The sequence below is a fragment of the Pantherophis guttatus genome, chromosome 15, assembly GCF_059756535.1.
Source record: "Pantherophis guttatus breed Tessera chromosome 15, ASM5975653v1, whole genome shotgun sequence".
NCBI lineage: Eukaryota > Metazoa > Chordata > Lepidosauria > Squamata > Colubridae > Pantherophis > Pantherophis guttatus.
In genome coordinates this window covers 9,351,761-9,625,263 of record NC_142077.1, presented here as the reverse complement: position 1 = coordinate 9,625,263, position 273,503 = coordinate 9,351,761, and the positions used below count along the sequence as shown (strand labels likewise).

Here is a 273,503-nt window from a genome sequence, read left to right as displayed (position 1 = left end):
TGCTGCTACAAGGGAACCCAATCTATGGCTGGGAATGATGGCCGTTGTAGTTCCCATGGAACCAGAATAGTTTTGATTATTATTTTTTTTTTTTTAAAAGGAAAAGACCCTTTAAGTTAGAAAGCCCGCCCCTCCCCATCCCGTTCTTGCATTAAAGGACATTCCAGGCGGGTCAGGATGTTGAATTTGCAAGAATAAAAGGCTTGTAAAAGAACGATTGCAGCCCCCACCCCTTTTTAAAGACAGCAACCCCCCCCCCACCTCGTGCAATTGCCAAGGGTTGAGAGAGAAGGGAGCTGGTGGGCAGCCAAAGCCCTCTGCAGCTGCTCAGAGGCACTGCGGCTTGCCTGCCTCGGCTTCCAGAGCTGAGGGTCGGGGCCGTGTCCTTGGCTGACTCCCACCCACCCACTCACCCACCCACCCCGAGGCGGGGCCAGCAGGGAAGAGGCTGGGAGCAGCCGGTGGGGCGCACAGCTGCTGCGCCGGGGACCAGAGCTGGGTCGAGGGAGCCGTGCGCCTGGCGAGGAGATGATGCTGCGCGATCGGACCCTTCGGCTGCAGTTCGGCCACCGCCTGGAAGCGGTCTGCGTCTTGGGCACCCGGCTGTCCGTGGACGTCTTCGGGTGAGGCAGAGGCAGAGGCAGCTTTGCAAACAAAAAACCACCCCTTCCCCTCGGCTCAGCCCCATCCTTCAGACCCCTCTCCCCGCTTTGGTGTTAAACGTGCATCCTTTAGAAAAAAAGGGGTTTAAACTTTTTTCCCCCCTCCCTATAAACTTGGTCCCCTTTCCTCTCCCCTCCCCAGTTTGCAATCCCTCAAGATTGCAAAACCCCCACCCCCAGTTTAAATCTGGAGGCTGCGCCCCCCCCCCCCACCTCCGGGCTCCTTATCAAAAGTATTTCCTTGGAAACAGCCTCTTCTGCTTTTTCCTGAGACGTGAAACAGGTTGGCTTTGCTTGCCCGTCCCAAATTATTTCTTCTTCTTCTTCTTCTTCTTCTTCTTCTTCTTCTTCTTCTTCTTCTTCTTCTTCTTCTTCTTCTTCTTCTTCCTCTTCCTCTTCCTCTTCCTCTTCCTCTTCCTCTTCCTCTTCTTCTTCTTCTTCTTCTTCTTCTCCTCCTCCTCCTCCTCCTCCTCCTCCTCCTTCTTCTTCTTCTTCTTCTTCCTCTTCCTCTTCCTCTTCCCCTTCCCCTTCCCCTTCTCCTTCTCCTTCTCTTTCTCTTTCTCTTTCTCTTTCTCTTTCTCCTCTTTTCTTCTTCTTCTTCCTCTTCTTCTTCTTCTTCTTCTTCTTCTTCTTCTTCTTCTTCTTCTTCTTCTTCTTCTTCTTCTTCTTCTTCTTCTTCTTCTTCAATCTTTAGTGAGATTCACAGCCTTTAAGGCTGGTTAATAGTTCAGCAGCTCGAGTCCTAACCAAGGACTTAGGAACTGTTAAGGTATCGTCGGAGGATGTATTATTATTATTATTATTATTATTATTATTATTATTATTATTATTATTATTATTATTATTATTATTATTCTCTTTTATTCATTAAAATGAAACTCAGTCAACTGGACATTTAAAAATGCATCACAAATACCATTGACTGGTACTAATGGTTGATACGAGTTGCCGCCAGCGTCCTAGGGATCAACCAAGAACCTTCTTAATAATTATATTAATTATTATTATTATCCATGGAACTCTGAACATTTAAAAATGCATCACAAATACCATTGACTGGTGCTAATGATTGATATGGGTTGCTGCCAGCGTCCTAGATATCAACCAAGTACCTTCTTAAAATATATGATGTTCTGAGGAGCGCAGCTTTTTGCAGTTCTCCTGATGTTATTTCAGTAAACTGCAATTTCTTGAAGTGTTTTGCGAAATTCTTGGACATGGTACCAAGTGCCCCGATGACAATGGGTATCACTGTGACATGTTTCATCCATAGCCGTGTAGTTTTGATGGCCAGGTCGCGATATTTTATGATTTTTTCCAGTTCTTTTTCTTCGACTCTGGCGTCTCCTGGTACCGCGATGTCAATAAATTGTACGTTTCGGTTTTCGACAACTGTGATATCCGGCGTGTTGTGTTCCAGGTGATGATCCATCTGTATTCGAAAGTCCCACAAGATCTTCACCTTCTCATTTTCTATAACTTTTTCCACTTTATGTTCCCATGACTTTTTGATACAGGTTGTTGTTGTTGTTGTTGTTGTTGTTGTTGTTATTATTATTATTATTATTATTATTATTATTATTTAATCTTTAGTGAGATTCACAGCCTTTGAGGCTGGTTAATAGCTCAGCAGCTCGAGTCCTAACCAAGGACCTAGGAACTGTTAAGGTATCGTCGGAGGATGTAAGCTGTTCTGAGTAAGGTGGTTTTTTGTAGAGTCAAAATGTTCAAGTTATTATTATTATTATTATTATTATTATTATTATTATTATTATTTTGAAAAGATAGTGCCATGCCAGGATAACAATGCAAATAAAGCAGAGCCAGAGAGGGATAAATGGTAAATCTTAACATGCATGCTAATAACTATAACTGTACTAGGTTAACCGTAATTGCAGCACTGCAACCAAAAAAGAAAAGAAAAGAAAAGAAAAGAAAACTTCAACGAAGTTTCTATTAACTTATTTACAAATTTTTCCATATTATATCCATAGTTTTATACATCGTTATACTGACATTCATAAACGTCCTTCTCATTTCCACCTCCTGTCTCTATCCATTCATGAAATTTATTCCATGTCCTGTAATATTTCAAGTCTTCTTTCGAAGACTTCGAGATTTATTTCTTTAATGGAGATCTTCACTTCGGAGGGGAAGTGGGCAACCGGTGTGAAACGGTGGCACCAAGGTACACCTCATCCGTGCCTTCCGTCTCCCTAACGGCAGCCTTTCTTTCCCCGGAGTCTTCCTTGCCGTGTGCCCCGGCATTCAGCTCAAGTGGCACTCGTTAGCTAGCCTGGCATGGCTAAACACTTGGCACTTGGCAGCTTCTCTGCAGCCCCCTCGGATCTGAGGAGACCAGGGTGAGTCAAGCTGCTTTAAGGAGCAGCACCTGTTTGGGGTGGGGGAAGGATAAATGTCATTCCGGGAACTGAGGGTTTATTGGGTTATGCGGTCCTCTTGCAGAACCTTTTATTTTTTTATTCATTTTATTTATTTGTCAAGAATAGATAAGATAACAGATATAATAAGTATAAACACGATTCTGAATACAGGAAATGGATACGAATAAATGGGGACAGTAAGACAGGGACGGAAGGCACGCTGGTTCGCTTATGCACGCCCCCTTTACGGACCTCTTAGGAATGGGGTGAGGTCCACAGTAGACAGTTTAATGTTAAAGTTTTGGGGGCTTGGGGAAGAAACTACAGAGTCAGGTAGTGCATTCCAGGCATTGACCACTCTGTTGCTGAAGTCATATTTTCTGCAATTGAGTTTGGAGCGGTTTACCATGAGTTTGTATCTATTTTTTTTTTTAAAATTTGTATACCGCCCTACTCCAGCAGGACTCAGGGCGGTGAACAGCCAGAATAAAACAGAACATGCAAAATTTAAAAACAGTTTAAAAATAATTAAATATTTTGGCCGCAATTTAAAACAACCCAATTAAAATCAATTAAATTTAACCAAAAACAGTGGGATCAAGCCAGCCCGGCTAGGTGAAATAAATAAGTTTTCAGGGCCCGACGAAAAGTCCGGAGGTCTGGTATTGTACGTATCTCTGGGGGGAGGTTTTTCCAGAGGGCAGGCACCGCCACAGAGAAGGCTCTCCCCCTGGAAGAGTCACACATCTATTGTGTGCTCGTGTGTTATTGTGGTTGAAGCCGAAGTAGTCATTGACAGGTAGGACGTTGTAGCAGATAATTTTGTGTACTATGCTTAGGTCAGACCAAAGGCAGTGTAGTTTTGAGTTGTCCAAGCCCAAAATTTCAAACCCGGTGGCATAAGGGATTCTGTTGTGAGCAGAGGAGTGGAGGACTCTTCTCGTGAAATACCTCTGGACTCGCTCAGTTGTATTAATGTCCAATATACAGTGCGGGTTCCAGGCAGACGAGCTGTATTCAAGAATTGGTCTAGCAAAGGTTTTGTATGCCCTACTTAGCAGTACAATATTACCGGAGAAGAAGCTTCGCGAGATTAGGTTAACAACTCTTAATGCCTTTTTGGCAACGCTGTTACAGTGAGCTCTGGGGCTTAGATCACAAGAAGTCAACGTTTCTTCTCCTTGCTTGGACCTTGCTTGGTGCAGAGTTGAAGCAAAAAGACATCCAGGATGACCAGAGCCTCCTCTGAAGGCTGCTTATAAAAGAGGAGAAAGCAAAGGTCACTTTTAACTCCAAGGAGGAGCTGGTGATTCCCAACCTTGGCTGTTCAGGTCCAACAAGAAGGACCTTCTCAGATATCCTGCGATCAACACACCCCGTCGGAAAGGGAGATGCAACTTGTGCTTCACAATCCTTACCTTTCTCCATAATACCTTTTTGTCTGGCTTCTTGGTAAGGAACGGCGGGCAATCTGCACATGCCCAGACACCTCTTGGTTGACCTTCCTTTGAAAATGTTCCAAGCCTGAACCTCCAACCACTTTAATCTTGGGGTGGTGCCAGAGGAAAGCTAGTTAGTATTTTGGATGCTTCCCTCCGTTGGGCAGACAGACAGAATCAGCTGCCAGCCGTGCCTGAAAATGCTTATTTATGGTGAATGGACTTTTGTTCGTTTATCCGAAGAGGCTGCCTGCCAAGACATTTTGGGTGCCACGGTCTTGCTCCTATTGTGTGCCCTTTTTTTGTTGTTTGTTTTAAACAAAGCTTGCAAAGATGAGTTATGTCAGAGGGTGATTTAGTGCTCTCTGTGCAGAATAATAAAACATTTTTTCCAGCTTCGTATATCTTCATCCTTCTCCGTCCCTTTCATTTTTTTTAATCTAGAACTAGCTGGATACCCGTGCTTCGCTAGGAAACTGTGTGATGGGGCTTGATAAATTGACACTTACAGCTTGAAACTTAATGAGTAGTTATGATCGGCCTCTCCGCTCCCCTCCTCTCCCTCAGCCTTGCCCCACAGAATCCTCCCCTATCCTATCCCCTCCTCTCCCTCAGCCTTGCCCCACAGAAACATCTCCTATCCTATCCCCTCCACTCCCTCAGGCTTTCTAGCCCCTTCTTTCCCTCAGCCTTGCCCCACAGAATCCTCCCGTATCCTGTCCCCTTCTCTCCCTCAGCCTTGCCCCACAGAATCCTCCCGTATCCTATCCCCTCCTCTCCCTTAGCCTTGCCCCACAGAATCCTCCCCATTCTATCCCCTCCTCTCCCTCAGCCTTGCCCCACTGAAGCCTGTCCTATGCTATCCCGTTCTCTCCAGAGTTACTCTCACTCTGATTTCATTGAGTATCAGGACAATTTAAAGAATCTTCTTCAGATCTTTGCCTGTGAGAATTTCCAGAACTTGGGAACGTTACTGGCATCTGTGCTTCAGGCTTCTCCTAAATTGAAGTTTATATTTAACTTCAAGTTTATACACGCGGTGTGTCTGTCATGTCACCTTCTCCCTTGCATGGAGCAGAGTCCTACATATCAACGAGGTTCCCCAACCTTGCCACCATAAAGGGCATGGCTGGCACTGCACTTAAAAATAGATGTGGGGGCACCCTGAGTATTGTGTGAGGTGTAAGATCCAGTGTGCCGGCTCTGCCATCTTGGGCTTGGCGCCTTGCTAGCATCCTGCCACCAACTGTTAGGGGCAGGGGTGAAATCCAGCAGGTTCTGAAAGGTTCTGGAGAACCGGTAGCGGAAATTTTGAGCAGTTAGGAGAACCGGTAGCGGAAAGTTTGAGTAGTTCAGAGAACTGGCAAATACCACCTCTGACTGGCCCCAGAGTGGGGTGGGAATGGAGATTTTGCAATATCCTTCTCCTGCAACGTCCACCAAGCCACGCCCACAGAACCGGTAGTAAAAAAATTTGGATTTCACCACTGGTTAGGGGGGACGGGAAGGAAAGCAAATGGGTAATAAACATGTATGGGACAAAGATGGGAAATTGGGAGTGGAGGGTGATAACTTGATGGAGACCAGAGATGCACAGAACCAATATGTGCCAGTTTTCAAGGCCACGAAGCTTGGAAATGGAATGTGGATTGCTCCATACACCTGAGAGGTTCTCAAAACATCTATGGGGCTCGCCATTGGCTGAAGACGAACTAGTCAAGGTGGGGGGAGGGCCAGGATGGAGGGGAAAAGTTTGTAACCTTTTCCTGAGGGAACTTTAGTTCTAGCCTGCCTTTACTGCAGCCAGTAAGCCTTAGCAAAAGAATTTCCACTTAGCATCACTCAAGGCAGTGATCTTGGCCCGATCACAGCTGGATAGCATCGCCTTGTTTAGGCATCACAATATTTTGCTTTGTGGGCCCGCTGGCGAGTCTTTTTTCCTTTTTTTTTCTTCTCCTCTTATAGGGCCGCTCCGCCAGAAGCGGTGAATTTCAGCGTGAAACATTCGCAAGATGTCAGTGTCGAAGTCATAAGCCACGATCAGTCGGATTTGGCACCCGCCAACGGAGCTAAGCAATGGCCGCTGGATCCCGGCACGTTCCTGCAGATCCAGATGACCCAGGCTAGCGTGGAGACCAACGATAGCAAAGTAAGATCCTTTCCCAACCAATGGTGTGCCTGAATTATTGTTTTAAACAGGGTTATAATGGCTGACAGAGCTGAAGAAGCTTCTTGGATGAGAAGCAAAATGTCTTCAAAGAAAAACCAGAAAGTCCGCTTGCCACTTGAAAAAAGCACCTTTGGGACAACTGTTGTGACCTAGGCTTACTTAGTCATTACAATACACAATTAGTCCCCAAAACCCCCTATTTTATTGTAACAGCTGAGAATTACGTTCATTCCCAGCTGAGTCCCAATTAGTTGCAAAACAAGTCCTTCGGAAGAAGTCCTTCGGGATAATCACCAACCTTTATCTTCTTTGACACCCTGCCAAAGGCCTTACTTGGCAAAGCCCCACGAAGTTCAGAAACAAACAAGAGATGCTGACTGGAAACAGAGTTAGCAACTTTGCTTTCCTGCAAAAGGCCCCAAGTGCCTTTGTTTCTCTTTTAAGCCTTATGGGAGGGGCCAATCATCTCCTGGCCTTACTCCTGAGTTGTCCCTTTTGCTTTAGCTGCTCTTGCCTTCTGGAAGCTCTGCGCATGCGTGCACTGGGAACAGGCTCCTCCTGTTCCTCTGCGTCTCTGCTGTCCGACTCTGGGGGCTCCAGTGTCCGCACATCGCTCCCAGATGGCCCTGGCCCCATCTCTGCCTCCGACACAGAGCCCTCGTCCGGGCCTTCCCCAGACTCCAGGACTGGCCCATGTTCCTCCCCAGCCTCTTCGCTGTCCGACTCCGCTGCCAGCTCCGCAACCATGATCTGGCTGGCTGAGAATTTCCATAGACATTTCTCCATTAATGTTTTAACCTACTGTCGTTTTTCCGTCTTCCTCTCTAGGTAACCGTAGGATATTACGAGGAGAATGGAGAGCACCCTATAAATCAGGCTGGCGTTTTTCTGACTGGCATTGGTGAGAGTCTTCCTGTTTCCCCTCTTTGGTTCTCGATGGAATTCCTCTTTCCCCTCGCAGAGTATTATTACAGCTTTAATTTAAAAAGAGCCGATGATATCCGAAGCCGAGCAGAGGGCATTCTTTTCCTTACAGATCAACGGGCCCTCTCTGCTCTTAAATTATCTCCTATTAGTAAAATATTCTGGGGAATAGAATAGAACAGTGATGATTAACCTTTTTGGTGCCAAGTGCCCAAAGCCTGTGCATGGGGGTTTGCATGTGCACGAACCCCCAAAATGCAATGTGCCTGTGCATTTGTACCCTGCCCCATGAATTCGCACACGTTCCCTGCACATGCAACCCGCCCCCCCCCCCCATGTATGCACCCCAGCCCCCACCCACCCACCTGCCTCGTTATGACTTCCAGGTTGGTGCAAGAAGCCTTCCAGGCCCAAAACAGGGTGCGGGGAGTGCTCGTGCATGAACCCCCAAAATGCAATGCAAGCCCCCCGTGCATGCACCCCGCCAAATGCACACGTGCGTCCCCCGCATGCGCCCCGCACCCCACAAATGCGTGGCAGAGACCAGAAGACTTAACTTGACAGCGGGAGGCATGTATCCATGCGCGGTGGAGCTGGGCTGGGGCGACGGCTGGCGTGCCCACAGAGTGGTTCCATAGGTTCGCCATCACGGGAATAGAATGAAATGGAATAGGAATAGGAATAGGAATAGGAATAGGAATAGGAATAGGAATAGGAATAGGATAAGAAATACAATAGAATGAATGGAATGGAATAGGAGTAGGAGTAAGAATAAGAGTAAGAACAGAATAATAAGAATAAGAACAGAATAAGAAAGAATGGAGTGGAGTGGAGTGGAGTGGAGTGCAGTAGAATGAGAATGGAATGGAATGGAATGGAATGGAATGGAATGGAATGGAATAGAATAGAATAGAATAGAATAGAACAGAACAGAACAGAACAGAACAGAACAGAACAGAACAGAACAGAACAGAACAGAACAGAATAGAATAGAATAGAATAGAATAGAATAGAATCTGGAAGGGATCTTGGAGGTTTTCTAGTCCAGCCCCCTGCTCAAGCAGGAGCACCTATACCATCTCAGATAAGTAACTGTCTAGTCTCTTCTTAAAAACCTCCAGGGATGGAGCGCCCACGACTTCTGGTGGCAAGCTGTTCCACCGGTTTAATTGTCCTTCCTTGGATTCAAAAAAGTTTCTTCATGTTGAGCCCAGCCGGCCGCTAGCTCTAGTTTGTCCTTCGCCTCTTTGAATCCTTGAGACGGCCAAACCTTTTGCTTTCTAGGAATCTCCCTGGATGTTGACACGGACCGCGATGGTGTGGTGGAGAAGAATAACCCAAAGAAGGTAGCGTCCAGATTCTAAATCTTCCTTGGTCATTGGAAACGTCTCTGGAATAGTCCTTTAGGAGGGATGCATGCTGGCCTTACCTGGCCCTTAAAAAGGGGACACAGCCCTGTGCTCGTATTTCCCAAGCCTTAAACGTCAAACTGTTAATATTTCTACCAAATGGCGCCGAGCAAGGACTTCTCACCCCAAAAAATTGTTGCATGCTTACTCAAGTTTAAATTGATAACGACATTCCTGCTGCTTTGTGGGTGTTTAGTTTCCCTATTGGGGTGGGAGAATAAGACGAGGTGTCCTCTACCACTGATTTTAATTAAGAGGCAAAATTTTAGCCAACGCTTCAGATTTTTTTATGTAATTTGCCTGCTCTTTCTCCATCCCTTGGGGTTCCCAGCAGCCTTCTCTCGTTTTGGCTCCTGGGCCTGGAAGGGCAGTGTTGTGACATGGGTGGGGCTGAGGAGAGGGCCCCTGGTTCACAGACACACACACCTCTCCCCAGTTTCCGAAAAAGAGCCTTCTCTGCAAGCGGGAAGCCGAGGGGGACAGGTTCAGCTGGGGTCATCTTTTGCAGCCTGCAAGGCATTCGGATCAATGGAGTTCCCACCCCCTTCTTGGCAAAAGTGCCCACCGCGTTATATGCGTAATTTGGCACTCGTTCCCCAATGCGGCTCCAGGCCCCCCTGCTGAGACAGTGATTTCCCTCGGTTGGGTTACTGTTCCCTCTCTCAAATCTCTTTTTTTTTCTCTCTCTCTCTCTTGGGCTAAGACACCTGCAGGGGCTGAAGCAGAAAGGGGCGACTGTCCCTTTAACTGGTCTCCAGGTGTATCTAGACACGGAGGGTAGAGAGCAGGGGTGAAATGCTCCCGGTTCGGACTGGATCGCCCGATCTGGTAACGATGGCGGCGGGTGGTTCGGAGAACCGGTAGCAAAAATCCCTGCGCGCGCCCCCTCCATGCCCAGCTGAGCTGCGCGATCATCCGAGGCTGTTTTTTTAACTTTTAAAAGCATTTTTTTCTACAACCTCTTCGGCCGAAAAAATGCTTTTAAAAGTAAAAAAAGAGAGCCTCTGATGATCGCGCGGCTCAGCTGGGATCGTCAGAGGCTTCTAAAAGCAGCCAAAGAGGTTGTAGAAAAAAAAATGCCTTTAAAAGTGTCTGGCGATCCCAGCTGAGTTGCCTGATCGTCAGAGGCTTCTAAAAGCATTTTTTTCTGCAACATCTTACGGTTGTAGAAAAAATGCTTTTAAAAGTAAAAAAAAAAAAAGGTGGCCACACCTACCCAGTCACGCTACCCCCCCCAAGCCACGCCCACAGAACTGGTAGTAATAAGTTTTACATTTCACCACTGGTAGAGAGCCAGGGAAATGAGTGACCAGTATAGAAATTGGATTAATGAATAAATAAATAGGGGATGTAGGAACACTTCTGAACATTTTTACGCTTTAGATAATATTTGGAAGTGGTTCGGGCAAACACCTCCCTATAAGGAAGAGGAGGAGGAGGAGGAAGAAATTATGTATTTATTCATTTTTAATATTTATTACATTTCTATGCCGCTCCCGTCTCACCTAAATATGACTCTGGGTAGTTCAGAATAGCATAATAAAAAAAACCAGTGGTGAAATCCAATTTTTTTTACTACCGGTTCTGTGGGCGTGGCTTGGTGGGCATGGCAGGGGAAGGATACTGCAAAATCTCCATTCCCAGCCCACTCCAGAGGAAGGATACTGCAAAATCCCCATTCCCACCCACTCCAGAGGAAGGATATTGCAAAATCCCCATTCCCACCCACTCCAGAGGAAGGATACTGCAAAATCCCCATTCCCACCCACTCCAGAGGAAGGATATTGCAAAATCTCCAGTCCCACTCTGGGGCCACTCAGAGGTGGTATTTTCCGGTTCTCCGAACTACTCAAAATTTCCACTGCCGGTTCTCCAGAACCTGTCAGAACCTGCTGGATTTCACCCCTGAAAAAAATCCACATAATTGCAAAAAATAAAAGCCTAGCTTTAAAAAAAGAGTTTAAAATGAATGAGAACTTACAAGTAAAAATAAATCAGGCAAATTCAGCAAAATTAAGACTTCCAAGACGGCTAAGAATCTAGAACAGCTCCATAAAAGTAGTGTTAGCTTTCCTGTAGAATTGATGGCCCGGGCTGGTTTAGTCATAGGGCTGATATGGTGGACATGGACTGGACATAGATAGAACTCACCAGTGGTGGGTTTCCAAACCACCTTTCGCACAGGTGCCCGGCCTCGAAAACGTGCCTAAATCGGACGTCATAGAGCCGGGGCAGGTGGGTGACCCGCGATCTTTGCTACTGGTTAGCCCCAACCAGTACAAATCAGCTGAATACCACCTCTGATAGAACAATTGATTGTATGCAAGATGGTTTCCTTACGAACCGGCTGAATACCAGCTCTGGATAGACAATTGATCATATGCAAGACGGTTTCCTTATGAACCAGCTGAATATCACCTCTGATAGAACTATTGATTGTATGCAAGATGGTTTCCTTATGAACCGGCTGAATACCAGCTCTGGATAGACAATTGATCGTATGCAAGACGGTTCCCTTATGAACCAGCTGAATACCACCTCTGATAGAACTATTGATTGTATGCAAGACGGTTTCCTTACGAACCGGCTGAATACCAGCTCTGGATAGAACAATTGATCGTATGCAAGATGGTTTCCTTAAATTTTGGCCCTTTCCTGTGGTTCTGGAGCACACCAAGTGTTGGAAACATGACTTCCCAATGACAATGTGAATTCTTTTGACATTTATCATGAATGGAGATTTTGCAATATCCTTCCCCTGGAGTGGGGTGGGAATGAAGATTTTGCAGTATCCTTCCCCCAGGAGTGGGGAGGGAATGGGGATTTTGTAGTATCCTTCCCCTGGAGTGGGGTGGGAATGGAGATTTTGCAATATCCTTCCCCTGGAGTGGGGTGGGAATGGAGATTTTGCAATATGCTTCCCCTGGAGTGGGGAGGGAATGGGGATTTTGCAGTATCATTCCCCTGCCACGCCCACCAAGCCATGCCCACAGAACCAGTAGTAAAAAAAATTGGATTTCACCACTGAATGGAGCCCAGAGGAATCTTTCTAAATCTTCCTTGGCATGTCATAGATAAATCTCTTTCCCGAGTCGACCTGCTTAAATGTGAAATTCTGCCATTCCAGGCCACGTGGACCTGGGGCCCCGACGGCCAAGGGGCCATCCTGTTGGTCAACTGTGACAAAGAAAATCCATTCAGCACCACGGAGGACTGTCAGGATGAGAAAATATTTTCCAAGGAAGGTACAATACGATGGATCTCTCTGGGGCCGCTCTGAAAATTGAAAAGCTGATTGTTGTGGTTAGTTGCGAAGTCGTGTCCGACCCATCGCGACCCCATGGACAACGTTCGTCCAGGCCTTCCTGTCCTCTGGAGTCCATTGAAGCTCACGCCGACTGCTTCAATGACTCCATCCAGCCACCTTGTTCTCTGTCGTCCCCTTCTTCTTTTGCCCTCCATCGTTCCGAGCATTAGGCTCTTCTCCAGGGAGTCCTTCCTTCTCATTAGGTGGCCAAAGGATTTGAGTTTCCTCTTCAGGAGCTGATAGGAATCCATTTTGCAGATCAGCCTCTATTGCACAAAACATGGAATCCGGTTTTAAATGCAGCCAAGTGTTTTCCAGTCAGGAGCTAACAAGGAGGAGAAAAATAGGTTTGAGAGTAAAACCACCTGTAATTTAGTAAGACGGAAAAAGGTCAACTTTAAAAGCAGAAACCTAATGTTGACACGGTCGTATTGCATTTCAAAATAAAGTCACGCACATTACTTGAAAAAGAAAAAAAAAAAAGAAACAGCCTTTAGTAAGTCAGGAATTAAAACGCCCTTGCGATGCGTGTTGGAAAGAAATCAGCAGGAAAAGAATGTTTGCGTCTTAAGCAGAAAATTTGAACTCTTGTAAGGAAGTTGCAATAAAGACAAAAATTGCACGAAGTTATAGAAAAGGCGGGCCGTGAGTTGGAGGAAGGGTTGTTAAGATCTAATAAAAGCTAAATGCATTTTCTGAGAAGAGCAGGACAACGGAGGCAGGAGTTGGCATCTGGCGGGCATGGGGAAAATGCCACCCTGAGTCCCTGGCATGTCCTGCCTGAAGCCTTTGAAAGTTGGGTTGTGTGAGTCCCATCGGGCCACACCTCAAGTTTGCACAAGGCTTTGTCACGTGCTTTGAACCAAAAAGAATACCAGGTAGTCCTTGACTTACGACCGCGGTGGAAGCCAAAACTTCTCTTGCTAAGCAAGACGGTTGTTAAGTGAGTTTTGCCCCCATTTTACGCCCTTTCTCGCCACTGTTGTTAAGTGAATCCCTGCCATCGTTAAGTTAGTCACACAGTCATTAAGTGAGTCTGGCTTTCCCCATGGACGTGGCTTGTCAGAAGATTGCAAAAAAGGGATCCAGTGAGCCCGGGAAAAATAAAAGTCAGTTGCTAAGCGTCTGGATTTTGATCACGTGACTACGGGGATGCTGCAACGGTGTGAAAAACCGTCGTGTCACTTTTTTCCAATGCTGTTTGTAACTTCGAACAGTCTCTAAATGAACGTGTCGTAAGTCGAGGACTGCCTGTATGGGAAACTGCAAAGCTCAAAGCGGCAGTCGGATTCAGACAGAATTGGGGGTTGCAGAAACGAAGCCACGAACTGGAGACTTTGAAGAATAGACTGGCCAATCGTTTAACTGGTGTAGGAAGGGAGCTTCCTACACCAAGGATGGGTATAAGGCAGTGATGGCTAACCTTTTTGCCATCGTGTGCCAGGGGCAGGGGGGAAGGGGGGGTCATGCACATGCGTGTCCACACCCATAATTCTATGTGCCCCGCCCCTGTGCATGCGACCCCCCCCCCACTCTTCCCCTGCTCCTGGCATGTGATGGCACAGTGGGCCTGGTAGGCCCGTTTTTCTCTCTCCCCAGGCTCCTAGAAGGGCTCTGGAGGCTGGGGAGAGCAAAAAACAGGCTTCCAGTCCCACCAGAAATTGGCAAAGTTCTGGTCTCTGGGGGGGGGAGGCTGTTTTCGCCCTCCCCAGGCTCCTAGAAAGGCTCTGGAGCCTGGGGAGAGCAAAAAAACAGGCCTTCCCCCCCCTCCCGAGGCCCTCTGGAGGCAGGAAACAGCCTGCTTCCATACTTCTGGTGGGCCCAGAAGGCCCGAAAATCAGCTGGCGCTGGAGCTGAGCATGCATGCCCACCGATATGGCTACGCGTGCCATAGGTTTGCCATTACGGGTATAAGGTCTCTTGCCTTGAGCAAGGGGTTGGACTAGAAGACCTCCGAGGTCTCTTCCAACCCTATGATTCTATTCTATATTCTATGTTCTCTCAGAGCCCAGAATTAGCTCTGGGAAAGAATTTGCCCTAGTCTGCCCAGCGCTCTGATTCCTCCATGCGCCTGTCGGAGCTTTCTCTCTCCAGGAAGACCCTCTCTCAAACACTCCCCCTTAACTTCCCTCTTTCTTCTTTCTTGGGCTTCGAACACCCAGATCTGGAGGACATGTCCCGGATGATCTTGAGAACGCAAGGCCCAGACCGGCTTCCCGCTGGCTACGAGATGGTTCTCCACATTCCGCTTTCGGACACCGACAAGGTCGGCGTTTTTTACCTGCAGAGTAAGTGCCTTTCCTCTCTCCCTTTGAATGGCGAACTACATTCCTGGCTTTTTCATCCAGGTGTAAAAAGCCCTTAACCAGGACCATCCAAGACCTGGGTTGCACCCAGGGGTGAAATGCTACCGGTTTGCTCCGGTTCGGGCACACCGGTAGTGATAAAAAAAAGTTACCGGTTCAGGCAAACCGGTAGTTTAAAAAAGCTGCGGCACAGCTGATCGTTGGAAATACCAATTTGGAGGAACTGGTAGTTTAAAAAAGCTACCAGTTCCTCCGAATTGGTATTTCCAACGATCAGCTGTGCTGCACGGTTTAGCTTTGCTAGAAAGCAGGATGGCAAGGGGTTTTGGGGTTCCATTGTTGTTGTTTTGGGCTGGATTCCAGGGAGCGCCTCTGTTTCTGTCTGAGACGCAGACAGAGGCTTTCTTTCTTATTAAAAACCAATGCCAGAATTGGGGAAGAAAGAAGTTATCAAAGGCTAGTTTGGAGTAGAAAAATGAGATTTTTCTGGCTCTCCCATCTCTTTTGAAAAATAAATAAATAACTTTATTGTCATTGTATGTGTATACATAGTCTACCCATACACCGAAATTCACTTAACACCCAAAAACCAGGTCCAACAGACATAACAATCCCCAAACACCCCCCCTCCTCCCACCACAAATTCCCCACCCCTAAACCACCCAAATATCCACACAACAGACCAAGTCATGCTGTCCAACAGCTCTCTGATGGTGGCCCTTTAGTTCATTGTTGAGTGCAATTCTAGCTCTGGGATAAAAACTATTCAGAAGACGTGTGATCCGAGTTTTAATTGTTCTGTATCTTCTGCCAGATGGCAACAGTCCAAAAAGATTGTAAGCAGGACGGGAAGAGTCTCCTGAGAATGTTATGCAACTTTCTCAAACAGCGAGATTCGAAGATATCGTCCAGGGCTGGTAGCTGGAGCCCTGATGATATTCTGGGCAATTTTAATGATTCTCTGTAGAGCTTTTCTGTCTGCTACAGAGCTGCTCCCATACCATGCAAAAAAAAAACCCCAAAAACCCAGGAAGAATTCTCCTATGAAGTCAGAAAAGTTTACATAACTTTTGTGGCAATATGAAGGGAGGGTTTTGCCCAGCCTTCTTTTCCTTTCTTTTCTTTTTCTTTTTTTTTTTTTTACAATTCCCATTCTACAAATTTTCTGGCTGTTTCCATCTCAAACGCAACCCGGGTCCAGCCAGGTGAGAGGTCATAAAACTCAGTAGCTCACGAGTGCTTGAGGGTTCGTGGTGTTTTTTTTTTTTTTCTTTCTTTCAACGGGAGAGGAGATGGTGGATGTCTCCATTTCGGTCCACGAATGCAACAGGATACCCCGGGGGCCGCCTTGCCAGGGGATCAGGATATCTGAGCAGGCCCATGTCCATTTGGCTGGTCTTTTCCATGGGAGACCTTTTGATGCCCTTGGAGTGGCTGCTTTCCTACAGATTACACAAGGTCCTTTTGGAGGAGCTGATGTGGGGGCAGATGTCAGCCAGGCTTCCAGAACCATCTTCCACAACATCTCTGTTCTTCTGGGTCCCTCCTCCGCTAAGACCGGTCTCCATTTCCTAAATGTAAGGCTGGAGGACACTTATGACCTGAAGCTCATTAAAACATACAAACATGCCTATATTGGGGAAATCTCTCCATCGCCACCGGTGCCCCTGGAAACAGCGGTCTGCCTCAGTTTCCTTTCTGTAAAGTCGGAAGAATGTCTTGTCTTTCGCAGGTACAGATAATCCTGAACCTAATAGCAATAGCCCTTAGACTTTATATACCGCTTCACGGTGCTTTACAGCCCTCTCTTAAGCGGTTTACAGAGTCAGCCTCTTGCCCCCACAAGAATCTAGGTTCTCATTTTACCCACCTCGGAAGGATGGAAGTCTGTGTCAACCTTGAGTCTGTCAGGATCAAACTGCAGGCAGTGGGGCAGAGTTAGCATGCAATATCGCATTCTAACCACTGGGAGGATGGGAGGGAGGGAGGGAGGAAGGTTTGCCATCACGGGTATAAGGTCTCTTGCCTTGAGCAGGGGGTTGGACTAGAAGACCTCCGAGGTCTCTTCCAACCCTATGATTCTATTCTATATTCTATGTTCTCTCAGAGCCTAGAATTAGCTCTGGGAAAGAATTTGCCCTGGTCTGGAAGGAAGGAAGGAAGGAAGGAAGGAAGGAAGGAAGGAAGGAAGGGAAGATAGCAATAGCACTTAGACTTATATACTGCTTCACAGTGCTTCGCAGCCCTCTTTAAGTGGTTTTACAGAGTCACCACATTGCCCGCAACAATCTGAATCCTCATTTTACCAACCTCAGAAGAATGGAAGGCTGAGTCAACCTGCAGCCGGTCAGGATCGAGCTGTTGGCATTGGGCAGAGCTAGCCTGCAATATTGCATTCTAACCACTGGGAGGGAGGGAAGGAAGGAAGATAGCAGTAGCACTTAGACTTATATACCACTTTACAGTGCTTTACCGCCCTCTCTAAGCAGTTTACAGAATCAGCCTCTTGCCCCCAACAATCTGGGTCTTCACTTGACCGACCTCGGAAGAATGAAAGGCTGAGTCAACCTTGAGCCTGGTGGGATTCGAACTGCCAAATTGCAGGCAGCCTGCAGTCAGCAGAAGTAGCCTGCAGTACTGCACTCTTAACCACTGCACCACCGCGGCTCATGCCCCACCATCAGGGCCAGAATTCCCATTACTAAGCAAGGAGGTTATTCAAAGAGTCCCACTCAATTTTGTGACCCTTTCTGGTTGCTGAGCAGTTGTTAAATGAATCCCACGGTTGTTACATGAATCCCGCTTTCCCCGTTGACTTTTCTTGTGGGAAACTGGCTGGGAAGGTCCCAAATCACGTGACTTTGCAATTGTTGTAAGTACATAGCAGTGTCTGAATTTTTATCCCGTGACTGTGGTGATCCTGTAACGGTCGTAAATGTGAGGACTGGCCCAAAGTCCCTTTTTTCAGTCCTGTTGTAACTTCAGACGGCCGCTAAATAAATGATCACAAGTCAAGGACGACCTGCAATCCACAAACCAGTGTCTTTTTCTACTCCTTGCAATAGCAGTAAGTCCCACGCGAAGATTGTGCTTTTTCCATCATTTTAGGATGCTTTCCCATAATTTTAAGGAAAAACAGATCCTGTTCTGCCCCAGCTACGGACCCCAAAGAACTCAGCACACACAAAGTCCGTTCAAACCTTAGTTTACTAAATAAACCAGTCTTTTACAACAACGTCTGTTAATTAATTGCATTAACAGCCACCAAGAATTCAAAGAATAATAACTGAAAGCTTACTATGGTTGGCAGAATGCCCAGAAGCAATTTGCAGGAAGCTGATAAGATAAGCAACACAAGACACAAAGGTATATGTTCCCTGCAAATTGCTTCAGTTGGCATTCCTCCTTAAATAGGCTAAGGGAGTGGCCAATTAGCCCCAAGCCTTACTCTCGAGGAGATCTCCTCCTGAGGAGCCACTCCTGCCTTTTGGCCGCTCTGCGCGCTCGTGCATCGAGAAGAGGCTCCTCCTCTTCGTCCTCTTCACTTAAGGGAGCTTCTGGAGGTTCTGAAGGCCCTGGCGGAATCCTCGCCTCTGGCACCACATCTTCTCCAGCCTCCTCATTGTCTGACTCGAGCGCCAGCTGCACAGGCTGCTGTCGCAGCACCACACCAGCCTCCTCGCTGTCTGAATCAGCTCCTAACTGCACAGGCCGCGTACGGGCCACAACAGATCCAAAATCCACTTTTCCTTAAACAGACTCACAACTGCCCACAGGCCTGATGTAGTTCTGACCCAGCATTTTGACTTCAGTGATCATCATGGCTTGTTCGGTATTACGATGAATGTCGATGTTGGTTTCCAGAGAGCCCCATGCTTTCTCTTCCTCCTCCGTTCTCCAGATCCGTTCTTCGGCCAGCGCTACATCCACATTCTGGGCAGGAGGAAACTGAGTCACGTGGTGAAGTACACGGGGGGCTCGGCCGAGCTGGAGTTTTTCGTGGAAGGCCTGCGCTTCCCAGACGAGAGTTTCGACGGGCTTGTCTCCGTCCACGTCAGTCTGCTGGAGCCGATGGCCGAGGTTGGTCTCTGGGCAGAGGATGGTTGGGTGCCGAGAGTGGTCTTGATGTCCCTTTTGTCTCCTCCCCCTGCCCCCGTCTCAAAGACTCTCTGGAAATCCTGCTATCCTGGCAGATCTGGGCCTGACATGGCTTTGGCCAGGAGAAAAACCGCAGCTTACAATGTACCCACTGTTTGGCATGTCTTTTTCTGCCACCTCCCGCCAATGCGGGAGGTGGCAGTTAGTCAATCTGTCGTTGCCCCTATAGCAGTGGTGAAATCCAATTTTTTTTACTACCGGCTCTGTGGGCATGCTTGGTGGGCGTGGTATGGCTTGGTGGGCATGGCAGGGGAAGGATACTGCAAAATCCCCATTCCCTCCCCACTCCAGGGGAAGGAAACTGCAAAATCCCCATTCCTTCCCGACTCCAGGGTAAGGATACTGCAAAATCCCCATTCCCTCCCCGCTCCTGGGGGAAGGATATTGCAAAATCCCTATTCCCTCCCCACTCCTGGGGGAAGGATATTGCAAAAACTCCATTCCCATCCCACTCCAGGGGAAGGATACTGTAAAATCCCCATTCCTTCCCGACTCCAGGGGAAGGACACTGCAAAATCTCCATTCCCTCCCCACTGCGGGGGAAGGATACTGCAAAATTCCCATTCCCTCCCCATTCCAGGGGAAGGATACTGCAAAATCCCCATTCCTACCCCACTCTGGGGCCAGCCAGAGGTGGTATTTGCCGGTTCTCCGAATTACTCAAAATTTCCGCTACCGGTTCTCCAGAACCTGTCAGAACCTGCTGGATTTCACCCCTGCCCTACAGTGCCAGCCTTCCTTGGCCGAGGGGCACCCTTGCTTTCTCACCGCCCGGCCTGCCCCCGGCCATACCAACCTCCGGATGATTTTAGAACTGTATCAATTGAGCCAGGGATCATGGAAGCTGTTTTTACATTACTTGCTGGTCGCCTTCTCGGGTTGCCGGCCTGCTTGAAATGCCACCTGGGGCTCTTCCAGGAATCAGATGTATCCCCTTGCCTAAAAAATGCAGATTTCATTAGCCTAAAAAATGCAAATTTCATTAGCCTAAAAAATGCAAATTTCATTAGCCTTTATCTGCCAGTTGGGCGTCTTGTTTCTAGCTGCCCAACCTCCTCCATTTGCTCTGGGGTGAGCAGCCTCACCCATTTGTCCAGAAGGTTAGTCCGCGTCCATCATTCCTTGACCGTTTCTCTCCACCGTCCGAATGCCGGCGGTTTTCAATTTCTCCTACCAATTAGCCAATTAATTATGTTTGCAAGATGAAATCCTGCCCAGGAGCCTCCGAGTTATTTATTCGTGTCTGACACCCATCTCCTGTGAGCAGGTTGCTTCTGTGTGTTTTTTTCTTTCTGTCAAATAACAAAAAACTTGAGTTTTTCATATATATATATTTAAAAAAAAACAGACTCTGATCTGTTTTACACAGGAATTCTTGATGATAGAAAGGCTCCAGTGTTGCATTTCTTATTTATTTATTTTTTTAAGTGTGGCTTTTTAAATAAATCTTCCGGCAGGGTATTCCGCAGGCCCCGATCTTCACCGACACTGTCCTTTTCCGGGTCGCGCCCTGGATCATGACCCCAAACACCTTGTCGCCAATCAGCGTCTTTGTGTGCAGGTAAAGGACCGAAAGGAGCGTACAGGTTGTCTTCAACTTAATAACTGTTCATTTAATGACTTTCAAAATTGCAACAGCGTCGAAAAAAGTTGAATTGTGACCAGTGGTGAAATCCATTTTTTTTTACTACCGGTTCTGTGGGCTTGGTAGGTGTGGTGTGGCTTGGTGGGTGTGGCAGGGGAAGGATACTGCAAAATCCCCATTCCCACCCCACTCCAGGGGAAAGGATACTGCAAAATCCCCATTCCCACCCCAGTCCAGGGGGAAGGATACTGCAAAATCCCCATTCCCTCCCCACTCCTGGGGGAAGGATACTGCAAAATCCAAAAAAAGGTCGTAAAATCAGGCATGTCAACAGCCGCACAGCAATAGAAATTCTGGACCTACTAATAGTAGAAAGGCAAGGACTACCTGTGCGTATGAGTATGTTATTTCTGCCTGTGTGCTTGTGTGCTTGTGTGCCTGTGTGTATTCATTAAATTTACTGGTATATGGCCACTCACATCAACAAATGACATTGGGTGGTGAACAAATTTACATACCCCTTTCTTTCTTCCTCCCTCCCTCCCTCCCCCCTCCATCTTTCTTGTTTCTTTCTTTCTCTTTCTTTCCTTCTTTCTTTCTCTCTCTCTCTCTTTCTTTCTCTTTCTTTCTTTCTTTCTTTCTTTCTTTCTTCCCTTCTTACTTTTTCTTTCTTTCTTTCTTCCTCCCTCCCTCCCTTCCTCCTTTCTTTCTTTTTTCTTTTTTCTTCCTTCCTTCCTTCCTCTCTCACTCACTCCCTCCTTCTTTCCTTCTTCCTTTCTTTCCTTCTTCCTTTTTCTTTCTTTCTTCCTCTCTTCCTTCCTCCTTTTTTCTTTCTTTCTTTTTCTTCCTTCCTTCCTCTCTCCCTCCATCTTCCTCCCTCCCTCCTTCCCTCTTTCTTTCTTTCTTTCTTTCTTTCTTTCTTTCTTTCTTTCTTTCTTTCTTTCTTTCTTTCTTTCTTTCTTTCTTTCTTTCCCTGGATCCACTCAGTCCTCCAAGAAAAAGAGCTAGAGATACAGAGTGGTTTCTTACGTTTATTAGAAACATAACATAACATAAGGAAAGTATTGTTGTAAAATGGGGGACGTGAGCTTAGGTAGAGCCAAAATGGACAGTCTTGGCTGTGAATTCGGTAAGAATTCATTCTGTATCTCCAGCTCTTTGTCTTGGAGGACTGAGGGGGTCCAGGCGTGGGCCATGGGTACCAGATGATGCCCTCTTCAAGGGAAGGTTGCACAGGGACTCCGGCGACACCTCACTTTGTTCTCCTTCCTTCCACACAGTGTCAAGGACAACTATCTCTTCCTGAAGGAGATTAACAGCTTGGTGAGCAAAGCCGGATGCAAGATCAGGGTTTGCTCTCGGTATATGAACCGCAGCGACCGATGGATGCAGGTTAGCACCGGTAGCTGTGGCTAGATGCACTTCATGTAAGCGGGAGTGAATGCTCACTGCATGTCTTTCAGTCTCCATCAAAATTCTCCATGGTTTGATAAATGTTGATTATATAGGCCATCAAGTCAGCAAGTGGTGGGGTGGCCTAGAGAGGTGGAGCTCTCATCGCGCGATCAGGAGGCTGTGAGTTCGATCCTAGGTTGAGGCAGATATTTCTCTATCTGAGCACAATGGGAATATTATCTGCTGAACAAAACTCAGCACTGGCGACAGGCAAGGCATCCGGCCAGTAAACACTCAGCTCCATTCAGTTGCCCAGACTCCACCCGGCAAGGGATTATGGAGTCGTTAAAGAGGATGATGATAGGCCGTCAAGTCAGCATCAACTCTTAGCAACCACGTAGGTAGATTCTCTCCATGATGAGCTTCTCAATTGTTCACGGGACTTCCCAAATGCAGCCTTGTTTCTCAAACCTGGCAACTTTAAGAATGTGGACGTCAGCTCCCAGAATCCCCTAACCATGCTTTCAATCTCCCCACACCTCGCTTCTTCCCTTCAATCCCCATGCGTTTCAGCTATAGGGAGTCTTGCAACCTCCGTAGCCCCGATTCTCCTTCTCTTGCAGGACGAGATTGAATTTGGCTACATTCAGGCACCCCACAAGCAGTTCCCGGTGGTTTTAGACTCTCCGCGGGATGGAGGCCTCAAATATTTTGCCGTCAAAGAGATTTTGGTAAGAGCTACGGCAGTGCTTTCCTCTCTTAGCGACCTTGTTCTGGGAGCCGAGGCATTCCTCAGTGGCGAAGAAATCTAAAAATATTATTATTATTATTTATGCAGAAGACTGATAGCAAACTGGCAGGAAAATCCAATTTTTTTAAAAAAAAAAATAGCTTTTCGTTTTACGGTTTTGATGGAGCCCTGCCAGGAAAAGATCTTATTTATTTTATTTTATTTTATTTTATTTCATTTCATTTCATTTTATTTTATTTTATTTTATTTTATTTTATTTTATTTTATTTTATTTTATTTTATTTTATTTTATTATTTTATTTTATTTTATTTTATTTTATTGGTTTGATTTATATGCACCCCTTCTCTGGAGACTCAGGGTGGCTTACAATGCATTAAGCAATAGCCTTCATACTTTTGTATATACCTGCTTAGTAGGGCTTTCGGCCCCCCCTAAGCGGTGTTCTTTTTGTATACAAAGTCAGCTTATTGCCCCCACAATCCGGGTCCTCATTTTACCTACCTCGGAAGGATGGAAGGCTGAGTCAACCTTGAGCCTGGTGAGATTCGAACTCGCAGTAATTGCAGGCAGCTGGCAGCTAAGTGGTATTTTAACAGCACTTTAGTCCACTGCGCCACCAAGGCTCCTCTTGACAGACTTGAACAATGGACCCTAACAAAATGAAATGAAATTCAATGAATGAAATTCATTTCAAAAAATGAAATTCAATGTAGATAAAAGTAAGGCTTTATACTTAGGCAAGAAAAAACCAACTGCATAGGTACAGGCTAGGTGAAACTTGGCTTAATGACAGTAATTGCAAAAGGGATCTTGGAGTCCTAGTAGATCAGTGGTGGGTTGCCCCCGGTTCGGACCGGTTTGCAAGAATCGGTAGTAAAACTGGTGGGGGGCTCTGCCCACTGACCCGGATGTCATCATAGGCGATCTGCGCATGTGTAGAAGAGTGCATGTGGGCACGATGCGAACCGGTAATAAAGGTAAGTAGAACCCACCCCTGTAGTAGACAACTATCCTGTTTCCCTGCAAATAAGACCTCCCCTGATAATAAGCCCAATCGGGCTTTTGAGCGCATGCACTAAAATAAGCCTCCCCCTGAAAATAAGCCCTCCCCAAAAATATTTAAACGCAGAGTTGAAAATCAGGTAAGACGGCAAGAAGATCCCCGTCTTGCTCCACACGCCCCAAAATAATAAGACCTTCCTGAAAATAAGGCCAAGCGCTTATTTCGGAGGTTCAAAAAAATATAAGACAGGGTCTTATTTTCGGGGAAACACGGTACTTAAATATGTGCCAGCAGTGTGCAGCGGCAGCCAAAAAAGCCAGTGCAATCCTAGGCTGCATTAACAGAGGGATAGATCGCGCGAAGTATTACTACCGCTTTAAAAGATCTTAGTAAGATCACAGTTGGAATATGGCATCCAGTTCTGGTCACCACAATATAAAAAAGATGTTGAGACTTTGGAAAGAGTGCAGAGAAGAGCAACAAAGATGATTAGGGGACTGGAGGCTAACATCCGGGTTCTGGCGCATAAGCGCACCCAACAATCAGCTGGCTGGCGCACATGCGCACACTAGTTTTCGGCACTGCCGCATGCACGGACAGCTGATCGTCATGCACGCATGCACGCCAGAAACCCAGAAGACAAACAGGCAAGGACCCACGTGCCAGGTGACATGGCTTCACGTGCCACTTTGGGCAAGCGTGCCATAGGTTCCCCATCACGGGTATAGGGTCTCCTGCTTGAACAGGGGGTTGGACTAGAGCAGGGGTCTGCAACCTTAAACGCTCAAAGAGCCATTTGGACCCGTTTCCCACAGAAAAGAAAACACCGGGAGCCACAAAACCCTCCCCGTGCCTGACTATTACTTGAGTGGCCAAAAAACTAGCCTATGTAGTTAAATTAAACGTTCTGTTTTCTTCTGAAGTTTTTCTTTTCTTGGATTTGGCCTACCGGGGGTTGAAAAGCACAATAAATTGCATGCTGGCGGGTGTCACACATTGGCGGTTGTGACGCATATTTTGAGTGACAGGGAGCCGCAGCAGAGGGGTGAAAGAGCCACATGTGGCTCCAGAGCCACAGGTTGCTGACTCTTGGACTAGAGGACCTGTGAGGTCACTTGCAACTCTATTATTCTACGTTCTGTGCTAAAAGGATTGGCGGCCTAGTCGTGATCCTGTAAATAAAGCTTCTAGCCCCTTAAACCCACAGGAGCTCGCTTGCGTTAAGACTTTTCCCGGCAGGCACAATGCAGCAGGAATTCAGCCTTAATGAACCTTTGAGTGCAAGGGGTTGTTTTCAAGATCCCATGTCAATTTGTGGCGTCCAGAAGCGGAATGCACGAACTGGACACTCATATTTTTGGGATGGCGTATGCTACGGACGGCCTGCCAAGAATGGGAATGCTCAGACTTCCTCCTCCAAGGACTCGGTCAAGGACTCCGGCTCCCCCCCCCAAGCGCAAACATGCAGACCCCTAAACTCCGTACGGTCCTCAGTGTGACAGTATGACGTGTCAGCACGTCAAGATGCATTTATCCTAGTGCTGACACCTGCAACGCTTCGGCACGCAACCCTGAAATTTTTTTGGGGGGGCTGCGCGTTTAATCGAATCTCTTGCCGCGAGGCACCAGAACTTGGCTTTTTTCCGAAGCGTAGCTGGTAACCGGAGCCGAGAGCGAGGCAACGCTAGCGTTACACAAAAACACTCCTTATCCGTACATGTTCCTCAATGTAGGAAATCCATCATATCTCCTGCTCCTCCGATGGGGACATGCACCCCTGAATTGGTCACAGGAGGGAGAAATATCAGGCCTTTCCAAAAATCCCAGTTAATTGACGGCGCTCAAGCTTGGAGAAAAATTCTACCTGCCTCCTGCCAGAGCGCTTAAATATTAAATAACCCCATCTTTTGTTTAATCTTTCCTCTCCTCACCCCCCCCACCCCCCGCCTTTGTTCCTTCTCATTTTCCGATGAGGCTACTTAGCAAACTCTCTCTCTCACCACTTAAGTACCTGTCCGTAGCCTCTTGAGATGCACTTAATGGAAAAACGAGACCAGGAAGAATTCATTTCTCAGTGGACAGAGAAGAGCAGGGTAGCGATCAGGGTAGAGTTTCGGGATTTCGCGCAGTTTTCTAAAGACATCTGGCCTTACTTGGCTGATTTTTTGTGCACCGCAAGTTGTCGTCGTGGAAGAAAGTAGTAAAAGAAATTGTTGAGAGGCGACTGTGCTCAAATACGGCGCTCCTTTGGCCAAGGGCCTTGCAGCAAGGGTGAAATGCTCCAGGTTCAGACCGGATCGCCCGATCCGGTAGCGATGGAGGCAGGTGGTTCAGAGAACCGGTAGCAAAAATCCCTGCCCGCCCCCCCCATGCCCAGCTGAGCCGCACAATCATCAGAGGCTTTTTTTTTTACTTTTAAAAGCATTTTTTCTACAACCTCTTCGGCCAAAAAAATGCTTTTAAAAGTTAAAAAAAAAAGCCTCTGATGATCGCACGGCTCAGCTGGGATCATCAAAGGCTTTTAAAAGAAAAAAAAGCTTCTGACGATCAGGCAACTCAGCTGGGATCATCAGAGTCTTTTGAAAGCATTTTTTTTACAAAATTGTATGCATTTTTAAAAAAAATTGTTTTAAAAGTAAAAAAAATGGCCACGCCCACCCAATCACATTACCCACCACCACCACCAAGCCACGCCCACAGAACCGGTAGTAACAGATTTTAGATTTCACCACTGCCTTGCAGTTATTTCCTTCCACTTTTTAAACCACCGTCCTGGGCCATCCTGGGTGAGTCAGCTCGGCAGCCAATTTGGGGATATTTGCCCCGCAAGTAAAAGATGCATTAAAACCATGTAGACACATTTAAGGCTTCTGTGTAAATGCCCGGAGGGATTGCCAAAGATCGGTTGTTAATCCCCGGGGGAATTTGCAAGAAAGCTGAAAAAAGGAACAGGGCAGCCAAGTTGAAAGAAGGCGGATTTTCTTTCCACACCTCTTGAGAATTAATGGCCTTTTTTAACTTTCGCAAAAGCAAGCAGAAACTGAAGCGGTAATTCAAGCCCCGCTCCGGCTTTGCCTCCCCGGCTTTCAGAGCCTGGCTGCGGGACGGGGAAAAGGCAAGGGAATTGGGGAAATTTGCAAGAACGAATGGTGGTGGAACGGGTGTGCAAGATTTTCCAAATATGTAGCGGCTCCTGGTGCCCGCAGGGGCGGATTAAGGCTCACTGGTGCCCTAAGCACTGACAAATCTTGGTGCTCCAAGATTCAATTTTTATCAATTTGTTTTTTATACAAATCTTCCTTGTTTGTTTGTTTTTATTCTTTCTCAACTTTGTGGTGCCCCCTTTGGGCCTGGTGCCGTAAGCACATGCTTAGTCTGCTTAATGCCGTGATGGCGAACCTGTGGCACACAGAGCCATATCTGTGGGCATGCAAGCGTTGCCCTAGCTCAGTTCCAGCGTGCATGCGTGTGCCGGCCAGCTGATTTTCCAACCTTCCGGTCCCACCGGGAGTTGGGAAACGAGCTGTTTCGGCCTCCAGAGGGCCTCTGGGGAGGGTAGGGAAGGCAGTTTTCACCCTCCCCAGGCTCCAAGGAAGTGTCTGGAGCCTGGGGAGGGTGAAAAATGGGCCCACTAGGCCATTGCGTGCCAAAAGCGAGGATCGCGCAGGGGGGGTCGCGCACGCATATGTGGCGAGCGAAGTGTATTGAATTATGAGTATGGGCACATGCACGCATGACCCTGGCTTTTGGCACGCGACGGCAAAAAGGTTAGCCATCACTGGCTTAATGGTTAATACGCCACTGGGTGCCCGCCTTCCTCTCTCAAAGAGCTCCGGCCACATACACGGGCACGCACACGTGTGCCCCTCCCGTGCCAACCAGAGACGTTTGCTCAAGGTTGGGAGATTTCTTCCTGCCTCGGCTCAGAGATAAAGACGTCGTCGGTGACTCACCGTCAATCTCCGGAGCCCGTGGTTGACACAGTAATTCTGACAAGCATACCTGGCAGGACGAACTGCCCTTTCCTCGGGTCTGTTCCAGCAGTCCCATCTCGGTGGATGGAATTACAGCTGTGTCGCCTGGATGCAAGCCACCTAATTCGCGGCAAAGCCACCCTGGCAGGCTCCCCATGGACCCCGACTGGGTCTCCGTTTCAAAGCCTTTTCTGTCTTTCTCTCTCTCTCTCTCTCTCTCTCCCTCCCTCCTTCCTTCTTGCCCTGAGGTTTCTTTGCAAGAAGGAAAAGCCGTCTAGTAGCTTCATCAGGACTGGGGGCTTGACTGCGGACAGATTTAGAGCCCGGATTCCGCAGGTGTAATTGGCGGAGAAGTTGGATGGGCTTTCCTTGCCAGGGAAGTCGGATTTCCTTGGCTTGGCTTGGCTTGAGTCATGTGTTAAAAGTTTCAGAAAAGGGTCTCTTGAAAGGCATGAATGTGCCGAAGGATATTTTTGTACATTTTACTCCGGGGGAAGCTGTGGGGCTCCGTCTATGCACAGGAGGAGACCATAGCTCTAAAGGAGCTTCTCCAGTGACGCATACCCTCCCTCCCTTCCTTCCTCCCTTCCCTCCTTTTTCCTTCCTTCCTTCCTTCCTCCCTTCCATCCACCCAACCCGTCTTCTCTCATCTCTCTTCCTCCCTTTCTCTCTTCCTTCTCCTTCCTCTCTTCCTTCCTCCCTCCATCCCCTCACTTCCTTCTCCTTCCTTCCTTCCTTCCTTCTTTCCTCCCTCCCTCCCTCCCTCCCTTCCTTTCCCCATCCCTACCTCCATTCCTTCTTCCTTCCTTCTTTCCTTTTCCTTCCTTCCATCCACCCAACAATTCTTCTCTCATCTCTCTTTCCTCCCTCCCCTTCTCTTCCTTCTCCTTCCTCTCTTCCTTCCTCCCTCCCTCCATCCCTCCCTCACTTCCTTCTTCTTCCTTCCTTCTCCTTCCTTCCTCCCTTCCTCTCTCCCTCCCTTCCTTTCCTCATCCCTACCTCCATTCCTTCCTTCCTTCTTTCCTTTTCCTTTCTTCTTTCCTCTTTCCTCATCCCTTCCTTCCTTCTCCTTCTTTTCTTCCCTTCCCTTCCTTCCTCCCTCCCTCTATTGCAGTACTTGCCAAGGGCCTTGTGTGACCTGAATCTTTCCCAGGAATTCGTTGTGTGCCTGGCAATGCGATCCTAGGGTGTCAGGCTTGTCCCGGCTTGGGCATTTAGGAAAGAAAGACTCTCGACTCCCATTTGTAATAGAAGGTATCCTTTTACTAAAACGAAGTGATTACAATATAAGCAAACATGGATCTGAATATTTCCACTCAAAACCTGCCTTTTTTCTATTTCTCAGGCCCTCCCCCCTTGACCATTCGTTAAGTGTCCAATAATACAGTTAGTCCTTGACTAACAATTCATTTAGTGACCACTTGGAGTTACAACAGCACTGAATAAAGTGACTTATGAACATCTTTCATACTTATGACCGTTGCAGCATCTTTATGGTCAGATGATCAAAATTCAACTTGGCAACTGGCTCACATTTATGACAGCTGCAGTGTCCCGGAGTCTTGTGATCCGCTTTTGCGACCTTCTGACGAGCAAAGTCGATGGGGGAGCCAGATTCACTTAACAATTGTGTCACTAACACAACAAATGCAGCGATTCTTTTAACCACGGTGGCATGAAAAAAATGGGGCAAAACTCGCTTAACAAATGTTCCACTTAGCGACATAAACCTGGGGCTCAATTGTGGTCATGATTCGAGGACCTGTATTTGAATTTGGTGTTTTGGTAACGGCTTTAAGCTTTGGCGCCTCTTTGGTGGAGTTTCCCGTTCCGTTCTCACGCTTATGTCCTCGGATGCTCTGGTCTGTTCTGGATTGGCATCTCCTGTTCCCGTCGTCCCTCCCCCCCCCACTACATTCCCTTCCTCCCTCCCTCCCTCCCGCATTTTATGGCTGGATGCCAGCAGAAGCGTTTACGATGGCAGACCCACCTGACCCAGAGCTCGGTTCCCTGTCCCCTTCAGGTAGGCCTCTGCCGTGAAACGTCCCCTCTCTCTTTCCCTCTCCAGGGCCCGGATTTCGGCTACGTGACACGGGAACCTCTCTTTGAAATCGTCAACAGCTTAGACTCCTTTGGGAACCTGGAGGTCAGCCCCCCGGTCTCAGTCCACGGGAAGGAGTATCCTCTGGGCAGGATTCTGATTGGAAGCAGCTTCCCCACGTAAGCGGGAAAAGTTTGAGGAAGCTGAGAAATGCAGCTTATTTATTTTGAAGTATATTATTTCGGCACGTTTCCTTCCTTCTCTCATTTCCTTCCTTCTTTCCTTCCTTCCTCCCTCCCTTCCTTCCGTCTACCCAACCATTCTTCTCTCATCTTTCCTTCCTTCCTTCCTTCCTTCCTTCCTTCCTTCCTTCTTTCTTTCCTTCTGTCCCTACCCAACTATTATTGTCTCATCTCTTCCTTTCTACCTTCCTTCTTCCCTCCCTCCCTCCTTTTTCCTTCCTTCCATCCACCCAACTATTCTTCTATCATCTCTCCCTTCTCTCTCCTTTTTCCTTCCTCCCTCCCTCTCTTCCTTCTGTCTACCCAACCATTCTTCCCTCATCTCTCCCTTCCTTCCTTCCGTCCACCCAACCATTCTTCCCTCATCTCTCCTTTTCTCCTTCCTTCCTTCCCTCCTTCCTTCCGTGTACCCAACCATTCTTCTCTCATCCTTCCTTCCTTCCTTCCTTCCTTCCTTCTGTCCCTACCCAACTATTATTCTCTCATCTCTTCCTTTCTACCTTCCTTCTTCCCTCCCTCCCTTTTTCCTTCCTTCCATCCACCCAACTATTCTATCATCTCTCTCTTCTCCTTTTCCTTCTTCCCTCCCTCCCTCTCTTCCTTCTGTCTACCCAACCATTCTTCCCTCATCTCTCCCTTTCTCCCTTTTTCCTCCCTCCCTCCCTTCCTCCCTTCCTTCCGCCCACCCAACATTCTTCCCTCATCTCTCCTTTTCTCCCTTTTTTCCTTCCTTCCTTCCCTCCTTCCTTCCTTCTTTCCTTCTGTCTACCCAACCATTCTTCCATTTCTCCCTTTCTCCCACCTTTTTCCTCCCCCTTCCCTTCCTTCCATCCACCCAACCATTCTTCCCTCATCTCTCCCTTTCTCCCTTTCTCCCTTTTCCTTCCTTCCTTCCTTCCTTCCTTCCTTTCCTTCCTTCCTTCCTTCCATCCACTCAACCATTCTTCTCTCATCTCTTCCTTCTTTCCTTCCTCCTCCCTTCCTCCCAACCATTCTTTTCTCACCCCTTCCTTCCTTCCTTCCTCCCTCCTTCCCTCCCTCCCTCCCTTCCATTCTTCTCTCATCCCTTTCTCCCTTCCTTCTAGCTCTGGGGGACGCCGAATGACCAAGGTGGTGCGCGACTTCCTCCAGGCTCAGCGGGTCCAGTCCCCGGTGGAGCTGTATTCAGACTGGCTGACCGTCGGCCACGTGGACGAGTTTGTGACCTTCGTTCCCATCCCTGGCAAGAAGGCGAGGATGGCACAATTTTCCTTTAAAACTTTTCTCTTCCTGCATTCTCCCAGTTGAGGCAGCTTTATGGCACCGTTCACTGCTGGGCTTCCAAAGAGTGCCTCCACCCCTAGAGATGAGTAGTAATAGTAGTGATGATGATGATGATAATGATGATCATCATCATCATAAATCTTAAGAAGGTACTTTGTTGATCCCTAGGACGCTGGCAGCAACCCGTATCAACCATCGGTGCCAGTCACTGGTACAGTATTTGTGATATATTTTTTAATGTTCAGTTGACCGAGTTTCATGTTTAATGAATAAAAGAGTAATAATAATAATAGTAATAGAAGAAGAAGAAGAAGAAGAAGAGGAAGAAGAAGAAGAAGAAGAAGAAGAAGAAGAAGAAGAAGAAGAAGAAGAAGAAGAAGAAGAAGAAGAAGAAGAAGAAGAAGAGGAGGAGGAGGAGGAGGAGGAGGAGGAGGAGGAGGAGGAGGAGGAGGAGGGGGGGGGGTACTTGGTTGATACCTAGGATGCTGGCAGCAACCTGTATCAACTATTAGCGCCAGTCAATGGTATTTGTGACGCATTTTTAAATGTCCACTTGACTGAGTTTAATGAATAAAAGAGATAATAATAGTAATAGAAGAAGGAAGGGGGGAGGAAGAGGAGGAGGAGGAGAAGAAGAAACGAAGAAGAGGAAGAAGAAGAGGAGGAAGAGATGGAAGAAAAAGAGAAGGAGGAGGAAGAGGAAGAAAAGAAGAGGAAGAGGAAGAGGAGGAGGAGGAGGAGGAGGAGGAGGAGGAGGAGGAGGAGGAAGGTACTTGGTTGATCCCTAGGACGCTGGCAGCAACCCGTATCAACTATTAGCGCCAGTCAATGGTATTTGTGACGCATTTTAAATGTCCAGTTGACTGAGTTTCATGTTTAATGAATAAAGTAAATAATAATAATAATAATAATAATAATAATAATAATAATAATAATAATAATAATAATAATAATAATAATAATAATAATAATAGATACCTAGGACGCTGGTAGCAACCCGTATCAACCATTAGCACCAGTCAACCGTATTTATGACACATTTTTAAATGTTCAGTTGATTGAGTTTTGTGTTTCATGAATAAGAGAGATAACAATATAATATTAAACTTGTATGCCACCTGATGCCCAAGGTGTGGGAAGCAAAGAGGGTCTCATTCCATCTTGCCCTCTGCCCGAATCTGACCTGGCGCTTCCTTCTTTCCCCCAGCAATTCCGGATGCTCATGGCCAGCCCCTCCGCCTGCTACAAGCTTTTCCGGGAGAAGCAGAAAGAAGGCCACGGGGAAGCCACCATGTTTAAAGGTGAGCATCCTCCAAGTGGGTCGGTAGCAGCGTAATTTCTGTGCCGGAGGAAGGATTACCAAAACCATCAGCGTGCTTCTGCACAGCCACGCCATCTGCTGCAAAGAGTTACAGAAGTTGTAAACCAGGTATCCGGATAGGAAAAGATGCGGTGGCATTTTGGCGCAAGGTTTTATCCCGGGGCTTTTCTAAAGCAGATGTGCCGGACGGGCAACTTTTTCTCCTGCGAGGGTACTTAGCGGATGGGCAGGGCTTGCAATCCTAGCGGAGGCGGGTGGCACCGTCGGAGAATTAGCGAGAGACCCGCTTGACGCCAGGCAGAGCAGGTGGGACGGGATCCCAGGCGGGGTGACATTTTATTGCGCGACAGCTGGGCCTTCCGAGTGGGCCGTTTCTCTTCATTTAAAAAGGAGCTGAAGGGGACGTAAATCACCGCGCTTCCCAATTCCCAAATGGAGGGGTGTCGTCTCCAACATAGAGATCGGCTGCCAGGCTGGCCGGTCCCTCGGCACTGCCTGGATGCGGCCTTTGCTTCGCTGGCTCTGCCTTCCTGGCCGAGGTGGTGGTGGTGGAGGGGGGAAGGTGGACTTTGAAGGAGGCTGAAAGGTGGAGGGTTTTTCTCACGCACCCCATAGGAGATGGAAGAGAACACAACCCTTCACGTCTAATCTCTCTCATTCTCTCTCTGTCTCTCTCTCTGTGTGTGTGTCTCTCTCTGTCTTTCTGTGTCTCTCTGCTCTCTCTCTCTCTGTGTCTGTCTCTCTGTCTCCCTCTCTCTCTCTCTCTTTCTGCTCTCTCTGTCTCTCTGTCCCTCTCTGCTCTCTGTGTGTGTGTGTGTGTCTCTCTCTCTCTGCTCTGTCTCTCTTTCTCTGTGTCTGTCTTTCTGCTCTGTCTCTCTGTCTGTGTCTGTCTCTCTCTGTCTCTCTGCTCTCTCTCTGTCTCTCTCTGCTCTCTCCGTCTCTCTCTCCCTCTCCCTCTGTCTCTCTGTCTGTCTCTCTTTCTTTCTCCCTCTGTCTTTCTCACTGCTCTGTCTCTCTCTGTGTCTCTATGTCTCTGTCTCTGTCTCTCTCTCTGCTCTGTCTCTGCTCTCTCTCCATCTCTTTCGCCCTGTCTCTTGTCTCTCTCTCTTTCTCTCTCTTTTTCTGTCTTTCTCTCTGCTCTCTGTCTCTGTGTCTCTATGTCTCTTTCTCTGTCTGTCTGTCTGTCTCTCTCTCTCTGTCTCTGTTCTCTGTCTGTCTGTCTGTCTGTCTCTGTCTCTGCTCTCTCTCTGTCTCTCTCTCTCAGGATACTCCGGCACAGACACAAAACGTGTCACCATCAACAAGGTCCTTTCTAATGACATTATGGTACAGGAGAACCAATACGTACAGGTGAGGCTTTGCAGGGGTGTGTGTGGGGGGGAAACCTTCCTTTCCATTTGCCTCTCTAAATCCCTTTATGATTTGTTTCTGGTCGCCTTCTAACTTTGGTAGAAGGCTCAAAAAGAGATTTGACAAAACCATGATCAGAACAAAATAAGAGAATAACAAGAGCTGGAAGAGACCTTGGAGGTCTTCTAGTCCAACCTTTCTTAGACAAGCAACCCTATACCATTTCTGGCAAATGGTTGTCCAATCTCTTCTTAAAAACTTCTGGTGTTGGAACATTCACAACTTCTGGTGGCAAGTTGTTCCACTGATTAATTGTTCTGTCAGGAAATTTCTCCTTAGTTCTAGGGTGATTCTCTCCTTGCTTAGTTTCCACCCGTTGCTTCTTGTCCTGCCCTCAGGTGCATTGGAACATTGCTATCATGTCGGCCCTTAACCCTTCAATGATTTTCAATATATCTCAGAAATTTGGGGAGCACAGAATATATTTTGAGGTCTAAAAATCTGGAGGACAGTGGGAATTCAAGTGTCTGGGCCCTAAGAGTGGCTGCACCTAATTTACAAGGTATTTTTCTGGAAAGGACTGGAATGTTCCAGATACAATCTTCTAGAGCAGTGATGGCTAACCTTATTGCCATCGCGTGCCAGGAGCAGATGTTTGGCAACCGACCGGCTCATATTTATGACGGCCGCAGCATCCCGGGGAGTTCACACGATCCTGTTTTGTGACCTTCTGACCAGCCAAGTTGATGGGGAAGCCGGATTCGTGCTGCTCACTCATCAACGGCAGTGATTCACTTAACAATGGTGGCAAGAAGTCATAAAATGGGGCAGAACTCCCTTTAACAAATGTCTCGCTTAGTAAATGTTGGGCTTCAGTTGTGGTTGTGAGGGGAAACGACCTGTAGTTTCTCGTCAATTTTTTGGGGGGGGGGTTGTGTTTCTGTCTTACGACGTGTCCTTCAAGCTGTGGCTCCTTGTGACTGAAGATGCCCCTGAGGACACTCATCTTCCAGAGGAAGGGGGTGGCTGTTTGTGTTGTGACCCCGACTCTCGAGCCCGTCCTAACAGAGGAAGAGGACTCAGAAGGTGATGGAGAGGAACTGACAAGGCCTCCCTCTCCAGGACCCTCCTCTCTGGCAATGCCTCAGGTTTCATCCAAAGGCCAGGGGAATGTGCCAGGAGGAAGGCATATCGGAGCACCCAATTGATAGGGAGTGAGGATGATGAATCCTGGCTTGATCCCAGGCAGCGTCGGCAGAAGAAGCGTGCGCAGCAACGGAAGAGGCGTAGGAGGGCCAGAGATTGAGCTGAGTCACGGAGCCACGCCCCACCAGGAATAAAAGTGGGTGGGATTGCTCTTCAGGCTTTGTGATGCTCAAAGTTAAACCCTGAAAGTCACACCGTGATCTCTGAAATTCGGCTTGGATATATTTTGGACTGAACATTGACTAAACTCTTGTCTCGTGAATAATTTGTTACTCCTGGAACGGACTGAAGATAAGTCCTCTTCTGCTTTATGGGAACGAAAATGGTCTTGGCAGGCATTCAGCAGTTTCCTGCCAAAACCTTGGTCTGCCAAGAATTCTAATCTGTTTACCTAATAAAATATTGGCAGGCGTGCTTGGTATTACGTTTGCCTGTGTGGGGAAGGGGGACAGAACAGTTTGGGAGGCATCCTAATGCTGGGTCCGGCCTCTGCTTCCCCCTCCCCCCCAGAGGTGCATCGACTGGAACCGCGACATCCTCAAGAAGGAACTGGGCGTGAGAGAGAAGGACATTATCGACCTGCCTGCCCTCTTCAAGATAGACAAAGGAGGAAAAGCCATCGCCTACTTTCCCAACATGGTGAGCGCGGGTTAAGCCCAAGTTAAGATTGTCAACCAGATGGATGCATTTAGTACCGTATTTCCCCCAAAATAAGACCCAACCAGAAAATAAGCCCTAGCATGATTTTTCAGGATGCTCGTAATGTAAGCCCTACCCCCAAAATAAGCCCGTTAAGATTGTCAGCCAGATGGATGCGTTTAGTACAGTATTTCCCCCCAAAACAAGACCTAACCAGAAAATAAGTCCTAATGTGTCTTTTGGAGTAAAAATTAATATAAGACCCGGTCTTATTTACGGGGAAACACAGTATATACAGCTTCACGGTGCTTTACAGCCCTCTCCAAGGGATTAAGAAAGCAGCATATTCCCCCCCTAACAATCTGGCTCCTCATTTTACCAAAGGACGGAAGTCGCCGAGTCAACCTTGAGCCGGTCAGAATCGAACTGTTGGCAATGGGCAGAATTAGCCTGAAATACTGCATTCTAACCACTGTACTGCCAACGGCTTTTCGGGGCCGTGTCCTGCCATGTGCTCGCTTACCCCCTCTTCCCAGTCAGCTTCCGAAAGACAAGGCGATTTCCTGTCCCCCCAAATCCTCTTCCTACCCCCACTGACTTAACTCACCCCTGGCTTGGTTTTTCTTTAGCGTGGCACACCCCTCACTTAAGCACGTTGTTTTGGGAGGAAAATAACTGCCCGACCGTGAGCTCAAGAGGAGGCTCCCTTTCATTCTGTCTTCTCAGGTGAACATGATCGTGCTCTCCAGGGACCTGGGCATCCCCAAACCGTTTGGGCCCATCATCGAGGGCGAGTGTTGCTTGGAGCAGAACGCCTCCTCCTTGCTGGAGCCCCTGGGGCTGGCCTGCAGCTTCATCGACGACATCTCCTCCTACCACAAGCGCCTGGGAGAGGTGCACTGCGGCACCAACGTCCAGCGGAATCCATTCGCCTTCAAGTGGTGGAACATGGTCCCCTGAATGGGGGGAGGGGGAAGGGGGGGCGCAGCTGCCGCTCACCGGGAAGTCGAGAGGGGAAGCCGGTTTCAGACACACGCTTTTGACCCCCGCTCTGTGCGCCTGGCTGACTTGCGAGAGCGGGAATCCGGGCGCCTTTGCACACCCGCGAGTCAGAGGGTGCTGCGGGGGAAAACTGTTTGTCTGAACGCTGCAGAGAAGCATGTTGTTGTGTCGATTGGACCCTAAGTGTCTAAGCTCTTATATAAGGAGCGTTGCAGGGCCCAGTCGGGCGTCCTGACAACTGTGTGTGTGTGTGTGTGTTTGGGGTTTCTTTGCCCTCCCTAAATTAACCTTCAGCACCCCCCCTTTTCTTTCTTCCTTTCCCCTTCCCCTAATGTAGCCAAGACAAAGCCCCTTCCGCAGGGGAGGGATGTGTGTTACAGCTCTTGGCCTTTGTTGAGAGGGGGGCCACTTTGAAATAAAAATGAGACGACGGTTGTGGCGTGGCCATACTTGCAGTGTGCGCGCAGGGGAGGCTTTTGCAGTTTGTGATGTCCTTTCTGAGGGGGGGGGATTTGCCACCATGATTTCATATTTTTATTATTACTTGAACAAACATCTTTTGCCGCTACTATTAAGACTCTTTCCACACATCCCCACACAAATTCATGCACCGTTCACACAGCCGGAAGAATGACTTGGGAGAAATTTGAAGGGTGGGGTTTGGGGTTGAATTGAAAGCTTTTCAGCTTGGATTGCAAGGACACACACGGCTGTTTCCGGAGAGACGGTTTTTTGGTGTGGGAGAGCCAAGGGCATTGGGAGGAAGTGACAGAGAAGACCGAAGACACGAATGCTTTCAGCAGAGGGGGAAATTACCTTTGACACTCCCCCATCTAATCCCCTAAACTTGGCTAATTTAACGCAGGGTTCTTTTTGTGGCTCTCTTATGCTGCACCCATCGGTCCCATTTTGAGGTTTAGTGCAATTGTAGAAAATGAGATGATTTAACCACCAGACGTAAACGTCTTATATGAATGCAGCCAACACTGCAGGCTTTGAACAAAAAGTGGGGTTGCTAGATAAACCTGGGGTGGAATTTCCTTTCGTTCCGACAACCAGCATCTCAGCCAGGTTTTGGGGCACCCAAATGCCTTAATTTTGGGGTGCCAGGCAGAGACAGAACAAAAGGGACAGCAGGGAACGAAGCGCAGCACAGAGATGGAGCCGAAAACCACTTGGTTCTGGCTCAGCCTTCCAGCCGAGCCCACCCCGTCAGCTTCCCCCCCCTCCCCCCCCCCAAATTCATAAAACAACATTGAAGCGTTGCAAGAAAGCTCCGTCCAACTGGCCAAACTTTTAATTACAGACTTAACGGAACTTCCACCGTAAAGATTTACATAAAACGGCCACCTCTGGCAAGGGAGCCCCCCGCTGAACTCTCTCGCCATCCCCCTTGCCCAAACCCATCAAAGAGCATTTTCCTCCCCAGACACCACCACATCACCGCCACCACTGCTCCCCGCCCCCCCCCCCCGCATCCCACGGCATGAATTAAGCCAACACTGCCCTCTTGTGGCCTGCTTGGAGTGTCACATGAAAGAGTTTGGATTGATAGGATTGCTGTTGAAGCACCAAGTCTGCCCTTTTGAGGTTTGGGGGGGGGATTCCTTCCTGACTCCTGTATTCTGAAACGGGGGTCAGCTTTGCTTAACCCACCCAGTGGACTTTCGACTGGTCAGCGCCCCTCCTGCAGGCTTTGCAGGTTTCCCATGTGGAGGATTCGCAGAATGGCAATTAATTCATTCAGCAGTCAAGTGCAATAGGTTGCATTTAATGCAACCTCGGCCCTCAAGTCTTTGTACGCGGAGGCTGGCAAGTATGGAACCAGGCCTCCCGCTTAGCATTACAAGCAGCCAATAATTCTATTTATCCCCCCCCCCTTTTATAAATTAACAAACACATCCTGCGCAAGTCACGACACAAACCTCCCGTCGAGAATTAAGACCCGTTAGCCCCGTTTTATTTTCCGATTGGTCCTCTTGTTCCCTCTTGCTTCCTTGCCCACCTTAAAAGCAGGAATTAAAACCCGCTAAGATCCATAGTGTAGACCCTCCCTTTCCCCAGTTTTGCAAAAATGATAGGATGGGGAACTTTGGGGGGAAAGCATGCAAAAAAATAAAAAAAAAGTCGCCTGAACAAGGCTGACGAGAAGACGACCAGACATCCCTGCATCTTAAAAGACCCTCCCCCGTTATATCCTTCCTCACTGCGTCTGAAAGCGGCGAACGTCGTAGATCCCGAGGAGGGAGTCCCAAGGGCCATCGGTCCACAGAGCCGCTGCCCTAGGGGAACCCTCAAAGCCAACCTGGTTCCCCCCCCCTGCTTTGTTCAGTCCTGGCAGCTCAGAACGCTACCCAGAGAAGCTCACAATTTTGCCCGCATCGGGACTCATTTCGCTGTTCTGCACCGGGGGAAGATAGGAGATCCGGAGAGTCCTCAGATGCGGATAGTGTTAATCCGGAGCGGCTGCACGTTTTTCCCGTTGGCGTGGCTCTGTCCCGGGCTGAAGTAGGAGCAGAGTTTCCCCGGGAACTTCTCCCGGAAGGTGTAAAGCCAGGACATGTCGTCGGCGTTGTAGAAAATGAGCAGCCCCTTCGCGTAATCCAGGAAGACCCCGACCTTCTCCAACTTGCTCTTGACGTTCAGCCGCGTCCAGGGCTCGGTGCAGGCGCTATACTGGTTGCCATCGTGCATGACGATGCAGTAGAAGCCGCGGCTGGGCTGGATCTGGATGTTGCCCTTGCGGGTGACGGCCTCGTGGGCCAGCCCGATCATCCACTGGGTCTTCTCCGAGACCACCACCTCCCAGTAGTGGATGCCGCTGTTGAAGGCCTCCGAGCCCAGCACCGACACCTCCACGTCGAAGCGCTTGGGCGAGTCCTGCAGCGGCTGCGGGTGCAAGTTGCCGTAGGAGACGAGGGTGCAGTCGTCGGAGAGGATCAGGCGCTGGTGAGCGGTGGCCGGGTCCAGGGTCAGCATGGCAGGCACTGGGGAGGGAATGGGGGGGGGGGAGAGAAGAGAGAAGCCAGAGTGAGGTCACCTGGTTGGGGAAGAGCCAAGCCCATCTCTAGGGAGTATGGTAACTCAGTATTCTGGAAGGGGGTCACCACAAAGAAGGCCATGACAAATGGGATAAATATAAGGACTGAAGTCCTTTTTTTGGGGGGGGGGTTATGTTGGCCTTTGGAGGTGTGAAGGCCTTGGAGTGGGTCTCCCCACCACCTACCTACCTGGGCCAGGAGCTGACTCACCTGGCTGGATGTCCTGGAAGAGGGATTTCCAGATAGTGTACTGCAGAGGCCCCATGTACTTCGATGTGGGAAAGTCCTCGTAGGTGAGACTAGTTTCATGGATCTTCCCCTTCAGCCTTGGGGAGGGGGGGGGAGACTGAGGTTAGCCACTGCTGTGCCCCTTGCCCCGCACCCTGGCACTGCCCACCAGTTCCACTCACCTCTCCGAGAGAGAGGCGATGCCCGCCAGAAAGTTGTGCTTGTCGGTTTCTGCCAGCCTTTCCTGCAGGATCTGGCTACCTTCCTGCACCTTGCGCAACTGCTGGCCGTAGCGCTGGATCTTCTGCTCGATGTCAGTCAGAGTCCGGGCCGTGTCGGCCTCCAGCTCCTCCAGCATGGCCTTCTGGCGCTCGCGGAGCAGCCGGTGCAGCCGCTCAAAGGCCTCACCGATGGTGGCCCTCAAACTCTTGGCAGAGGACTGGAAGAGAGGCAGGCAGGCACCGAGTGGGTCCTGGTCACCAGGGGATGGGAACACCCAGGGCAGAGCCCCTGCCCGGCTCTTACCTTGGTCTCGGCCAGCTGGTGCTTCAGCAGAGCCAGGGCCTCCGTGTGCCCACGCTCGCTGTCCTGGAGGGTCTGCAGCTGCTCCTTCAGCTCTCTCTGGAATGAGACCGGCATTGGAGTGAGGGTCTCTTGGCAGTGTCTGGGCAGCCCCCAACTCGATCCATCCTCCCAGCCCCAGTGGGCACCCACACCACTGGGATCATCCATCATGGAGAAGCAGGAAACCCACCACCCTGCCCCATGGCTACTGTGCAACAGGGGCAGAGCAGAGCCCACTGGCCCACACCCAGGGAAGCAGGAGTTCCCCTTGGCCAGCCTGACACAGATCCCAGAGACATAGTAGACCCCAGCTGCTCCATGCCAGCCTGGCACCCATCCTGAGGAGGCAAGGAGTCCCTTTCATGTGTATGTGTGTGTCAAAACAGGGCCCCAAGCTGGCCACCACCCAGGGAAGCCCCTTGGCCAGTCAGGCACCCATCCTGGAGAGGCAAAGAGTCCTTGTGGCCTGGAATGGGGTGCCAAGCAGGGCCCAAGGTAACCTGCACCCAGGGAAGCAGGAGTGCCCCTTGGACAGCCTGGTACCCACCCAGTAGACCTAGTAGACCCCAGCTGCCCCTTATGTCAGTCTGACTCCTATCCTGAGGAGGCAAGGAGTCCCTTTGCACGTGGAGGGGGGTCAAAGCAAGGCCCCAGCTGGGAAGAACTGCCCCATGGCCAGCTTGGCACCACCCTGGGACCAAATGACACCCCCCCTGCTGCCCCCATGCCAGCTGGGCACCCATCCTGGAGAGGAAGGGAGACCCCAAGGTCTGGCGTGGGGGGGGAGGAGTAGGGGATAAACAGGATCCCAAGTGCCCTTCACCCAGGAAAGCGGGAGTGCCCCATGGCCAGGGTGGCCCCCACCCCAGAGACATAGTAGACCCCAGCTGCCCCTTATGCCAGTCTGACACCTATCCCGAGGAGGCAAGGAGTCCCTTTGCATGCGGAGGAAGGGGTCAAAGCAGGGCCCAAGCTGCCCACCACCCAGGAAAGCAGGAGTGCCCCATGCCCAGCTTGCACCACCCTGGGACCAGAGGAGACACCTCCCCAGCTGCCCCCCCATCCTAGAGAGGCAGGGAGCCCCCAAGGTCTGCCCTGGGGGTGTGTGTGGTAAAGCAGGGCCCCAAGGCTGCCCATAGCCAGCCCGGCACCCACTCCGGGGCCAAAGGAGATCCCCTCCCCAGCTTCCCCCATACCAGTCTGCCACCCATCCTGGAGAGGCAGGGGTTCCCCATGGTCTGGCCCAGGGTGTGTGTGTGTGTGTGTGTGTGTGTGTGTGTGTGTGCAAAGCAGGGCCCCAGCTGGCCCCCACCCAGGGAAGCCCCTGGGACAGCCTGGCACTCATCCTGAAGCCAGAAACCCCCCTCCTCCTTCCCCAATGCCAGCCTGGCACCCATCCTGGAGAGGCAGGGAGCCCCCAAAGCCTGGGCTGGGGGAGGGGATAGGGTGTAAAGGAGGATCCCAAGTGCCCCTTGCCCAGGAAAGCAAGAATGCCCCATAGCCAGCCTGGCCCAAGGAGACCCCCCTCCCCAGCTTCCCCCATGCCAGCCTGGCACCCATCCTGGAGAGGCAGGGAGCCGCCCAAGCTTGGCACCCATCCTGAAGCCAGAGACACCCCCCTCCCTCATGGCAGCCTGGCACCCATTTTGGGGAGTCAGGGAGACCCCCTCCCCAACTGGGGGGGAGGGGGAGGGCAGAGCTGCACCCTCCCCCCTGGGAAGCCCCCCCTCCTCCTTCCCCTTCCCCTCCCCCCCACATCCGCAGACCTGCATCTCCTCGAAGGCCTCGTCCAGGCCGGTGACCTGGTGCTGCTCGTGGAGGGCTGGCCGGTCGCAGAAGAAGCAGACGACGGCGCGGTCGGTCAGGCAGAAGAGCCTGACTTTGGCGTGGGCTTTCCCGCAGGGCGCGGCCCCTCCTCGGCCTCCCCTCCCGGCGCCCATGGAGGCCTCGGGCGGGAAAGCGGCGAAGCGCTCGACGATGTTGGCCAGTTTGAGGCTGGGGGCCAAAGCGGGAGCGGAGAAAGCCCGGCGGCACTCGGGGCAATCCCTAGCCGGGGCGGCCTGAGCTTCCTGCCGGCTCCAGTGCTCGGAGATGCAGCGGCGGCAGAAGTAGTGCTCGCAGCCGAAGCTGACGGGCTCCTGGTAGAGGCCCAGGCAGATCGGGCACAGCAGCTCGTCTTTCAGGCTGCAGCCCGGAGCAGGGACCGCCATGGCGGCGGCGGCGGCCGTTTTCCCTCGCCTGCTTTGAAGGCCCCGGCGCTCCTTCGGCGCCTGAGGGAAATTAGGCCAGGAAAATAAAAACGGACCGTTCTGAGGGGAGCTTCTCTGTCAGAATGAAAAGGCTTCCGCTCCTTTCCGGAAACGGCGCGCCTGGCTTTCCGGTCTCTCCTCTCTCTCTCTCTTTCTGTGGGGAGAGGCCGCTCTAGGCCGCCCGTCCGCCCGCGTCCTCGATGGTGGGTTCGTGACGTCACAGAGAGAGAGAAAGAGAGAGAGAGAGAGCGAATGGGCCGCGCGCGCGCATGCCCAAGCCCCATTTGGCCTTTGGCGCGGCGAGAGAGGCGCTCGTCGGATTTTGCTGTAGTTGCGGGGGGAGGGCGCTCTAGTCTAGGCTGCGCGCTGTCCTCGATGGTGGATTCGTGACGTCACAGAGAGAGAGAGAGAGAGAGAGAGAGAGAGAGAGAGAGAGAGAGATAATGGCCCGCGCGCGCATGCCTAAAGCCACAGTTGGCCTTTGGCGCGGCGGGAGGCGCTCGTCGGGCTTTCCTTGTCTGTCTTGCGGAGGAGGCCGCTCTAGGCCGCGCCGTCCTCGATGGTGGATTCGTGACGTCACAGAGAGAAAGAGATAATGGTCCGCGCGCGCATGCCCAAGCCCCAGTTGGCCTTTGGGGCGCCGGGAGACGCTCGTTGGGCTTTCCTTGTCTCTCTTGCGGGGGGAGGCCGTTCTAGGCCGCGCGCATCCTCGATGGTGGATTTGTGACGTCACAGGGTGGTGGTGGTGGTGGGTGGCATGCGCCTGGCCCCAGTGGCCCCTTGGCTTGGCGCTCGTCGGCCTTCCCTCTTATTTTATTTTATTTTTTTATCTTTTTATTTTATGTATGCACCAAGACAAATTCCTTGTGTGTCGAATCCCACTTGGCCAATAAAGAATTCTATTCTATTCTATTTGCGGGAGGCCGCTCTAGGCCGCCCGCGCGCGTCCTCGATGGTGGATTCGTGACGTCACAGAGAGATAATGGCGCGCGCGCGCCCCCAAGCCACAGTGGGCCTTTGGCGCGGCGGGAGGCGCTCGTCGGACTTTCCTGTCCCTTCGGGGGGGGCCGCTCTAGGCCGCCCCGTCGTCGTTGGTAGGCTTGTGACGTCAGAGGGTGGCCCGCGCGGCCTGCCGTGGCGCCTGCGCGGTGAGACGCTCCTTCGGCCCGACGTCTTTGTCGGTCTGAGGGGGAATGGAGCCCGGCGGTGGCCGCCGCGAGAAGCTCCCTCCGCCGCCGCTGGTGCTGCCGCCCGCCAAAGGCAAGGAGGGGCCCGGGTCCAGCGGAGGCAACGCCCGCCTGGAGAAAGCCAAGCAGCGCTCGGCTCAGCAGGAGCTGAAGCAGCGGCAGCGCGCCGAGGTGGGCGGCGGTCTGTCTCTGAGGAGACCCCTGAGGCGGCGGCCCAACTGGAATAGGGCTTGGGGGCCCTACGAAACGCCCCTTCCCCGGTCTCTCAGCTCCCCCACAGGGAATGGAGCCCTGAGGGGTGAGACGGTGGGGGGCGGGGAGAAAAGAAGCATCCTCGCCCGGGGAACTCCCCGCCACTGCTTCGTCTCACTTAGGCGACTCCTGAGGAGAGATTTGGGGTGGGGGGGGGAGCTCGCTGCTACCTGCCAAGCCCCTCCCTCCGTTTTGACTCCTCCGTGTCTCCTGAATACAGGCAGTCCTCGAGTTACGACCATAAGTAAAGCCTGACATTTCCGTTGCTAAGCGAGACATTTAAGGGAATTTTGCCTCGTTTGGCGACCTTCCAGGCCACGGTTGTTAAGGGAATCGCCTGCAGTTGATAAAAAGTTAGTCACACGATTGTTAAGGGAATCGGGGCTTCCCCGTTGACTTTTCTTGTCAGAAAGCAGCAAAACGGGATCGGGTCTCACACACACACACTGCAACCGTCATAAATATGAGCAAAAGTCTGGATTTTTTTGATCACATGACCACGGGGGAATGCTGCAGAGGTCATAAGTGTGAAAAAAAATGGTCGGAAGTCCCTTTTTCCAGGGCCGTTCTAACTTCGGTCACTGAATGAATGGTTGTAAGTGGAGGACTACCTGCATTAGGTAGTAAAGGTGTGGGATAAAGATGACATAAATAATTTTTCGTAGGCAAGGGGGAAGTGGAGGACTTCTTTTCCTCTAGGCCCTAAAACGGTTGGCAACAGTTTTGTGGGAGGGGCAGCTTTCCCTATTGGCAGCTTTCCCCCTGAGGATCTAACCCAGAGTTTTCCAAAAATATCAATATTCACACACACACACACACACACACACACACAAACACACACACACACCAAGGGTCAGTGGGACCATCTAAGTTATCATTTATTGCACAGTCAGGCAAATGTTTAGATTTAGCATTTTCCCCATGTATCAAGTCCTTTCCAAGGACCCAGGATAGGTGGGGAGTGGTGTTTGGATTATTATTGTTGTTATTTAAGATTTAATCTTCAATTCGATTCACAGTCTGGGACTGGTAAAAACTTAACAGTCCCAAGTCCTAACCAAGGACCTAAGAGTTGTTAAGATAATGTCTGAGTACGTATATTTGTAGACATTTGTATCTATTTTATGTATCCAATTCATGCTTATACTTATTACCAAATGCGTTCTTGACAAAAATAGATAGATAGATAGATGATAGATAGATAGATAGATAGATAGATAGATAGTTAGTTCTGAGTAGGGTGGTTTTTTTTTTGCAAAGTCAGGATATTCAGGTCTAATAAATTCAAAATGTCCATGTATCTAGGCAGCGCTTTGGGTATTGCTCCAAGGTCTCCTATTACTATTGGTACAACCATTTATTTCTTCCTCCACAATCGCTTAACTTTAATTTGCAGGTTGCACTATTTTGTGATTTCCCCCCCCCCCAATTGTTTCTCTTCAATTCGTGCATCACCTGATATACCAATATTAAAGAATCAAACTTTTCTTTTCCACAATAGAGATGTCAGGCGTGTTATGGGCCAGACGTTTGTCTGGTTAGATCCGAAAGTCCCACAAGATCTTGACCTGTTCATTTTCAAGAACTTTATTATTATTATTGTTGTCATTATTATTAAAATTGTATTTATCAGATTATTTTCCTATAATAAATGTTGGGGTGGATGAACAATTTTACGAAGTGATTGATGGATTGAAGAGTTTGGGGACAATGGCTTAACCTCTGCTTTGGTCTGCAGATCTATGCTCTCAACCGGGTGATGACAGAGCTGGAGCAGCAACAGTTCGATGCCTTCTGCAAGCAGATGAGAGCTTCGAGTGAGTGAGCCCTGCAGGCAGCCAGATCTTCGCTCCTCACACAAGACTTCACTCAAGGTCTGTGGTCTGTTAAACCACGGTGGGAAGTCCCCAGACCCTTTTTCCTCTGGGCTACGGTAGTGCCTCTCAGCCTCTTCCAAATCCACCAAAAGTCCAAGTCCTTGCCAAAATGGAGTTTCTCGTTGTTTGAACTGTTTTTTGTAAATCCTATTTATTAAATAAATGTGTGTTTTATATGTGTGCAAATAAATATCTGTCTGTGAGACCAAAGTCCAGTGCAGATATGGTCATATTTCCAGAAAACCCCAAAGCCGAAGAAAAAATGTTTCCCCTCCTTCTCCCTTTCCCACAACAGAGATTCGGGGTAGTCTGCCTCTTCACATGGAGGTGTTACTTGTGGGTGAAGAGTCCTAAGGCTCTTGATTGTTTGGTGTGGTATAAAGTTCAAGTGGTTTCCTGTTGCACAGAAATGTTCTTTTGTATATCTGAAGCCTGATGACCCTCCTCCTATGTGACCCTCGGACACACAGCTGACTTTCTCTGTCTCCCTCCCCTCCTCCCCCTTTTTGTCTGTTTCCATTTGAGTGGCCTTTCTGGACTTAGGCAGTGGCCTTTCTAGGCAGTGGGTAGCCAACAATGTGAGATTTGTGTGGTAATGGAAGAGGATGATGAAGATTGTAACCCCACAGCTTCTCCCCACCCCCCTGCTCCAAACCTTATCAATGTCTGCCTCACTTGTCACAGTTCCCAAGCACACACAAAACCCAAAACACGACAAAGTCTCTTCAATGTTTTCTGAGTTTAATTTTTTTCCTCCAAACACCAGAACATTAGTTTTCAAGTATAGTTTTCCAATGACACAATGTCATCTTCCTGCCTTCTTTTTTTCTCTTGTGTTTTTTATCTAACAGCTCTTGGGAAGGAACCGTTTTCCCAATGTATTTCATTACCCCGATAAATATTTTAAAAAAACATTAAAAGCGCTACCTGCCACACAAGCATTTGGGGCTCCTCTTTTCACAACACAAATCTAGAATGTCTGCCATGACTCTGGCTAGAATTGAAGTCGGGGTGGAATTGTAGATCGGAGATCTAACCACTAAGGTGTACAAAGAATTCCTTTTGCAAAGCTGGGCAGCTCACAGATGTTGGCAGAAGTTTACGCCTCCCTTTAAGCCTTTTCTGGTGGCAGAGGGATGTGTGGTTGGAAGGGACGCCATATACTGGCCTCTTTGCTTAGCAACTTGCTTCCAGAGATCCTTCTTTATACCAGAAGAGGACTTGGATTTGCAGGCTCAGCTGGAGGGAATAATTCCCAAACTGTCTCCAGCAGCAGTTCCTGCCCATGTTGATGGAGGTTGGCTTAGATTCTGGGTGGGACATTGAGATTTTTCAGATGCCCTGCTTCCTGTCTACTCTGTGGAACAGCTACCCACTCGTAGAGTGTAGAATGAGTGCACAGACCCACAACTCTCTTGACAAGTAGTGGAGTCTTTTAAAAGACCCAGAAAGAGCTTGATTAATCAGTTGTGGGTCAAAGATAGCTTAATATCTTGCCCATTAAGAGCCGGACTTTGCTCTTTTACTTGTGTGGGCCTGGATAACAAGAGGGCAGTCATGTGAGAGATAACTTCTTAAGGACCAAATCTGTCTCTGAAAGCAGTGGGACTCCCTTCTGCCTCAGCGTAAAGGTTGCAAATTCAGCGAGCTCACCTGTTGCAAAAATCTGGTTAAGGAAGAACCTCTGATGGATCTAGAGTGAGAACACCACAAAAGTGGCAAGAAAAGAGGTCTGCATTCAAGTTTTCCCCATGTTCCTAAAAGCTATCAGCAAGTAAATTACTGGCATTTAAAAAAAAAAAATCTAAGCAAGAATTTTGTCTCTTAAACCTATATTGCACTTCATATATTTATGTTTTCGTAGATTTTCACGGGTAGAGGTATGCAAGTTTTGGTGTATTCGGGTCTTTTCCCGTGTTAGATTGAGAGTATCAATCTTACACGGGAATTGAGATACTCTCAATCTTACATGGGAAAAGACCCGAATACACCAAAACTTGCACACACACACACATATATATATATATATTTATATATATATATATATATATATATTTATATATTTATATATTTTTATATATATATCTTGGTAGAAAGAATCTGTACATATCTACACTGACCAAAGGCTCAGCTTGTTAGCCAGCTGTTGACTTCATTCTTCAGGCAACAGGCAGCAAGGATAACACTGCCAGAAGCCATGGATAAGTCTCCCAGAAGTTTTATCACTTCAGGTGGATGAAAAACTTTAGGCAAAATACAGATTTTTAAACACAGGATTCGTCGTCCCAGTCGCTGTGAAGACTGCCTGGGCACTGGTGCAGTGCTGGCATCGTCGACTCACGTCCTCCGACGAGATTAGACTTTGTTACTCCACAAAGTGTTGGGGAAAAAAATGTACGATACAGACCAAATCAGGAAGTAGAGAGAGGCCAGGAAGGAGGCGTGAAACAGGAGCACCAAGATACCTGCAGTGGCCAAGAGAGAAAGAGTTAAAAAAAGCCTCTTGATACGAGCAAGATCGGATTCTGAATCCCTCCCTTGGCAACACGTGATATTTTGAAGACCCATCGGCTTTTCCATTTTTAGGCCATCAGACACAACAGTCTCGTGCCTCCAGATCACAGGTGGATTCCCGCTGCAGATCACCTGATTTATGGGGGCCAAAGTCCCGTTACTCCTGCTCTCTGGAATGTCAGAGCACCTTTGCTTTAATCCCTACCCATTAAGGTTTTTCCCCCGAGGAAACCGGAGTGGACTTTACCATAAAGTTCTTGCAAGGAAAGAGATCAACTGGGAATTGTGGAGTTTGGTATTCAGAAGATGTGAGACAACATCAGTAAAGACCTCACTGCCCCCTGAATCCAGGGTTGCTTGGACATTTAAGAACGAAGGGCATTTAAAACATTTTTATTTTTCCCCAAACCGAACCCTTTTAGCTTCTCGTACCATACAGTCCCCCTTTTTTATTTTTATTTTTGTAACCAGCCCTTCTCCAGGGTCTAATGAGACTGCAGTGTCCCAGATTGGAGCAATCAAATGTTCCTCTAGAGCAATGATGGCTAACCTTTTTGCCGTCACGTGCCAAAAGCGGGGGGAGCACGGGGAGGTCATGCGCGTGCGTGCCCACAACCATAATTCAATGCTCCCTGCAACCCCCCCGCGCTTGCGCGCTCAACCTTCCCCCGTGCTCCCCCCACTTTTGGCATGCAATGGCAAAAAGGTTATCTGTGGGCCCAATATGCCCGTTTTTCGCCCTCCCCGGGCTCCAGAGACTTTCTTGGAGCATGGGGAGGGCAAAAATGGCCTCCCCCATCCCCCTAGAGGCCCTCCAGAAGCCAGAAACAGCCCCGGTGGGCCCAGAAGGCCCGAAAATCAGCTGGCCAGCGCATGCATGTGCGCTGGAGCTGAGCTAGGGCAACGCTCGTGTGCCCACAGATATGGCTCTGCGTGCCACCTATGGCACACGTGCCATAGGTTCGCCATCACGGCTCTAGAGACTCTTAGCAAAACAACTTCTGAGCTGCTGAAAACCAGCTCAGAGGTTCTTAGATGGGTTCAAACCACTGGTAGGATCCTTCCGGTTTAACAACTGGTTTGAGGATCGCGCGCTTTGCTACGTGTGCAGTTGAATGAAAAATCACCTTCCGTGTTAGTGCATTAGTTAGTCTTTCACGTCCCTGCTTTCCAGACTGGGCAAGTCAGGGAAGGCCCTGGACATACCTCCTCCGAAGATGGCCTTCTTCCAAGCCTGGGACTCCAGCACCTTGTCATGGGGATAGAAACCCTGGTCCACCATGAAGAGGACCATCACTATGGCCATCAGGCGCATGGCCACCAGATGACCTTCGGTCAGGAAGTAGGTGGCTGCTACCATGGAGGCACCGTAGGGGCATGGCAAACCCCGGTACATGAAGGGCATCCCTGCGGATGAAGAGAAGGGAGGAAAAAAGATATGCACGAATTCATTGAGGGGAAGACCGTAGTCCCGTATCCCCTAGCCACACCCAAAAAAAATGCACAGGGTATGTTGTGTCATCACAAAGATCTAAAATGTCAGCTCGGCATGTTGAAAAGTGTGCCAATTCCTTTATGGAACATCCAGAATCTTTTACAAAACACAGAATTGAGATGCCACTTTTCCCGTTGAAAAGAACGCTCTTAAACCTAGAGAGAGCTGGCAATGACTACCGTGTTTCCCCGAAAATAAGACCCAGTCTTATTACTGACTCAATGTCAGGTTTCGAGGTCGTCTCAAATAAATTGCATTTCAAACAAAGTCTTTGAAGAAAACTCCCATTTATTCAGCACGACATTCAAAGTCTGACTCATTGTAGCCAACACTGACTTCCAGACCCAAAACCCTCCCTTTCCGTTCCCTACTCCCCTGCACTCATTGGCCATCTTCCAAGTCACTCTACCCCTATCTACTGCTCCAACTCAAAGGAATTTCCCCCCTCCCATCCCATCTCCTAGGGGATATTATCTCCAGAGAAAATAAGTAGGTGAAAAGTCAAACGTCCCTTTCCAGACGCCTCCACTCCTCCTCCTTATGTAAGCACTAGAGTAAAGGCAGCTTGAAGTACTGACACTCAACTTGCAGCAGCGGCATCACCAACAGCCCCGCCCAACAGCAACTCGTTTCCAGCCCACTTCTGCGGCCGCCTGCCGTTGCTTGTGCGTGTTGTCCCCGGCCTCCGTTTCTCCATCAGAGGCCCTCCAGAAAGCCCTCTGCAGCCAAGAAACGAGGTCCGGATTGACGTGCGCGGCACCTCCCCGACCTCCATTTCGCCATCAGAGGCCTTTCGGAAAGCCCTCTGCAGCCGATAACAGAGCTCCAGGATCGATCTGGATCGAGGCTGCAGAGGGCCTTCTGGAAGGCCTCTGACGGTGAAACGGAGGCTGGGGGCGACGTGCGCAAGCAGCGGCAAACAGCCACAGAAGTGGGCCTACAAGTCAAGGCAGGTGTCGGAGTGTGCGAGGCCTGGTAAGAAGGGCATCCCCACCCTAGCTTAATTTTTACCCGTGTGTCTCACCCCACCCCCTGCACCCTGGAATGGGCGGGGTCTTAATTAGGGCTTATTTTTCAGGGGGGTAGGGCTTATATTGGGCGCACATGTAAAAATCAAGCTAGGATTTATTTTCGGAATAGGTCGTATTTTCAGGGAAACTTTATTTTACTTTTACTTTGATTTGTATACTGCCCTACTCCCGAAGGACTCAGGGCGGTGAACAGCCAACGATAAAATACATACATACAAAATTTAAAAAACAGAAATAAAATCGAATTAAATAGTTTGGCCCAGACAGATTAAAACCCCAATCAATTTAAAACAAATTTAAACTTTGAGGAGTAAAAATATTAAAAATTAAAATATTAAAATTGTTTAAAAGAGGGGGAAAATTAGGCCAGGTACTTGTGGCATCAAAAGGTGGGACAACTTTTCTAAAAGGCCCTCCCTTATCCCACCCACCCCAATGAGATCTTTTCCATCCAGACTCACCACTGGAGAAGAAGCACAGCCGCATGAACACTGCCAGCACGTAGACAATCACCAGCAATCCGTCGAGGATCCCATGGGCCTGCAGAAGGAGCCCCGTGGCCAGGCCGAAGGACGTGAAGTCTGCAAAGTCATCCAGTTTAGCCCCTGCAGGTGATGCGAAAAAGAGACGTGGTTAGTCTCCGTCAAAGCCACGATCGGCCCACTGCTGCTAGCCGAGGACAGAAGCCTCTGGTTCCATTCATTCGGGTGACACCAAAAAATAATAATAATAATAACCTCAGTGTTCCCTCTGCTTAGAATGACCTCTCTCTCTCTCTCTCTCCAAAGGTGTGGAGGCTTCCAGAAAATAAGTCTTAATTGGGGACGGGGGAATCAATGCCTCCTCCCCAACCTGGCGCCCTTGAGATGCTGACCCAGGAACAATACCCAGCTGGAAAAACTGCAGTCTCTTAAGGCTAAATAGACTGTGTTGAGGGGCCAATGATGGCATTTAATGCACTAAAGGCAATGAAATGGGATCCTGCCCAGCTCCAGGGGGCATTTTCGGTTTGAAAGAAGTGGTCCCTGGCTCCCTAGATAGCAGCCACAAACTTCTCGGAAGGACTGAGGCCTCTCCGGTCCTCCCGTGCCTCAGTGAGGTGTCCTTTTTTGGATTCCCCCTCAGCAGAGCTCCTCTCTTCAAGGACTACCTACCACTGTGATGGCAAACCGATGGCACGTGTGCCACAGGTGGCACGCAGCACCCTCTCTGTGGGCACATGAGGCATCACCCCAGTTTATTTCTGCCGTGCATGCGCATGTGCCTCTTGCCGGCCAGCCGGTCATCGGGGTCTGTTGCGCGTGCGCGGGGTGTGTGCGGGGGGCCCATGTCCAGCGGTGGTTGTGTGTGCATGCGCAGGGGGGGCATGTGGGGGTGATCTGGCTGCGTGCGCAGGGGCTTGGGCGCACATGCATGCGTTCGTGCATATGCACACACGCTTTGGGTACTCCGTCCGGAAAAGGTTAGCTAACACTGACTACCGCATAGTTTGGATGTTTCTGCAACGTCTGGAGATTGGCCAGATCTTGCTGACCGCCAACTAAAGTGAGTTGGAGGGGAAGACCCCCAAGGGTGGTGGTGGTGGTGGGGACTCACCCAAGGCAGAGCAGGCGTTGAGTTGCCTCGCGACGGCTCCGTCAGCAAGGTCCAGCACGAAGCCAGTCAGGACCAGCCAGCACGCGTGGTGGTACTGCCTGAAGAAGAAGAAGAAGAAAACACAGGTACTTCCTGTGTCCATGGATGCTCTCCCCATCTGCTACTCATTCCTGCCATCCTACTTGATCTCTGGCCCACTGGATCTAGAAAAGCCTGGGGAGTAGGAATTCTCTCTGTCGTGAATCCAGCTAGATCCCAACCTTTCCTGCGGAGGCCAAAGGACAAGACTGCAGCTTGGCATTGGCAGCAGAGAGGTGTCTGAAGCTTGGAAAGAAACTGCTGTGTGAAAATATACAGTAGTGGCCAAAATTGTGGGAAAAGTGTATTTTTGAGGTTTGATGGCTAATAACACCACTTTTGGGGGGGGGGGGCATATATATATATATAAAGAAAGAAGCAAGACATCCTGCAAGCTCCAGAACTTAAAATTTAAAAACTTTAAAAGAATTAAAATTTTATTTTACTAAGCTTTCATCAGCCATCTGCTGACATCGTCAGAGTATTAAACTACCATTACAGAGATCTCTGCCTTTATATGCCATTAATCAATTTGCCCATTGCGCGTGTAATAGGCTCTTCCAGCCATCTCCCACTGATAATTAGCTGTGTTGTTTTTGCTGCCATCATGCTGATGATGGAGGCTTAATTCCTACTGTTTCCTCCCTCCTACCTTGCTTATCAGTGGGGGGTGATGTTAGCTTGTCAACCATTGCAATTTGCTGACGATGTCAGCAGATGGCTGACGAAAGCTTAGTAAAATAAAATTTTAATTCTTTTAAAATTTTAAGTTCTGGAGTTCGCAGGATGTCTGTTTCTTTCTTTACTAATATACCTAGTACTGGTATTTTTAGAATGCTTTGTTTTATATATCTCTATCTCTATCTCTACCTCTATCTCTATCTCTATCTCTATCTCTATATCTATCTATATCTATCTATCTATCTATCTATCTATCTATCTATCTATCTATCTATCTATCTATCTCAATGGAAAGATAATTTAATCAAGAATGTAATGCTTTTGAACCTTTGAGAGATAAAAATGGCTTTTTTTCATGGAATTCTAGATTTGAGGCCGAATTCCTGCAGTCTGTGCCGAACAGTCCTTGCAGTCAACGTCACATTGCATGGCGCCATTTCATCTTGTATACACCCAGGTAATTTTCTTCTGTCACATAGGCACGATCTCTTAATTCTTCTATCATCACTTGCTGTTGTGCACCTTTTCCTGCCTTTTACCAGTGTGGTTTTGTAGTAACTGAGTCTCCTTATATCTCTTCAAAAACTTTAGAAATGCAACTTTGGTTAAGTTTCCACCAATTTTTCTTCCAATTTCTTGTATAACTGTAGCCTTGTTCAGTTAAAAATACTATTTTACATTGCTTTCTGGGTGACCAGTCAACTCTTTGCACCATTACTTAAATTTTATTACGTTTTACAAGCTCACCAGTGGTGGGATTCAAAATTTTTTTACTACCAGTTCTGTGGGCATGGCTTGGTAGGCGTGGCAGGGGAAGGATACTGCAAAATCCCCATTTCCTCCCCACTCCAGGATACTGCAAAATCCCCATTTCCTCCCCACTCCAGGGGAAGGATACTGCAAAATCTCCATTCCCTCCCCACTCCAGGGGAAGGATATTGTAAAATCTCCATTCCCTCCCCACTCCAGGGGAAGATTACTACAAAATCCACATTTCCTCCCCACTCCAGGGGAAGGATACTGCAAAATCCTCATTTTCTCCCCACTCCATGGGAAGGATACTGCAAAATCTCCATTCCCTCCCCACTCCAGGGGAAGGATATTGTAAAATCTCCATTCCCTCCCCACTCCAGGGGAAGGTTACTGCAAAATCCCCATTTCCTCCTGATCAGCCGGGACTCAGGAGGCAGAGAATAGATGGGAGCGGGGCCAGTCAGAGGTGGTATTTACCGGTTCTCCGAACTACTCAAAATTTCCGCTACCGGTTCTCCAGAACTGGTCAGAACCTGCTGAAACCCACCTCTGAAGCTCACTAAATGAAAGACGACCAACCAACTTGATAGCGATCACATAACACATTAAAGATAACACAAATTATCTTTCCATTGATATATAATTTTATGGCACTACTCCCCAAAAAAGCGGTGTTATTAGCCATCAAACCTCAAAACGTTTCCCAAAAGGTTTCCACAATTTTGGCCACTACTGTATATTGATGCTGCCACTGTGCCCCACAGTTCTCTCTGCCATGGCACAAAAGTGGTGCTGAGGGCCTGTATTGAGACCTTTCCAATCTGCCCAGCGTTGATCCCTCCGAGAGCCACGACGGCCAGGAGGCAGAGCTCCGGGCCAACCTTCCACCTACCCGTTTAGGCTGCAGAGGACGGAGGAGAGGCCCATGAGGAGGTTGGCCACGGAGATCGAGTTGGCCGCATTCTTGCGCAGGAACTCGATGGCTTGTGCGCGGCCGGCCTGCTCGCTCAAGAAAAGCTTCTTGATGTATTGGACGATTCCTGAAAGAAGACATCAGAAAGGACGACGAGTGAGAAGCTGAGAAGATCCCCACCCAAGCCAGCTGCGAAGAAATCCCTCCGTTACCATCCCTGCTCTGAGCACGGCCTGGAAGGCAGCTCCTTCTTGGTTCCAAATGGGAGAAACTCAAGGTTATGAGATGGACCAAGGCCAGCTGTCTTCAGCCTGCACATCCTGGGCATCGGAAGCCTGCATATATTGCAGAAGCATGCAGATGGAAGCGGGCCCTGCATGCCACATCCTCAAGTGTTACAGCCTCCCCCCCACCCCCGTGCTTAGTTTATCCTGTCCATCTGCGTTATACCCGCGCCTGCCACAAGGCTACACACACAAGCTGGCAGCTGCGTCATCAGCCTCTGAAGCCTTCACTCCGGTGGGTGATTGACACGGCAAGCCCGCCTGGCACAAAGAGATGGCTGGGGTTCAGCCAGGAGGGGCAGGTGCTGCTGACTCAACCCGGGGACTCAAGGAGGCAACGGATGACCCACTGCCCGCATCATCGGCGACCTAGATTCTCTGCCTCATTGGAAACCTGCGGGCAGCTGCGGGCATTGGGTGGCCAGAGGATTTCATGCGATTCCAGATGACAGATCCGAGATGTGGAGGGCTGTGCCGAAAGGAGAGCAGGTCAAAGGGCCTGGGGGGGGGGAGTTGGGGCAGGAAGCATCCCTTCAATTTCATTCAGGGCCTCAGAACAGTCCGAAGGGCACAGTCAGGGAGGGCGAGACCCCTCCCCGCAAACAAAGCCAAACAGACCTCATTTCTTCACATGGCTTGGAACATATCAGTCAGGGGTGAAATCTACTTACCTTCCTTACCGGTTCGGAAGCACAAGTACATACACAGACCTTCTGCGCATGTGCAAAACTACCTGTGCATGCACAGGAAGTAATGACACCCGGGCGGGTGGGCGGATCTTTGCTCCACCATCGCTACCGGATCGCCGAACCACCGGCCAAGATTGCTACCAGATCGGGCGATCCGGTCCGATCCTGGAGCATTTCACCCCTGCTATCAGTGTATTCGTTGGCTGGTTAGTTTTAGTGACAAAAAGGCAGCGGTAATAATCACTTAGAAAGGAGCAAAGTTCAGATCGCGCATCCGTTCCGGTTGTTTAAGCTTGCAAGAACAATTTGCACCCAAATCCAAATTCCTGTTGTGGCCCGTCAGCAGCCTGTGCAGATTGAAGCTGATTCCGACAACGAGGAGGCTGGTGTGGTGCTGCGCCAGCAGCCTGTGCAGCTGGCGCTCGAGTCGGACAGTGAGGAGGCTGGAGAAGATGTGGTGCCAGAGGCAGGGATTCAGAACTTCCAGAAGCTCCTTTAAGTGAAGAGGACGAAGAGGAGGAGCCTCTTCTCAATGCACGGGCGCGCAGAGTTGCCAAAAGGCAGGAGTGGCTCCTCAGGAGGAGGTCTCCTCGAGAGTAAGGCTTGGGGCTAATTGGCCACTCCCTTAGCCTATTTAAGGAGGAACGCCGACTGAAGCAAGCTGTAGGGAACAACTTTAGTTCACTCTCCTTCGCGTCTGGATTCTCTGCAAAATTGCTTCTGGGTTTTCTGCCAACTCTAGTAAGACTGTAATTACCTTATCTTAGAATTCTTGTAGGCTGTTAAGACAGTTTATTAACAGCCTTTGGTTGATAAAGACTAAGTTATTTGAGTAAAATAAGGTTTGTATAGAGTTTGTGTGTGCTGCGTTCTTTGGGGTCCATAGCTGGGGCAGAACAATTCCAAGGATTCCAAGCCCAAGCTGGATGCCTCTGTCTGAGTGCTGAGGTTTTTTTCCTCCTGTCCTAATGCCAGAGTTTGCCCCGGGGCCCGAACTTCCAGCTCTCCAAGCTGGGTTAATCACTTGCCACAAAAGCAACAAACCATCATGTTATGTATTCATTCACCAGCTTTTTTTTTTTTTTTTTGGCTTACAGTCTTGAGAACGGGCGCACTCGACCAGCTGTGTTCAAGCATTACACTTAGCCAGATAACGGGTGGACATGGCAGTTAAGTTCTTGCCATCAAGACCATAAACCTGTCCCCAGGGAAGATACCCATACCAGGAGAGATGGAAGCAGGGGTGGGCTGCTGGCGGTTCGCAGGGGGTCGGGAGAACCTCTAGCTTAAGATTCTGTGCAGTTCGGAGAACCCCCAAATCCCACTCCTGGCTGGCCCCACCTACCACTTCCCTCCCCTGAGTCCCCACGCAGCCCGTTTTGGATGCAGGTAAGTGCAGGGCGCGCACGGAGGCTCAGGGAGGGCAAAAAACGAGCCTAACGGAAGTTTGGGAAGGCCTCCAGAGGGCCTCTGGAGCCCAGGGAGGCCATTTTCGCCCTCCCGGAGGCTCAAAAAAAGCCTCCGGAGCCCGGGGAGGGCAAAAATGCCCCTCCCCACTGTGGTGCAGGAAGCTGACTAGGCCATGTGCACGCCCACCCAGCAACCAGGCAGAGAACCCCATACTAAAATTTTTGAAGCCCACCCCTGGGTGGAAGGGAAGGGAGATGGGGAGAAAGCCAGAGACCACCCACCCAAAAGAAATGGGCCCCCGTCTGCTTTAGAGGGTTGCTGCTGAAATCCAAGGACAGCTTTCAGGGCAAAGGGAAGCAGAAAGGAGGCAGGTGCAGCGGATCGAAGTAAGTCTCACTTGAGCTTTAGGGGAGTTGATTGTCCTTTCACGCTTTGTGGGCCGAAAGAGGACCCCGTTGCCTTTGGGGTGGCTTCCCTTCTAGATTATTGGCCCCTCTGGTTCCCAGGTTTTTTTTGGGTGGGGTGGGGAGGAATTGAGCTGCTTCTGCCCATTGAAGACCAGCCATTTGGATTAGATTAAATTAACAGAGTTGGAAGGGACCTTATAGGTCATCTAGTCCAACCTCCCACTCAGCAGGAGACCCTACACCATTTCTGACAGATGGCATGTCCAATCTCTTCTTGAAAGTATCCAGTGATGAAGCTCCCACAACTTCCGAAGGGAACTGCTGTTCCATGGGTTGATTGCTCTCACTGTTAGAAAATTCCTCCTCATTTCTAGGTTGAATCTCTCCTGGGTCAGTTTCCATCCATTATTCCTTGTCTGGCCTTCGGGTGCTTTGGAGAATAGCTTGACCCCCTTCCTCCTCTCTGTGGCAGCCCCTCAAATATTGGAAGACTGCTATCCTGTCTCCCCTGGTCCTTCTCTTCACTAGACCAGCCATGCCCAGTTCCTGCAACCGTTCATCGTATGTTTGAGCCTCCAGTCCCCTAATCATCCTGGTTGCTCTTCTCTGCACTTTTTCTAGAGTCCCAACATCTTTTTTTATAGTGTGGTGACCAAAACTGGATGCAGGATTCTAGGTGTGGTCTTACTAAGGCTTTATAGAGTGGTATTAGTACCTCCCTTGATCGTGATTGTATCCAGTTGTTAATGCAATTTAACAGATTGCATTGGCTTTTTCGGCTGCCGCTGCACACTCCTAACTCATATTTAGCTGGTTGTGCACTAAGATTTCCTCTCACAGTTACTGCTATTAAGCCTAGTTTCACCCAGTCTATATGTGTACTTTTGGGTTTTCTTGCCTAATTGTAGGACCTTACTTTTCTCTACATTGAATTTCATTTTGTCCGACAGGGCCCAGGGTTCAAGTCTGTCAAGATCCATCTGGATCTTGAGCCTCTCTTCTAGGATGTTAGCTATTCCTGCCAGCTTAGCATCATCTAAGAAAATCAAAATTGGAGGGGGAGAGGAGACCTGGCGGGTGGAAGGGGAAGTGCTCAGCTATGTAACTGACTTACCGGAAGGGGGAGATGCTATCCACATTGTGCTCGACGTTTAGCCGGAAATCCCTGCCCACTGATGTCCCTGAAATTGAAACGGGCCAGTTAGAGGCCTGCCTGCCGGTTGGCAGAGACAGCCATAAAAACAAAGCACAGGAGAGGGGGGTGTTTGTCTGCTTGTAAACAACGAGTAAGATTCAACGAGCAAGATTCACCTCCCGGGCAAGCCAGTAAGTCTAGCATTTTTCCCCCCCACTGCTAGCATCGGTCAATCCCTTTGGGGTGGCAGCGAGGTTTAAGACGAATAGAATAGAATAGAATAACAAGAGTCGGAAGGGACCTCGGAGGTCTTCTAGTCCAACCCCCTGCATAGGCAGGGAAGCCTACGTCACTTGAGTCAAATAGTTACCCAATTGAAGAGGCAGGGATGAAGGAGGAAGTCCAGAAGGGACACTCCCCCCCACCCACCCACAAATGAGATGGATCATTTCATGCGCCTGAAGCCGGTTTGGTCTCGTGGGGGAAGGCACCAGGTTAAAAAAAAAAAAACCAGGCGACGGTGACTTCTAGTCCGCCCTTCGCCATTAAAAGCCTTTGGGCCAGTCCGTCCCTTTTCAGCCCAACTTACGTCACAGGAAAGCTGCTTAAGGTGCCAACCGAAGGCAGGTAGAGGGTTAGGTGTGGGTTTAGGGAGAGAGGATTCAAAGGGGGATGGGTTGGGGTGGGGGGGACAGCTCCCTCTTCTGAACTCCCTGCACTCCGGTCGCCTTCCCTTCCAAGTGGGGTGGGATGGGGGGGGGGGGACAGAGGGAAGGAAGGCAGCTTGGGGAGAGGGGAATCCAAGGCAGCCTTCTGGGCAGGTGCAGAGGTCCCCCGTACCCTGGTACCCCTCCGCGGGGGCATCGGGACCCCTGCCTGGTCTTCAGGTTGGGGAGGGGGGTCGCTTTCCTGGGGTCACCGCGCACAGCCTCGCATGCAGGAGCTCTGCTGGAACGAACGGAGGCTACTGACCTGACCCTGAAGATGCACCCGATCCTTGCTTGCGCATCCCTTCCCGTCCTTGCAAGGAACCCCAGCTAGACTGCCCACTCCCCCACCCCACCCCACCCCGAAGGTGGAAGCTCCTCCACCGGCCCCCCTCTCTCTCTCTCTCTCTCCCCCCCCCCACTCCCACCGCCCCGGGACGAGCTCTCCCGCTTACCTTCCGCAGTCGCCCCGCTGCCCCGCAGCCCCGCAACCGCTTTTATGCTGCGCATCTCGGCGCCGCCGCTGCTCCGGAAAATTCCACTCGAAGGGAAAGGGCGGGGACCGCCGTCCCTCCTCCGAGCGTCCCCCCCAGGCGCTCGCCCCGCCTTGCCCGGAGGGTCCCCTCCTTCCCTCCCCGCGCGCAGGGAAAAGCCTTGCCCCGTTTCAGCACCTGCCAGTCGGGAAGGGAGGGGGGCAAACGAAGCTATTTCTCCCCCCTCCCTCCCCATTCCCTTCTTCTGACTCCTGGCATTGCAAAGCGCCCGGCCATGGCAACTTGGTACAGGTCTCCTGTGTGAGCAGGGGGTTGGAATAGATGACCTCCAAGGTCCCTTCCAATTTTGTTACTGTCCTGGGCAGCGCCCCTCCCCTCCCCAACTCCTTCTCCCTTTCCCTCCACTGCAAAATCAGATCTCCCCACCCCACTTGCTGAAGCAACGAGGTAGCCCCTCAAACCGAGACCCACACACAACCTTGCAAATGGAAACGTTGGGCAATGCCCACCCTATACCCTGTTGCCTTTCAGACCCGTGCCTTTCTCCGCCTGGCCCCGGTTCCATCATTTTTTTTTAAGGTTTCTCTCTTCCTTAAACCCATCGGGTGTCTTAAGCATCACTTCCTCTTAAGAGATACGGAGGATAAATCACGCGTCTTCCTGAATTCCCACTGATGTGGCATGCTTTGCCCCACGGCCCCCTCTCCGGGCATTAAAAGGTAAAGGTTCCCCTTGCACATATGTGCTAGTCGTTCCTGACTCTAGGGGGCGGTGCTCCTCTCCGTTTCAAAGCCGAAGAAGGCAGCGCTGTCCGAAGACGTCTCCGTGGTCATGTGGCCGGCATGACTCAACGCCAAGGGCGCACGGAACGCTGTTCCCTTCCCACCAAAGGTGGTCCCTATTTTTTCTTCTTGCATTTTTTACCTGCTTTCGAACTGCTAGGTTGGCAGAAGCTGGGACAAGTCATGGGAGCTCACTCCGTTACGCGGCACTTGGGATTTGAACCGCTGAACTGCCGACCTTTCGATCGACAAGCTCAGCGTCTTAGCCACCGCCTCCTCTGAATTCCCACTGATGTGGCATGCTCTGCCCCACGGCCCCTCTCCAGGGCATTAAGAGGGCACTTGTGCTATAGTGTCAGATCTTTCTCTGCCGCTCACAGCATTGCCACTCCTTGATAAGACGGCCTGCTGGAGAGCGATGTGGTTGAGTCAGGGCTGAGTACCCTACTGACCAGTCTTCGAAAACCCCATTTTTTGTCAGGATAGGAGCCACCTGTGGGATCTTCACCCAAAGCAGCAGTCAAGATTATTCTAAATTATGCTTTCCCTCCACCCCCCTTGGGACTATCGTGCCCCCTTCTGACAGGAGGGTGATGGGCAGGCAAGGTGGGCCAGGGTTGGCACCTCTGTCCCTTTCTCAGAGGCTCCCCCCCTCCGGTGGGCAGGTCTACCTACCCTCAAAACGAGGCTATAGAGCACTGCACACCAGAACAACTAGACACAAGGACAGTTTTTTCTCGAAGGCCATCACTCTGCTCAACAAATCATTCCCTCAACACTGTCAAACTATTCACTAAGTCTGCATTACTATTACTATTAATCTTCTCATCGTTCCTATCATCCATCTCCTCCCACTTATGACTGTATGACTATAACCTTCTTGCTGGTATCCTCACGATTTATATTGATATTGTTTCCTAGTATGATTTGATTGCTTATTTGTACCCTATGACTATCGTTAAGTGTTGTCCCTTATGATTCTTGACGAATGCATCTTGACTTTTTATGTACACTGAGAGCATGTGCACCAAAGACAAATTCCTTGTGGGTCCAATCACACTTGGCCAATAAAGAATTCTATTCTATTCTATTCTATTCTATTCTATTCTATTCTATTCTATGCTATGCTATGCTATGCTATGCTATGCTATGCTATGCTATGCTATGCTATGCTATGCTATGCTATGCTATGCTATGCTATGCTGTTCTGTTCTGTTCTGTTCTATTCTATTGAGAGCAGGACCATGGCCAGCTCCAAAGGCTCTGATTAAGAGGCCTCCAGCCAGGCCCTTGGAAGGAACTCCCCATCCACAAGCCTTAAAGGCAAAGTAAGCTCAGGCCTGTTATTCTATTCTATTCTATTCTATTCTATTCTATTCTATTCTATTCTATTCTATTCTATTCTATTCTATTCTATTCTATTCTATTCTACTCTACTCTACTCTACTCTACTCCACTCCACTCCACTCCACTCCACTCCACTCCACTCCACTCCACTCCACTCCACTCCGTATTTTCTATCCTATCCTATCCCGTCCTGTCCTGTCCTATTCCGTATTTTCTATTCTATTCTATTCTATTCTATTCTATTCTATTCTATTCTATTCTATTCTATTCTATTCTATTCTATTCTACTCCCCATTTTCTCTTCTCTTCTACTCTACTCTACTCTACTCTACTCTACTCTACTCTACTCTACTCTACTCTACTCTACTCTACTCTACTCTATCCTCCCAGATGTAGATTCTCCTTAGTGGGGCACTGAGTTAATCACCCCTTCGGTGGTGATCCGTGGTTGTCGGAATTAAGCCTCTCAGCTTTGTGCCTGTGTTTTCTCTTCTGAACCTGGTCACTTCTTTGTGTTGGCTCCCGTCAGGCCATAGCCTGGCCAGCTCTTTTCTGGCTGAGCCTGGTGAGCAGGCAATGGATGGTGTTGGGAGAGGCCAGAAGAGAGGGAAGGGGAAGGTTCTGCAATCGCTGAGCTAGCACTGGGTCCCCGGGGTTGTGTGAAGGGTGCTCTGTGCCTGGACTATTTCTAGTCTCTGTCCTGCAAAGCATGTCCTCTGTGAGAACAGCAGAGGAAATAAAGCCAGAGTCCCAGAAGATAGAAATCCATTTCTTGGGTGGGCTGGCATGATATCTGAGCTCAGCCTATTGGGATCTATCAGGCATTAGGGTGAAAGAGCCATGATGGCGCAGTGGTTAGAATGCGGTATTGCAGGCTAACTCTGCCTACTGCTAGCAGTTCGATCCTGGCTGTCTCAAGCCTTCCGTCCTTCCAAAGTCGGTAAAACGGGGACCCAGATTGTTGAGGGCAAGATGCTGACTCTGTAAACCACTTAGAGAGGGCTGTGAAGCACTGTGAAGCGGCATATAAGTCTAAGTGCTAGTGTTATTGCTATATAAGAGCTATGGTGGCACAGTGGTTAGAATGCGGTATTGCAGGCTAACTCTGCCCACTGCCAGCAGTTCGATCCTGATCGACTCAAGGTTGACTCAGCCTTCCGTCTTTCCAAAGTCGGTAAAATGGGAACCCAGATTGTTGTGGGTAAGATGCTGACTCTGTAAACCGCTTAGAGAGGGCTGTGAAGCGGCATATAAGTCTAAGGGCTATCGCTAAGTGCTACCATGGGAAAACTAAGACGGGTTTAGCGCAAAGTGTTACGGAGGTCGAAGGAACTTGTTCGCCTTCCAAACAAACCACCTGTGAGGATGAGGAAGCAAAACAATCCTGTCTTGGACTCTTCTGACCTGGGAGCAATATAGATTTAATCTTTAACATTTTTTTAAAAATACTGTCTGATGTCTGGCTGTGTGGTGACAGTGACCCCGAACAAGCTGTCCTATCACGGCCATAAACTGGGAAACGAGGGGCTCTTTAAACTGCCCGGCGGACGGACGCATTCCAGGCCCTGGCCATAAAAAGCGGTTGTAAAAGACGAGTAATCATTGCAGGAGAAGCCTTTGTCTTTTTACTACTGTGAGGTTCTCGGAAATGGAGTGATGTTTGGAGCCCTATATAAGTGTGACCTTGGCTTTGATCCAGGAAGGGAGACGGCTTCTCCTTTGACCTCCTTTTGGGGGTTGCCACAGGAGAAGGAGGGAGCACAGGTGCGGATATCTAGACAGGGGGCAGGCTTGAGGCTGGTCCCTACTTTCCCAGGTGGGTGGGCTCCAACTCCTGGGGATGTCTGCGGAGGGAAGGGGGTTCGTGGCCCTGCACCTTGAAAGCAATGGGGTGGCTGAGGGACATGTTGGGTTTTAGTTTCTCCGGCACCCAAAGTCCTATCCAGCCACCCCCTCGGCCAGTGGTGAAATTCAAATTTTTTTACTACCGGTTCTGTGGGCGTGGCTTGGTAGGCGTGGTGTGGCTTGGTGGGTGTGGCAGGGGAAGGATACTGCAAAATCTCCATTCCCACCCCACTCTGGGGCCAGCCAGAGGTGGTATTTGCTGGTTCTCCGAACTACTCAAAACTTCCGCTACCGGTTCTCCAGAACCTGTCAGAACCTGCTGAATTTCACCCCTGCCCCCAGCCTTCCTCACCCTACCCCCTCCCCACCCCAGACTGGCTTCTTTTCCGAGCTGCGTTTTCCCCACTTTCTTGGAGCACTTGTAGGAGCCATGGAAACGGGCGTGAATCACTTTCCGCCAGGAGGCATCTCCCAAAATAGCCATAATAACCAGGAGTGCACTTCAAAAATTGTAGCAAGGGGTTCTCTGCTCAGTTCCTGGGTGGGCATGGCTGCGGTAGAGCATAGCCTAGTCGGCCTCCTGCACCACAGCAGGGTAGGGGGGCATTTTGGCCCTTTCCAGGCTCCAGAGGCTTTTCTCGAGCCTCTGGGAGGGCGAAAATGGCCTCCCCAGGCTCTGGAGGCCCTCTGGACACCGGAAACGGGTAGGCCCATTTTTTGCTCTTCCCGAGCCTCTGCGCACACCCTGCACTTACCTGCATCCAAAACGGGCCGCGTGGGGACTCCTGGGAGGGGCAGGGTACGGTGGGCGGGGCCAGCCAGGAGCGGGATTTTAGGGGTTCTCCGAACCGCACAGAATCTTAGCTAGAGGTTCTCCCGAACCCACAGCAGCTCACCCCTGAGAATAACCCAATCGGTTCCAGAAAGCACAGATGAGGGCGGAGCTCCCCGGGTGAATCTCCCTGGGAAAAAGGGGTGCAGGTGAGGGGCAGCCCAGCCCAGACAGTCTTCCTTGCCCTCCCCCACCCACCGCAATCTGGTTCGTTTGAAAGAAAGGAAACTTGTAAACAAACTCGAGGGGCTGTTTACCAATCCCCCCCACCCCCCCGCAAAAGCCTAGCAAAGTGGAAGCTTGGGACTTTTGCTCTAAGTGCCATGGTGCCCTTTGGCCCGTCTGGATTTTTGAGGGATGGGCCAAGCCCAGCTCCACTTCGGGCACCTGCCTGCTGAACTCACTCCCCCCCCCCGCCACCTCCCTGCCACCGAGAAGCCGTGAGAACGGGCACTTCTGTAGGCGAAAGGCAGATTGCAAAAGTGTGTCATTCTAGCGAAGAAGCAATAACAAGCAGGGCCTTTGAAACTGCACGCAGCTATAAAACCTCTCCAGGCCCTGAGCCTCCTTATAGGAGGAAGAAGGGAAACCCACCTAGCTCCTCAGACACACAGCCCCCCCTCCACCCAGGGAGAGGGGCTTCAGCTTCAGGAGGGAGGGAGAGGTGCTGCTTGAGACAAGGACATGTCCAGCCCCAGTCCCTGGCAAGTGGTAGGATGCCAAAAAAGAGTCCTGGTCCAGGCTTTTGAACAGAATAACAAGAGTTGGAAGGGACCTTGGAGGTCATCTAGTCCAACCCCACTCCCCACCCAAGCAGGAGACCCTACACCATTTCTGACAGACGGCAGTCCAGTCTCTTCTTGAAAGCCTCCAGTGATGAAGCTCCCACAACTTCCGAAGGCAACTTCTGTTCCATGGATTGATGGTTCTCACTATCATAAAAATTCTCCTTATTTTCAGGTTGAATTCCAACCTCCCACTCAGCAGGAGACTCTACACCATTTCTGACAGACGGCAGTCCAATCTCTTCTTGAAAGTCTCCAGTGATGAAGCTCCCACAACTTCCGAAGGCAACTGTTCCATGGGTTGATTGCTCTCACTGTTAGAAAATTCCTCCTCATTTCTAGGTTGAATCTCTCCTTGGTCAGTTCCCATCCGTTATTCCTTGCCTGGCCTTTGGGTGCCTTGGAAAACAGCTTGACCCCCTCCTCTCTGTGGCAGCCCCTCAAATATTGGAAGACTGCTATCCTGTCTCCCCTGGTCCTTCTCTTCACTAGACCAGCCATGCCCAGTTCCTGCAACCGTTCATCGTCTGTTTGAGCCTCCAGTCCCCTCATCATCCTGGTTGCTCTTCTCTGCACTTTTTCTAGAGTCTCAACATCTTTTTTATAGTGTGGGGACCAAAACTGGATGCAGGATTCTAGGTGTGGTCTTACTAAGGCTTTATAGAGTGGTATTAGTACCTCCCTTGATCGTGATTGTATCCCTCTGTTAATGCAATTTAGGATTGCATTGGCTTTTTTTTGCTGCTGGCTCATATTTAGCTGGTTGTCCACTAAGACTCCAAGATCCTTTTCACAGTTAACTGCTATTAAGCCTGCTTTCACCCAGTCTATATGTGTAATTTTGGTTTTTTTCTTGCCTAAATGTAAGACTTTCCTTTTCTCTGAATTGAATTCCACTTTGTTAGCTTTGCCTTTTGGCCAGAGAGGTGCCTGATGGCCGGACAGTGCTGAATTGCATCTGCCACCCCTCCACCTTGCTTAACTCTCTCCAAACAGCCCCTCCCCGCCCCCCCAGCATCCTAGGCAAAAGAGAAGCGCTGGCTCTCTGCCAAGAGCTGCCCATGCCTGTAGGCACCATTGAGTGGGCAGCGAGGGACGGGGAGGTCTCTGGCCCTGTTACTTACGGAAGGGGGAACTTTGTGTCCAGGGAATCAGGCAGGCTTTTGAGTCCACGTTTTTGTGGGATGAGTAAGAGGGAGGCCGCTTGGGGGTGTGTGTTTCTGGACGCCTAATTCATCAGCTCCCAGGAATGCCACCCTCCCTCCCTCCTGCCCTCCATCATCGGAGCTCTGAGCTCCTTGCTCTCTCCCTCTTGCTGATTCTCTCAGTGCCACCATCTCTGTCTCTCCTCCCCGCCTAACTAGCACTGACCTCCTGGGGGGGTGGGACAGGTGTCCTCCCTGCTTTTGACCCTGCTGGGAGGTGAACCCTGGGCAGCCCGTCCTGGCTCTGGTGTGTCTCGGTTGTGGCCATCGGTCCCAGCCAGCCCTTGCTGGATTGTGTTGGCCTGTGAAATTCAGCTGGTTCTATCCGGATCGTGCGAACCGGTAGCGCCGGTGGCAGGAGGCTCCGCCCACCCTCCTGGATGTCAATCATGTCCCGTAGAGGAGGCATACACGAGCATAGCGAGTGAGCGTACACACACATGCGTTCATATTTGCAAACCGTTAGCGAAGGTAAGTGAATTCCACCCCTAGCCTGCGGTCCCATTTCCTGCCTGACCTGCCACAGGCTCCCCTGCCCCCATCTCCCACCCCTTCCCACAGCCAGCAGCCTGCACATGTAGCCCCGTCAATCAAACTCCGGGCCGGGTGCCAAGACAGTATCTCCTCTAAGGCGGGCCGGGTTCTGAGTTCACAGGGTTTGTTAGCGTCAAGGAGTGCGCGGCGCGTGTTCTCGGGTGCAAGCCGGACGCAGCCAATGCCGAAGGATCCCGGGACTTTTCAGTGTGCTGCCGGAGGGGGGGCGTTTGGTTCAGGATGTTCCCAGCCTCGTTATTTGACGCCTGTGGCGATAAACACGGTCCTTCGCCAAAAAGTCTTGGCTCCCGGCAGCTGCAGGATTCATGAGAAGAGGACAGGGCAAAAACAGGCTTGCTCCATCCCGGCCTCTCCTCTCCGGAGCCCCACATGCTCAGTTGCACTTCGTAACCTTTCGTCCGGCCGAGAGAGACGAGCGTGCTGAGGTTCAATGGAGGGCTGTCTGTCTGTCTGGAAGCATTAATACTTCCAGACAGACATATTCAGCCAAGGGCAGGGGTGAAATGCTTCCGGTTTGGACCGGATCGCCCGATCCGGTAATAATGGAGGCGGGTGGTTTGGAGAACCGGTAGCAAAAATCCTTGCCCCCCCCCCACCCATGCCCAGCTGAGCCTCACAATCATCAGAGGCTTTTTTTTTTTTTTTTTACTTTTAAAAGCATTTTTTGTACAACCTCTTCAGGGAAAAAAATGCTTTTAAAAGTAAAAAAAAAAAAAGCCTCTGATGATCGCGCAGCTCAGCTGGGATCGTCAAAGGCTTTTAAAAGAAAAAAAAGGGGTTTTTTTCTTTTAAATGCCTCTGAGGATCCCAGCTGAGTTGCCTGATCGGCAGAGGCTTTTTTTTTTCTTTTAAATGCCTCTAACGATCAGGCAACTCAGCTGGGATCCTCAGAGCCTTTTGAAAGCATTTTTTTTACAACCTCTTCGCCGAAGAGGTTGTAGAAAAAATGGTTTTAAAAGTAAAAAAAAAAAAAAAAAAATTGGCCACGCTCACCCAGTCACATTACCCCCCCCCCCCACCAAGCCACACCCACAGAACCGGTAGTAACAAATTCCAGATTTCACCACTGGCCGAGACGCTTTCCCTTTCCAACACGGACTGGCAGGAGCCCCACCGGCTGCTTCCTTACAGATCTCTGAGCCTTGAGGCAGGCAGGGGGACAAGGGGCGGCGATGGCTTGGCCAAGTTGGGAGCTTCATCACTGGAAGCTTTCAAGAAGAGACTGGACTGCCGTTTGTGAGAAATGGTGTATGGCCGTGATGGCGAACCCAACACTGGACGTTTTTAAGAAGAAATTGGACAACCCTTTGTCTGAAATGGAATAGGGTTTCCTGCCTAAGCAGGGGGTTGGACTGGAAGACCTCCAAGCTCCCTTCCAACTTTGTTATTCTATTCTACACGTGCCGGAAGTGGCACGCAGAACCATTTTTCCGGGCACGCGAGCTGTCGCCCAACTCACCTGTTGCTGCGTGTGCGTTTGCGCGCCCCAGCTGGTGTTCGGCCCTCTGGTGCGCATGCGTGCAATTCAGGGGACCCATGGTGGGGCGCGTGCGTGAAAGCTGTGTGCATGCAGAGATGGTGAGGCTGCACGCGCGGCAGTGGTCGGTTCCGCCGAGCCAGTAGCGGTGATGATATGATATCACCGAACCGGTTCTGCCCCCCCCGCCTCCCCCGCATTATTCTTACCTTTTATTTATTATTTATTTATTTATTTATTACATGTATTTATATGCTGCCATTCTCCCGAAGGACTCAGGGTGGCGAACACAAGTTAATTTGGCCCCACCCCCAATCTATTCACTGCCTCCCAAGTCCCAGCTGATCGACTAGAAGGAAAAAAATCTGTTTAAACTCTTGCCGCGGGGCTTCAAAGGGCCGCCCTACAGTTGATCAGTGTTAAAAGGCAGTGTGGTGGTAGACCGGTGCCTCCAAAAACAAATGAGTAGACCGGTACAGCTCTGCAAGCAATTAAAAGCTTCACTGATGAAGAGACCCAAGAGACGTCTTTGATGGGTACGAAGACATTGCCATCTGCTGGCGGAAGCTGTTTGGGTCCCTGCTATGGTCATCTTAAAGCAGGGCTGATCGACTCCGGCCTCTTTACAGATCTGTGGATTTCAACTCCCAGCATGGCCAGCTCAGGAATCCTGGGAGTTGAAGTCCACAAGTCCTCAAGGCCTGCAACACACGCATACACATACACACCTTGCCCATCGCAGCTCTGCCTTTGGGGCCAGGGCCAGGGCATAGGATGTCCGTTGTGTTTGTGGCAGGTTTTAACCCCGTCCATTCTCTATAGGGTGGACGCGATGTGTGGACACAGTGGCTCAGTGGCTAAGACGCTGAGCTTGTCGATCAGAAAGGTCGGCAGTTCGAGTCCCTAGTGCATCATAACGGGGTGAGCTCCCGTGACTTGTCCCAGCTTCTGCCAACCTAGATGTTCGAAGGCACGTAAAAAAAAAAATGCAAGTAGAAAAATAGGGACCACCTTTGGTGGGAAGGGAACAGCGTTCCGTGCGCCTTTGGCGTTGAGTCACGCTGGCCACCTGACCACGGAGACATCTTTGGACGGCGCTGGCTCTTCGGCTTTGAAACAGAGATGAACACCGCCCCCTAGAGTCGGGAACGACTAGCACGTATGTGCGAGGGGAACCTTTACCTTTTTACCTATTCTTTATAGGCTTGGCAAGGGGGTCTGGGATGAGGCTGTGTTCACCGCATGGTGGAAAGCCGGAAAACAGATTCCTTCACGGCCTCGTGCACCTCTTTTGCATGCTGAGGAGGCTTTTTTGGGAGAGGAGATGGGGACACCCCAGAGACTTTAGCCAAAATGCTTTTTTGGGATGGACTGTTTTTCCCATTCATAGAAAGGCCCCTGTTGTGCCCAGGTTCCCTCCCTCCTCTGTCCTCCCCAACGCGGAGAGGAAATAAGACTCAAACACAAGACCAGACAGCATCTCCAAAGTGACTTTATTCTGGAACTTAAAAGGCTGGCATGTTCTCCTCCTCACTGCCCTTTGAGTGTCTGAAAGGAAAGGAAGAAGGTCTTAGAGACAGCAGGTGAGGACAAGGATGGTGGCGCGGTGGTTAGAGTGCGGTACTGCAGGCTACTTCAGCTGACTGCTAGCTGCAGTTCAGCAGCTCGAATCTCACCAGGCTCAAGGTTGACTCAGCCTTCCATCTTTCCCAGGTGGGTAAAACGAGGACCCAGATTGTTGGGGGCAAGAGGCTGACTCTCTAAAACTGCTTAGAGAGGGCTGTAAAAGCACTGTGAAGCGGTATGTAAGTCTTACGTGCTATTGCTATGGTTTACAAGGGAGAAATTGAGCAGTATCTGCCCCCTGTTTCTTCAGCTCGAAATAGCTGTATGGGAACTACGATGCTGCAGGTTCCCCTCAAGGCCACCAACCTTTCAGACTTCAGGGACCACTAAATTCATAATTTTAAATCTCTTGGTCCACTAATATGATCTGCCTAATGACTGGCTGGGTGGGCGTGGCTAGTTGGTCATGTGACTGGGTGGGCATGGCCAACTCGATGTCACTCACATCGAGGGGTGCCTCACCAGCTTCTATTCACCCCTCCCCTCCCAGCCACTCGTCACCTCCCCACCCGGGCTCCTTAGGGCCCCAACAGGAAGCAGCTGTTGGAGCTAAGCAGCCACCATGAGAAGGAGTTGTCAAATCAGCTGGCTCAGTTCAAATTGGATCTGATCGAGAAGGAGGCTCAGAAGAAGCACCTCACTGAGGACTAGGAGCATAGGCTTTCCAAGCAGAGGGAAGACCTGCAGGAGTGCAAGGCCAGGTATCGGCGCCTGGAGGCTCACTGGGCTGAGATGGTCAGCCAGTTCCAGGCCATGATGCAGTCCCACTGGAATGAGGCCCTCTGGCTCTTTGTCACCAGCAGCGCTTCCCTCCAGCCTTTGCCCAAAGCCCCACACCAGGAGGCTGAAGCAGACCCCAAGTTGGAATTTCTGCCCCCCTCCGACCCACACAAAAAGACCCCAAAGGGGGAGACTGTCTGCAGCAACACAAACATTCATTGCATGTACCTGTCCCAGGGGCCGTAGTTTGAGGATTTAGTGCAATATAAGAAATGCAAATAATTTTTCCGCGGACCACCAAAATTTTCTAATGGAGCACCAGTGGTCCATGGACCACCAGTTGGTGACCGCTGATCAAGAGGTTTCTCGTAGCTAAGGGAAAGCAGCATCTCACCTTCAGGATCCAGCCGTCGAAGGCAGAGACTCTGGTGAAGACGGTGGGCTTCTTCAAGGTGTTACAGCCCATACTGGACACGAAGCTGGTAATCCCGTGGACGTACCACCGGCCATCGTTGCCCTGGCAGTTGAGGGGGCCACCGGAGTCACCCTGTCATGTGGCACAGAAAGTCTGTGATTCCCCAGCATTTGTTTCTCTGAATCCGGCCCAGCTTCGCCCCATGATAAGATTTGATCAAGGCTGCTCGGGAAATTGGACATGTCAATGTAATGCAGATTTAAAGCTGACCAGCCCCTTTAAGACTGAGGATAAGTCAGCAGGGGTATTGCCCTTTAAGAAGCTGTCTATATAAGGGAGGCCATTAGAGGGCATCTCTCTCTCTCTCTCTCTCTCATGTATCTCTCTCTTCATGGTGTTCTATCTGCATTGTAGTTCTCTGTGTAGAGTTGAAGAAGACTGATTGCTTGCCTGGTATGTGCCTACCACTTGTATGTCTGTATATAGAAGTCTTGTATATGAACTCTCTCTTCATGGTGTTCTATCTGCATTGTAGTTCTCTGTGTAGAGTTGAAGAAGACTGATTGCTTGCCTGGTATGTGCCTACCACTTGTATGTCTGTATATAGAAGTCTTGTATATAAACCACTGTTTGTAAGACAAAACCTCTGTGTCCTGTACTTTCCTCCTGGGTTGTCTCAAAATAGTAGTCAAGCTGTAAACACTCTTGACAGGACAAGAGGGGAGAGCAGAAGCCACAGCTAAACTAACATTCTGGGGTACGTCAAGGCAGCGTAAAGAGCATACCCTGCTCTTCCCTGCCAGCTATGATGGCCCGTGACGGAAGGGCGAGATACCCTGATTTTAATCAGATATAAAAAAAGATGTGGAGACTCTAGAAAGAGTGTTGAGAAGAGCAACAAAGACGATGAGGGGACTGGAGGCTAAAACATATGAAGAATGGTTGCAGGAACTGGATAGGTCTAGTTTAATGAAAAGAAGGAACAGGGGAGACATGATAGCAGTCTTCCAATATTTGAGGGGCTGCCCCAGAGAGGAGGGGGGTCAAGCTGTTTTCAAAGGCACCCGAAGGCCGGACAAGGAATAATGGATTGAAACTGAACAAGGAGAGATTCAACCTGGAAATAAGAAGAAATTTCCTGACAGTGGGAACAATCAACCGATGGAACAGAAGTTGCCTTCGGAAGTTGTGGGAGCTTCACCACTGGAAGCTTTCAAGAAGTGACTGGGCTGCCATCTGTCAGAAATGGCGTAGGGTCTCCTGCTCGGGAGGGGGCGGGTTGGACTAAATGACCTCCAAGGGCCCTTCCAACTCTGTCAGTCTGTTAAAGATGCCCAGCACTTTGGAAATGGGCAGGAGAGAACGCTGCCCTCTCTGCTCCTTGGACTCATTTCAACGTGGCAAACTTCAGGAAAGGCTTTTTCTGCCGGCTTTCTGCTTTCAGGAACATCCCAACATTAAAAAAAATAAAAATTAAAACAGGGGTACAGTCAGTGCCAACGTCCGAGCACCATCTTCCCTGCAGTACAGTAAATGTCTTCAGGTGCTGCCTCCTGGTGGTCACCTTTAATCATTACGCAGAAGAGCCAAGTTCTCTGCCACCTCGTCTTTCCCCCCACTTCCTTGATTTTTCTCCTGGCATATATCCCATTTCTTAACTATTCCCAATTCCCTTTCGCAATTTCCATATTTATGTCCAAGGGAGTCTTTGAAACGGGGAGACAGACTAGATTTATTCCTGTACGACTCTTCTACCTTCTTGGCCTGTGGCTGGCTTGGGGAATTCTGGGAGTTGAAATCTAAACATGTTCTTAAAAGTGTTTGCCAAGTTTGAAAAACATACAGTCTAAAATTTACTTCTGTTTGGCTGGATGCCTTCACATTTAGAGGCTTTTTCTGACCGGGGGGGGGGGAAGTAGCTCCTCCTGCTTTGCTCCAGGAGTTTCAAGAATGCGAGAACGTATCGATCAAGTGAACAAAAATATTAAGAATTGGCCCCCAAAAGGCAGCCCGTTTTTCTGTATTTGACCATTTACATTCCCTTTGTAAACTAAGATCATGGCATCCGGCCCTCTCAATTCCTAGCAAATAGATGGAGAAGAAATGGAGGATTTTATTTTCCTGGGCTCCAAGATCATTGCAGATGGGGACTGCAGCCAAGGAATCAAAAGACGCTTGCTCCTGCTATGGCAAATCTAGACAGCATGCTAAAAAGCAGAGACATCACCCTGCCAACAAAAGTGCGTACAGTCAAGGCTATGATTTTCCCAGTTGCAATGGATGGCTGTGAAAGTTGGACCATAAGAAAAGGCTGAGCAGCCAAAGAATGGAGGCCTTTGAACTCTGGTGCTGGAGAAGACTCCTGCGAGTCCCTTGGACTGCAAGGCCATCCAACCGGTCAGTCCTAGAGGAGATCAACCCTGACTGCTCTTTGGAAGGCCAGATCCTGAAGAGGAAACTCAAATACTTTGGCCACCGAATGAGAAGGAAGGACTCCCTGGAGAAGAGCCGAATGCTGGGAACGATGGAGGGCAAAAGAAGGAGGGGACGGCAGAGAACGAGGTGGCTGGATGGAGTCACTGAAGCAGTTGGCGTGAGCTTAAATGGTCTCTGGAGGATGGTAGAGGACAGGAAGGCCTGGAGGAACGTCATCCATGGGGTTGCGATGGGTCGGACACGACTTCGCAACTAACAACAACAATCAAGATCAAGTGAGGTAGTAATACCACTCTCTAAAGCCTTAGTAAGACTACACCTAGAACGAGGTGGCTGGATGGAGTAACCGAAGCAGTCGGCGTGAGCTTCAATGGACTCTGGGGGAAGATAGAGGACAGGAAGGCCTGGAAGAACGTTGTCCATAGGGTCGTGATGGGTCGGACACAACTTCGCAACTAACAACAAATTCCCTTTGTAGTGTAGTGCCTCCTATCGGCCACCAGAGGGTAGCATTCACCATCCCTTCCTGCTTTGAAGATTCTTTCCTAAATGCTGCTCTGTAGTTTTTACTACTCGATTTTTCTTGTTTTGACAGGCTGTTTAACTGCCTGTAGAACTTTGCCAGAGCAGTTTAAGGAAACGAGACCGTGCCCAACGGTGTTCCTCCTTCCAGGCGCCCACTTACATTGCAACCAGATTGGATGTCACCTCCAGCGCAGACCATGCTTGGCCGGACGGAGCCTCCCCACCAATCGGGCTTCCTGCAGTGGTCATAGTCCACCACGGGCAGGAGAGCCTGCTGCAGCTTGGTGGACAGAGGCCCTCCAGCTGTGGAGGGAAAAACAGCGTCAGGCCTTCCTGCCAGGCTCCCTGCCCTCCCCCCTCCCCTCCAGAGAGCACCCCACGTACTGAAAAGACGTCCCCAGCCTGTGATGTAACAAGGGTATCCGTTGGGCAGGACGGTCTCTGGCTCGGGAATGCAGGCCAGGCTGACTTTGTCGTTGAGTTCCGCCCGGCGGGAAAGTTTCAGCAGGGCGATGTCATTGCTGGAGCAGAAGAGGGAGATAGACGTGTGGGTGGGAGTCCAGGGGTTTGCTGGGTGGGCGTGGCCTAGTCGGCCTCCTGCACCATGGCGGGGGGTGGGTGTTTTTGCCCTCCCCGGGCTCCGGAGGCTTTCCTTGAGCCTCCGGGAGGGCGAAAATGGCCTCCCCAGGCTCCGGAGGCCCTGTGGAGGCCTTCCCGAACTTCCCGAAGGCCCATTTTTCGCCCTCCCCGAGCCTCCACATATGCCCTGCACTTACCTGCATCAAAAACGGGCCGTGTGGGGACTCCTGGGAGGGGCGGGGTGGGGTGGGAGGGGCCAGCCAGGAGTGGGATTTGGGGGTTGTCCGAACTGCACAGAATCTTAGCTAGAGGTTCTCCCGAACCCCCAGAGTCCCATCCCCAGCAGCGTGTGGGACGCTGGAGGCTTTCCTTCTCTCTTTCCACCCCCCCCCGAATGACGGACATTCTTTGCCTACCCGCAGGATACACAACTGGGTTTCCAGCTGGGATTCACGAAAATGTCTTCAGGGTTGATGGGGACGTGTTGCTCAGATCCTTCCTCGGCTGTGAGGTCATAATCCCCCAGCACCACCTTATACGTCCGAGATCGCCTGTGGAAGAAATCGCCCAGCGGCTTTCAGAGGGCAGGGGAGGGTGCTCAGGGGGTCTGCGTGCATCCCCCTCCCCCGCAGACTAGAGGGGTTGGGCGACCTCGCTCCTTACTTTGGGAAAAAGAACCTAAACAGGACAAGGGGCTCCCAAATGTGCTTTTGACCTGGATGACTGAGAATCTCTATAGATTTTTAGGACCAGCCTGTGATATGTCTACAAAGGATGAAAGCAGGAAAAACTGACTTTAAACAAAGGGGGCAAGAGAGAAGAAGGAAAGGAGAGAGGGAAAGAAATGAAGAGGGAAAGAAATGAGAAGAAGGAGCTAGAAATAAGAAAGAGGAAAGGAAGAAGAAAATAGATGGAAGAAGGAAGGAAGGAAGGAAGGAAGGCAGGAAGACAGAAATAAGGACGGAATAGAATGAGGAGCGGAAGACATGAGAAGAAGGAAGGAAGGAGATAGAAATGAGAAGAAGGAAGGAAGGAAGAAGAAAATAGATGGAGGAAGGAAGGAAGGAAGATAGAAACAAGGAAGGAACAGAATGAGGAGGGGAAGACATGAGAAGAAGGAAGGAAGGAGATAGAAATGAGAAGAAGGAAGGAAGGAAGAAGAAAATAGATGGAAATTGGAAGGAAGGAAGGAAGGAAGATAGAAATAAGGAAGGAATAGAATGAGGAGGGGAAGACATGAGAAGAAGGAAGGAAGGAGATAGAAATGAGAAGAAGGAAGGAAGGAAGAAGAAAATAGATGGAGGAAGGAAGGAAGATAGAAACAAGGAAGGAACAGAATGAGGGGAAGACATGAGAAGAAGGAAGGAAGGAGATAGAAATGAGAAGAAGGAAGGAAGGAAGGAAGAAGAAAATAGATGGAAATTGGAAGGAAGGAAGATAGAAACAAGGAAGGAATAGAATGAGGAGGGAAGAAATGAGAAGAAGGAAGAAGAAAATAGATGGAAATAAGAAAGAAGGAAGGAAGGAAGATGGAGATAAGGAAGGGAATGAGAAGAGGGCAAGGAGAATAAGGAAGGAAGGAGATAGAAATGAGAATAAGGAAGGAAGGAAAAAAGAAAATAGGAAGGAAGGAAGGAAGGAAGGAAGGAAGGAAGGAAGGAAGGAAGGAAGGAAGGAAGGTGGGCTCCAAGGAGGAAAGGGGGAGGCTCCCCATGCAAAGCCTCTCTGGACTCCAGAGGGAGGGCGATGCTCCAGCCGTGCCCGGAAAACTTACGAGATGCAGTGGGCAGCTGTCATGACCCAGTCGGGGGTAATGAGGGACCCTCCGCAGGTATGACGGAAGACGCCATCTCTCTCGTACTGGAGGGAGATCTGCGAGAGGGCAAAGAGAGGGAGACGCTGGGAAGGGGGAGATGTCACCCACCCTAAAGAACACCTGGTCCAGCCGCTCCGCACTCAGGCCAGGCTTTCTCAGCCTCTCCTGGAGACGCTGGGGGGGATGGGGCAGCCTAATTGCCAGCCATTCAGGCCGATCCGGTTCGTTCGGCTCAAGGCAGAGCTCTTTGCCTGTGATGGCTGTCAGTCCTCTGCGGTGCTGATTGGGTGCGCCTGACGGGGAGGAGTGGGGCCACGTTACCTGCCAGGGCCAGCTGTAAGGCTCAGCGTCTTCGCCGTTCACCACTCGGCTGTTGGAAGAGTAGGCTGGTTGCCCACACCCAGCGGCTGCAGAAGAGAAGAGGGGGGACTGTCTGAGACCCCGGACACTGAGCCCTCCGAGGAGCAGAGACCTTTTGATCTTTTCCTCCTCCAAGACCAGGGCAAGGGGCTAGGAGACCCCCGGTGATGGGGGGTGGGAGGGCGGGGGATGCGTCTTTACCACCGGCCACCAACAGGACGTTAATCAGCAGCGGAAGCATCTTTTCAGGATGACTGTCAGGCCATCCTGAGCCTTAAATACCCCTCCCCACAGGTGCCACGGGGACCTTGGGCACAGCAGGTGTGACAATGCCCATGGCCCTGGCGGGGTCAGCCAAGGCCTGCTCCCCAGGGAAAGCAACAGCTGGCGCCTTGGCCAGGCGAGGAGGGCCAGGAAGCTGCCAAGGCCAGGGGCGAAGTTGACGTAGAGGGCATGAGACGCTTCCTCCCCGTTGTGTCCCCCCGTAACGGCGGCCGATTCCCACCGCTCCATGGGGGGAAAAAACAAAAAAAATAAGGATTTCTGGGCTGGCTCCCAGGGGATTTCCTGGCAGATCCAGCTGGGGTGCAAAAAAACACCCTGAATTTTGCTCCTGCTTGGAATTAGCCCGTCATACGATCCAGACGTGGCAGTCAGGAATGATCCTTTTGTTTCCAGAAGTTTATGTAACACGGGTAGTGTGATTTTTTTTTTAATTTAATTTTTTTTGCCCAGAACGGCTTACTTGGCAAGCCTTGGCTCAGCGGTGTGTAATCTAGAAAGGATGTGAACGCCACATGTGTGTGTGTGTGTGTGTGTGTGTATGTGTGTAACCCAAAGGTGTGTGTTTCTTGCCCAGTGGAGAAATTGTGTGTGTGGGGTGTCTGGGGAGGCAGCCCCCCGCCCTCTGGCTCCTTGTCCTCCTTTCCCTGTGTGGGGAAATCCCATTTCCTGAAAAGGACCCGTTCCTGTGAACAGCAGACCGAAGGCGCCCCAATTTCACCAGGGGGCTGTTGTGGCTGACACCCCTCCCCCCCTCTGCTATGCTAAAAGAGAATAGATCCAAGATGGTATTCAGTTATTTTCCCTACCGGTTTGCAAATGTGAAGTCACGCGCACGCATGCGTCCAACCTTCTGTGCATGTGCTTTGCTGGCGTGTGCGCCTTCCATGCATGTAACTGGCTTCAAAAACATGCCTAAATAGAATGGCATAGAGCCGGTGCGGGTAGACGGGCCCACCCGCGATTTCCACTACTGGTTTGGGTGAACCGATCCGAACCGGCTGAATACCACCATAAGTTCAGCTACCTTTTCAGGTGAACCGGTCTGAACTGGCTGAATACCACCATAAGTTCAGCTACCGGTTCAGGTGAACCGGTCCGAACCGGCTGAATACCACCATAAGTTCAGCTACCTTTTCAGGTGAACCGGTCTGAACTGGCTGAATACCACCATAAGTTCAGCTACCTGTTCAGGTGAACCGGTCTGAACCAGCTGGATACCACCATAAGTTCAGCTATCATTTCGGGTGAACCGGTCCGAACCAGCTGGATACCACCATAAGTTCAGCTACCTGTTCGGGTGAACCGGTCCGAACCAGCTGGATACCACCATAAGTTCAGCTACCTGTTCGGGTGAACCGGTCCGAACCAGCTGGATACCACCATAAGTTCAGCTATCATTTCGGGTGAACCGGTCCGAACCAGCTGGATACCACCATAAATTCAGCTACCTGTTTGGGTGAACTGGTCCGAACTGGCTGAATACCACCATAAGTTCAGTTACTGGTTCCGGTGAATGGGCTTCGGAATCATTTGGAATAAGAAGAAAAAGGGACATCTCCAAACTTCAAGTCCCAGACTCTTTTCTCCCTGTGATTCTGGCCAGCCCGCCAAGTGTACAGGGTCATTCGTATTTCCTTCAATACCTTTGGGTTAGACTAAATGACCTCTGAGTATCTGCCAGTTCTGCACAGCTATATATGTGTACAGGTAGTTGACTGACAACAGTTTGTTTAGTGACCGTTCAAGGTTACGATGGCACTGTAAAAAAGGAACCTGCGACCATGTTTCACACTTACGACCGTTGCACGTGACTTACATTCGGACGCTTGGCAAGCGGCTCATATTTATGATGGTTGCAGCGTCCCAGAGCGAGGTGAATGGGGGAGCCAGATTCACTTAACAACGATGTCCCTAACTTAACAACCGCAGGGGTTCACTGAACGGACACTCTACAAGAAAATGGGGCAAAGCTCACTGAACAAGTTTCTCGCTTAGCAATGTAAATGTCGGGCTCAATTGTGGCTGTACCTTGAGGACTACTGGCATGATAAGTATCTATTCCAGCAAAGAATAATCTTAACAGGAGAACGTCCATCCAGGTGGGTGGGTGGGGATATACCCAGGAACCACTTCAGCCGATGGGCATCGGTCTTCCTCCCTGCTTTACTGTGCCTTGAGGGGGGGGGCTGCCACTGTGCAAACCAGCCCCAAGCCCCTCCATTCCCAGATAGGGATGTCGCAACTTCCCCCCCCCCTCAATCAGCATATTTGCTTGGCCAAAGGGTAAACGTAAAGGTTCCACTCACACGTAGGTGCTAGTCGTTCCCGACTCTAGGCGGCGATGCTCCTCTCCGTTTCAAAGCCAAAGAGCCAGCGCTTTCCGAAGACGTCTCCGTGGTCATGTGGTCGGCATGACTCAACGCCAAAGGCACACGGAACGCTGTTCCCTTCCCACCAAAGGTGGTCCCTATTTTTCTACTTGCATTTTTTTTTTTTTTTGTGCTTTCGAACTGCTAGGTTGGCAGAAGCTGGGACAAGTCACGGGAGCTCACCCCGTTCCGCGGCGCTGGGATTCAAACCGCTGAATTGCCGACCTTTCGATTGACAAGCTCAGCGTCTTAGCCACTGAGCCACCGCGTTCCTGAAGGGTTTATTAGGAAGGGGATTATTCTGCCTGCATCTCTGGACCAGCCCCTTTCGTAACTCTGGCTTTGGGGAGAAAATTCAGACCTCCCCCCCCCCAATTACGATAGCCTGCCTAAGGTTGGAAAAGTGGGGAGCGGGGGCTCTGAAGGTTCTGTTTTGTAGCAACCCACGTGAATTGTGGCCGCACAGAGGGCCATCGATCGCTCGCTTGTCTGAATATGCTTATCCTTCTTTGTGAACAGGCTCTTCTGGCCGAGAGCTGGACAAGTGGGCCCTGACCCCACATGTAGCTTTCTTCTGAGCCCCCCACCCAACCTTTCCCCAGCCGGCCCACGAGAGAGAAAGACAGGTGAGAGAAAAGGTAAGAGATGCATCTTCTTCTTTGATGTTGGACTGATTTCTCTCTCTCTTTCTCTCTTTCTTCCTTTCTTTCATTCTTTCTCTTTCTCTTCCTCTTTCTTTCTCTTTCTCTCTTTCTCTACCTCCTTTTCTCACTTTTTCTTTCTTCCTTTCTTTTTCTTTCTCTTTCTCTCCCTCCTTTTCTTTTTCTTTCTTTCTTTTTCTTTCTTTCTCCTCTCCCTCTTTTTCTTTTTCTTTCTTTCCTTCCTCTTTCTTTTTCTTTTTCTTTTTCTTTCTCTCTATCTCTTTCCTTCTTTCCTTTTCTTTCTGTCCCTCATTTTCTCTTTTTTTTCCTTTCTGTCTCTTTCTTTCTCCTTCTCTCCCTTCTTTTCTTTTTTTCTTTCTTTCCTTTCTCTTTCTCTTTTTTCTTTCTCTCCTTTCTTTCTTTCTTTCTCTTTCTGTCCTTCCTTTTCTCTTTTTCTTTCTTTCTTTCTCTTTCTTTCTCTCTTTCTCTCTTTCTTTCTCTCTTTTTCTTTCTTTCTCTTTTTCTCCCCCCCCCTCCTGCTTGTGGAGTTTAGAGGAATGCTTGAGATTTTATGGACATCACAGAGGATGAAACACACATTGAATGTGGGTCCAAAGCAGTGGTGAAATCCAACTTTTTTAAACTACTGGTTCTGTGGGCGTGGTGTGGTGGGCGTGGTGTGGTGGGCGTGGTGTGGTGTGGCTTGTTGGTCATGGCAGCTGAAGGATATTGCAAAATCTCCATTCCCACCCCACTCTGGGGCCAACCAGAGGTGGTATTTGCTGGTTCTCCAAACTGCTCAAAATTTCCGCTACCGGTTCGCCAGAACCTGCTGGATTTCACCCTGGTCCAAAGGGGTGACGGGGGAGGGGGGGAAACCAATACTCATGTCGCCTCTGTAGAAATTAACTCCCAACGGTGTGTGTGTATGTGTGTATATATAGCACAGGTATATATTTTCATTTAAAAGGGCATATCATGTGGGTTTAGTTCTGCCAGATTTTGCACACCCTTCATCAGGGGCAGAGAGGGTGAAGAAGGGATCAGGGAATGGAAGCCTCCTTGGGGCGTGTGTCCCCCACTCCAAACACGGTGGCACCTCCCCCCCCCCAAATGACAGTGGAGAGGAGAGGATTCGAACAAGACCAAGAAGAAGAAGAAGAACAAGAGGACAACATGCTGCAGCCAGGAAAATATTTATCATTACTATTATTTTTTATACAAGTACAGCTCAATCTGGAAACGCCACAGGTTTCTGCTTAACTGGAATATCTGGAAATGATCTGCAAGGAAAAAAGCGACTATCTGGCATTAGGGAGTTGTGCGAGGAGGGCACGCTGGTTTGTGAGCGTGCAAAAACAGCCTGACCAGGGGTGGGCTTCAAAAATTTTAGCAAGGGGTTCTCTGCCCGGTTGCTGGGTGGGCATGGCCATGGTGGGCATGGCCTAGTCGGCCTCCTGCACCACGGCGGGAGGGGTGTGCATCTTTGCCCTCCCCGGGCTCCAGAGGCTTTTTTTGAGCCTCCGGGAGGGCGAAAATGGCCTCCCCAGGCTCCGGAGGCCCTCTGGAGGCTGGAAACTTCCGGTAGGCCCGTTTTTTGCCCTCCTCGAGCCTCCGCGCGCGCCTGCACTTACCTGCATCCAAAAAGGCCCACGTGGCAACTCGGGAGGGAAGGGGTTGGCGTGGCCAGCCAGGAGTGGAATTTGGGGGTTTTCCGAACTGCACAGGATCTTAGCTAGAGGATCTCCCGGGGTGAGCGTCTGCGAACCCCCAGCAGCCCACCCCTGGGCCTGACCTACACAAAGCTTGGTTTCTCTCACTGGCCTGAGGCGATAAGAGGCTGTCGAGTTGGCCGGTGGGAAAAGGGAAGGCCGTTTTGGAAGACCCCGTTGCATCGCTCAAGCGCAAACGTCGACCGAATTGTCCCACTTGGAGGGGAAGGGACGGACACGGGGAGCTCCGAAGAGGGCAAGGGGATCTCACCATCCTCCCCACCCTCCCACCTGTCCCCTCCCCCTCCCCCAAATATGGAGACTGGGCAATACCTGCTCCATCCAGGGGATGAAAGCAGAGACGCGGGTGAAGACGGTGGGCTTCTGCAGGACGTTGCAGCCCCATATCGAGACGAAGCTGGTCACCCCATGAACGTACCACCGGCCGTCAGCAGCTGGGCAATTGAGGGGGCCACCGGAGTCACCCTGAAATATGTAGTTTATCCTTAGAAACATGCTTTCCCCCCCACTCCCTAAGCTGCCTGGAAAGCTTGTTAGCGGCAGGACAAGGCAAATATTTCTCAGCTGCTGTCTCCCTGGGAGGGGGCTGTTGCTCACAGAGCCCCTCCCCCCCCATCCCCCCAGCTCAAGGACAGGATCCTCACAGTGGTGGAATTCAAATTTTTTTACTACCGGTTCTGAGGGCGTGGCTTGGTGGGCGTGGCAGGGGAAGGATACTGCAAAATCCCCATTCCCTCCGAACTCCTGGGGGAAGGATACTGCAAAATCCCCATTCCCTCCGAACTCCTGGGGGAAGGATACTGCAAAATCCCCATTCCCTCCAAACTCCTGGGGGAAGGATACTGCAAAATCCCCATTCCCTCCCCACTCCTGGGGGAAGGATACTGCAAAATCTCCATTCCCTCCCCACTCCTGGGGGAAGGATATTGCAAAATTCCAATTCCCTCCCCACTCCTGAGGGAAGGATACTGCAAAGTCTCCATTCCGACCCAACTCTGGGGCCAGCCAGAGGTGGTATTTGCCACTTCTCTAAACTACTCAAAATTTCCGCTACCAGTTCATCAGAACCTGCTGAATTTCACCCCTGGATCCTCGGAGGGATTTTCTCCAGCATTTTCTAGCTTTTTGTCCAGACACACAACGCAGTAAGGGGCAGCCTAATTTCCCCTGCATTGCCGTCCCTGGAGATTTTTAAGATGATATTGACTTGTCTGGAATGGGATAAGGCAGCGACGGCTAACCTTTTTGCCATTGCGTGCCAAAAGTTGGGGGGAGTGCAGGGGGGATCGCACACACACATGCCCACACCCATAATTCTATGCGCCTCACCCCCGTGCATATGTGTGCGACCCCTCCGTGCTTCCCCCGCTTTTGGCACGTGATGGCATCATGGGTGCAGTAAGCCTGTTTTTCGCCCTCTCTAGGCTCCAGAGCCTTTCTAGGAGCCTGGGGAGGGCAAAAACGGCCTTCCCCAGCCTGACTTTCAGTGGGCCCAGAAGGCCCAAAAGCTGAGCTTGCATGCCGACCAATATGGCTCCGCGTATAGGTTCGCCATCACGGGTATAGGGTCTCCTGCTCGAGCAGGTGGTTGGACTAGAAGACCTCCAAGGTTCCCTCCAGGTAGCTCTATTCTGATTGGATCGGATTGGGTTGCTAATCCAGGAAAGGAGATTCCAGTTTCCTTTGTCCCCTGATCTCCAAACCCCAGACTGTACCCGGCCGGGACCCCTCCGGGCTTCTACTCACGTGACAGGCAGATTTGATGTCCCCGCCGGCACACACCATGTTCTCCTTGGCCGAAGTTCCCCACCAGTCCGGCTGGGAGCAATGCGCGTGGTCCACCACTGGCAGAAGTGCCTGCTGCAGGACGTCAGGGGTGGGGCCTCCGGCTGGAAGAGAAACATTCCCACCCCACCCCCGGTGAATGGTTTCACTCTTTCCAGGGTGGCCCAGTGGTTAGGATGCGGTATTGCAGGCGAACTCTGCCCCACTGCCAGCAGTTCGATCCTGATCGGCTCAAGGTTGACTCAGCCTTCTGTCCCTTCAAGGTGGGTAAAATGAGGACCCAGATTGTTTTGCGGGCAAGAGGCTGACTCCGTAAACTGCTTAGAGAGGGCTGTAAAAGCACTGTGAAGCGGTATATAAGTCTTAGGTGCTATTGCTATTCCCGCGGCTGTCTTCTCTGTCCCCCCACCTCCCGGCCGGGACCTACTGTAGAGCCTGCCCCAGCCAGTGATGTAGCAGGGATGATGGTTAGGGAGCACTTCTCCTCGTGGGGGGAGGCACGCCAGCTGCACCTTGTCGTTGAGAATGGCCGGGCGGGAGAGTTTGATCAGAGCGATGTCGTCCCTGCAAGAAGAGGTGTTGGGGAGCGGATTTTTTTCCTTCCCCGCCTGGGATTTCCTTTACAAGAAGACACCCCCCCCACCTCCCGGCCAGCCACCCCCTTTGAAGCAGGAATGGTTCTACTCACCCGCAGGTGATGCAGTCGGGGTTCCAGCCGGGATGCACGAAGATGTCCCCGGAGTTGATTAAGATCTTCTGTTCTGGGCCTTCTTCCTTGCGCAGGTTATAGTCACCCAGGACGACCCTGTAGCGGTTCTGTGGACTGAGGGAAGGGGGCAGCGGGGTGAGACCAGGGGGGAGGATGCTGGGTCTCCTTCTAGCCCTTCATTAGCGAGCGCCTCCTTCCCCTGCCCTGCGCCAGGAGCGCCAAGGTGCCCGAGGGAGACTCACGAGATGCAGTGCCCAGCAGTGATCACCCAGTTGGGGTGGATGAGGCTCCCCCCGCAGTTGTGGTAGAAGTCATCTCCAGCCTGGTATTGCAGAGACACCTGCGGCAAACGAGGGAGAGGGCGGACTTGTTAATCCCCTCCCCCTCCAAAGTTCTCCAAAGTTCTCACCCAACCTTCTGCCTTTGTGGTGCGGCTACTGGGAGTAGGGAGGGGAATCGCCCACTTACCTGCCAGGGCCAGCTGTAAGGAATGGCATCTTCTCCGTTAACTACCCTCCCGGTTCGGATGGGGGAATACACGGACTCTCCACAGCCGTGGGCTGAGCAAAATGTGGGGGGAGAAAAATCACACAATCAGTTACAGAGTTGGAAGGGACCTCGGAGGTCATCTAGTCCAGCCCCCTACTCACGCAGGAGACCTGGATTAGGGAGATTCGAACCACCGAACTGCCGACATTTCTGATCGACAAAGCTTGGTGTCTTAGCCACTGAGCCGCCTCATCAGGCGAATCACCTAATCTAGTCACACGGAGTTGCCTTTCCAAGGACTGCTTCTCCCGTCTTCCTGGCCACTAACTCTCTACATGGATGCGTAGCCACACACAGACACTCAATGAGTTACTACCCTGTTTTCCCTGAAAATAAGACCTCCCCTGATAATAAGCCCAATCGGGCTTTTGAGCGCATGCACTAAAATAAGCCTTCCCTCCCCCTGAAAATAAGCCCTTCCCAAAAATATTTAAACGCAGAGCTGGAAATCAGATAAGACGGCAAGAGGAGCCCCATCTTGCTCCACGCGCCCCAAAATAATAAGACCTCCCCGAAAATAAGGCCAAGAGCTTATTTCGGGGTTCAAAAAAAATATATAAGACAGGGTCTTATTTTCGGGGAAACACGATTGTGCAAGACGTGGGTTGTTGGTGCCCAGCCTCTACCACCGCTTCTGCAAATGCCAGTTCAATGCCTAAAGCTGCGGAAAGAGAGTTGGTGTACCTGTTGCCACAATAGCCCGACTGCCACCGTACCCCACCCCATGCCTGCTTTGGCTGAACAGCCCTTCACCCCCCCACACACAATTCCTGGAAGTCAGGGATGATGTCCAGTGGCTCGGGGCAGAAAGGAGAGGCGATTCTTCCAGCCCAGCTGAATGAAGCAGAAAATCCCAACCGCAAAACATTTGGGGGTTTGGGGGCACATGTCACCCTCGTTCTCCGGCTTTTCCGGGAGCCCAGCATAGGTGCCGAGTGCCCCTGCCCAGGTGGTGGGTTTTACCCTCGGCGGCCAGCAGGAACGCGAGAAGGAGTTTCCACATGCTGATGGCAGAGTGGCTCTCTGGGACGGTGGGGGTAGCCGCAGCCCCTTTTATGCCGCCCCTTTCCGAGCCCAGGGATGGGGACACGTTGCCACTTCTGGCGGCCCAAGGACAGAGTTTAGCCTTGTGTCCCAAACTCCTATCTGCCCTCCCCCTCCCGCCCCACAGGAGACGCAGCTGTTCGGAGGACAAGGGGGGGGCAGGGAGGTTTGCGGGAGAAGAAGAAGGGGCACTGCCAATCCGTGCCGGCAGGGCAAAGGCCTTGCTGGCCAAACAGCACCAGGAGTTTCTTCTGATCTTACTCAGGTTAACCTGTATCTGGGGCCAAGAGGGACTAGAACCTTGTCTCAGTTTGGAGAAGGGACCCAGTTGCTCAGAGACAAGGCAGGCCAAGGGTTCGAGGCTTGGTGAAGCCGGCAGCTAACCTGCCAGCCCTGGCCGGCCTCTTCTTGACAGAGCAGGGCTGACCTGCCATGAAGCCTCTTCCTCAATGCTGGCGGGAGGAGTAACAGAATAACAGAGTTGGAAGGGACCTTGGAGGTCTTCTAGTCCAACCCCCTGCCTAGGCAGGAAACCCTACACCACTTCAGACAAATGATTATCCAACATCTTCTTAAAAACTGTCCAGTGTTGGAGCATTCACAACTTCTGCAGGCAAGTTGTTCCACGGATTCATTGTTCTCCCTGTCAGGAAATTTCTCCTTAGTTCTAAGTTGCTTCTCTCCTTGATGAGTTTCCATCTGTTGCTTCTTGTCCTGCCTCAAGGGCTTTGGAGAATAGCTTGACTCCCTCTTCTTTGGGGCAGCCCCTGAGATATTGAAAGACTGCTCTCATGTCTCCCCTAGTCCTCCTCTTCATTAAAGTAGACATACCCAGTTCCTGCAACCGTTCGAAAAAGGAAAGTTGTAAAACGGGACCAAAATTCACGTCGCAAATGTTTCGCTCAGCAACATAAATGTTACACTCAAAATTGGGGTTGTAAGCCGAGGATTACCAGTAGTGCCTCTGAGCATCAGCAGAGTGGCCTCTTCTGTGACAACACCCCCCACCACTCCCCAGAAACATAAACATCCTAAATAGGATGGCAGAGAGCTGGTGCGGGTAGGCGGGCCCACCCGCGATTTCCGCTACCGGTTTGGGTGAACCGGTCCTAACCGGCTGAATACCACCATAAGTTCAGCTACCAGTTCAGGTGAACCAGTCTGAACCGGCTGAATATCACCATAAATTCAGCTACCAGTTTGAATGAACCAGTCCGAACCGGCTGAATACCACCATAAGTGCTGCTACCGGTTTGGGTGAACCGATCCAAACTGGCTGAATACTACCATTCTTTCTCTTTCTCTCCCTCCTTTTCTTTTTCTTTCTTTCTTTCTCTTTCTTTCTCCTCTCCCTCTTTTTCTTTTTCTTTCTCTCCCTCTTTCTTTTTCCTTCTCTCTCTCTCTTTCTTTCTTTTTCTTTCTGTCCCTCCTCTTCTCTTTTTCTTTCTTTCTTTCTCTTTCTTCCCCCCTCTCTCCCTCCTTTTCTTTTTCTTTCTCTTTCTTTCCTTCCTCTTTCTTTCTTTTTTTCCTTTCCCTCCCTCTTTCTTTTTCTTTCTTTCTCCCTCTCTTTCTCTCTCTCCTACTTGCGGAGTTAAGAGAAGCAATGCTTGAGATTTTATGGCCATCACAGAGGATGAAACACACATTGAATGTGGGTCCAAAGCAGTGGTGAAATCCAATTTTTTTTTACTACCAGTTCTGTGGGCGTGGCTTGGTGGGCGTGGCAGCTGAAGGATATTGCAAAATCTCCATTCCCACCCCACTCTGGGGCCAGCCAGAGGTGGCATTTGCCGGTTCTCCAAACTGCTCAAAATTTCCGCTACCAGTTCTCGTGAACCTGTCAGAACCTGCTGCTCCCGGTCCAAAGTGGTGTCAGGCGGGAAAAGCGAATACTCATGTCGCCTCTGTAGAAATTAATTCCCAAGGGTCTGTGTGTATGTGTGTATATATAGCACAGGTATATATTTTCATTAAAAAGGGCAGATGAGTTACTACATGGCACTCAGAAATGAAGCGCCTGGATTTAACTCTCTCTTCTCCTTAAATTTATGGGGTTTATATATTTATTTATATCCCACCTTTAATTTGGCTTGGACCTCCAACTCTTCCTCTCTCTACAGAAAGGGTGTAGTAACTAGTGACTCTCTTTCAAAGCTTAGTAAAAGATTTTCCTTTCCATTTATTTATTTATTTATTTATTTATTTATTTATTTATTTATTTATTTATTTATTTATTTATTTATTTTATATACCGCCCTTCTCCCAAAGGGACTCAGGGCGGTGTACAGCCAGCATAAAACCCACAAGTATAAAATTTAAAAAACAGTTTAAAAATATTAAATAGTTTGGCCCGTAATTCAAATAAACAACCCAATTTAAATAATTTAAAAAAGAATAAAATTTAAAAAAATTAGGCCAGCCCGGCTTGTTGAAATAGAAGCGTCTTGAGGGCCCGGCGGAAGGTGCGCATCTCGGGGGGGCAATTCGTTCCAGAGGGCAGGAGCCCCCACAGAGAAGGCTCTCCCCCTGGGGGTCGCCAGCCGACATTGCTTGGCTGACGGCACCCGGAGGAGCCCCTCTCTGTGGGAGCGAGTTGGCCGGTGGGAGGCTATTGGTAGCAGAAGGCGGTCTTGTAAATACCTGGGTCCTAAGCCATGGAGCACTCTAAAGGTGGTAACCAATACCTTGAATCGCACCCGAAGGACCACCGGAAGCCAGTGCAGCTCGCGCAGGAGAGGTGTTACATGGGAGCGCCATGACGCTCCCATAACACCCGCGCGGCCGCATTCTGGACCAGTTGGAGCCTCCGGGTTCTCTTCAAAGGGACCCCCATGTAGAGAGCATTACAATAGTCCAGGCGGGATTTGAATCTTTGGAGAGCTTCTGCGGGCATCATGTGGGTTTAGTTCTGCCAGGTTTTGCACACCCTTCATCAGGGGCAGGGAGGGTGAAGGAGGGATCAGGGAATGGAATGACAGTGGAGAGGAGAGGATTTGAACAAGACCAAGAAGAAGAACAAGAGGACAACATGTTGCAGCCAGGAAAATATTTATTATCCTTAGTATTATTTTTTATACAAGCAGAGCCCAATCTGGAAACGCCACACGTTTCTGCTTAACGGGAATAGCTGGAAATGATCTGCAAGGCAAAAACCGACGATCTGGCATTAGGGAGTTGTGCGAGGAGGGCACGCTATGCTGCCTGAACAGGGGTGGGCTTCAAAAATTTTAGCAAGGGGTTCTCTGCCCGGTTGCTGGCTGGGCGTGGCCATGGCGGGCATGGCCTAGTCGGCCTCCTGCACCACGGCGGGAGAGGTGTGCATTTTTTCCCTCCCCGGGCTCCAGCGGCTTTTCTTGAGCCTCCGGGAAGACGAAAATGGCCTCCCCAGGCTCTGGAGGCCCTCTGGAAAAGGGAAGGCCGTTTTGGAAGGCCCCGTTGCATCGCTCAAGCGCAAACGACCGAATTGTCCCGCTTGGAGGGGAAGGGACGGACACGGGGAGCTCCGAAGAGGGCAAGGGGGTCTCTCCATCCTCCCCACTCACCCACATGCCCCTCTGATATGGGGGCTGGGCAATACCTGCTCAATCCAGGGGACGAAAGCAGAGACGCGGGTGAAGACGGTGGGCTTCTGCAAGGTGTTGCAGCCCCATGCCGAGACGAAGCTGGCTATTCCCTGAACGTACCACCGGCCGTCAGCAGCTGGGCAATTGAGGGGGCCACCAGAGTCACCCTGAAATATGTAGTTTGTCCTTAGAAACATGCCTTTTCCCTCCCCCTCTCCCTAAGCTGCCTGGAAAGCTTGTTAGTGGCAGGACAAGGTGAGTCGTTTCTTGGACATCCGTGCAAATATTTCTCTGCTGCTGTCTCCCAGGGAGGGGGCTGTTGCTCACAGAGCCCCCCCCCCCCATCCCCCCAGCTCAGGGACAGGATCCTCACAGTGATGGAATTCAATTTTTTTTACTACTGGTTCTGAGGGCGTGGCTTGGTGGGCGTGGCAGGGGAAGGATACTGCAAAATCCCCATTCCCTCCCCACTCCAGGGGGAAGGATACTGCAAAATCCCCATTCCCTCCCCACTCCTGAGGGAAGGATACTGCAAAATCTCCATTCCCTCCACACTCCTGGGGGAAGGATACTGCAAAATCTCCATTCCCTCCACACTCCTGGGGGAAGGATACTGCAAAATTATCATTCCCACCCTATTCTGGGGCCAGCCACAGGTGATATTTGCCGTTCTCTAAACTACTCAAAATTTCCGCTACCAGTTCGTCAGAACCTGCTGAATTTCACCCCTGGATCCTCAGAGGGATTTTCTCCAGCATTTTCTAGCTTTTTGTCCAAACACACAACGCAGTAAGGGGCAGCCTAATTTCCCCCGCATTGCCATCCCTGGAGGTTTTTAAGACCATATTGACTTGTCTGGAATGGTATACGGTCTCCTGCTCGAACAGGGGGTTGGACTAGAAGACCTCCAAGGTCCCTTCCAGGTAGCTCTATTCTGATTGGATCGGATTGGGTTGCTAATCCAGGAAAGGAGATTCCAGTTTCCTTTGTCCCCTGATCTCCAAACCCCAGACTGTACCCGGCCGGGACCTCTCCGGGCTTCTACTTACGTTACAGCCGGCTTTGATGTCCCCGCCGGCACACACCATGCTCTCCTTGACCGCAGTTCCCCACCAGTCCGGCTGGGAGCAATGCGCGTGGTCCACCACTGGCAGAAGTGCCTGCTGCAGGATGTCAGGCATGGGGCCTCCGGCTGGAAGAGAAATATTCCCACCCCACCCCCGGTGAATGGTTTCGCTCTTTCCAGAGTGGCCCAGTGGTTAGGATGCGGTATTGCAGGCTAACTCTGCCCCACTGCCAGCAGTTCGATCTGGTTTCAAGGTTGACTCAGCCTTCTGTCCTTCTGAGGTGGATAAAATGAGGGCCCAGAAGGTTGGGGGCAAGAGGCTGACTCTCTAAACCGCTTAGAGAGGGCTGTAAAAGCACTGTGAAGCGGTATATAAGTCTAAATGCTATTGCTATCTTCCTTTCCTTCCTAACCTTCCTTTCTTCCTTCCTCCCCTCCCTTCCTCCTGCCCTCCCTCCCAGTGGTTAGAATGCAGTATTGCAGGCTAATTCTACCCCACTGCCAGCAGTTCGATCTTGACCTGCTCAGGGTTGACTCAGCCTTCCGTCCTTCTGAGGTGGGTAAAATAAGGACTCAGATTGTTGGGGGCAATATATGTTAACTCTGTAAGCCGCTTAGAGAGGGCTGTAAGGCACTGTAAAGCAGTTTATAAGTGCTATTGCAATCTTCCTTCCTTCCTTCCATCCTTCCTTCCATCCTTCCTTCCTTCCTTCCTTCCTTCCTTCCTTCCTTCCTTCCTTCCTTCTTCCCTTCTTCCCTTCCTTCTGTCCTTCCCTCCTTCCGTTTCAGTGGTTAGAATGCAGTATTGCCGGCGAACTCTGCCCACTGCCAGCAGTTCGATCCTGATCGGCTCAAGGTTGACTTAGCCTCCCATCCTTCCAAGGTGGGTAAAATGAGGACCCAGATTGTTTGGGGGGCAAGAGGCTGACTCCGTAAACCGCTTAGAGAGGGCTGTAAAAGCACTGTGAAGCGGTATATAAGTCTTAAGTGCTATTGCTATTCCCGCGGCTGTCTTCTTCCCCCTCCCCCCCACCTCGGCCGGGACCTACTGTAGAGCGTGCCCCAGCCAGAGATGTAGCAGGGATGATGGTTAGGGAGCACTTCTCCTCGTGGCGGGAGGCACGCCAGCTGCACCTTGTCGTTGAGGACGGCCGGGCGGGAGAGTTTGATCAGAGCGATGTCGTCCCTGCAAGAAGAGGCGGCGCCGGTGTTGAGGAGGGGATTTATTTCTTTCCCTGCCTGGGATTTCCTTTGCAAGAAGATACCCACACCCACACCCACCCATCCCGGCCATCCACCCCTTTGAAGCAGGAACAGTTCTACTCACCCGCAGGAGATGCAGTTGGGGTTCCAGCCGGGATGTACGAAGATCTCCCCAGGGTTGATTAAGATCACCTGTTCTGGGCCTTCTTCCTTGCGCAGGTTATAGTCACCCAGGACGACTCTGTAGCGGTACTGTGGACTGAGGGAAGGGGGCAGTGGGGTGAGACCGGGGAGGAGGACGCTAGGTCGCCTTCTAACCAGGGGTGAAATGCTCCCGGTTCGGACCGGATTGCCCAATCCGGTAGCGATGGCGGCGGGTGGTTCGGAGAACCGGTAGCAAAAATCCCTGCGACCCCCCCCCCACACGCCCAGCTCAGCCGCACGATCATCAGAGGCTTTTTTTTTTTTTTACTTTTAAAAGCATTTTCTACAACCTCTTCCGATGAAAAAAATGCTTTCAAAAGGTAAAAAAAAAAGCCTCTGATGATCGCGCGGCTCAGCTGGGATCGTCAGAGGCTTCTCAAAGCATTTTTTTCTGCAACCTCTTGGCCGAAGAGGTGGTAAAAAAAATGCTTTGAAAAGTATCTGACGATCCCAGCTGAGTTGCCTGATCGGCAGAGAGGCATTTTTTTAAAATCCTCTCTGACGATCCCAGTTGAGTTGCCTGATCAGCAGAGGCTTTTCAAAGCATTAGAAAAAATGCTTTGAAAAGTTTAAAAAAATTAAAAGGTTGGCCACGTCCACCCAGTCACATTACCCCCTCACCAAGCCACGCCCACAGAACTGGTAGTAACAAATTTTACATTTCACCCCTGCTTCTAGTCCTCCATTAGCGAGCGCCTCCTTCCCCTGCCCTGCGCCAGGAGCGCCTAGGTGCCCGAGGGAGACTCACAAGATGCAGTGCCCGGCGGTCATCACCCAGTTGGGGTGGATGAGGCTCCCCCCGCAGGTGTGGTAGTAGTAATCTCCAGCCTTGTATTGCAGAGACACCTGCGGCAAATGAGGGAGATGGCGGACTTGTTAATGTTGCCCACCAAGACCTTCCTCTCCCCTTCCTCTTCCTCTCCCCTTCCCCACCTTTGTGGTGCAGCTACTGGGAGTAGAGGGGGAAATCGCCCACTTACCTGCCAGGGCCAGCTGTAAGGAATGGCATCTTCTCCGTTAACTACCCTCCCAGTTCGGACGGGGGAATACACGGGCTCTCCGCAGCCGTGGGCTGAGCAAAACGGGGTGGGGGAGAAAAATCAAAAAATCAGTTACAGAGTTGGAAGGGACCTCGGAGGTCATCTAGTCCAGCCCCCTGCTCCCGCAGGAGACCTGGACTAGGGGATTCGAACCGCCGAACTGCCGACCTTTCTGATTGACAAAGCTTGGTGTCTTAGCCACTGAGCCGCCTCGTCAGGCGAATCACCTAATCTAGTCACACGGAGTTGCCTTTCCAAGGACTGCTTTTCCTGTCTTTCCAACCACTAACTTTCTACATGGGTGCATAGCCACGCGCAGACACTCAATGAGTTACTACCCTGTTTCTCCCAAAAATAAGACTTCCCCTGATAATAAGCCCAATCGGGCTTTTGAACACATGCGCTAAAATAAGCTTCCCCCCCCCAAAAAAACCCACCCCAAAAATATTTAAACGCAGAGCTGGAAATCAGGTAAGACGGCAAGAGGAGCCCCGTCTTGCTCCATGCGCCCCAAAATAATAAGACCTCCCCCGAAAATAAGACCAAGAGCTTATTTCGGGGTTCAAAAAAAATATATAAGACAGGGTCTTATTTTCGGGAAAACACGGGTAGTCGACGATTGTGCAAGACGTGGGTTGTTGGTGCCCAGCCTCTACCACTGCTTCTGCAAATGCCAGTTCAATGCCTAAAGCTGCGGAAAGGGAGCTGGTGTCCCTGTTGCCACAATAGCCCGACTGCCACCCTACCCCGCCCCATGCCTGCTTTGGCTGAACAGCCCTTCAGCCCCCCAACTCCTGGGAGTCAGGGATGATGTCCAGGGGGAGGAAGGAGAGCTGAATGAAGCAGAAAAACCCAAACCGCAAAAGATTTGGGGGCTTGGGGGCACATGTCACCCTCGTTCTCCAGCTTTTCCGGGAGCCCAGCATAGGTGCCAAGTGCCCCTGCCCAGGTGGTGGGTTTTACCCTCGGCGGCCAGCAGGAACGCGAGAAGGAGTTTCCACATGCTGATGGCAGAGTGGCTCTCTGGGACGGAGGGAGTAGCCCGCAGCCCCTTTTATGCCACCCCTTTCCAAGCCCAGGGATGGGGACACGTTGCCACTTCTGGCGGCCCAAGGACAGAGTTTAGCCTTGTGTCCCAAACTCCTATCTGCCCTCCCCCTCCCGCCCCACAGGAGACGCAGCTGTTCGGAGGACAAGGGGGGGGCAGGGAGGTTTGCGGGAGAAGAAGAAGGGGCACTGCCAATCCGTGCCGGCAGGGCAAAGGCCTTGCTGGCCAAACAGCACCAGGAGTTTCTTCTGATCTTACTCAGGTTAACCTGTATCTGGGGCCAGGAGGGACTAGAACCTTGTCTCAGTTTGCTCAGAGACAAAGCAGGGAGATCTCACACACTGAAGGCCAAGGGTTCGAGGCTTGGTGAAGCCGGCAGCTAACCTGCCAGCCCTGGCCGGCCTCTTCTTGACAGAGCAGAGTTGACCTGCCATGAAGCCTCTTCCTCAATGCTGGCGGGAGGAGTAACAGAATAACACTGATGTCCCAGTGCCTGGAGGCCGTGCGGGCCTGGATGGGGAGAAACAGGCTCCGACTCAACCCCTCCAAGACCGAGTGGCTGTGGCTTCCGGCGTCCCGATTTAGCCAGCTGACGCCATCGCTGGCTATTGGGGGCGAATTACTCGCCCCCACGGAGAGGGCTCGTAACTTGGGCGTCCTCCTGGACTCACGGCTGTCTTTAGAAGATCATTTGACGGCCGTGGCCAGGGGGGCTTTTTATCAGGTTCGCCTGATACGCCAGTTGCGCCACTTTCTAGATCGGGACTCCCTACGCACAGTCACTCAGGCACTCGTCACTTCCCGCCTGGACTACTGCAACGCTCTCTACATGGCGCTCCCCCTGGGGTGCACCCGGAGGCTTCAGCTGGTCCAGAACGCGGCTGCGTGGGGGATTATGGGGGCGACGAGGCTCTCCCATGTGACCCCTCTCCTGCGTGAGCTGCACTGGCTCCCGGTGGTCTTCCGGGTGCGCTTCAAGTTGTTGGTGACCACCTTTAAAGCGCTCCATGGCTTAGGGCCGGGGTACTTACGAGACCGCCTTCTGCCACCAATAGCCTCCCACCGGCCAGTACGCCCGCACAGAGAGGGCCTCCTCAGGGTGGCGTCCGCCAGACAATGTCGGTTGGCGACCCCCAGGGGGAGAGCCTTCTCTGTGGCGGCGCCCACCCTCTGGAACAACCTCCCCCCAGAGTTACGTACAATAACAGACCTCCGGATTTTTCGTCGGGCCCTGAAAACCTATTTATTTCAACTAGCTGGGCTGGCTTGAGTTAAATTTTAAATTGATTTTAAATTGGGTTGTTTTAATTTACGGCCAAAATATTTAATTATTTTAAACTGTTTTTAAATTTTGTATGTTCTGTTTTTTACTTTGGCTGTTCACCGCCCTGAGTCCTATTGGAGAAGGGCGGTATAGAAATCGAAACAAACAAATAAATAAATAAATAAACAGAGTTGGAAGGGACCTTGGACGTCATCTAGTCCAACCCCCCACCCCAAGCAGGAGACCCTACACCATTTCTGACAGATGGCAGTCCAGTCTCTTCTTGAAAGCTCCCATTGATGTAGCTCTCACAACTTCTGAAGGCAACTTCTGTTCCATGGGTTGATTGTTTCTCACTGTCAGAAAACACCTCCTTATTTCCAGGTTGAATCTCTTCTTGTTCATTTTCCATCCATTATTCCTTGTCTGGCCTTCCAGTGCCTTGGAGAATAGCTTGACCCCCTCCTCTCTGTGGCAGCCCCTCAAATATTGGAAGACTTCTATCATGTCTCCCCCAGTCCTTCTCTTCTCTAGACTTGCCATGCCCAGTTCCTGCAACCGTTCATCGTATATTTGAGCCTCCGGTCCCCTCATCATCCTGGTTGCTCTTCTCTACACTTTTTCTAGACTCTCAACATTGTTTTTATAGTGTAGTGACCAAAACTGGATGCAGTACTCTAGGTGTGGTCTTACTAAGGCTTTATAGAGTGGTATTAGTACCTCACTTGATCTTGATTGTTGTTGTAGTTGCGAAGTCGTGTCCGACCCATCGTGACCCCATGGACGACATTCCTCCAGGCCTTCCTGTCCTCTACCATCCTCCAGAGACCATTGAATCTCACGCCAACTGCTTCGGTGACTCCATCCAGCCACCTCGCTCTCTGCCGTCCCCTTCTTTTGCCCTCCATCGTTCCCAACATTAGGCTCTTCTCCAGGGAGTCCTTCCTTCTCATTGGGTGGCCAAAGGATTTGAGTTTCCTCTTCAGGATCTGGCCTTCTAAAGAACAGTCAGGGTTGATCTCCTCTAGGAGTGACCGGTTGGATGGCCTTGCAGTCCAAGGGACTCGCAGGAGTCTTCTCCAGCACCAGAGTTCAAAGGCCTCCATTCTTTGGCGCTCAGCCTTCCTTATGGTCCAACTTTCACAGCCATCCATTGCAACTGGGGAAACCATCGCCTTGATTATACGCTCTTTTGTTGGCAGGGTGATGTCTCTGCTTTTTAGGATGCTGTCTAACATTGCCATAGCTTTCCTCTCCAGGAGCAAGCGTCTTTTCATTTCTTGGCTGCAGTCCTCATCTTGGAGCCCAGGAAAATAAAATCTGTCACTCCCTCCATTTCTTCCCCATCTATTTGTATCTTGATTATATCCCTCTGTTAATGTAATTTAGGATTGCATTGGCTTTTTTGGCTGCCGCCACACAGCATGTTGGACTATAGCACCCATCTCCCCCACCAGGCTATCAGAGAGAGAGAGAGAATGCACGTTCAAAGGATATAGAGGTAACCCTCCACTTACAACAGTTCATTTTAGTGACCGTTCAAAGTTAACAACGGCGCTGGAAAAAAAAGGGACTCCCCACCGTTTTTCACACTTACAACCATCGCAGCGTCTCTCATGGTCATGTGACCAAACTTCGGACGCCGGGCAACTGGCTCATATTTACGATGGCCGATTTGCACCCCTAAGGTCACGTAATCACGTAATAGTTTTTAACTTCTATATGTATTTGTATTTATTATGGCTGTTCACCGCCCTGAGTCCTTCGGGAGTAGGGCGGTATACAAATATGAAAAATAAATAAATAAAATAAATAAATAAATCCCCTTTTGCGACCTTCTGAGAGGCAACGTCAATGGGGAAGTCACTTAACCACCGTGGCAAGAATAGAATATAATAACAGTTGGAAGGGACCTTGGAGGTCTTCTAGTCCAACCCCCTGCTTAGGCAGGAAACCCTCCACCACTTCAGACAAATGGTTATCCAACCTCTTCTTAAAAACTGTCCAGTGTTGGAGCATTCACAACTTCTGGAGGCAAGTTGTTCCACTGATTCATTGTTCTCCCTGTCAGGAAATTTCTCCTTAGTTCTAAGTTGCTTCTCTCCTTGATGAGTTTCCACCCGTTGCTTCTTGCCTTGCCTTCAGGTTTCTTTGTGGCAGGCCCTGAGATATTGGAAGACTGCTGTCATGTCTCCCCTAGTCCTTCTCCTCATCAGACTAGACATACCCAGTTCCTGCAACCGTTCGAAAAAGGAAAGTTGTAAAACGGGACCAAAATTCACGTTGCAAATGTTTCGCTCAGCAACATAAACGTTGGGCTCAAAATTGGGGTTGTAAACTGAGGATTACCAGTAGTGCCTCTGAGCATCAGCAGAGTGGCCTCCTCTGTGACAACACCCCCCCCCCCCACTCCCCAGAAACATAAACATCCTAAATAGGATGGCATAGAGCTGGTGTGGGTAGACGGGCCCATCCGTGATTTCCGCTACCGGTTTGGGTGAACCGGTCCTACCACCATAAGTTCAGCTACCATTTTGGGTGAACCGATCCGAACCGGCTGAATACCACCATAAATTCAGCTACCGGTTTGGGTTAACCTGTCCGAACTAGATGAGTACCACCATAAGTTCAGCTACCGGTTCCGGAGAACCAGTCCAAACCGGCTGAATACCACCATAGGTTTAGCTACCGATTCGGGTGAACTGGTCCGAACCGGCTGAATACCACCATAATTCAGCTACCGATTTGGGTGAACCAGTCCGAACCGGTTGAATACCACCATAAATTTAGCTACTGGTTTAGGTGAACCAGTCCAAACCGGCTGAATGCCACTATAGGTTCAGCTACCAGTTCTGGTGAACCGGTCAGAACCGGCTGAATACCACCATAGGTTCATCTACCAGTTGGAGTGAACTGGTAGGTGTCTCCAGAACCTGTAGAACTGGTGGCTGAACTCCAGAACCTGTCAGAACCTACTGGATTTCACCACGGTCCAAAGTGGTGTCAGGGGAGAAAAGCGAATACTCATGTCGCCTCTGTAGAAATTAACCCCCCAAGGGTGTTTCTGTATGTGTGTATATACAGGTATATATTTTCATTTAAAAAGGCAGATGAGTTGCTACATGGCACTCAGAAATGAAGCGTCTGGATTTAACTCTTCTCCTTAAATTTATGGGGTTTATGCAGGAGTGAAATGCTCCTGGTTTGGACCCGATCACCCGATCCAGTAGCGATGGCGGCGGGTGGTTCGGAAACTGGTATCAAAAATCCATGCCCCCCCCCACACCATGCCCAGCTGAGCTGCACGATCATCAGAGGCTTTTTTTTTTTTACTTTTAAAAACATTTTTTTCTACAACCTCTTCTGATGAAAAAATGCTTTTAAAAGTAAAAAAAAAAAAGCCTCTGATGATCGCGCGGCTCAGCTGGGATCGTCAGAAGCTTTTCAAAGCATTTTTTTCTGCAGCCTCTTGGCTGAAGAGGTGGTAAAAAAAATGCTTTGAAAAGTCTCTGATGATCCCAGCTGAATTGGCTGATCGGCAGAGAGGCTGTTCAAAGCATTTTTTTTAAAAGCCTCTCTGGCAATTCCAGCTGAGTTGCCTGATCGGCAGAGGCTTTTCAAAGCATTAGAAAAAATGCTTTGAAAAGTTAAAAAGAAAAAGGTTGGCCACGCCCACCCAGTCACATTATCCCCCCCAAGCCACGCCCACAGAACCGGTAGTAACACATTTTACATTTCACCCCGGGTTTATGTATTTATTTATATCCCACCTTTATTTTGGCTTGGACCTCCAACTCTTCCTCTTACTACAGAAAGGGTGTAGTAACTAGTGACTCTCTTTCAAAGCTTAGTAAAAGATTTTCCTTTCATTTGAATCTTTGGAGAGCTTCTGCGGGCATCATGTGGGTTTTGCAGACCCTTCATCAGGGGCAGGGAGGGTGAAGGAGGGATCAGGGAATGGAAGCCTCCTTGGGGCGTGTGTCCCCCCCCACTCCAAACACAGTGTCATCCCTCCCCCCAATGACAGTGGAGAGGAGAGGATTCGAACAATTCCAAGAAGAAGAAGAAGAACAAGAGGACAACATGCTGCAGCCAGGAAAATATTTATTATTATTATTACTATTATTTTTTATACAGGCAGAGCCCAATCTGGAAACGCCACACGTTTCTGCTTAACGGGAATAGCTGGAAATGATCTGCAAGGCAAAAACCGACGATCTGGCATTAGGGAGTTGTGCGAGGAAGGCACGCTATGCGGCCTGAACAGGGGTGGGCTTCAAAAATTTTAGCAAGGGGTTCTCTGCCCGGTTGCTGGGTGGGCGTGTCCATGGCGGGCGTGGCCTAGTCGGCCTCCTGCACCACGGCGGGAGGAGTGTGCATTTTTGCCCTCCCCGGGCTCCGGAGGCTTTTCTTGAGCCTCCAGGAGGGTGAAAACGGCTTCCCCAGGCTCCGGAGGCCCTCTGGAGGCCAGAAACTTCCAGTAGGCCCATTTTTCGCCTTCCCCGAGCCTCCGTGCACGCCTGCACTTACCTGCATCCAAAAAGGCCAGCGTGGCAAATCAGGGGAGGGAAGAGGTTGGCGTGGCCAGCCAGGAGTGGGATTTGGGGGTTTTCAGAACTGCACAGGATCTTAGCTAGAGGATCTCCCGAACCCCTGCGAACCCCCAGCAGCCCACCTCTGGGCCTGACCTACACAAAGCTTGGTTTCTCTCACTGGCCTGAGGCGATAAGAGGCTGTCAAGTTGGCCGGTGGGAAAAGGAAGGCCGTTTTGGAAGACCCCATTGCATCGCTCAAGCGCAAACGTCGAATTGTCCCGCTTGGAGGGGAAGGGACAGACACGGGGAGCTCCGAAGAGGGCAAGGGGGTCTCTCCATCCTCCCCACTCACCCACATGCCCCTCTGATATGGGGGCTGGGCTATACCTGCTCAATCCAGGGGACGAAAGCAGAGACACGGGTGAAGACGGTGGGCTTCTGCAGGGTGTTGCAGCCCCATGCCGAGACGAAGCTGGCTATTCCCTGAACGTACCACCGGCCATCAGCAGCTGGGCAATTGAGGGGGCCACCAGAGTCACCCTGAAATATGTAGTTTGTCCTTAGAAACATGCTTTTCCGCCCTCCCTCTCTCCCTAAGCTGCCTGGATAGCTTGCAAGCGGCAGGACAAGGTGAGTCGTTCCTCGGCCATCCGTGCAAATATTTCTCTGCTGCTGTCTCCCTGGGAGAGGGTTGTTGCTCACAGAGCCCCCCCCCCCGCTCAGGCACAGGATCCTCGCAGTGGTGGAATTCAAATTTTTTTACTACCGGTTCTGAGGGCATGGCTTGGTGGGCATGGCAGGGGAAGAATACTGCAAAATCCCCATTCCCTCCCCATTCCTGGGGGAAGGATATTGCAAAATCCCCATTCCCTCCGAACTCCTGAGGGAAGGATACTGCAAAATCCACATTCCCTCTCCACTCCTGGGGGAAGGATACTGCAAAATCTCCATTCCCTCCACACTCCTGGGGGAAGAATACTGCAAAATCTTCATTCCCACCCTACTCTGGGGCCAGCCACAGGTGATATTTGCCGGTTCTCTTAACTACTCAAAATTTCCGCTACCGGTTCGGTAGAACCTGCTGAATTTCACCCCTGGATCGTCGGAGGGATTTTCTCCAGCATTTTCTAGCTTTTTGTCCAAACACACAACGCAGTAAGGGGCAGCCTAATTTCCCCCGCGTTGCCGTCCCTGGAGGTTTTTAAGACGATATTGACTTGTCTGGAATGGTATACGGTCTCCTGCTCGAACAGGGGGTTGGACTAGAAGATCTCCAAGGTCTCTTCCAGCTAGCTCTATTCTGATTGGATCGGATTGGGTTGCTAATCCAGGAAAGGAGATTCCAGTTTCCTTTGTCCCCTGATCTCCAAACTGCAGACTGTACCGGGCCAGGACCCCTCTGGGCTTCTACTCACATTACAGCCGGCTTTGATGTCCCCGCCGGCACACACCATACTCTCCTTGACTGAAGTTCCCCACCAGTCCGGCTGGGAGCAATGCGCGTGGTCCACCACTGGCAGAAGTGCCTGCTGAAGGACGTCAGGGGTGGGGCCTCCGGCTGGAAGAGAAACATTTGCCCCCCACCCCCGGTGAATGACTTCGCTCTTTCCAGGGTGGCCCAGTGGTTAGGATGCGGTATTGCAGGCGAACTCTACCCCACTGCCAGCAGTTCGATCTGGTTTCAAGGTTGACTCAGCCTTCCGAGGTGGATAAAATGAGGGCCCAGAAGGTTGGGGGCAAGAGGCTGACTCTGTAAACTGCTTAGAGAGGGCTGTAAAAGCACTGTGAAGCAGTATATAAGTCTAAGTGCTATTGCTATCTTCCTTTCCTTCCTAACCTTCCTTTCTTCCTTCCTCCCCTCCCTTCCTCCTGCCCTCCCAGTGGTTAGAATGCAGTATTGCAGGCTAATTCTGCCCCACTGCCAGCAGTTCGATCTTGACCTGCTCAGGGTTGACTCAGCCTTCCGTCCTTCTGAGGTGGGTAAAATGAGGACCCAGATTGTTGGGGGCAATATATGTTAACTCTGTAAGCCACTTGGAGAGGGCTGTAAGGCACTGTAAAGCATATACTGCTAAGTGCTTTACTAAGTGCTATTGCAATCTTCCTTCCTCCCTCCCTCCCTCCCTCCCTCCCTCCCTTCCTTCCTTCCTTCCTTCCTTCCTTCCTTCCTTCCTTCCTTCCTTCCTTCCTTCCTTCCCTCCCTCCCTCCCTCCATCTCAGTGGTTAGAATTCAGTATTGCAGGTGAACTCTTCCCCACTGCCAGCAGTTTGATCCTGACCAGCTCAAGGTTGACTCAGCCTTCCGTCCTTCCAAGGTGGGTAAAATGAGGACCCAGATTGTTGGGGGGCAAGAGGCTGACTCTGTAAACCGCTTAGAGAGGGCTGTAAAAGCACTGTGAAGCGGTATATAAGTCTTAAATACTATTGCTATTCTTCTCTGTCCCCCCCACCTCCCGGCCGGGACCTACTGTAGAGCCTGCCCCAGCCAGTGATGTAGCAGGTATGATAGTTAGGGAGCACTTCTCCTCGTGGGGGGAGGCACGCCAGCTGCACCTTGTCGTTGAGAACGGCCGGGCGGGAAAGTTTGATCAGAGCGATATCGTCCCTGCAAGAAGAGGTGGCGCCGGTGTTGGGGAGGGGATTTTTTTCCTTCCTGGGATTTCCTTTGCAAGAAGACACCCACCCCCATCCCCACCTCCTGGCCAACCCCCCCCCACTTTGAAGCAGGAACGGTTCTACTCACCCGCAGGAGATGCAGTTGGGGTTCCAGCCAGGATGCAAAAAGATCTCCCCAGGGTTGATTAAGATCACCTGTTCCGGGCCTTCTTTCTTGCGCAGGTCATAGTCACCAAGGACGACCCTGTAGCGGTTCTGTGGACTGAGGGAAGGGGGCAGCGGGGTGAGACCAGGGGGGAGGACGCTGGGTCTCCTTCCAGCCGTCCATTAGCGAGCGCCTCCTTCCCCTGCCCTGCGCCAGGAGCGCCTAGCTAGGGCTCCTTCTAGCCAGGGGTGAAATGCTCCCGGTTCAGACCGGATCACCCGATCCGGTAGCGATGGCAGCAGGTGGTTCGGAGAACCGGTAGCAAAAATCCCTGCCCCCCCCCGCATTTCCAGCTCAGCCGCACGATCATCAGAGGGTTTTTTTTTTTTTACTTTTAAAAGCTTTTTAAATTTTATGTTTGTGTGTCTATATTTTTCTTGACTGTACACCGCCTTGAGTCCTACGGGAGAAAGGCGGTATAGAAATATAATAAATAAATAAATAAATAAATAAATAAATAATAAATAATAAATAATAAATAAATAAATAATAAATAAATAAATAAATAAATAAATAAATAAATAAATAAATAAATAAATAAATAAATAAAATAAATAAAATAAATAAAATCATTTTTTCTACAACTTCTTCCGACGAAAAAATGTTTTTAAAAGTTTTAAAAAAAAGAGCCTCTGATGATCGCGCGGCTCAGCTGGGATCGTCAGAGGCTTTTCAAAGCATTTTTTTCTGCAACCTCTTGGCCAAAGAGGTGGTTAAAAAAAAAGCTTTGAAAAGTCTCTGACGATCCCAGCTGAGTTGCCTGATCGGCAGAGAGGCATTTTTTAAAAAGCATTAGAAAAAAATTGAAAAGTTAAAAAAAAAAAAAGGTTGGCCACACCCACCCAGTCACATTACCCCTCCCCCTCAAGCCACACCCACAGGACCGGTAGTAATAAATTTTACATTTCACCCCTGCTTCTCGCCCTCCATTAGCGAGCGCCTCCTTCCCCTGCCCTGCGCCCATTCTCCCAGCCCCGCGCCAGGAGCGCCAAGGTGCCCGAGGGAGACTCACGAGATGCAGTGCCCGGCGGTCATCACCCAGTTGGGGTGGATGAGGCTCCCCCCGCAGGTGTGGTAGAAGTAATCTCCAGCCTGGTATTGCAGAGACACCTGCGGCAAATGAGGGAGACGGCGGACTTGTTAATCCTCTCCCCCTCCAAAGTTCTCACCCGACCTTCTACCTTTGTGGTGCCGCTACTGGGAGTAGAGGGGGGAATCGCCCACTTACCTGCCAGGGCCAGCTGTAAGGAATGGCATCTTCTCCGTTAACTACCCTCCCGGTTCGGACGGGGGAATACACCGGGTCTCCACAGCCGTGGGCTGAGCAAAATGGGGGGGGGGGGAAATCACACAGTTACAGTTGGAAGGGACCTCGTAGGTCATCTAGGAGACCTGGACTAGGGGATTCGAACCACCGAACTGCCAACCTTTCTGATCGACAAAGCTTGGTGTCTTAGCCACTGAGCCGCCTCGTCAGGCGAATCACCTAATCTAGTCACACGGAGTTGCCTTTCCAAGGACTGCTTCTCCGGTCTTTCCAACCACTAACTCTCTACATGGATGCGTAGCCACACACAGACACTCAATGAGTTACTACCCTGTTTCTCCCAAAAATAAGACCTCCCCTGATAATAAGCCCAATTGGACTTTTAAGCACATGCGGTAAAATAAGCCTTCCCTCCCCCCGAAAATAAGCCCTCCCTGAAAATATGTAAACGTAGAGCTGGAAATCAGGTAAGACGGCAAGAGGAGCCCCGTCTTGCTCCAGGCGCCCCAAAATAATAAGACCTCCCCCCAAAATAAGGCCAAGCGCTTATTTCGGGGTTCAAAAAAATATATAAGACAGGGTCTTATTTTCGGGGAATTGTGCAAGACGTGGATTGTTGGTGCCCAGCCTCTACCACCGCTTCTGCAAATGCCAGTTCAATGCCTAAAGCTGTGGAAAGGGAGCTGGTGTCCCTCTTGCCACAATAGCCCGACAGCCACCGTACCCCGCCCCATGCCTGCTTTGGCTGAACAGCCCTTCACCCCCCCACACACAATTCCTGGGAGTCAGGAATGATGTCCAGTGGCTCGGGGGAGAAAGGAGAGGCGATTCTTCCAGCCCAGCTGAATGAAGCAGAAAATCCCAACCGCAAAAGATTTGGGCAGCATGGGGGGCTTTTCACCCTCGTTCTCCGGCTTTTCCGGGAGCCCAGCATAGGTGCCAAGTGGCCCTGCCCAGGTGGTGGGTTTTACCCTCGGCGGCCAGCAGGAACGCGAGAAGGAGTTTCCACATGCTGATGGCAGAGTGGCTCTCTGGGACGGTGGGGGTAGCCGCAGCCCCTTTTATGCCGCCCCTTTCCAAGCCCAGGGATGGGGACACGTTGCCACTTCTGGCGGCCCAAGGACAGAGTTTAGCCTTGTGTCCCAAACTCCTATCTGCCCTCCCTCTCCCGCCCCACAGGAGACGCAGCTGTTCGGAGGACGGGGGGGGGGCAGGGAGGTTTGCGGGAGAAGAAGAAGGGGCACTGCCAATCTGTGCTGGCAGGGCAAAGGCCTTGCTGGCAAAACAGCACCAGGAGTTTCTTCTGATCTTACTCAGGTTAACCTGTATCTGGGGCCAGGAGGGACTAGAACCTTGTCTCAGTTTGGAGAAGGGACCCAGTTGCTCAGAGACAAGGCGGGGAGATCTCACACGCTGAAGACCAAGGGTTCGAGGCTTGGTGAAGCCGGCAGCCAGCCCTGGCCGGCATCTTCTTGACAGAGCAGGGCTGACCTGCCATGAAGCCTCTTCCTCAATGCTGACAGAATGAACAGCCTTGAATAACAAGTGTTGGAAGGGACCTTGGAGGTCATCTAGCCCAACCCCCCCCCCGTAAGTGTGAAAAGGAAAGTTGTAAAACGGGACCAAAATTCACGTCGCAAATGTTTCGCTCAGCAACATAAATGTTGGGCTCAAAATTTGGGGTCGTAAGTTGAGGATTACCAGTAGTGCCTCTGAGCATCAGCAGAGCGGCCTCTCCTGTGACAACACCCCCACCCCATTCCCCACCCCCCCCTCCCCAGAAACTAGAGCCAGGGAGAGGCTGAGCCGAAGGGGCATTTTTTTTGGCCCGTTTTTTCTTGGCGTCTCCTCCGGCTGTAGCCGCAAAGTCCTGGAAATCTCTCGGCTCTCTCTTTCATAGCCTTTCATGGTAATATGGGTGACTCTTCCCCCGTCCCAACCCCCCTTTAATACGTTCATTCAAAGCCCGGCCAGCTAAGGAGGAAAGGAGAAAGATTTCGGCAGATCCTTGGTGAGATAAGGAAGGGAAGTGACCGGTGACACCATCCTGCCTGCCCGCCCAGCCGGAGAAGGGAGCGGTCAGCTGTCCATGATTCTTGCTCGGCAGAATCATTTGCACTTTCCGGAATTGTGGCTGCCTGTTTTGGGGGGGGGGTTTCCACCGGAAAAGCCAAATCCCAGAGACGATGGGGGCTCTGAGAAAGTGTTTGATAGGAGACCTGGGCATGCTTGCCCCCATACTCCACCCCAACACCACCTTCGGCCCAAAGGGAGCCAGAATGGAAGTCTCTCTACAGATGTGCTCTGCCCTTTCTCCAATGGGGGGTCCTTCAGCTGCTCTTTGGGGGGGCCCCCCCTGGAGCCCAGCCAGGATGTCCCTGAAGCCCTGCCGTCTGCTGCTTCTCCCAGCAGGGCCTGGGAGACCAGCAGATGGGACAGGTTAGGCTGAGAAATCATTAACCTGCTGGAGCCAGGAAGGAAGGAAGGAAGGTGATTCTCGGAGGACTTTGGGGCCAAGCCAGGTGGCAGGGGAGGGGGAAGAGGGAGCGGGGAGGGGAGGGGGAAGTAAAGGAGGCCCCCTTCTTGGACCCCTCTGTAGCTGGGCAGCTGGTCCTTCCCTGGCTTGGCAGAGGCTCAGTGCCCAGGACTGGGCACTTTCTGCCGCTTCCATTCCCAGAAAGGTCTAGCGGATACCTTGGAAGGGGCTCTCAGGGAAAAGGGTCTTTTCGAGCAGGGGGGAGAGGGGGCTCTGCTCCCAAAGGATCACCCGGCCCCTCACCGGATCCAGAGGGCCTGCGGCCGCGGCAAATGTGGCTCAGGGGGTGCAGGAATGCAAACGTGCCAGGTTTATGGCTTCCTAGTGGGACGTGCCAGGCTACCTCGCCTTCCGTCAAGTTGCGCTGCCGAACAAGCCGCCATGAAGTCCCAAAGTCCCGGATGCCAGGCCAGGGAGCCGGTTTGGCAGAGCCACAGCTAAACCCCGGCGACAAGGCAAGCCGCAGATGGCAGAAATCCAACCCGCAAGGAAGACCTGTCTGACAAGGCTGGCATTCCTTGTCATTTCTTCCCGGCAGTCTGTGCTCAAAAGGTAGACTGCTCTTGAATGTGTAAGCTCCCTTTGTAAGAATCAGCAGGGGCCATCCTCTCTGTCCATCTCTCCGAGCCATGAGAGAGGAGAGGTTGGTGTTGCTTCCGCTGGCCTAAAAACCAGTGGTGAAATCCACATTTTTTTACTACCGGTTCTGTGGTTGGTGGGCGTGGCAGGGGAAGGATACTGCAAAATCTCCATTCCCTCCCCACTCTTGGGGGAAGGATATTGCAAAATCTCCATTCCCTCCCCACTCCTGGGGAAAGTATACTGCAAAATCTCCATTCCCTCCCCACTCCTGGGGGAAGGATACTGCAAAATCTCCATTCCCTCCACACTCCTGGGGGAAGGATATTGCAAAATCTCCTTTCCTTCCCCACTCCTGGGGGAAAGATATTGCAAAATATCCATTCCTGCCCCTCTCCAGGGGGAAGGATACTGCAAAATCTCCATTCCCTCCCCACTCCTGAGGGAAGGATACTGCAAAATTCCCATTTCCACCCCGCTCCAGGGGAAGGATACTGCAAATTCTCCATTCCCACCCCACTCTGAGGCCAGCCAGAGGTGGCATTCGCCGGTTCTCTGAACTGCTCAAAATTTCCGCTACCGGTTCGCCAGAACCTGTCAGGACCTGCTGGATTTCACCCCTGCTAAAAACCAACCCCATTCCTGAGCCCTATAGCACCAGAACAGCACCCCATGATGCTGTTCTGATGGATGTTGAACTTCAAAACGGTGCCTCTATCATTTCCTCCTCCTCCTCCTCCTCCTCCTCCTCCTCCTCCTCCTCCTCCTCCTCCTCCTCCTTCTCCTCCCCCCCCCAAACCATCCCTTTCCGGGGGGCAGAGAGGCCTTCTTGCTTGCTATTTAAGGACTGCTCGTGCCAACTAGGGCGTTCTTGTAAGGCAGAATTTCTCTCTTTGGCACGCTTCAGCCCTGGGATCTAATCCAGGGAAGAATATATGAATCGCTTTTTTTAAAAAAAAATTTTTTACACCCGCTTCTCCGGGGCCCGCTCTTTTTTCTAGAGGGGAAACCGGTGCCAGGCAGTGCCAGGTTTTCTGGCATGCAAACTAAGACTCAGGTCGTGCGTGGAGGGGAAGAAATCTCTTAGTGCCAGCATGGAGGCTGGCAGCTTTCCTGTCCATTCGTCAATGCTTCGGCTGTGATTGTCGTTTCTCGGAAGGGCGCGCAGGGCCGTGTCTGCAGTGGGCACAGCTGATTTTTCTGCATCTGGATCTGTCTGAGGTACCTGGGCCGTTGTCCGGCCTCTCCTCAAAGAGGACTAGAAACAGCTTTTTTTTTGAGGGCTCCGTAGAATCCATACCGGAGGGGGTGGCCTCCTTGGGATGAGCCCTCCCCCCCCACAGCTTGCTGGCCTGATCACCTGGAAGGGGCAGCTGTGCCCGCAGATCAAATTCACCACAATTCCTCTGTGGCCAAACAGATAGGAGTCACCCGCGTACGGCAGCCGCCGCCGAAAAAGCGAATACAATCCTCGGTTCTATAAACAGAGGCATAGAATCAAGATGACGTGAAGGAGTAGTACCGCTTTACAAAACCCCTAGTAAGGCCACACCTGGAATACTGCAAGCAATGTTGGTCACCGTGCTACAAAAAAAAAAAAGAAAGATGTTGAGACTTTGGAAAAAAGTGCAGAGAAGAGCAACTAAGACGATTAAAGGCCCGGAGACTAAAACATAGGAAGAACGGTCGCAGGATTTGGGTATGGCCAGTCTAGAGAAAAGAAGGATTAGGGGGTGGGGACGTGATAGCAGTATTTCAGTATTTGAGGGGCTGCCCCAAAGAAGAGAAGGGGGCCGAACTATTTACCCAAAACACAGGAAGGCAGGACAAGAAACAATGGATGGAAACTAACCAAAGAGAGAAGCAACCTGGAATTAAGGAGAAACTTCCTAACAGTGAGGACAATTAATCAGTGGAACAGCTTGCCTTCAGAAATCGTGGGTGCTCCATCACTGGAGGTCTATTCTATTCTATTCTATTCTATTCTATTCTATTCTATTCTATTCTATTCTATTCTATTCTATTCTATTCTATTCTACTCTACTCTACTCTACTCTACTCTATTCCATTCCATTCCATTCCATTCCATTCCATTCCATTCCATTCCATATTTTCTGTTCTGTTCTGTTCCATTCCGTTCCGTATTTTCTATTCTATTCTATTTATTCTATTCTATTCTATTCCATTCCATTCTATTCCATTCCATATTTTCTTTTCTATTCTGTTCCGTTCCGTTCCGTTCCATTCCATATTTTCTATTCTGTTCTGTTCTATTCTATTCTATTCTGTATTTTCTTTTCTATTCTATTCTATTCTGTTCTGTTCTGTTCTGTTGTTCTGTTCTGTTCCATTCTATTCCATTCCATATTTTCTATTCTATTCTATTCTATTCTATTCCATTCCATTCCATTCCATTCCATTCCATTCCGTATTTTCTTTTCTATTGTTCTGTTCTGTTCTGTTCTGTTCCGTTCCGTTCCATATTTTCTATTCTATTCTGTTCCGTTTCATTCCGTTCCGTTCCATTCCGTATTTTCTTATTCTATTCTATTCTATTCTAATTCTAATTCTAATTCTAATTCTAATTCTATTCTATTCTGTATTTTCTATTCTATTCTGTTCTGTTGTTCTCTTCTGTTCCATTCCATTCCATTCCATTCCATTCCATTCCATTCCATTCCATTCTATTCTATTCTATTCTATTCTATTCTATTCTATTCTATTCGGGCCGCAATTACAGATTTTGGTCATGGAAACTTCAAAAGTGAGCAAGGACTAGGTTCCCATGGCTCAAATGATAGCACCGTCCATGCTGGACATCCTGCCTCAAAGGGGAGCAAGAAAAGGGGCCATGCATATTCCCACCACCACATGCAGTTAACCTATGGGACCCACTGCCACAAGATGGAGCCACACATACGCAGGCAGCCCTTGACTTAACAACAGTTCCTTTCGTGACCATTCAAAGTTACAACAGCACTGGAAAAAAAAGTGACTTAGGATCGTTTTTTTCACACTTACGACCATAGTCACGTGATCCAAATTCAGATGCTTGGACCCCGGCTCATATTTATGACGGTCGCAGTGCCCCGGGGGGGGTCACGTGATCCCCTTTTGTGACAAACCGACAAGCAAAGTCCACGGGGAAGGCAAGTTCACTTTAACGACCGTGTGGCTAACTGAAACGACTGCAGTGATTCATTTAGCGGCTTTGGCAAGAAAGGCCATAAAATGGGACAGCGCTCACTTCACAAATGTCTCCCTGAACAACAGAAATGTTGGGCCCAATTGCAGTCATGAGTGTATTTGGATGGCATCCGAGGGGGAAATGGCATCACAGCGGCCAGTCAAACTCTCCTACAGCAGTGGCAGTCTGCCTGTCAAAGAGGACTAAGCAGTGGCCTTATGGCACATGCCACCTCTTGTAGGTAGCTCAGAGGAGGCAGAGCAGCCTTGTGCCCACAGCAGCGTCGGAAGGAGCATCCTGTGTGGCCAGCAGGGGTGGGCTAGATGACCTCTAGGTCGCCCTCCAACACCACTCTCTGCCTTAGGGTCAGTTTCAGGGAGGAAAGGCCAGCCTGGAGGATCAATTTCCTCAGAGGAGACAGAGGGCAGCCTTGTCGGAGAGGCCCACAATGGCCAGCAGGGGTGGGCTAGCCTAGATGACCTCTAGGGTCCCCTTCCCAACATCACTCTCTGCTGTAGGGTCAGTTTCAGGGGGGAAAGGCCGGCCTGGAGGATCAGTTTCCTCAGAGGAGGCAGAACAGCTTTGTCGGAGAGGCCCACAGCAGTGTCAGAAGGAGCGCCCTGCGGCTAGCAGGGGTGGGCTAGATGACCTCTAGGTCCCCTTTCCAACATCACTCTCTGCTGTAGGGTCAGTTTCCTCCGAGGAGATAGAGAAGGCTTGTTGGAGACGCTGCCCACAGCAGCATCGGAAGAAGTGTCCTGTGGCCAGCAGGGGTGGGCTGGATGACCTCTAGGTCCCCTTCCAACACCACTCTCTGCCTTAGGGTCAGTTTCAGGGAGGAAAGGCCAGCCTGGAGGATCAGTTTCCTCGGTGGAGGCAGAGGGCAGCCTTGTCGGAGAGGCCCACAATGGCCAGCAGGGGTGGGCTAGCCTAGATGACCTCTAGGGTCCCCTTCCCAACATCACTCTCTGCTGTAGTGTCAGTTTCAGGGAGGAAAGGCCAGCCTGGAGGATCAGTTTCCTCAGAGGAGGCAGAACAGCTTTGTCGGAGAGGCCCACAGCAGTGTCAGAAGGAGCGTCCTGCGGCTAGCAGGGGTAGCCTAGATGACCTCTAGGTCCCCTTTCCAACATGACTCTCTGCCATAGGCTCCGTTTCAGAGAGGAAAGCTGGCCTGGAGGGTCAGTTTCCTCAGACGAGACAGAGAGCAGCCTTGTCGGAGAGGCCCATAGCGGCCTCAGAAGGAGCATCCTGGGGCCAGGAGGGGTGGGCTAGATGACCTCTAGGTCCCCTTTCCAACATCACTTTCTGCCGTAGGGTCAGTTTCAGGGAGGAAAGCCTGGCCTGGAGGCTCAGTTTCCTCAGAGAAGGCAGCCTTGTCGGAGAGGCCCATAGCGGCCTCAGAAGGAGCATCCTGGGGCCAGGAGGGGTGGGCTAGATGACCTCTAGGTCCCCTTTCCAACATCACTCTCTGCCGTAGGGTCAGTTTCAGGGAGGAAAGGCCGGCCTGGAGGCTCAGTTTCCTCAGAGAAGGCAGCCTTGTCAGAGAGGCCCACAACAGCATCCGAAGGAGCGTCCTGTAGCCAGCAGGGGTGGGCTAGCCTAGATGACCTCTAGGTCCCCTTTCCAACATGACTCTCTGCCGTAGGCTCAGTTTCAGGGAGGAAAGCCGGCCTGGAGGGTCAGTTTCCTCAGAGGAGACAGAAAGTAGCCTTGTCGGAGAGGCCCACAGCGGCCAGCAGGGGTGGGCTAGCCTAGATGACCTCTAGGGTGCCCTTCCCAACATTACTCTCTGCTGTAGGGTCAGTTTCAGGGAGGAAAGGCCCGCCTGGAGGAAACGGGTTTGTGTGTGCGCGTGTGTGTAGGCGAGGCATTGCCGGCGTGTCTTCCACGTCGTCCGTTCTAGTGAGACGGGCGAGTGGGGACGAATCGGGCGGGGGACTTCCCAAGCCCGCCCGTCCCGGCTTTGCCACTCTCGCCCGTCCGCCTGGGAATCCAGGCCGGGTTTGCTGAGTCGCCGGCGGGGCTGGGGGCGGGGCCAAGCCGTCCCGGGAAAAAAAAAAGAAAAAGAAAAGTTTGGCTGGGTCTTTGGCGCGGGCTCGCCCTTTTTTTTTTTCGTCGCGCGGAGCAAAGCAGCGAGCGAGCGAGCGAGCGAGAGAGACGGACGGGCTCCTCCGGTTGGCTTTGCGAGGACTCGCCACGGGAACCGCCGGGATGCTGGGTGGCCGGGCGCTGGTGGCGGCCGTCTGCGCCGCGGCATTGCTGAGCGTAAGCGGGGCAGGCAGGGCTGCGGGGGTCGCGGCTGCTTTAGACTTTGGGAGCGGGGGGGGGGTTGGTGGTGGTCCTGCCCGGTGGCTCTAATTTTAAACGCGGTGGTGGCACCCGGGCTCTATTCGTGGCGCTGGCTGGGCTGCCCGCCCGGATTTGACTCAACCTGGCCTCCCCTTCGCCACGTCTCGGGGGCATCGCAGGGCGAGGAGGGGAAAGCCGCGCAAATCTGATGCTTCCCGGGCAGTCCCCGATCCTGCTTCCCGGGCGCATCTGCCCTCCGGGTACGTTTTTTTGCAGGGAAAGAGCTCCATGCCCAGCCCGGAGGCTTGGCACTCTCCTCGGTCCCTTGGCCGGGTAGCTTCCTTGGGTTCCTTCCTGGCTCCCAGGTGGGCAGCCTCCTTTTCCCCTTGGTTGAACAATGGGCACCCTTGTTGGCTGACTTTTTGGGTGGGTGGGCTCCTTGCCCCACCCTGCATTCCAGGAGGGTGGTTGGGTGGAGTAGATGACCTCTAGGTCCCCTTTCCAACATGACTCGCTGCCTTAGGCTCAGTTTCAGGGAGGAAAGGCCGGCCTGGAGGGTCAGTTTTCTCAGAGGAGAAAAGTAAGCAGCCTTGTCGGAGAGGCCCACAGCAGCGTCGGAAGGAGCGTCCTGCGGCTAGCAGGGGTGGGCTAGATGACCTCTAGGTTCCCCTTCCAACATTTCTGTCTGCTGTAGGGTCAGCTTCCTCAGAGGAGACAGAGCAGCCTTGTTGGAGACACTGCCCACAGCAGCATGGGAAGAAGTGTCCCGTGGCCAGCAGGGGTGGGCTAGATGACCTCTAGGGTTCCCTTCCAACATGACTCTCTGTCGTAGGCTCAGTTTCAGGGAGGAAAGCCCGCCTGGAGGGTCAGTTTCCTCAGAGGAGACAGAGCAGCCTTGTCGGAGAAGCTCACAGCAGCGTCGGAAGGAGCGCCCTGTAGCTAGCAGGGGTGGGCTAGATGATCTCTAGGTCCCCTTCCAATATGACTCTCTGCCGTAGGCTCAGTTTCAGGGAGGAAACCCGGCCTGGAGGGTCAGTTTCCTTAGGGGGAGACAGAGAGTAGTCTTGCTTAGTGGGCAAGCCCGGCTGTGGGTCCCCTCCGGCCGGACAACAGGAGGATGGGGCAACAGTCTGGATGGGCATCTGGGTACCCCATTGGACAAGCAGATGACGAGGTGCCCACTTCTCCACGCCTGATGCCCTGGGCACAGCCTTGCTTTGGCCTTGTTCTCCAGCTGGTCCATGCGACCTTCTATTCTGGGCATCCGAGCGCTTGGAAAGGTAATGAAAGATGGCATCGGCGGGTCGCCCAGACGCCGCCCAGTGCCAGCCCCAGAGTGCAGGGTAATGTGGGGAGGGACTCCCCTTCTTGCCTAAAACCGGTGCAGAAGCTGCGTTAGGTTTACTCCTGGTCCGGTCGCTTGTCGACCAGTGTTTCATCTCAGCCCTGTTTAACCTTTGAGGGTGTGTATGGTGGAGATTTATTTATTATTAGTTCAATTTATATGCCGCCTTTCTCCGGAGACTCCGGGCGGCTGAGGGCGGCCAAAAGATGGGCTCATTCGGGAAAGATTTCAACGGTGGGTGGACGGATAATGCATTTTCCATATGGGTTGATTGGTTTAGTTGTATTCTGGATTGTAATTGTCTTCTTAAGGTACAACACTTTGCAAATTACACAGATATTAGATTAACTTTTCTTCTTCTGGTCGGACAGGCCTGCTTTGATTTTCTTGCGTCGTAGTAGTGAAATAAAATGCTGTGTTTTGGCACTTTTTTTGATGGGGGAGAGGGGGGGGCCTCCCTGACCAGCCTTGCGTCCTTCTTGGGGGCATCTGACTTCTTTGGGGGGGCCGGTTTGATTGTAGAGAAGCATTTGAGCCACACGATCCTGAGTGGTTAGTGAACTTGGCTGCCTCTTGTCCTCTGTCCGATTGGTCCTTATTAGAACAGAATAAACAGAGTTGGAAGGGACCTTGGAGGTCTTCTAGTCCAACCCCCTGCTTAGGCAGGAAACCCTACACCACTTCAGATAAACGGTTATCCAACATCTTTAAAAACTGTCCAGTGTTGGAGCGTTTACAACTTCTGGAGGCAAGTTGTTCCACGGGTTAATTGTTCTAACGGTCAGGAAATTTTTCTTTAGTTCTTATGTTTTGCAAACCTTCATTCAGTCTTCGGGCGCCTCGTTTTGAGGACTCTCTCGGTGGGGTGAGAAAGGGAGGGATGCCTTCCGTGGGGCCTAGAAGGGGCGTTTCCAGCTACTTAGCTATACCTATACCTATAAGTATATACCTATACCTGTCAGGCACCCCACCTTGGATGAAATGCTTGCACCCCCTCCCCGCCAATGACCTGCACCCCCTTTCCCTCCTAGCACTCCGCAGATAATTCTCGGCTTCCCTCTCTACAGAAAAGAGCCTCGTGTGCTCAAAGCAAGGGGGTCCGAGGTGAGACCCTCTCCGGATGGACGGCCTTTCTCCCCCAATGGAGTGCATTCCTTTGGGTGGAGGCCGCCCGGCTCGAACCTGCCATTCCCCTCCTCTTCCTGGGTGTGTTGTTTCGATGCAAGGGGTTAAGCTGGGGAGGCCTTTTTTTCGCTCTCCCCCCCCCCCACACTTCCCCGCTGGCTGCAAAGAGGGCAAAGAGCATGCGAGGAATGCTTGATAAGCAGGTCGGAGGGGGTGGGACCGCGGGAGGCAGCCGTGCCAGTGATGCGGTGGGTCTAAGGGAGGAGGGAAGCCCGGCTGGAGGCAGCTTGGCTGGCAAGGGAATCTCCCCCCCCCCCGTGTTGAGGGGGGGAGATTCCCCCCTTGCCCCCCAGGCTTTCTGTCCTGCAAGCAACGGGTGGGGCCTGGCCCCTGGCCCACACCTGTAGATCCTTCCCACCGGTTGATGTATCAGGCTGTTTGGAAAAAAAAACTTCTTTCCAGGGGTGTGGCCTTGCCGTTGGCCAACCCTCCCCACTCCTCGTTGCCCAGTCTCCAGAGAAGTTGGACCGCTGCCCCTAGTCTCCGGCCAGTCCAATGTGTTTGGAATGAGACAGGAGGAAGCAGTTACAACTGGCCCCAAATCCACCGTGGGCATCAAAGCCCTTTTTGACTGGCTGCTTGAATTCTCGGAAGGCTGCCTTCTTTTCCTGGTGATTTTGGGGGGGAAATGATTTCCTTCCCCTACCCATTTCATCCTCCCCCACTTCAATCTCTCCCTGTGCCCGCCGGTGGCTGCTATTTTTGAGTGAGCTCAGAAGGATAATTTAGGCAGCGAGACAGAGAGTGGAATGTCCCTGCTTTTTGGGACCAGAAGCTGGAGCAGAGAATAGCCGGAGGAGCTAAACTCTATTCAGAGCCCATCGGAGGGTCAAGGAGACGAAGTTGGCAGCTGGGGCAATGAGCACCGACTGGGCAGGCCTGCTTTCTGCCTCCGGAGCTTCCTGGAAGCGGGCATCGCCTTCCTTGGGCAGCTGTGCCACCTCCCCAAATCCTTGGAAACTCACGTGTTAGCAATTAAACATAGTTAAGTGACTTAAGGAGCCCTTCTCTCTCCCTGCTTCTTGGACTCGTATTTCAGACCGTGCCCCCCACACCATTCAACCATGGGCTGGGAATGTTTTAACTGCCCCCTTCACGCACTGAGGTTTTTAAAAACTCTGTGTCTTCCCTTCTCCCTGCAATTAACTTCTCTCTCTCTCTCTCTCTCTCTCTTCTCTCTGCGTGTATTTCGGATGTGTTTGTATACAACCGGCTCAGAAATTGGCGCAGAAGAGGGGATTCTGTGTGTCGTCCCCCCCGCAGAGCCTACTACCCATGTTTCCCCGAAAATAAGACCCTGTCTTATATATATTTTTTTGAACCCCGAAAAAAGCGCTTGGCCTTGTTTTCGGGGAGGTCTTATTATTTTGGGGCACGTGGAGCAAGACGGGCAGTGGTGGAATTCAAATAACTTAACAACTGGTTCTCTGCCCTAATGGCCAGATGGGTAGACGTGGCTTGGTGGTCATGTGACCGTGTGGGCATGGCCAACTCAATGTCACTCAGGTCGGTGGGCGCTTCATCTTAGCTGTTACAATGTAATAAGGGTTAACCAGAGAGGCAGTTTCTGTAAGCAGGGCAATAAAGGTTAGGCTAGAAACAACACCAGAATGTTTCCTTCCTGCCTTCCTTACAGGATTAGCCCTGTATAAAGTGGAAAAAAACAAAATAAGATTTCTTCCAACAACCAGTTCTCCGAACTGCTTAGAAAGTTAACAACCGGTTCTCCCGAATAGGTGCGAACTGGCTGAATCCCACCACTGAAGATGGGGCTCCTCTTGCCGTCTTACCTGATTTCCAGCTCTGCTTTTAAATATTTTCGGGGGAGGGCTTATTTTTTGGGGAGGGAGGCTTATTTTAGCGCATGCGCCCAAAAGCCCGATTGTTATCTTATTATCGGGGAGGTCTTATTTTCGGGGAAACAGGATAGCTCTTCCTTCGCCCTCTTCTTGGCATCAGTTTAAAATTTCCCCGTCTTATTTGGTTTGGTGGGTACATTCCTGGCGTCTCGTTTAATGAAGGGACGCATGGAAATGCCTGAATGAAATACAATGGAAGCTGAAGGTGCAGAGAGCTATTTTCTCTGGCCTGGGGGCGTCAGCCGCCCTTCTGCCTGTGTCGAAGAGAAGCCTGGCAGATGCCCCTTCCTGACCCTGTGGCCCCTTTGCCCCCATAGCAGGTTCCTTGGCTCTGTCTTGCTCTCCGTAAATGGCTAGCGAGTCCTTTCCTTAGCCACAAAGAGGTTAGCCCCACTCCCCAATCACCTGCAATTGCCATGGTGTGTTCCCCATCATCCCTCATCTGGGCAGACCAGGTTGCAACTGGGATCGGTGGGCATCTTGCCCAGATGTTGCACGGAGGCTTCTGGAGTGCCAGATTCTGCCTTGCCCTCCTTCTGGGTTGAACTTGTAGCGACGCTGGCCGTTTGCCCGGAAAGGAGACGGAGAAGAGATGGACACGGCTGGGCTGTTGGCATCTTCCCCGCAGCAGAAGCAAAGCCGTTTCCCTTCGGCAGCGTTGGGGCTGTTCCCTTGGGCCTAGGGGCCCTCGCCTCGCTTGAACCCGGCTTCCCTGCCAGACAAGAGGGGCCCGGAGTTGATACCGGCAGGCAGGAAACACCGTCCTGGTCTCACGTCCTGTGGCACAAGTAGGCAGGAAATAGCTGGGCTTGTATTAATAGTCTCCCTGCCCCATGGAGGCTGCCCCCTCTCTCTGTTCTCAAGGCTGGGGCTCCCTGCTTGGGGAAAGGCTCATCCAGACCTGGCGGGTGTCAGCCACGGTGAAACGGCCTTCATCCCAAACCGTCATCCCTTGCCAATGTGCCCTAAAACGACAGCTATGCCTGGCCTTGGAAAAGCCTCTAGGCTGCTGCTCCCCACACGGCGGCTCAACCAAAGCTGTGGCTGGGCCTCTAGGGCAGGGGCCTGCAACCTTTAAACACTCTGTTTGGACCCGTTTCCCACAGAAAAGAAAACACCGGGAGCCACAAAACCCTTCCCATGCCTGACGATTTCTTGAGCGGCCACAAAACTAGCCTATGTAGTTGAATTAAACATTCTGTTTTCTTCTGAAATTTTTCTTTTCTTGGATTTATCCATGGTTGGCCAACGGGGGCGTTGAAAAGCTCAATAAATCACGTGCTGGCGGGTGTCGCACATTGGCGGTGGTGATGCATATTTTGACTGACGGAGCCACAGCAGAGGGATGAAAGAGCCACATGCGGCTCCAGAGCCGCAGGTTGCTGACCCCTGCTCTAGGACAAGAGCCCCCCCCCGCCCCTCAGAGTTCTGCCCCACATTGGCAGGGACTCTGTTCATTCTCGCCCCCGCTTGCCGAGACGGCTTCTCCCTCCCCGATCCTTGATTTCGCCCCATTGGAACAGCCTCTGCAGACGTCCGTGCCATGCGGGGCAGAGCTATATTCCAGATGGAGCTGAGACAATGCAGGCCCTGCAGGAAAAACCTAACTTCCCCTTAGCATGTAAAGAAGTAAACATAAGGGCCAGCCTCCTCCCCCACCCACCCCCCTCTTCGGTTCCACCCCAAAGACGCTCAGCGAGATGGAGAGACGTGGCCCCCAGTGTTGGAAAAGATGCTTCGGTCCTAGGCAGGACGGGGCCCCTTGCAGAGACAAAAACAGCAAGAGGGCAGAGGATGGAGGGGGATACCCACAGAAAATCTGGGGCAGGGTTGGGGACTGTAACTGGGCCCTCTGGGCTAAAGATATCCTGGGTTGTGCCCCTTGGCACTGCATACCACCGCTGGATTTTGCCATCTCAGTGCCTCCCTTTCTGCTTAGAAGGCTATGGGGGGGGGAGGTGGCAGTCTCCAGAGGTGGCTTGGGGACCCGTCCAGCTGCTCTCCAGAGGTTTCGGCTGGGCACAGGGCTAAGCCTTGCCAGCCGCAGCCAGACTGGTGCGCCACGACTAAAGCTGGCTCGGTCTTTGCATTCCCTAAAGGGCATCGTTGCAGGCCTCTGGGCCTGGCTTGCCCACCGGGCAAAGGCTGCTTGGGTTGGCACGGGGCACGAAAGGGATCTTGGCTCCTACGGGTGCGCTTGCCCTGCCGCCATCTCGGCTGCCGACGGGTGTATTTTTGGTGCCCTCGAAAGCGATATCGTCTCATTGGTGCGACAGCTAAACGCGGTTGGGTTTGCACATTGCTAAATAAATACATTTATACACGCGGATGGCTGTATAAATAAAAAATGACTTATTGGTTGGCTGGGTTTCCTGCTGGAAGGGCGGCGGCTCTCCCGATGAAGTCCTTGATTGTGGGGGTCAGCTTCCCCACCTCACTGGACAGCCTCAACTGACCCACGGGGGGGGGGGGGGGGAGGGCAGCCACAGCTCCCAGTGTCTGCATTCTGGGTCTTGTATCCCGGCATATCTGCTCAGCCTTCTCATTGCCCCATTACCAGGTCTTGCCCGCTGCTTGCCTTGCCCTTCTCTTGACAGCTAGTTGGGGGCATTGGAGGTGGGAGGGATGATCTTTTAGTAACCCAAAGGATGGTTAGAGAATAAAAAATGGAGGTTAAAAATAGAGAAACAAAACAGCGATATATAGAAAATGTGTTAAGAGAGAGATGTAAACACTATGATTGTTATTACTTTTATGACTATTAGGATTATTACCGTGTTTCCCTGAAAATAAGACCCTGTCTTATATTTTTTTTTGAACCCTGAAATAAACGCTTGGCCTTATTGCCATGCACTCAAAAGCCCGATTGGGCTTATTATCAGGGGATGCCTTATTTTGGGGGAAACAGGATAGATAGATAGATGGATGGATGGATGGATGGATGCATGGATGCATGGATGGATGGATGATACCGTGTTTTCCCGAAAATAAGACCCTGTCTTATATTTTTTTGAACCCTGAAATAAGTGCTTGGCCTTATTGCCAGGCGCTCAAAAGACCGATTGGGCTTATTATCAGGGGGTGTCTTATTTTGGGGAAAACAGGGTATATTAAATATTACCGTGTTTCCCCGAGAATAAGACCTTGTCTTATATTTCTTTTGAACCCTGAAATAAGTGCTTGGCCTTATTGCCAGGCGCTCAAAAGACCGATTGGGCTTATTATCAGGGGGTGCCTTATTTTGGGGAAAACAGGATATATTAAATATTACCGTGTTTCCCCGAGAATAAGACCTTGTCTTATATTTCTTTTGAACCCTGAAATAAGCACTTGGTCTTATTGCCATGCGCTCAAAAGCCCGATTGGGCTTATTATCAGGGGGTGTCTTATTTTGGGGGAAACAGGGTATTATTATTATTTTCCTATTAGAAGTTATGTCAAGAGGGAGAAGCGAATATGTTTATCATGTCCAATATCAGCATTGTGAATGGAATAGAATAGAACAGAATTCTTCATTGGCCAAGCGTGACCGGACCGATTAAATCGGACAATCAAATTTAAATCGGACAATCAAATTTAAATCGGACAATCAAATTAGAGAAGTAATACTAATGTCATGAATACCGTTGTAATTTTGGATTATTATTGCACAAAGATACGTGTGCCCAGAGAACACACTGTTTAATGGACGATGGAACTATTATACTAAAAAATTAAAAATTTGGAAAAGAAAAGTGGGGGGGAGGCTGGAAGCACTGGGCAGGGATAGCTACCCCAACCGTAGTCTGACCCAGCTGGACTCTCCTTCCTGCTGCAGTAGAGCCCACCTCCTCCTATTTTACGCCCCCTCCCCGCTCCGTTTCCTCCCTTTGGAAGTGAGTGTGTGTGGGGGGGGAATCATTGGGGCTTGCCAAGAAGCAGTAGGCCCCCAGTCACAGCCTGTGGAAAGCGATAACAGAATCCTCCCCATGGAAAGAGTGACTGGGCAGTGTGGGAAGCAGCCGTGGGGAGGAAGGGGCTCAGATTCGGGGCCGGGAGGGGGACGCCCGGCTGTTGTTTCTGCCTGCAGCCTCAGGCCCAGGGTGGGGAGGGGGCTGGGGACCAGGATGGAGCTGGTTCCAGTGGGGGGGTTTGAGGGGAGGAATTAAAAAAAAAACCTCTTTTTCTTTCTTTCCTAACTTTCTTTCCTAACTTCCTTCCTTCCCTCCCTCCCTCCCTCTTTCTTTCTTTCTTTCTTTCTTTCTTTCTTTCTTTCTTTCTTTCTTTCTTTCTTTCTTTCTTTCCTTCCTTCCTTCCTTCCTTCCTTCCTTCCTTCCTTCCTTCCTTCTTTCCTTCCTTCCTTTTTTCCCCAAGTTTTTTATTTTTTTTATTTTTTTATAAAAAGATCAAATCAATGCGTGAAGAGTGTGGCACCTGAATGTCAGACATTCTAATGCAAATGAAATAATGAGGTTAATCGTAATCCTTACATTCAATCTGCTTATGTATTTCCTAATAATAATAATAATAATAATAATAATAATAATAATAATAATAATAATAATAATAATAATAATAATGCACGCTTGGGTGAAGTTATAGTCTTCTCGTTGTTCAATCGTTCCACGTTTTCTCTTGCTGTTACTTTCATTTTTACGATATATTATGGCCCCCTCTTTTTATCTGTTTGTCTTCGCAACCTTTGGAGTTCTCCCGATCCCTGGAAGCGAAGGGATCTATTTTGAAGGCCAAACCTACTGTTTGTATGCAAAGGGACAGGCGGGAATCCGGCTTTTGGGCGGCAGATAATTAGAGGGAAGATTAGCAAAGGGCAACTTTCTTTCTTTCTTTCTTTCTTTCTTTCTTTCTTTCTTTCTTTCTTTCTTTCTTTCTTTCTTTCTTTCCTTCCTTCCCTCTTTCTTTCTTTCTTTCATTTCCTCCCTCCCTCTTTCTTTCTTCCTTCCTTCCCTCCCTCCCTCTCTTTCCTTCCTTCCCTCCCTCCCTCCCTCCCTCCTTTCTTTCTTTTTCTTTCTTTCTTTCCTTCCTTCCCTCCCTCTTTCTTTCATTCCCTCCCTCCCTCTTTCTTTCTTCCTTCCTTCCCTCCTTCCTTCCTTCCCTCCCTCCCTCCCTCCCTCCCTCCTTTCTTTTTCTTTCTTTCTTCCTTTCCTTCCTTCCCTCCCTCTTTCTTTCTTTCATTCCCTCCCTCCCTCCCTCTTTCTTTCTTCCTTCCCTCCTTCCTTCCCTCCCTCCCTCCCTCCTTTCTTTCTTTTTCTTTCTTTCTTTCCTTCCTTCCCTCCCTCTTTCTTTCATTCCCTCCCTCCCTCTTTCTTTCTTCCTTCCTTCCTTCCCTCCTTCCTTCCCTCCCTCCCTCCCTCCTTTCATTCTTTTGTTCCTTCCTTTTATCGTTCTTTCTTTCCTTCCTTCCCTCCCTCTTTCTTTCTTTCTTTTTTTCTTTCTTTCCTTCCTTTCCTCCCTCCCTCCCTCCCTCTTTCTTTCCTTCCTTCCTTCCCACCCTCTTTCTCTTTCGTTCCTTTCTTCCCTCCTTCCTTCTATCATTTTCTTTTTTTCTTTTTTCTTTCTTTTTTTCCTTCCTTCCCTCTTTTCATTCTTCCTTCCTTCCCTCCTTCCTTCTTTCGTTCTTTTCTCCTTCCTTCCTTCCTTCCCTCCCTTCCTCTCCCTCTCTTTCTCTCCCACTCTCCCCTTTTTTTTGGGTGGGTGGGGAGGAAGGGGCCAGTGGCCTCGGTGCCCACAGAGAGGCGGCCCGGATGAAAGGGCCCCTTTCAAAGCCACGCAGCCATGCAATCTCGGATACACAATTGCCCATGTGTGGAAAGGAACGGCGCCCACCACGGCTCTCGCTCTCTTCTCTTCAGTATTTTAATTTTGTTGAATAAAACCCTCCTTTACCCCCCTTTTTTTATCAATGAATGAAAAATGGAGACGTTAACTGGCGAGAGGATATAATATAATTCTCATCATGTTGAGGATCCTCGCTAAGCCGCCCATGTAACGGTGGTTGGAGTTCAGGGTGGAACTTTGAGGACTAGAAGCTTGCACGGTCCTGAACTTTGATCCAAAGCGCGGCTAAGACATGTAGGTTTTTCTGTATAGTTGGCTGTGGAGAAAAAGCAGCGTCCTTCCTCCCGGAGGCTCCATCCCGCCTCCCCTTCCTTCTCCTCCTCTCTTGGCACCTGATTTGGGGAATTTTGGGGAGGGGGGGAGAGGTCTTCCTCCTTGAGCCCTGTGTTTACTCTCTGGAGCCGGCACAAGATGGATGGTGCCCTGAGGGCCACACCTTTCCTCCCCTTCCTGTATGGAGTCCCTTGGAAGTGTCCGAGAAGGAAGCACGTGGCCTTCATATCCACAGGCTCTCCCGCTGGCAAGGGCTTTCTGGGGGTGGGGAGTGGGGGGTGGTGGAGAAAAGGAAACCTGCGAGTGGTTCAGCAGCTGGTGGGCGGGGGAGAGACACGAGACGTGGTAATCAGGACAGGGAAAAAGTGGGGCAGGAGTTGCAGGCATGAACAGGAGCTGGAGTCAGGCTTGTTTCATAACTTTGGGGGGCAGTGGAAAAAGTATTCCCTCCCCCCAACTAATTTGGTCTAGTGGTAAAGCCACAAGGCTAGAAACCAGGAGACTGGAAGTTCTAGTCCCATCTTAGACATGAGAACCAGCTGGGTGACTTTGGGCCAATCACCAGGAGACTGGAAGTTCTAGTCCCGTCTTAAACATGAGAACCAGCTGGGTGACTTTGGACCAATCACCAGGAGACTGGAAGTTCTAGTCCCATCTTAAACATGAAAGCTGACTGGGTGACTTTGGGCCAATCACCAGGAGACTGGAAGTTCTAGTCCCATCTTAAACATGAAAGCCGACTGGGTGACTTTGGGCCAATCACCAGGAGACTGGAAGTTCTAGTCCCATCTTAAACATGAAAGCTGACTGGGTGACTTTGGGCCAATCACCAGGAGACTGGAAGTTCTAGTCCCATCTTAAACATGAAAGCTGACTGGGTGACTTTGGGCCAATCACCAGGAGACTGGAAGTTCTAGTCCCATCTTAAACATGAAAGCCGACTGGGTGACTTTGGGCCAATCACCAGGAGACTGGAAGTTCTAGTCCCGTCTTAAACATGAGAACCAGCTGGGTGCCTTTGGGCCAATCATCAGGAGACTGGAAGTTCTAGTCCCGTCTTAGACATGAGAGCTGACTGGGTGACTTTGGGCCAATCACCAGGAGACTGGAAGTTCTAGTCCCGTCTTAAACATGAGAGCCGACTGGGTGATTTTGGGCCAGTCACCAGGAGACTGGAAGTTCTAGCCGCGTCCTAGGCATGAGAGCCGGCTGGGTGACTTTGGGCCAGTCCCTCTCTCTCAGCCCACCCAAAAAGGTTATTGTTGTAGAGAAAATAGGAGGATTAGGTATGTTCACTGCCTTATTTGTAGAAATGGCTTCTTGGTCTCAACGGATCCCCGAATGGGACGTGGCTGCTCTGCCTTGCTTGTTTTAAAGGCATTTTTTGTAGGAGCCACCTCCAAAAAGGCCCTGCTTACCCCCACCGTCCCTGCAATGGGTCACCCGGGAAGCCTTTGGACTTTTCCCATGGCCGAAGCCCTGGGCATTCTCCTTTGGGACACATTTGGGAACAGGAACGGAAGACTGGGGAGAGCCTTGTGGGGCGGGGGGGCAGGGGGGGAAGAGGAAGGAACTGGGAGCTTTCAGGCGGCTGGACGTGTTTGCACAAGGCTTCTCCCCTCGCAGGACAATTTCAGGAAACCGGTCAAGGCCACCCAGGCTTTAAATAGTGTTGTGATGTTGCGGGAAGAGCTGGTCATTGTTTGGGGGGAGCGGGCGGGAAATGCAGCTTCATTTTCCTAACCGTAGGGGGAAAGGGGCGTAAAACGAGCTGCGGAGGAGTTCTGTTGGGCTCGGCTCTTGAGTGGGGATGATGGGATTTGTAGATCTGAAACGTCTGGACTTGCAAATTTGGGGAGAGAGGCTTCTCCATATAAAGGGGGGTCCTTTGCTTGGTTAGCTGTCCTCGTCCCGTAGGTCGGGGCAACCCCCGAACCCCTCTACCGCCAAGGGCTTTCATCCGAGGGTGCCTTCTTCCCCTGAGCTTCAGGGTCCCAGTTCCAATCCTGCCCTCTGATTTGGGTCTCCGACGCAGCCCAGAGGACTTCAGCAGCCAGCAATCGGCTCCCATCTCGCCAGGCTGCAGGGTGGAGGCAGGAGAAGCACAAGGCAGAGCCGTGTGCGTGCGCTCGTCCTCGTGCCCAGATGTTCCCCTGCCAGCCGCGGGAGGCGTTGCCCGGTGGGAGAAGTGGCGTACCTGCTTCCCTGCCCCGCTAGCTGCTGTCTTTCACCGCTCCTCCCTTTGTACCCGGTGCCAAAAGGGGCCGACGTTCCTCTTTTCATGGGGGTGGGGGGGAGGGAGGGCAGGGGGCTCTCACAGGGCAGGAATTTCCAGCCAGACTCAGGAAGCCGCCTGGAGTGATGGCCGCAGAGGGCAGGTTGAAGGCACGGCATCCTGAAAGCTGCCCCGGGCGCTAGGCAGGATGGGCGGGGAGGAGCTGGTAGGGAGAGGGCCTGGAGGGCAGGAAAGAAGCATCCCTGCCCTCCCCATCCCATGGCAGTCTCCCAGAGCAACCTTTCCCCCACCCCCCCGGGCACCAATCTACCATGCCACACTTCCCCTAAACCTCCAGGTCGGCTGAACACAAGTGGCCGCATTCACACAACCTGTGCAAGATCGGCGAACGTCCCTCGTTCGCTCGCCTGAGGAGGTGGCGTCTCGGGTTGGTTGTAGCGTATTGGGCAACCCAAGAAAAGGGGTGCCTCGGATAAACCCCACCTTAAGAAAAAGTTTTCCCCCCCCTCTTTGGGGGGGGGCTGTGTCTGCCTATCTGGGATCCAGCACCAGGCAAGGCAGGCGGCTGTGACCCATTGTCCTCTGGATAACTGTTGGCTTGCTTTGCCAATGCCTGTGCCAGCCTTCTTGGCGTGAGTGGCTGAGGGAGGCTTGATTGGCAGCTCGGCTCTCCTTCCCCAGGGGGCAGGTGGGCACCTCTGGGGCTGCACAAGGAGAAGGAAGATCGGCTCTCCCTTTTACCCCACCCCCACACTTCTCCCTCCCGGCCTCCCCGTCCGTGATCCAGAGGTCTATTTTTTTCCTGCGATGTTCGGTCTCATTGCACGGCCGAAGGTTTTAATAGACGCTGTTTTCAATCCAGCCCCTGGCTCTGGTGACAGGTGCAATGGGTCTCGGTAGGGGGAGGAGGGAGAAGAGAGGGAGGGGGGTGTTTTCTTTCCGGCCAGGCCTGGCTGGGGATCCAAAGGGGGGGTGTAAACAATCCCAAAATGGGCTCCAGTGTCTGTCTCTGCAGCCAGCTGGGATTACGGGCGAACTGGGCTTCTCACTGCATCCCCGAATGGGGGGTAGTGGGGGGCGGATTTGGTTACTGTCGCTGCTGCTGCTTAGCGCGTATTGGTGGCTGACCAGCCTCTAGTTCCATGATGGCGAACCTATGGCACGTCTGCCAGAAGTGACACACAGAGCCATCTCTCTGGGCACGCGAGGCGTCGCCTGTTGCTTTTCCAGGGTTCCTGCGCGCAGGCCAGCTGGTTTTCACACGCGCGGGAGCACCGGAAACCGGAAGAGCAGCCGTCCGGCGTGCTTGTGCATGCTGGGAAGATGATCTCCTGGTTTCCGGCGTGTGCATGCCCACCGGCTAGTTGGTCTTTGCACGCACAAGTGTGCCAGAAACCGGAAAATCATCTTCTCAGCACGCCAGAGGTGGGGTTTCGGCAGGTTCTGACCAGTTCTCGAGAACCGGTAGCGGAAATTTTGAGTAGTTCGGAGAACCGGCAGTAAAAATTCTGACTGGCCCCGGCCCCCATCTATTCTCTGCCTCCCGGGTCCCAGCTGATCAGGAGGAAATGGGGATTTTGCCGTAACCTTCCTCTGGATTGGGGAGGGAATGGAGATTTTATAGTATCCTTCCCCTGCCACGCCCACCAAGCCACGCCCACAGAACCGGTAGTAAAAAAAATTTGAAACCCACCACTGCAGCACGCACACGTGCACCAGGCAGCTGCTCTTCCGGTTTCCGGCACGCACGCGTGGACTCCCGTTTCGGCACTCAGTGCCGAAAAGCTTCGCCAACACTGCTCTAGTTTATCTTCCCTTGATTTTGGGGGCGGCAGGGGCTGGAAGCAGGCAGCTGGAAGACCCAGGCTGGATGAGAAGTGGAAAGGTCTTTGCAATGGAGGAAGGGCTCTTGGATGTGTTCATTTGGGGGTGGGGGGGGCGAGGGGGCAGAATTACTTCATTCCCCCGGAGAGGGGAGAGATACCTTCAAGGCATCCGCTGGCTTGAGAGCGGCTCAGAAACCCTTGGAGTTGAACTCCAGCTCTCCCACTGTCAAATTGAGAGCGGTCAGTACTGAATGCTGCAGTATTTGAAGCTGGCTCTTCCTTGCTTCCATCCGGGAGAGGCTGAAGACTGAATATGAGGGCTCAGCCCCACAAAGTGGCTTCGGTCTTCCCAGGCATTAGGCCCCCTTCCTTTCCATGAAGGATTTTGCATGCTTGGGACTCTGTGAGAGTGTGTGAATGGAGCGGTTTCTGAGATGATAGGACCCCCCTCTGCACCCAAGAGCTTTTAGGCAGCGCTGGGCACCCTATTGGGCAGGAATTTCCCTTGTCTTCCCCAAGGAGATAGACCTCCCCTCCTGCAGGCATCTTCCTCCACCTGTGCCCCCCATCCAGCGGGCAATGCCTGTGCCAGCTTTCCTGGCCGGACCAAGGCCGCTGGCTGTCCAGTTTACAAGCACCTGGATGAGGCAGAGCCCCGAGTACCAAGACAGATGCCGTCAGGTTGGCACAGTGCCCTGCCCGCCTTCCCAGGCCCCCACGGTTCCCCAGCTCCTACTTCCCCTCTTCCTTTCACAAAGGGGCGGCCGTCCAGTTAAATCCTCTTTTTTATGCCGGCAGCTCAGTCCTTTGTCCCCAACCCGGCCAGCCTGCAGTAATGTGGTCGGCCGTGTTTGCATAGGAAAATGCTGCTTTGACGAATTCCTGTCCCCGATCTGTAGCCCTGGGCAGCCCACTGCCCAGGCGGTGGGACTGGCTGCTTTGCCTTCACCTGAGTCCCCTTGAGGAGAGGGGCTGGTGGAAGTAGCTCTTAAAACCTCTCCTAACTCTGGATCATGACTGTCTGCTTCCTTACCCTAAACCAGGGGTCAGCAACCTGCGGCTCTGGAGCCGCATGTGGCTCTTTCATCCCTCTGCTGCGGCTCCCTGTCACTCAAAATATGCGTCACCACCGCCAATGTGTGACACTCGCCAGCACACGATTTTATTGTGCTTTTCAACCCCCGGTAGGCCAACCATGGATAAATCCAAGAAAAGAAAAGTTTCAGAAGAAAACAGAACGCTTAATTCAACTACATAGGCTGGTTTTGTGGCCGCTCAAGAAATAGTCAGGCACGGGAAAGGTTTTGTGGCTCCCGGTGTTTTCTTTTCTGTGGGAAACGGGTCCAAGTGGCTCTTTGAGTGTTTAAGGTTGCAGACCCCTGCTCTAAACCAGCAGGCAGAAAGATTCAGGAGGCTGAAGGGGTCACAAGGAATCCTCCCAGTCGTAGCTGGGGAGCTCAGTGTGCCAATCTTCCTGAACCTGCTGGCGGGCAGGGGGCTGCCCAGCCTCTCAATCCTTGCTTTATCTCTTTGCCCTACCTGGCAGCACAGAACGATCTCTGCCCCACCAGGAGAGAGAAACCCAGGCAGACAGACAGACAAGGTGGGATTGAGCTCCTCTATTTGCTTTGCGGCCGCCGGTGTGTGTGTGTTTGTTTGTGTGTGTGTGTATGTGCCGTCTGCCCAGGTCTCCTGGTCATTTGGTATGTCCTTCCAGGCTCAGGAACTTCTGGTGAAGGGCATCTTCTTAAACGTGTTGGTTTTCGAAGTGGCAGGCCAGGGTTGCTCTAAAAGACAGAACCTCCATCGCTAGGGGAAGTCTGCCCCCGAATTCCTAAGGAGTGCTTAGAGTAGGAGGGGGCTCCTTGAGACTCTTGGCCTCCCTTCAAACCTGGAAGCCACGGTTGCCAGCACAGAACCCCTTTCCGTGCAAGAATTTCGCGTTTGCTGCATGTTCCCCCGTTCTTTCTTCAGGGATGCCCTGCGGCTGCCCCTTGAGTGGCAACCATGGGGCAAAGCTGGCAGCGGCTGCAAGGCAGGAGGGGAGGGGCCAGGTCAAGGAGAGTTTTCCTGCCAGGGGTGCTGAACGGGCAACCTCTCCGGCCCCTGGAGTGAACGCTCAACCTGAGCCCTCTCCTTCCTGCATCGCTCTCTCGTTGTGAACTGTGTACAACACCTGGGAGGTGGGTTGACTTGGCTGCCAGTGCTAAGGCTGGCATCTGTCCTTCCCAGACAGAGCTCATCCCAGGAAAATAGAGACCCTCCCCCTCAGTGCATAGGATTCCTTGGTCGCTTACTGAACAATCAGCGGATTGACCTAACCAGGCAGTCCTGGAGTTTTGACAAATTCTGCCTCTTTTTGCCATTATGGCGGGGGTGGGATGAAATAACCAGAGGTGGTATTCAGCCGGTTCGTACTGGTTCAAGCGAACCGGTAGTGGAGATCGCAGGTGGCCCCATCCACCCGCCCCGGCTCTATGTCGTCCTATTTAGGCACAGTTTTGAGACCGGGCGCATATGCGAAAGACGCATGAGAGAGAAAGCGTATGTGCGGAGGTTCGGGCGCATGTACGGAAGATGCGCTTGTGCGCCGAACCAGTAGCAACAAAATGTGAAACCCACTGTTGCAAATAACTTTTCCCGCATTTGCAAAGGTGCTAATCTGAATCGCAGGTCTGCAAGTAGGAGAGCCCTGTTTGGTAGGCATGCCAGCGTGGCCGTGGGCATCCCTTCTCCAAGGCCGATCTTTGCTCCTGCCTGACCTGGGGCGGTGGGAAATTCCGTTCAGAGCATCGTCTTCAGGTTTTCCGGGTTGGCTGAGAATCCGTGCCATCTGCTTCCCATCCTGCCTCTCTCTTGGTGCGGGGATGAAGGATGGCTGGGCTGGCTGCTTCGCGTGGCATTCCTTCACCCCTCTCCCTCCCGAGAGTTCTCGAGGTCCCAGCCCCAAGAGTCACGGCACCCACGCTTCCGCCCCAGAGCACTTTGAGGACCCTCGTCTTCCGCTCTCGATAGGTCTCTTGCACCCTTCGGAACAAGCTCCCTTTGAAGTCTGCCAGTTTGGGCTTTTGCCAAGGTGGTGAAGTGGCCGTAATCCCCTTAGTGCCGTTTCTCTAGGCAGGGAGGTGTTTTCCCTGCATGGCACCCGGGGTTGCAACCAGCCCGGAGGGGGATGGGGGAGGGAAGGGAGCTTTGCCCTCTGCTCAGCATCTTGTAAGCAGGATTTGGGCATCGGGAGGCAGGAGGAGGCTGGAGCTGCCTGGTTGTGATGCAGGCAGGAGGTGAGCCGAGGCTGCGAGATAGCCCCCCTCTAACCCTCCTCCTCACTTTTGCAGGTGGCTCAGGCCTCCAGCCGACTGGACGAGGCCTCGTTCCCGGAGGACACCGAGTCGGAGATCACGCACTGGTTCCGGAAGAGTTACGATAGCACTTTTGACGATGAGGATCTCCTGGCTGGTGGTCCCTCCGGAGGTGAGCTTGGAAGAGGATGAGCCGGGGAGGGGTGTCTCCCAGGGTCTTTGGAGACTGGCTGAGCTGCTTCACATGCCCCCTTTTGGCCCTCCTGCTGTCCACTGACCTTCTGGTTGTTGCAGATGAGTACGGCAGCGGAGACAACGGCAGTGGGACCATCTCAGTCGAGCCCCCGGGCAGCTCCAGCGAGTCTCTTCTCTCTACAGGTGAGTGTGTGCCGGGTTGGCGGTCGGATTGGGGAGCTGTCCGAGATCTTGTATAAAGGGAGGGTGGCTGGTGAGACAGGAGGGGCACCCCTGCGGTTCTCCCAAGTACCTCCGGAGCTCCGTTCCTTGGTGAAGGGTCTGGTTCTGGACAAGGCCCCTTGCACCCCGCTTCAAATTTCTGGGATCCAGGTTGGCGGGTCTGCAGAGCTGCAGAGGATGCTGGGAACAGCTGGTTTTCCAGTGCTTCTCGGGAGCCGAGGCCAAAGCTGGTCCACGTGCAAGACTCTCTGGCAGCGCACGGAGAAGATCATCCGGGGGCGTGGATGGGAAGGGCTGCAGGCCGGTCTGTCTGGAAGGATCCCTGGGGCCGATTGTTGCCTGTTCTTGAGAGTGTTCTAGCAGATGGCTTCCCTTCCTTCCTTCTCCCGCCAGGAACGGCCTTCTGGCGAGGGAGGAAAAGATGCTTTCTCACTCTTTGAGGCCTTCCTGGTGCGGGAAAAATACCAAAGAGGCCACGTTTGCTTTCAGCCCTCCGTGCAGGGTTACGATCCCCAGTGCAGGGGGATCCCTCTGAGGAGCCTCGGACGGCAGCTCCCCTTGCTGCGTCCAGAGCCGGCAGCTGGAAAGTTTTACTGGGTGCGGTCAGGCTTCTTCTGCCTGCCTGCCCCATGCAAAATCCGCTCCCCGGTGGAGCTCAAAAAGTGGCTCTTTTCGGATGTCCTTGTCCTTTCATGAACCTGGCTCTTTCAGCTGCCCTCAACCCCCCCCCCCCCAGTTTTCATTTGCTGCTGCTCTTTCCTCTGCGAGCCCGACAGATGTGTGGTGTATGTGTGTGTGTGTGTGTGTGTTTATTTGTTTGTTTCTTCCCCCCTTGCTGAGAAACAGCAAGGAGATCTGGCCGCCTCTGGGCTCACTTATTTCGGACAACCGCGCGGTCCAGAAAGCAGAAGCCTGCCCCCCTCCCTCGGCTCTCTTGGTTTTTTTCCCGGGACATCTGGCGCAGCGGTTCATCAGAGGCAGCTCGGCTTCGACAGGCCAAGGCCTTGCCGATGTGGGTGTGTGTAGAATACGAGTGTACTCACACCCAATCTGGGGACGTGCCTCTCTTCCCCCAACCTCAGTCTAGCCATTCTCCCACACGTCTATCTGTGGGTCAAGTCTAGAAGCCGGGGCTACTATCAGACGCCTTGTGGCTTTGACTTCCTGAGAATTTCCCCGAGGTGGGAGGGAAAGAGGACAAAGGCCTTCTGCTCTGGGCTTTGTTGGGCGTGGTGGATCTCCATGAGAAGCCTTCAGGAGAGGTCCCGCGATGGGGGTGGCTAGTCAGGGCTCCGAGGGAGAAGAAAGAGTGGGGTTCCCACGCGAGGTGGGCCCGGAGCGACCGAATCTGCATTTTGTCCTCTGCTTCTGGCTTGCACCTTCAGCTGGACGTTTCCAGATGTTTCTTCCTTTCGCCTTTCCCCTTCTTTTCTCTTCTCTGCAGACTTCCCATCTCCTCCTCTTCTTCCTCCTCCTTCTCCTCTTCCTTCTCCTGCGGGGCCCCCTGCGCCTGCCAACCTGGCTGCCCCCGAGCCGGACGACGAGGCTCCGCTCAGTAAGTGGCCGGTCCACTCGGGCTATAGGATCCCATGGCTGAAGAGGTCAAAGAAATCAGTTCCAGGCCGGAAGTGCAGTGGGACCCGTTGTGCCCTGGACGGGATGGGCGTCAAGGCCTCACCGGGAGAGACTGGTCACCCCTCCTTAACACACACACTCCTAGCCTGACTAGGTGGCTCAGCGGCTAGGACACTGAGCTTGTCGATCAAAAAGGTCGGCAGTTCGGCGGTTCAAATCCCAGGTCTCCTGCGTGAGCTCCAAGATCCCTTCGAACTCTGTTACTGGTACATACACACCCGTTGGCCAAGCAACTACAAAAGTCCAAGGCCGACCCAATCCTGCTCTCCCCTCTATCCCCCCCACCACAGGCAGAGCTAGCAGCCAGGGCTCCTTGGCGGCTGGCCCAGGGGTCAAACACGTTTTCGGCTTGGCTTGGCTTAGCATGTGATCAGAACTCAAGTTGGGATTTGATCAGCTGGGCCAGTCCCAAAGTGACTTTTCTGGGGGCCGTGAGCTTTTGAGGTCCCCATATCTCAGGTGAAATACTCCCACCCACCCCACCCTCCTCCAGTCTCCTGGTGTTCTCTATTCTCCCCTCACCCTCCAAGCTTCCCTGCAAAGTCCAGGGCCTCTGAACATGTCCAGGGGAAGCTGACTCAGCCCCGGAGTCCTTTCCGCATTGTTCTCCTGAAAGCAGCAGCTGAAAGCAGCAGCTCCCCGCCGCCTTAAAAGGAGGCAAAACTCCAGCTCTGCTTTGTGCCCCCCTGCAGAAGGACCGGTGTGGGGAAGGAGGGAGGGAGGGCCACGGCCGACACGGCAGGCCAGCCTTCCTGGCTTCCCCTCCCCACCTCTGGACCTGGGGGCCGTGGCTTCTCCCCCAGACTCACTCTCTCTCTCTGACTCACTCTGCTCTTTTGCAACTGCTGCGGCCTGGGTTAGTGGCTGAGACATCATCTCTCTCTCTCCCCTCCACCTCCTTTCACATCTGGAAGTCCAGATGTGTTAACAACACCCCCCCCATCCCACCCGCCCATCCCCCAAAAGCACCCTGGGGGGAGAAGCCCCGCAGCCCTCTCATCCCAAAAGAGCTTGTGGAAAAACGGCTGAGTCAGGGACCCCCTCTTTTTTTTTTCCTCCTGAGCCCCCCCCAAAGAGATTTCCCCAGTCTTTCCTCTGTGGTCTCAGCCGCGGCACTCTGCAGGCGGTCAGGGGAAGCGTTTCCTTCCTCCGAAAGCCGAGTTGCTGGTTGCAGAGAGGTGTGTGGAAGGAAAGAGGCAGGGCTCAGGGCACGCCTGGCACATTCCCCACCGGGCGCTGTGGGACAGCTTGCCCGCAGGAAGCTGGAAAGGCCTCCCCTCCTTTCCCCCCCCTCCCTCCATGCCTTCAAATGCAGGGGCAAGGCAACATTCTTTCAGGGTGACTCTGCAGGCGGGTGGGGCCCTCGAGGAGCGGCTGGGCCAAGTCACGGGGGCACCGTAGGCAGCCGAGCTCTGAATGGGACCATTATGAGTGAGGGATGAACAACAGCCCCCCCCCCCCCGCCTTGTGCTACGAGCGGCCCTGGAGAAGGGTGGGCACCCTGGAATCTAAGAATGTGCGGGTGGGAGGGGGCCGAAGATTCGCCTGGGCTCTCCGTCTCCCTGGTATTTTTCACCCGGCGTGAACCGGGAATGGGCGCTGTCCAGGCTGAGGGAGGCCAACCCGTCTTTCCATGATGCCCTCCTTCCCGTCCTGGAGCTGGGCACGGAGGGGAGGGGGGCTCTGCAGCCAGCCAGGTTGTCCCCCTGCATCTCTTCCCCCAGGCGGAAGCTCCTCCTGTCCCCACCAGACCTGGCTAAGTGGCTCAGTGGCTAAGACGCTGAACTTGTCGATCAGAAAGGTCGGCCGTTCGGCGGTTCGAATCCCTAGTATAGGCCTCCTGCGTGAGCAGGGGGTTAGACTAGATGACCTCCAAGGTCCCTTCCAACACTGTTACAGTCTCCTCCTTCCATGGCTGGCCTCTCTCCTCTCCCTCTCGGAAAGGGGGCGAGACCAGGGCATGATCAGAGGCGACCCGCAGATTCTTTGCAATGGGAAGCACTGGAGGAAATTGGGAGGCTGTGGTTGCTGTCCCGGTCGAAGGCTGCGGCCGCCAGCACTTGACACAGGCCAGCCTGTGGGCCTTCTCCCACTCCATCCCTGCAGCTGAATTTGGCCTCGGCCACTGGCCGTCCAGCTGGGCCTGGAATCGGCCGCTGGCCGGGCCTCTCGGCAGGCTGCCCTTGTGAAAGCCGGGGGTGTAAGTCCTTGGCCCCTTCTCTTCCTGGCTCGCCTGCCCCCACAGCTGTCTCAGAGGAGGAAAGGGTCTGAGGGACAGGCGCCCAGCAACGCCGGGTGTCCTCCAGACTTTCTCCTCGGGGACCGGAGGGACCGGACCCTCTTAATCCAACCCAAACATCTGCTCGGCACCATGGGCTTCAGGGCAGGGCTTCCTTTGGGCTCCATCCACGCAGGCAGGAAGTTAGCAAAGAGGGTTGTGTGAAGGGCTTGCTCAGCACGGTTTCATCCCTTCCCTTGCAAAGCGAGGTGTGTATGTGTGAGCGGCACCCTTGGCACCCCCCAGCAGAGGGTGGCCAGACCTTCCTCACCTGGAGCCCCTTTTCTCCGCAGTCTACTTCCGGGCCCTGGTGAACTTCACCCATTCCATCGAGTACAGCCCCCGCCTGGAAGATGTCAACTCGGAGCTCTTCCAGGAGGTGTCCGAAGCAGTTGTGGATACGGTGAGGGCCCTCCCCTCTGTCCTTCTCCCTCCCAGGAGCAGATGCCCTGAGCTCCTCGGTAAAAGTCAGCCCTGGTTCCCTCAATCCATCGGCAGCAGAGGGCAGCAGGCCCAGGGGTTCGCAGGGGTTCGCAGGGGTTCAGGAGAACCTCTAGCTTCGATTCGGCTAAGGTGCAGTTCGGAGAACCCCCAAATCCCACTCCTGGCTGGCCCTGCCTACCCCTCCCCTCCCAGGAGTCCCCACGCGGCCTGTTTTGGCCATGTGTACAGGGTGCACATGGAGGCTCGAGCAGGGCGAAAAATGGGCCTACCAGGAGTTCAGGGCCTCCAGAGGGTCTCTGGAGCCTGGCGAGGCCGTTTTCGCCCTCCCGGAAGCTCAAGGAAAGCCTCCGGAGCCCAGGGAGGGCAAAAAGGCCTCCCCCCATTGTGGTGCAGGAGGCCGATTAGGCCACATCTACCATGGCCACGCCCACTCAGCAACTGGGCAGAGAACCCCTTGATAAAATTTGTTAAGCCCACCGTGAACAGGCCTGGCTCTTCCTTCCCTCCCTGCTGCCTTTTATCCTCACAGCAACCTTGTGAGGTAGGCCAGGCTGAGAGAGGGACCTGGCTCAGATTCCCGCAGCCAATTCTGAGCCCCCCTTCTTTAAACGATATTTATCGGAGCCTGGGGTTCTGAAAACACGTTGGATTTAAAATTACTCGGAGCTGGAGTCCCTGACCGTGAAATCCCCATGGATCACTGGGAGAGATCCCATCTTCCTCCTCCTCTTCCTAAGAGATCCTCAGATCGAACCGCGGTCCAGAAGCTGACCGGGGGGTAGGTTAGAGCGCTGGCCCAAAAATCTCTGAACTGGTTTTTTTCCCCCTCCTCTCTTAAGCTGGAGTCTGAATACCTCAAGATCCCCGGTGAGCAGTCGGTCAGTGTGGTTTTTATCAAGTGAGTATCCGGGGTGCTTCGTGGCAGAGTTCGAACCCGTGTCCTCTACAGAAATACCAAGCAGAAGGTTCACGCTTGTCAAAGCAGCAGTAGTTTTGGGGCAACCTGTGACAATTTACCCGCCATTTTCCGTCCTGCCCCCGCAGGGAGATCGATGGCTACAGCTTTGTGGAGCTGGACGTGGGATCCGAGGGGAACACGAACGATCAGCAGATCCGCGAGGTGCTTTTCTCCGTCGTGGCCAGCGGGTCCATCGCCTCCTACCGCACTTCCCGGAGGGGATTCCAGTTCCGGCGCCTGGGAGCAGGTGAAGGAGCTACCCGCTGACTTTTAATCAGAGGGGGAGCGAAAGTAGACGGGTCGGTGGTGTGGTGGGAGATTGGGAAGGAGGGTCCCCCCTGCCATGCCGCTAACTCTGAGTTTGCTTCCAGCCCAAACCCCGCCTCCCCCCATCTCTGAGGCGCCGCCAGGTGAGTCAGGAGCCGGAGAGGTGCATGGGGGCCTGTGTGCGGCCTACCAATTTGGCTGCCCGGAGACAGCCATTCCCCTTTTCTCTCTGCACGCCCTTGGCCTCCCTGGCATCTTGGCCGGAAGCGAGTCTTAACAGGGAAGACACTTGTCCCTTGAGGGGGCTCCGATTTCAGCAGCTGCAGGGCGCTCGGCCCCATAGATGGAGGAGGACGAGGGGGAGGAAGAGGAGGAGGCTGCTGCGAAGGCTGGTCTTTTGTCCTTCTCGGCCCAGATTTTGTCTGGAACTGGGAGTCCACCCACTCCCTTCCTCCTGCACACCGAGCCCGCTCTCCCTCCCTCTCTTCCTCCCTGCCCAGGGCATTTGCAGGCCTCCTTGCAAGCCTCTCCTTGTGCTCCTTGTGGATGTGAGTGTGTAGCATGTAGATCTTGGCCTTTGATGTGAGCAGTTTGCAATTCTCAGCCCCTCTGGATGGAGCTTCCAAGCAGGGGCTCCGTTGGACGGGCGGCGATGCATAGCTATGTAGCTCTAGCACACCCCAGAAGTCCAGTAGGCACGGCCTGCCTTCCCCTCCCCCCCCTCAACACACCACTGCCCCAGTTCCTTCCCTTGCTGTCGTGTTGTTGTGTGTTGCTGAGCAAAAACTGGGAAGCAAGAAGCTACTTGAAAAGTGCATCGTGCTGAGCTTGCCTATTGCTTCTAGACTGGCTGCGTGCTGTGAGGTTTGTGGGCGCTGCCCCCGATGAGCAAGGCGAGGGGTTGGCAGCCTGGTGTGGGAGGGGGAGGGGAGAGTTTTAGCCGGAGGACTTGGGTGCAATCACAACATAGCGAGAGTGGCACATGGGATCTCGTTTGAAGGGTGCACTCCCACTCCGGAAAGGCCTTTGGCAGCGGAGTTTTAAAATCGGTAAAATCTGCTTCCCGTTTGTTTGCATTCCAAGGGTCGTGGCAGGGTGCAGGTGCCCAAGACAAGCTGGAACCCAAAACCTGATCGTTGGGATGTCAGATGTGGGATTACCCCCCAAGTCCTGCCCACATCACTGCGTTTTGTTCAGGGGGGCTGTGCTTCGAAGGCCTTCCCAAAGAGGCAGGAAAAGCATTCATGACCTTTGGGTCTTTCCTGTCTCCCTGCCCCCCCCGGGCCAGATCACAGCCACCTCCTAACCGCAACCTCTCCTCCAGTCTCCCCAGAGATCCGGCCCTGCACGGCGGACGAATTCTCTTGCCTGAGCGGGGAGTGCATCGCCCGCGAATTCTTCTGCGACCGGCGACCGGATTGCCGCGACATGTCAGATGAGCTGGACTGCGGTGAGCATTTGGGGCCGTGGGGCAGCTTTGGGCTCCTGGTCCCCTTCACCGTGAGGGTGTGTTTGTCAGCTGTGCTTCTCTCCGCCCCACAGAGGAGCCCGAGCCCCCCGAGTGTGCCCAGCAGGAGTTTGCCTGTGACAGCGGTGAATGTGTGCTCCGAGAGTTGCGCTGCAACGGACACCCCGACTGTGGAGACGCTTCTGACGAGGATGGCTGCGGTGAGTGTGTGTGTGTGTAGGGTGTGAGGTGACAACCTCTGCATGTCTTCCTGAGAATCCCCTGTCATTTCGCCTTGACGAAGCCTCTCCTGTGCGGGAGGCAGGTGAAGTTCCTCTTTGGGTACAGCTGCTTTCAATCAACGCGGAGGTAGTCAGGTTTGAGTTCCAGGCATGGTACGAATGTGACTGTTGCGTTTACCTGAAACTTATAGTAAAGGGAATGCATAATTAATTATACACGTATTAACCGCAGCTAGAATTGTATTTGCACAAAACTGGAAAAGCCGAGAGATTCCCTACTGATGAGAATGTGATTAGGAAAATATTAGAATGTGCAGAAATGAATAGATTAATGCTTGCTATAAAGGAGAAAGAACAAACTGAATGTTAGATGACATGGGAGTTATTTTATGAATGGTTGGAAAATACAAATAGAAGTTCGAAATAAATGGAGATCAGTGAAAGATAGAAAACCTGCTAAGACAGAGAAGCAAACAATATGATGATTCTTACTAATATGACTATTAAGATTATTATATTTAATATTATTAAATATATTCTTATTAGAAGATATGTTAATAGGGAGAAATGAATACATGCAATATGCTCATCATTGTAAGATCAGAGAATCAATATCAGTGTAATGAATACAGTTGTAAATTTTGATGCTGATTGCACAGAGATATCTGTATCCAGATTTATTTATTTTATTTTTATTTTATTTCGAATTTATATACCGCACCTTCTCCCGAGGGACTCAGGGCAGTGTACAGCCAGCTAAAAACATACAATACCAACATTAAAAACAATTAAAAGGATGTATTAATTTGGCCCCAATTTAAAATGACAAACCAGTTAAAAATATTTTTTAAAAATGTTATGTTAAGCCAACCCGGCTTGCTGGAAAAAGAAAGTTTTAAGGTGTTTAAGTTTAAGACGACACACTGTTCAATGGAAGATGGAATGTTTAAGTTAAAAAATTAAAAAAGAGAAAAGAAAAGAATGTGACTGTTGCAGTTTGTAAAGCCGAGCGGCTGTGTGACCCGAGCCACGTCATGCCTTCCGCTCTGCCTACTTTGGGCTTCCTTCTGCACCCGGGCACAGGCGAGGGAAAGGCTCGTCCGCTGCCACTCCTCTTGACCCATCGCTCTCCTTCTCTGCTCCAGCAGAACTCGAGAGACCTTTGGAGCCTGCCTCCTCCCCGTGGCCCAGCACTGCCCGGCTCCCTGCCACCACCTCCCCCATCACCACCCGCCGGGCGCCGGTCACCGTGCCTCCTCGGGTGGAGATTTCCAAGACCCAACTGGTCCCTGGATTGCGCCCTTGCCCGAAAGACGAGACCCTGTGCGCCAACGGGCAATGCATCCGCCGAGACTACTTATGCGACGGCGAGCGGGACTGCCCGGATGGCAGCGACGAACAGAACTGTGGTGAGTCCCGGGGGATGCAGGTGTGTTGTGCGCTTGCAGTTGCGGGAAAGAGAGAGAGAGAGAGAACCGCAACGGTAACTCTCCTTTTGTCCCCCCCTCCAAGGCACCCCCTCGCCCTGCGAACCCAATGAGTTCCGATGCCGGAACGGGCACTGCGCCCTCACGCTCTGGCGCTGCGACGGGGACAATGACTGCGCCGATGGCTCTGACGAGCTGGAATGCCGTGAGGATCGAGAGCTCGGCGGGCGGGTTGTGGTGGTGGTAGGGGAGACGCCTTCTGCAAATCTTGGGTTCACGGGGGGGCCAAAGCGAGGCGAATGCTGAAAACTAGGAAATCACAAACTTGGGTTTTGGTATGGGAAAGAATTGGCTCCGAATTAAGGCCTCGCAGGACCCCCTAAAGCCGTTCAAGCGGGGCAGCTGGTTAAGACTCCTGATACAGAGAATGTTGATCCTCCCCCATACTTCCTTCCTTCCTCCCTGCAGCCACCAAGGGCCCCGGAGACACCTGTGGCCCCGATCAGTTTGTCTGCCTCTCCAGCCACACCTGCATCCCAGCCAGCTACCAATGTGACGACGAAGCCGACTGCCAGGACCGCTCGGACGAGATCGGCTGCAGTGAGTGCGAGGAAGCGAGCAGGGCCAGGCGGGGATGGAGACCAAAGAGAGCGCAAGGGGGATTGGCTTCTTGGAGATCCTCTCCCGGGAAGCCCCAAAAGAGTCAGCCTTCTCTCCCAAATGGGCTGCCTCTGGAAGTGGAAGCTTTACCTAACCCTACAAGTTGTCAGCTTCAGTGCTGCCACAAGTATTGCTAGGCCACCCCTCCGTATTCCCCTCCCCTGGTGCCTTTTAAGATAATTCGCATTCCATTTTGCCCGACTCACCATCCTTGCCACTTCTCCCTGTGCCTTCCTCCCCATCTCCCAGTCCCTCCACAGGTCATCACTCCTCCAGAGGAGTTCATCCAGGCCACCCCAGGGGACACCGTTCGCTTCACCTGCGTGGCCGTGGGCGTGCCGACCCCCCTCATCTCCTGGAGGCTCAACTGGGGCCATATCCCCACCAGCCGCAGGTAGGCCAGCCCTGGTCAAGCCCCAACTGCTCCCCGTCCCTCCCTCAAAACTTCAGGGTGTGCTCAGTTCCTTCCGTGCCTACAGGGTGAGCTTCACCAGCGAGAATGGCCGTGGGACACTAGTCATCCAAGATGTCAAGGAGGCCGACCAAGGGGCTTACACCTGCGAGGCCATCAATGCCCGGGGAATGGTTTTCGGTATCCCGGATGGCGTTTTGAGCCTCACTCCCGGCCAAGGTGAGCTGCAGGAGGAGGAGGAGCAGAGCTGGAGACTGGCGCCCCTCTGTTCCCGCTCAGGATGAAGAGGCCTTCCTCAGCTTGTCAGTTTCTGAGCCTCCCATCCCTTCACCATCTAGGACCGTGCCCCGAGAGGCACTTCCACGTTGAAGGGACCGGCCAGTGCTTGCCCTGTTTCTGCTTCAGGGTCGCCAAATCATGTCGCAGCACCGGCCGCTACCGTCAACAAATCCACCTCCGATTCGATGAACACAACAATTTCAAAGGTGAGCCAGTGGGGCAGTTTCCTCCTCCCAAGGACAGGACAGGGTGGTCTTCCCCTAGATCCCCCTTGACCCCCTCGGCTTGTTCCATTCCTCTTTATTCCCAGGGGTGAACGTGACCACGCTCGATCAGCCCGGCACGCCTCCCCTCGCCTCGACGCAGATGCACATCGACCACAGCGCGCAGGAGTTCCAGCTGGTCGATCTCTCTCGGCGCTTCCTGGTGCACGACTCCTTCTGGGCCCTCCCCAAGCAGTTCCTGGGGAACAAGGCAAGGGCACAGCAGATGGCACACTCCCTGGATGCCCACCCATCTCCTGAGTTTGGGCACTCTTGAATACCCGCTTACCAGTGGTAGTATTCAGCCGGTTCTATCCGGTTCGAGTGAATCGGTAGGGGCGGCTGCGGGAGGCTCCGCCTACCCACCCGGACGTAATCACGTCCCATTTATCCATGTTTTTTACACTCTGCACATGCCCAGAAGGCCCTGCGCATGTGCCTAGATGCTCGCATGTGCAAACCAGTAGCGGGCGCACTCACATTTGCGAACCGGTAACAAAGGTAAGTGAATACCACCTCTGCCACTTACCCCTAGCAACCAGCTTTCCTCACTTTCCCTTGCAGGTAGATTCCTACGGAGGCTCCCTCCAGTACACGGTGCGCTACCACCTAGGCCGAGGACAGTCAGAGCCCGTCCCGAAGCCGGACGTGGTCCTTGTGGGCAATGGGCAGAAGCTGCTTTACCGGCTGCAGGCGCTTCCCGAGCCCTTTGTGACCAACCGACGCCAGGTCCATTTCACAGAGGTGAGTGCCAGGGGAGCCAGGGATGGGGAGGCGGGATGGAGGAGAAGGAAGAGGAGAACATTTGTCTCTTGCTGGGAGGGTCTTCCAAGATGGACCCCGTAAAGACATACACCCCCCACCGAATGGGACATAACACTCCCAATATTTTAAGTGCCTGGAGATTTCATCCTTGTAATAACCGATTGTGACCTAGGCTTACTGAGTCATTACAAGACACAATTAGTCCCAAACAAACCTATTTTATTGTAACAGCTGAGAATTACGTTCATTCTCAGCTGAGTCCCAATTAGTTGCAAAACAAGTCCTTCGGAAGAAGTCCTTCAGGATAATCACCAACCTTTATCTTCTTTGACACCCTGACAAAGGCCTTACTTGGCAAAGCCCCACAAAGTTCAGAAACAAACAGATGCCGACTGGAAACAGAGTTAGCAACGTTGCTTTCCTGCAAAAGACCCAAGTGCCGTTTTTTAAGCCTTATGGGAGGGGCCAATCATCTCCTGGCCTTACTCCCGAGTCGTCTCTTTTGCTTTAGCTGCTCTTGCCTTCTGGCAGCTTTGCGCATGTGTGCACTAGGAACAGGCTCCTCCTGTTCTTTTGCCTCTCTGCTGTCCAACTCAGGGAGCTCAGGAATCTGCACATCACTCCCAGATGGCCCTGGCCCTATCTCTGCCTCCGACGCAGAGCCCTCGTCCGGGCCTTCCCCAGACTGCAGGACTGACCCATGTTCCTTCCCAGCCTCCTCACTGCCTGATTCCGCTGCCAGCTCTGCAGGCTGCTGGCGGACCACAACATAACCAAGATCTGAAGTAACTCTTGCTTGGAAGCGGAAACTGCCCTGCCCAGTAGGCCACCTTGGCTCCCACTTGTGGCGCAAAGAAAGCCACGGGAGGGCGAATCCACACTCATCTCTGCTTCCGGTTGAGATTGGCGCCGTCTGATCATGTTTCCTGCCTACAGGGGAGCTGGCAGAAGGAGTCCGGGGAGCCCGTCAGCCGAGAGGAGCTGCTCCTCACCCTGCAGAACCTGGAGGCCCTCATGATCCAGACGGTGTACGATAATCGGATGGCCACGGTGGGACTGAGCAACATCGTCATGGACACCACCACCACGGAGGTCACCGGCCTGGGTGTGGCGCATCACGTGGAAGAGTGCAGGTGCCAACTGGGAAGCGGTCTGGGATGGGGCTACTTCTGGGGAATCTCTAGGACCAAAAATCTGTTTGGGGGAAGAGGGCTTACTGGAGCACACATTCCCCATAACGAAATCTTCTCTGGAGTCAGATAACACTTTTGATTAGTTTATTCCCCGGTTTGTTGTGGGTCAGAAGGTCTGAATGGGGAAGAGAGGGTTAGCAGAATGTGCGTGTGTGTGTGTGTCCCCTCCATCATAGAGATGGGAGCCTCCAAGGGCTGGAAAACCAGGGCCACTCTAGGACTCCTCTAACATTTGCCTTTCCTCTTCCCACGACCCACAGCTTCCGCTCTGATCAGGGAGCAGACAATTTTTTTCGCACTAAAATATGATTTGCCTCCTCGCGCGGAACCGCCATTTTGTAGGCCTGTCTAGGATTCCCACAAACGTCGCGGTCCTCTCTTTGTATCCAGCCCTGGTTGTCAGTGCTGGAGAAAAACATTTACCCCGAGTAGACCTATCGGGCACGGCTGTGCCCTGAAACCCCCACCTTGACCTCTCCGGTGCAATCGTGCTTCCACCCAGAGTTGTTCTGAAGTAGCCAGAACAAGGACAAGCTTTGCTACTAACCCCTTGCCCGCTCTCTCCGCTGAGCAGGAGCAGTTGTAGCTGCTGCTGCTGCTGTCAGCTCTACTCATCCTACCTTCTGCAGGTGCCCCGTGGGCTACTCTGGCCTTTCCTGTGAACAGTGCGAGCCTCACTTCAAGAGAGTGTCCGGCGGCCCCTACCTGGGAATCTGTTCCGGCTGCAGCTGCCACGGCCACTCCACCTCCTGCGATCCCTTCTCTGGCTACTGTCTGGTGAGCGGCTCAGCACCAGGCATTGGGGAGGGGCAGGGTGGGCCCTAAAGCTTGCGGGGAGTGCTCCAAAACAAGCTTTAGACTTAGGGTGCCGAGTGGAGAAAGTCTGAGAAGGCACCTAGGGGGAATGGCTGGGAAATTTTTCAAGCAGCCTGTCCTACAATTGCGGTGGGGGAGCAGTGGTTAGAGTGCAGGATTGCAGGCTAATTCTGCCGACTGCCGGCAGTTCGATTCTCACCAGGCCCAAGGTTGACTTCAGCCTTCCATCCTTCCGAGGTCGGTCAAATGAGGACCCCGATTGTCAGGGGGAAAGATGCTGACTTTGTAAACCGCTTAGAGAGAGCTGTAAAGCACCGTGAAGCGGTATATAAGTCTTAAGTGCTATTGCTAAGTTTATGTTTGTTTATGTTTTATTAAATTTGTATACCGCCCTACTCCGGAAGGACTCCGGAAGGGCGGTAAACAGGCACAGGATAAAATACAGAAATACAAAAGTTAGAAACAATTTAAAACCAAATTAAATAATTTAGCCCACGACAATTTAAAATTCCAATAATTTAAAAACAAATTAAAATTTCAGTTTAAAAATTTAAAAGAAAGGGGAGAAAAATTAGGCCAGGCCGGCTTGCTGGAATAAGAGGGTCTTAAGAGCACGGCGGAAAGTGCGCAGATCCGGGATCCTCCGTATCTCCAGGGGGAGCTCGTTCCAGATAGTGGGTGCTCCCACAGAGAAGGCCCTCCCCCTGGGGGCCGCCAGTCGACACTGCTTGGCTGACGGCACCCAGAGGAGCCCCTCTCTATGAGAGCGTACCGGCCGGAGGGAGGCTGTTTGTGGTACTAGGCGGTCCCATAAGTAACCAGGTCCTAAGCCATGGAACATTCTAAAGGTGGTAACCAAAACCTTGAAGCGCACAGGGAAGACCACCGGGAGCCAGTGCAGCTCGCGCAGGAGAGATGTCACACGGGAGCGCCATGTTGCTCCCATAACCACCCGTGTGGCCGCACTCTGCGCCACTCTGCGCCAGTTGGAGCCTCCGGGTGCTCCTCAAGGGGAGCCACATATAGAGAGCATTACAATAGTCCAGGCGGGAGGTGACGAGGGCATGAGTGACTGTGTGTCACTCATGTGGTGGCATTGCACTGTTTGGTGCACAGGGCAAAAAAAAAATTAAGATTTGCAAAGCTGGGACACAGACACATATCCCAAGTCCTTGTACTCCTCTGTCATGCCACCCCCCGCACCCCTCCAAGCACACTTCCCCTTCTCGCCTGCAAACTCCCCAAATGCATCTATACTGAGTCCGGGCAGCCCCAGTGCATGAAACTCTGTGGAGGTCCCAGATCCAAAAGGCAGTGATTCTTGGACCGGAGGAGAGTCCGGCCTCTCACGGCCCTTTCCTGACCCTCCTCCTCTCTCTTCCTTCAGAACTGCCAGCACAACACCGAAGGACCACGATGCGACAAATGCAAGCTGGGCTTCTTTGGCGATGCCACCCAAGCCACCCCGACGGCCTGTCGGCCTTGCCCGTGCCCGTACACCGAAGCTCCGCGCAGGTAAGGGAGGGGCGGGGTTGTCTAGGGGGGAAGTGCTTGGGGCAGCTTCAGCATATATCTCTGCGCAGATTTCTGTACTGCGCCATGGTGGCGCGGTGGTTACAGTGCAGTACTGCAGGCTCCTTCTGCTGACTGCCGGCTGCCTGCAGTTTGGCAGTTCGAATCTCACCAGGCTCAAGGTTGACTCAGCCTTCCATCCTTCTGAAGTTGGTAAAACGAGGACCCAGATTGTTGGGGGCAATAAGCTGACTCTGTAAACGGCTTAGAGAGGAGTGTGAAGCACTGTGAAGCAGTATATAAATCTACGTACTATTGATATTGGATGTTGTCGTCCCCATTGCCTTCCCACTCCCGCAGGAAAGAAAACTAAACTCCCAGGGGCTGAGAGAAGCCAGGTTCCCTTCTCCTCCCCCCACATACACACCTTTCCACAGCCATCTTCAGGTGCTGCACTGGTGCAACCTCTGCTCTTTGAGTGAGCTGCGCCAGTGGGGCTCGCTGGAGGCAGGACAGAGCTCCCTGGCAGTCAGCCTTAATGACGTTTTCCCTCTGGCAGGTTTTCCAACTCTTGCTTCTTGGATACGGACAGACAGGCGACCTGCGATGCCTGTTTCCCGGGCTACACAGGACGCCGCTGTGAAAGGTAAAAGACGCAGAGCTCTTGCCTCAACCCGCCCCACTCCAGAAGTGCGGAGTCGCAGCAGCAGTCGCGTTGTGCTAAGCTGCGTGGGGAGGAGGGGGAGGTTATGGTTAGGTGACATATCCGAGGGAGGGCTTTCCTTTCGAGAGTGGGGTGGTCTCTGATCCCAGTGGTGGGATCCTTCCAGTTTAACAACTGGTTCGTTGATCGCGCGCAAACTGTGCGCATGCGCAGGTCCACGAAAAATCACCTTCCATGTTAGTGTTAGGGAATTAAAACAGCTGAGGCACGGCTATCCGCTCTGCCGAGCTAAATCAGCTGCGAAGATAAAGGTAAGTATCCAAGCTGATTGTCGGAACCCAGCTGATTGTCGGAGCGAACCGGTTTGCTCCCAGCTGGTCATCAGAGCTACTGGTTCGCCTGAACCGATCCGAACTAGTAGAATCCCACCCCTGCCTCTGACTGGCTGTGTCCATCCCTCCCCTTCCCAGGTGCGCTCCTGGCTACAAAGGCAACCCCATCCAGCCCGGTGGGAAGTGCGTGCTGATTGGAGGAGACATCGATGTTCCAGGTAACCTCCTTGGGATCCCAGAGGGCTATTTCAAAGTCCCTGAAGGCCCGGTGGGACTGACTGTCCTCGGGGAGAGGGGAGGATGTCGAGAAAGCCTTTGTCTTGCCGTTATGAAATTTCTGCTTTCATTCGAACTGTTGTGTGGGGCTCTTCTTGGGAGTCCCATCTCAGAGCAAACCCATCTCCCGGAAGCCAGCTCCTTGGCCTCCCTCATCCTCCACAGCCAGCCTCACATCCCAGAGAGAGGGGTAGTGTGTGAAACTAGGCTGGGCCTGAAGGAGGCGCTCTCCTCTATTTGCTTGTGTCTCTATAGGGGAGGAGGTCATCTGCGACGAGCGAGGGGGCAGGAAGGCTTCGAATGGGGGCTGCCGCTGCAAGGTAAGCTGATGGCACTGGGGGCGGAGCACCGCTTTAGGAAAGGAGGCAATTTGGACGCGCGCGCGTGCGCACACACACACACACACACACACACACACACACACACACACAAACACCTGTTTCAAAACCCAGCTCCTTCCCCAAGAGGTTGGTACCTCTGGAACAGTGAAGTGGTCTGGAGCTCAGCCAAATGAAAAGGGAGGCTTCTGATTCGGATTTTGGATGCTGAAATTCCAAATTAGGAGGGACTCTGTGTGTATACGTGCAATCCAGGGGTGGGATTCTACCGGTTCGGACCGGTTCGGGCAAACTGGTAGCTCCGATGGTCAGCTGGGAGCGAACCAGTTCCCCGCCCGCCTGCCCACCCCTGCACTTTACTTATCTTTATCTTCGCAGCTGATTAGCATGGAAAAGCAGATTTGCTGCGCCTCAGCTGTTTTAATTCCCTAGCACAGGGGTCGGCAACCTTAAACCCTCAAAGAGCCACAGAGGTCTTAACCGGAAGCCCCCTGTTCAATTCTGGAGCCAACCGGAAGTCCGATTTCCCCATCATAGAGTCTCCTCCTAGTGTGGTGTCCTTTTTCCTCTACCTGTCCGAACCAAAAGCCCTATCAATTGTGGAGCCGAGTGGAAAACCCGTCCCTTGCCATAAAGTCTCCTCCTGGCACGCCATGCTCCCCCCTCCCCCCACTAACCGGAAGCTCCTCTCAAAATTGTGGCGCCGACTAGTTACAGGGAGCCGCAGCAGAGGGATGAAAGAGCCACATGCGGCTCCAGAGCCACGGGTTGCCGATCCCTGCCCTAGCACTAACATGGAAGGTGATTTTTTTTGTTGAACCGTGCACACGCCTGCAGCACGTGATCACTGAGCCGGTTGTTAACCCGGAAGGATCCCACCACTGGTGCAAGCACACACCAGTCCACCCTCAGGAAAGAGTTGTGCCGAGCAAACTGTGGCCTCGGGGCCCTTGTTTCCCTTTCGAACGTCTGAATCCGAGAGGGCGTGAGATTAAAATATTAGAAAGCGTTTGCCCCTGCAGAATGCCAATAGGAGGATCTGTTTGGCAGAGCCCCCTCCTTCTGGGGGGAGGGTCCATGGGGGATGCCCGGAGTGTGAAAAGGCTGACCGGGAGTCAACAAACGGGCTGCTTGGCTTAAGGTGGCTGGGTGACCTCAACCATCCCCGTTTGGCAGCCGAGGTTTAGGGCGGAGGCCGTTTACAGAGCCGGCCACTGTTTTGGCACCCCGTGTGAACTCTCTGTCTCTCTCTCTCTTCTCTCTCTCACCAGCCGAACGTCCAGGGGCCGTCCTGCAACGAGTGCGCCACGGGCAGCTTCCACTTGAGCCACAGGAACCCCGAGGGCTGCCTCCGCTGCTTCTGCATGGGGGTCTCACGCCAGTGCGCCAGCTCCTCTTGGAACAGGGATCAGGTAGATCCCTCGGGACTGACTCCTTCAAGGAGGGGTGGGTGGGAACGGGCAACCCCCAGGAAGGTGCAACTAACTCCAAGGTCCTTTTTGGAATTGACCCCCCCTCTTCGTTCCTGGCTCTAGGTGCAGCTGACTCACGAGGATGCCCAGAGGGGGCAGTTTAGCCTCGCCAACTCTGCCAACACCCGGACGGTCAGCGAGGGGATCCGCTTTACGGAGGGCTCGGAGCTCACCTTCTCTTCCTTCCACATTCTGCCACGGGACGTCTACTACTGGGTGCTGCCCGAGCGCTTCAGGGGAGACAAGGTGCTTTGGAGGAGGGAAGAGAAGAGCGGGACGGGGGGGTTCAGATGGAGGGTGGGGTCCTTCCTGTGCTGACTGGCCCTCCAGGCTTTCCTCCCCTGAAAGTAGCTGTCCTTAAGCAGCGTCTACAGATGTAACCAGAGTTGTTGGTTAACAAGATAGACATCAAATCAGTTTCATAATAAAAATAAACACAGGCAGTCCTTGATTTACAACAGTCCTCATTTAGTGACCGTTCAAAGTTACAACAGCATAAAAAAAAGTGACTTATGACCAGGGTGGATTTGATTTAAATCGAGTTGATTTAAATCACGATTGAAATCACGATCTAAATCACTAGTAAAAAGGCTTGATTTAAATCAACTCGATTTAAATCGTAATTTTTAAAGAGCAGCTGTCATCTCTGCTACTCCTTTGACCCACTGTTGACTCACCGATAGTCCCAGTGTTGCAGAATATACAGCCTCCTGCTACATAACTAAGCTCCATTTCATGCTGAATAAACTAAATTATTTATGTATCTTAAATAGAAAACTATCTTACGATAGATTTTTACCCCAAAAGTTTTTTATTAAAATAAATTCGATAAAAATCAAAAAAATCTGATTTAAATCAAAAAAATCTGATTTTTTTGATTTTTTTAAAAAAAATCATTGATTTTTATCCACCCTGCTTATGACCGATTTTCACATTAGCGACCGTTGCAGCACCCTCCCTGATCGAAATTCAGACGCTTGGCAACTGACTCCTATTTATGACCGTCGCAGCGTCCCCGGGGATCACGGGATCCCCTTTTGTGACGAGCAGAGTCCACGCACGGGGCATCTGCCAGAGTCACTGTGTGACTCACTATAGCAATTCACTTAACAACGCTGCCAAGAAAGGGCCGTAAAATGGAGGCAAAACTCACTTGAAGAAATGTTTCATTCAGCGACATACATTTGGGGCTCTGTTGTGGGTCGTAACTCGAGGGCTACCTGTACAGATTTCAATCCTGGGGCTCCCCCTGGTGGAAAGATTTGAGGGGACCCAGCGCTGAGCCTGATCTCTGCTCCGTCCCCAGGTGACCTCGTACGGAGGAGAACTCCGCTACACCATCAGCCACGATGCCTTCCCCGGCTCTCCTCTGCTGCGTGGCCGGGCCGACGTTCTGATCCAGGGAAACGGCATTTTCCTGGAACACGTGGCTGCAAGCACCCCTCTGCCCGGGGAGCCAACCACCTTCACTGTGTCCTTCCGGGAGGTGAGAACCTAGCTCCGTGTTGGGGAACCTATGGCACATGTGCCACAGGTGGCACAAAAGAGCCCTCTCTGCAGGCATGCGAGCCGTCGCCCAGCTCAGCTCCACCCTACATGTGTATGCGCCTCCTGCCAGCCAGCTGATTTTCGGGTCTCTGCCGCGCATGCGTGGGGGTCGGGGTGCATGCGGGAGAAACGTGCATGCCCACGGGGGCAGGGGGTAATGCGCACATGCGTGAGGCAGGGGGAGCGCGGGAGGTGCCATTTTGGGCCTAGCAGGCCTCCCTGCAGCTTCCTGGGACCAAAAACAGGCCGCGGGGACTCCCCCACGGCCCGTTTTTGGTCCCAGGAGGCAGCAGGGAGGCCTGCTAGGCCCAAAACTGGGCGCGGGGTGGTGTGTGTGCGGGGGGGTTTGCGTGCGCAGGGGGCAAGGGAAGCATGGGGATGGTTGCACACATGTTATGGGTGTGGGCACGCTTTCGGCACGCGACAACAAAAAGGTTAGCCATCACTCACCTAGCCTGTCAGGAAGTAGCCTTAGATTCTCCTTGGGCCTTCGGTTCATCTGCCCAGCCACAGAGGCAATTCAGCCGCCGCCGCTGCCACACAGATGGGGGGAGCCTCTGTGCAAAAGGGAGGCTGTGTGTGTGTGTGTATGTGTGTGTATGTTTGTGTTGTGGTTTTTACTTCCCCAAAGGCAGCATTCACACACATACCCAACTTCTTTTTTTAGCAAGCCTGGCACCGTGCCGATGGGCAGAACGCCACTCGGCAGCACCTCCTGATGGCGCTGGCTGACATAGATGTTTTCATGATCCGGGCCTCCTATGCCGAGCGACCTTCCGAGACCAGGTAAGAGGGGGCTGAAGGAGGCCCTGAACTGTGCCGGACAGGAGGGAAGCCAAGGGGCTTGTGGGTGGGTGGGCTCTTGATGGCTCATCGGTCATTCCTGCCTTTCTCCAGGACTTTCTCTTAAATTGGTTTCATCCAACAGGATCTCCAATATCTACATGGATGTGGCAGTACCACACGCCACAGGCCTGAGCCCAGCCCCGGAGGTCGAGGAGTGCACTTGCCCGCCCGGCTACCGAGGGCCATCCTGCCAGGTGAGCAGCTGGTGGGGAGTGGGCATTGCTCCCTGAGCCTGGCGGAGGGGCTGTGTGGAGAAAGCACCCAGCAAGTGGGTGTTGTGGCGTGCCAGTGGCCAGCAGAGCTGGTAGCAGATTCGGACAGTGAGGAGACTGGGGAGGAAGATGGGCCAGTCCTGGAGTCTGGGGAAGGCTCTGATGAGGGCTCTGCATTGGAAGCAGAGAGGGGGCCAGGGTCGGATGCCAGTTATCAGTTTCCTTTGGAGTTGGACATTAGTGGGGCAGAAGAACAGCTGGAGCCTGTTCCCAGTGTGCACATGCACAGAGTTGCCAGACGAAGGGAACAGCTAAAGAACAAGGGTCGACTCAGGAGTAAAGCCACAGGTAGACAATGAAGTGCCCCTCCCAAATGGAATAAAAGAGGAGCGAAAGGGGAGGGGAGTTTGCAGGAGACAATTAGTTCACTTAATCGGTTCGTGACTCTCTGAGATTTCTTGCCAAGTTTTGAAGATATCAGCCTGGCAGCTCTCCAAGCCAGGTAAGGTCAGTGACTGTCAATTCTCCCTTGGAAGACTTTGCTGAAGGTGAATGAGAAGAATTCACAGTAACTTAATAAAAAGGGGTTTTTGTCGGGATAAGGAGTCTACTTTGTGGTTTGGGAATGCCTAGGTCAGAACAGTGGGGTAGCCCAGAGCCCAGCTGATCGTCTTCCCGTCTGCTGCTGCTGAGTTGCCCCTTCCCTCCTGTGTTGCAGGACTGCGACGTTGGGTACACCCGCAGCACCAGCGGCCTCTACCTGGGCACCTGCGAGCCATGCAATTGCAACAGGCACTCAACCGAGTGCGACGTGGAGTCGGGAGAGTGCCAGGTGGGTAGGCCACAGGCTGGGAGCAGGAGAAGAGGGTACTCCTACCCCTTGGCAGTGCAAGGAGGGTCCTGGACTGCTCGGCCCTCCCTGGACCAGCAGCCGTTCCTAGAAGAACGTTCTTGGTGCTGAGGAGGCACCTGGGAAACTTCCCCCCCTGGCCTGGCCCTCGTGGCTGACCCACGGCTCCCCTCTGCTTTCAGGGCTGCCAGCACCACACGGAAGGGTTCCACTGTGACCGTTGCCAGCCTGGATTCTACGGAGATGCCCAACACGGGACGCCCGGAGACTGCCGGCCGTGCCCCTGCCACGGACCATCCTCAGCCATCCAGTAGGTGGAAGCCGTAACTGTTGGCAGGCCAATCCTCGCCACGAGAGACCCTTTGACCCCGCTCTTCTTTCGCCACCGCAGAGAATCCGGGACCTGCTTTGTGGACGCCGACGGAGAGCCAACCTGTGATTCCTGTGCTCCGGGTTACATCGGACGCCAGTGTGAAAGGTAGGCAGGCCAAGAGAGAGAGAGCTCGGGGCCTGGCTCAGCCGGGTCTTCTGCTGGCATCGGGGAAGTCCTGACAGGGGGCTGCCCATTGGATTTCAGCTGGAGCTGGTCTGGCTCCAGTTTCCGCTTCTTTTCTTAACTGAGCGTGTTCTCTTGGCCCAGGTGTGCTCCGGGCTTCGTTGGGAACCCTAGCCAGGGTCAGCCCTGCACAGGTGAGTTCAGAGGAAGGAGGACAGGTGGGTGATGGGGAGTTGGCTATGTAGGGAGGGGACGCTTCCCCTGATAGGGTGGAATCAGAACTGGTACGGAAAGAAAAAGAGGGAGGGAGGGGGAGGGGAGGAAGAGAGAGAAAAAGGAAGGAAGGAATAAAAAAGGAAGGAGAGAAAGAGAGGGGGAGGGATGGAGGGGGAGGGAGAGAGAAGAAGAAGGAAGAAAATGAATGATAGAGAGAGAGAAAGAGGAAGGGGGAGGGAGGGAGAGAGAAAAGGGAAGGAAGGAAGAAAAAAGGAAGGAGAGAGAAAGAGAGGGACGGAGGGGGAGGGAGAGAAAAGGGAAGGAAGGAAGAAAAAAGAAAGAAAGAGAGAGAGAAGGGGAGGGGAGGGGGAGAGAAGAAGGAAGGAAGAAAGGAAGGAAGGAGAGAAGGAAAGGGGGAGGGACGGAGGGGGAGAGAAAAAAGGAAGGAAGGAAGAAAAAGGAAAGAAAGAAAGAAAGAAAGAAAGAAAGAAAGAAAGAAAGAAAGAAAGAAAGAAAAACTAAGGCACAGAAGGGGTGGAAAGAGGGGAGGAGGTGGGAAAGAACCTTCCAGAGTGCACCCCAGACCACAGCACCTTTTCTCTTCGCCTCCCTCCAGATTCCACCTCCGGATGCCATTGCAACCCACACGGCAGCCTCAGCAACCGCTGCGATGCCAGCAGGCAATGCCAGTGTAAGGTAGGCAGGGGGGAGAGGGAGGAGGGCAGAGGGAAGGGGCATTTATTTATTTATTTATTTTTATATGCCGCCCTTCTCCAGAGACTCAGGGCGGCTTACAATGCGTTAAGCAATAGCCTTCATACTTTTGTATATTTTTATACAAAGTCAGCTTATTGCCCCCACAAACCGGGTCCTCATTTTACCCACCTTAGAAAGGATGGAAGGCTGAGTCGACCTTGAGCCTGGTGAGAATTGAACTCGCAGTAATTGCAGGCAGCTGGATGTTAAATGCTGCCTTAGTAGGAGGCATTAGCCTCCTACGCCACTCAGGCTCCTGAGCATTGAGCATTGTGCTTTCCACCTCCTCCTCACTGCCCCCTTCCTCTGCAGAGGAGGGCTAGCCTCGTCTCCCTCTTGCCCAGCTCCCTTGACTGACCCCCAGGTCTCCCGCCATGCTCCAGCCGGCCTTCCTTAGTTTGCTCCCTGCCTCTCCACCCAGAGCCTGTGTGTGTGTATTTGTGTCTTCCTGCTCCACGCCAGCTCCTTTTGCTTCCTTCCAGGACCACGTCGAGGGCCTCTCCTGCGGCAGCTGCCGCCCTCATCACTTCCATCTGAGTGCGGAGAACCCCCTCGGCTGCCTGCCTTGCTTCTGCATGGGAGTCACCCAGCTATGCACCAGCTCATCCTACCACCGCGACGTGGTAAGGCATGGGGCGGGGCCAATCAAAACTCGATTTCATTGAAGGCCGCATCAGGGTTGTGTTTGACCTCGGGCGTGTGTTTGGCCAGGTGGGCGTGGCCAGCTCGACGTAACTCCTGTCGGGGGGGCCCGAGCGCTTTTGCCAGCGAAAATGGGCCCCCGAGCTCCGTTTTCGGCCACCACGGCCTCCTGCAACCCTCTGGCAGTGAAAACGGAGCTCGGGATGGCCTAAGTACCCCACGGGGCCAGATCTGGCTCCCTGGCCTTGAGTTTGACACCGTCAAACCTCTTACTACCGCTGCGGTAAGAGGTCACGGCTTCCTTCCTGGGGGGGCAGTGGTATCAGAGGTCTTCTGACGGGCTTTTCCTCAGCCAATTCTGCCGTCCCCCCGCAGGTCAGCACCTCCTTCCATCCCGGCGACTTCCAGGGCTTTGCGCTGGTCAATCGGCAGCGCAGCGTCCGCCTCCCGAGCGGCTTTGCGGTAGAGATGTCCCCCGAAGGCCCTCAGCTCTCCTACGACCAATTTAGGGAGCTGAGCCAGGAGTCTTATTACTGGCAGCTGCCGGACGCCTACCTGGGAGACAAGGTGAGTCCGGGTGGGAGGGCAGGGCTAACCCGGCACCCTACAGGACATCTCTAGGAGCTTTGGAGGGGGGCGAAACCCTCCTGTCTGGCCAGAATGGAGGGGGCCTGTGCACAGGGAGGGTGCCCCATAGAGGACGCTGGCTCAGATCAGGAGCTTCTGTTCCATGGGGAGTGGGGGCGGGGGTGTCACAGGAAATCTCTTGAGTTTTCCTCTAGGGAACGCCGACAATTTATGTTCCTCTCTCCAGTCAGTGTGAGGGTGCGGGTAGATTCCGGAACCCATGTGCCTGGTGTCTGAACTGAGAATCGGAGCGAAGGGCACGCAATTTTCCTCCCTTTCGACTGGCATTCAGCCCTCCCGTTCCGACCAATGTGCCTCTATATATCCTCTATATATCCTCTATATATTTACAGTATTTTTTGGAGTATAAGACGCTCCGAAGTATAAGACGCACCTAGCTTTTGGGAAGGAAAACAAGAAAAAAAAATCTGCCTCTGCCTCCCAGCAATTTGCCCCCTAACAGCAAACAGCCCTTTCAGTTTCAGCTTCAGCACAGCCTGATTAGCACAAGCAGCTGATTGTCGGTTGGATCATCCTACCGACATCAGCTGTTTCAGACTGCAGGGATTGCCATAGCCTATTGCTGCTCTGCATGACCCATTTTCGGCCTCCGCATCCAGTTTCCAGCCTCCGCATGCCCCGTTTTCGGCTTCCACGTGCCCCATTTTCTGCCCGTTTCAGGCGGCAGGGATCGGTATGAGCAGAAAACGGGGCGCACGGTGACCAAAAACGGACCAAAAATGGGACATGGAGGCTGAAATTGGGGCATGCGGAGGTGGCAATAGGCAATGGCAATCCCTGCAGCCTGAAACAGCTGATGTCGACAGGCCGATCCAACTGACAATCAGCTGCTTGTGCTAATCAGGCTGTGATGAAGCAGAAACAGGCTGTTTGCTGCAAGGAAGCAAATTGCTGGGAGGCAGAGGGCAAAGGGTGGGGGCTGGCGGGTGGGTTACATTCGTATACGTCTTATATACTCATGTATAAGACATACCCAAATTTTCACTCTCTTTTAGGGGGGAAAAGGTGCATCTTAAACACCAAAAAATACGGTATATATCTATAAATACCTTTATATCCATCGTCCCTGAAATCCTGGGGTCGTCGCAGCATCAATATCTTTTCTCCCCTTTTGGCTCCACAGTGGGCAGAAGTGCGCAGGAGGATCAGGGAGTGGCATGTTGGGGGGCCTTTTTGCCCCCCCCTCCTGCCCCCCAAGACCGAGGCCAGTGTCTGTGGGGAAGGCAATGGGGAGATGGCTCTACTTGACTTCTCTGTTTCTTTTTCCTCCTTTTTCTTCCTTCTTTCCTGCCTGACCCGTTTGCCAGGGGGAGACCTATTATGCCCGGATGCGTCGTGCCCACAAGGTACGCTGACCCAGGCCCATCCAGGAGCCCCGGAGAGGCATGGGGCAGCTCCTAAACCTCTCTGGTGTTGGGCTGAGGAAACGCAAGGACTCAGACCTGTCTTGCTCTATTCTTTTTTGGCACCGGCGTCCTTCCAAATTTGCGTCCTTGCGTGTGGCGGCTCCTCTTGTTTGTGGCTCGCTGTGCCCACCGCAGTTGGGCAGCTAGCCTCCGCATTGCGTTCTTGAGCTTCCCTGGGGGACAAACGGTGACGTGTGGGGTTGACGGCTTTGGAAGGGCAGCTGGCATGGCCCTCACCAGCCTGCCTCCCTCCCTCCTGGCAGAACTCCACGTCCCTCTCGGAGGAGCAGCTGAGGAAGGAGGTGGCCGCGGGACGGATCCCCGGCCCTCTGGCCCTCCAGAGCAGGGGCAGGCGAGCTGCTCAGGTAACGGGCCCGGGTGAGAGCTGCAGAGCCTCTCTGGCTCCAGGCTGTGCCACGGACGAGGCAGGGCATCCCTGCCTGAGCAATGTGGAGTCAGCTCTGAGCCTGTCAGCTCTTGTGGACTTGGGAAGGGCCTGAGGAACTTTGGAAATCTGCCAGCCTCGTCTTCTCTTCTCTTCTCTTCTCTCCTCTCCTCTCCTCTCCTCTCCTCTCCTCTCCTCTCCTCTCCTCTCCTCTCTTCTCTTCTCTTCTCTTCTCCTCTCCTCTCCTCTCCTCTCCTCTCCTCTCCTCTCCTCTCCTCTCCTCTCCTCTCCTCTCCTTTCCTCTCTTCTTCTCCTCTCCTCTCTGGACCCGCCTCTTTTCTCTCGCCTTTTCTCTTTTTTTTCTTCTCTTGACTTGACTTCTCTCTCTTGACTTGCCTCTTTTCTCTCTTGCCTTTTCTCTTTTTTCTCTTTTCTTCTCTTGATTTGAGTTGAGTTCCCTTGCCTCTTCTCTTCTCTTCTCTTTCTCTTCCCTTGCCTCTTCTCTTCTCTTCTCTTCTCTTCTCTTCTCTTCTCTTCTCTTCTCTTCTCTTCTCTTCTCTTGCCTTCCCTTGCCTTCCCTTCCCTATCTCTATCTCTATCTCTATCTCTATCTCTATCTCTATCCCTTTCTTTCCCTTTTTTTCTCTGCTCCACCATCAGGCCCGGGAAACCCAGCTGAGACAGGATGCCGACATCTGGGAGATGCTTTCCCGCATTGCAACAGAAGGCAGCCCCCCCAAGTCCCCCCCACCTGCCAAACTGCGGAGACCCTCTGTGGCCCGCAGAGGCTCTCTGCATCCTCCTCGCTTGGCTGCTCCCCCAGGCAGGTCTTCTCTTCTCCCTCCTTCTCTGGCCGCCCCTCCCGGCTCAGTCCCCCAGGTACACCTCTTCTACCTTGACCTCTGTACGTGTCTGGCTGGAAAGGGGTGGGGGGGCTGGCAACCCCTACTTTCCTCAGGGCAACTTTGCCTTGCTGGCTCCCTCTGGGGCAGTTGACCCCAAACTCATCCTTCCCTTCCTTTTAACTAAGTTGCCAGCCTGGGTGGATCAAAACATGTCTTCTTTTCCTTCCTTCCTTCCTTCCTTCCTTCCTTCCTTCCTTCCTTCCTTCCTTCCTTCCTTCCTTCCTTCCTTCCTTCCTTCCTTCCTTCTCTCTGGATGGGGCCGCACCTCCTCTGCCCTGGAGTCCAGGCAGGTGGCCTTCCCACAGGGCAATCTGTTGATGCCAACAAACACCTGCTTTCTGCTTCCAAGCGCCGGCTCTGGGGGGCTCAGGCCCCAAAGGTACCCTTGCATGAGCTGAGGTTGCTTTAGGTGGCATCTCACAGGCAAGGCAGGCGGGGCTGGGAGTGGGCTTTGGGCAGTGGGTGTCGAAGCATCCAAAGTTTGGAGCCTTTTCTTTGGTGGGTGGGTAGGAAGGAAGGGAAGAGAGAAGGAAAGGAAAGGGGGCGGGAAGGTGGAAGGAATGAAGGAAGGAAAGGGAAAGGAAGGAGGGGAGGAAAGAAAGGGAAGAGAGAAGGAAAGGAAAGGGAGGGAGGAAAGAGAAGGGAATATTAAGGAAGAGAGAAGGAAAGGAAAGGGGGAGGGAAGGTGGAAGGAATGAAGGAGGGAAAGGAAAGGAAGGAGGGAGGAAAGAAAGGGAAGAGAGAAGGAAAGGGAGGGAGGAAGGGAATATTAGGGAAGAGAGAAGGAAAGGAAAGGGAGGAAGGAAAGAGAAGGGAATATTAAGGAAGAGAGAAGGAAAGGAAAGGGAGGGCAGGTGGAAGGAATGAAGGAGGGAAAGGAAAGGAAGGAGGGAGGAAAGAAAAGGAAGAGAGAAGGAAAGGGAGGAAGGAAGGGAATATTAGGGAAGAGAAGGGAATATTAAGGAAGAGAGAAGGAAAGGAAAGGGAGGGCAGGTGGAAGGAATGAAGGAGGGGAAAGGGAGGGAGGAAAGAAAGAAAGAAAGGGAAGAGATAAGGAAAGGGAGGAAGGAAGGGAATATTAGGGAAGAGAAGGAAAGGAAAGGGGGAGGGAAGGTGGAAGGAATGAAGGAGGGAAAGAAAAGGAAGGAGGGAAAGAGGGAGGAAAGAAAAGGAAGAGAGAAGGGAGGAAGGAAGGGAAGATTAGGGAAGAGAGGAAAGGAAAAGGGGAGGGAAGGTAGAAGGAAGGAAAGGGAAAGGAAAGGAAGGAGGAAAGAAAGGGTAGAGAGAAGGAAAGGGAAGGAAGGTGGAAGGAAGGAAGGAAAGGGAAAAGAAGAAGAAAGGAAAGAGAAAGAAAAGAAAGAAAAAGAGAAGGGAAGAGAGAAGGAAAGGAAAGAACGGAAGGAGGGAAGGAGTGGGCTGCTTTCCCTCCCAAGGTCCTTCTTCCTTAAAATGGCGGCGGTGTGTGCATGTGCTTTGTTCCGCCTTGAATTTCGGGACCCCCTTTTCTTGGGGGAGCGTGAGTGGGTGTGAGGGAAAACAGATGTGCTCTTGGGTGGGCTGGGCTGTGGAATTGGTGTGAGCCTTGTGTGCGTGAGCAGCATTGTCGGGGTGCACTGGAACCGGCTCCCCTCTTCTGTCTCAGCGCTGGCTGCTCTACCGGGGCCTTCCCAAGCTTCCCGAAGCCACTTTCTACTGGGAGCTGCCCAGGCCTTTCCTGGGGAACCAGGTAACCTTCCTTCCCAGATGGTGAGGCTGGGACCCAGCATGGTGTGCTTTCTCTCTCATAACGACCGTCCTGCGTGGCAGCAGTTCATTACAGGTAGTCCTCGACTTACAACGGTTCGTTTAGTGACCAAAATTACAACATTGCCGAAAAAGGCAGCTTATGACCGCCCCTCACACTTAAGGGCCATTGCGGCGTTCCCCATGGTCATGGGAGTTAAAAATTCAGATTGTTGGCAGCCGTCTCAGAGTTATGACGGTTCCCAGGATGCACGCGATCCCTTGTGGCGACCTTCGGCCAAGCAAACCAGATTCACGGAACCGCCGCGTTCCTCACCGAACGACCGCGACGATTCACTTTTAACAACCGAGGCGAGAAAGGCCGTTAAACGGGGCGAAGCTCGCTTGGGGACAAACGCCTCGCTGAGCAACGGAAACGTTGGGCTCGCTTGTGGTCGTAAGTCAAGGACTACCTGCCTTGCACGGAGCCATCTTCTGGTGTGTGGCGCTTCTCCCGTCACTGATCAAGTGGAGGATGTGAGCTCATTCTCAGGTTGATTTTTTTCCAGAGCTTTTACTCGAATGAGGTTGTGCCCAGCAATGGTTTGTGTGAATTAATACTGGGGGAAAGTTTTTAGAAAGGACGTTTCTTTTCCAGAGGATCTGAGGGAGATTCCTCATTTAAGGGGTGGGGGCTTCCGCAGGCGCGTCTGAAGGCCTCGTGAGCTAAGCCAGCGGAAAGAAATCCCATAGAATGGCTTTTCGATTCGTGCCTGCTCGATTTGTTGCGTGAGGGTTGTGAGAAAAAGGCGCAGAAGTAGGGAAGCCCGTGGCAGACAGCCTGCCTTCTGCCTGGCCTACCTCGCAGGGTCGCAGAGAGGATTAAAATCCCCGCTGGGTCCAAGCAGGTTACGAGGGCCCGGCCTTGAGCTGCCTGGACAGCAGTGGTGATATTTAGCTGGTTCTATCCGGTTCGGGCGAATCGGTAGCGGCGGCTGCGGAAGGCTTCGCCCACCCACCCGGACATCATCACGTCCCATTTATCCAGGTTTTTGACTCTCTGTGCATGCGCGGAAGGCCCTGAACATGCGCGGATGTGGCGCGAACAGGTAGCGAAGGTGAATACTATCCCTGCTGGACAGGAATCTTCCCCCTAAGCCTAAATGCCACACTTTGAACACTGGTCCCTCTTGGTCCTGGCTGGAACCGGAAGCCCCGCCTGGCCAAGGGGGAACAAGTGACCGAACAGAGGGTCTCCATTTTCACCCTTGCAGGTGGGATCCTACGGGGGACGCCTCCGCTACACCCTTTCCTACTCGGCCGGAGGGAGAGGCACCCCGCTGCCCGATGCGGATGTACAGATTACCGTAAGTTGGGGAGGGGGGCACCCTGCCTGGAAGTGGTCTTTCAGGGGGGAGGGGGAAGCTGGAGCCCCTCCCTCAGGATTCCCCCTTCCCTTTTATCTTGGTCTAGTTTGTGGCTTCTCTCAACCGCTCTGCCTGGCCTTCCCCGTCTTGGAGGAAGGATTAGCAATTAGCTTCTCTGCCCCGTAGGAAGTGGGTGGGGAGGGACTGGGGCAAATGGGGCTCTCCTTGGGGACCCTTCTGGCTGCTGTGGAAGTCTCCCCCCTAGGGATGGGCTGCTGGGGGTTCGCAGGGGTTTGGGAGAACCTCTAGCTAAGATTCTGTGCAGTTCAGAGAACCTCCAAATCCCACTCCTGACTGGCCCTGCCCACCCCACCCCACCCTTCCCAGGAGTCCCCACACAGCCCGTTTTAGATGCAAGTAAGTGCAGGGCACACGCGGAGGCTCGGGGATGGTGAAAAACGGCCCTATCGGAGGGCCTCCAGAGCCTGGAGAGGCCGTTTTCGCCCTCCCGGAAGCTCGAGGAAAGCCTCTGGAGCCTGGGGAGGGCAAAAATGCCCCTCCCCACCATGGGTGCAGGAGGCTGACTAGGCCACGCCCACCATGGCCACACCCACCAACCGCTTCCCCCCCCCTTGCTCTTCCTCTCCTTCAGGGCAATGACATCACCCTAGTGGCCTACCTGTCCGAGCTGCGGCCTCACGAGCACAAGGCTTTTGAGGTCATCTTCCGGGAGGTAAGACAAAGGGAGAGTCACAGGGGAGGGAGGGAGGAAGGGAGCAAGCAGGCTGGCATTCCTGCACCCCAGTGGGTCCCTTGTTGCCTCCTGGCTGAGCTGCAGAACCAGTCCAGCTGCCAGGTCCCACCTGTGGCCCCTGCCCTGCCCCTTTCCATGCTTAAGGGACCTCCCACCTCCTTTCTCTCTTCCCAGCAATTCTGGAAGCGGCCGGATGGGCAGCCCGCCACGCGGGAGCACCTGCTAATGGCCCTGGCCGACCTGGACGAGATCCTCATCCGGGCCACCCACTCCACGGACATGCTTTCAGCGGGCATCACCGGCGTCAGCATGGAGACTGCGGTGCCCACCTACACCAGCCTGCCCCGGGCTTTGGAAGTGGAGCAATGCCGCTGCCCGCCCGGATACGAGGGCCTTTCTTGCCAGGTGAGCCGACCGGCTGGGTCCGGCGGGACCTGGAGGCCTCAGGGGAGGCACTGACTGACACACACACAAACCCACTTCCTGCCTTCTCTCTCTCCCGCAGGACTGCGCGGCTGGCTACACCCGGACCGGCGGAGGGCTGTACCTGGGCCACTGCACACTGTGTGAATGCAACGGGCACTCGGAGTCCTGCCAACCTGAGACTGGCACTTGCTCGGTGAGACCCCCTTCTGAGTTGCTGCCCTCCCCCTGAGTTTCTGGGATGGGGGGGCGGGCTTTGCCCCTTCTCTGAGCTTTGCCAAAGACACTAGCAAAGAGGGAGGAGCAGGAATAAGGAATACCGTATTTTTCGGAATGTAAGACGCACCGGAGTATAAGATGCACCTACCTTTTTGGGTGAGGAAAAGAAGAAAAAGAAATCTGCCTCTGCCTCTGCCTCTGCCTCTGCCTCTGAGCAATTTTGCCTCCTTGCAACAAACAGCAAACAGCCTGCTTTACTTTCAGTTTCGTTTTCAGCATAGCTCGATTAGCAAAGGGAAAAAAAATCTGTTCCAGCAATTTACCTCTTTGCAGCAAGCAGCAGAACCCTGCGCAAAACAGCTGAGAGTCAGGAGGCCGATCCAATCAACTTGTGCTAATTGGCCTGTGCTGAAGCTGAAAGGAGCTGTTTTTTCTTGCTGTTTACTTGCAAGGACGTAACTGCTGCGAGGCAGAGGCCAGAGGGTGGGTGGGGCTACATTCGGTGTATAAGAAGCACCTAAATTTTCACCCCCTTTTAGGGGGGAAAAAGGTGTGTCTTATACTCCGAAAAATATGGTAATCTTGGGGAGGCAGCTAGGAGGAGGAGGAGCCTTTTTGATCCTATCAGGAGAGCTCGAACTGGAATCCCCCCCCCACTCCCCAGATGCCAAGCAGGGTCTCTGCCCAGAGCGGCAGTCCTTTCCTGCCAGAGAAAGGCATCTGTGCCACTTGCAGCGGCTTCGGCTGGGCTGTTCAAAGCTCTAAAGCTGGCATGGAATCTGGCAGCCGAGAGAAGAGTATGTGGGGCTGGGGGGGGGGAGGAAGGGGGTGAGGGAAATGACTTACGTTACGCAACTGGGAGTTGGGATACTTTGGCAGGGATGAAACGGGTCTGTTTTGAATTGTCCATCCAATTTATCCTGTTCTTAATTAATTGGATCAAACGGGGCTTTTCTTTAAAACGAGCGTTTTCGTTTGGAAAAAGCCGCAGTGGAAACTTGTGGGTAGGTTTGGCTTCTGATGTGGCCTTCTTAAGTCTCTCTTTTTCTCTGGGTTTCCGTTCCCCTTTCTTTCCCACAATGACGATCCTTCCTTCCTTCCTTCCTTCCTTCCTTCCTTCCTTCCTTCCTTCCTTCCTTCCTTCCTTCCTTCCTTCCTTCCTTCCTTCTCCCTCCCTCCCTCCCTCCCTCCCTCCCTCCCTCCCTCCCTCCTTCCTTCCTCTGTTGCTCCCTCCCTCCTTTCCCCCCGTCCTTCCTTTCTTCCTCCCTTCCTTCCTCCCTCCCGTCCTTCTCCCTCCTTTCCTCCTCCCTTTCCCCTTCCTTCCTTCCTTCCTTCCTTCCTCTGTCGCTCCCTCCCTCCATTTACCCTCCCTTCCTCCCTCCCTTCCTTCTCCCTCCTTTCCTCCTTCCTTTCCCCTTCCTTCCTTCTTTCCTGTTGTCCCTCCCTCCTTTCGCCCTTCCTTCCTTCCTTCCTTCCTTCCTTCCTTCCTTCCTTCCTTCCTTCCTTCCTTCCTTCCTTCCTTCCTTCCTTCCTTCCTCTGTCGCTCCCTCCCTCCATTTATCCTCCCTTCCTTCCTTCCTCCCTTCCTTCCCTCTCTAGCACTGCCTGCACCACGCGGCTGGGGAATTCTGCGAACGGTGCGCCCCTGGCTACTACGGAGATGCCACCGCCGGGACCCCCGAGGACTGCCAGCCGTGCGCTTGCCCATTGCCGGATCCTGAGAACCAGTAAGCCACCTGCCCTCTTGTGGGGAGAGCAGGGCGTGGCAGGAATCCCTCTCGGCCAGAGCTCAGGATGGCACCTTTTTCTTTTTGGCAGATTCTCGCAGACGTGCGAGAGCCTGGAAGGCGGCGGCTATCGCTGCACCGCCTGCGAACCTGGTTACACCGGCCAGTATTGCGAACAGTGAGTGGGTCTTTCCCTGGAAGGGCTGAGCTGGGATGGGGCAGCAGCCCTTGAGAGCCTCCTGATGGGTCTCTGGTTCTCCCCCTAGATGTGCCTCTGGATATACGGGCAACCCCAACATCCGTGGGCAGAAATGTCTTCCTTCGGGTGAGCAAAGACGCGCTTGCTAGTTGTGGAATTGTCGTATGAAAGGGGGTGGTAGTGCTGATGGCTCTGTTTTTCACAGTCGGGAGTGGGGGAGCTGAGTGCCCCCTCACCTCGGCCTCTCCCTCTGCCTCCTGCTCCTTCTCAGGACCCCCCGACCAGCCCCGCCTGGTGGTCCAGATCCATCCCTCCCGGACAGCTGTGTCCCAGGGCAGCGACGTGACGCTGCGTTGCCAGGTCAGTGGGGAGCCCCCCCATTACTTCTACTGGTCCCGGGAAGACGGGCGCCCTGTGCCAAGTACTGCCCAGCGCAGGGAGCAAGGTGAGTCTGTGTCATCCCTCAACTAGGCAGATTGCAAAAGCGGGGAAGGGAGGGAGACCCACAAGGGGAGGGACAGCGACCCAGGCGGGGAGCGTCGTGTTTTTGCAGTCAAAGGAATTGGCGCTTGGCCAGGGAGGATCCCTTGAGCTTGAATTGATCTCTGAAGGGCCCTTCACGGGGTCCTTGCTTCCTTCTCTCGGCCGAGTGTTGCTGCATTCTCGGCTACGCACTTGGTTCTGAAGTGGGAAGCTTTCCTAGAGTGGCTGCGGTTCAGCTGGGGCAGTGGTGAAATTCAAAAATTTTCCCTACCGGTTCTGTGGGCCTGGCTTGGTGGGCGTGGCTTGGTGGTGGGGTCATGTGACTGGGTGGGCGTGGTCAACTTTTTTTTTAGCATTTTTTAACTAAAAAAAGTTTTTAAAAAAGTTCTGACGATCAGCTGTGCCACGCGAGCGTCGGAACCTTTTTTTTTACTTTTTTAAAAGCATTTTTTTTTTACTACCGGTTCGGGTGAATAGTTAATAAAAAATGGTTTTCAAAAGTAAAAAAAGGGTTCCGACGATCAGCTGTGACAATCAGCTGTGCCGTCCGATCGTCGGAACCTTTTTTTTTTTTTTTTTACTTATTTAAAGCATTTTTTTTACTACTGGTTCGGGCGAATTGGTAGCATTTTTTACTACTGTTTCAGGCGAACCGGCCTGAACCGGTAGCATTTCACCCCTTAGTTGGGGCCTTCTGCAGGGTGAGCAGGCCTCTGTGCCCTAGCCTTAAAAGGAAAGCAAAGGTTCTAGTTCTCAAGATTTCAACAGAGTAGGGGTGGGGAGACAAATGGCAGCCTATTCTGTAGACCAGAGTTCCCCAAACTTTCTGGCTTTGCGGACGGGCGAGGGGGGAAGAGGGGATGGTTCTGCGCAAGCCATGTGTGCACATACGCCATTTACACGAACAGTGTGCGCGTGCGCCCACCAGTCATGCAAATGGACCACGTGTGCAGGCGCTCGCCCGCCGCTCGAACAAGTGGGATTGCGTGTCACTGCCTGCCTGGTTGCAAACAACCCAAGGCCCATTAGTGGGGTGCGGCCCAGAGGTCGGGGACCCTTGCTTGTAGGCAAAGCAACCGGCTGGTTTTTGACCCTGAACTTCCTGAATCCGCTGCAGGCGTCGAGCTGCACTTTGCTAGCATCCGGCCCTCGGAGGCCGGCGTCTATGTCTGCACCTGCCGAAACCCCCAGTTCACCAACTCCAGCCGCAGCGAGGTGATCGTCACAGGTGAGACAGAAGCTTCCACTCAGAGACTGGGCTGCCGAGCGCAGGGAGGCGTGTAAGGGGACACCCCTCCCCGCCCCGATCTCCCGGCAGAGCTGACGAGGGCCGGCTCCCTCTTTCCCTGGTGAGAGAGAGAGAGAGAGAGAGCCAGAGGCCAGGACCAGCTGGGCAAGGCTGACCGGCTTCTCTCGGCCAGCGCAGAAGGTCCCAGCAAGGCTATCTCTGTGACGGTGGAAGAGCAGAAGGTGCAGAACGTAAAACCAGGCAGTGACGTCACCTTCCTCTGCACGGCCAGGAGCAAGGTGAGTCTTTGGGGTGGGGGGTGGGGGAGGGAGAGAGAGAGAAAGGGGTCTGGTTTGTTTTGCTGGTGAGCAAGTGGCAGGCAGAAGTACACCTGGTGGGGTCCCAGGGGGGCTGGTCGAGACCTGCAGAGCCACTGCAGTGCACAGGGGAAGCGTGAGAACCAACGTGGTTGCCTCTCGGCTCAGCATGCCGAGATTCCAGGGGTGGACTGCTGGGGGTTCGCAGGGGTTCAGGAGAACCTCTAACTAAGATTCTGCGCAGTTCGGAGAACCCCCAAATATCCCAGTCCTGGCTGCCCCCTCCCACCTCTCCCCTCCCCTCCCAGGAGTCCCCAGACGGCCCCGTTTTGGATGCTAGCGTGCGCGGAGGCTCGGGGAGGGTGAAAAAAGGGCCTACTGGAAGTTTGGGAAGGCCCGTTTCCGGCCTCCAGAAGGCCTCCGGAGCCTGGGGAGGCCGTTTTCGCCCTCCCGGAGGCTCAAAGAAGGAGGACAAAGCCCGGACAGGGCAAAAATGCCCTCCCCCTTGTGGTACAGGAGGCCGACTAGGCCATGCCGACCATGGCCACACCCACCTGGGCAGAGAACCCCGTGCTAAAATTTTTGAAGCCCACCCCTGCAAGATTCCTCCTGGATGTCCAGCTTTCCAGCTGCGGACGCTGCCTCCCTTTCCCGAATCGGGCAGGGTGGGTTCATTCGGACCCTTTCCTGCCTCTCCTCCCCCTTCTCCTTTCTCTCACCCGTCCACCTCCTGCTTTCTCCCGCAGTCTCCTGCTTACACGCTGGCGTGGACACGGCAGAACAACGCGAAGCTGCCCAGCCGCGCCATGGACTTCAACGGCATCCTGACCATCCGGAACGTGCAGCCGGAGGACGCCGGCATCTACATCTGCACGGGCTCCAACATGTTTGACATGGACGAGGGGACGGCCACCCTCTACGTACAAGGTGGGGCTTCGGCTCTTGTGCTTGCCGGCTGGGCAGGGAGGGACGCCTCCAACTTGGTCCAGCAGCCCGCATCTCCCGAGCGCTACACTGGTCCGGGCTGCCACCCCAGGACCAGTGGCTTCCTCACAGGCTCACGCAAAGACACGCTTCTGCTCTCATCCACAGAGCGGGAGGGCTGAGTGGGAATGGGAGGCCGGTCTTTTTAAGATGGCTCCTGGACTCGCGAGGCTCCTGCTTGAGGCAGCTCATCACGCGGCCAACCTTTTCACCCGCCACCCCCTCTCCCCCAACCCTGTTTTCAGCTCCATCGAAGACCCAGATGTTCTATGGTCCCGTAGAAATGGTGGAAGGCCACAGACCTTGTAAGTCGGTTTGGCCTGCAGGTGCCTGTCCACCCCCCCCACCCCCCACTGGAACACCTCTTTGGCTGGTGCTGTTTGACCTTTCGCCTTGTCTTCCTCTTCTTCCTCCTCCTCTTTCCTCTTCCTCCTTTTCCTCCCCTTCTCTTTTTCCTCTTCTTCCTCCTTCCTTCCTCCTCCTCTTCCTCCTTTTTCCTCCTCCTTTTCTTCTCCTCCTCCTCTTTCCTCCCCCTCTTCCTTTTCCTCCTTCTCTTTTTCCTCTCCCCCTCTTCTTCCTTTTCCTCCTTTTTCCTCCTCCTTCTCTTCTCCTCCTTTTTCTCTTTCCTCCTCCCTCTTCCTCTTCTTCCTTTTCCTCCTCTTTTTTCTTCTTTCCTCCTCCTCTGTTTCCTCTTCCCCGTCCTCTTCCCCTCCTCCCTCCTTCTCTTCTTCCCTCCTCCTCCTCCTCCTCCTCCCTCCTTCACTTCTTCCTTCCTCTTCCTCCTCCTCCTTTTTCCTCCTCCTCCTCTTTCCTCTTTTCCCCTCCCTCTTCCTCCTTTTCCTTCTCTTTTTCCTCTTCCCCTCCTCTTCCTCCTCTTCCTCCCTCCTTCTTCCTTCCTCCTCCTCTCCCTCCTCCTTTTCTTCTCTTCCTCTTTCCTCTTTCCTCCTCCCTCTTTTCCTTCTTTTTCCTCTTCCCCCTCCTCCTTCCTCCCTCCTCCTCCTCCCACCTTCTCTTCTTCCTCCTCCTTTTCCTCCTCCCTCCTCTGCCTCCTCCTCCATTCTCTGGGATGCTGAGTTGCCCTTCTGACTCATAGGCCAACAAAGCAAAGGGTAGGCAGACTCTTCCATCTGCCCCCGTTCTCCCCACCCCCCCACCCACCCCACTTTCCATGCCCTGTTCTTCTGGTCATGTTTCTGTCCATGCTTGCCTCGCATTCTCTTGCCTGCATGCGCATAGTGTGCTCGGCCATTTCTTCCAGCAGGGATCTCAGGCCTTGCCAAGGATTTCAGCCCTGTCTCTGGAATCCTTGTGGGCGCCTTTCCCCCCTCTCTCCCCCCACCCTGCCCAGCTCTGACCAAGCCGAACCTGCTTCCTCCTGCAGCTGCCGCTGCCGTCCAGCCCACGGCCGCCATTGAACCCTCCCAGCTGAGCGTCCAGCCAGGTCAACCAGCCGAGTTTCGCTGCATCGTGACCGGAAGCCCAGAGCCCACCGTGGAGTGGATCGGTAAGCCCTGGAATTGCTCTGAAAGAGACTCCCTCAAGCCAGCTGGTCTGGCTGACCTCGGCTTGGCAACCAGGAAGGCTCAGACCAGGTGGGCAACCTTAAGAAGCCTCAAAACCCCAAAGGTGCTTTTTTTCCAAGAGGCAACTGGATTTTCTGGGGTTTTTCTCTGAAGACGTTTCGCTTCTCATCCCAGAAGCTTCTTCAATTGACATCTTCAAAGAAAAACAATAGAATAGAATAGAATAGAATAGAATAGAATAGAATAGAATAGAATAGAATAGAATAGAATAGAATAGAATATATCCTGAGTCTTCGGAAAGGGGCGGCATATAAATTAAATAATTAAATTAAATTAAATTAATTAAATAATTAAATTAAATTAAATTAAATTAAATTAAATTAAATTAAATTAAATTAAATTAAATTAAATTAAATAATTAAATTAAATTAAATTATTAAATTAAATTAAATTAAATTAAATTAAATTATTAAATTAAATTATTAAATTAAATTTAATTAAATATAAATATAATTAAATTAAATTATTAAATTAAATTAAATTAAATTAAATTAAATTAAATTAAATTAAATTAAATGAATAGAATAGAATAGAATAGAATAGAATAGAATAGAATAGAATAGAATTCTTTATTGGCCAAGTGTGATTGGACACACAAGGAATTTGTCTTGCTGCATACGCTCTCAGTGTACATAAAAGAAAAGATACGTTCATCAAGAATCATAAGGTACAACACTTACTGATAGTCATATCATTGTGCAGGATACACATGTACTTTAACGCGGGATTGTGCTGTTTATAGGGGAACCTTCTAAAGCAGGGGTATCAAACTCGATTTCATTGAGGGCCGCATCAGGGTGGGGTTTGACCTCGGGGATGGGGGGGCATGGCCAGCTCGAGTCACTCGTGTTGGTGGTCCCTGTGGTGTCCCGAGCGCTCTATCAGCGAAAATGGGCTCCCAAGCTCTGTTTTCCACTGCGACGTCCTCCTGCAACCCTCTGCCAGTGAAAACGGAGCTCGGGAGGGCTGCGTGGGCCAGTCTTTCGCTGTTTCCAGGTCAGCCCCGTGGGCCAGATCTAAACACCCCGAGGGGCCAGATCCGGCCTGCGGCCCTTGAGTTTGACACCCCTATTCTAAAGAATGCATCACTGTGTCTATCTTGGCTGAGTTTGTTTTCAGCTGGGTGTTCCAAGACTCGGTTTTGTGCCCAGCGTGGGGCAGAACGGAAGGGCCCAGCATCCTCTCTCCCCATAAGCAGAAAACCCCCTCTCTTCAGATAACTGGGAAGCTTTTGTCTTTGCTCCAGGAGGACCCAGGGGCGTCATCTCCCCCAAGGCCATAATCCAGGATGGGATCTTGCGTTTCCCTGCGGTCGAGCCTGCCGACGAGTCCCAGTACCTGTGCCGAGTGCAAAACAGCGCCGGGCAGCACATGGCTCGAGCTTTCCTGCAAGTGCAAAGTAAGTTGAGGTGGGGTCTCTCCGGCCCCAAGGACGAAGCGTGCCACAAGGCGGATGTCACAGGGAGAGGTGGCCCCCAGCAACCCTTCAGTTCTCTCTTCCTCAGCGTGAGATTGAAGACAATGGGGCTCTTCCGAGTGCCTCCCCAGACCTCAGAGTCCATCCATCCAGGAGGATTGATTCTTCTTCAGGCAGAAAGAGTAGGGACTTAGCTGATCATCATCTTTTAAAGACCCCGTAATCCCTTGCAGGGTGGAGTCTGGGCAACTAAATGGAGCTGGCAGAGTGTTTTACTGGCCGGATGCCCTTCCTGTCGCCAGTGCGGAGTTTTGTTCAGCAGATATATTCTCATTGTGCCCAGAGAGAGAAATACCTGCCTCTACCTAGGATTGAACTCACAGCCTCCTGATTGTGAGGCGAGAGCTCCACCTCTAGGCCACCGCACCACTCTTTCAGCTGCCGACGAATCATCATCATCATTTAACGACCCCATAATCCCTTGCGGGGTGGAGTCTGGGCAACAGAATGGAGCTGGCAGAGTGTTTACTGGCCGGATGCCCTTCCTGTCTCCAGTGCCGAGTTTTGTTCAGCAGATATATTCTCATTGCGCCCAGAGAGAGAAATATCTGCCTCTACCTAGGATCGAACTCACAGCCCTCCTGAGGCGAGAGCTCCACCTCTAGGCCACCGCACCACTTGGAGAGTTAGCTGATACCTAATCAAATTTGCCAAAGGCAAGAAATCTCCACAAGGGAGATTTAAGGGTTACGGGTTAAGGGTTTTTCAGTGGGGGAAACAAAATTGATATTGTATATGGTGACAGCAGCTAGGTTATTGATTGGTCAATATTGGAAAAGGGATGATATGCCTACAATTCAAGAATGGACTTTGAAGGTGGCCAGTTTTGCAGAAATGGCGAAGATATCAGCATACTTAAAAGACCGGACTCAGGAGACTTATGCATGGGAGTGGAAGAAATGGATAGATTATGTGCAGAACAAATATCAAACTAGGAAGTACCAGATAGCTTTTAGCTAAATGTTGTGTAGAAATGTATAGTTTATAGGGGGCAAAATAGCTTATTGTTATGAAGAATTGTATAGTACACAGGGGGGAGAATAGAGGGGTGGTAAACTCTGATATAATAAATGCGGATAGATTTCACCTTGAGGAAGTCATGGGGGGAGGGGAGGGCTTGGGGGCTTAAGGGAGGGATGGGGAGGGGAAAAAATGGGGGAAAAATTGATGTTTGTAAAACTTTTTCAATAAATAAAAAAAAAAGAAATCTCCACAGTGAATTTAAGTGGGGCGACCAGAGAACAAAGCCATAAATGGCATGATGGTCTGAGAGAGGGGGGGGGGGGAGAGAGAGAGAGAGAGAGAGAGAGAGAGAGAGAGAGAGAGAGAGAGACGACTGACCTCCCCTTTGCTCCTGGGCAGGTACCAACGTCCCCCAAGTGCAGGTGAGCCCCGAACGGACCGAGGTGCAGGAGGGCAGCACCGTCAGACTGTACTGCCGGGCTGCGGGCTCCCCAGCGGCCACCATCACCTGGGAGAAAGAGGGCGGCAGCCTGCCTCCACAGGTAAGGCCTGGCCTCCCAGGGAGGAGGGCCCTTCCCAGACCTTGGGGTCCAGGAGAGGTTGCCCGAAGGAAGATGTGGGCCAGGAGCAGACCTAGCCTGCCATGCCTTCTTTGGGGCTTCTGATCTTTCTGGCGGCCTCTATGCCTCCTTCTCCCTTTCTCTCCTTCTCTCTCTTGCCCCCCAATCCTGGGCCAGGCGCTTCTTGTCTTTGGGTTCTTCCACTTTCAAAGTGGCAGCTGGGAAGCCGTCCGGCAGCGAATACGGGAGTTCCAGCAGGTATCCCTCTGCATGAGCCCCTCGTGTTGGTCTGCCGGTCGGCTCCGTCTTCCTCCTTTGGCTTTCAGTTCCCTGGTTCTCCAGCGGAGAGAAGCAAGGTCTCCCCCCAAACTGCGTCGTGTTTCCCCATCCTCCCAGATTGTGCTGGCTGCACCCCGATTCTGCATCCCCTTCGCCTGTTGCTTCTGGCTCTTTTCTTGCTTGTGCCCGGGCTCACGGATGCTATGAGGGCGGCCCCGCCCAGCTCTGGGCCCTCCTTGGCCCTCCCTTCCCCATGTGGCCCAGGAGGGTGGGAAGCCAGCCGCCGCTTGCGGGTCTCCCAACGTGGGTTTCCCTTTGTGTCTGCAGTCCCACACCGAGAGAACCGACATCTCCACCCTGGTGATACCCTCCATCACGGCTGCCGACGGAGGGGTGTACTTGTGCGTGGGCAGCAGCTCGATGGGAGTCGGCAGAGCCCGCATCGAAGTAGCGGTCATTCGGGGTAAGGCGCGACCTCTTTCTTCTGGGGGAAGGGGAGACAGACTTGAATTATTTCCAGTTGCGGTGCCCAGTGCGTGCATCTCTCTCTGTGGGTAGCCAGCCTTCCACCTGAAACATCAACCAAGCAAGCGGCTGGTTTGAGCAAAACGCCGAGCTGGTCAAGGTCAGCCCAAGGACAGCCTATTCCAGTGATGGCTAACCTTTTTCTTGTCATGTGCCAAAACCCATAATGCAATGACCCCTCCCCGTGCATGCATGCATGACCCCCCATGCTCCTCCCACCTACCCCATGCATGTGCATGACCACGCTCCACTTGCCCCCCACGCATGCGCAGGTAACCCCCTCCCCCCCGTTTTGTGCTTAGTAGGCCTCCCTGCAACCTCCTGGGCCCAAAAATGTACCATGGGGGTGGACACGTCACTCCCCCCCGCCCCCTGTTTTGGGCCCAGTAGGCCTCCCTGCAGCCTCTCAGGGCCAAAATGGGGCGTGGGGGGCACATCGCACCTCCCGTACCCCGTTTTGGGTCTGGTAGGCCTCCCTGCAGCCTCCTGGGCCCAAAAATGGACCATGGGGGCGGACACGACACTCCCCCCCACCCCCTGGTTTGGGCCTAGTAGGCCTCCCTACAGCCTCCTGAGGGCAAAATGGGCTGTGGGGGGGCGCATCGCACCCCCGTACCCCGTTTGGGGTCTAGTAGGCTTCCCTGCAGCCTCCTGGGCCCAAAAATGGGCAATGGGGGGGCGCTGCGCCCTACCCCCCGTGCTGCCCTCCATCCCCATGCATGTGCGCAGAACCCCCTCGCCCCACGCATGTGCACGCAACCCCCCTGTACATGTGTGCACATCTCCTGCGTGCACCACACCCCCTGTGCATGCTGAAAATCAGCTGGCCGGTAGCAGGCATGTGCGCACATGCACGATGGAGCTGAGCTGGGCGACGTGCCCGCAGAGAGGGCTTTGCTTGCCATGCGTGCCATAGGTTCGCCATCACGGGCCTATTCAAACCTGGACTGGAACTCGTCCCCTCGCAGTGCAAGTCATGTCCTTCCCTCTTTTCTTTTTGCCCTTTGTGTCCGTTCAGCGTCCGGCGTTTCACCGATCGTTAAGATTGAACCTTCGTCCTCTTCGGTCACCGAAGGCCAGTCCTTGGACTTGAACTGTGTGGTGGCCGGCCACCCTACAGCGTCCGTCACGTGGTACCGGCGTGGAGGGGCCCTACCAGCCAACCACCAGGTTCGGACTCTCCCGGGGCTCGAGTGGGAGTGGGCGGCCGCATCCCCCTTTCTCTGTGGGGGCCTCCTGGTTTCATTCTGGGCAACGAAAGGGGGGAAGTTGGAAAAGAGCCTCCCTGGCTTGCCAGAAACGATAAGGAGTTTCCTCTTGATTACGAGGAGAAAGAATACATTGTTGTGGCCCGCCAGCAACCAGCGGATCTGGCAGCCAATTCGGACAGAGAGGAGGTTGGGGAGGAACATGGGCCAGTCCTGGAGTCTGGGGAAGGCTCTGATGAGGGCTCTGCGTCAAAGGCAGAGATGGGGCCAGGGCCGGATGCCAGTTATCAGCTGCCTTCGGAGTCAGACATCGGTGAGGCAGAGGAACAGCTGGAGCCTGTTCCCAGTGTGCGCATCCGCAGAGTTGCCAGACGAAGGGAACAGCTGAAGAACAAGGGGCAACTCAGGAGTAAAGCCACAGATGGACAATGAATGGCCCCTCCCAGCGGGAATAAAAGAGGAGCGAAAGGGCAGTGGAGTTTGCAGGAGACAATTAGTTTGCTTAATTGATTTGTGACTCCTTGCCACGTTTCGGCCTGGCAGCTCTCCAAGCCAGATAAGGTCTGTGACTGTAAATTCTCCCTTGAAAGACTTTGCTGGATGTGAATGAGAGGAATTCACAGTAACTTAATAAAAACGTTTTTTTTGTCGGGACAAGGAGTCTGCTTCGTGCTCTTGGGAAGCCTAGATCAGAACATATGTTTCATTCAGAGCGGTTGGTCTCATCCGACCCTAAAGATCTCTCTCTCTTTTTTTTTTTTTCTCCAAAGAATGCATAAGATTAAATTTTCTCAGGACGTTTTTCAGAAAAGAGGGCTGTAATTGTAAGAGGATGAAGAATTCCACTCAATTATAAGCCAGGATCCCAGTAAAGAAATAAAGCTGTGATGGAGGGGGGGGGCAGATACAGGTAGTCCTTGAATTACAACAGTTCATTTAGTTACCGTTCGAAGTTAACAATGGCACTGGAAAAAATGACTTAAGGCTATTTATGACGGTTGCAATGTCCCGAGATCACACGACAGATTCACTTAACAACGGGGTTACTGAGTTCACGACGGCAGCGGGTCACTTGAGAACGGTGGTGTTGTGACCCAGGCCCAAGTAAGTAGTATTAGACGCAAACAGTTCCAAAACAAACAGACTTTATTAGAACAGCTGAGAATTAAACTCATTCTCAGCGTAGTCCAAACTAAATCAAAACAAATTCCTCATAACACAAAATTCTTCAGTCTAATCACCAACCTTGGTATAATTAGGCAAACTGCCAAAGGCTTCTCTTGGCAAAAGTTCAGAAGCAGAAGACGCCGACAAGAGATAAGCGCAGCAAGACAAGAACAAGTCTATCAACGTTGTTTTCTGACAAAGAGCCCAAGAGCCTTTGCTGGTCTGTTTTAAGCCTTATGGGAGGGGCCAATCATCTCTTGGCCTTACTCCCAAGTCGTCCTCTTTGCTTTAGCTGCTCTTGCCGTCCAGCAGCTCTTCTCATACGTGCACTAGGAACAGGCTCCTCCTGTTCCTCTGCCTCTTTACTGTCAGCCTCTGGAGGCTCCGGAGTCTGCACATCACACCCAGATGGCCTTGGCTCCATCTCTGCCTCCAACACAGAGCCCTCATCCGGGACTTCCCCAGCCTCCAGGACTGGCCCATGTTCTTCCTCAGCCTCCTCGCTGTCCGACTCCTCTGCCAGCTCCGCAGGCTGCTGGCGGACCACAACAGGTGGCAAGAAAAGTTGTAAAATGGGGTCCAAAAGTCATTTAAGCAATGTTTTGCTTAGCAACAGAAATTATGGGCTCCGTTGTGGTCGTAAGTTGAGGACTACCTGTATTAAACACTTAAAGAAAAGGGGGGGGAGACTTCCACGGTGTAACAGGTGTCGTGGCACACAGCAATGCTGCTTCCTCCCTAGATCTATGGGTCCCTCCTGCGAATCTTAGAGGTCTCGGCCGCTGACTCCGGGGAATATGTCTGCCGAGTCAGCAATGGAGCCGGCCCGAAGGAAGCCTCCATCAAGGTGACCATCCAGCAGAGCCCCACTTCCTCTCAAGGTAAGGCCAACGACCACACCTGAGTCCCGCCTGGACTACTGTAATGCTCTCTACATGGGGCTCCCTTTGAAGAGAACCCGGAGGCTCCAACTGGTCCAGAATGCGGCCGCGCGGGTGATTGTGGGAGCGACATGGCACTCCCATGTAACACCTCTCCTGCGCAAGCTGCACTGGCTCCCGGTGGTCTTCCGGGTGCGCTTCAAGGTATTGGTTACCATCTTTAGAGCACTCCATGGCTTAGGACCTGAGTATTTACGAGACCGCCTTCTGCCACCGGTAGCCTCCCACCGGCCAGTACGCTCCCATAGAGAGGGGCTCCTCAGGGTGCCGTCGGTCAAACAATGTCGACTAGCGGCCCCCAGGGGGAGAGCCTTCTCTGTGGGGGCACCTGCCCTTTGGAACGAACTTCCCCCGGAGATACGAAGGATCCCGGATCTACGCACCCTAACCCTCAAAACTTTTCTATTCCAGCAAGCCGGGCTGGCGTAGCTCTTTTAATTGTTTTTTAAAAAGGGTTTTTTTTAATCAATATGGGCCAAATTTGTTTAATATACTTTTAAATTGTTTTAAATTTTATATTTCTATGTTTTTATTTTTGGCTGTACACCGCCCTGAGTCCTTCGGGAGAAGGGCGGTATATAAATTTAAATAATAAAATAAATGATAAATAAATAAATGAGTGTGGGAAGGAGAGCCAGGAGTCACCAACTGGGGCACAAAAATGTTTGTGGGGGCATCCTTTTTGTCTCCCTTCCCGGCCATCTTTGCTTGGGAACGGAGCCCCGGAACTGGTGGGCGAGAGAAGCTGACTTGTCTTCTGACTTCCACAGGGCCTCAGTCGCCAGTCCAGATTGACTCTGCCTCCTCTTCCATCGCCGAGGGTCAGTCCTTGGACCTCTCCTGCCAGGTCACTGGCCTCTCGCAGCCCAGAGTCACTTGGTACAAGCGGGACGGGTCCCTCCCGACTAATCGCAAGGTACGGCGGGCACGGCTGGAGACCCTTGGCTAGAGCGCGGGCTTCTTCCTCCCTTTTTGGGGTCCTCACCACATTTCTCAACCGCCTTCTGCTTTCAGATTTCCGGCCTCCATTTGAGGATTCTCAAAGCCACAGTAGCGGACTCGGGCGAATATGTGTGTCGGGTGACTGACGGTGACAGCGGCGTCGTTCGAGAGGCGTCCAGAGTGATCACTGTGCACAGCAGCTCCGAAAGTGACTCAGAAGCTCGGGTCCCAGGTTAGGATCTGGAACCTGTGCGTTTTATCGGTCCAGCCCTTGGAGATGGAAGGGCCAAAGAAGGCAGGCCAAGCCCAAGGGGAACCAGGGCATTTCCAGGGGATGTTCAGCTCTCCCCTTCCAACCAGGCCCATAGAAGCCTGTAAGGGAGGGCTGGCAGGAGGGGAGAGGTCTGTTAACGGATGGTCAGTTCCTTCCTCCTATCTTTGCAGCCTCGGGAGTTAGGCCTCCGCTCTGGATCGAGCCTTCGTCGCTCTCCCTTGTCCCAGGACAAGCCTTGGACTTGAACTGTGTCGTGGCCGGCCAAACTGGCGCCACCATCACATGGTATAAACGAGGCGGATCCTTGCCAGCTGGCCACCAGGTAGGGGAGCCCCTCGGGGCTGGGGTGGGGGGAACCTCTCCTCCATGGGAGGGTGTTTACAGTAGCGTCCCCCAACTTTTTGGGCACCAGGGACCGGTTCCGTGGAGAGCGGCTTTTCCACGGACCGGAGTGGGCGAGATTTCTCATGCTGCCTGCATCCCGCGGATGGGACTTTGCTTGTTTGCGTGGCCCAGTTTCTGGCATGCCGCAGCCCGGTGGCTGGTACACGGATTGGGGATTGGTGAACCCTGGTTTACGGCATCCCTTTCATTTGTGTGCCGACTGTCTCTTCTTCCTCAACCCGCAGGTCTCCGGTTCCCATCTGCGCATTCCCCGAATCTCCCCGGCTGACTTGGGGGAATACGTCTGCCGCGTCAACCTAGATTCCCTCACCCGAGAAGCTTCCATCCTCATCTCCGTCACCCGCTCCTCCTCCAGTAGGTGTGGGGCTTCCTGCAGGAGGGCCGGGGTTGCTGGGGGCTGGCGGGTTCCTCACCTTCCCTTCTGCTCTCTCCAGCTTTTGGCGTGGCTGTCCCGGTGAGGATCGAGGCCTCCTCGTCTATCATAGCGGAAGGGCAAACACTGGAGCTGGACTGTGTGGTTGCCCATTCGGAGCAGGCCATGGTTACCTGGTACAGACGGGGTGAAGCCCTGCCAGCCCACCACCAGGTACAGGCATGACATAGCCTTAACTGGATAACAGCTTTGGGGCCACTTTGGCATTTGGGAGCTAGAAGCTACAGTCTCGAAGGCACCTCGTTGCCCGCAGAGTGCCCTAAATTAGCTCCTGGGCACAATGCCAGTTTCAAAGCACTTTGATTAGCTGGAAAACACTCTTCGGACTTTGGAGCCCAGAAATTGCTGCTGGGGAAACGGTATGATGACCTGGGGCGTGGCACAAAAGTAACACAGCTAAAGAGCAGGTCTAACTCCCCTTTATTGCTCCAACTTTGCCCCCAAACGTCCCCACGTTTACTACAAGTCTTGGAGCAAAGCTCTCACACACACCTTCAGCAGCCTCTGGCTGCGAGCAGTCCAGTAAGCCAGGTTAGCCAAACAGTAACCAGAGCAAGAAGTTCAGTGAAGTGGGCAAACCGGACAGAGCACAGAGCACAGTAATCTCCAGGCATTGGGAAATGCACATGAGGCTTCACTGATTCAACGCTTGTTCCTGACAGATGTCCCTCCCACCGGCACCTCCTTACATCTCAGTCCCAAATGTGCCTTGTAAAGGGGGGGCAGGGCACTCTCCTCCCTGGTAGCCGGCTCAGTCTGCGTTGTTCTCGCCTTCTCTCTTCTCTCCGTGATCTAGGATCAGGAGGGGGCGGTCCTTGCTCTTCAACTGAGCTCTGTCTCTCCTGCTCCTCCGTGTCTGCAAGCCTTTCTAATCCTGAAAAGCCCTCCCCGAACTGACTATGCCCTTCCCCAGTTTCCTCCAAGGCCAACGGAGCCGCCCTCTTGATCTCCCTCGGCTCCTGTTCCAGCTCATCTTCCCCCACAGATTCAGACTCCAGCAGGGGCATGACAAACAGAATCAGGTGTCTCCAAAGTCTGGCTCACCAGGCCTGGCCTTAAGTCTGTGTACGAACCGAGCTCCGTCTGCCTCTGAGATAGACGTTGGTGATGCAGGGCAGATACGGTGGGCCATTCTGCAAAGGCTGCTGTATAAAGGATCATTATTTTCAACCAAGGATTCGGAAACGTCTCCTCGCTCCAAATACAAAAGAAGGGTGTTATTTTCATTATTTTTTTTAGGGTTTTAGAATCATCAGGTTTTTTTTTCCCTCCAGCGTAAAATCTATAAATCCATACTTCATAGTCAGTGCAGCGAGGTTGATTTAAGGGCGCGCTGATAAGGGTGCCATCCTCTTTCAGGCCTTGGGAACTCGCCTGCGTCTGGTCAAGATCTCTCCGGCTGACTCCGGAGAGTACGTTTGCCGGGTCAGCTCCGATGCCGCTAGCCAGGAAGCCTCCGTCTTGGTCACCGTCCAGCAGCAGGAGAGCAGCCCCAATTTCCGTAAGGACTCCTTTCTCTTGAAGCTGCTCCAGAGGTGGGATTCAGCCGGTTCGGTCTGGTTCAGGCGAACCGGTACTGGCGAAGGGAGGGAATACAGGCAGTCCTCGGCTTACAACAGTCCGCTTAGTGACTTTTCAACATTAACAACAGCACTGAAAAAAGGGACTTTATGACCATTTTTCACACTTACGACCGTTTGCAGTATCCCTGGGATTTACATTACAATGCTTGGCAACTGGTTCGTATTTATGACGGTCGCAGTGTCCCGGGAGGGGTCACCCGATTCTCTTTTTTGCGACCTTCTGACAAGCAAAACCAATAGGGAAGCCGGACTCACTTAGCAACAGTGTTACTCATTTAACAACTGCCATGACTCGCTTAACAAACGTGGCGAGAAAAAACATAAAATGGGGCAAACGGTCTCACTTAGCAACATAAATTCTGGGCTCAATTGTGGTCGTAAGTCGAGGACTAGCTGTAGAGGGTCCTGAAAGGAATTCTAAGCCCTGGAACACTTAAAGCAGGGGTGAAATGGTCCCGGTTCGGACCGGATCGCCCGATCCAGTAGCGATGGCAGTGGGTGGTTCGGAAAACCGGTAGCAAAAATCCCTGCACCCCCCCCATGCCCAGCTGAGCCGCGTGATCATCAGAGGCTGTTTTTTTTTACTTTTAAAAGCATTTTTTCTACAATCTCTTCGGCCGAAAAAATGCTTTTAAAAGTAAAAAAAAAAGCCTCCGATGATCGCGCGGCTCAGCTGGGATCGTCCGAGGCTTTTAAAAGCATTTTTTCTACAACCTGTTTGGCCGAAGAGGTTGTAGAAAAAATGCTTTTAAAAGCCTCGGACGATCCCAGCTGAGTTGCCTGATCATCAGAGGCTTTTAAAAGCATTTTTTTTACAACCTCTTCAGCCGAAAAGGTTGTAGAAAAAATGCTTTTAAAAGTTTAAAAAAAAAAAAAGTTGGCCACGCCCACCCAGTCACATTACCCACCACCACCAAGCTACGCCCACAGAACCGGTAGTAACAAATTTTAGATTTCACCCCTGACTTAAAGGGCCTGCTTCTTTGCCTCCCAAGGGTTACGAAGAGAAGGTAGCAACTCTGGGACCTCTCCAAGGCTTGGCTTCTCCCTGGTTGGGTGGGGGGCATTTGGTGACAGCCCTGACCTGTCTTCTCTTGTGCCTGTTGCAGCCGCTGGGGTGGTCCCACCAGTACAGATCGAGTCTTCTTTTACCTCGCCCTCCGAGGGCCACACCTTAGACCTGAAATGCATTGTGGCTGCCTCTGTGCCGCAGGCGAAAATCACCTGGTATAAGCGAGGAGGTGCTCTTCCTGCCGGCCACCAGGTATGGCACCGCCCACGCGGGGCTCACCAAATGGGGCTTTTGTCCTGAAAACGCCTCCAGGTGCTGCGAGGAAGAAAGCCAGTGCCTGGAAGGTGCTTCCCATCCCTGTTCACCCTCGCCTCGCCTCTCCCCAGGTCTCTGGCTTCCTCCTCCGCATCCCACAGGCTTCACCAGCTGACTCTGGAGAATACGTCTGTCGCGTCAGTCACGGCTCGGCCATTCACGAGGCCTCGCTGCTGGTGACCATCAAGGGTGAATTGGGCTCCTACTGTAAGTCCCCCTCCCCACGGGAGCTGGGCTGGAGGATGTGATTGCCTGCTCCATGGGGCTCTCTGTCATTGAAATGGATCTGTCAAGGGGCTGTCGAGGGGAGGCGGAGCTGGCGTCGCGACGAGACGACGGGAAGTTTCAGGGCTCCGAAACTACCGCCGATATCTCCACCACTGGACGGTCCAATTTGGATCTCAATGCAAAACTTTATTGTGTACATCATTACGGCACAGAATGAAAGCAAAATCAGCTCTGGCTAATTTCCCACGCAATTCAATATAATTGAAGTATCGATTCCTCCCTCCCTCCAAATAGTGCAGGTCACATTGTCCAATTAAGTGTCACAATATTGTTATGAGAAGATACTCTGGAAGGTCTGGCAAGCACCTGCTGAAGTGACCTTGGTTCTCACAGGCTGAGTGCTTGATGTTTACAATCCACATTCCAATTCTCCCTTCCCTCCCCCAATAGTTCATTGGCAAGCTGAGAAGCAGTAAAAATGAAAGCAGCATGAATACGCTTCGGATCTTGACAGGATCCCTGTTTTCTCCTTCCCCCTGGCTCTTCCAGCTGTGGGCGTCACTCCCCCGATCAGGATTGAAACCCCCTCCTCAGTCATCTCTGAGGGGCAGACCTTGGACCTGAACTGCCTGGTAGCCGGTCAGTCCCAAGCCAGGGTGATGTGGTACAAGCGTGAGGGCGCCCTGCCCGTCCACAGTCAGGTAAGGGGACGTGGCAGAGATTCCCGCAGCATTTGAGCAAAGGTGGGCTTTGGGAGACCCAGAGGCTGCAGAGGGAGGCTGATGGAAAGGAAGCGGGGTTGTGATTATGGGCAAACTGGATTATCCAGACATTAGTTTTTCAGAATGTGTGTTATGCATTTTCAGTCTTGTGATGAGGGATCTCCTGAAATGCCTTGGTGTAATATTTGGGGGCTTAAGAAATGGAAACCGAGTGTCAAGGATGAAACTTTGACAGCTGTGTGCCTCTTCGTTTCAACTTACCATTAGAGTGGGGAGGGAGGTGTTGGTTTAGAATGTGTTAGATGGAGAAACTTTGCGATTCCGCTGAAGACTGTGAGAGCCTGAAACCTTCTCAAGGACATCATAACAGGTGTAGGGTTGAAGCAGACGGTTCCCATAACTAAGCGAGGACAATGTGAGAGGTCGAGGGTTTGGCTGGGAAAATTATTGTTTAATTCTATCAACTGGTGTTTGGGAACCTCAGAGTTAGTTTTACTTCGACGTTACCATGCAGTGTATTCAATAAACAGCAAGATTTTCGGGAACAGAATGAACCTGGAGTTTTATTTGGATTCTCACGCTGGACCTTGACATCGGGGCTTTGGGAAATCCAAGGAGGGTGGGAGTGGCAAATGGCTTCAGTTGGTAAAAGAAATCAGCTCTTCGTTGTCTGCTTTTTTTCCCTCGGCAACAGATTTTTGGAACCCGCCTCCGGATCTCGCAAGTTTCGGCAGCCGATTCGGGCGAGTACGTCTGCTACGCGAACGATGGCACCAGCCGACTGGAGACGTCCATCATGGTGTCCATTCCCAGCAGCTCAGGCGGCTCATCCAGTAGGTGCCCGTTGTGGCATGTGGCAGGCCCCTCCCTGGCCAGAGGGAAAAGAGGAGGAAGGGAAATTGGGGAGCCCAGCAATTGGGGGGATGCAATCCAACATTTCCTCATTCTCTGCAGCTTCTGGGGTGATCCTGCCAGTATGGATTGAATCTTCCTCCTCTTCCCTCGCCGAGGGGCAAACCATGGAGCTGAACTGCCTCGTGGCTGGCCAGACGCACCCCAAAGTCAGCTGGTTCAAGAGAGGAGGACCCCTCCCACCCAACCACCAGGTAGAGAGGGAAAGGCGCGTCTGCTTCACTTCACTTGGGTGAGGGTGGCAATCAGTGGTGGTATTCAGCCGGTTCTATCCGGTTCGGGCAAACCGATAGCGGTGGCTGTGGGAGACTCTGCCCACCCTCCCAGACATCATCACGTCCCGTTTTTGATGCTCTGCGCATGCACAGAAGGCCCTGCTCATGCGCGGGAGGTCTTGCTCATGCACAGAAGGCCCCGCGTGTGCGCTCACATTTGTGAACCGGTAGCGAAGGTAAGTAAATACCACCCCTGGTGGCAATCCTCGATCCTTTCAGCCTTCCCAGCTCCTCTCTGGGGAAGGAGAGCCAGCGGGAGAGCCAAATACCAACGGGGGCACCATTGCGGTGAGTGGGTAACTTACCTCTCCTTGACAGGTCTCGGGCACTCGCCTCCGCATCCCGCAGGTCTCCTCCGCCCACTCCGGCGAGTATGTCTGCCGCGTCAGCAGCCCTAACGCTGTCCAGGAGGCAGCGTTGGTGGTCACCATCCAGGATAGCGAGGGCCCCTCCCACCGTAAGATTCCTCTGCTCCCCTCTCTGTCGCTAGGCAACCCAGACGTGCTGCATGACAGGCCCGACTCATTTGAAGTGTTTTCTATTCCCTTCGTGCAGCCGCAGGGTCTGCCCCAGCCCTGAGGATTGAGGCTTCCTCCTCCTCCGCTGTTGAAGGAGAGACCCTGGATCTGTCGTGCGTTGCTCCAGGCCAGCCCCAGGCCACATTCACCTGGTATCGGCGAGAGGGTCAGCTGCCTGCAGGTCACCAGGTAGGGGCAAGCCTGTCCACCGTGGGGGAAAGAAGGCAGCCTCATTGATAGAAGAGGGGCCTCATGGAGGTGGGGAAATCAGAAATCAGCAATGCTTTTCCTCTTCCTTCCTGGCCCCCACAGGTCTCCAACGCCCGCCTGCGACTGGTTCAACTCGCCCCTGCCGATTCTGGCGAATATGTCTGTCGTGTTAGTGGAGGCAGCATCCTGCAAGAGGCGTCCTTCGTGGTCTCTGTCGTGGCCAACACCAGTCCCGCTTCCCGTACGTCTGGCATTCCAGTGGGGGTGAGAGTGGGCGGGTGGAGGGTGTTCAGACTCCAGGCTCACTGTCACTCTCTCCCAGCAGGTCTGCAGAGCCCCATCATCTCCATAGAGCCCCACAGTGTGGTTGTGCGCGGAGGGGAAGAGGTCTCCTTCAGGTGCCACGTCCACAAAGGCACCCCGCCTCTCGAGATCACCTGGAAGCTTCCCAACAATCAACTGCTAGGTGAGGTTTCGGGGCGCCAGGTGAACAGCTAGGCCAGGTGGTTTGGGGGGGTGGGTGCTGATTCTGGGGAGTGCCCTATTAAGGATATTCTTGGCTCATAACTGACGTTGTAGATTATTGAGCAGAGTACCCCGAGTATACGCATGAAAGCAACTGGGAGTGGTTGTGAACAATCACAGTTAACATACAAACACACTGAGTTGTGGGTAGTCTTATACTTTTAGGAAAAAATAAAGCAAAGTCCAAAAACAATCCAAATCATACACAGATAAGGCGAGAGTTAAAAGATCAATCCAGGGATATTTCAAGTACAAAGTCTTCTTACCAGTTGTAGTCATACACAATAAAACAATTCTTCTTGACTTTCAAAACAGGAACAAGTTCAATCTAAAACCATTCAATAAATAATAGAAAGCAACATGTAGCTATGATCAAACAGTGATCATGCAGAGAGATCAGGTAGAGAGTTACAGCAAATAAGCAAGTAAAATGGTGTAGTGTCCACACAAGCCATGATTCAGGCTTCCCTTAAGTACATTGGCTACAGAGCTTAGCCAATCAGGATACAGGATGATGCAATACAGTCTCAAATGAATATAATGCCTTTTGACTGCAAACATACATTGTTAATTTATATATTGCCTGACCAACTAGTTAGACAAATAGCCATTTCCTAACATGCCCTCCCCCGCCTGGTAATTCCTTCCATCTTCTCTGCAGATAATGTGAGGATCAGCCCTAACAGCTCTGCGATCACCATCTCCAATGCCCGTCCGGAAAACCACGGTGCCTACCGGTGTGTGGTCTCCAACCAGTTTGGGATTGCCAACAGCCTAGTCAACGTCCTGGTCCAAGGTGAGGGACAACACTGAGGGTCTCTCCAGGACAGCAAGGGCGAGGACCCCTTTCGTTCTCGTCCAGCCGAGGCTAAAGTTGGACTCTGAAGGAACGCCGGGGCGGAGGGTCTTCCAAAGGCCCTGGGTGAACTCCGGTGCCGTTCTCTGCTCCTAGGACTGCCTACCGTCTCGGTGGTGCCGAAGGGACCCCTCCAGCTCAAAGTAGGCAAATCCATCAGCGTGGACTGCCTGGCAGACGGGGATCCCCGGGCTGTGGTGCGCTGGACCAAGCTGGGAGCCTGGAAGAAGCTGGAGAACCAGAGGATGCTGCCCTTGGAAAGCAGAGCGGTGCTGCAGGTAAGTGAAGGATGCTTCTAAGGGCAGGGAACTGAGGCCTTCCAGTGGCCGAAACTTCCTTTGCTGGCTGGGGCTGGTCGGAGTCGGTGAGTATTTTTTTTTTGATTAGATTTATATGCCACCCTTCTCCGGAGACTCAGGGCGGCTTACAATGCGTTAAGCAATAGCCTTCATACTTTTGTATATTTATACAAAGTCAGCTTATTGCCCCCACAATCTGGGTCCTCAATTTACCTACCTTAGAAAGGATGGAAGGCTGAGTCAACCTTGAGCCTGGTGAGATTTGAACTTGCAGTAATTGCAAGCAGCAGATGTTAATAACAGTGCTTTAGTCCACTGTACTACAGGCTCTTCCGGGTATTGCCCGGGACACCGGAACCAGACATAACTTCTGGCTGCCTGGTGGGTATAGATAGTCCTTGACTTACAACAGTTCATTTAGCGACCATTCAAAGTTACAACGACACTGGAAAAAGTGACTTTAGGACCCCGTTTTCATAGTTAACAACCTTTGCAGCATCCCCATGATTTCATCATCATCTTTTAACGACCCCATAATCCCTTGCGGGGTGGAGTCTGGGCAATTGAATGGAGCTAGCAGAGTGTTTAATGGCCGGATGCCATTCCTGTCGCCAATGCGGAGTTTTGTTCAGCAGATATATCAATGTTGGCGAACCTTTTCAGCACTGCCGAAACGGGAGCGTTCGCTAGAAACCAGAAGAACACCCACCCGGTGCACATGTGCGCACCGGGTGGCTGCTTTTCTGGTTTCCGGCACTCCCATGCGTGTGAAGACCAGCTGACTGGTTTGCCGGAACCCAGAAAAGCAACAGGCGACAGCTCACATGCCTGACCTACACGTGCCATAGGTTCACCATCACGGAGATATATTCTCATTGTGCCCGGAGAGAGAAATATCTGCCTCTACCTAGGATTGAACTTACAGCCTCCTGATTGTGAGGCAAGAGCTCCACCTCTAGGCCACCGCACCCCTCCGCATCCCCATGATTATGTGATCAAAATTCGAACGCTTGGCCATGACTCATATTTATGACCATTGTAATGTCTTGGTGTCACGTGATCCCCTTTTGCGACCTCCTGGGGGGAAGCTAGGTTCTCTTAACAGCCGGGTTACTAACTTATCAACTGCTGTGGTTCACTTAACAGCACTGGCAAGGAAGGTCGTAAAATGGGGCAAAACTCACTTAACAGAGCAAGAGAAGTTTGTGGCTCAATTGTGGCTGTAAGTCGAGGACTTACCCATATAAAGCCTCCAGCATCAGGAGCAGTGTATCTTAGAGTAACAGTTGCTGGGAAGGAAATGGAAGGAATGGAGGGCTGGTGCAGCCACAGTTAACTCACCTGTCCTGGCAAGTTCTCATTTTTTCGGCCGCGATCTCTCCAGGGAGCCCCCAGTGCTGGTCCTTATTCCATGCTCAAAGAGAGAAAACGGCGGCCAGTGGCCACTCCCGACATCCTAAAGGATACCTTGATTCCTCGGTTTGAGTGGGAATCAGGCTGAAGGTGTTGTGGGGGCTCCTCTCCCTTCCCAGATCTCCTCTGCAAAGCTGGGAGATGCCGGCACCTATGTGTGCGTGGCCCAGAACTCCGTGGGCACCACAGAGGCGCAGGTGGACATAAGCGTGGAGGCGGTGCACGGCAACAGAGGAGTCCCCGAAATCCACGTGACTCCGACCCAGACAGTGAAGGCGGGACAGACGGCTCGACTCCATTGCTCTGCTACAGGTGTGTGTTTGTATAAGGGGCGTTATTTGGCCCTGACTGGTCCCCACCCACCCACCAAGATGACAAGCCTGTCTTGGGGTCCCCTGTGCCAAGGCTACCTGGGCTGCTGGTCGGCCGGGCTCACCGCTGCTTCCTTTTTCTGGGATCGACAGGTGACCCAACTCCCACCATCCACTGGTCCAAGCTGCGGGCTCCCTTGCCATGGCAGCATCAGGTGGTGAATGACACTCTCATCATCCCCCGGGCGGCTCAGCAGGACTCGGGCCAGTACATCTGCAACGCCAGCAACTCTGCGGGGTTCACCGAAGCCTTCGTGGTGCTGGATGTGGAAAGTGAGTGTGCCAGGAGGAGGATGGATGGGACTCAAACAGAGGTGCTGCGGTGGTCCCTGGGCGGCCTTGGGTTGAGAGGGAGATAGCAAAAGAGGGGGAAAATGCCTAGCACACACACACCCATGGACCCTTGGCACTCATAGACTAGCCAACGCCATGAAACGGAATTCAGTGCCTTCCTTGGGAAGGCTGGTGCCTGTGCCAAGCTCTTTCTCCCCCCTCTCTCTCTGCCCAGTACCACCCTACGCCACCAGTCTTCCCAACCGAGCAGTGGTGCACGAGGGTGACGCGGTGCAGCTGCAGTGCCTGGCCCACGGCACGCCCCCCCTGCGTTACCAGTGGACCAAGGTGAACGGCAGTCTCCCCGGACGGGCCACAGTGCGAGATGGTGTCTTGCAGTTCAGCCCGGCCGGGCACCGGGATTCAGGCACCTACCGTTGTCACGTCAGCAACCGGGTGGGCTCCGCTGAGGCTTTAGCCCAGGTCTATGTGCAAGGTGAGTGGGCATCCAGATGGGAAGTTCAGCCAAGGGGGTGACTAGAAGGGGTGCGGGGCTCGATCCTGCTTCATAACCAGAGGTGAAATGCTGGGAAGTCTGCTACCGGTTCGCTTTCCTACCGGTTCGCTTTGTGTGCGCATGTGCAGCGCGTGCCAAACTCATATGCACCGCAGCGCTGAAAAAGAAGGATTAAGAAGCCTTTTCTGAGTCTTCAAAAATAAGTAGAATGGGGGGGGGAACAGCTGTGCCGCACGATTTAGATTCACTAGAAAGCAGGATATTTTAGCGAATATAAATCGCACGACACAGCTGATCGTCGGAAATACTGGTTCGTCTGAACCGGTAGCATTTTTTATTACCGGTTTGGGCGAACCAGTCCAAACCGGTAGCATTTCACCCCTGCTCATAACCTTTAACCCTCTCAAATTTGGGAGATTAAAAAATAGGCTGCTGGTATAAAAGGAGCCCCCAAGGACTTGTGGGTCAATCCTAGGATTCCTGAGCGCTTTGAAAAACTGGCTTTGATCCCAGCCTTGGACCTGATATATTTATGTATTATTGTACGTCTGGGTCTATGTTTCTTGTCGTATTTGCGCTGACTTGTGTTGTGTCCTCCTCATTGTCTCCAATTCAGGCCATGCTGGAGGACCCCTCTCCGTTCAGGTCACCCCGCAGAGTGACACCAAAGCCGTGGGTGCCACAGCAGAGTTTGTGTGCTCCATTTCCGGGGATCCCACAGCACAGATCGAGTGGCTCAAAGAGGGTGGAGAGCTGCCTCCCACTCATACCATCCGCAATGGAGTGCTGCGGTGAGTGGGGCAGATGAGGGCCACGACGTGGCGCGGCATGTTGGGGAGGAGGAGGAGGAGGTGGCACTGGGCACCTGCAGTCTGGGGCAAAGAGCTCAGGGATTCACAAAGTGGTTGCTTCCCTTCAGGATTGAGAAGCTGGACCTGGAGTGCCAGGGGGTATATGTGTGTCGGGCCAGGAGTCCCTCCGGCCAAGCCCAGGAGAGGGTCAGCCTGACTGTCCGGGGTAAGTAAGCGTCATGCCAGCTGGTGGACCAGGTGTCCTACCTGTAGGAGACAGGAAGCCTCCTCTTCCCTCTCTGGAAACCCCCCCGTTTCTCTTCTCAGCCCTCCCCAAAGTGATGATCAACATCCGGACATCGGTGCAGACCGTCCTGGCAGGCAACGCTGTGGAGTTTGAGTGCCTGGCCTTTGGGGACCCCAAGCCGGACCTCACCTGGAGCAAGGTGGGCGGGCAGCTGCGCCCAGGAGTGCTGGTCAGCGGAGGCCTGGTGAAGATCGAGCGGGTGGAGCAGGCCGACGCGGGAAAGTATCGCTGCACAGCCACCAACAACATCGGCACCGTCCAGTCCCACGTCATCCTGCACGTCCAGTGTAAGCCTGGTCTTCTCCCAGAGGGGCATCCTCCATGGCTTTGCTCTCCGTGGCTGACTGGGTGGGCCCTCCTCTTTTCTCCCCACAGCTGTCCCACAAGTGGCCACCCAGCCAGAAGTGAAGGAGGTTTCCGCCGGTTCCACCGTGGTTTTCCCTTGCTCAGTCTCTGGGTTCCCCGTCCCGGATATCAAGTGGACCAAGGTAAGTCTTGGACGGGAGTGACCTCTCCTCCTCTCTCTCTCCAGGCAGGATGCATGGAGAGGGAGGTGCTGCTGCGGAAGTGTTGGGGGATGTGCTGCAGGGCTGCCCCTTTGGTTCTGGGACAGGGGCAGGAGTGAAATTCACTTACCTTCGCTACCAGTTCGCAAATGTGAGCTTGCACATCTCCATTCATGCGCAGAGTCCTCTGCGCATATGCAGAGAGTCAAAAATGGGACGATGACATCCGGGCAGGTGGGCGGAGCCTCCCACCGCCGGTGCTACCGGATCGCGAGATCCGGATAGCTGAATTTCACCACTGGACGGGGGGACCTGTTTTGTGGGTGGTGGTGGCAGGCCTGCTAGGGGGTTCTGTGGCTCCCTGTCTTGCAGCTGGAGGGGGAGCTGCCCCGGCATGCCCAACTGGAGGGCCACAGCCTGACCATCCCTTCGGCTCGCCCGGAAGACACGGGCGTCTATGTGTGCACGGCGTCCAACCGGCAGGGGAAGGGGACGGCCTTCTCCATGCTCAAAGTCCGAGGTCAGTGTGGCACGCGCCTCTCTCTCCCACTCTGGCCCACAGGAGACGGAGGAGGGGGGGCAAAGAGCGGGCCCTAATCCTTCCCCCATGGGCGGTAGTAGTCCTCTAGAACAGGAATGTCCAACCTTGGCAACTTTAAGACTTGTGGACTTCAACTCCCAGAGTTCCTCAGCCAGCTTTGCTTTCTCCCACTGTCTTCCTCCTCCTGCCCGGCCCTTTCCCTTGTGGGCACGAGAGGAGTCAGGGAGGAGGACCTGGGCAGAGACTCGTGACGTGCCCGTTGTAGCCTCTGCCAGCTTTGCCCAGGCCTACGCCAAATGCTTCCCACCCACCCCTGCCTGGGTCTTGCCCATCTGCAGAAGAGGCGGAGGACTCAACTGTCCTCACACCCTTTTTCCCCTCCCCTCGCAGAGCGAGTGGTGCCCTATTTTACCCAGAATCCTCAGTCCTACCTGGTCCTGCCAACCATGAAAGATGCCTACCGGGTGTTTGCCCTCGAAATCACCTTCCGTCCTGACACTCCAGATGGTAAGAGAGGCTGCGGGGTGGGCGGGCGAGGGTATAGCCACTCTTCTTCTTGATATGGATGCGAATCCTGATCGCTCTCTCTTCTGAGCATCTCTCACTCAACCTCTCTTCCCTTCATCTGCCCCTCCTCCTCCTCCTCCTCTCACCTCTTCCCCTCTTTCCTCCCTCTGCCCTTCCAGCTCTCATGCTTTACTCAGGTGAGTTGTGCCCCTGCTGGGCACTGAGGGCTTCCTGCCCAGCACCCAGCACCTTTCTAACCCTTTCTGCCTCTGGAGTGTGTGTGTGTGGGGGTGGGTGGATGGGTGGGGTGGGGTGGGGAGGAGTGTGCCTCCTTAGCCAAATGAGCTACTGGCTAACTGACTAATATACCAGGAGCTCCCGAGCCTCCTCATCCAGCTGTAGTCTACCTTATTCCTATTAGCTAGGTTGCACTGTTTGGACCTAATCTTCCTTTGCTAACTCCTGCAAAGGGAAGCTGCTGCTTCCCAGGAAGCAAGGATATACCCTGTTTCCCCGAAAATAAGACATCCCCTGATAAAATGCCCATTCGGTCTTTTGAGCACATGCGCTAAAATAAGCCCTCCCTGAAAATAAGCCCTCCCCGAAACTATTTAAATGCATGCACAGCCGGTCCCCGCCATTTCTTCTGGTTAGGGTTAAGGAGACAGAGCGGAAAATCAGGTAAGACGGCAAGAGGAGCCGTCCACGTGCTGCAAAATAATAAAGCCTCCACAAAAATAAGGCCAAGTGCTTATTTTGGCGTTCCAAAAAATATAAGACAGGGTCTTATTTTCGGGGAAACACAATATGTGTGTATGCGTGTGCAGGCAGGTCCCGCGCTGCCCCTCTGCCTGGCTGTGGGGCTGGGAGGGCCGCTCAGCCTTGGGTTCAAAGACTCCTGTTTCCCCCCCCCCCTCAGGCTCCCAGGGCCTGGGGAAGGACAGGAGGCAGAGCATGGCGGATCTGAGCTCAGCACCCTGCATGATGCTGCCAAGGGACCTGGGGGACGCGTTGTGGGGGGTGTCTCTCGCCCCGAGCTCCCCTGAGTTTACCCCTCTGCTCTCCACAGGGATGTTGGTTTACAACGGCCAGAAGAAGAACACGGGCAGCGATTTCGTCTCCTTTGGGCTGGTGGGGGGCCGCCCGGAACTCAGGTGAGGCCGGGGTCCCTGCGGGGGTGATCGAGCTGACCAGTTGTGCCCCCTGGCTCAGAGTCTGCCAGCTCGCCTCTTTCCCATAGCTTCCCTTTGGTAGCCTTTTGCCAAAGATTTCTGGAGCTGGGTAATGATTTCTGGGGGATGGAGGGGAGGGGAGGGTGCTGCCCATCAGGAATTGAGGACCAGCCAGCCATGATGGGCGACTGAAGCTGCCCCCCCCCCGTCTCGTAATGGCAGGTTCGATGCTGGTTCCGGCATGGCCACCATCCGGCACCCTTCGATCCTCAACCTGGGCGAGTTCCACACCATCCGTCTCTATCGTAACCTGACTCAGGGATCTCTGGTGGTGGACGGCTACCCCCCTGTGAACGGCAGCTCCCAGGTGAGCCCTGGTGGAAGGAAGTGGGGGGGGGGCGTGTCTTTCTCTTGAGACCTGGGCGGGGATGGAGAGGGGGCCGTGGGTTATGGTTAGGGTTACCCCCTCCCCAGGGCTGGGCTTCAAAAATTTTAGCAAGGGGTTCTCTGCCCGGTTGCTGGGTGGGTGTGGCCATGCTGGGTATTTCCTAGTTGGCCTCCTGCACCACGGCGGGGTAGGGGGCGTTTTTGCCCTCCTCGAGCTCTGGAGGCTTTTTTTGAGCCTCCGGGAGGACAAAACGGCCTCCCCAGGCTCCAGAGGCCCTCTGGAGGCCAGAAACGTAGGCCCGTTTTTCACCCTCCCCGTGCGCCCTGCGCTTACCTGCAACCAAAATGGGCTGCGTGGGGACTCCTGGGAGGGGAGGGGCAGGGTGGGTAGGTCCAGCCAGGAGTGGGATTTAGGGGCTCTCTGAACAGCACAGAATCTTAGCTAGAGGTTCTCCCGAACCCTTGCGAACAGCCCACCCCTGCCCCTCCCCCCTGGAGGTTCCGTTCCCCCAGAAGAGCAGGAGGCCTCCGTCTCCCCTCTCTGGGAAACTGAGGCAGGCAGGAGCTGGATTCGTTAATGCCAGCTAAGCTGCTTACGTGGACCGAGTTTTGTGCCTTCGGTTAGCGGGCCTGATGGAAAAAGCCCCCCCCCCCGAAAACTCCACAGGGAGGGAGGGGAGGTCACTTGTGGGCCTGTCTTCCGGCCCTTTCAGGCCAAAGGTTTTCTGCTTGTGTGTCATTCCAGGGCAGGTTTCAAGGCCTGGATCTCAACGAGGAGCTCTACCTGGGCGGCTACCCCAATTATGCAGCCATTGCAAAAACCGGCCTCAGCAGTGGATTTGTAGGTGAGATGAGGGCGGGGGATGGGTCTGTCCAGGGATGGATGGATGGAGTAGATGGGGAACGGGTCAGAATGGTGGAGTTTAACCCAGATTTGCTAATCTGGAGAAGGTTTACTCGGCCTCTCCTGTCAGGTGTTTTTTTCTGGGTTCTTTATTTACCTCTTATCCCTAATGACAGTGTAGCAATAGCAGTAGCATTTATATACTGCTTTACAGCCCTCTCTAAGCGGTTTACAGAGTTAGCCTGTTGCCTTCAACAATCTGGGTCTTCATTTTACCCACCTCGGAAGGATGGAAGGCTGAGTCAACCTTGAGCCGGTCAGGATCGAACTGTTGGCAGTGGGCAGAGTTAGCCTGCAATACTGCATTCTAACCACTGGGAGGGAGGGAGGGAGGGAGGGAGGGAGGGAGGGAGGGAGGGAGGGAGGAAGGAAGGAAGGAAGGAAGGAAGGAAGGAAGGAAGGAATAGCACTTAGACTTATATACCGCTTCACAGTGCTTTTACAGCCCTCTCTAAGCGGTTTACAGAGTCAGCCTCTTGCCCCCAACCATCTGGGCCCTCATTTTACCGACCTCAGAAGGATGGAAGGCTGAGTCAACCTTAAGCAGGTCAGGATCGAACTTCTGTCCGTCGGCAGAATTAGCCTGCAATACTGCATTCTAACCACTGCACCACCACGGATCTTAGTCTAGTAAGGGAAGAAGTGTGCTTGGTTGGCCCAAGGATATGAGACTGTGCTTTCTCTCTCCCTCGCCTGGTGCTGGCTCACATATTGAGCAGGTTTGTGGGTCTGGTCGTGCCAAGCACCGAGGCCTTCTAAGCGTGCCCCCTCCCCTGCCGCCCCCCTGCAGGATGCGTGCGCCAGCTGATCATTCAAGGCAAGGAGGTGATCTTCAAGGATTTTGACCTGCAAGCTCACGGAGTCTCCAACTGCCCCACCTGCCAAGACCAACCGTGTCAGGTAGCCCTCTGCTCATAATTTTGGGGAAGGGAGCAGATAATCCTGGTGCCCTCAAAGAGGGTGCCCACAGGGTGCCCAGGGCAGTTGCGAGCCAGGGACCTTAACAGCACTACTGCCTTCCCTCCCTCCCTCTTCTCTGGCCAGAATGGAGGGGTCTGCAGAGACTCGGAGAGCAGTAGCTACGTATGTGAGTGTCCCCAGGGGTTCGCTGGGAGCAACTGCGAGCATCCTCAGGCCCTGCGCTGTCATCCAGGTAAGACCGCCCCCCCCCCTCAGTTCTCCCCTCCCATTGTGACCCAAGTAGTTATTACTAGACACAATCAGTCCTAAACAAACATATTTTATTAAAAACAGCGGAGAACTACTTCATTCTCAGCTTAGTTTCAAAACAAATTCTTCATAAACAGTCCTTCGGCCTTATCACCAACCTTTGTCTTCTTTGGCACTGTGCCAAAGGCTTTTCTTGGCAAAAGTTCAGAAGCAAGAGATGCTGACAAGAAACAAAATGTAGCAACGTTGCTTTCCTACAAAGATCCCAAGAGTTGTTGCTGCTCTTTTAAGCCTTCTGGGAGGGGCCAATCATCTCCTGGCCTTACTCCCAAGTCGTCCTTTTTGCTTTAGCTGCTCTTGCCTTCTGGCAGCTCTTCACATGCGTGCACTAGGAACAGGGTCCTCCTGTTCCTCTGCCTCTCTGCTATCCGCCTCTGGAGGCTCCGGAGTCTGCTCATCACTCCCAGATGGCCCTGGCCACATCCCTGCCTCCGACGCAGAGCCCTCGTTTGGGCCTTGCCCTGACTCCAGGACTGGCCCATTCTCCTCCCCAACCTCCTCACTGTCCGACTCCGCTGCCAGCTCCGCAGGCTGCTGGCGGAGCTCAACACCTCTATCTCACCTCATGTGCCAGGAACTGGGGGCAATATGCCCGGAGCAGAGGTGGGACTTTGCCAAGCCTGAAAGCGCTTGAGCCCAGGACCTTCTGCCTGCTTTTCTCCCCACAGAGGCCTGTGGGCCCGACGCCACCTGCGTGAACCAAGCCTCCGGGGAGGGCTACACCTGCCGTTGCCTCTTGGGCCGACACGGGAAGAAGTGCATGGCGGGTGAGTGAGGCACAGGCTCAGCCCTGCTCATGAGGAAGCCGGCAGAGGCCTGGGTAACCCCCTGTTTTTTCCCCTTTCACAGGCCTCACAGTGACCACCCCCCTCTTTCCGGGTGGGAACGCTTTCATCTCCTACCAGACCCTCACCAGAAACCCATACGAGCTGCGGCTAGAGATTGAGGTCAAGCCGCTCTCCCCCAATGGCCTCGTTCTGTTCAACGGGGGTGACGGGACCCCCGTGGCCGACTTCGTCTCGCTCAACATGGTCAATGGGCACTTGGAGTTCCGCTACGAGTTGGGCTCAGGTAGGATCCCTGATGCCACCTATCCCTTCCCTCTTTGGATGCCTTTGGCCACTCCGGACTCTCCAAGCTGGTCTTTCTTCGCAGGTACCGCTGTGCTTCGGAGCCACAAGCCCCTGGCTCTGGGGCAGTGGCACAAGGTGGCGGCCGAGCGCCTGAACAAAGACGGCACCCTGCAGGTGGACGAGGAGCGGCCCGTCAAGAGGTCGTCCCCCGGGAAGAGCCAGGGCCTCAACCTGCGCACTTCTCTCTACCTTGGAGGGGTGGACAACACAATCAAGCTCCCGGCAGCCGCCAACATCTCTAGCCACTTCCACGGGTGCATCGGAGAGGTGGGCTGTTAGCGGGGAGGGAAGTGCCTGCCTCCTCTGTTCAGCCAGTCAAGGCGGCAGCATCCATCCCTTCCCCTCCTTCCTGGGAAATCCAGAAACAGGGAGGGTGTCCCTCGCAAGCGAAAGTTTGCACCTGCCCGGCCTCCTCCTCTTATGACGAGCCTAGGGTGCCAATTCTGGTTCTCTCCTTCCAGGTTTCAGTCAACGGGAAGAAGGTGGACATTTCCTACAGCTTCCTGGATAGTCGCGGCATCTCGCAGTGCGCTGACAGCTCCCCTTGCGACCGCAGGCCTTGCCAGCATGGCGGCCAGTGCTTGCTCACGGGGGAGTACGAATTCCAGTGCCTATGTCCGGATGGCTTCACAGGTGAGGCGGAAAGGCTAGCGGAAGCTCTTGGTGAGGTATCCCCAGAGGTGGGATTCAGCTGGTTCTGTCCGGTTCGGGTGAATTGGTAGTGGTGACTGTGGGAGGCTCCGCCCACCTGCCCGGATGTCATGCGCGAGCACTGTGCATGCACGGAAGGCCGTGCACATGCGGAAAGGTGGCGCATGCGCTCACATATGCCAACCGGTAGGGAAGGTAAATGAATCCCATCTCTGGGTATCCCCCTGCCTGCCCCTGCTCCACCTGGTACTCACAGGAGCGCCTCTCTACCCGCAGGGGAACGCTGCGAGGTGCCCGAGGTCCACTGCCAGCTCCATCATCCCTGCCTGAATGGGGGCATCTGCAGGGGCACCGCCTGTCTCTGCCGCCAGGGCTTCTCAGGGCTGTACTGTGAACACGGTGAGCATTGGGGCAGGGAGATCCCAAATGTGAAGCGGCCACTTTAACCAGCTCTGAGGGTCTCTGCTGACTCGGCTTTGCTTCGGGTGGGAGAGGAGCTTTTGTAGGACCCTGCTTGACGTGAGCCTCTCCCTTCGCCCTCTAGACGAACTGCAGCACCAGCTGAAAGCCGAATGGCCGGAAGGCAGCGGAGGAAACGGTAAGCTTGGCCCTCTTTGGACCCCTCCCCTCCCTGGTTTTCTTATCTGTTGCTGGTCCAGCTGACTCGGATGCTTTTTCCCTCTGACAGACGCTCCTGGACAGTACGGAGCCTATTTCTGCAACGGGGGCTACGTGGCACTGCCGAGACACACTTTTCCCAGGAGGTGAGGGGTTGGTGGCGGCTGAACGCGGTGTGTGTTAGGGTGCTGCCCACGCCCTCCGTGTTGAGGGGCACTGCGGTTGGTGCTGGGAAAAGACCCCTCTGAGGGCTGGGCCCTTCTTCTACAGAGGCCCACAGATGATTGGGGGAAGGACAATGGGAGAAGCCCATGGTAGAGAAAGGGAGGATTCCAAAGGGGGAGCAGATTTCAGTGGGGTGGGGAGGTGAAGCTATTGCAGAAAATCAGCCAATGTATTTGGATGGTTTGCCGGGCAATTTCGGGAAAACAGGGGAGCGGCAGGGAAGCAAAATGGGGCATTTCCGCTTATAGCGGGGAAAGGGGGAATTGGTTTTTCTAATTGGGGGTCGCCTTTCTCACAGTCTTCCCGAGTCGCCGGAGACCATCGAGTTGGAAGTGCGAACTACCTCTGCAAACGGGCTACTCTTCTGGCAGGGGGTGGTGAGTGGCCAAGAAATGGCGGGTATGGGAGGGACTGGGGGCAGAGGGCAATCCGGCAGCCCCATGGGGAGTGGCCTTGGGAAGATCGTTCGAGTGACGCTAGGTGGATTGGTGTGAGCTTGCTTAAAAACATCCTCAGTGGCGACAGCCGTCCCCTGGACAATCGGCAAGGTCTCGACCCACTCGGTGCTGCCCAGAACATCTGGACCGTGGAGAGCCACCCCAAAAGAAGGGGTTTAGTGCAAGGGAAGGGCCTCTGCCTTCACCTGCTGAGCTGAGAAACCGCAACTGGGCGCTTGATAGTCTCTCGCATGCGTTGCATGGCGGTGGCTGCAGATGCTGCACCCGTTGCATGGCCAGCAGGGTCTTGCTGAAACGTGCGTGGCTTCTGCATGTCCTTTTGTCTTTCCAGGCCACGGGCGAGCCGGGTCCCCCGCAGCATGTTGCTATCCAGGTATTCAACCGCTTGGATGGTTGGGCTTGTGGAGTACTGAACAGGTGCTCAAAGCATGCGAGGGGAGCAGTGCATGGGAGTGGCTCCCCAATGTGGCCAGGAGGCGGTCGTAGGGTTGCCCCACCCCCACCCCCACCAAAGGAGAAGGCTGAGATGGTGGCATCACACTGCTCTCTTTCTCTCTCACACACACACACAGGAAGAAGGGGAACCAAGCAAAGGGAAGGACTTCATTAGCCTCGGGCTGAAGGACGGGCACCTGCTGTTCAGGTGAGTCGGGCTGCCTGTTCTGATCTAGGCTCCCCAAGAGCATGAAGCAGACTCCTTGTCCCGAACAAAAAACCCTTTTTATTAAGTTACTGTGAATTCTTCTCCTTCACATCCTGAAAAGTCTTTCAAGGGAGAATTTACAGTCACAGACCTTATCTGGCTTGGAGAGCTGCCAGGCCGATATCTTCAAAACTTGGCAAGGAGTCACGAACCAATTAAGCAAACTAATTGTCTCCTGCAAACTCCCCTCCCCTTTCACTCATTTTTATTCCCTGTGGGAGAGGCCATTCATTGTCCAGCTGTGGCTTTACTCCTGAGTCGACCCTTGTTCTTTAGCTGTTCCCTTCGTCTGGCAACTCTGTGCAGGCGCACACTGGGAACAGGCTCCAGCTGTTCTTCTGCCCCACTGATGTCCGACTCCAAAGGCAGCTGATAACTGGCATACGGCCCTGGCCCCCTCTCTGCCTCCGACGCAGAGCCCTCATCAGAGCCTTCCCCACTCCAGGACTGGCCCATGTTCCTCCCCAACCTCCTCACTGTCCGAATCTGCTGCCAGCTCCGCTGGCCACTGGGAGACCACAACACTGCCTGCCAGCTGGGCTTTCCCCCTGCTAGGGCAATCTGGCTGGCGGGGCCAGACTAACCCAGCGTGTCTTCCGCAGTTACCAACTGGGAAGCGGAGAGGCCAACATCCGTTCTGAAGACCCTGTGGACGATGGAGAGTGGCATCGAGTGACCGCTGTCCGGTAAGAGGAGATGGCTGGGGTTTGGCCGAGTGGGTTTCGGTCAGCATGGACCCTTCCCCCCCCCCCCGCCCTTCTGATGCAAAACCCTTTTCTGTAGGGAAGGGAAAAGAGGCTCCCTTCAGGTGGACGGAGAGGAGGCAACGACCGGAGAATCTTCCGGCAGGAATGTCATGGTCAACACCAAAGGCCGGATCTATATAGGTGAGCGGTTGGGGCCCTGGAAAGCAGCCAAAGTGGATTGCGCAGTCTTCTGGATTGCGCAGTTCCAAAAGAGCTGCCCTTTTCTACCTGCTGGTGCCTTTTTCTGCTCCAGTGGTTGCTCTTGTGTCTGTTAGCCTCTGATTGGAGAAAGAGGCTCAGTGGCTAAGATGCTGAGCTTATTGATCGAAAGGTCGGCAGTTCAGCAGTTCAAATCCCTAGTGCCGCGTAACGGGGTGAGCTCCCGTGACTTGTCCCAGCTTCTGCCAACCTAGCAGTTCAAAAGCATGTAAAAAATGCAAGTAGAAAAAATGGGAACCACCTTTGGCAGGAAGGTAACAGCGTTCTGTGCGCCTTTGGCATTTAGTCATGCTGGCCACATGACCACGGAGATGTCTTCGGACAGCGCTGGCTCTTCGGCTTTGAAACAGAGATGAACCCCGCCCCCCAGAATCGGGAACGACTAGCACATATGTGCGAGGGAAACCTTTACCTTTACAGCTTCTTATGTCCACTGCTTTGTAGTCGCAGGAGGGTCATTTGGAGATCTTTTTCTACGAAGCCGCTTCAGGGGTCGTCTCAGGGGACCCACCTGAAGGTGGCACCAACCTCCTCGCTTGCTGTCCAGAGATAACTGCCAAGGGGTTCAATATCCCAGGCAAATAGGATTGAGCGAAAGCGTGGGTCTTCTGGGTTGCCCCCCCCCCCCACTTCTCTCCCTCCCGACTTCTTTGAGACTGGACGATCACTTCCTCTGCTGAGAGCTTTGCCTTTTTCTGCTCAGGAGGCGCCCCCGACATCCAGACGCTCACGGCTGGGAAATACACCTCGGGGATCACAGGCTGCCTCAAAAACGTAGTTCTGGTCAACGCCCGGCCAGGCCAAGAACCCCGACAGCCCGTAGACCTGCACCATCAAGCGGAAATGTCCCTGAACATTCAGGAGTGCCCCTCATAGGGGAGGAGGGCCCCACCACCACCTTCCACCCTCCTGCTCTTCGTTGCCATCGCCGGGCCAAAGGAGAGACATCTACGCTGATTATCATTATTTTATTATTATTATTATTATTACAAATTTTTTAAAAGGAAGAAACACACAAACGGTGCTTTTTGCTGCTGCCAAAAAGGGGAAAGGGCGGAGGGAGTTGGCTCACGGCATCTTCGGCCTGTGCCGGCAGGAAAGGAGCCCCGCGCGGGCCTTCTCGAAGGACCAGGGAGCCATGCTACGTTGCCGCCAGAAGCTGCAGAAAGGAGGCCAGAAACAGGTCGGCTTCCCAGAATTCGGCAAGCAAGCCGGGCGCCCAGACGGCTGTTCTGCTGAGCCGGCTGGCTGTGACTGACCAAAGATCCTGCCTTCGCACTCCCTGGGGCAGCGAGAGGATCCCAGGAAGGTGGTCTCGGCACATCCCCCGTGCCCAGCAAATGCCATATAGGAGACAGATCCTTCTGAAGTCCCGTCTCGTTGCCCTGCACAGCCGCAGTGCTTCTGAGAGGTGCCCCCCTCCTCCCATTTCGCCAGCTGCCTTAACCCCTAGATCGTGCCTAGGAGCCCTGGGGTCTCGCCCCGTGGAAGGGGCAACCCTGCTGCACCTTGGGAGGTGTCTTTCCCATTGCCTTTGGGTTGCTTCAGTGCCTTATTGGGGGGGTGGGTTTGTCTCCTAACGGATGCACATGCTATCTCCCAGCCCAATCTCCTCTCACCCACTCTCCGTTGCCTGCTTTGAGTGTTATTTCTCACAGCAAAACTTCTGGAAATGAGGCTGCTTCTTGGGTGGGTGGGCGCGGAGAGCAGAGGGGCCCCATTCGCCAGAAAGTCCTGCCCGTTATGGGTCAGAACCAGAAGGATTTTTTTTTACCACTTTCCAAGGAGAAAAGGAGCTTTGTCTAACTAGCCAAGTCCAAAGAAACTTCCATTGCTTGGACAGGAGATTGCTGACCGCTGGCACTGCTGTCCGCCGGCATCCTTGTCTTCTCCTGCCAGCCGTCTCCCATACACTGGGACCGGCAGCTTTTTGCCTTGGGGGTGCCTTGTGCCTTTCAGCCGGGGCGCCCCACAGTTCTCATGTGGTCTATCTGCCCTGGGCATTTTGGGGCAGCCCCCGTGTCCAGGATCGGAGCAGCCAGCCTCTCTGCTTCTCCCACCCTCCTTCCCTTGACTGTTCTTGTACTTCTTTTTCTTAATAAATGGTGCTGAAACCCCACAATTGTAGAGACTGGATTTTTTTTTTCTTGTTGTGGAGGAGTGTGAGATTGTGGTATTGCAGTGAGATAGATGGGGAAATTGTCCCATAACCAGACAGGGAACAAATCCCCAGGTCCAGCCATCTCGGTTGGGTTTCTTCTCTAAAAAAAAAAACTCCAAGCCCTTCCAGTTTCAACCAGGGGCATCCAGTTCCATGGCTACTGGGTGAGTGGGGAGCGTGTGTCCCATCCTCAAGGCCAGGAATGGGGCCTCGTCCTAAAAGGGGGGCAGCCCACTCTGGTGGTAGCTCGCCACTTTCCCTTAGCAGGCTCCTTGAGGGAGATGGCAGCTAGGCAGGTGACTGCAGGCACCAATTCTCCAAGTGAAGCAGGCTCTGCCCTCTGCCAGGGTCCTGAGATGCTTTGTGCCAGGGGGCAGGAGCTGTTGTCCTGATCAAGCCCCTCGCCCAGGAGTGGGGAGTAGGGTGGCTGCGGAGGAGGCCGACGGGTGCAGGGGCTCAGGATGCGGAGAGCGGTGGGGCTCCAAGCAGGATGCCCACGCAGATGCCCCCGTAGCTCGGAAAGTCAAACGAAAATATGTAAATCAAGATTCAATCATCCAGGCCAAAAGTATCTCAAAAAGGTTAATAAACCTTTTAATAAATTTTGGTCCAGTTGCCATGGTTTAACCTTTTAATAGACAGGTAGTCTTCAACTTATGAACACAATTGAGCCCAAAACTTAGGTTACTAAGCGAGACAGTTGTTCAGTGAATTTTTCCCCATTTTACAACCTTTCTTGCCCCAGTTGTTAAATGATTATCAAGGTTGTGAAGTGAATCTGGCTTCCCGCATTGATTTTGCTTGTTCAAAAGGCCACAAAAGGGGATCACGTGACACCCAGCCCGCCGGGAGACTGCGACCGTCATAAATCTGAGTCAGTTGCCAACTATCTGAATTTTAATCATGTGACCACCCAGGGATGTTGCAACGGTGTGAAAAACAGCCATAAGTCATTTTTTTTCAGTGATGATGTAACTTCGAATGGTCACTAAATGAACTGTTGTAAGTCGAGGACTTTTGGCCTGGAGGATGGAATCTTTGCTTTCAAGTTGCTTTTCATTTTGGGGAGAAACCCCACTGCAACTCTATATGGTGAGATTTGGTTCTTTCCAACGGTCCTCTAGTCCGTGATTACCCAAATTCTCATTTGGACTAAAGAAGTTACTTTGACGGATAACAAACCATCTGTTTTAATAGACGTTGGTCCAGTTGCCCTGATTTAATCTTTCAAGTTTCAAAGGAAAAGTGCTCATTAAATGCTTTTATTGCAAATGTGGTCCCATCAGGAATGCCCCCTGCTACAGCCCCTCTTCTGGGGCAAGGAGGATGTACCTTGTCTGGTTCTGCTTGAGCAGGGAGCTGGACTAGAAGACCTCCAAGGCTCTCCTCTCCCTTCTTTCTTCTCTTCTGTCATTTCTCTCTTCTCTCTTTTCTTTCTCTTTTTTCTCTTCTCTCCTCGCCAAGTTTTGCTCCTCTCCTATCCCTTCTTTGTCATTTCTCTCTTCTTTCTCTTCTCTTCTTTCTCTTCTCCTCTCCCCTCTCCTCTTCTTCTCGTCATCTCTCTTCTCTTCTCCCCTCCCTCTCTTCTTTCGTCTCTTCTGTCATCTCTCTCCTTTCTTCTCCTCCCCTCTCACTTCTTTCATCTCTTGTCATCTCTCTTCTTTCTCTTCTCTTTTCTCTCCGTGCCAAGTTTTGCTCCTCTCTTTTCTTCTGTCATCTCTCCTCTTCTTTTTCTCTTCTTTTCTTCTCTCCTCTTTCTCTCTTCTCTCTTCTCCTTTCTCTCTTCTCCTCTCCTCTCCTCTCCTTTCTTCTCTTCTGTCATCTCCCTTCTTTCTCTCTCTCTTCTCTTCTCCCCTCCCCCTCTCCTTTCGTCTCTTCTGTCATCTTTCTTCTCTCTCCTCTCCTCCCCTCACTTCTTTCTTCTCTTGTCATCTCTCTTCTTTCTCTCTTTTCTCTCCTCTTCTTTCTTCTCATCTCTCTCTTCTCCCCTCCCTCTCTTCTTTCGTCTCTTCTGTCATCTCTCTCTTCTTTCTCTCTCCTTTTCTTTCTCACTTCTCTCAAGTTTTGCTCGTCCGCGGCTACGAGAACGCGCCAGGCTGTCAAGAGGCGTCAACCTCTCAGCTGGCCCGCCCCTGCACAGCCAGCTTCCGGACCAGAGGGAGGGGTCTCTTCCGGTGTGAGCCCAGGGGCTACTGGGAGTTGTAGTCTTTCCCGGGTATAGAGAGACTTTAATGTATATCCCCCTCCCAGGTCGTGGTCAGCGGCTCTTTGCCACAATGGCGTCGTGGAGGCGCGTTAGCATGTGAAATAAACACGTGGATTGAAGGCCCGCGGGGAAACGGAGTGGGGGGGGGGACGTTGAAAGCAGCACCAGCCGCGCCAGAAACCAAGAGGGCAGCCATTTTAAAAGGGTCAAAAGCGCCTCATTATTTTCCCTCCTGAATCCCTCCATTTAGGTTGTTATGGGTTTTTATTAAAAAAAATAAAATAAAAAACTTGGCGATTATACAAAAAAAACTATTTAGTTCAAAAGAGACAAAACTGAGGGGGAGGCGCAATGGATTGTGGGGAACTTCGCCTCAGAAGGCCGAGCTTTGGTGTGCGCATGCTCCGCTCGTCCAACGGCTTTCTCAAATCTTTCCCTCCCCTCCTCATTATCTTCGCCGTGAAGGGAAGAAAGAAAGACACACGGAGAGGAGGCGGGGCCTTTCCGAGAGAGCGCCGCCCTATTGGACGTGGCGGGCCACGCCCCTCCAAACTTTCTCTCCCACAGCCGTTGGCGTGACGTCAGAGCCGAGCGCACCAGGTAGAGCGAGTCGCCCCGCGCGCGCGCGCGCGCGCGCCTCCCCCCCCGCAGGAGGCGTGGCCTGGAGGCCGCCAAAAGGGACCCCCTTGTTGTTGTTTTTTTTTGAGGCCGGTTCCGCTTCCGGGGTCGCCCGGTCTCTCTTTCCGCTTCCGGACTCGCCCTCCGGAAGCCCTGTTCCCCGCTCGGGCCGGTCCCGGGATGGCTCCGCGGCTGCAGTTGGAGAAAGCGGCCTGGCGCTGGACGGAGACGGTGCCGCCCGAAGCCGTGACGCAGGAGCACATCGAGGCGGCCTACCGGATCGGGTTGGAGCCCTGCCAGCGGGGCGCTTGCAGGTGAGGCGACGCCCCAGGTGGGCGCGGCCTTTCTGCTGCCCGGACCTAGGCTCGAGTTAAGGAGCCTGGAAACACCGCCCCCAGGCCTAATGGAAGTGGGGCCCCCAAGGGGCACGACAGGTGCCATTGTCTGGGCGTGACTCCGGGTGGAGCCCAACGCGGGTATCGAAATCCTGCCAAGGGGGTGGCTGTGCCCCATGGGTTATGATTGCCAGGCGTCCCCCTCTCTCCCTATTGGCATAGGTCCTTGGGGGGGGTGGGGGGGGGGCTTCCTTTTTTCAGTTTGACTATGGGTCAAATCAGGGAAGTTTTGCCTTTCTTTCCCTTGGGAGCACCTGGTGGTGCCCTTTCCCTTCTGCTTCTCCTCACAGCTCTGAGGTTGGCTTAAAAAAAAAGAGAGAGAGATCAATGGATCTGCCTTCTGCAAAAATTCCCTTTCGGGGTGGGGGTGGGGGTGTCTAACTGGGGTTTGGGGGTCTCTTGCAATCCAGAGCCTAGCACAGGAGTCGGCAACCTGCGGCTCTGGAGCCGCCTGTGGCTCTTTCGCCCCTCTGCTGCGGCTCCTTGTCATTCAAATAGGCGTCACAACCGCCAATGGGCAACACCCGTCGGTCTCCGGTAGGCCAACCATGGATGAATCCAAGAAAAGAAAAAGAAAAGAAAAGTTTCAGAAGAAAACAGAACGTTTAGTTCAACTACATGTGCTAGTTTTGTGACTACCCAAGAAATAGTCAGGCACGGGAAAGTTTTTGTGGCTCCTGGTGTTTTCTGTGGGAAACGGGTCCAAATGGCTCTTTTGAGTGTTTAAGGTGGCAGACCCCTGGCCTAGTGCAGGGCTAGTGCTTACAGCCAGATGGGGCAGCTTCCTTTTTAAAAAAATAAATAAAATACAAATAAAATACAAATAATCCCAACTGTACCGCACCTTCATCGGCATCCTACGAAACGCTGCCCAGGTGTTGTTTGAAGTCCTAAGTTGTCCACCTGGTTAGAAGCCAGGGTAGCATCTCCCCCCCCCCCCAAACATATCTTAAATGTACAATTTCTTATCTTTTTTTGGGAAAAGTTTTTTCAGTTTTATTTTTTTATACACATAATATAAAATGTACATCCACTCGATTCTGGGCTTTTTTCTTCTGGCAGCCAGCAGGCCCTATGCTGCCTAGTGAGAGACTTATATAGATCTATTTCTGGTTCGTTAGCCATCATCAGTAAACCACACCCACATCTCATGTATCCTTCCTGTAAAGGTACAATATCTATTTTCTTACTTTTCATAGGTTTATGTGTGTTTTTCTTTTAGCCAGGTTTTTCCTACGTAACCATGATTTTTCTGCAGCCCTAGCTCAGTGGAGTCACATCCACTCGATTCTGGGCTTTTTTCTTCTGACAGCCAGCAGGCCCTATGCTGCCTAGTGAGAATCGAGTGGATGTGACTCCACTGAGCTAGGGCTACAGAAAAATCTACCTACGAAAAGTAAGAATATATGTATAAATTTTAGCTTAGCTAAGGTTTTAAAGGACCTTGCAGAGTGCTCTGTAAGGATTTTTGGAAGATTTTAAGCTAGGATTTTAACCAGAATTTTAAACATTTTAACTAACTTATTTAACATGATGCGGGAAAACACCCGAGATTTTAATTTTTTGCATATACACACCCGCGAAAACTTAAGACACATATACATACATACATACATACATGTGTGTGTGTGTGTGTGTATGCTTTAAGGAATATATATATATATATATATATATATATACAACTTAGTTTACCTGGCTAGAAAGAATATGCATATATATATATATATATATATATATATATATATATATATATATATATATATATATATATATATATATATATAAAATGTCCCTTAAAGCATTAAAATAAGACATTTTAATTAACATATTTTCTTCGACTTTCATACCGATAACAATCTTCATCCTAAACAATTTAATTATATTCGGGGTTGTTCTTCCACCATTTCATCTCCCTGTGTTTTACAAACAATCCTTCTTTTACCTTTCCCTCCTTTCCCAGGGTGGCATCTTGTTTGATGCCAATTAAGTTTTGTCAATCATGGAAGAGGGTGTTTTTCTCCCCCTGTATCGGTTAGCGTAGCTGTAATACGTTATTTTATGATTATTTGCCCGTTGGGTGGAAAACACCATGATTGGTTTTTACTTTACTAATTAAATATTTTCCTTCGTAAATAGCTTTGCACAATCGATTAGCAGCTGCAGGGGAAGCATAAGGAAACGTCTTTAATAAAGGATAAATTACCTTAGCACAGTTATTGTTTGCAAAGACACCTGTTTTTTGCTAGCTGTAGGAGCTAATGACAAGCTTTGCTTGCTTCCATTATCGGCTCCCTCAACTATTGTTCTTGCTGTCGAAACAAAAACAAACAAAAAAACTACATAAAAAGAACCCTAGTCTACATCTCTGCCTTTCAGCTTTTGTTATTTTGCTAATTTCAGGTTATGTGGGAGTAGGAGTATTTTTATCTCTTTTCAAACACTAGTTGTTATATTATTTTTATCAGTGCTTTATTGTTTTTGGGGTTTTTTTTTATATTGGTGCTTGTGCCTTGACAGCAAAGACAGCTACAATAAGGATCTTGCAAAATAAATACTGTTGAATTAAGGAGGGCGGTAATTGCAAGATGGCCTCTACTCTTGAAGATTTAAATTTTTAGTTTAGAAGTTCTTCCTAAAATTTTATAAATCCCCTCCCCCCAAGTCCACTAAAGTGGGCATCTATATTAGGTAAAAAGGTTCCCCTCGCACATGTGTGCTAGTCGTTCCCGACTCTAGGGGGCGGTGCTCATCTCCGCTTCAAAGCCGAAGAGCCAGCGCTGTCCGAAGACGTCTCCGTGGTCATGTGGCCGGCATGACTCAATGCCAAAGGCACACGGAACGCTGTTACCTTCCCATCAAAGGTGGTCCCTATTTTTTCTACTTGCATTTTTTTTACGTGCTTTCGAACTGCTAGGTTGGCAGAAGCTGGGACAAGTAACGGGAGCTCACCCCATTACACAGCACTAGGGATTCGAACCACTTAACTGCTGACCTTTCGATTGGCAAGTTCAGCCACTGAGCCACCGCATCCCATCTATATTAAGTTAATAAATAACGATGATAATTTTCAGAGGCCGTCTCCACCCTCGCTTTCCCCCCAGATTTTCCTCCTGCCTCCTTGGATGTCTACCGTGTTTTCCCGAAAATAAGACCGTCTTATATTTTTTTGAACCCTGAAATAAGCACTTGGCCTTATTGCCATGTGCTCAAAAGCCCAATTGGGCTTATTATCAGGGGATGTTTTATTTTGGGGGAAACAGGGTATCTTTTAGCTACCAAGGCTGACTGTGGAGCCTCTGTTTTTCCCTTGAGAGGATTAAGGAGCATATATCAAAATATAATGCAGTGAGGGACCAGAGAGAGCTGTCTTCATCGGACGAAGAGGGAGCTTGTGCAGAATCATCCTGATTTAAGCAAAGCTGAAAAAACATCAAGCTTCTTGAAAAAACTTCCTTTGCAGGATTTGTTTGGGTTGTGGGCAAATAATTTAATTTAATTAATTCAATTTATATGCCGCCCCTCTCCGAAGACTCAGGGCGGCTCACAATACATTCCAAAAAATCATTATAAAAAAAAACATTTAAAAATTAAAAACATTAAAAATTGATTCACGCCACTCATTCCAGGCCTGCCCGAAAAGCCAGATCTTCACCGCTTTTCGGAAGGCCAATAGGGTGGGGATGGTCCAGACCTCAGGAGGTAACTGGTTCCAGAGAGCTGAGGCAGCCACAGAGAAGGCCCTCCCCTGCGGGCCCACCAGCCGGCATTGTTTAGCTGACGGGACCCGGAGGAGACCAACTCTGAGGGATCTTACCGGTCGCTGGGAGCTATGCGGCAGAAGGCAGTCTCGAAGATACCCTGGCCCTGAGCCATGTAGGACTTTAAAGGTAATAACCAACATCTTGAATTGTGACCGGAGACCAATAGGGAGCCAGTGCAGCTCGCGGAGAATTGGTGTAATGTGAGTGTACCTAGGTGCACCTATGACAGCTCGCGCGGCTGCGTTCTGGACCAACTGTAGTCTCCGAACACTTTTCAAGGGTAGCCCCATGTAGAGTGTGTTGCAATAATCTAACCGTGAGGTGACAAGGGCATGAGTGACCGTGAGGAGAAATAACAACATGGCTGTCTCCAAAGGGCACCACTTGAAGCTCTCTTCAGAATCCTCCATCCCCCCAGCTGTGAGGGGCCCCGCTTTCTTTTCCTCCCAGAAATAAAGAGATTTTGGAACCAGGAGGGGGATGCTAACCAACAGGCAACCTCTGAACCGTTCCTGGAAAATGGCGTCGGGCGGGAAAATAACCCGACCTGTGGCTTTGCTTCTGCAGGAGAAACTGCAGAGGGAATCCCAACTGCCTGGTGGGGATCGGAGAGCACATTTGGCTGGGGGAGATCGACGAAAACACCTTTCACAACATCGACGATCCCAACTTCGAGAGGCGGAAAAAGGTACGTCTCTGGTTTTCTGGCCTGATCGAGAAAGGTTGTTCTGTCCCCCGCCCAAGGCACCTCCTCTCTTTGCAGTTGGTGCTTTAAGTCTGCCACCCAGAATTGCCGAAGCAGAAATTGCCTCCGTTCCCAAGATCTACGGAGGTTGGTTGGCTGTGAAGAATCCAAGTTGGGCCTGGGTGGCAATTTGGTATCGCAAGGAGGGAGCCTCTGGGGATGAGGTGGGGGTGTGGGGACACCAAGTTTCATTCAGCTGGGTCTTTTCTTATGTATCTTCAAAGCTGTGAAATTGCGAGTCTGGTTTATCTCGTGATGGGAAGCCACTTCTGAGCCGGTGCAAGTTAAGCGGGCGTGTTTGGATTTCCCCCCCCCCAAACATATTTAATTTGGGTATGTTTTTCTGTGTGTCTATGAAGATTTTCAGTCATCCAAGTCACAGTTGTCCCAAAGGTGTTTTTTTTCAAGAGGCAACGGGACTTTCTGGTTTTTCTTGGAAGGCCTTTCGCTTCTCATCCAAGAAGCTTCTTCAGCTCTGACTCCGTTCCCTTTATTTTATTTTTTATTTTATTAATCATATTTCTATGCCGCCCACTCTCCGAGGACTCTGGGCGGCTTACAACAATCGACAGTATACTAAATAGCATATTGCCCCCAACAATCTGGGTCCTCATTTTACCCACCTCGGAAGGATGGAAGGCTGAGTCAGCCTTGAGCCGGTGAGATTTGATCCGCTGATCTGCTGAACTAGCAGTCAGCTGACGTAGCTGCAGTACAGTACTCTAACCACTGTGCCACCTCGACTCTTCCCCGCCATCCAATCAGAGCTGAAGAAGCTGAAGTGAAACGTCTTCAAAGAAAAACCAGAATGTTTTTTCTGTGTGTTTTTTTTTTAAAAAGCGGAGCATTTTAAGGACAGCAAGATAGAAAAGCATTTCAAAGTGGAACTTGTCCTGTGCTTAGATAACGGAAGAATAGACCCATTGAATTGCGGTTGCAAAATCAAAAGTATTTTTTTAACAATGCATCGATGTTCTCTAAAACTGCTCAGAGCTTTTTGCGCCAGCTCTCCTTTCCGGAGGAACTAATTCCACTATTGTCGAAGGAGAAAAAGACCTCGCTAAAATTGCCTATCCTTGAGCCGCTCTGCTTTTCGGCTGGCCTCACCTCTGACGACCTCTTGTTTCACTTCTTCCCCGCCAGAATGCATTTGTAGGCCTCACCAACCTGGGAGCCACTTGCTACGTCAACACTTTCCTACAGATGTGGTTCCTAAATCTGGAGCTGCGGCAGGCGCTGTACCTGTGTCCGGTTGCCCGCCCTGAATATGTCACAGCGGAAAAGAAAGGTATTTTGGAAGCATCCTTGCTGTGTTAGAAGCAGGCAGTTTTCTAAGAGTCATCGGCTTTGAACCCCAAATGGTTGGCCGGGCCTAAATATCATCACTGTCCCCCTACTTAGTACAGATACCGTGTTTCCCCCAAAAATAAAACCGGGTCTTATATTAATTTTTGCTCCAAAAGACACATTAGGGCTTATTTTCTGGTTAGGTCTTATTTTCAGGAAAGTATGGTACTAAGCTGATGATTTTAGGGGACGCGGTGGCTCAATGGCTAAGACCTGAGCTTGTCGATCGAAAGGTCGGTAATTCAGCGGCTCAAATCCCGAGTGCCCCGTAATGGGGTGAGCTCCCGTGACTTGCTCCAGCTTCTGCCAACCTAGGAGTTCGAAAGCACGTTAAAAAAAAATGCAAGTAGAAAAAATAGGGACCACCTTTGGTGGGAAGGTAACAGCGTTCCGTGCGCCTTTGGCGTTGAGTCATGCCGGCCACATGACCACGGAGACGTCTTTGGACAGCGCTGGCTCTTCGGCTTTGAAACGGAGATGAGCACCGCCCCCTAGAGTCAGGAACAACTAACACATGTGCAAGGGGAACCATTACCTTAAACTGATGATTTTAACTGGGGCTTATTTTGGGGGTAGGGCTTACATTACAAGCATCCTGAAAAATCATGCAAGGGCTTATTTTCCGGTTGGGTCTTATTTTCGGGGAAATATGGTACTCCTCAACTTACCACAGTTCATTTAGTGACCGTTCAAAGTTCCAACGGTACTGAAAAAAGTGACTTATGACCATATTCCACACACAACACCATTGTAGCATCCCCGCGGTCATATGATCCAAATTCAGACACTTGGCAATTAGTTCATACTTACAACCGTTGCAGTGTCTCGGGGGTTTGTGTGTGGGTCATGTGATCACCTTTGTGACCGTCTGACGAGCAAAGTCAGTGGGGAATCTAGATTCCCTTAACAACCGTGTTGCCTACTTAACAAATGCAACGATTCACTTAACAAATGTGGCAAGAAAAGTCGTAAAATGGGGGCAAGAGCTGTCTTTTTTTTTTTTTTTTTTTAGAGCTGTCTTTTAACAAATGTTTCAACATAAATTTTGCGCTCAATGGTGGTCGTAATTCCAGGACCGTTTTATATCTTAAGTTGCTTCACATATTCCGCTTGAGGAAGATTGTTCCCATTTGACGGAGAAGAGTTTGGCTTGTTGCTGCTCTCTGTTAAACAAGGGACGAAAGAATTCCTTCACAGGTCCCAGGTCTACATCCTGTTGTGACCTAGACTCACTTAATCATTACAAGACACATTAGTCCCAAACAAAACTGTTTTATTATAACAGCTGAGAATTACTTCATTCCCATCTTAGTCCAAATTAATTCCAAAACAAGTCCTTCAGAAAAAGTCCTTCGGGCTTATCGCAAACCTTTATCTTCTTTGGCACCCTGCCAAAGGCCTTTCTTGGCAAAGCCACATGAAGTTCAGAAACAAGAGACGCTGACTGGAAACAGATTTAGCAATGTTGCTTTCCTACAAAGAGCCCAAGAGCATTTGCTGCTCTTTTAAGCCTTATGGGAGGGGCCAATCATCTCCTGGTCTTACTCCTGAGTCGTCCCTTTTGCTTTAGCTGCTCTTGCCTTCTGGCAGCTCTGTGCATGCATGCACTAGGAACAGGCTCCTCCTGTTCCTCTGCCTCTCTGCTGTCCGACTCTGGAGGCTCCGGAGTCCACGCATCACTCCCAGATGGCCCTGGCGCCATCTCTGCCTCCGACACAGAGCCCTCGTCCGGGCCTTCCCCAGACTCCAGGACTGGCCCATGGTCCTCCCCAGCCTCCTCATTGTCCGACTCCGCTGCCAGCTGCGCAGGCTGCTGGCGGACCACAACACATCCTGCGTTTTAATCAAGTTTTTAATCTCTTGACAGATTACGAACCGCAGACCATTTGCGAGCACCTCCAGTACTTGTTTGCCTTGCTCCAAAACAGCAAAAGGCGATACATTGACCCATCGGGATTTGTGAAAGCGCTTGGCTTGGACACAGGTCAGCAACAGGTAAGGTTTGAGGCACCCGGGTGAGCTTCTCTCTTTTGCCTCTCGGAATGACATCTTTAAAAAAACCGTTCCCAGAGCTGAGGGAAAACCAGGAATCCTTTGACAGCGGAAAAATAATAAGCCCTTCTCGTTTTGCTTGGGGTACTCAGCCGTTGGAGGGGGTTGCCTCTTTCGGAGGATTTTCTGACAATACCTCCCTTAACGGGATTAAAATGAAATGTTTGTGCTTCTGGGTCGTCACAATGTAAAAAAAGAGGTTGAGACTCTAGAAAGAGTGCAGAGAAGAGCAACCAAGATGATTAGGGGACTGGAGCAGAGGTGGGGTTTCAGCAGGTTCTGACCAGTTCTGGAGAACCGGTAGCGGAAATTTTGAGTAGTTCGGAGAACCAGTAGTAAAAATTCTGACTGGCCCTGCCCCCATCGATTCTCTGCCTCCCAAGTCTCAGCTGATTGAGAGGAAATGGGGATTTTGGAGTAACTTTCCCTGGATTGGGGAGAGAATGGAGATTTTACAGTATGCTTCCCCTGCCACACCCACCAAGCCATGCCACACCCACAGAACCGGTAGTAAAAAAATTTGAAACCCACCACTGGACTGGAGGCTAAAAGATATGAAGAACAGTTCCTGGAACTGGATATGTCTACTTTAATGAAAAGAAGGACTAGGGGAGACATGATAGCAGTCTTCCAATATCTCAGGGGCTGCCACAAAGAAGAGGGAGTCAAGCTATTCTCTGAAGCATCTGAGGATAGGACAAGAAGCAATGGGTGGAAACAAATCAAGAAGAGAAGCAATTTAGAGCTAAGGAGAAATTTCCAGACAGTGAGAACAATTAACCAGTGGAACACCTTGCCTCCAGAAGCTGTGAATGCTCCAACACTGGAAGTTTTTAAGAAGAGATTGGATAACATTTGTCTGAAATGGTGTAGGGTTTCCTGCCTAAGCAGGGGGTTGGACTAGAAGACCTCCAAGGTCCCTTCCAACTCTGCTATTCTATTCTATTTCTATTCTGGGTGCCCCTGCCCTGTTTCCTTGAACTCACCTCCTGCCCGTTCCGCTGTTCTTCTAGGACGCTCAGGAGTTTTCCAAGCTGTTCATGTCCCTGCTGGAGGACACTCTGTCTTCTCAGAAAAACCCGGACGTGCGCGACATCGTCCAGAAGCAGTTTTGCGGAGAGTATGCCTACGTTACAGTGTAAGGGCTTTTCCTCGCGCGGTTGCTTCATTGCTTCCTTGTCCTGCTTCGGACGACGGGCCTGCGGGCGCTCACGGCTGTCTCTGCTTTGCTCTCCAGTTGCAACCAGTGCGGCCGAGAGTCCAAACTTATCTCCAAGTTTTATGAGCTTGAATTAAACATCCAGGGCCACAAGCAGCTGTCGGACTGCATCACAGAGTTCCTGAAGGTACCCCGTCCATGAGGTGGGGAAGGGCCAAGCTGCTTTGGGAGCAGCCTAGGTGTTCTGACCAAAGCTTCCTTAAGTAGCAAGAAGCAGTGTCTTAGTCCCGGTGAAACCCCTTTGATTTACACGACTGTGAATTACGTTCATTCACAGTCAGCACGGCTTTGCAGTCTTTCAGAGGCATATTTATCAACACAAACCTTATCTCGCTGGGAAAGCTGCCAGATAACTTAGTTTCCAACCGCAGAGTAAGGCAAAACTTGGCACGAACAGAACTTTCCACTCTTGAAACGAACGAACGAATAGTTTCCTGCAAAAGCCCCCTCCCCATTCACTCCTCTTTTGTGTCCTATGGGAGGGGCCAATCACTTTCAAGGTGTGGCCTCACTCCCGAGTCGACCCTGCTTTCTTAGTTCTTATCTTCTGGTAGCTCTGCGCATGCGCACACTGGGAACGGGCTCAAGCTGTTCCTCTGCTTCACTGCTGTCTATCCCCCTCTCTGCCTCCATGCAGAGCCCTCGCCCGAGCTTTCCCCAGCCCCCAGGACTGGCCCATGTTCCTCCCCAACCTCCTCACTGTCCAACTCTGCTGCCAGCTCTGCAGGCTGCCGGCGGACCACAACACTAGGGACCTGTGGGGAGGTGTCTCGCTCCTGAGCTTGGTTGGTGTAAGTTGTTGACTTAGGGGTCCTGCTGCCAAGCAGGTCGGGTGGCCTCTTCAAGCCTGCAACTGGTTTTGTTCTTTTTTTATTTTTCCCCTGGCAGGAGGAGAAGCTGGAGGGAGACAATCGTTACTTCTGCGAGTCTTGCCAGAGCAAACAGAACGCCACCAGGAGGATACGTCTGCTCAGCCTTCCTTGCACCCTCAACCTCCAGCTCATGCGCTTCGTGTTCGATAGGTGAGCCGCCTCTCACACTCGTTCAAAGCCTTCGTTTTACAACGGGATCCCATCCCCGTCTGAAAGTGGGCTGCCTGGCGAGGCTTGAACCGAACAGGCTGGACATGAAGTATATTCAGGACAAGACACACACACACACACACACACACACAGAGAGAGAGAGAGAGACAGAGGCAGGCAGATGCTCAGTTACGTTTGTCTTGCTTGTGTGTCCTACCTTTGAGCAACTCAAGGCGATCTATTTAGAACTTAGAATAACAGAGTTGGAAGGGACCTTGGAGGTCTTCTAGTCCGACCCTCTGCCTCCTGTTCCTACGAAGAGAGGGTTGGGCTGAGAGAGAGAGAGATTGGTTTAATGTCAACTGTCCAGTTGGGGAAAATCCAAGAGTACTAAACTTAAATAAATTCACTTTGGCACAGAAGAAGCAAAACCGGCTCTGGGTTTCCCCGCACAAACGCACGCATAGTACATTCTCCCTTTCCCTACGGGTCCATCCAGAGTGGGTTACATCCACCAAATCGCTTCTGTTGGTTTTGTTGTGGGAACCAGCCGCCCGTGCTGGGACATCTGCTCTGGGTTTCCTTGGGGTGGCGCGGGGAGCACAAGAACCCACGATGCTTGGAAGGCCGTTCCCCCCCAACCTTGCATTCCAATACACACACACACACACACACACACACACACACACCATTCTTTGTCAAGGTGCGAGAGAAGAGGAATATAGGTGAAAGTTCGAGTCCGCCTTGACACGAAGGGCCCAAAGTCACCCAGACGGCTTCTGTCCCTGAGGGGCACCAACACCAGGGGGAAACTCCCGGTGCCCAGTCAGCCCCACCCCCCCACCTCCCCGCACTCTTGATGTGGAAAGGGCCACTGTGCTCTGCTGTTGCCGCTGTTACCTTGTGTTGGCCCTGCCAGGCAGAAAGGGGTGAATGAGAGCAATCCTCTTTAGGCAAACGGGGCATAAGAAGAAGCTGAACGCTTACATCGAGTTCTCCGAGCTGCTGGACCTGGGACCCTTCATGGAAGACAAAGGTAGGCAGAGCTGGGGGTGGGCGTCTTTCCTTCCGTTTGAGGTCCCCTGAATTGTGGGTCAGGGCCCTTCTCCCACCTTCTCTGTGCACCTGGAAGCCTAGTATGTTATGGGGAGGAGGGGTGGGTGGGCTTGCCGCTCCTGCCCACGGCTGTGGAAGAGCAAGGATGGGGAGTGTGGGGAGGGGAAAAGCCTGGCCTGAGCCTTGAGCGCTTGCCTGCCTGCCGTCGTTTCAGCCAGCGTCTTCGTCTACGAGCTCAGCGCGATCCTCATCCACCGGGGGGTCAGCGCCTACTCGGGCCACTACATCGCCCACGTGAAGGACCCCCAAACCGGGGAGTGGTACCGATTTAACGACGAAGAGATTGAGAAGATGGAAGGCAAGAAGCTGCAGCTGGGAGCGGAAGAGGACCTGGGTAAATGAGCAGCTGGCTTCTTCTTTGAACCCAACTCGGGTGGCCTGCGGGTCGGCGCCAGGCCCCTCTCCTCGGCTCGTTACAACTTGGGCCCGCCCGAGAGTGTCTCGGGGGGTGGTGGGGGAAAGAGAAGCGGGGCAGGAGAACAAAACTCCCCAGCACTTGCTTCCTTTGCCTTCCCCTCTCCCTCCAGAACCCTCTAAATCTCAGTCTCGAAAGCCCAAGTGCGGGAAGGGGATTTACCGCTCCCGAAACGCCTACATGTTGGTGTATAGGTTGCAGTCGCGGGAGAAGTCCCTGGCTGTTGAACTCCCAGGTGAGGCTTCCGCGTGTCCCGCTCTCGGCCTTTCCTCCCACCCGTCAACCACGCATGCGCGTCGGTGCGTAAGGACATCCAAACACTCTCCTGTCCCAGGAGCACACACGGGTTAGAAGCCGCAACGTCGGCTGCCCGGTTCAAAATTCAGAATCGGGATGTGCTGGGATATTTATTTATTTTTTGGAAGAAGCTGCCTTCTACCAGCCCCTTCCCCTCAGGGAGGGGATGGTAGAAGGCGGCTTCTTCCAAAAAAAATAAAATAAAAAAATCCCAGCACATCCCGATTCTGAATTTTGAACCGGGCAGCCAACGTTGCGGCTTCTAACCCGTGTGCTCCTGGGACAGGAGAGTGTTTGGATGTCCTTGTGTGTAGGCGGCTCCCTGGGGCAAGGAGGAGGACGAGGCCTCCTCGCCTTTGGGCTTGGCGGGGCTCCGCCTGCCCTCCCTCTCCTCGGCTTCTCCCCGTCTTAGCTTTCCTGCAGGAGCTGGTGGAAGAGGACAACAGCAGGTTTGAGGAGTGGTGCCACGAAATGGCCGAGATGCGGAAGCAGAGCGTGGCGCGGGGCAAGGTCAAGCACGAAGAGGTGAAGGAGCTCTACCAGAAGTTGCCTGCCAAAGCTGGTCTGTAAGACCTTCCAATTACGTGTCTCTTTCTGTAGGGCGGCTCTGGGCCAGGCAGGAGGGGAGGGGAGGGGGCAGCTCTGGCGTCGTCCGTTCCCGGGTTTGAAAGCTTCCTTACATACGATTCTAGGTACTCCCCTCCATCCATCCTCTCCCAAGAGAGCCCACCCAGCATGGCCTGCTCCCTGGTGTGGGGGGGAAACGGGGGAACGTCCATATTTATTCGGCAGGAATGTTTTAGGATGTCCCCTCGCTTTGGCGGCCATCATCCGAGCTCGGCCAGCAGGGCAAGGGAGATTGGCGCAAGAGGGGGCACTGGGCAGAGGCTGTCCTGTTGCCCCATGGGCTTCGGCTGGTGGGGAAGGAGGGATCGGAGCCCTCAGCTCGGTCTGAGTTGCTGCCCCCCACACACACACAAACACAGGGCAGAGGGCAAGAACATGACAGAAGCTGACGGCTGTTGCATAGCAAGGGAAGCGGGGGGTATGGGGTTGATCGATCGTTTGAAGGCGAGGGGGGAGAAGATGCACGATCTTAACTTTGCACGCGCGTCGCGGTCGGGGTGTTGGAGGAGGAGGAGAGAGGCGGAGGAGCTGGGGGTGCTGATGCTCTGGCCCTCTGCGCCCCCCCTCTCTTCCCCCGCCACCCTCAGGCTGCCCCTACGACTTTGTCTCCCTGGAATGGCTACAGCAGTGGCTGGACGAATCAACGCCCCCCAAGGCCATCGACAACACGGCCTGTTTGTGCTCCCACGGCAAGCTGCACCCGGATAAGATCTCCACCGTCAAGCGGGTCTCGGAGGACGTGGCCGAGTACTTCTATACGAGATACGGGGGAGGACCCAGGCTGACAGGTGGGGAGGGAGGGTGCCCTTCCTGGACGAGGCCGGCTTTGGCCCTGGCCGCTGCCGCCTCCTCCTTGGTGTGATCCCTTCTGCTTTGGGGGGGAAGGAGCAAGGAAGGGAAAGGCAGAGGAATACCAGGCAGATGGAGCTGCTTATGCTTTTGCAGAGAAGGGGGGGAGCCTCCCAGCCCCGCAGGAGGTGTGATCTTTCACACTGTTGCAAAGTTGGCGTTACACCTCAGTGGTGTAACGCCAACTTTGCCACATTTGTCAGTTTCCTCCCTTCTCCCCCCCCCTCGCACCTTCCCCAGCACGTTTTCTCGGAGCTGCCTCTGGAGAGGCGAGGTGCGATGCGACCCAAGGAATCCCCCTTGGCAAAAGCGGCGCCCGCCCACAAGAGCTCAGGGAGATTGCCTTTCGCCTTCCTTCCTTCCTCCCTCCCTCCACGGGCGGGAGTTCCCTGCTGGGTCTCCTCCACAGGGTGGGCAGCGGGATGGCAGAGACTGCCCCCCCCCTGCCAAACGGCCGAGGAGGGGGCCCTGCCGCTGCCTTTCAGCTTCCTGGTCTCCTTCCTCTTCCTCAGTGAAAGCCCTCTGCAAGGACTGCGTGGTGGAGAGGTGCCGGGTGCTGCGGCTGAAGAGCCGGCTAAGCGAGGACTACAAAACCGTCTGTAACCTCCTCAAAGCAGCGGTCAAGGGGTGAGTGGCTCCCGCCGGGCAGAGGAAGGATTCAGGAGGGAGGGGCGGGCAAGAGGTGGGATTCCCAAATTCCACTGCTCCCTCCCTGCCGCTTCTGGGCTGTGAGTTGCTCCCCCCGCTCTCGCCCCGCAGGACTGACGGGTTTTGGGTAGGGAAGTCCTCCCTGCGGAGCTGGCGCCAGCTGGCCCTGGAGCAGCTGGACGACTCGGACGAGGATACCGAGCAGAGCAACGGCAAGATGAACGGCGACGCCAAGGAGAGAGGTAGCTCCCTCCTCACCCCTCCCCGCCCCCACCCCCCTTAGTCAAGGCAGGCCTGGCGTCTCCATACGGCCCGCAGGGTTGGTTTTCCCTGGGCCAGCCCCTGTTTTCCAGCCTCAAAAGGTTTTCAGGATGGCTCAGGGATTCAGCCTTAACCCTGATCCTCCCGGTTTGAGCTGGGGACAAACCTGAAGCGAACTTCCCTTGTTAAAGACTCTGCGGAAGCCCTGCTGGTGGCAGCAACCCACTGGGCCTCTGCACACTGACCGTTTTCCTCTGCTTTCAGAGGAAGAGAGGGAGCAAGGAAGGAAAGGAGAGGACAAGAAAGAAGGGAAGGAAGGAAGGAGAGGAGAGGACAAGAAAGGGGAGGACAAAGAGTGGGATGAAGGTAGGATAAGAATGGGAAGAAGGAAGGGAAGGACAAGAAAGGGAGGGAAGGAAGGGGAGGGGAGGACAAAGAATGGGAGGAAGGGGAGAGGAGGATATGAAAGGGAAGGAAGGAAGGACAAGAAAGAAAGGAAGGAAGGAAAGGGGAGGACAAAGAATGGGAGTAAGGAGGGACAAGAAAGAAGGGAAGGAAGGAAGGAAAGAGGAGGACAAAGAAAGAGAAGGAAGGAAGGGGAGAGGAGGATAAGAAAGGGAAGGAAGGAAGGGGAGAAGAAGGCAAAGGCAGGAGATGAAAAAGGGAGAAAAGGAAGGTTCCAAGGCAAGTGCTCCAGAGAGTTCAGAGTGCAGCCAACCTGCCTCTGTTCTGTGGAGGGAGGACCACCGAGCCCCATCTCGTCCCTTCTACCAGATTGCAAGAGGGTCTCTGACTTGGTTTCTCCCCCCCCATTGCTTTTTCTCCTCCACAGAGGAGTCCAGTTCAGAGAAACGAGAAGAAGAGGAGCTGAAGTTCAACGAGGACATTGTGTGCCCCCATGGTAAGCGGGGGGGGGAGGGGAGGGCAAGGACAGACCCTCACTCGGTTTTAGCAGCGTAAGGCAATTCCCTCCCTCGGGAGGAGCCAGTTTCTGCAACTGGCTTTCCAAGGAATTACTTGTTTCCAGTCTCCCTTCCAAGCCTGGCTGGGTGCGTGGTGGGGATCCAGCCGTTTGGCGTCTTTCAAATCCAGGAAGCGTCAAGAGAGTCCTTGGTTCTTCTGGTCAGGCTGACACAGGCATCCCAAGGGCGCTCGCTCACCTTGACTGGAAAAACATTTGCAGCTGTGGCTGTTGTGGCCTGCCAGCTGCCAGCAGAGCTGGCAGCAGATTCAGACAGTGAGGAGGTTGGGGAGGAACACTGGCCAATCCTGGAGTCTGGGGAAGGCTCTGATGAGGGCTCTGCGTCGGAGGCAGAGAGGGGGCCAGAGCCGTATGCCAGTTATCAGCTGCCTTTGCAGTCGGATTATCAGTGAGGCAGAGGAACAGCTGGAGCCTGTTCCCAGTGTGCGCATGCACAGAGTTGCCAGATGAAAGGAACAGCTAAAGAACAAGGGTCGACTTGGGAGTAAGGCCACAGGTGGATGATGAATGGCCCCTCCCAGAGGGAATAAAAGAGGAGCGAAAGGGGAGGGGAGTTTGCAGGAGATGGGGTGGGGGTACACACCTCCCACCAGACCCTCCTAATTCCACTTTCAGCTGAACTGGAGAGTGGTTGGAGATGGCCCAAGCGGGGATCATACCCCAAGGTGGTTCTCCCCCCCCCCCACACTTGAAATTACGCACCCAGACTGCGGCCCCTAGGATGGTGGACTCCAGTGGACTCCAGTGGGGGGGGAAGCTCCCTGTCTTTGCAGTTGCCAAGAAAGAGGCCTCGGGCGACCTCTGAGCACAAGCAGGGTTAATGCATCCCCGGAGGGAGAAGAGCAGGGCGAAGAGCAGGGTGGATAGTTGGCTACCGTATTTTTCGGAGTATAAGACACATCTTAGCTTTTGGGGAGGAAAATAGGAGGAAAAAAAATTCTGCCTACCAGGTATCTGGCTAGTGTCCTTAGCCTGGTCAGCTTCAGCACATTACTTCGCTCACTGGTTTTGAGGTTGGGGCTGAAAAGCAGCTTCAAAAGCACAGCTGATCGTCGGAGGGAGCAGCAATTGGAAAAGCACGGAAGATCGCTTTGCTCGCGTTGGGGCTGAAAAGCAGCTTCAAAAGCACAGCTGATCGTCGGAGGGAGCAGCAATTAGAAAAGCAGGAAAAGCACGGAAGATCACTTGGCTCGCGTTGGGGCCGAAAAGCAGCTTCAAAAGCACAGCTGATCGTTGGAAGGAGCAGCAATTAGAAAAGCAGGCAGAGCACGGAAGATCGCTTTGCTCGCGTTGGGGCTGAAAAGCAGCTTCAAAAGCACAGCTGATCGTCGGAGGGAGCAGCAATTAGAAAAGCAGGCAGAGCACGGAAGATCCCTTTGCTCGCATTGGGGCTGAAAAGCAGCTTCAAAAGCACAGCTGATCGTCGGAGGGAGCAGCAATTAGAAAAGCAGGCAGAGCACGGAAGATTGCTTCGCTTGCAAGCTCCTGTGTTGGGGCCGAAAAACAGCTTCTCCTGTTGCCCTGCTAGATAGAGCTTCCCTTGGCTTGAAAGTCTGTAGAGGTCACCGTTGTCCCAGAGGTGCTTTTTCAGGAGGCAACTGGACTTTCTGGTTTTTCTTTGAAGACGTTTCGCTTCTCATCCAAGAAGCTTCTTCAGCTCTGACGGGATGGTGGGGAATGGAAGGATTTATATTCCTTGCAGACAGCTGGTCATATGCAACTTTTTAGAGAGTCTTCAAGCAACCTCCAAGTGCTTCGAGGTTAATCTGTGTCCTCAGGGTCACCTGAGTGATACTCCTGGTTCCTGTAGTCTGCAATTTTCCCTCTGGAAATCCATTCCTACTCCCACACCATTCAAAGGGTGTCCATCCCAAATTCTACAGCTAAAGGTCTGTAGAGATTCTCAAGTCATCCAGGTGTCCCAAAGGTGCTTTTTTCAGGAGGCCACTGGACTTTCTGGGTTTTTTCTCTTTTTCTTTTGAAGACGTTTCTCTTCTCCTCCCAAGAAGCTTCTTCAGCTCCGACAGGATGATGGTGGGGAAGGGAAGGATTGATATGCAAGATTTAGGTCTGCAAGGAGTATCGATCCTTCCCTTCCCCACCATCCAGTTAAGAGCTGAAGAAGCTTCTTGGATGAAAAGCGAAACGTCTTCAAAAGAATTTTAAAAAAAAACAGAAAGTCCAGTGGCCTCCTGAAAAGAAAAAAAAAACACAACACCTTTGGCCTGGGGGGGTTGAGCTCGTTGTGATGTGCCCAGGAGGCCATTTGGGGGCATCGCGAGGTGTGTTGTTTCGTGCCAGTACACATGTGCAGGCGTGAGCGCGCACCTCTGGCCGCCCCTGCCAGCGTACCCCTCGGGGAGCTTAGGTAGGTGTTTCTCAGGATCTAATCCCTCCTTTTGTGCCGCCGCAGAGCAGCAGAAACAAAGCAGGTTCCCCATCGGCTTAATTGCCGGCTGCCTCCTTCGTAATTGGCCCGTAACCTTAGCGACAGCTCTGGAAGAAGTTGGATGGCAACGGGGCTCCTCCAGATGTTCCCTTTTTGCTGCGGGAGCAGCAGCGGCGAGCGGAGGCCTTTTTGTGTGTGCACGCTCTGCTCGAGAGGCGGGCGGCCAGGAGAGGGACTCCCAATTTTGGTGGGGGGGTGGGGGAGAGGAGGAGGAGCCAGCCAGGGGTTGGGAAGCAGCTCTCTGCAAAAGTTTGGGAGTGGGAAGGAGGGGCTCTTTGGAGGAGCCAGCTTCTGTAGGAGAGAGTGGACAAGACAGTGTCCCAACATCCATTCCCTCCACCCCTCCGTGGTGAAAGCTGGCAATTTGGGCGTCTGAATGACGGCATCCCAAAAGGATGCTTGATGGTGGTCAGGCAAAACCACTCCTTCCAGCAACCCCATTTTGTGGTCAGTTCCAATGTCCTCCATGGGGACAGAGAGAGGGGGTCCCAGAAGGAAGGGGTCTTGAGGCAGCTGCGCCGGTGGTGGCGCAGTGGTTAGAGTGCGGTGCTTCAGGCTACTTCGGCTGACTGCCAGCTGCCAGGCAGTTCGAATCTCACCAGGCTCAAGTGACTGAGCCTTCCATCCTTCCGAGGTTGGTAAAATGAGGACCCAGATTGTTGGGGGCAAGAGGCTGACTCTGTTAGCCGCATAGAGGAAGCTGTAAAAGCCCTGTGAAGCGGTATATAAGTCTAAGTGCTATTGCTATCTTCCTTCCTTCCTTCCCTCCCTCCCTCCTAGTGGTTAGAATGCAGTATTGCAGGCTAACTCTGCCCAATGCCAACAGTTCGATCCTGACCTGCTGCAGGTTGACTCAGACAGTCTTAAGTGCTATTGCTAGTGTGGGAGAGATCTGTGTGGGCGCACTTCCCTGGCAGGGCAGCTCTCCTACTCTGGGGTTCCTTGCGCTGTTGGCAGAGAAGCCAAAGGGCGACCGGAGTCGTCGTGGTCAGGATCGACCCTTCGGCCATCCGGACAGCGTCTCCGCCGCTTCCGTCCGCAGGCAACCTTTGCATCTTGGAGAACGAGAGGCGCGTGGTCTGCAGGGATGCCTGGGAGAAGCTTCAGCGCTACTTCCGGAACGCCCCAGAGTTCCCCAGCAGCAGAGACTCCTGTTCCCAGTGCAAGGTGCGGGGGGATGCTTTGGAGGGAAGGAGGGAGGAAAAAGCCCCCCACCCACCCCAAAGCAAAGTCGAGCACGGGGAAGTCACGTGAGGGGCTCCCGGAGGCTTCTGCATTGCATTCAAGATGGAGACCGGCTCTGGAGTCGGGACTGAAGCCCTCGCTCCAGGAAGGCATTTTGGGGAGGGGGGTTGTTTTCCTGGGGGGGGGGAGGCTTGAGACCTAGAGGGGCCTGGTATCGGTTTCCTTCCAGCCTTTGGAATCGGCAAGATTGCAACTTCGGCGCCTTCCGCTGTTGTTGCTTTGCCCGGTGATTCTCCTGGAAGGCTCCGGGCCCCCCACCTCTCCTCCCCACATCCTAAAAACAGACCCTCGCCCCCTCCAGGAAGGGGATCTGTGACCAGCCCTTGCCTTTCTGCAGATTCTGGAACGGGAAGGGGAGGAGAACGAAGCCCTGCATAAGATGATGGCCGGCGAGCAGAAGGGCAACCTGCCTCACCTCTTCCAGGACAAGAACCGACCTTGTCTCAATAGCTGGCCTGAGGTGGGGGAGACCAGAGGGGGGAGCGACTCAAGGCTCTGGCCAAGGTGTAACGCTGGGGAAGGGGGACTGCCCAGTTAAGGGAGGGACCGGTATGACCGTTGAGGTCTCTCCACCAGCCCTGTAAATCAGCCGCCGCGGTAAAAGATGCAGCTTTTAAACAGAATTTGCTGAATTGTGCGTACACACGCATACATACTGTGCAGCCTGTGTGGTCCTTTGGGAGCAGGAAACCCAGGCAGAATCTCCCTGGAGTCCTTCTGGCTTTGCACTCCCCACTTCCCTCCCCCAAAAGGCTTAAGTGTCAAGCTTCCTTGACACTTCCAGGTTCCGGGAAGCTCTCCTGCAGCCTCGTTGAGTGCCGGTCCTCCCTTTGGGATCCTTGTGGTGGGCGGGTGGGGGGCGCCTGAATGATGAAATCTCTTTTCCCCAGGAGGTGGGGGAGCTCTACGTGGTCTCCAGGTTCTTTGTGGAGGAATGGCGGAAGTTTGTGAGGTGAGCCGCCTTCCTCCTCCTCCTCCTTTGCAAACCCCGCTCCCTTCTAGCCCTGAGGATGTTCCCTACTTGGGTGATGAAATGTCCTGAAGAAAGGAACCAAGCTCAGTGAGCACCAAGGACCCAACAGTTCTCCTCCTCCTCCTCTCCCTCCTTTTCCCCCTCTCTTCCCCCTCCTCTTCCCCCTCTCCCCCTCCTTCCTTGCATGTAGGGCAGCCCTGGTGGGAACGGCTTCTCCATCCCCTCCGCATCCTTTGGTTCTCTCGTGTGCCCACTCCTTTCTCCCTCTCACCCCCCACCCCTCTGTTCCATTGGACTCACGCACGCAACCCCACCCCCATTTCTGCCAGCCAAAGGGAGTCTGCAATGCACCCCCCCTCCCCTTTTCTCGCCTTCCACCAGGAGGCCCACCCGATGCAGCCCCGTCTCTTCCGTCGGAAACCGGGAACTGCTCTGCCCCCACGGAGGGCTGATGTTCACCGTTGCGTCCATGACCAAGGATGACTCTAAACTGTGAGTGTCTTCCTTCCGGCCCCTTTTAGCTGGAAGCCTGAGAGAAGAGCCGAACGGCTCAGGGCACCGGGGGTGTGTGTGTGTGATTGTGACTCCAGCAGCGTATGACACACACACACACACACTGCCCAAACGGCCTTTGCACAAGGCATCGGCCTTCCCCCACCCCCCCGCGACCCTTCCCTACGACTGGCGTGACCGTCTCTGGGGGATTGGCTGGAGGTCAGAGGGGCTGTGGCTGGCCTTTGAGAGAAGACAGCAGGTTCTGCTTCTTGGCACAGTATAGCTCTGATATGGCCCGACGAATGGGAAAAGATCCGAAAGCTTTTCGTGGTGGATCACGCCATCCGAGTCATCAGGAGGGAGGCCCCCCAGGAGAGCGCAGAGCGCCTGCTGTACATGACCGAACCTGGTGAGTGAGCGAGCGGAAGGGTGGCAAAGAGGAAGTCACATATTGGCATCACGTTGCGCTGCTCCCTTGAGCTCCGGGCATTTCTCGGCAGGCTATGTTGTGGCCCGCCAGCAGATCTGGCAGCAGATTCGGACAGTGAGGAGGTTGGGGAGGAACATGGGCCAGTCCTGGAGTCTGGGGAAGGCTCTGATGAGGGCTCTGCATCGGAGGCAGAGAGGGGGCCAGGGCCGTATGCCAGTTATCAGCTGCCTTCAGAGTCGGACATCAGTGAGGCAGACAAACAGCTGGAACCTGTTCCCAGTGTGCGCATGTGCAGAGTTGCCAGACGAAGGGAACAGCTAAAGAACAAGGGTCGACTTGGGAGTAAGGCCACAGGTGGACGATGAATGGCCCCTCCCAGAGGGAATAAAATAGGAGCGAAAGGGGAGGGGAGTTTGCAGGAGACAATTAGTTTGCTTAATTGGTTCGTGACTCCTTGCCAAGTTTTGAAGATATCAGCCTGGCAGCTCTCCGAGCCAGATAAGGTCTGTGACTGTAAATTCTCCCTTGAAAGACTTTTGCTGGCTGTGAATGAGAGGAATTCACAGTCACTTAATAAAAAGGGGATTTTGTCGGGACAAGGAGTCTGCTTTGTGCTCTTGGGAAGCCTAGGTCAGAATAGTCTGGAAGCTCAGGTATCCTACTGCCGAAGCGGCCTGGCGGGCAGCCGGGTGTTTGGGCAGCCTCTCTGCCGGGACCCTCAGAGCAGACACCCCTTTGCCGGGAGAAGAAGTGTTGGTTCCGGGCTGCGCCTCCTTCCTTCCCCTCGGTTCCGTTGGCTGAGATCCTGCAGATCACACCGGGGGTGGTGGTGGTGTTTCTTTGCAAAGACAGACCTCTTTCCTCGGGGGTGGGATTCGACCGGTTCGGGCGAAGCGGTAGCTCCGACGATCAGGTCGGAGCTTGACTTACCTTTATCTTCTCAGCTGATTGGCGGGACAAAGCCGCCAATCAGCTTGTTACTCCCAAGTGGTAACGCAGAAGGTTAATGTTTGTAAAAGCTGCGTGCTCGCGCAGTTACCCAGTTGCTAAAACCGGCAGCATCTCGTCACTGCCTTTCCTCCTTGCTCTCTTTCCCGCAGAGCTGTGCCTGGACTGCCGAGAAGGGCTGTTGTACCAGCAGCAAAGAGACCTGCGCGAATATACCCAGGCCACCATCTACGTACGGAAAGTGGTGGATGATAAAAAGGTCAGTTTTCCCGCATTCCTCCTTCTCTGGCCAGAAAAATCAGGGATTCAAGGGTGTGTGTGTGTGGGGGGCTAGATAGAAGAGCTAGCAACGGGGCCCAGATACTCTGCTCTTGGGCTTCAACACACACACACACACGTCCCTCCTCTGGGCTGGAGTCTCATCCCCGGTGGGTGTTTCTGCTCCATTAGGTGGCCGAGGAATGGAGGGCCTGAAACAGACGTCCATTAGGGGTTTTGTAAACCGTTCCTTCTAAGTGTGTGTGTGTGTGTGGAGGGGGGGATTCATTAAAGGCCGGGTTGCTTCTTCGATATGACAATCCATCCAGGCCCTTCAGCAATTCTCTTAAAAGCAAGAGGAAAAAAAAACAACCCACCTCCATTTGTTAAATGCACCTCCCAATGGCAGCCCCTCAGGCTTCGGCTTTGTCCACGGTGGCTGCGTCGCCTCTCCCACCTCCCACCCCCCACCCAAAATTCAAAGCCAGACAAGGCTGATTTGTTTCTGTTTGTGTTTTATTAAATTTATATACCGCCCTACTCCCGAAGGACTCAGGGCGGTGAACAGGCACAAAATAAAATATATAAATAACAAAAGTTAGAAACATAATTAAAACCAAATTAAATAATTGAGCCCAAGACAATTAAAAATCACAATAATTTAAAACAAATTAAAATTCCAGTTTAAAAATTTTAAAAGAAAGGGGAGAAAAATTAGGCCAGGCCGGCTTGCTGGAATAGGAGGGTCTTAAGAGCACGGTGGAAAGTGCGTAGATCCGGGATCCTCCGTATCTCCGGGGGGAGCTTGTTCCAGATAGTGGGTACCGCCACAGAGAAGGCCCTCCCCCTGGGGGCCGCCAGTCGACACTGCTTGGCTGACGGCACCCGGAGGAGCCCCTTTCTATGAGATTTAAACCAAGGACGGGGGTCCTTGGTTTAAACACCCTTCTGGCTGTTTTCCACCGTGCACTTTCTACAAAACCTTGACCTCCTCTCTTGTTTGCAAATCCTCCTTTTTTTTTTTCCAAGAGGCAACTGGGCTTTCTGGTTTTCCTTTGAAGACGTTTTCGCTTCTCATCCAAGAAGCTTCTTCAGCTCTTGACGGGACAATGCGTCCTTCCATTCCCCCAACATCCCGTCCGTCAGAGCTGAAGAAGCTTCTTGGATGAAAGGCGTAACGTCTTCTGGGAAGAAGAGCTGAAGAAGAAGAAGCTTCTTGGATGAGAAGCGATAACCGTGACCTTGGATGACTTGAGAATCTCCGTAGACAGCTCTGTCGGGTCTATCCTCATTTTTGGGGCCCGGACACCAGGCTTTTGAGTATCTCCCAAGGGGTTGTTATTAGTGAGTCCAGCTCTGTCCCACTCGGTGTGAACAGTCAATTCCAGAGAATAGAATAGAATAGAATAGAATAGAATAGAATAGAATAGAATAGAATAGAATAGAATAGAATAGAATAGAATAGAATAGAATAGAATAGAATATTTGATAGAATAATGAAAGAATAGAAGAATAGAATAGAATAATGAAGGGATGGAATAATGAAGGAATAGAATAGAATAATGGATAGAATAATGAAGGAATAGAAGAATAGAATAGAATAATGAAGGAAAAGAATGAAGGAATAGAAGAATAGAATAGAATAATGAAGGGATAGAATAATGAATAGAATAGAATAATTGATAGAATAATGAAGGAATAGAATAGAATAGAATAGAATAGAATAGAATAGAATATTTGATAGAATAATGAAAGAATAGAAGAATAGAATAGAATAATGAAGGGATGGAATAATGAAGGAATAGAATAGAATAATTGATAGAATAATGAAAGAATAGAAGAATAGAATAGAATAATGAAGGAATAGAATAGAATAATAGAATAATGAAGGAATAGAAGAATAGAATAGAATAATGAAGGGAAAGAATGAAGGAATAGAAGAATAGAATAGAATAATGAAGGGATAGAATAATGAATAGAATAGAATAATTGATAGAATAATGAAGGAATAGAATAGAATGGAATAGAATAGAATGGAATAGAATAGAACAGAATAGAAGAGAATAATGAAGGAATTAGAATAGAATAGAACAGAAGAATGAAGGAATAGAAGAATGAAAGAATAGAATAGAATAATTGAAAGAATAATGAAAGAATAGAATGAAGAGAGAAGAATGAAGGAATTAGAATAGAATAGAACAGAAGAATGAAGGAATAGAAGAATGAAGGAATAGAATAGAATAATTGAAAGAATAATGAAAGAATAGAATGAAGAGAGAAGAATGAAGGAATAGAATAGAAGAATTGATAGAATAATGAAGGAATAGAAGAATAGAATAGAATAATGAAGGGATAGAAGAATAGAATAGAATAGAATAGAATAGAATAGAATAGAATAGAATAGAATAGAATAGAATAGAATAATGAAGGGTTAGTATAGGACAGGATAAGATAACTTTATTGTCACTTTAAATGTACACTAATCGGCATACATTAAAGTGACATTTTCTTGCATACAACTCTCAAAGGATCACCGCCTCTAATACACACTGCCTAATATAACAAGAATAAATAAATAAATATAGATAAATACAGAATGATGCACATACCCACATATATTATTAGGGGAGGCTAAGTCCACTTCCTGTCTCCCCTCCCCACCCCAGGTGATGAAGGAGGCTGCTCCGGAGCTGAACGTGAGCAGTTCGGAGGCCGAAGAAGAGCGGGAGGAGACCAGGACAGAAGGGGAACACGATCCTGATTTCAACCAGGTAAAATTCTGGTCTTGGGGAATGGAAGCGGTTCTCCGGCAGCTCCGAATTCTCATCCGGGGTTTCCTCCTTGGCCTCGGACTGGTTTGGGCGAGTGGGAAGACTTATGAACAACGTGGCGAAGGAGGCGGCATGGCGTTTTTTGGTGGCTGAGACGCTGAGCTTGTCGATGGAAAGTTCAGCAGTTTAGCGGTTCGAATCCCCGAGTGCTGTGTAATGGGGTGAGCTCCCGTTCCTTGTCCCAGCTTCTGCCAACCTAGCAGTTCGAAAGCAGGTAAAAAAAAAAATGCAAGTAGAAAAATAGGGACCACCTTTGGTGGGAAGGTAACAGCGTTCCGTGCGCCTTTGGCGTTGAGTCATGCCGGCCACATGACCACGGAGACGTCTTGGGACAGCGCTGGCTCTTCGGCTTTGAAACAGATGAGCACCGCCCCCTACAGTCAGGAACAACTAGCACATATGTGTGAGGGGAACCTTTAGTGTTTGTGTTAAATCAGGATTGGCCAGATGAGAACCCCGATTGCCCTGGGCAGCAGCTCCCATGCTGAGGGGTCAACTTGAGGGTTCCCTGGAGGCGTCTACAGGTAGTCCTTGACTTACAACAATCCGATTAGTGACATTTCAAAGTTACAACAGCATTTGAAAAAGTGGATTTACCATCGTTTTTCACACTTGGGACCGTTTCATCTTGGGGGTCACGTGATTTTTGGATGCTTTGACAACTGATTCGCATTTATGAGGGTCCCAGAGTCATGTGATCCTCTTTGCGACTTCCTGACAAGCAAAGGCCAACGGGGAAACCAGATTTGCTTAGTGGCCGTGTCGCTGATTTAACAACGAGAGCGATTCGCTTAAATCGGGGATCGGCAACCTTAAAACACTCAATGAGTCACAAAGATCCTAACCGGAAGCCCGCCATTCAATTGTGGAGCCAACTGGAAGTCTGCTTCCCACACCATAGAGTCTCTTCCTAGCGCGGTGTCCTTTTTCCTCTACCTGTCCTAACTGAAAGCCTTATCAATTGTGGAGCCGACCAGCGACAAGGAGCCGCAGCAGAGGGATGAAAGAGCCACATGCGGCTCCAGAGCCACAGGTTGCTGATCCCTGGCTTAGATAAACGCGGCAAGAAAAATGAGGTGTAAAATGGGGCAAAACTAACGTGACAAACCTCATCCTTAGCGACATAAATGCTGGGCTCCATTTTTGGTTGTAAGTCGAGGACTACCTATACTGACCTGTTCAGTGAGACTTTGGATTTGCCAAAGGGAAGGGTAGCTTTGGGGAGGGGGTTCTCGGGATCCCCGGCGTGGCCTTGATCAAAGCAAAGGGCCCAGCAGGTTGGGGAAGAGGTAGGCGGGACTTCAGTTTCCCCCCTGCTGGAATCTCTTCTCGCTCCCAGGCGAACAGCAACGCCAAGCGGCAGAAAGTCTCCCACCCCAACTCCGTCGTCTGTCAGAAGCAGGGCATCCGGCGCAGCACCCGACACAGGAGGATACGGGGGGAAAAAGCCCTCCTCGTCTCCGCCAACCAGACACTGAAGGACCTGAAGATCCAGGTGAGGCCACACCGTTGCTGCCCTCCAGCAGCCTCCCTCCTGCCCACGCGCAGAGGGCCCCCGTTTCTCAGAACAGAAGGAGCATTGCAGCTGCTCATGTTGAGGCTATTCTCTGTGGACTTCCGGCTGTTCAGGAAGCAGAGGATGCCAAGGTGGGGGGTCGGAGTTCTGCAGGAGAAAGGTGTGATGGTTGGGAGAGGGGAGGTCTCCCCAGGTAGGCAGGTCTTCCCTGCAGGGAAGCTCACCTGTTCAGTTAGCCAGCTGGGTGTCGGCGTTCCAAGTAATGCCCCCATAGAAAGCAGGGAAATTCCTCAAATAATTTATTGGATACATCCTATTGGCACAAGTGGTGAAAAAACAGACTCTGAAAGTTCCCGCGGCTTTCACCTAATTAAAAAAGTAAAAGTTTCCCCTCCCCTCCCCAACTCCCTGGTCACGCTGTCCAATCCAGTTGCTGGCCGGTTGCTTGGTTACTTCGCTCCTCCTCTGCCCAGCCGCCTGTGAGAATGACCTTGGTTCCCACAAGAAAACTTTATTGCTTTGACTAACAAAACCTCATCTAGCTATTTCCCCTCCCTCGGTTGTGTGGCAACCCTGAAGAGGCTCCAAGATGGCCTCGCTTCAAGGGTTGACACCGTGCGGTCTTTGGCGCAGATAATGCACGCTTTCTCCGTGGCTCCCTTCGACCAGAACCTCTCGATCGACGGGACGGTGCTGTCCGACGACGTGGCCACACTGGGCAGCCTGGGGGTCACTCCCGAGTCCGTGGTTCTGTTGAAGGTGAGCGAGGCGCGGCCCTCGAAGCAGCTCTCCCAGCGGTGCCCCCCCTCCCCAAAAAAACCTTTTCTGCTTCGGCTCGGAGGGTCAGCCGGAGGTCCTGTGGGGTGGGGTGGGGGGCAATCTTCGCACCATCTTAAAACACCTGGTTTTCCCCTCTTCTCCAAAAAACAGGCCGATGAGCCAATTGTGGATTACGCAGCGATAGATGACGTTATGCAAGGTAACCTCTCTCCTCCGGCATCCCTGGTTTCCCCTTCCGGCCCAGCACTGTGGGATGGGGGTGGGGGGCAGAGGCCCCAAATTCTCTCAGCAAGGTAGAGCGTGATGAGCTCTGGAGGCTTCTCTGACTTGCGTTTTCTCTTCCTTTTCCAGTCTGCATTCCGGAGGAAGGCTTTAAAGGTAGGTTAGGCCACGCCCTCCCTTGCCCAATCTCCCTCCCTACTCTTCCTCAGACCCACCTCCTCCTTTGCTGAAAACTCCCACCCACCCTCTTTCCTTTTGTTTCCAGGGACGGGTCTCCTTGGACACTAACGCTCGTTCTTCGGCCAGCCGGCCACTCCTGAAATCGCCAGGATTGGGAAAGGATTTTGGGGGTCCCCTCTGGGAAAAGTGGAACTGAAAGAACGGCAGCCTCTCGGAGGGACACCCCTCCCCCACCTTCAGCCAGGCCGCCCCGGAGGACCACATCTGGGGACAGAGAGAGAACGAGGACTCCCAGAGGGGAGCCCCTATTTTGAGGTCCCTCTTGAAACAGATGCTTCACTTATACAAACAGAGGAAGAAGACGCCAACGCGAGATGGGGGGGAGGAAGCCGCGTCGACCCCGGAGCTCCTCGAGAAAGTTGCAGTCGGCAGGAGCAGAGAAAGCAGCCGACACTCTTTTCGGGACCCCTTTCCTGAGCACCTCCACTTCTCATTTTTGGGGGGCCGCTGTCCCTGCAACAGAGGGAGCCCCCCACCCCTCCATCCCCCAAATTTGGGGCTTCTCTGCAGGACAGCTGTGACGTCTGACCGAGGGAAGGGCTTGATGGGCTCCCGACCGTTTGCAAGCCGCTTCCTCAGTTCCTTTCAGACCCAAAAGCAACGGAGGCCCCCGAGGGAGGGGGGTGTGGTCCTGATGTGGCAGGGGTCTTTTTATTTTTTTATTTTTTGGCCACACGTGAGGAGGCCGGGCTCGCCCATAAACCCTTCCGGGCCACCCCAAAGCTGGGCCAGCAGGTTAACAAACCGCTCGAGCAATTTCTGGGGAAAAAAAGGAGGCAGGCAGGCGGGGGCGGGGGGGGGAGAGCAAAATTGTTGAGATTTTTTTTTAGGGTATGGGAGGGGGGAAAACAGAGGTTCGATGTCTCAGCTGTCATTCCAGGACTGTGTTTGCCATGAATGATGGTTTGGGAGGGGGGAAGCAGCCCAGCAAGACGAGGTAGGGCAGGGATGCTGGGGCACCATTTCGGGGTCCGTCCTTTCCAGAGCCTGCCTTTTCCCAGAAAGTGGGGGGGGGGGAAATGGATCCTCACTGAGTTCGCAGCTCTTCCCCGGAAGCGAAGAAGGGGAGGCCTGGATCTCTCCTGCCCTGGTCTCTCCTCCCCCACCCCCACCCCACAAGGGCTGCCTGCCTGTATTGGCGGTAGGGGCTGTCTGGCATCTCCCACCCCATCCTGGCCTTCCTCCCCCTCCCTCTCTCTCTCATGCCAACCTCCTGGATGGAAAAATTAACCCTGGATGGAAATCTTTTTTAAGCCCCGGAAGAGCCAATCCGTTGCCCCAGATGAGGGTCGGAGAGTTGCTCGGGTCTGGCCCGGTTTGGGAGAGGTGTGGGGGGCCAAGCCCTCACCCCCCCCCTTCCATCGCCCCCCCGTCTGCCTGCGCTGCAAACATTTTGGGACTAGTCTTTCAGAGCCTTATTAAAAGTATGTAACACGTGGTCGATTTTCTTTGTATCGTATTGCCTTGCATAAAACGGTTTTTTTTTTTCCACTCGGCTCTTCGGGCAATCGGTTCCGTGCTTTTTTTTATATGTATATATTAAAAAGATTTTAGAATATATATTCTAATGTATATTTAGAATATATGTATATATAGTTAGAATATATATATTTTAGAATATATATATATTCTACAATCTCCCCCCAGGATCTGGCTTGGGGTCAGAGTGACCCCTCTCCGCCGTCTCCTCCGTCTTTCGGGTTGCAGCTCGCTCGCTCTCTCTTCCCCGCAGGGTCGTTCAGGACGATGGGAGTCGGAGTCTCTCATTCGTATTAAAAGCGAGACCGGTTGGTACCCTGCCTCTTGGCCAGCGGCTTAAGGTTGTGGGGGGGGCGACACACAGAGGAGGAAGGTTGGGCTGGGAGGCAGCCGCTCGGACATTTGTGGTGTTCTCGCATAGGCGCGCTCGGTTGGCTCTTAGGAAAGTCCGTTTGGATTGCCTCGGAGGGCCCCTCCAGCCGATCTCGCCCAAGAATCGATCGCCTGCCGCTAACACCCTTTGTGAAAAATATGGCAGGACTGGGAGCAAAACGGCAAGAAGCGTTAAAGGCGTCTTTTAATTGTAACCCCCGCTAAGAAGGGGGGCACAGCTGGTATTTTCTCTCGGTGCCTTACCCGTTAAGACAATGCCCCGTCCTCGGGCTGCTATTGGCCTTTCCTCCTATTTGCAAACCTGGCGGCTTCTGCCTCCCCCCCCCCCCATCCATCCATCCACCTACCTGCCAGGGATGGGCAGCCTGGCCTGGTTCAAAGTCCATCAGCCTCTGCGTGGGCATCCATCCATCCTCGGCCCTTTTTTCACCCGTTGCTTAGAGCCGGGGGGCCGTACGCCTTTCCTCTCCGGCCAGGGACAATGGAAGGTGTTGTCCCAGGTCTGAATGGTGCTGGTATCTACCAGCCCATAATAGCACAGAGGCTGGGAGACTTATCCGGAGGGGTGGATAGCATTTAGCTTTCCTTTTAAATCGACTGGAACAATGAGGACTAGAGCCCCCTTTTTTCTTTTAGCAATTCATTGTTAGAAGCACACGCTTATTTGAGTGCAGAAAATCAGAAAAGGGGAAATCGGCTGGACCGAGGGCTGGGTTAGGGAGGCCTCTAGGGCGGGGTCCCCATCCCTGTTACCCCTCCTCCAATTTGTCTGAAGTAGTGTAGGGTTTCTTGCCTAAGCAAGGGGTTGGACTAGAAGACCTCCAAGGTCCCTTCCAACTCTGTTATTCTATTCTGTTCTTCATTCCACTATTCTATCCTATCCTATTTTTTATTCCACCTATTCTAGTCTTCATTCCACTCTTCTCTTCTATCCTTATCCTTATCCTTTTTATTCTATTCTTCATTCCACTATTCTATTCTATTCTATTTTCTCTTCTCCTTCTCCTTATTCTATTCTTCATTCCTCTCTTCTCTTCTCTTCTATCCTTATCCTTATGCTTATTCTGCTCTATTCTTCATTCCTCTCTTCTCTCCTTATCCTTATTCTACTCTATTCTTCATTCCACTCTTCTATTCTATTCTATTCTATTCTATTCTATTCTATTCTATTCTATTCTATTCTCTCCCCTCCCCTCCCCTCTCCTCTCCTTATCCTTATTCCACTCTATTCTTCATTCCACTCTTCTCTTCTCTCATCCTTATCCTTATTCTACTCTATTCTTCATTCCACTATTCTATTCTATTCTCTCCTCTCCTTATCCTTATCCTTATCTTTATTCCACTCTATTCTTCATTCCACTATTCTCTTCTCTTCTCTTCTCTTCTCTTCTCTTCTCTTCTCTTCTCTTCTCTTCTCATCCTTATCCCTATCCCTATTCTATTCTATTCATTCCATATTTTCTATTCTATTCTATTCTATTCTATTCTATTCTATTCTCTCCTCTCCCCTCCCCTCCCCTCCCCTCTCCTTATCCTTATTGCACTCTATTCTTCATTCCACTCTTCTCTTCTCCTTATCCCTATCCCTATTCTATTCTATTCATTCCATATTTTCTATTCTATTCTATTCTTGTTCTCTCCTCTTCCCTTCTCTTCTCTTCCCCCCTAAACCCAGGTGTTGCCAGGCTCTCCAAAGGGCGCACCGGGTAGCAGCGCGTTCCGCAGGGGCCAAAGACCGCCTCCCCCCACCCCCCACCACTCCATCCCTTCCCGAGCGGCGGGCACGAGCATCTCCGGTGCGCGCGTCCCCCGTTGGCGCCCCTCCTCCTCCTGCTCCTGCTCCTGCGGCGGGGCGTCCAATGGGCAGGCGCGGAGGGGGCCGGAGCTGGCATTGCGCGAAGGCGAGAGAGCGGCTCCTGCCCGGCTTGGCTGCGAGGGGAGACGAAAGCGGCGGCTCCGGTAGGTCCTCTTCTTCCCCACCGCCTCTGGCTTCTCAACCCCCGGCTTCAAGAGCCTCCGCGTCCCCGGGTGCCAGGCGGGCACCGCACCGGGCGAGGGCTTGGCCGCAGGGCCGCTTTGCCAAGGGGAGGCGCGCGGAGACCCCGACCGACCCCTTTCGGGGCAGGAGAGGGAGGAGGGGAGACCCCCACCCAACCCTCCAGCTTCCTTCTCCCCCCCTCTCTGCTCCCCATCCCATTCAGCATCCTCTGGAGGTTGGCATCCGCGGAGGATGCCAACCATCCTTTCCTCCTTGCGCTGGAAGAGATGGGGAGGAGTGGGGGGGGTCTCTTTCTAGGAACGGGGGTGGGGGTGGGGGGGCTCCAGACTGGCGTCTCCGGCTGAAGCTGCCTCCTTCCCCCCCCCTTCCCCACCCCCCCACTCCGCGCCTGGCTGCCAGTGCGCGCCTCAGTCTGGCTGGCAGCCAGACGGAAGGCTCGCCGGGAGCCTACCTGAATCCCGGGCTGGGGGTCTCATGTCCGTCCGTGGGTCGGAAGCCCCTCGCCAAAACGCCTCCATTCTCCCCCCCCCCTCTCCCCCATACATCCCGCCTCCCCTGGGTTGGCTGGGGAAGCTGGCATTTGGAGAGGGGGGGGCTGCGGGTGGAGTAGTGGGCACTGGGTTGCGGGAGGAGCGAGAGAGTGGGGGGGGGAGAAGAGGAGAAAGAGAGTTTCCCGGAGTCTTCCTCCCTCCCTCCCTCCTTCCCTCCCTTCCCCCGTCCCCCCTCCCCGCGTGTGCTTGGGCAGGTAGAGCCCCCCTCCCCCCAAGGCGGCTCTTTGAAGGGCACGGAAGGTTGTGCCAGGTAAGAGAGGGCTTCCATACAGCTGCATCATCCGGGCCCCATCCTGGATGGCTGAGGTGGGGGGGGGAGGGCGAGGAGGGGTCAGGGGGGGCGAGGAAGAAGAGAAGAGCGAGTCCAGTAACTGAGGGAGACTGGCAGGCGCCCTGCGAGAAACCGTGCCCAGCCTCTGCCCCCGTCTTGCTTGCCACGTGCCCCCACCTCCTGGCCTCGTGCACCCCCCTCCCCCCATCCCTTCTGCCTGCCGCACTTCGACGAGGGAGGGGAGGGTGTCTGTGGCCTCCCTCGCCCCCTCCCTGTGGGTTTCTGCATGAAGAAATGGTGGCCTGAATTTCCCTGTGCCCTGCAAGAGGAGGAAGAGGAGGAGAAGGGTGGCAGAGATGCCTTTTCTTGGGAAAAAGGCCCCCCTTTAACAGGGGCTCTGTGCTTTTCCCATCCGTCCTTGCCAGGGGTCCTGGCAAGGTTTAGTCTTCCCACAGGATGCCATCCCACCTCTCCTACCCTGTGCCCAGCCCTCCCTGCTGCCTTGCCCGCTTCCCTGCCCTCCCCGGTGGCTGAGGCTTTGCTTCTGCCCCTATTCGCTCGTTTCAATTTCTCTCCCCTCCCCACCTCCCAGTTCCTTGTTACTCAGCTCCGGCTTCCTTCTGCCAGATTTGAAAACGTGGCCCACACTCCTCGGCGGCTTCACACCTCCTACCAACCACCCGCTACCCCACGCCTGGCAATATTTCCGTGCCAGGCTTTGTCTCCCAGAAACAGGGGAGGGGTGCCAGCTCTTGCCGGCGTGCCTCATCCAGATCCGTCACGAGCTCATTAGCCAAGGCAGCCTGTTCTTGAGCCTCAGTCTTCCCATCTGTAGCATGGGAGACACGATTTCAGAGCGACATCTCCTAAGGGCTGAATTGTACAGTAGGAGGATGGGGGGTCGAGTGGGAAAGGCCCCAGGCCCAGCTTCCTCGCTGCATCGCTTATTATGGGCATCCAGGTTGGAGAGACCCCTGAGGAAACCGTGGGGTGGCGAGCTCTGCCCAAGGCCACTGGTGGGGGCACAAAGATGCCAACAACTCCCGGGCTCCGTTTGTTTGGCTCCTCTCTTCAAGCCGCTCCGAGTTTAAACCTCACAACCAGGAGTTGTATCGGCCCCAAAGAGCTTCCCATGAAAGCTAAAGGGAAAGGAACCCTTAGCAGAGGTGTCAGCAACCTACGGCTCTGGAGCCGCATGTGGCTCTTTCACCCCTCTGCTGCGGCTCCCTGCGTGTCACAACCATCGATGTGCGAGATCCGCCGGCGTGCGATTTATTGAGCTTTTCAACCCCCGGTAGGCCAACCATGGATAAATCCAAGAAAAAGAAAATTCAGAAGAAAACAGAACGTTTAATTCGACGACATATGCTAGTTTTGTGGCTGCTCGAGAAATAGTCAGGCACAGGAAGGTTTTTGTGGCTCCCGGTGTTTTCTTTTCTGTGGGAAACGGGTCCAAAAGGCTCTTTTGAGTGTTTTACCCCTGCCTTAGAAATACTCTGGCCCAGGCAGAGCTGCTGGGAGTTGAACCCAGAGCTGCCTCTCTGCCCTCTGTGAGCCATCATCCCCTTCCAGAGTCCGCCCTCCCCCCCCTACTCCGCTTCTGGCCCTGGTGAGCTGCGGCCTGCATTTTGTGTTACTGGAATAGAGGTTGTGTGCTTTTCTGGAAACCTTTGTGTGCACGTTAACGTGGGCGGGTGGGTGTGCTCGGAGCCCGCTGGGTGTACTCTGGCGCCTGGTTTCGCCAAACAAAACCTGTGGCTTGGCTGAGTGGGGGGGGGCATCTCAGGTTCTCGTGGGGGGGCGGGGAGATGTTCAGGAGAGGCACAAGCGCATGAAGAAGCGTGTAGCTGCGCGTAGCACAACTTGTGGGGAAAGGAAGCCGTTGGGAGACGCTGTCCGCGGTGCTACTCGCGTGCCCCGCTACCTCTGCCATGCCCCGGCTGGAGCAACGCCTGGCATTCTCCAGTAGGGGGCGCTTGCTGACTGGGAGCCAGCCATGCTGTCCAGCTCCTCGGAGGAGTTTTGGGCTGGCAAACAAAAGTCACAACTTCAGAAGTCTGGGAAGTGATTGGCTGCCTTGGGTGTCAGTGGCTCTGCTGGGCCCAGCCTTCTTCTGGGGAGGAGGGGGGGGGACTGATTTTGGCTGTCCTTAAAGAGGCAGGACAGTCTCCTTGTTTAATGGTGTTTAGATGGAGAGGGAGGGGAGGGAGAGGGATTCAGCTGGACCATTTGGGGGGGGTCCCATGGCTTGGGCTATGACGTCCCTGCATGGGGGCATCCGGGCCTCCATTTGTCCATGGGACTCTTGCCTTGCTTCGGACCCCAAGGCTGCTATTAGGAAGGGTGATCAAGCTGTGAGGGGAAGGGGTCCCGATCATTCCGTGTAACAGGAGCAAAGGAAAGGCACTCTGCACATGTTTAAGAGCCTATCCTGTAGCATTTTTTTTTGCTGTAAGCCTAGGATAGAGAGGCGTCTCTCTTGCCCTGTTCTCTGAGCCAGTCTCCCTGCCTGAGTTTGGGGTCTGCCCACCACCTTGGGACGCCATGGGGTGGGGGTTAGAATCCCCTGCACAGAAGGAGGAGAATTCTCTCTCTCTCTCTCTCTGTCTTTCTGTCTCTCTCTCTGTCTCTCTCTTTTTCTGTCTCTTTCTCTCTCTGTGTGTGTCTCTCTGTCTCTCTTTCTGTGTGTGTGTCTCTCTCTCTGTCTCTGTTTTTCTGTCTCTCTTTCTCTGTCTCTCTCTGTCTCTCTTTCTGTCTCTCTGTCTCTGTCTCTCTCTCTCTCTGTGTGTCTCTCTCTTTCTCTGTCTCTCTTTCTGTCTCTCTGTCTCTCTCTCTCTGTCTCTCTCTTTCTCTGTCTCTCTGTGTGACTCTCTGTGTCTCTCTCTCTTTCTCTCTCTCTCTCTCTGTGTCTTTCTCTGACTCTTTCTCTCTGTGTCTCTGTCTCTGTGTGTGTGTGTGTGTGTGTCTCTTTCTCTGTCTCTCTCTGACTCTCTCTGTCTCTTTCTCTGTCTCTGTCTGTCTGTCTGTCACTTTCTCTCTGACTCCCTCTGTGTGTGTGTGTGTATGTGTGTGTGTGTGTCTCTCTCTCTCTCTCTCTCTCTCTCTCTCTCTCTCTGCGTGTCTCTCTCTGTGTCTCTGTCTCTCTCTTTCTCTCTCATACACACACACACACACACACGCAGAGGAAGGAGGGCCAGGCTATCTCTGGGGCTTCAGGGCAGCAATGGGTTCGCTGCGGGAAACGCTCCAGGCCCTCCCACAGCTGCCCAGGGCCGAGAGTGAGAGAGTGAGCTTTATGGGAAGGCCCTGGCAGAGACTGGCACCAGCCAAAGGCCTGACAGGCAGGGAGGCTGAGCAGCCCCTCTTGCCCGCCGGGGATGCTGGCTGGCTGGCTGGCTGGCAAACCAAGTGCCCTGAGGCCGTCTTGCAGCCGCCCAACCAGTTTGGCCTGGCGGGAGGGGCCAGCCGGGCCCTCCCCCTTTCTCTGCTGGGCTCCAGAGCTTTGCTGCTACGGGCAGCGCCAGGGTGGCCAGCTCCACCGAGCACTCCGGGAGCCGGGATGGGGTCCCGCAAGCGGAGCTTCACCTTCGGGGCCTATGGCGGGTGAGTGGGGGAATTTTTGGTGGTGGTGGGGGTTCATTCTCGGTTTGGGGGGGGGCAGACCAAGCCCCTCTCCCTCCTGCCATTCCCAAACCTGCATTCCCATCCTGCATGTTTCCCAAAAAGGCAGGCTGCGTTGCCCAGCCTCGGTCATCCCTCTTTAAAATGGGCTTGTCCCCGCCTGGTGCTGTGCCAATGAACCGCAATTAAGGCAAATTAATCAACCTTTAAAAAGACCCCCACCCCACTCCACCCTTCCCTATTCGCTGGCGCCCCCCTGGCAGAAAACAGACGCTCCCGGCTGCAACTTGGGAGCATCCTGAACTCGGGGTCCTGCATGAAAACAAGCAGTTGGCCAAAAGTGGCTTTTTAAGGGCTGGAAGGAAAAACCCCCACCCCCCCCACCCCGTAAACCCCCACCCCACCCCATGAATGAGGAAGGGTGGCTCTTCTGCAACTCTTCTTCTGTTCCTCCCACCCAGCTGCTAGAAAAATCCTTTGTCTCTTTCAGCGTCGAAATGGGGGGGTTGTGTTCTTGCTCTGTGGCCCCCCCCCCTCTCAACCCCCCCAAGCCGCCTCTTCTCCTAGGACAAGGCAGCTCCTTGTTCTTCCGGCTGGGGAATTTCCTCCGTGGGAGGGGCAGAGCTGCCCGGTTGCGGGAGGGGAGGCGGGCAACGGGGGGGGGGGGGCAAATCCATTTAATCCGGCCATGGGGGTGACTTCTGATTTGATGACTGTCTTGATGGACCTATCTGCATATGAATAGATAAATCGGTAGGGGGGATGCTGTGACCCCCCTCCCACAGGCCAGTTACAGGGATGGGGGGAGGAGCTGGTAGTGGGGGGGGTTGATTCATTGCCTCCCCCCCCCAAATGATGCTGTCTGCTGCATCTCACGCCCCCCCCCCCAATTTTTATTTTTATTTTAATTAGACTTATATGCCGCCCTTCTCCGGAGACTCAGGGCGGCTTACAAGGCGTTAAGCAATAGCCTTCATCCTTTTGTATATTTTATACAAAGTCAGCTTATTGCCCCCACAATCTGGGTCCTCAATTTACCCACCTTAGAAAGGATGGAAGGCTGAGTCAACCTTGAGCCTGGCGAGATTCGAACCTGCAGTAATTGCAGGCAGCTGGTGTTAATCACAATGCTATCAGTCTGCTGAGCCACCGGGCCCGTTCCTGGTGCTTTTTGCTTCCAGATTGGGAGGGAAGGAGGGAGAAATGTTGATGCCAGGAGGAGCAGATGCCCAAAACGGTGCCCCTTTCTCTCCCCACCCGTGTTCTGCCATGCCTCACAGGAGTCTCAATTACTGAGGAGGGGGGGGTCCCATGATCCCCCCCATTTCCCTTCCTGCGAAATCCTGCAACAGAGCAGGAATTGCTCCTCCTCCATACGTGCACCAGGAGAGGAGGGTGGACTGCCCTTGAGAGTGGAGGCTCCACCACCACCATCACACCCCCATGGGAAAAAGAGGGCAGGAAGGGGAAGCCAAGCCCCCCCCCCCGAACAGCCCCCTTTTGCTGCATCCCGGGGGAGGAGGGGAGGGGGAGGGGCCGGCATCCTGCCAGAGGGCTGCAGAGCTGCGGGTGCTGCAGGCTTAATCGCTCGGCGATGCCCGCTTATCCAGATGGTTCAACTCCAAACACGACGACCGGTTCTCGGGCCGGCTGAACGGGTTTGAGACTCGGCTAACAAACCCCAAACAGGCCTTGTTTGTTTTCCAGCCTTTGGTCTACATTTGGCTGCATTGGGAGGGATAGGGGTGCCCTTGTGCCAAGAGGGTGGCAGCGGTGGGGAGGCTCGTTTGGCGAGGAGGATGGCTGGCGCTGCTGAGCTCCGGATGCTGAAGATGCCCGCCTGTTTTTTTTATCTCTCTCTCTCCCCCTTCAGGGTGGACAAGACGAGCACCTACCCCTGGAGCCTGAAGTGAGTACGGGGCATCCCCCCCCCACCCTTCCCTATTCGCTGGCACCCCCTGGCAGAAAACAGATGCTCCGGGCTGCGTCCTGGAGCATCCTGAACTCAGGTCCTGCGTGAAAACAAGCAGTTGGCAAAAAATGGCTTTTTAAGGGCTGGAAGGAAACACACACACCCTCTCTGGGATGCAGCACGGGGCACGCAAGGAGCCCAGCTTGGCTCAAGTGGGTGGGTGGGCAGCATCGCTCTCGGCTTTCTGTCGGAAAGCTGGCATATCAGGACTTTTGGCCTTGGCTAGACTGAGGAGGGCAGTGCCAGGGCATTGGGAGGGAGGGAGTTCCTGGATGCCCAGGAGACATGGCTGGGTTGGTACATGCATCCTTCAGGGAAGACTCCAAGATGAGCCCCTCTCCCCGAAAAATGTTCCCTCCCTCGTGTGGGGGCATCGTTTCCAAATGCTTTCGTTCCCTTCTGCCGGAACGTGCATCTCTCTCTCTCTCTCTCTCTTTTTTTTTTTTCTTTCTTTCTTCTCTCTCTCTTTTCTTTCTCTTTCTGTTCTTTCCCTTTTTCACTCGCTCTTTCTTCTTTCTCTCTCTCTTTTTTCTCTCCCTTTCTTTTTCTTCTTTCTCTCTCTTCTTTCTCTGTCTCTCTTCTCTCTCTCTCTTCTCTTTCTTCTTTCTCTTTCTTCTTTCTTTCTCTTTTTTCTTTCTTTCTCTCTTTCTTCTCTCTCCTTTCTCTCTCTCTTCTCTCTCTTCTTTCTCTCTCTCTTCTTTCTCTCTCTTTCTTCTTTCTCCCTCCTCTCTCTCTCTCTTTTCTCTTTCTTCTTTCTCTCTTTCTTCTCTCTCTCCTTTCTCTTTCTCTCTCTTCTTTCTCTCTTTTTCTTCTCTCTCTCCTTTCTCTTTCTTTCTTCTTTCTCTCTCTCTTTCATCTTTCTCTCTGTGTCTTTTCTCTCTCTCTCTTTTCTCTCTCTCTCTTTCTTCTCTCTTTCTTTTTTCTCTTTCTTCTCTCTCTCTCTCTCTTCTTTCTTTCTCTCTCTCTTTCTTCTTTCTCTCTCTCTCTTCCTGCCCCCCCCAATTTCAGGTATCTCCTGGCCTGGTCAGGACTCAAACCCCCTCAAAAGTACTCCCCCTCTCCTCTTTTGCATTTGGGAGAAGGTGAAAGTACCCACTCTCTCTTCTCTCTCTGAATAATGAAGGGAGGGTGCCCGCTATGTCTCTGTGCTCCCGAGACTTTTTTTTTTTTTTTGGCTACTGCTGCTGCTGCTTCCCAGAGTTCCTCCAGCTAGAGTTGGCCCTGGAGCTGCCTGGGGACCCCCTTTCCCCACCCCACCCCGAGTCCTGAGGGAACAATCAAAGCCTCTCATGGACGGTCCTGGTTGGCACGTTGCCTGCCTGAAGTGCTGCTAGGATGCCCTTGCCAGCCCCGCGTGAAGGAAGCATCTGTTGCTTGGCTTTTGGGAGGGGCCTGGAAGGCTGCCCCTATATAACCAGCCACGCTTGTCTCCCCCTCGGCTGGAGAATTTTGGGAGTTCAAAGCCCACCCCCCTCAAAAGTAGCCAAGGTTGAAAAAAACGCTGTCTTTTCACTTTCGAACACGGTCAAGCAAGCAGCTTCTAGGTTCATAGGCAACACACAACGCTGCCCCATTGGTGCTAAAGTGGTATCGCACACCCAGGGGTGAAATGCTCCCGGTTCAGACCGGATTGCCCGATCCGGTAGCGATGATGGCGGGTGGTTCGGAGAACCGGTAGCAAAAATCCCTGCCCCCCCCCATGCCAAGATGAGCTGCGCGATCATCAGAGGCTTTTTTTTATTATTTTTAAAAGCATTTTTTCTACAACCTCTTCGGCCGAAAAAATGCTTTTAAAAGTTTTTTTTTAAAAAAAGCCTCTGATGATCACATGGCTCAGCTGGGATCGTCAGAGACTTCTCAAAGCATTTTTTTCTGCAACCTCTTAAGGTTGTAGAAAAAAATGCTTTTAAAAGTTAAAAAAAAAAGTTGGCCACGCCCACCCAATCGCATTACCCCCCCAAGCCACGCCCACAGAACCGGTAGTAACAAATTTTACATTTCACCACTGATCGCACCCCTTTCTTTTTTTTTTTCTTTTTTTTTTATTGAAAAGTTTTACAAAAAGCAAAAATTTTCTTCCCCCCCATATTCCCCCCACCCTTTCCCTCCCCTCATCCCACCCTCCCCCCCAGATTTCCCAGAGCAAAATACAAGGTGTTTCATTTAACAATCATAAAATAGATTAACCTACTTATCCTCAGACTACTATCTCCCCCCCTGAAACCTTAACTCCACTATGGATAACATAATACTTAACGTTCATTCATAAGCAATTTGATATTTTCTTGTCTGATACTTATTTTGAATATAGTCAATCCATCTTCTCCATTCCGATACGTATCTTTCTTGCGTATGGTCCTTCAGGTACGCTGAGATTTTCGCCATTTCTGCTAAGTTCGTTACTTTCAGTATCCACTCTTCAATAGTAGGCAAAGAGTCCTTCTTCCAGTATTGCGCTACCAACAGCCTAGCTGCTGATATTAAGTTCAAAATCAATTTAGTCTCTGATACTGTACAATCCGTCGTTATACCCAATAGGAAAAATTGAGGAGTAAATTTCAACCTTCTTTTCAGAATGTTCTGCATCACCCACCAAATCTTTATCCAAAATGCCTTGATTTTCTTACAGGTCCACCATATATGATAATAGGTTGCATCATTACATTGACATCTCCAACATTTAGCTTGCAAATTAGGATACGTACATGATAATTGTTTAGGATCTAAGTGCCATCTATAAAACATTTTATAAAAGTTCGCACCCCTTTCATTCTCTCAGGCCCCCCTAGATTGGTGGCGGCGGGGGGGGGAAGGAGTTGAGGGCTTTGAAAGCCCCCTTTAAAAAGTGGGAGGGCCCAAATCCAAGCCGCAGTTCAGCTGTTAAGGTCAGACTCCGCCCACTTTCTTTTTGGGAAGCGGGGGATCGCCCTCTGGTGGCCACCTGTGGGAATGCCCGTCTCCTTTTAACAAGCGGAGAATTGGGCTGGGAGAGCTTTTCCTTGCCCCGTTTTGGCTGGTGGGGGTTGGGGAGAGGGGAGCAAGGCTGCATAGCAGTCTGGTCCCCCATTTCCATGGGGAGGGGAGGGTTTGCTCATCCTGCCAGGGGTCCCAATCGGGGCCTTCTTGGGGCCAGGAGGGATGCCCACGAAAGTTCAGAGGGCATCTCTGTGCTCGGGATCAGTGCTTAGACCCCGGCATTAGAAGCACCAGGTGGCTCCAGGGCGGGAGGCATCAGCTGCCTTGACAACCATATTCCCACCCACCCCTTCCTCTCTGCGCAAGCGCCTTGGGTTCGACACACAATTTGCCACCAGCATGACGCATGCCAATCAATTAACGGTATCACGTTGCTATAGAAACCCTTGTCGACACGCTGGGGCGGGCATGCGCTCGGGGTTCCGCCGGCCGCCACGGCCTTCCCCCCCCCATTCCCACCTGAGCGTGGAGCCTCTGAGCATACCCCGAGTGTCTTCTCAGGGCTGGCCCACCTTGCGTGTAGGAGGGTGGGAGAGGACCGGTTGCCGAGAGCATCTGCATCCCGTTGCCAGGGTTACGGGGATGGATGGATGGATGGATGGATGGATGGGGAGGAGAGCCTGGCTGGGGAGGGGTCTCGGCCAGCCACTGGGAGTTGCCGTCCCACCCCTTGAAGGCAAGAAGGAGAGGGGAGGCGGTTTCACTGGGACCCTCTCTCCAGAGAAAGACCCCCCCTCCCAGGCAGCTAACTCTGCATGGACCCCTTGAGTGTCCTGGCTCAGTTGGGAGGGGTGCTTGGTAGCCCCCAACCACTTTCCCTACTAAATGGGCCTGTGCCCAAAACTCTTGTGACATCAACAGGCCCAAATAACACTCCAGCCCCCCAAATAAAGGGGTCTGGGTTAGAGAGCTTTTCCTGTGTGGGTTTTTTTTCCCCCTACAAACTTGTCTTTTCTCTTTCTTTCTTTCTTTCTTTCTTTCTTTCTTTCTTTCTTTCTTTCTTTCTTTCTTTCTTTCTTTCTTTCTTTCTTCCCTCCCCCCCCCAGGAAAAATGATGGGCTGCCCCACTCCTCCTCCAGCGGACCCCTAGAACTGCCCAGAAGGATCTCTCCCCCTTCGCACCTCATATTTCTCCATCCCAAGGTAAGGGTTTCAACATGGCTGAATTTTTGGGGGGGGAATGGGGCACATAGGGGGCAGGGCTGGCTTCCCACCCACATTTCCGGAAGTCTGCATCGTAAAGATACCTCGGAGCTGGAGTGGGGGCCCTGGGTAGGGGGGCGGCTCCTCTGTGATCCCCCCTCCCAGGCGAAGGCAGGGTTCGCCCGATTGTGGGGGGGCTGTTTGGTCAGACAGGCCTCCTGCAGCTGAGCTGAGGTTTACACCACAGGTGTAAACAGTAGCAGAATTGGAAGGGAGCTTGTAGGTCATCTAGTCCAACCCCCTGGTCACGCAGGAGACCTGTACTACCAGCCCTGCAGGGTAGGCCTTCTGGATCATCTGCTTCTGAGGTTGGGAGCGGGGAGGTCCTCAGTTGGCCCAGAGGTCAGGAGGAATAGAACTGGGTTGAGGGAGGGGGGAGGGAAGGGTGCCTGGAGGCCTTTCCTGACGGCAAGAGCCGGTGGAACTGCCTGCCTCATGAAAGGGGCCGGCCGGGGGCCAAGCCTTTCCAGAATAAAAGGCTTTGATGGGAGAGCCTTTCCTTGCTTCCTTCCCCATCCCATCCCACCTGGCAGGATCTGGGACTGGCATCCCAATGCCCGGACGGAAGGTTGGGGAAATCCACGGGGCAGGCGGGAAGCCGCTGTGCTTACAAGGGGGGGGAAGGTGTTTTTTGGGGGGTGGCTTTCGGGGCAATGCCCACTGCGAGAGGGAGGGAGGGAGGGAGGGAGGGGGGAGCCGGTTGCCAAGGCAACGTGCCCACCTGCCAACGGGAACCCAAGCAGATCAGCCCTTTCCACCCAGGATGCTGGGCAGCCCCTCATCTAATTTTTTTTCCCCACGGACGCCATCCCCTCTCGCTCGCCGCCACCCGCACCCCCCACCCTCGAATGCATTCCTGCATCCTTCCCAAAAAGCATGCCGCCCCCACCCTACCCCACCTCCTCCCGTTGAAGCTGGGCCGTGGGGAGTTCAGGAAGGGGCGAGAGACCAGTGGGGCAGAGAGAACTTGCAGGCCACGAAATGAATTAAAGTTTCATTTCTCTTTTCAAGGCCAGCATTACAGGTGGGAGGAAGGGGGGGGCTGCTCTCCCGTGGCCCCTTTGTGGCCGCGGTCTGCCTCCCCCCCCCACTCCCCAAATGTTGTTTTATCAACGTTTCCTGGTTTCTCCTTGTGGGGTGGGGGCGGCTGCTCCCCCTGTGGAGACCCATGGGGGGAAAAACCATCTTCATCATCATCTCCGGAGACCTTCCTGCTTCCTGGATGGATTCTGGTCCTTGGCCGAGCCCCCACTCCCCATCGGCGGCCCCCCCTCCTCCCATCATTCATCCCCTTCAAAGGGGCGGCCAGTTGCCATGGTGACCCTCTGCCCTCCTCCTTCCCTCCCACCCACCCCCCACCCCCAGGAAGACCTGCCTCCTCCCGGCCCGGCCACCTGGTTGGCGCCCAATGGCTGTACGGGCAGATGCCAGGCGTGTGTGTGGCTGCCCCTCCCTCTCTTCCCTTCCCTTCCCTTCCCTCCGACCTGCCGGGAGGTGCTGCTGTTCCCTCCCTCCTCCTCCTTCCCTCCCTCCCTCCCTCCCTCTCCCCCTCCCCTGGAGCGCGTGGGGAGAAGGATGTGATCTGACCCACCTTGTGTAAGGGAGAGGAGAGCCAATGGCGCATCCCTCTCCAAAGCCCCCCCAATGGAGGGGGGCTGGCGAGGACCAGGGCTGGAGTGTGAGTATCCGCTGCTTGCGAGTGGGGGTGGGCTCGGAGCCCCACTGAAGGAGGAGTGGTGGGAAGCCGAGGGGGAGAACAGGGGCAGGCAGGAAAGGGACCATCAGCCTGTCATGGAGAATCCTGGACCGTGGGGGTCTCGCCCTCCCGTGCTGACCTCCTCGCGCTCTGTCTACCCCCTTGGCCTGAGCCAAGGACCCTGGAGAGGGTCCGGTACATGCATCCTCTTTGCGGAGCTGGGTCTTTTGTGCCTCTTCTGAGGTGGAGAAGAAGAAAAAGACTTTGGTTGGCAAACTGGGGTGGGGGGCTTCCAGTTCAGGGTAGTCTGGGCGCCAACCGGCCCCCTCCTCACCCTCCAGCCTGAACCTTCTCTCTCTCTCTCTCTCTCTGCAGAACACCGAATTGTTTGCGATGATCGAAAAGATGCAGGTAAGTCAAGCCCGAGCCTGTCGGGGGGTGTCTGGTGGAGCTGGGGCAGCGGGGAGGGAGGGGAGGGGGCTATTGAGGGCCAGTGGAGACGGGAGGGGGGGTCCGTCCGAGAGAAAGAGAGACCCCCCCCTTGAATAAGGGGCGGATCGATCCTTTCTGAGAGTGGAAACAGCCACTTTGCTTTGAGGGGGGGGACTCGAGTGGGACGGGCCGGTAATGGGTTAAGAAATGCGCTCTTTGCATGCTCAGAGATGCCCGTGCTTTTTCCTTGAGCTCAGAATCCACAGCCGCCTTTTGGGGGTCTTTTGGCATGCGGGATTGCAGTGTCCGTAAAACTCAGCTAAGGCAGTTGTCCCTCAGGATGGGGAGGGGCGGGGGGGCTTTTAAAAGAGAGTCAGGCTTTGCAAGGGTGCCAACTCAGCCGAGGCCCCGCGTGGGGTGGTTTGTGGCCACATCTGGGGCCCGCGTAGCCCCGGGCTGTTCCTTCTCGCTCAGGAGCAGCAGCTGGACCTGCGCTCTTCCCCTCTGCCCCCCCCCTCGGCTGTGCCCAAGCGCTGGGCCAGGCCGACCTGTGCCAAGCAGGATCTCCGCCATCCCGGGCCGCCTGCCCCAGCCCAGCCGCAGCTGGCGGGCGGCCCAGGCGTGGCTGTTGACTCTGGGGCTGGTCTCTCCCCCCACCCCACACACAGGGAAACCGGATGGACGAGCAGCGCTGTGCCTTCCCCCCTACCCTCAAGGTAGGTACTCTGTCCCTCCGTGCCCTGCCCCCCCCACCCCACCCCACCCCAGGCAGACATCCCACAGGTTGAGCTCCTTCCACGGGTATCGCAAAGCTACCTTGGCTGAATCCTGCCAGCCTGAAAGCGGATTTCTGTCTCCACCCCTTTTACTCCCCATGAAACTAGAGGGGGTGTGCCTGTGTGTCATCTCGGTCTCTTCCTCACCCATTATGGGCCGTGGGCTGTGCCCTCCCTTACCTGCCCCTGCCCCCAGGTGGCATCTCTTCCCCCCTCACTCATTCCCACCCACCACTAATCTCCTCCTGTCCAGTCCGGGGGTGGGGTGGGGGTGGGGGGCTGCAGCCCCACAGATCTTCTTCCCGATTGTGGGAAGGTGAGGGAGGGGGTGGGGCAGGCCGAGTGCACATGTGTATGTGTCTGCTTGTGCATTGACACACACGTGTTTGTGTTGCAGACGGAAGAGGATTATATCCCGTATCCCAGCGTCCATGAGGTAAGGAAGAGTTTAAGTCTTACCAGCGGAACCGTGGAGACTCCATGGTTAGGAGCAGTCTACCTCAGAGTGGTGGGGAGAATTGCTGCCCGCCCTTGTTCCCCCCTCCTTTTTTTTTTCTTCCCAAGTAGTGGGCTGTTGGGTGGACCCTCCTGTCTCTCAGCTGGGTGGGGGACGGGGACAGGATGGGGACGGGGACGGGACGGGACGGGGACGGGGAAGGGGACAGGGACGGAGATGGGCAGTCTTCCTAGCTGCCTGCCCCAGGTTCAAATCCTCCTCCTCCTCCTTCCAACCCAGTGTTTTCCCTTCTGCAGGTTCTGGGCCGAGAGGCCCCCTTCCCTCTCATCTTGCTCCCTCAATTTGGAGGCTACTGGATCGAGGGCACCAACCACGACTTGGCGGAAGTGCCCGAGCTCCAGTCTCCCGGCTGTAAGGTCAAGCTGGAATGCAACCACCTGGCCAGGGTGTACCGGAAACACTTCCTAGGCAAGGTCAGCCCGCGGGGAAGGGAGGGTGAGAGAGAGGGAGGGGGCTTGGGAAGGAGAACGACACCCCTTCATAACCCCACTGGGACCCCCGCCAAGAGGCTGCTGTGATGCCCTGTAACCTGGGCAGGGCGTGCGCCTCAAATCGTCCTTGAATCTGGGGGGGGGATGCAGCCCCCACCCCGAGAGTGTGCTCGGCCTCCTCCCGAGTAGCCCGTGCCCCCCCCTCCATCGTCCTCCTCTCCTCCCGTCTGGAAGGGATGTTTTGGTGCACCCCAAGGGGGTCGTCTCCAGCTTTCCCACTCTTTCGGGTGGGGGCTGCCTTCCGAAGCCGGGGTGCAGAGAGGCCTCGGGGTCTTCTCTTGCCCCGGGCAGCCTTGGACCTCCCACTCCCGCCTCTGCCTGGGCCTGCCGAACGAATTTCGGGGAGGAATGCAAAGAACGCACAACAAGTCCGAGCCAACCTGGAGGATGAGCTGTTCCTGTCCTTCCTCCACGGGGACCCCCTCCCCCATCCCACCCTCCAACTGCAGGGCTGCCTCCCTCTTTACCCCCACCACCTCACCCCCACCCAGATTGGGGCCCTTCTCTGTGTTCGCCTCAGATGCTGTTCTGAGGGGCTTCGGCCGAGGGCACAGGATGGAGGCGGGGATTTCTGAGTAGGGCACCAAAAAAAAAAGGGGGTGCTGCAGTTTTACGGGGTGGGGGATCCCCAGTGGGAAATCATCCGAGGCCTTGCACGGCTGCTCCATCTGGAGGAATCGCCCGCTGGTCTCCCAGCTCTGCCACCTGTGTGCCTTCTGGGTGGGGCAGCTGCAATTATCAGGGAAGGGCTCCACTCGACCCAGCTGTTTGTCCAGCCGGGTGGGGCAGGGCTGGCTTAACCCCCTTCTCTCCTCCTGGCCCTGGCCTTCGAAGGAAAGCAGCACCTGGGGGAGGAGGGGCAGAGGGACCCCCAACTCAAGCCCCTTCCTCACAAAGGAAGCCGGAGGAGGCCTCGCAGAATGGTGAAAGCAGGAAGGGGAGAAGTGGGGGGGGGGAGAATTAGAGGAGGGTCCCTTCGCTCTTCCCAGCAGGGGTGGGTCTGGTCCGGTCTCGTGGAAGTTTTCTTGAGAGAATACCTCATTCAAAGCAGTTGTAAAACCGCGTACGATAAATGATGAAATAAAAAGAAATATTAATCGAATAAGAAATTGAAATGAGAATAAAGATAAATAGGAAATCCGGGGCTGCTCAAATACCGCTTTAGATTGGACTGAAAAGGGAAACAACAAGAGAGCGGGGAAGAAGTAGAGAGAGAGGAAGGGAAAAGAGAGGAGAGGGAGAGAAAGAAGAAAGGGAAAAGGAGAGGGAGGGGAAAGAGGAGCAGAAGAGAAGGTTAGAAGGGGGGAAGAAGAGAGGAGTGGGGGAAGAGAAAGGGAAGTAGGAAAAAGAAGGAGAGGAAGAATGAAGGAAGTAGGAGGAGAGAGGAAGGAAGAGAAGGGGAGGAGAAGAGGAAAGGGAAGAGGAGAGGAAGAAAAGTGAGAGGAAAGAGGAGCAGAAGAGAAGGTTAGAAGGGGGAAGAAGAGAGGAGTGGGGGAAGAGAAGGGGAAGCAGGAAAGAAGGAGAGAAAGAATGAAGGAAGTAGGAGGAGAGAGAGGAAGGAGAAGAAGGGGAGGAGAAGCAGAAAGGGAAAAGGAGAGGAAGAAAAGGGAGAGGGAAGAGGACCAGAAGAGAAGGTTAGAAGGGGGGGAAGAAGAGAGGAGTGGGGGAAGAGAAAGGGAAGTAGGAAAAAGAAGGAGAGGAAGAATGAAGGAAGTAGGAGGAGAGAGGAAGGAAGAGAAGGGGAGGAGAAGAAGAAAGGGAAAAGAGGAAGAAAAGGGAGAGGAAAGAGGAGCAGAAGAGAAGGTTAGAAGGGGGGAAGAAGAGAGGAGTGGGGGAAGAGAAGGGGAAGCAGGAAAGAGAAGGAGAGGAAGAATGAAGGAAGTAGGAGGAGAGAGAGGAAGGAAGAGAAGGGGAGGAGAAGCAGAAAGGGAAAAGGAGAGGAAGAAAAGGGAGAGGGAAGAGGACCAGAAGAGAAGGTTAGAAGGGGGGGAAGAAGAGAGGAGTGGGGGAAGAGAAAGGGAAGTAGGAAAAAGAAGGAGAGGAAGAATGAAGGAAGTAGGAGGAGAGAGGAAGGAAGAGAAGGGGAGGAGAAGAAGAAAGGGAAAAGAGGAAGAAAAGGGAGAGGAAAGAGGAGCAGAAGAGAAGGTTAGAAGGGGGGGAAGAAGAGAGGAGTGGGGGAAGAGAAGGAGAAGTAGGAAAAAGAAGGAGAGGAAGAATGAAGGAAGTAGGAGGAGAGAGAGGAAGGAAGAGAAGGGGAGGAGAAGAAGAAAGGGAAAAGGAGAGGAAGAAAAGGGAGGGGAAAGAGGAGCAGAAGAGAAGGTTAGAAGGGGGGAAGAAGAGAGGAGTGGGGGAAGAGAAGGGGAAGCAGGAAAGAGAAGGAGAGGAAGAATGAAGGAAGTAGGAGGAGAGAGAGGAAGGAAGAGAAGGGGAGGAGAAGAAGAAAGGTCGGAGTAAAGGTAAAGGGTAAAAGAGCAGCCCTGAAAAAGTAAAAATGAAACATGAAAGTTAAAAGACAAGATGAATGAAAAGTGATGGATAAATAACCGTACATGTAAATGTGTTTATGAGAAATAAAAATAAAAACTTTTCTGAGGAAAAAAAAGCAGTTGTAAAACCGGCATTTGTCAGATGCGTTGCTTTCCACGACGAGCCTCCAAAGTCAGGAGCAGTAGAGCTTGATAAATTTCCCCCTTCTGGCTTGTGTCTGGACAGGAACATTTCAACTACTACTCGGTGGACGCGGCCCTGGGACACTTGGTTTTCTCGCTCAAGTACGACGTGATCGGGGACCAGGAGCATCTGCGCCTGCTCCTGCGGTAAGAGGAGGGGTACCTCCTGGGGTGGAGCTGAGTCCCCTGTGTCTCTCCCCACCCCGGCCACGCGGCCCTCACTTTATTTTTCCTCCTCGCTGCAGCACCAAGAGCCGGTCCTATCACGACGTCATCCCCATTTCCTGCCTGACCGAGTTCCCCAACGTGATCCAGATGGCCAAGGCAAGTTGGGGGGCTGGGGTGGGGGTCGGACGGGGGTCACCCCTTTCTCTTTTCCCACAAGACAACCGAGAGTCGGCCACGGTTTCGGCGCTTCCTCCTGGCAGCTGACCCAAATCTGTTCGCTGGAGCCCGGAGGGAGGGTGCGAGGGCAGAAGGCGGCGTGCCAGTCACAAAAACTTGTGGGGGCAGGATCGAGAGGGTCTTCCCCCCTCCCCGTGTAGAAGAGGGGGTGTCAGGCGTGTATTCACACGGCCTCTTTCCTCCTTGGCCCCACAGCTGGTCTGTGAAGATGTGAACGTCGATCGTTTCTACCCCGTCCTGTATCCCAAGGTAAGAGCGTGAATTAAACCGGGGGGGGGAGGGTAGAGTGGGGGTGTCCTGATGGAAAAGCCCCTTCCCCACCGCCCAAGTCTCCTCCCTCCTGCCTGATCGTCCAACAACACTCCACCTGCTTTGCCCCCCAGGCTTCCCGCCTGATCGTCACCTTCGACGAGCACGTCATCAGCAATAACTTCAAATTTGGGGTGATTTACCAAAAACTTGGCCAGGTGAGTTCGACCCCTCGTGCCCGGAAGGGAGCAGGTGAGGCTGCGAGTGGCCTTGGTTGGGGTGGGGGGGTGACAGGGCGAGGAGCCTTTGGCTAGGGTGGGGGAGGGAATAAAAATTGGGGTCCGGGCACAGTGCAGAAATCCTTCCTATGTTTTCTCTCGAAGCGCGGCTCCCTCTCCCTTCCTTCCAGCTGGGAAAAGGGAGGGAAAAGCTTGCCAAGAGATGCCGGCATCCTCCTCCCTCCCTCCCCTCTCTTCGCTTCACCCAAAAGGCTTCAGCTGCTCGTGCCAGGGAGGCAGTGCCACCTGCAGCCCCAGCTGGGGAGGGTGTCTGCCCTTCCCTTCCCCGCCACCGCCTTCGATGCAGCTGGATTGTGCTAGACGGGGCCCCCTGCGTGCCACATGCCTCCCCGGCAGATCCGGCAGGACGCTGCTTGCTGTGGCCAGCAGCAGCCTTTGAGCCTGAGCCAGACCTCCCCCTGTGCCCCCCCCCTTGGCTACCCGGGCACCCCCCCTCCTCCCCTTTCCCTGCAGACATCGGAAGAGGAGCTGTTCAGCACGACGGAGGAGAGCCCGGCTTTTCTGGAGTTCCTGGAGTTCTTGGGCGAGAAGGTGCAGCTGCAGGACTTCAAGGGGTGAGTGCAGCAGAGGGGGCAATCTGGGTCTGTGTGTGTAGCTGCCCCCCCCCAGAAAACCCCCTGGGGTGGCTGGCCTTGGCCTGAGGCCTTTTTCTCTGGGGCCTGCGTAGGTTCCGGGGCGGCCTGGACGTGACCCATGGCCAGACGGGGTCCGAGTCCGTCTACTACAATTTCCGCAACAAGGAAATCATGTTCCACGTCTCGACCAAGCTGCCCTACACCGAAGGGGATGCGCAGCAGGTAGGGGGGACCAGGAGGGGAGGGAATCCCCTTCCTCGCCTCCAGGCCCCCAGATAGCCGGTGAGGCTGACCCTCTTCTCCCTTCCCGCCCAGCTCCAGCGGAAGCGCCACATCGGCAACGATATCGTGGCCATCGTCTTCCAGGACGAGAACACCCCTTTCGTGCCGGATATGATCGCCTCCAACTTCCTGCACGCCTACGTGGTGGTGCAGGCCGAGAACGCCTGTTCGGACAAGACCCTCTACAAGGTTGACCTGGGCAGATTGCAAGAGGCAGGGCCGCGGGGGGGCGGGGAGGCAGGGGGGATGAAGGGAGGGAGGGCCGCTCAATGGGGTCCTGGGTCCAGTCGTGAGGGGGCAGCTCCCTAGTGCCAACGTCAGAGGTCCTCTCTGTTCCTTGCAGGTTTCGGTCACTGCCCGGGATGATGTCCCCTTCTTCGGCCCCCCGTTGCCCAACCCAGCCATTTTCCAGAAGGTGAGTGCGTCTCCTTCCCTCCGGGCCTGCCCCCTTGAGGACATCCAAGGTGGGGAGGCCAAAGCACCGTGCAGGATCCCTCCCCCCCCCAGCAAGGGAAATTCTGCTTCTCCGAGGGGCGAGAGAGACTGGGTCGGCAGGCAATGCTCAGCTGGGTCCAGAGGTGGGCTGCTGGGGGTTCACAGAGGTTCGGGAGAACCTCTAGTTAAGATTCTGTGCAGTTCGGAAAACCCCCAAATCCCACTCCTGGCTGGCCCCGCCAACCCCTCCCCTCCCAGGAGTCCCCACACGACCCGTTTTGGATGGAGGCAAGTGCGGGGCGGGCGCGGAGGCTCGGGGAAGGCGAAAAGCAGGCCTACTGGAAGTTCAGGAAGGCTGGAAACGGGTCTCCAGAGCACCTCTGGGGAGGCCGTTTTCGCCCTTCTGGAGGCTTGAAAAAAGCCACCAGAGCCTGGGGAGGGCAAACCCTCCCCCCTCCCCCGTGGTGCAGGAGGCCGACTAGGCCACGCCTACCATGGCTATGCCCACCCAGCAACCGGGCAGAGAACCCCTTGCTAAAAATTTTGAAGCCCACCCCTGGCTGGGACTAGGGGCTGCCACAGGATAGTCAGGCACTGTGTCCTGCTGCTGGGCTCATGCGACGGGCAGAATCCTGAGGTAAATTTTAGCCGGGGTGTGTGACGGTAGTGCTGTTCACTCAGCCAAACCAACCTTTGCAAACACAAACACCTCCTCCACCTGTTTTCCCTGCAGGGGCCGGACTTCCAGGCGTTCCTTTTGACCAAGCTGATCAACGCCGAATACGCCTGCTACAAAGCGGAGAAGTTTGCCAAACTGGAAGTGAGTTTTTGGGGCGGGTGCGGATTGGGGGGAGAGGAGCCTCTCTGACTGGCTCCGCTGCAAGTGGAAGGGTGTGTGTGTCAGTGGTGGGTTTCGAAATTTTTTACTACCGTTTCCGTGGGTGTGGCTTGGTGGGCGTGGCAGGGGAAGGATACTATAAAATCTCCATTCCCACCCCACTCCAGGGGAAGGATACTGTAAAATCTCCATTTCCTCCCGATCAGCTGGGACTCGGGAGGCAGAGTATAGATGGGGGCCGGGGCCAGTCAGAATTTTTACTACCGGTTCTCCGAACTACTCAAAATTTCTGCTACCGGTTCTCCCGAACCGGTCGGAACCTGCTGAAACCCCACCTCCGGTGCCCCAACCCCTCCCCAGCTTGCTGACCCTCCCGCAGCCTCGGCTCAAGGGGTGGTGGTGGTCCCTTTTTCGTGACAGGAGCGCACGCGGGTGGCCCTGCTGGAGACCCTCTACGAGGAGCTGCACCTCAACAGCCAGTCCATGATGGGTGTGGGGGCCGAGGACGACAAGATGGAGAACGGCGGGGGAGGCAGCAGCAGCTTCTTCGAATCGTTCAAGGTGAGGGGTAGGCAGCGCGGCCGGAGATGCTGCCGAGGGGGTCATCTTTGTGGGTTCGGGCCTTGATCTCCCGCCCCTTTGGCAGCCCCTCTCCAGCCCTTTGCCTCTCCCCCAGCTCCCTCCCCACCTCAAGGGGCAAGGGGGGAGCCCGGGGAGGGGCAAAGGAGGACTCAGGGTGGGCCGGCCTTCCCTTCCAGCGGGTGATTCGCAGCCGCAGCCAGTCGATGGACGCCATGGGTCTCAGCAGCAAGAGGCAGAATACCGTCACCACCAGCCAGAGCGGCAGCTTTGGGCACCCCAGCCCTGACATCGCCAAAGCCACGGGCCTAGTGAGTGCCCCCCCCTCTCTGCTCCCTGCCTCCCCGCCCAGGGACCCCTCAGGGCCCGTTTCCCCGCACTCCCCTTCACAGCCACCCAATCCTTCAGCGCCTTCTGGGGTGACCCCCACCCCAATGGGGATGGCGTTGGATTATTGGCAGGGGAGGTTGGGGGTTCAGGAGCAGAGACCCATATCTCCCCCGTTCTTCCCTGCCCGTGGTACCTCCTTGGGCTGCAGTGCCCCAGAGTGGCCACTGGGTGGCAGCCTTGCCCCAGCATAGAATCCTTGACCGAAGGGCAGAGAGTTGGCTGCCTAGAGGGGTGGGAGAGACCCTTGGTTGGGCAGGGTTTGGAAGGGATGGTGGGCTGTGGGGTGGTCTTGTGGGCCCTGCCCTTCTGGAGGCCAGGTTCCCTTTCTCATGGCAGTGGGGCATGGAGCATCCCCAGGTTCTCTCCCTCACTGTCCTGGCTTATAAAGGGGGCCATCTCCCACCCTCCTCTGCCTCCTCCCCCAGGCTGGAGGATTTCTGGGCTGGGAGGGCAGTGGATGCCCTCCCCAGCTGCTATACTGGGCTGCTGTAACAAGAGGGGGCAGCGAGCGTGGCAGAGTCCCCTGAAATTCAGATCTTCATCTTGGGCATCGCTTCTGCTGCCCAACCCCAGGCAAACATCTCCCAGCTTTCCCCCCCACTCCCACTCCAACCCCCATCCCATCCCAGGCACAGCCTCAGCAGCTTCTTCTGCCTTCTCTCATGCCCCCTCCATGCCCGCTGGCTGCCTTGGCCCTTTCAGGGGAGGCTGGGCCCTTGGTGGATAATGACTGAGCGCCATTTTGTTCGCATGACTTCTTTTTCTCTCTCTCTCTCTCTCCCTTCCTCCTCCTTTGTCCTCTTCCCTTCTTTCCCCCCATCTATCCTCTTCACCCCTCCCCTTTTTCATGCTCTGCCCGCTTGCCAGTCATTGCTTGTGCCCGGAAAAACGTCAAGTAGGTACGGACGTCGAGGCAGCGCGATAGGCATAGGAACCATTGAAGAGGTGGCTGGACTTTTTACTCATTCTTCCTCTCTCTCTGTGTTTCTTTCTTTCTTTCTTTCTTTCTTTCTTTCTTTCTTTCTTTCTTTCTTTCTTTCTTTCTTTCTTTCTTTCTTTCTTTCTTTCTTTCTTTCTTTCCTTCCTTCCTTCCTTCCTTTCTTTCTTTCTTTTTCTTTCTGTCTGTCTTTCTTTCTGTCTTTCTTTCTGTCTTTCTGTTTTTCTCTTTCTCTCTTTCTTTCTCCTCGCTCTCTCTTTCTTCTCACTCTCTCTTCTCTCTCTTTTCTTTCTCTCTTTTTCTTTTCTTTCTCTTTCTTCTCTCTCTTACTTCTTTCTCTCTTCTCTTTCTTTCTTCTCGCTCTCTCTTTCTTCTCTCTCCTTTCTCTTTCTCTTTTCTCTCTCTTTCTTCTCTCTCTCTTTCTTTCTCTTTGTTCTCTCTCTCTTCTTTCTCTCTCTCTTCTTTCTCTTCTTTCTCTTTCTTTTTCTTCTCTCTTTCTTCTCTCTCTTTCTTCTTTCTCTCTCTTTCTTCTTTCTGTCTTCTCTTCTTTCTCTCTCTTTCTTCTCTTTCTCTTCTTTCTCTTTCTCTTTTCTTTCTCTCCTTTCTCTCTCTTTCTTCTTTCTCTCTTTCTTCTCTCTTCTTTCTCTCTCTCTTCTTTCTCTGTTTCTCTCTTTCTTCTCTTCTCTCTCTTTCTTCTCCTTTCTCTCTCTCTTTCTTCTCTCTGTCTCTCTCTCTTCCTTTCCTTCCCCCCATCCCCTTTCTCGCCCCATTGCATGCCCCACACCCCTCTTGCCTGCCCCAGGGTTGTGGGGGGGGCACCTTTCCTAAGCCTGGGAAATTGCTGGGAAGGCCTTTCCTTCTGCCAGCTTGCTTTGCAATAGAGAGACGATTACAACCGTTTGCATTTGAAAGGAAACAGACCCTCTGGGCTTGTTTGCACTTTTAGCCTTTCTTTTCCCCCCTCACTCCCCCCCCCACAGTCCTCCAGGGGTCTTGGACCCTCCTCCGTCTGGCGGGAAGCGTTCCTCCCTCCCCAGCCCTCGGCACACCTCCGGTTAAGCTAGGATCCCAAAAATAAAACGGCCTGTAAGATGCTCCATTCAAAGGGGCCGATGGGCCCCCTTTTAAGGCAGACCTCAGAGGCATTCACGAACTGTGGGAGGGGGGTTGGGGTCTTAGAGGGGGGGGTTATTATTTCTGATCCCTTGAAGTGCCCCCCCCCAGCAAGCCAAGCTGGGTCTCCCATCCTTTCAGATGGTTTCAAGGACTCCCGTTTATCCCTCTGCAATGCGCAGCCTTATAAGGTTTTTTATTATTTTATTTTATTTTTATTTTTATTTTTTTAAATTTGATTTATATGCCGCCCTTCTCCGGAGACTCAGGGCGGCATACAATGCGTTAAGCAATAGCCTTCATACTTTTGTATATTTTATACAAAGTCAGCTTATTGCCCCCACAATCCGGGTCCTCATTTTACTGACCTTAGAAAGGATGGAAGGCTGAGTCGACCTTGAGCCTGGTGAGAATTGAACTCGCAGTAATTGCAGGCAGCTGGATGTTAAATGCTGCCTTAGTAGGAGGCATTAGCCTCCTACGCCACTCAGGCTCCTTTTTATTTTATTATTTATTTTATTTTATTTTATTTTATAAATAAAATAAGTCTGAGTCTTTGGAGAAAGGCGGCATTGAAATTGAAATAATTAAATTTTATTTTATTTTATTTATTTTATTTTTGTTTGTTTCTTTGTTTAGTCAAACATGTACGAGATAACAGGAATAAGTATAAAATGGATATGAACACAGGAAATGGGTACGAATAAATGGGGACAGTATTTATTTATTTACTTATTTACTTATTTATTTATTTACTTATTTACTTATTTACTTATTTACTTATTTACTTACTTACTTTTTATTTATTTATTTGTTTGTTTGTTTGTTTGTTTATTTATTTATTTATTGGTTCGATTTATATGCCGCCCTTCTCCGGAGACTCAGGGCGGCTTACAATGCGTTAAGCAATAACCTTCATACTTTTGTATATACCTGCTTAGTAGGGCTTTCGGGCCCCCCTAAGCGGTGTTCTTTTTTATACAAAGTCAGCTTATTGCGCCCACAATCCGGGTCCTCATTTCACCTACCTTAGAAAGGATGGAAGGCTGATTCAACCTTGAGCCTGGGTGAGATTCGAACTTGCAGTAATTGCAGGCAGCTGATGCTACTTAACAGCACCTTAATCTGCTGCACCACCAAGGCTCTTGGCTCAGTAGGACAAGGACGGTAGGGACGCTGCTGCGCTTATGCACACCCCTTTTACGGACCTCTTAGGAATGGGGGTGAGGTCCACGGTAGACAGTTTAAGGTTAAAGTTATGGGGGTTTGAGGATGTAACAACAGATTACATCTATATATTATATAGATTGAGGGACGGACTCTTCTGGGAGCCACAGAACGCCCCACGGAGTAATGCGCGAGGTTCAGAGTTCAACAGCACGCTTCTTTCTTTCTTTCCTTCCGCATGAAACCGACAAGTCTTGGTAGTAAACGGAGGTAGTAAATGCTGGCTAGGGAGGGCCGAGCTTTCCCCCCTCCTCAGAATGCCGTCCTTTTTCTCCTGCCCTCTCCCTGGTTCGATTTGTCCTCCCAACCCCTTTTGGGGAGTTGTTTTTGTCGTTCTGCAGGGTGCGTTAAAGCATTAAAACCTTGGCACGATGCAGAGGGATTATTTGGGGGTGGGTGGGGATGGGTGGAGGAGATACGACTTACGCCATTTCTGCCATCTGTTTTGCAGACTCTGTAACTTCTGGGGCATCGTAAGCACTTTTAGGATGCGGTGGCTCGGTGGCTAAGAGGCTGAGCTTGTCGATCGAAAGGTCGGCAGTTCGGCGGTTCGAATCCCTAGCGCTGCGTCACGGGGGTGAGCTCCCGTGACTTGTCCCAGCTTCTGCCAACCTAGCAGTTCGAAAGCACGTAAAAAAAAAAATGCAAGTAGAAAAAATAGAAAAAATGGTGGAAAGTTAACAGTGTTCCGTGCGCCTTTGGCGTTGAGTCATGCCGGCCACATGACCACGGAGTCGTCTTCGGACAGCGCTGGCTCTTCGGCTTTGAAACGGAGATGAGCACCGCCCCCTAGAGTCGGGAACGGATAGCACATATGTGCGAGGGGAACCTTTACCTTTAAAAAGACTTGGATTGCTCCTGTGGGGTCTGGCCCTGAACACTGTGGGGCTACCCCCATAGCTATTCAGGGACCACCACAAGCAGTTGTAGTTCCCAAGAGGCGGTGTCTAGAAAAGGTTATTTGGAATACTTGGAATAAACACAGTTAAGACGATGGTGGTTAGCGCAGCTTCCTATTGTTGAGATGGGGGATGGTCTTTCTCACTACCCCGGCCTTCGGCTTGCTTGCCTGCTGATCAGCTCTGGAACAGGGTTTCCCAAGGCAGAGAACACTCCTCCCCACAATTCTCTGGAGTGTTTCCCATCTTTCTCCGATCTTTCTGCTTAATGACACAAACACCCTCCTCACTTTCTTCCCCGTCTCTTGCAGTCCCTAATCGTGCCAGGAAAGAGCCCGACGCGGAAGAAATCGGGGCCATTCGGATCCCGCCGAAGCAGCGCCATCGGCATCGAGAATATCCAGGAAGTGCAGGAGAAAAGGTGTGGGGAGGGGGCTGCGGGCGAGTTGACTCCCCTCAAACCCCCCCTCCCCGGATTTTTTGAGCCATCGTCGGAGGCCTCGGTTGTGCGTCATGCTGAGCGCACTAAACCACAACAGAGAGATTCCTCAAAGTCACGGAGATCCAATCCAACCCGTTGCCTTCGTGCCAAGCGTGACCCAACAGACGTTGCTCCTTTCTGAGGCTGGGGCCTGCTTCCACCCCAGCCTTCCTCTGCCCCGGCCTTGATTTGGAAACCCCGGCTGTGTGTCCCACAGGGAGAGCCCGACGGGATCTGCGAAGACGCCGGACGGCAGCCACGCCAGCCAGGAGCCAAAATCCGAGACCTCCTCCAATCAGAGTTCGCCAGAGATGCCCACCACCAAAAACAGGTGGGCAGCGGGAAAAGAAACTCCTGGCATCTCCTGGCTGAGTCCGGCCTTGGTTCTGACTCCCAGCAACCTCTTAAAACTCCTGTTTCTCCCACTCCCTTGCAGGGTGGATCCGGTGATGCCAAAGCCAGAAGCCGGGCACGAGTCGTCCCGCTCCTCCTCCAGTGCCAGCAGCTTTGGCAGCATGGTGGAGGATGCCGAAGGCTGCCGGGATGACACAAGCGGGGTGAGGTGGCACGGGGGACGGGGGGGCGGGCGCTGGGGGGCACAGAAGCCAGGAGGGAATTCAGAAGTGGCTTTTAGAGATGCTCCTGTTGACTTCTGGCATCTTTGAAAGTAGACAAATAAAAGCAGTAATAAGCCACAGTTTGCCCCTGGAGATCGTGGCTTGTTGTTCAGCTGAACGAAAGCTTCCCGGAGTATCTTAAACAGTGGGGCAGGGAGGCCATCTTTGCGGCCATTAAAGGGGGGCTCTGTTGCTGGGAACGGCTCAAGGATTCCAGCCCCTCTTTTCGACTCCCCCCTGACTCTGATTCTCAGTCGCAACTCACTGGAAGGGCTTCCCCATCCATGGCTGGCCCTGCCCTCAACGTTGTGGACTAGGAACTTGGCGGAGGAACATCGGATTCTCGTCAGTTTTGCATGGGTGTCCCCTAACTCCCCGCCCCCTCTGCTTTCTCTGTTCCCAGGAGAGCCACTTCCCATCGGCGCATTCCCACAAACGCGATTCCTTCATGTACAGCACGTGGCTGGATGACAGCGCCAGCACCCCCAGTGAGGGCAGCTCTCCAGGTATCTCCCTGGCCCTCCTTACTGTGCCCCACAAGGCCGCTCTGGAGGAGTTGGCCTCCCCCCCCCCACACACACACACATGCACAAATGGGATGGACCCTCGTGCCTCCCCCCCCCCGGTGCCCTGCGTGGGACCTGTTTGCGGGAGGGATGGCTGGTTTGAATCCCAACTTGGCTCGTTGCTTCCCTCCCTCCAGGCCCTTCACGCTCCCCCCAGCCGGATCCCAGGAAGCCCATGGACCCCCCTTGCCCAGAGATCCAGATCCAGCTCGAACACTCAGACCAGCAGCCCCCACACTTGGTGAGGGGAGTCCACAAGGGCTGGAAGAGGGAGGGTCCTTTTCTTGAGAGAGGGGGGGTGTCTGTCGGGTAGGGAATCGGTAGAGGCAGCATCTCGATGGGAACCGGTTTTAATCCTCTTTTTGTCTTTTCCCCCAGAGCTGTTAACCTCCCTCCCGTCTCGTGGATGTGCCTCTTGAGCAGGTCAGACCTGGGGTCCCCCAGGATCTTCCCTGCCCCCCCCCCATCCCCGAGTCTCTGGCCAACCCTCAAAAGATCCAGTTGGGGGTCGTGCCCAGAGGTGGGATTCGGGCGAACCGGATGTTAATTTTAATCTGGTTGGCCAAACCGGTCGTTGCAAGGACTCGCTGATCCTGCCCACCCCACCCTTCCCCTCCCAGGAGTCTCCATGCAGCCTGTTTTGGATGACTGGTAAGTGCAGGGCCGCGCAGAAGCTCTGGGAGGAGGAAAAACGGGCCTACCGGAAGTACCGGAAATCCGGAAACAGGCCCGTTTCCGGCCTTTGGAAGGCCTCCTGTGCCAGGGGGAGGCCGTTTTCGCCTTCCCAGAGGCTCGAGGAAAGCCTCCAGAGCCTGGGGAGGGCGAAAATGCCCCTCCCCGCTGGGGTGCAGGAAGCTGACTAGGCCACGCCCCCATGGCCACGCCCACCCAGCAACCAGGCAGAGAACAGGTTTCTAAAATTTTCAAATCCAACCCTTGGTCCTGCCCCATCTCACACATACACACCCGTTCCTCCCTGTCTCTGCCGATTCCCTTCTTTTTCCGTGGTGCCCTCTACCTTTCAGCCTCCAAACCCCTCCATCCTGGGTCTGGGGGAGGGGTGACATTTCCTTTGCCCTCCCCGACAGCTCACGGCAAAGAAGCACAAGCTGAGGCAACGGAGGAGAAGCCCCATCTTCGTCTCGGCACAAGACGACGCTCCGACCAGCAAATCCTGCTTCTCCGACCCTCCATTTTAAGCAGCTGCTTCTTTTCCTCTCCGGCCGCATCGGGCGGCTTCTATCCATCGCGGTGCGCCGGTAACGGCATTGCCCTGAGCCTCGATTTCTCCCCCCTTCCATGAGCTGTGCTCAAAGATGCCCCCTCCCCAATTTCCAATCCTAACCCAAACCCCTCCACCCTGTGGAGCCAAACAGTGGACAATCACAGAGAGATGCGGAGAAGGCCTGTGTGTTTTCCCACCATCTTGTTCTCTCTGGGGAGGCTGTCTGGACTGTCTACGGGGGAGAGGGGGGCAGGGAGCCTTCGGCTTCTTCCTGGCTTTCCTATCGCAGAGGCCGGCAGCCATGCCGTTTCCAAATGCCACCTTGGGAAAGGACATCCGGGCAAGGAGCTGGGAAAAGGGAGTTTTCTGGACCGGTGGACCTCTGGATGGTGTTTCAGCACGCGGAGGAGACCCATGGATGGAGATGTTTATGAGGCACCATCTGGATTACGCCTGGATCAGCTCCCTCCGTCTCCGTTTTGCTGACTGGCCTTGCCACCAGTCTCCCTTCTACGTCTCTCCCCTGCCCGGCTGGCACACTCCTTCCCTCGTTTTTTGTCACGTTCCCTGCCCAGTTTGCCCCCCATGATTCCCTCTTATCCTAGGGAATTTTGGCTGAGCGCTTCCTGCCCAGACATTCCCAGTCTCTCCCTTCCTCAATGTTCATCCCAAAGAAATCTTGACAATCTCGCCACAGGTCAGCTAGGGTGTGGAGGAGGGGGCGTGGCTGAATCTGGTGACTTTCAGGCTGGTCCGAGGCAGCTGGGCCACCAGCCCCCCTTCCTCCCACGGCCTGGCCAAAGGAGCCAGGAGACACCTCCCAATTTGACGCTCTGGTTGGTCTCTAAGCTGTAGGGACCTCCCCTCTATGCCGTGGTTGGGCTGCCCCCATGCTGTGCAGGATTTAGGGGTGGGGGCACAACACCCTTGTGGGCGATGCCCCCTACTGGCTCCACAGGGGTCTGGATCAGGGAAAAGCCCCCCTACCCCCCAATTCCCAGGCATCCACATTTAACTTTAAACATCCTTCCGATGATGTGAAAAGATTAATTCCATGATGCCTGGGTCTCTCTCTTATGCTCCTTTCCCTCTTCCCTTTTTGGGTTGTTTTGGTTGCTTAATTTTATTTTTATTTTTATTTTTTTTTTAAAAAAAAGAAAGATGCACAAAATCCATGAACTTACAAAGTTTAAAAACATTGCGTTTAATTTAAACTCCCAAGACTGTATTTCGTGTTTTCCAGTGACCTGTGTATAATATATATATAAATATATATATCTATTTATCGCTATTGTAAGAAGAATCTATTTGTAAAATGCTTTTTAAGATAGACAGGCTGGAAAATAAAACGAGAAAGCTCCACGTCGCTGCTCCGTCTCCCTCCCGTCCCATTGGAAGGAAGGTTTCTGATTTGGGAGGCCGCGAGCAGGAGGAAGACAGGATGGAGTCCTCCTGCTCCAGTCCTAATTCTAACGCTCATCTGGAGAAGGGACGATGAGGGTGGGTGGGAAGGAAGGAACCCCATAGCATTTTAGAGGCATGGGATTCATTTTACATCTGGTTTGCCGAACCGGTAGTTACAAGGACTGGCTGGCCCCGGTCACCCCGCCTCTCCCAGGAGTCTCCACGCGGCCCAATTTGGATGCAGCGGCTCTGGGAGGGCGAAAACCAGGCCTCCCGGACGTTCCATGAGTCCGGAAACTGGCCCGTTTCTGGCCTCCAGAGCCCGGGAGAGGCCATTTTTGCCCTCCCGGAGGCTCGAGAAAAACCTCTAGAGTTTGGGGAGGGCAAAAATACACACACACACACCCTTGCCATGGTGCAGGAGGCCAAGTAGGCCACACCCACCCAACAACCAATTTTTGAATCCGACCCCTGCTTGGAAGGATGCAACCCAGAAAAACACCAAGAACCTTTCGGAAAAACAGGTATAAAATCAGTGGTGGGATTCAAGTAATTTAACAACCGGTTCTCTGCCCTAATGATTTCTTCCAACAACCTCTTTGCCAAACTGCTCAGAAAGTTAACAACCGGTTCTCCCGAAGTGGTGCGAACCGGCTGAATCCCACCACTGTATAAAACGCCGGGAGAAGAAGAGCAAAAGTTTTTAATGTAATATTTCTCAACTCCAAGAGGTGGTCTCGAAAGCCTAGGGCATTCTGGGAATTGAAGTCCACCTCTCTCTCTCTCATCCAATTGTGGTTTATTCACTAAGCCAGAGGTCTTGGCAGCTTTAAGACTTGTGGACTTCAACTCAGTGGTGAAATCTAAAATTTGTTACTACCGGTTCTGTGGGCGTGGCTTGGTGGGGGGGGTAATGTGACTGGGTGGGCATGGCCATATTTTTTTTTTTTTTACTTTTAAAACCATTTTTTCTACAACCTCTTCGGCGAAGAGGTTGTAAAAACATGCTTTCAAAAGGCTCTGAGGATCCCAGCTGAGTTGCCTGATCGGCAGAGGCTTTTTTTTTCTTTTAAAAGCCTCTGAAGATCAGGCAACTCAGCTTGGATCGTCAGAAGCATTTAAAGGAAAAAAAAAGTCTCTGCTGATCAGGCAACTCAGCTTGGATCGTCAGATGCATTTAAAAGAAAAAAAGGCTTTTTTTTCTTTTAAATGCCTCTGAGGATCCAAGCTGAGTTGCCTGATCGTCAGAGGCATTTAAAAGAACAAAAGCCTCTGCCGATCAGGCAACTCAGCTGGGATCCTCAGAGGCATTTAAAAGAAAAAAAAGCCTTTTTTTCTTTTAAATGCCTCTGACGATCCAAGCTGAGTTGCCTGATCGTCAGAGGCATTTAAAAGAACAAAAGCCTCTGCCGATCAGGCAACTCAGCTGGGATCCTCAGAGCCTTTTGAAAGCATTTTTATACAACCTCTTTGCTCTGAAGAGGTTGTAGAAAAAATGCTTTTAAAAGCCTCTGACGATCCCGGCTGAGCCGCGCGATCATCAGAGGCTTTTTTTTTTTTTTACTTTTAAAAGCATTTTTTTCAACCAAAGAGGTTGTAGAAAAAATGCTTTTAAAAGTAAAAAAAAATCTCTGATGATTGTGTGGCTCAGCTGGGCATGGGGGTGGGGTGGGATGGCAGGGATCTTTGCTACCGGTTCTCCAAACCACCCGCCTCCATCGCTACCAGATCGGGCGATCCGGTCCAAACCGGGAGCATATCACCCCTGCTTCAACTCCCAGAATTCTCCAGCCAATTCTTTGCTGGAGAATTCTGGGAGTTGAAGTCCACAAGTCTTAAAGCTGCCAAGTTTGAAGACCTCTGCACTAAGCCATTGTTTAACAGGGCTGTTGGCTACTGTGGTGAGGGACATCTCAATTGCTAAGCCATTCTGTGGGTACATGCTGGCGTGTGGGGGAGGGGGGAGCCCCCACGGAATCGGGAAGAAAAGCTGATTTTCTGCCTTTTGCAAACAAGCCGCCTTTTCAGTGACCACCTTGAGTGACAACTGCTCACTCAACGACCAAAGTCACAATGGCACTCTGAATAAAAGTAACCGATTACCGCTTTTCAGACTGAGGACAGTTACCGCTTTACATTCGGATACTTGACCGCTGACTCGCATTTTACGACGGTCGCAGCATCCCAATTTAGGTCCCGCAATCCCCTTCTAACAAACAAACCTCAATGGGGGAAACTGGATTTGCTTAACGACTGCATGTGGCTAATTTAACAATGGCAGGGATTCGCTTAACAAACCGGGCCAAGGAAGGGCATAAAACGGAGCAAAGTTCACTTAACAACAGTCTCACTTGAGATGGCGGTCGTAAGTCGAGGACTACCTCTATTCGCCTGAGGCTAATTAAGAGAGTATTAGGAAGGAAAGGGGAGGGGGAAAAAACCTCGCAAAAAAAGGGGGGGAGAGGGGGGAAACCTCAAAATTTGACTGCAAGTGCCTTCCAAAGCCCGGCAGCCGTATAACTAGGTGGATCTTGTGGGATGCTTGGCGTTTCCAGACTGGAATCCTCCCTTGGGGCCACATCAAAAGTGGCCTTTGGCTGGAAAGTGAAGGAAGAAAGAAGGAAGGAAGGAAGGAAGGAAAGAGAGAGAGAGAGAGAGAAAAAGAGAAAAGGAAGGAAGGAAGGAAGGGAAAGAGAAAAAGGAAAAAAAAAGGAGGGAAGGAAGGAAGGAAGGAAGGAAGGAAGAGAAAAGAAAGAAGGAAGAGAAGAAAGAGAAAGAAGGAAGAGAGAGAAAAAGAAAGAAGTATGAAGGAAGTAGGAGGAGAGAGAGGAAAGAAGAGAAAGGGAGGAGAAGAAGAAAGGTCGGAGTAAAGGTAAAGGGTACAAGAGCAGCCCCCAAAAAGTAAAAATGAAAAATGAAAGTTAAAAGAAAAGATGAATGAAAAATGAGGGATAAATGATTGTACATGTAAATGTGTTTATGAGAAATAAAAGTAAAAAAATTTTTAAAAAGCACAAGTGACTTAGGACCTTATCCCTTACAGGTAGTCCTCAAGTTACAACTATTCACTTAGCAACCGTTCAATGGCACTGAAAAAAAGTGACTCCCTACTTAGGACCATCCCCACGGTCACGGGATCCAAATTCGGTGGCTTGGCCGCTGACTCGTAGTTATGACGGTCACAGTGTCCCCTGGGGGGGCACATGATCCTCCTTTGGCGACCTTCTGAGGGGCCAAGTCGACAGGGAAGCCAGATTCGCTTAACAACCCGCCTTGCTAACTTTTTAACCGCTGCGGCGACTCACTTAAAGACGGGGGGCGGGGCAAGTGGGGCAGGTGGTTAAAACGAGCGCGGGGCTCGCTTAGTAAATGTCTCTCGCTGAACAAACTTCGATGTTGGGCTCGGTGGCTGTCGTCCCTCGAGGACTGCCTGTTCCTGCCTGACCAAAGGGGTTGGACTAGAAGACCTCCGAGGTCCCTTCCTTCCAAATCTGTTATTCTGTGGATTCTGGGGGTTTAGGAAAACGGAGCCCCATTTAATCCCTCTGGGCTGATGAGGGGAGAGCAAAGCAGACTCTGGAAGGTCTCTCTCTCTGCTTTTGGAGATTCGTGGTGCCATAGCCTCTTCCTAGGGCAGGGGTCTGCAATCTTAAAACACTCAAAGAGCCATTTGGACACAGTTTCCCACAGAAAAGAGCCTTGGTAGTACAGGGGTTTAAGGCACCCTGTTATTAAGCTGGTTATTAAGACCAGCTGCCTGCAATTACTGCAGGGTTCGAATCTCGCCAAGGCTCAAGGTTGACTCAGCCTTCCATCCTTTCTAAGGTAGGTGAAATGAGGACCCAGTTTGTGGGGGCAATAAGCTGACTTTGTATAAATATACAAAAGGATGAAGGCTATTGCTTAACGCATTGTAAACCGCCCTGAGTCTCCGGAGAAGGGCGGCATATAAATCAAATAAAAAAAAAAAGAAAAGAAAAGAAAACACAGGGAGTCACAAAATCCTTCCCATGCCTGACTATTTCCTGAGCGGCCACAAAACTAGCATATGTAGTCGAATTAAACGTTCTGTTTTCTTCTGAAACTTTTCTTTTCTTGGATTTCTCCATGGCTGGCCTACCGGGAGTTGAAAAGCTCAATAAATCGCGTGCCGGCAGGTGTCGCCCATTGGTGATTGTGACGCCTATTTTGAGTGACAGGGAGCCGCAGCAGAGAGGGTGAAAGAGCCACATGCGGCTCCAGAGCCGCAGGTTGCTGACCCCCGTCCTAGGGTACCCGAGGGGCGCAGTCAGCCTCCTCATTGGGCCGCTTCCTCCTTCATTGGAGTTGGACTGGCCTGGCAGTGTTTCCCTCCTCAATGTTTGCTCAGGGTAGGGATGTCTCTTGGACATTCCCCCCCCACCAGCAAATTTGAAGGTGGGGGGGACACACACATACACACAGAAAGAGGAGAAAACCACATTTGTGGTACGCAGGCCAGAGAGAATGCGAAACTGTCTTTGCTGCTAGCCACAACTGTTTATATTCCAAAGGAAAAATTCCATCCGAATGAAAAAGAGTTTCTCTCGGAGAATTAACCTCTTCGCACCCGGTTACTCTTATGGGTTTCTTCCAGGGGTCCAGACCAGAAGGTGGTCTTTTGCTCTTCTGCTATTCCCCAGGGACCCTCGCAGCTATAGCCCACCCCTCCCAAAAGCTGATCCCCATCGCTTTGATTCTGGCTTTATCTTTGATGCTCCAAAATTAAAAACCTTTTGTGCTTGTCCGTCTTTTCAGCACATAAAATTAATGTTGCCGGGTGTCCACTATTTGAGCGGACGGTCCGGTTTTTTCACATTATGTTCACTATTTTTTTTCCCCACAAAATAGTGGACATTTTTTTTATTCAAAAGCTTGCTGATGAAATTTTTATTTATTTATTTTACTTCAGATTTATATACCGCCCTTCTCCCTAGGGACTCAGGGCGGCGTACAGCCAAGTAAAAACACATAAATACAGAATACATTAGATTAAGAACAGATTAAAAGGAAATATCTCAATTTGGCCCAAAATTTAAAAAAGACAAACGAATTTAAAATCATTTAAAATCATTTAAAAGGATTTGTTAGGCCAGCGCAGCTTGTTGAAAAAGGAAAGTTTTAAGGGAACGGCGGAAGGCACGAAGGTCTTGGAAATTAAAATGTAATTTAATATTTTACATATTATTATAATTATATTTATAATTATATTTATAATTTATAAATATATATATATATAAATATAAAGGGAGGGGGGTGGGGGGGAAGGAGGGAAAGGGGGGGTGGGAAAGGGGAGGGAGGGGTTGAGGGGGGAAGGGTGGGGGGTGAAAATGTTTGTATTTTCTACAAAACTTTTAAATTATATATATATATATATATATATATGTAAGTTTTCACGGGTATATATATGTGTACAGTTAATATTTCAGGTTTCTTCCCGTGTAATTGTGAACATATCCCTAAAAGGGTAGAAGCGACATTTCGACAGAATCTCATCTGCCATTTTATTTATATATATATATATATATATATATATATATATATATATATATATATATATATATATATATATATATATATATATATATATATATAAAATATATATATTTGATGTTTTGAATTTTAAGTAAAGTTTCGAAGTGATTATTTTAATACGTGTTAAAATGTTTGTAAGAAAATATATAATTTAATTGTAACATTTTTCTTTATTTTTTTTTACTACTTAAACAACCCCCCCCCCCCCCCGCTTGTCTGCTATTTTTTGGAAGCAGACCTGGCAACCCTACATAAAACTCGAGTAATTTCGTATATTATTCTCTTCCAATTCCGCAACTTTTGGTTCCCAAGTTCTTAAGTTTCTTGTAGTGGTTTAATGCAAAAATTACTGGATGTTGACTAACGGTTTTTAAAAGACTTGAAAGAAAATGGAGACTTTTGGTTCTGTGATTAGGGATGCAGGAATGTACCCAGTTTTTTGTTTTTTTTTTCCATATTCTTCATCTTTTTTCCTGCTGTTTGGTCTTCTTTTTTAATGGAATCTTTGGCTTCCAGCCCCATCAAAGTCCTAACTTTTGATCCTGCGATGATCCTTAAGTGCTAATGATGCTCTCAGATTAATCCAGCTTGTCTCTACATCTCTCTCTTTTATTTCATTGCAAAACATACCTGGTTATTAGTACAGATAGTCCTTGATTTACAACAGTTTGTTTAGTAACAGTTTGAAGTTAACCACGGTGCTTTTCACACTTAATGACTTTTGCAGCATCCCTGTGGTCGTGTGATCAAAATTCAGACGCTTGGCAACTGACTCGTATTTATGACATTCGTAGTGTTCTGGGGTCATGTGATCCCCTTTGCGACCTTCTGACACTCAAAGACTATTATAATAATAATTATTATTATAGGTTAATCTTTAGTGAGATTCACAGCCTTTGAGGCTGGTTAATAGCTCAGCAGCTCGAGTCCTAACCAAGGACCTAGGAACTGTTAAGGTATCGTCGGAGGATGTAAGGTATCGTCGGAGGATGATGAGGATGATGATTTACTTTATTCATTAAACATGAAACTCAGTCAACTGGACATTCAAAAATGCATCACAAATATCATTGACTGGTGCTAATGATTGATACGGGTTGCTGCCAGCGTCCTAGTTATCAACCAAGTACCTCCTCCTCCTCCTCCTCCTCCTCCTCCTCCTCCTCCTCCTCCTCCTCCTCCTTCTATTATATGTCAGCACTTCAACCTGCATTTACTCTAGTGCTGACATAAGAAGGAGAAGAGGGGGCAGCTGGCAAGAGGACGCTTGACTTCTAACCTACTTATTTTCCCTGAAGATAATGTCCCCTAGGAGATGAGATGGGAGGGGGGACATTCCTGGGAGCTTAAGTAGTAGATATGGGGAGAGTGATTTGGAAGAGGGCCAATGAGACGCAGAGAATTGGGGAACGGATAGGGAAGGTTTGGGGTCAGGAAGTCAGAGTTGACTACGCCACGATCGGGGATAAAATGAAAGATTTCTTCAAAGACTATCTGTTTGGAAATGCAATTTATTTTATTTGAGACAACATCGAAACCTGAAATTATTACTATTACTCTTTTATTCATTAAACATGAAACTCAGTCAACGGAACATTAACTGGCGCTAATGGTTGATATGGGTTGCTGCCAGCGTCCTAGGGATCAACCAAGTACCTTCTTAAGACGTACGATGTTCCAAGTAGCGCAGTTTTTTGCAGTTCTGCTGGTGCTATTGCAGGAAGCTGTGATTTGTTGATGTATCTTATAAAATTCTTGGACATGGTACCAAGTGCCCCGATGACAATGGGTATCACGGTGACATGTTTCATCCATAATCGTGTAGTTTCGATAGTTAGGTCGCGATATGTCATGATTTTTTCCCCAGTTCTTTTTCCTTCGACTCTGGCGTCTCCTGGTACCGCGATGTCAATAAATTGTACGTTTCGGTTCTCGACAACTGTGATATCTGGTGTGTTGTG

The 273,503-nt window shown here is 52.5% G+C and overlaps 12 protein-coding genes and 1 long non-coding RNA gene across 27 annotated transcripts; 7 read left to right on the top strand and 6 right to left on the bottom strand.

Moving 5' to 3' along the window:
* Positions 1–181: 181 nt before the first annotated feature.
* LOC117656550 (protein-arginine deiminase type-2-like) lies at positions 182–36,967 on the top strand. Its single transcript, XM_060684502.2, has 16 exons — positions 182–623; positions 6,451–6,634; positions 7,484–7,556; positions 8,864–8,925; positions 12,116–12,233; positions 14,458–14,583; positions 18,503–18,681; positions 20,217–20,320; positions 21,625–21,736; positions 22,363–22,470; positions 29,537–29,688; positions 30,837–30,981; positions 32,222–32,315; positions 33,600–33,685; positions 35,402–35,530; positions 36,257–36,967. Exons 1-16 carry the CDS (start codon positions 529–531, stop codon positions 36,488–36,490), a joined length of 2,001 nt encoding a protein of 666 aa, XP_060540485.2. The 5' UTR covers positions 182–528; the 3' UTR covers positions 36,491–36,967.
* An 839-nt stretch (positions 36,968–37,806) lies between these two features.
* Positions 37,807–43,303, bottom strand: ERMAP (erythroblast membrane associated protein (Scianna blood group)). The gene is made up of 5 exons (XM_034404737.3): positions 42,132–43,303; positions 40,327–40,422; positions 39,984–40,240; positions 39,784–39,899; positions 37,807–39,519 (listed from the first exon to the last, which is right to left on the bottom strand). The coding sequence occupies exons 1-5, from the start codon at positions 42,573–42,575 to the stop codon at positions 38,969–38,971; spliced, it is 1,464 nt and encodes a 487-aa protein (XP_034260628.2). The 5' UTR covers positions 42,576–43,303; the 3' UTR covers positions 37,807–38,968.
* Positions 43,271–46,868, top strand: SVBP (small vasohibin binding protein). The gene is made up of 2 exons (XM_034404741.3): positions 43,271–43,972; positions 45,792–46,868. The coding sequence occupies exons 1-2, from the start codon at positions 43,808–43,810 to the stop codon at positions 45,876–45,878; spliced, it is 252 nt and encodes an 83-aa protein (XP_034260632.1). The 5' UTR covers positions 43,271–43,807; the 3' UTR covers positions 45,879–46,868.
* A 1,143-nt stretch (positions 46,869–48,011) lies between these two features.
* On the bottom strand, positions 48,012–60,182 carry TMEM269 (transmembrane protein 269). 2 transcript variants are annotated; one of them, XM_060684505.2, is made up of 7 exons: positions 60,079–60,182; positions 58,896–58,962; positions 54,971–55,118; positions 52,567–52,664; positions 51,432–51,575; positions 49,651–49,851; positions 48,012–48,395 (listed from the first exon to the last, which is right to left on the bottom strand). In XM_060684505.2, exons 2-7 carry the CDS (start codon positions 58,918–58,920, stop codon positions 48,286–48,288), a joined length of 726 nt encoding a protein of 241 aa, XP_060540488.2. In that variant the 5' UTR covers positions 58,921–58,962; positions 60,079–60,182; the 3' UTR covers positions 48,012–48,285. The 2 variants fall into 2 exon arrangements, with proteins under 2 accessions (XP_060540488.2, XP_087735193.1); XM_087879067.1 differs by lacking the exons at positions 58,896–58,962; positions 60,079–60,182 and adding an exon at positions 58,680–58,820 and having other exon boundaries at positions 48,014–48,395.
* On the top strand, positions 53,647–56,817 carry LOC148111880 (uncharacterized). Its single transcript, XR_015729956.1, has 2 exons — positions 53,647–53,782; positions 54,979–56,817. It is a non-coding gene; the product is annotated as an uncharacterized LOC148111880 (long non-coding RNA).
* Positions 60,183–70,419: 10,237 nt separating the features above from the next.
* Positions 70,420–80,550, bottom strand: LOC117656561 (proproteinase E-like). The gene is made up of 9 exons (XM_087879363.1): positions 80,524–80,550; positions 77,715–77,840; positions 77,384–77,572; positions 77,021–77,118; positions 75,663–75,797; positions 75,052–75,188; positions 74,828–74,970; positions 71,686–71,838; positions 70,420–70,493 (listed from the first exon to the last, which is right to left on the bottom strand). The coding sequence occupies exons 1-9, from the start codon at positions 80,548–80,550 to the stop codon at positions 70,476–70,478; spliced, it is 1,026 nt and encodes a 341-aa protein (XP_087735489.1). The 3' UTR covers positions 70,420–70,475.
* Positions 80,551–82,615: 2,065 nt separating this feature from the next.
* Positions 82,616–86,496, bottom strand: LOC148111879 (proproteinase E-like). Its single transcript, XM_087879390.1, has 8 exons — positions 86,457–86,496; positions 85,413–85,504; positions 85,187–85,284; positions 84,924–85,058; positions 84,663–84,799; positions 84,197–84,339; positions 82,721–82,915; positions 82,616–82,645 (listed from the first exon to the last, which is right to left on the bottom strand). Exons 1-8 carry the CDS (start codon positions 86,494–86,496, stop codon positions 82,616–82,618), a joined length of 870 nt encoding a protein of 289 aa, XP_087735516.1.
* A 3,485-nt stretch (positions 86,497–89,981) lies between these two features.
* LOC148111878 (proproteinase E-like) lies at positions 89,982–94,616 on the bottom strand. Its single transcript, XM_087879389.1, has 8 exons — positions 94,577–94,616; positions 93,554–93,645; positions 93,322–93,419; positions 92,494–92,628; positions 92,216–92,352; positions 91,150–91,292; positions 90,115–90,267; positions 89,982–90,008 (listed from the first exon to the last, which is right to left on the bottom strand). The coding sequence occupies exons 1-8, from the start codon at positions 94,614–94,616 to the stop codon at positions 89,982–89,984; spliced, it is 825 nt and encodes a 274-aa protein (XP_087735515.1).
* A 5,396-nt stretch (positions 94,617–100,012) lies between these two features.
* CELA3B (chymotrypsin like elastase 3B) lies at positions 100,013–105,282 on the bottom strand. The gene is made up of 8 exons (XM_087879388.1): positions 105,273–105,282; positions 104,510–104,601; positions 104,294–104,391; positions 103,204–103,338; positions 102,929–103,065; positions 101,876–102,018; positions 100,848–101,000; positions 100,013–100,121 (listed from the first exon to the last, which is right to left on the bottom strand). The coding sequence occupies exons 1-8, from the start codon at positions 105,280–105,282 to the stop codon at positions 100,098–100,100; spliced, it is 792 nt and encodes a 263-aa protein (XP_087735514.1). The 3' UTR covers positions 100,013–100,097.
* A 7,676-nt stretch (positions 105,283–112,958) lies between these two features.
* Positions 112,959–201,436, top strand: HSPG2 (heparan sulfate proteoglycan 2). Its single transcript, XM_087879066.1, has 98 exons — positions 112,959–113,115; positions 131,037–131,172; positions 131,295–131,378; positions 132,862–132,972; positions 135,624–135,733; positions 136,614–136,672; positions 136,819–136,979; positions 137,104–137,142; positions 138,324–138,449; positions 138,542–138,667; positions 139,834–140,097; positions 140,201–140,320; positions 140,584–140,715; positions 141,025–141,169; positions 141,255–141,406; positions 141,526–141,672; positions 141,777–141,940; positions 142,294–142,473; positions 143,431–143,627; positions 144,317–144,464; positions 145,891–146,018; positions 146,575–146,661; positions 147,150–147,229; positions 147,543–147,607; positions 148,897–149,037; positions 149,161–149,343; positions 150,404–150,583; positions 151,313–151,431; positions 151,574–151,685; positions 152,422–152,535; positions 152,736–152,863; positions 152,945–153,031; positions 153,194–153,243; positions 153,882–153,961; positions 154,504–154,644; positions 155,039–155,230; positions 161,004–161,096; positions 161,749–161,829; positions 162,025–162,255; positions 162,356–162,469; positions 164,092–164,219; positions 164,311–164,397; positions 164,486–164,544; positions 164,690–164,863; positions 166,019–166,129; positions 166,328–166,428; positions 167,193–167,373; positions 167,676–167,735; positions 168,812–168,934; positions 170,260–170,412; positions 171,853–171,995; positions 172,620–172,755; positions 173,836–173,987; positions 175,935–176,073; positions 176,904–177,049; positions 177,148–177,307; positions 177,520–177,671; positions 177,979–178,108; positions 178,189–178,340; positions 179,547–179,688; positions 180,880–181,034; positions 181,169–181,304; positions 181,875–182,026; positions 182,742–182,880; positions 183,002–183,153; positions 183,553–183,691; positions 183,790–183,941; positions 184,065–184,203; positions 184,288–184,428; positions 185,149–185,283; positions 185,440–185,621; positions 187,175–187,367; positions 187,520–187,699; positions 187,935–188,195; positions 188,833–189,007; positions 189,136–189,233; positions 189,335–189,601; positions 189,690–189,802; positions 190,193–190,340; positions 190,752–190,868; positions 191,938–192,022; positions 192,263–192,407; positions 193,173–193,272; positions 194,122–194,231; positions 194,376–194,484; positions 195,230–195,328; positions 195,411–195,632; positions 195,717–195,961; positions 196,156–196,327; positions 196,622–196,744; positions 196,890–196,943; positions 197,034–197,109; positions 197,487–197,565; positions 197,978–198,019; positions 198,219–198,289; positions 198,952–199,035; positions 199,133–199,236; positions 200,018–201,436. The coding sequence occupies exons 1-98, from the start codon at positions 113,062–113,064 to the stop codon at positions 200,188–200,190; spliced, it is 12,957 nt and encodes a 4,318-aa protein (XP_087735192.1). The 5' UTR covers positions 112,959–113,061; the 3' UTR covers positions 200,191–201,436.
* LOC148111877 (uncharacterized) lies at positions 156,512–158,502 on the top strand. Its single transcript, XM_087879069.1, has 4 exons — positions 156,512–156,657; positions 156,981–157,082; positions 157,763–157,981; positions 158,294–158,502. Exons 1-4 carry the CDS (start codon positions 156,640–156,642, stop codon positions 158,414–158,416), a joined length of 462 nt encoding a protein of 153 aa, XP_087735195.1. The 5' UTR covers positions 156,512–156,639; the 3' UTR covers positions 158,417–158,502.
* Positions 201,437–204,246: 2,810 nt separating the features above from the next.
* Positions 204,247–233,913, top strand: USP48 (ubiquitin specific peptidase 48). 8 transcript variants are annotated; one of them, XR_015729953.1, is made up of 28 exons: positions 204,268–204,613; positions 209,023–209,143; positions 210,344–210,488; positions 212,415–212,542; positions 213,613–213,737; positions 213,837–213,945; positions 214,707–214,840; positions 215,794–215,876; positions 216,111–216,290; positions 216,484–216,606; positions 217,081–217,230; positions 217,883–218,083; positions 218,657–218,771; positions 218,904–219,034; positions 219,318–219,419; positions 219,886–219,954; positions 223,527–223,651; positions 224,067–224,189; positions 224,623–224,681; positions 225,084–225,194; positions 225,481–225,606; positions 226,728–226,834; positions 229,500–229,604; positions 231,004–231,159; positions 231,814–231,939; positions 232,111–232,159; positions 232,312–232,338; positions 232,448–233,913. XR_015729953.1 is itself a non-coding variant. In XM_087879063.1 (28 exons), exons 1-28 carry the CDS (start codon positions 204,480–204,482, stop codon positions 232,468–232,470), a joined length of 3,192 nt encoding a protein of 1,063 aa, XP_087735189.1. In that variant the 5' UTR covers positions 204,268–204,479; the 3' UTR covers positions 232,471–233,913. The 8 variants fall into 8 exon arrangements, 4 of the variants coding, with proteins under 4 accessions (XP_087735190.1, XP_087735189.1, XP_087735188.1 ...); XR_015729952.1 differs by having other exon boundaries at positions 224,620–224,681; XM_087879063.1 differs by having other exon boundaries at positions 225,476–225,606.
* A 2,238-nt stretch (positions 233,914–236,151) lies between these two features.
* RAP1GAP (RAP1 GTPase activating protein) lies at positions 236,152–265,806 on the top strand. Of its 7 annotated transcripts, XM_087879055.1 has the most exons (27): positions 240,570–240,718; positions 242,610–242,645; positions 243,717–243,755; positions 246,731–246,827; positions 248,959–248,994; positions 249,684–249,731; positions 250,189–250,227; positions 250,545–250,721; positions 253,512–253,615; positions 253,714–253,792; positions 254,069–254,122; positions 254,257–254,340; positions 254,875–254,975; positions 255,089–255,218; positions 255,312–255,467; positions 255,622–255,693; positions 256,447–256,533; positions 256,972–257,112; positions 257,310–257,441; positions 258,388–258,465; positions 262,008–262,117; positions 262,395–262,508; positions 262,614–262,734; positions 263,198–263,300; positions 263,498–263,601; positions 263,739–263,783; positions 264,449–265,806. In XM_087879055.1, the coding sequence occupies exons 1-26, from the start codon at positions 240,675–240,677 to the stop codon at positions 263,745–263,747; spliced, it is 2,295 nt and encodes a 764-aa protein (XP_087735181.1). In that variant the 5' UTR covers positions 240,570–240,674; the 3' UTR covers positions 263,748–263,783; positions 264,449–265,806. The 7 variants fall into 7 exon arrangements, with proteins under 7 accessions (XP_087735186.1, XP_087735187.1, XP_087735181.1 ...); XM_087879060.1 differs by lacking the exons at positions 240,570–240,718; positions 243,717–243,755 and adding an exon at positions 236,152–236,253; XM_087879057.1 differs by lacking the exon at positions 258,388–258,465.
* Positions 265,807–273,503: the final 7,697 nt, after the last annotated feature.

What these genes read in the sequence shown, in the direction of transcription:
- LOC117656561 (XM_087879363.1), bottom strand. Translation starts at nt 80,550, where the DNA reads ATGGCCCTCTGTGCGGCCACAATTCAC. An exon ending in CTTACAGCTGGCCCTGGCAG is followed by an intron (nt 77,119 to 77,383) that starts GTAACGTGGCCC and finishes GCCCTCTCGCAG; the next exon opens with ATCTCCCTCCAGTACGAGAG. An exon ending in ACAGCTGCCCACTGCATCTC is followed by an intron (nt 75,798 to 77,020) that starts GTAAGTTTTCCG and finishes TTTCTTCCACAG; the next exon opens with GCGATCTCGGACGTATAAGG.
- LOC148111877 (XM_087879069.1), top strand. An exon ending in GGGGCAGGCGAGCTGCTCAG is followed by an intron (nt 157,083 to 157,762) that starts GTAACGGGCCCG and finishes CTCCACCATCAG; the next exon opens with GCCCGGGAAACCCAGCTGAG. An exon ending in CTCCCGGCTCAGTCCCCCAG is followed by an intron (nt 157,982 to 158,293) that starts GTACACCTCTTC and finishes CCTGGAGTCCAG; the next exon opens with GCAGGTGGCCTTCCCACAGG.
- HSPG2 (XM_087879066.1), top strand. Translation starts at nt 113,062, where the DNA reads ATGCTGGGTGGCCGGGCGCTGGTGGCGGCCGTCTGCGCCGCGGCATTG. An exon ending in GTTCCGGCGCCTGGGAGCAG is followed by an intron (nt 136,980 to 137,103) that starts GTGAAGGAGCTA and finishes GTTTGCTTCCAG; the next exon opens with CCCAAACCCCGCCTCCCCCC. An exon ending in TGAACACAACAATTTCAAAG is followed by an intron (nt 141,673 to 141,776) that starts GTGAGCCAGTGG and finishes CTTTATTCCCAG; the next exon opens with GGGTGAACGTGACCACGCTC.
- RAP1GAP (XM_087879055.1), top strand. Translation starts at nt 240,675, where the DNA reads ATGGGGTCCCGCAAGCGGAGCTTCACCTTCGGGGCCTATGGCGG. An exon ending in ACCCCGTCCTGTATCCCAAG is followed by an intron (nt 254,123 to 254,256) that starts GTAAGAGCGTGA and finishes TTTGCCCCCCAG; the next exon opens with GCTTCCCGCCTGATCGTCAC. An exon ending in CGGACAAGACCCTCTACAAG is followed by an intron (nt 255,468 to 255,621) that starts GTTGACCTGGGC and finishes TGTTCCTTGCAG; the next exon opens with GTTTCGGTCACTGCCCGGGA.
- ERMAP (XM_034404737.3), bottom strand. Translation starts at nt 42,575, where the DNA reads ATGGCGGTCCCTGCTCCGGGCTGCAGCCTGAAAGACGAGCTGCTGTGC. An exon ending in ATCGCCTCTCTCTCGGAGAG is followed by an intron (nt 39,900 to 39,983) that starts GTGAGTGGAACT and finishes CCCCTCCCCAAG; the next exon opens with GCTGAAGGGGAAGATCCATG. An exon ending in CTTCCAGGACATCCAGCCAG is followed by an intron (nt 39,520 to 39,783) that starts GTGAGTCAGCTC and finishes TTCCCTCCCCAG; the next exon opens with TGCCTGCCATGCTGACCCTG.
- SVBP (XM_034404741.3), top strand. Translation starts at nt 43,808, where the DNA reads ATGGAGCCCGGCGGTGGCCGCCGCGAGAAGCTCCCTCCGCCGCCGCTG. An exon ending in AGCAGCGGCAGCGCGCCGAG is followed by an intron (nt 43,973 to 45,791) that starts GTGGGCGGCGGT and finishes TTTGGTCTGCAG; the next exon opens with ATCTATGCTCTCAACCGGGT.
- TMEM269 (XM_087879067.1), bottom strand. Translation starts at nt 58,761, where the DNA reads ATGGATCTTGACAGACTTGAACCCTGGGCCCTGTCGGACAAAATGAAA. An exon ending in AAGTAAGGTCCTACAATTAG is followed by an intron (nt 55,119 to 58,679) that starts GCAAGAAAACCC and finishes GTCTTCTTTCAG; the next exon opens with GAATCGTCCAATACATCAAG. An exon ending in GCTGTGCTTCTTCTCCAGTG is followed by an intron (nt 49,852 to 51,431) that starts GTGAGTCTGGAT and finishes CTTCATCCGCAG; the next exon opens with GGATGCCCTTCATGTACCGG.
- LOC148111879 (XM_087879390.1), bottom strand. Translation starts at nt 86,496, where the DNA reads ATGTGGAAACTCCTTCTCGCGTTCCTGCTGGCCGCCGAGG. An exon ending in ACTGCTGGGCACTGCATCTC is followed by an intron (nt 85,059 to 85,186) that starts GTGAGTCTCCCT and finishes CCCTTCCCTCAG; the next exon opens with TCCACAGAACCGCTACAGGG. An exon ending in CCCGACTGCATCACCTGCGG is followed by an intron (nt 84,800 to 84,923) that starts GTGAGTAGAACC and finishes CTCTTCTTGCAG; the next exon opens with GGACGACATCGCTCTGATCA.
- CELA3B (XM_087879388.1), bottom strand. An exon ending in CTTACAGCTGGCCCTGGCAG is followed by an intron (nt 104,392 to 104,509) that starts GTAAGTGGGCGA and finishes CATTTGCCGCAG; the next exon opens with GTGTCTCTGCAATACCAGGC. An exon ending in TGGCTGGGGCAGGCTCTACA is followed by an intron (nt 102,019 to 102,928) that starts GTAGGTCCCGGC and finishes TTTCTCTTCCAG; the next exon opens with CCGGAGGCCCCACCCCTGAC.
- LOC148111878 (XM_087879389.1), bottom strand. Translation starts at nt 94,616, where the DNA reads ATGTGGAAACTCCTTCTCGCGTTCCTGCTGGCCGCCGAGG. An exon ending in CTTACAGCTGGCCCTGGCAG is followed by an intron (nt 93,420 to 93,553) that starts GTAAGTGGGCGA and finishes CATTTGCCGCAG; the next exon opens with GTGTCTCTGCAATACAAGGC. An exon ending in TCGTCCCCTGGATTGAGCAG is followed by an intron (nt 90,009 to 90,114) that starts GTATTGCCCAGC and finishes TTCCCCTCCAAG; the next exon opens with CGGGACAATTCGGTCGTTTG.
- USP48 (XM_087879062.1), top strand. Translation starts at nt 204,480, where the DNA reads ATGGCTCCGCGGCTGCAGTTGGAGAAAGCGGCCTGGCGCTGGACGGAG. An exon ending in TGCCAGCGGGGCGCTTGCAG is followed by an intron (nt 204,614 to 209,022) that starts GTGAGGCGACGC and finishes TTGCTTCTGCAG; the next exon opens with GAGAAACTGCAGAGGGAATC. An exon ending in ACTTCGAGAGGCGGAAAAAG is followed by an intron (nt 209,144 to 210,343) that starts GTACGTCTCTGG and finishes CTTCCCCGCCAG; the next exon opens with AATGCATTTGTAGGCCTCAC.
- LOC117656550 (XM_060684502.2), top strand. Translation starts at nt 529, where the DNA reads ATGATGCTGCGCGATCGGACCCTTCGGCTGCAGTTCGGCCACCGCCTG. An exon ending in CGTTTTTCTGACTGGCATTG is followed by an intron (nt 7,557 to 8,863) that starts GTGAGAGTCTTC and finishes TTTGCTTTCTAG; the next exon opens with GAATCTCCCTGGATGTTGAC. An exon ending in TGCTGGAGCCGATGGCCGAG is followed by an intron (nt 18,682 to 20,216) that starts GTTGGTCTCTGG and finishes ATCTTCCGGCAG; the next exon opens with GGTATTCCGCAGGCCCCGAT.